General features: G+C 43.2%; 4 protein-coding genes across 12 annotated transcripts; 2 read left to right on the forward strand and 2 right to left on the reverse strand.

Annotated features, from left to right (window-relative positions):
* Nucleotides 1-2,603: 2,603 nt before the first annotated feature.
* RHOB (ras homolog family member B) lies at nucleotides 2,604-4,683 on the reverse strand. Its single transcript, XM_054279487.1, has one exon. The coding sequence runs from the start codon at nucleotides 4,680-4,682 to the stop codon at nucleotides 4,092-4,094; it is 591 nt and encodes a 196-aa protein (XP_054135462.1). The 5' UTR covers nucleotide 4,683; the 3' UTR covers nucleotides 2,604-4,091.
* Nucleotides 4,684-31,411: 26,728 nt separating this feature from the next.
* Nucleotides 31,412-41,376, reverse strand: LOC128939409 (b(0,+)-type amino acid transporter 1-like). The gene is made up of 6 exons (XM_054280350.1): nucleotides 40,633-41,376; nucleotides 38,915-39,048; nucleotides 36,044-36,173; nucleotides 33,234-33,358; nucleotides 32,717-32,804; nucleotides 31,412-31,645 (listed from the first exon to the last, which is right to left on the reverse strand). Exons 1-6 carry the CDS (start codon nucleotides 41,374-41,376, stop codon nucleotides 31,412-31,414), a joined length of 1,455 nt encoding a protein of 484 aa, XP_054136325.1.
* Nucleotides 41,377-55,753: 14,377 nt separating this feature from the next.
* On the forward strand, nucleotides 55,754-124,502 carry PUM2 (pumilio RNA binding family member 2). Of its 9 annotated transcripts, none has more exons than XM_054279257.1 (21): nucleotides 55,754-55,809; nucleotides 78,073-78,141; nucleotides 83,768-83,873; nucleotides 84,153-84,340; nucleotides 84,961-85,133; nucleotides 88,117-88,387; nucleotides 88,682-88,775; nucleotides 90,630-90,755; nucleotides 91,921-92,060; nucleotides 93,738-93,876; nucleotides 100,817-100,960; nucleotides 101,980-102,261; nucleotides 106,960-107,196; nucleotides 113,454-113,721; nucleotides 114,269-114,398; nucleotides 115,965-116,099; nucleotides 116,361-116,498; nucleotides 118,183-118,308; nucleotides 118,843-118,964; nucleotides 120,660-120,852; nucleotides 121,582-124,502. In XM_054279257.1, exons 2-21 carry the CDS (start codon nucleotides 78,091-78,093, stop codon nucleotides 121,711-121,713), a joined length of 3,195 nt encoding a protein of 1,064 aa, XP_054135232.1. In that variant the 5' UTR covers nucleotides 55,754-55,809; nucleotides 78,073-78,090; the 3' UTR covers nucleotides 121,714-124,502. The 9 variants fall into 9 exon arrangements, with proteins under 9 accessions (XP_054135232.1, XP_054135235.1, XP_054135234.1 ...); XM_054279260.1 differs by having other exon boundaries at nucleotides 115,965-116,093; XM_054279259.1 differs by having other exon boundaries at nucleotides 90,633-90,755.
* Nucleotides 124,503-136,198: 11,696 nt separating this feature from the next.
* SDC1 (syndecan 1) lies at nucleotides 136,199-162,349 on the forward strand. The gene is made up of 5 exons (XM_054279897.1): nucleotides 136,199-136,365; nucleotides 157,565-157,646; nucleotides 158,709-159,202; nucleotides 159,381-159,510; nucleotides 160,034-162,349. The coding sequence occupies exons 1-5, from the start codon at nucleotides 136,309-136,311 to the stop codon at nucleotides 160,198-160,200; spliced, it is 930 nt and encodes a 309-aa protein (XP_054135872.1). The 5' UTR covers nucleotides 136,199-136,308; the 3' UTR covers nucleotides 160,201-162,349.
* The last annotated feature ends 70,798 nt before the right edge of the window (nucleotides 162,350-233,147 follow it).

Genomic DNA, 233,147 nt, shown 5'->3' on the forward strand with positions numbered 1-233,147 from the left:
AACTTTAGCAGAAGCTGAACTCATCTTTGAGCAGAATCAGGGAAGGTACAACCTTCCTCAACTTACTCATCTGTGTAGTGTGTGGACACAGCTGGCAAAAGCCTCTGTGCCCAGCAGTGTGCACAGGGACTGTGAGTCAATGCTTGACCTTCCTTTGATGCTCTGACTTGCTCAGCATCTCTGCTTCTCCTGCCGAAAGGTTACAGCAGACAGATGGGGATCAGATGAATATGAATTAGGGGGCCAGATGAAGATAAGCAAGGGGAGGTTCAGATGAAACCAATCCTCTGTCTGAATACAGGGTGTAGGTTGTCAGACACCTGTCCTGAGCTCAGGTGCCTGCCTGGCCCCAGTGGTGCAGGATCCTCTGGGTACACTTGGGCAGATGCAGCTGTGGGGTGGAATTGGTCAGTGTGACATCCCCACGCTGTGAGGTGACAGCCTGGCCCTGTCTGGTGTCAGATGGAGATGGTCAGTGTGACACTCTCACATTGTGGGGTGTCAGATGGAGGTGGTCAGTGTGACACATTGTGGGGTGTCAGAGGGAGGTGGTCAGTGTGACACTCACGTTGTGGGGTGTCAGAGGGAGGGGGTCAGTGTGACACTCTCACATTGTGGGGTGTTGCCCTGGCCTTGTCTGGGTGTTTGAGTCATGAAGGGTGGGATGTGCCACACCTTATGTTTCCCCTCCACCAAAGCAAGCCCAGCAATGTGACACAAATAAAGGAGTTAGAGCTCTGATCCCACCATCTGACCCCAATGGGTGGACTCCCACAGTGATCTCACCCTCACGCCTTACTCAGCATCACGGGTAGCAGAGAAAGGTCATGCTCGGCTAAAACCAAAATGTGCTTTCTTGCAGCTTCTCCCCTTTGGGCCAGAGGCTGTATCCCTGACTTGGGCAAAGATCCAATTGGAAATAATGAATGTAATTACCTTGTAAGCACCTCAGTGGAAAATATTGGTATAGTTAATTATACAGGGATGCAATGCTAACCCATTTCCCAGTGTTTAAAATACAAATATTAATGCTTTCTCCTTTGGGGTTTTGAGAAGACTAGTTATTGCTGCAGTCTAACTGAATTGATAAGGTTTTCAGCTATTGCAATCATTTTAATGAAAAGGCTTCCAGTGTAGGTTTAACATCAATGGCTGGCATCAGGTGTAAGAGTGTTACTCTGCACAGAGCTGGGGATTTGAGTGCCCCTGCAAGAATGAGGGCCCCTTTGGTCATGGCCCTTTAAGCATCCAAAACCGAGATCTCTTTCAAAAGAAGTTTGATTTTAGTGTTCTCAAATTGAAGATAAGAAACTCACACATTGACTATCCAGAGAACTGAAATTTAAATTTGAGTATCAGGAGAGTTGAGAAGGATATCCAAAACCTAGGACTTCAGTACCTTTCAAGAAATCCTGATTAAACTGGCTATGTAAAAATGAGTCTGTCTTTTGTTAAGGATCATAGAAAACAGTGTAATAAACTCACAGCGTGGACTGAGCATGTACTCCAATATTTTCACATTATGGCTGATTGACTTCCCAGGTGTTGAACAAGGAACCTGTTATTTCTATGTCAGTCTGCCTGAAAAGCCCCATCACTTTCAGCCCTCTGTGAGTAAATGAGCAAAAGCCACTCCATGTGTCTCCCTTGCTTTGGTATTTGTTAACATTTGTTAACATTTCTGAACTGTATGTACCCTAGCAGATATTCATAGGTCAAAACCAGAAAAAGCTCAACTCTCTTCTCACATCTCTGCAAAAATAATGGAGATTTATGAAAACAGAAACCTGTCCTGAGATTTCCCTTTAATATCTCCGATAAAATTTTTCCAGAGAAAAAAAAAATAGGAGACATCAGCATTTTGGGCACAGGTCTTATTGTTCAGCGACAATCACATTTTGCATGAGGCCAACTCCTCCTGCCAGAAGGCAAAGCCACAGGCAGCAGCAGCACAGGGCCTTGGGCACCTGCCCAGGCAAGAGGAGGGAAGAGACAGGCACATTGCCCTGCTGGGGATCCCTGACACGGAGAGGCCCAGAGTGCTCAGGTTGCCACGGGAATTAATGAGGCCAGCAATTGGGAAATGCATCCAGGCAGCTCTGGAGACTCCTGCTTCAACAGAGAGCAGTGTTTGCCCCCATGCCCTGCTGCAGCAAGTGAGGCCACGCACTTCAAGCAAAGGGGAGACCACTAATAAAAACTGCTTTTATCTAAATACTTCCTTGAAAAATAATCCTTACAGCTGGTGCTGCTTTTCAGCTTTGTGCCTGTTCTGCTGCACCAGCAGCTCACTGGGAGCCCAAGCACAAGCCACAGAGGCTGCCCGTGCTCAAAGCAACAAGGATGGATTAGTCACCACCTCGACTTTTGAGTACATTTCCATATGCCACACACAGAAAAAAACACTAAGGAAGCAGCTCCCCCAAAGGGAACTAAAACCACCATCCTCTAAAAGCTGCCAGACAGGTATTTCAGCCAGTGGAAAAAAGCCAAATAAAAGCATGTTTAGGCAAGGGGCAAGCTGTGGTCTAGTTCAGCTCTATCCAGGGGTACTGCTGCAACCAGAGGACTGTCTCCATGAATCACAACACTGCTCTCACAAGTGTCAGCATAGAATCTTTTAATACTTTACATAAAAAAACTGCATACACTATAGTTTTATGTAAACATCATATACATCTCAGTTTTTGCCATGTCAGTTTATTAAAAACAGTCTCGGTACCACTGTTGAGGGAAGAGGGAGAAAAGTAAACAAACATAAATGGATACATTTGTTCTCTGAACCAGAGAAACAGAAAATTATTTTCACCCAGGTTGGCCACCTTGTGAAAATAAGTATTAAATAAACTTTGATTCTTTAAACTGCCCTTTAGTACTAAAGTCTGATGTACTCACTGCATAAGTAACAGTGCTTTCACCCATTTTTTTTCCAAGGCAAAAATATACAGTGGTTTTATTTTTTGTCTTGTATTGAAATCAGTTTTAAACAAGACCCAGATGAGGTTACTGAGTAAGAATGTTTCCAATGCTACAGTGTTGTATGCAGATGATGAGTGCATTGAGTGTTTAATTTAAACATAAAAAAAATCCACCAAGTTGTGCAAAGTAACATCTTTTGAAAATAAACTTTTAAATAAATCCAAATCAACACACTTGCAGGAGACAACATTAAAAGTAAGGAGCAGGCACCAAAATCATAATATGGCAATATCATCCCCTTGCTCACCCTGCCTCATCTGTCAGGAGGTGGATATCCAGCAAGCAGGACAGTTCAGTTTACTTTCTGGCCTGGTGGCTTCTGCAGCTGGAGCCATTTCATGGCTCCTGTTATCAGCAGGCATCAGTCACTCAGGGCAAGTTCCTTTGCACAACACAAGTCCCACCTGGGCACCCCCTCCCCACCTCACTTCAAATAAGCACCCCCTGCACTACCCCAGTTTGCACAAGACAAAAAAAGGTAACATATATACAGGCTTCGCTTGGGATGACCCTCCCTTCCCCTCCCAGTCTCGGTCTTCAGGGCACTAATTTCCACAGCAGGTCAGGCTCAGGCTGAAACACGTGAGGGAGAAGCAAGGATGCCGCAGGCAGCCTGGGAGAGGCAGCCCCTTTCCCCAGCTCGCCTGGGTGGAGGCACATGCAGGCAGGAGGCAGAAGTCCCTTCGAGCATCTCCGCTCCACCGCCCTCCTCTTGCAAAAGAGAGGAGGCTGCCCGGGAGCAGGGAGCAGCAGGTGTTGGCAAAAGGGCAGAACCGGGTGCAACGATCGCTCAGTCCAGTCTCAGCAGCTTTTTGTTGTTGAGTCCACGACTAACTCGCAGGGGTCAGTGGTAGGAGAAAGCTTCTCCCCACTGTTTTCCTAAGACTCAGGGCATGCAATCCCCCCCTCCCTCCGTCCCCACGGCTGAGCAAGCACAACCCTTTTTAGCCAAGGCTCAAGGAGCGTGCTCCCTCCCTCAGCCCCCACCCCATGCACAGCCAGTCCCTAGCGGAGGGGACGGGCAGATGCCGTGTGCGTGTAGAACCCAGCTCCTCTCCACCTGCCAACAGGTGACCCGGGCGCTGTGCCCAGCGCCGCGCTCCAGACACGCCCTATAGCACTTTGCAGCAGTTGATGCAGCCGTTCTGGGTGCCGTAGCGCTTCTGCAGGGCTGCCCGGGTGGCAGTCTCGAAGACCTCCCGGACACCCTCCTTGGTCTTGGCCGAGCACTCCAGGTAGTCGTAGGCCTGGATGCGAATGGCCATGGCCCGGCCGTCCTCGGTGCGCACCGGCTCCTGCTTCATGCGAGCCAGCTCGTTCCGAACGTGCTCGTCGTTCCGCAGGTCCTTCTTGTTGGCCACCAGGATGATGGGGACGTTGGGGCAGAAGTGCTTGACTTCGGGCACCCACTTCTCCGGGATGTTCTCCAGCGAGTCCGGGCTGTCCACAGAGAAGCACATGAGGATGACATCGGTGTCCGGGTAGGAAAGGGGACGCAGGCGGTCATAGTCCTCCTGCCCGGCCGTGTCCCACAGGGCCAGCTCCACCTGCTTGCCGTCCACCTCGATGTCCGCCACGTAGTTCTCGAAGACGGTGGGCACGTAGACCTCGGGGAACTCGTCCTTGCTGAAGACGATGAGGAGGCAAGTCTTGCCACAGGCACCGTCCCCCACCACCACCAGTTTCTTGCGGATGGCAGCCATGGCCAGGCTCGCCAAGCTGGCCTTGCCGTGCAGCAGGACGATGGCAGCGCCCTCCTCCCCGCGGCCGCCGCCTCCCGCTCCCTCTCGCTTCTCACAGGGCACCGTGGCGAGCCGGCCCGCGCAGGCAGGCGGGCGCGCCCTGCTCTCTTTGCTCACCGGCACCGCGCCGTCGTACTCTGCCTCGCGGGAGCGCTACGGCCGCAGGCAGCGTCGCTGGCCCCGGAGCTCTGCGGTGGAAGCGGTGCCGCCGTTCTCACCCTCACAGCAAGCACCGGCACAAGACGAACTCAGCGTAACGACTGCCGCAAGCTACGGCCCAGCGCCGCTATTTAAAGGCGCTCGCGACTTTCTTAATATAGCTGGCCAATGGGAAGGGAAGGAGTGAGGTCATCCCCGGCGGAGAGCGCTGCGATTGGCCGGCGGCCGCGGGCGGGAGGCGGGGCCGAGGCGGGCGGGGAGCGGCCGGGCCGGGCCGGGCCGGGGCGGCGGGCCCGGGGTCGCGGCGGGGCCGGCCGGGAGCTCCCCGGCCCCGGTGTGAGTCCTCCGGCCCCGGGGGATCCCGGCTCGGCGCCAGCACAGGGCAGGGCCGGTCCCCGCCGCAGTCTCCCCGCTCGGGATGGCCGGTGTGAAGAGGCTGGGCGGGCACCCGAGAGGAACGGGAGGTACCGCTGCGTCCCTGGTGCTGCTTTTAAAGCCCGGGCAAAGTGAGCAGAGAGTATTGCAGGCGGCTGAATAAAATGCAATTAAAGCGTCTGCTGGGTGCTACTGGAAAAGCGCTCGACTCCCTTCCTTAAAAAAATCATCATGTTCACCTCTTGGCCAAAAGGGAGTGGAGGAATTGTAAACCGGGAGAAGCAGGCTCCAGTTCAGGCTTGAAATGAACTGGCCTTTGGGTCTCGGTTTACAGGGAATCGGAAGTCACAGCAATGATAAAACGAAATGGAAAATAAAGGGGCGCAAAGCGCTGCAGTGCCGGGTTACGAGTCCCTTCACGGGAGGAGCTGCGTGGCCTGGGCTGGGCTGGGCCGGGCCGGGCCGGCCGCAGTGCCGGGGGACACACGGACACCGCGGGCAGAACGCGCTCGGTCCCTGGTGCAGCCGTCGCTGCCCAGCCGGGTGTCCCAAACTTCTTCCCTGCGAGCTTTCCCACACAGGCGATGTCCTGCGGCTACCGCCTCTCGGGGCTGGATTCAAAGTGTCTCGTTTTCCTAGCCAGCACTGGTATTAGTGAATGGAACAAAAACGAGTGGTTTGTACAATACTGTTGTTATTAAAAATTGTATTTTGAAATACCCACTTGGAGAGTGAATGCATCACTGAGTACATCAAATTGCCTGACAAGTTACTTGCAGCAGACTGTTACAGAGGGGCGTGTGTCAATAGGGCCAAAGGTTTATTTAATCCTAGACATTGAAATAAAATTCTTTTTCTGTTAGATTTTTGTAATATCTGTTACTCCCAGTCAAAAGAGCACATCCCCAGACACTGACGGATGAATTTGTACCTTGATCTTACAGGAGTTTGTACAGCATATTTTATGTGAACGTGATCAATTCAAACTGACTTTTTAAAGAATCCAGCAAAGTGTAGACATAGACATGGATGTTCTTCAGCACCTGTGGCCTTCGAGCAGGCCAAATTTCTGGCGTGCATCATCCCTTTAAATCCTGTCACAGCTCACAGTCTTCAATTCTTCACAAAACTGTGTGGAAATCATCCCCATGCTGCCGTGTCCTCTGGCAGTGGTACACTGGCAGCTTATAGCTATTTTCTCCCCAGTCCCAAGTAGGTTGATTTAGCTCGGGGAGGCGGACAGAGGGAATTTGCCGTGCATTCCCGTTCCATGGACACCCCACGGACCTGCCGCTCCCGCCAGCTGCGCCGACAGCGCTCACCGCGGGGCCACAGCGCCCTCTGGCGGCCGAGCTGCGCCCTGCACCGCCCTGCGCCTGCTCCGTGCGGCCCGCAGCTGGAATAACCCACGGCTGGAATAACCCACAGCTGGAATAACCCACGGCTGGAATAACCCACGGGTGCAAAAATCCACCACTGCAAAAATCCTCCCCTGCGGCGGCAGCAGGAGAAACTGCAACTGCTTCATCCGGCGTGAAAGGTGCTGCTTAAATATACTTCTGATTTCGCTTGTATTTGACTTTTGAATCACACCTGGGTGTTTGGTTTTATCTTTTCAGCAGCAAAACGTTTTGTTAAATAGAAAAAGCAATAATGCAAATGACCAGTTACTTTGATCGACTCATCTGTGCTGTGCCACTGGAAGGCAGGTAAATAAGCAGCTTATTCATTTCAAAGCACACGGCTCTGTTGTTGCCCAGAGTGCTGCTGGCATTTACCGGGTGCCTCAAGTGTCCCACATTCATACCGCTTAACTCTTTAAAGGTTTCAAAGCAGGGTGACCTCGTCCAAATTGTCTGCTGGTTCCAGATTCCAAATTGTGCAAAGGAATTACTCCACAAATGTCCAGCTAACCCAAGTTAAATCCATAGCATGATTTTTTTCTTGTAAATGAGCAGCACACATATATTTGCAGCAACCAGTTATGGCCTGAGCCCTAACTGCTTCACTTTTAAGTGAAGTCTCACATCTCTAGTCTTCCCCACATTTGCACTGAAAGCAAAGTGCCTGATGTTTCATCTCTCACCTTGCAGGACAGACTTCAGCAAAGGCTGTCTAACTCCTTGACCAAGGGTTTCAAATGCTTTATAAGTCTTTTTTTTCCAGAAGCTTTATGTCATGAGACTCATCCCTGGGACCAACTCAGGCTGAGATCACTCATTTCACTGTTCTGGGGTACACTACAGCAACAGCCTCTGTGGGGAACATCTAAGTCACTGTGGTTATTACACATCTGTAATCAGTGAATGTATCCAGCTCATGTATTTTAGGGCTGAATTTTAACTTATGTTGCAGCTTTTAAATTTTCTGCATGAATCTCCATGATATGCTGAACTATATTCTTTAGGCAACCTGAATCTTCTCTTCTAGTTATCCCAAAATGTGCACTTTCTAAGTACAGCATTAGTTCTGCTGCACCACATACATCTGTATGATTGATGAAGAAAACATGAAGTAGGAGAAAGAAGACTCCACGTGTTTGCTTTTATTGCTTGTGCTGATGGTTTTGAGATTAAAACTCAGATTTTGTTGGGCTTTTTTTTATTATTTAATTCAAGTGGCTTTTTTTTTTGTTGAGAAGACAATTCCTGTAAATTACTGGAGATTGTTTCCAGATTATATTCCCCCCCTGCTCCTCTTCTAAGCAGATTTTCTAAAGGGCATGTGTGTAACTCAGATAATTTGTGTTCAAGCATAAATCTGTACCAAAAGCATGAAAGCTCAGTGGGGAAGGCAATCTTTCTCCCTTTTGTAAATAAGTAGGCAAGTAAGTACATTGTCTGCTGTGGCATAACATGCTGAGGGAGCCATGTGTCCTCTAATGGCACACAAAGTCCTGCATGCTGGCTTGCAATGCAGGCATCAGGCATCCTGCAGTCCTTGTGCAGGCAAAGCTTCTGAGCAAAGTGAGGAAGGCAGGAGGCAGTGACATATGAGCAGTTCACAGGCTAGTGAAAAAGCACACGAAAAGCTCTGGGTAGATGTGAGAGAACAGGCAGAAATGGTATCTGTCTCCCTAAGATAAGGAGTTTGTGGCACATTCAGGAACCAGACCTTGCTGTGTGTCACTGCAGGTCCATTGCTTTCCAGCGTTCCTGGAGAAAAGCAGAGTTAAACTCTCAGAGCCCCTTGGGATCAGTGCCCTCAGCAGACAATCCAGACTGATCTACCCGGAAACTGGAATGCCAAGGCACAGCAGGAGAAGGTGAAATGACCTGTGTGTTTTCATACAGAGGTTTATGCTAAGTACAGTGCACGTGAAAGCGCACCATCCCAAAAAAGAAATGCTTTCATGACTAAAGAGCTGTATGGGATCCACTGGCATTGCTCTTCCAGGGAATAAGAGAGGTCAGTTGGAAGCTGTTGGTTTTAATTTTTTTCCAGTTCTTATAGCAGGACTATAAAATTCATACTTTAATAGGACTCAGGAATATGGGTTGGCAGAGTAAAATTATACCACTACAGTAAATTAAAGTGGCCTTTTGTCTCCAGCTAAGTGCAAATTAAACAAAAGCAAGTTCCTCATCCTTAGACTAGAATTTTCGGCCTACAACCCCTCATCTCAGTTGAAAAACCCTTCTGTAGCTGAATGAAATAAATGAGCTGACCACATAACTATTAGGGATACTGATCGTGTTACATATCTACATGACCAATAATCCCTTTGGAAACAGTTGTCTCTGCAGAGAGACCAAACTTGTCACCCTCTGGTTCCTTTTGTTCTCAGATTTTACTGACTGCAGACACCTTACAGTCTTTGTCTACCAGGAAAACTGAGGGTAAAAATTACTTGTCCAATGCCAACAAGATAGCAGGAATTCAGTCTCTCTATCTGGAGTTCAAGATAATATCCTTAACAGTGGGAAATTCTTTAGACTCTCCAGTGGATGTACTTCATTCCACTTCTTTCAGGATGGTCAGACGCTGGAAAAGGCTGCCCACAGAGACTGTGGAGTCTCCATCCTTGGGCATATTCAAAACCCAGCTGGACACAGGCCTGAGCAACCTGCTGTAGTTGGTCTGCTCTGAGCAGGGCAGGGTGGAGCAGATAACCCCTCCTCACCTCATCCATTCTTTGATTCTGCAGTTCATTTATTTGTGATGCCTCAGCAGATCTGAATGTTTGGAGGGTCTCTCTGGCAGATGTGCTCCTGTTTCACACTCCAGCACTGTCAGCCCACATTCCCACATTCCACCAGGGAGTTTGGCACACTCAGCTCCGAGGTGCTCGCACAGGATGAGTCTTTTGCAATAGGAACAAGGAAACTTCTGAAGTAAACATGTTGTGATTTGTTAATGATTTGTGTAATTCCCACTGCATTGGCAGTAGAGTAGATTTCTTTAAAAAACAATGATGTCATATGGTTCTCCATGTAGATTTATTTGTTATATTAAGATACATTAACCTATTCCTTTCATAACTGTGGTCTGTGTGGTGTTTTTTCAAGTGTGGTGGTCAGTTCTCTCTGCAGGGGAACCCATGACTTGAGGAAGCTGAGGCAGCAACAATATTGGAAAAAACTGATCTGAGAGAAGGCAGTTGATGGTGGAAATTACTATCCTGTAAGTAACAAATTTCTATTTCATATAAATTAACCATGACTTTATGAAGACTGAGAACACTTTCTTAATTCCCACCTGGTCACTGATCTGTGAGCAAAAGCAGCATGGGTGCACACAGAAGAGCTATTGCCGCTGTAGAGAATTCCACTAACAGATCATGGCAGGAAAAATGTCAATAAAACCAATCTGGAAAGTTATTCACTACAGTGTTTTGCATTCCATCTCACTCACAAAATTAAGTCATTCAATCTAAAAAAAAATTTAAATCTGTTATGGACTAGACACTGACCACAAGCAGTATCTGAGATGATAAAACAGAAGTATAGGGTACTGCAGGAGTCTTGGTTACATACAGATTTGGCTTATACCTTTTTTTTTTTAATTTATAATATTAGGCAAGAACAGGGTAGTCACAATGTCAGAAGAGTCTGATGTCAGAGAAATTAAAAGATGGAAAAAATAGGGAAGAAAGGTAAGAGAGGAGTATGGGGAGGAAAAAGCAGATAAGGGAAATGCCAAACTAATGGAATTTCTCTCCTCTCCTCATTCTACCCTTCACAAAAGCTTAAAAAAAAACCCAAAAAACAACACATCCTGGGAATATATAATTTTGTACTTAATCTTTATTTTCAAGGAATGGCTGCTTTTAGGAGAAAGTTAGCTGTAGCTGGAGATCACCCCTGTGGTAGAATGTGCTTCCTCTTTGCTCTGTGCCATGAACACCTTCCCAAGTGCTATGAGCCAATGCTGACACTAGTGACACAGAGATAGAAGGGGAAGAGATGAGATCCATTCTCCTGAATGTGCCAGGGAAGGACAAAGTGGGTTCCTGAGACCTCTGCCCAGTGTTCCACAAGGATGTAGACATCTACAGATGTTACTTTAATGTTTTTCTTCGTGGACAGGACTGGCTTACAGCAAAACATCCTTGATTTTTGGGTTCTAGAAATCAAAGTGTTCTGCCTCACAGTACCTATTGTTCCAGTGGCTGCCAAGATAGAACTAAGGTATTAAGAAGAAACTACTCCAGGCAAGGAGACAATTAACACCACAGAAGGCTTAGGCTGCCAGAGTTGGGGCATATGCTTACCTGGGCTGTTCTGCCAAGACAAAAGAAGGTGATGATAGAGGCCTGGAGATCATTAACCAAGTGCATTACGTGAGGAAAGGAGGAGGAAAAAAACACTACAGGCACTGCCAAATTTTGTGAGAAGGGAACATTATTTTGTGGTTGGATTTCATCATGTCTAAAGGTAAGCAGGTATCTTTGTTGCTGTTGTGTTTGTGCTGTAGAGGCTGCTTATGTGTTATAGGAGGAAAACATCCCTTATCTGCAAAGCATCACACTTGAAAGCTGGATTTATTTCTTTCTCCACCTCCAATTGAGGCTGAAGAGAACAATTCTAGGTTGGAGATGTGGAACCAGGCCTGAGAAATAGAAATGATCAAGCTACCATTCTCCATGGAGGTTTTTTTTAAGGGAGTTACACAGAGGCTAGGACAGAAACCAGCACTACTGGAACAAGCACAAGAACATGTGTTTTTGTGAATCTAATCCCAGGTTCCTGGTAGTAGGACTCAGTGGCAAACAGCTGTGCTGACGCAGTTTCCTTCCATACACTTCCTTGAAGGGTGTCCTTAGGGAAGGGAGTCACCACACAAGTATCCAATAGTCTGCTGTGCTAATGGCAGCAGGTTTCTGGCTGGCAGAGCAGGTCTGACTTTCTCTAGGATTCATTTGTAGAGCTGGCTCAGGCTTGGTTCCATATATGCATCAGGAATGCAATGTATAGCATAGAGTGCAATGGAGGCAGTGCTATCTCCACCTCTTCTTCAGGCACAGGTGAATAAACTGGGGTAAATCAGCCTGGATCTGGGGTAGGATAGTCCAGTTCATGATTGAATTCCTACCTTAAAAGTAGAGGAAAAGACTAGACTTCAATTTCTACACCTCTTATAATCTGAATGTATTTTAAATTTTTTTGTCTTTCCCTAGCACTTGCAGGCAGAGGACATAAAGAAGAGGGAATGCCAGCAACCATGCTGTCAACTTTGCAAGTCATTAACAATCTGGAAAGAGACTGAGACATACTGTCAACTAAAGCAGAACATCTCAGAGTGGCACAGAGATGGACAAAAATGAAAAGATTTTGGGTGCAACTCCCCATTCCTCCCTTCTGAGAACCACTGAGTCCTGGCAGCACAAAGAACTGAGTTATGAACTGAGATTAAAGGCACAAGACTGGAAGCAGGCAAGTAATGTGACTGCAGGGTTTGAAGGCACGTGCTGAAACACAGAAATGGACAGAGACATATTCTAAGGTAAACCCCTTCTGATCCTGAAGTGAAGGTACAGCACTAATTGAGTGTAACTGTCATGAACTAGGAAAACATGGAAATCTGTCCCTTTGTTTTGCTGCCTTCCTTGATGCTGGTGTCATCACTCTGGCAGCCTGGTTAAAGTTTCCCAGGAGGAAATAAAATGAGAACAAAGACAAATTTCTAAATTGATTGTGCACCTGGAGCTGTACACTTTGCAAATGAGCTTTTCCACGTGAGAGACATGGCAAAATACACAATTAAGATTTTTTTCTTACCCATCTTCCCACCATTATTTGTCTGTTGATTATATCATGGGTAGAAATGCTGGGGCTGGCCAAGTATTCAGTATTGGATGGATTGCTGCTTTCCTCCTACATCACTTTTTGGTAGCAGTTTGAAGTCCACAATCACACTGTGCCATAACAACAAATGCTTCAAGGATGACATTTCCAAAAGTACCTTTCTTCCAAGAATCTCTGAGTGCTTTTCACCATGAATTACCAGCCCATCTCTTGGTGATAAGTAGGTGTTATTTCAGTCTTCAAACTGAGAAACTGCTGCCTAAAGTAACTGTGAATCATCCACTTCCTGGAGTTTTCTTTTTCCTGTTTTCCATACCCTTTCCCTTTTGTCTCCTGGGCCATTCTTAACCGCAATTTCCTCTCCCCTCTGTCTATAATAATCCCCTCGATGCAACCTGATGTTGTACCCAAACTTTAAAACTCTCCCCCCCTGCCCCCCGCATGCAACTTGAGCGTGTGTGTGCTGTGCAAAAGTGCTCTCCTCATTCAGGCAGAAGCATCAGTTGAGCCCTTCAAAGAGCTGTATTTATGTAGATAGGTTTAAATTGTTATTTCCATCCTGTATGTGCATGTGTGGGTGGGGAGGATTAGTCTGCAGATAAGTTGAAGAGCACAGGTGTCTCAGGTGCCTCTGATGTGGAGCACTGAACCGGAGAGAGGCAGTTTTGCAAAGATTTCCCCTGCTTGGAAAGTTCAGACCACTTGGGTGAATCAGAGCTCACACTGCCTGGTGCTTAGGAGGACACTGGGCAGCATATTGGCTGGTGTCTGTTTTCAGTCTAAATAAACAAGTGCTTTCCTCCAGAAGGGTGTTTTGTTCAAGATAAGGGTAACTGGTTTCACTCCCAGTATTCACTGTACATATCTCTGAATTAAAAAGTTGTTACACTGACCTTAGTTTCTGTTTCTTAACAGTAATCTTTTTATTGTTTTTTTAAATGGGAAACATAAAGTTGGCAATCTGTTTCCACTGTATACTCCTCTGCAACTGGAAAAGAGAAACTCAGGGGAGTTTTTCATAATCTTTTCTTAACCTGTATAAATTCTCTTTTTTGCCACTTCTATGAAAAAGATCAACAGTCTTCCTCTGTATCTGTCTCAGAGCACCTCTTCAAAAGATGTTTACTATGTGGCTAAGAAATTGATTTGGCTGAAGTCCATATTTTAGGGCATCTGTCTCCCAAGAGAAATCCAGGCTGGATAATTTCCTGTTCTGTATTTTAGCATTGTTCTGTGTATTATCCTAAGGCTTCTGTATCTGGGGTTGCTTCTCTGTTCCACCTCAGGCTGTGTCTGCGTGGCTGTACACAAGAGGATGTGCATGTCTGCCCTGCCAAGTAGCTGGAAAGAAGCAGAGCCCCATGGCAGGGGGTGCTAGCTCACCTTTCCCACGTAGGAATGTGTCCCCTGTGGGGGTCCCAGTTGTTGGTTTCTCTGGGTCTGCATTGAAGGCACTTGAGACAGTAATTCATGTTCGGACTCAGATACTTATTATTTCTTATCCGTAAAACAGTCTCACTACCGTGAGTTCAGCAGCTTTTCTTTAGAAGGCACAAAATTACTAACAATCTCTTGTTACAAGGGTTTTTTAAGACTAAACTATCCAGTTAAGAACTGACACCTAGATTATTTTCCCTTTTAACCCAAAGAGCCCATAATGGGAACTTTTCTGCCAAATTACAAAATGCCACCCAAACCCATGAAGAAGGAGGAAGAAGAAGCATGAATAAGAAACCCAGGACAGCACCCTGTGCCCTCCATTTTGCTTCCATCCACAACATACTAAAAATCCCCAAACCTAAATTTCTCACCAAGTGATACACCTACACTACTCTCTATAATCTATTTCACACTTTTGTGGGTTCTAGTCTATCTTAAAGTCTAGGAAACTTCCTCCATGAATGAGGGTCAAAGTCAGTGCTCCCCTGGGGGTCAGGGCACCCCAAAGCAGACAGAGAAATATTAATATTCCTGGTGCCCTGGGTTTCCACATCCCAGGACCCTGTGCAGCCCCCAGTGCAGGGACACCTGCCAGGTGACACTGGGCTCCCACCCACAGCCCTGCTGGCATGGGCATTGTGCTCACTCATGGGAGGAACTCAGGCTTTACCCGTGGATGAGCTCAGACATCAGCCATTGAAGAGCTGGAAAGTCTGTAGGAGACTGATATTTGGAAAGTGATACATGCCTGTATCTCAAGCTTGGAACAAAAATTAATAGTGATGAATCCATACAGAAGCAAACTGCCAGCAGTCAATACCCAGGCTAAGCTTGAGCCAAAGTGCTCTCCTCTAATGTAAGTCATGCTGCCAGTGTTGGAGGGGAAAGGAGAAGAAAGAGAGGGAGAGGAAACTGTTTTATTAACCTTTTTTTCCCCTTACTTTTGTGTATTTAAATATTAAACATGAGTATTTATTAGGAAAATAAAAAACAAAGGAAAGAAGTACTATGCAACAGAAGATGGAAATTAAATGAAGCTCATCTATCATTCAACAGGGCCATTTCTAAGATGAAAAACAGTATTTGCTCCCCATCACCACAGTTGTCCAATTGAAACAGCAGGAGAATTCATACTATATTAGGTGAATATGATGTTATACAGTACAATTAGGGATTTCAGTGAAGCAAATATGCATAAAATGATATTGATGTATTCAGTAGAAATAAGACTAAATAAATAAATAAATAAAGTACATAACAATAAGAAAAGAGTATGTGAGAGCAATTTTCAATTTTCATTGCAGAGATACTTTATTCATTCCATGAAATAGTGTTGTAGTAGCCTGCATGCTTAAGAATGTCAAGGCAAGGTTTGTAGACAAGCTGACTTTGTTGGGAAAAGAACAAACAAGTTCTTGGACACTTATGTCTTCGAACACCTCCTCCAGATCCTGTTTGATAAAGGACCTGACTTCCCCCCATAGAGCCCTACAGCCCATGATAAGCCACAAAAGCCATGAGAATCTAGAATGTGTTTTGTGCAGAGATGTAGGAGGAGCCTGTAGGCTTCAGAGACATCTACAAAGTGATATATCAGCAGTGCTTTAGCAAAAACCTCCCTGCACAGCACCAGTGCAGGGCTTTGGAAGGAGGAGCAGTTTGGAACTAAAAAAGCCCCGTGTGTTCTCTCCTTTTCATTGCCTGTTTTGCAGATGCAGTGGAGAGAGGGTAATATGTCTTGCTTAGCAAGACCAATCTCCATTTTGCATTAGTTTCTTATGTAAATAGGTCTTCTGAGTAGACAATCTATCAGTCTACCTACTAATTCATCTGTTTACTCAAAATTATCTTCAGACAGGAAGCATGTTCTCTTTTATGAAAATAGATTCTCTTAGGCTTTTGTCTCAATTTTCTTCATAATGTCTTGCCACTCAATCAAATTCATTTTGTGAAATGTACTGCATCTGTTTTAAATAATTCATCATCTTGTACCTCTGCAATCACTTGGAGAATGTCAAAGTTATACAAGAGCCTGGAATTTGTTATTATATTTTGATGGAGATACAAGGTTGGATCATGGTATTCCTCCACAGCAACTCAGAATAGCATATGAAAAGGAGGAAAGACTGCAAGTTTTTGCCAAAACTAAATTCTGTGTGTCTCTAAGGCCTTGAAAGATTAATCTCTGCTAGTGGACTTGTCCAGCACTGCACTGTTGATGTGTTCACATTTCAATCTGCTCAGTTGCCCAAGACACGTTTCATGACAGCTACCTCCTATGTCAGGGTGACACAGCTTTTGGAGAGGACTTGTCCCAGCACATCCCTCAGGCTGTGCCTGTTGAGGGGACAGATTGGTAGACAAACATTCAGCTCATGAATCACACCCATGACTGGTTTCTGAGCAGTGTGGTGCCATTGGGAGCAACTTTGCCAGCTCAGGTGTGGCTGAGCCAAGCCCTGTTGCAAGGTGTGTGTGCTTGGGTGCTGGGAATGGGGATTTAGCTGCCTCTCATCATCCAGCCTTGACTGAGAGGGAGTTAGTAAGCTTGAAGACATTAAAAGGAGCATTTTTTTCTCTTTCAACCCTTTTGCTCAGGCAGTAGGACAGTCTTGGCAGAGACTTTCCTTGGCTCCCACCCAACTGCAGGCCCAAGTGAACAGAGAGCAGAACCAGGTCACTATCACAGGCTGACAAATCCAGTAGCCCAGTAGAGGCAAGGCTGCTGCAGGTCCCTGGCCCCAGGGCCAGATGTCAGTGGGGCTCAGTGTGTGTTCCCAGTGGGCACAGGAGCACAAACACACACTCACTCATATCTGGGTACACATGTGATCTGTTCCACAGAAACACTCAACACACACACACAAACACAACCAGCTCCAAGGGCCTCATCCTGTTCTGCTCTCTGGCAGATCATGATGAAAGCCCATCAATTAAAAAAAAAATTATGTTTATGTTTATGTTTACATCTATACAGTGTGGATCCCTCCAGCCACTATCCTGAAACACTCAAGTCTACACAGTAGCTGGTCCCTGAATCCTCTCATCTCCACTTGGCTCTTGCACAGACACACACAGTCAGGTCTCTCAGCTGACTTCCAGGCTCCATAATACCCCCAGTAGCTGGCCAGGACCCCCTGGCCCTTCCAGTAGCCAATACAGAGATCTCTGGTGCCTCCACCATCCTGACCAGGCTTATGGTTGCTTTGGTACCTGTCTGCTAAAGCCTTTTATCCCACTCACCTGTTATTCCAGATTGACATTCACCAGTGGTTCCCTTAGATTCCCAACACACATATGCACACAGAGCAGAGTCTCTCACCCATGAAAAGCCTCTGAAGTGGAGTTCAAGGAGAAGACAAGCCCTTCTGACCAGGTGCAGGGCGTGGCCAGCCAGACAAAGCAACCAACCAACCCTTGACATGCCTCTGGCCCCTTTTATCCCCTTATCATGGTGTTTTTCCACCCTTATTCCTTTCCAAACCACCAAGATCCCTCCCTTTCCCCCTGAATTGTTCCTCCTCTAAAGATCCCATAGTAAGTCTTATGCAATTGCAAGATGCTCCTCCTCTGTGTCCCATACTGTGTCCTGTATCCCTTGGCCCTCTCAGTCCACAAAGCCTTTCCCTTTAGCTCATGAGCGCCCCAGGCTGAGACCCCCAGGACAGCCCTGAGAGCAGCTGCACTGGGGCTCATGTCCCCTACTGAGGTTTCTGGGGTTCCCCCTGTTGGGGCCCAGGACATTCCTCTGACTGCCCTGGGTGATTCAAGACCCTGGCAGGGGGCTCAGAGACCTTGGTACAGTGTCAAAAACACCTGTGCCTTCGATTTTAGTCCATGGAAACAATTACCAACTTTGTGTGAGGATTTATAAGCCACAAGAGTTTAAGTAGAATGCTAGTTTATTTGTCACAGGGTGAAAAAGTAGAATTTTGTGGTTTTAGAATGGGGGTTCAAGAAGCAAGATGGAGGAATCTGGGCATGTCCTGTCCTTTTTCTCTTTCTTCTTTTCCTCTATCTTCTGCTGTGATGGTGACACTTTTTAATTGGTTTAGAGTAGAGACAGACTGTCTAACATAGGTGATAGGTATTGGAAAATTATTGTAAATAAAGTACACATAGTTTGTAATATAAAAATTTAACACCACCCCAGGGGCAGTCCTGGTGCCACAACCCGACCTGCTGGACAGATCTCAGCAGGTCAGAGGAAGAATGTAATAGATAAGAGAAAATAAACAACCTTGAAAAGCAGAACCAACAAATCTCGACTTCTTCTTCAGTCGTGGGGCTGGGAAAAAAGAGTTTCTAATACCTTGGGTGTCATCTCAACCACAGAAACCCAAGACCTCCCACTGCCTCTGATCCACATGTTCCTGTGTCACACTCCCCAGCCACCATGGGAAGAGACTTTTGGGTATGCACACAGGCTCTGCCCATCAAGAACAGCTGCCTGCCAGCACTTACCCTGGAGGGAAGTGAAATGTAGCTGTGCTTAAAGCCTTTGGCAGGTTAAAACCTAAATAAATATTTATCAATGGCCAGAGGTAGGAGAGAGAGATAATAAAAATACATCTTTTGGAAGGCTCCCTGTCCACCAGTTTACTGCAGGAAGGTAAATTTAAATTAATGTTGCACTTAAGCATTGCTTTGCTTTTAAAAACAATGAATGGGCCTGGGTACATTTCCAGTGACCTGCTGTAAACCTGGCACACACTGCATCAGTAGTAAATTGCCAACAGATAATGATGCCCTGAAAATATGAGGGCGGCAGCTCAGACTTTTTCTTCTCTTCATCCCAGTCTCATTGGAAAGAGCACACTGGCTTCTTTCCCAGCAACTGGAGATCAAGACCCACAGGACTTGCTCAGCCTCTGTCATGGTTGTCAGAGCATCACCATGGTACCCCTCACTAAACCAACACTTCAACCTCATGCAGGGACCACAGAGGAAGGGGTGAGGGATTGGGGATGAGTGGGATCCAACAGCACAAAAATAAGCTTGTTATTTTCTTCCACTACAACACAGACAGCTGGATTCTCATTATAATTAGACAGATATGGAAAAGCCTCATGGTAGCCCCTGTTGGACACACTTCTGTGATGATTGCCGTACGGATCAAGAGGTGAGATTGCAAACTCAGCACTGCCTTTTTGTTTTATGTTCATGCAGTGACAAACATGAGGGTTTGGACCATCCCAGAGCAGAGGGAGGTGCCCCTGATGGTGACAGTGTTTTGTGATGTCCCTTGTTTGTCTGGCCACAACCCAGCTGCTTTAAGACCATGACAAATCATCACATCTGATAAACTCTGTTAACCAAAGATCTCCCCAGATTCTCAGACTGTCAAGAAAAGACAATGATACATTGCCATTACCACAGGGCTTCCCTATGTGGTCATCCAGCAAGACCCCTGGGGAAAGAGAGAGCCCTGGGACAATCTTTACTCACTTTGACTCATTGGGAAGCCATCCACCCAGTTCAGGATCTGGTCTTGGCACTTAGTCTGCTGCCTCATCTCAGCTACAAATTAGTGTTAAACATAAATGTTATTTATTTCTAATTAATTATTAAGGCAATGTGTAACAGCACTTAGGAAAGATCATACTGGTGTGTGTCTGGATGCAACCCAGCCCTCCCTAAATCACTCTGAAAGCTGACTTCCCTCCTGCTGTAAGCAGATTACTTCAGTCTCAGTGTTGGTACATAAGGAGAAGATTTGTCACCCTTCTGGAAAATCAATAGGCTCTTGGCAAACTGGCTTCAGTGCTGTTAATCATCCTGATGGCACCATCTGCCCATCTACCAAACTGCAGCAGGAGAACCACCCTGCCTGAGGAGCCTCTCAGTGGCTGCAGAGCCCTGGCACAGCTGGGTTTGCACCTCTCACTGCATTTGAAACAAGCCCACCCAAAGGTACAGGAGGATCCGGGGACTGGGAGTGCAGAGTTCATGGAGGGCTCTGTCATGTCTCCTCTGCATTTCTGTTCCATATCTGGGGGCAGTGCCTCTGCCTGGTGCCCAAAGCCAGCTGAATGTTCACAGGGAAAACAGAGGAGTCAAAAATGCTGAAAATTCCAGATGCCTGAGGCATCACTGCTGGTGTGTGCGGCTCCTCAGTGCCTCATCAACATGCAGAGGATGGAGAAGTCCCATGGCAGATCTCGCTGGCTATGGACTGTCACTTGTCACCATATGAGGCTTGGTGTGAGTGCCCCACCTGCCCTGCGAAGAAGGGTCTCCTCCTCCTCCTCCTAACCCAGCTCAGTGCTGCTCCAACAGACAGGAGCAACAATCTGTGGGAAAACCTTCTGTGCAGGCCCAGGGCAGGCTGGAGAGGCTGGACCCAGCTCCAGGAAAGGGTGCAGGAGATGACAGCAATCTGTAGCATGAGCAAAGAGCTCTGGCCAGGCTCACAGGGCATTGCTGCAGCACCAGTCCTGGCTGCTGCCTCTGGAGAGGTGCTCAGAGTGCAGCTGCTGGCATGGGGAAGGGATGGGGCAGCACCTTCACACTGTTGCTGTGGCTTCCCATCCTGTCTGCCCAGCCTCTGCATTCCTCCAGTGGGGAACCAGCACGTGGGGCCTGCAGAGAGCCAGGCAGGGGACACGGGAAGGGGACACGGGCTGGGAACATGGTCAGGGGACATGGTCAGGGACACGGGCAGGGGATATGGGCAGGGGCAGTGCCTGACTTCCTCCCTCTCTGTATTACTCAGTGCTTTTCTGAATCACAGACCTGCTTTGGCCGTGGGATATCAACTATGAGATTCAGAAATTAATTCAGCTTGGGAGCTTTGGATGACTCAGACTGCTATGAAAACACCCCAGGGCAGAAATGAGAAGTAGGGAAAATTCACCCTGGGGGTATCTCTCAATAGACTTTAACTGAGGACAAATTTAATTTGCAGAACTGAAGCATATTTTATTTACTTTTTTTAAACAAGCATATTGAATTGAAATATTCAAATAGGTAATCAAGATGCTCTTAATGGGTTACTTATATTGAAAGAGAGTTTGTTTGAAATTCCTCAACCTCGGAGTCCCAGACATATTTCCTTCCCCCAAGGGAATTCTCTGTTGAATTTCTCTACTGCATTAATTATGAAAATCAGAATTCACCAAATAAACAGACAAGATGACACAGCACTGATGTTAGGCTGCCCACAGCCTAACCCGTGATCCTGCTGGAAGTTGTAAGTCTCAATGGAAAAACAGTATGCAGTAGTCATATGTGCTTTTAGGAGTTTGTAAAGACAGAGCTCTTTCTCATGCATCACTGGGCTCCCAAAGATGGGGCTAAGTTATAACAACCCTTAGAGTTCACTTAACTCTGCTGCCAAATGTCTGCCTGAGAGGGAAAAAACCATACATTTTTGTAGCTGGAAAAATATTGAGGCAAAGGATTTGAAACACTGAGCCATATGGATTCCTGCCTCAGCTCTCTTAGTGCAGCAATGCTTCATTGCAATCAATAAATGTTTCATCATCATTTTCTGGTGCAGGGAGGCTTTAAGGAGCCCAGGCTCCATTCTTGGCTCCACTGTCTGCTCACTGTGAGCTTTAAGCTTCATGTCATGTCAGTACAGCAGGACTCAGTGCCCTGTTTTCGTCATGGAATGCAGGCTGTGTGCTGGGGACTCCCAAGGAAGAATCAAAATCAGAATCAGAGCAGTTTGGCCTGGAAGGAACCTTTAAAAGCCATCTAGTCCAACCCTCTGCCATGAGCAGGAACACCTTCAACTAGATCAGGGTGCTCAGAGCAACTGTGGCTGCTCAGCTTGACCTTGGATGTTTCCAGGGGTAGGGCACCCACCGTCTCTCTGGGAAACCCGTGCCAGTGTTTCTCAACACTTTATTTAAAAGCTTTCTTCTTTATACCTGAATTGATCCTCCTTCAGTTTAAAACCATTGCCTCTTATCCCATTGCAACAAGCCCCTACTAAAATGTTTGTCCTCATCTTGCAGTACCCTTTAGGTACTGGAGGTTGTTATAAGGTCTCCCTGGAACCTTCACTTCTCCAGGCTGAACAACGCCAACTCTCTCAGCCTGGAGAAGTGTTGAGCCCTCTGATTATTTTTGTGGCCTCTTCTGGCCTCACTCCAACAGGTAGATTTCCTTCCTGTGCTGGAGCCCCCAGAGCTGGATGCAGGAGTGTGGGTGAGGGCTCACCAGAGCGGAGCAGAGGGGCAGAATCCCCTCCCTGGCCCTGCTCCCCACTCAGCTTTAGATGCATCCCAGGATGTGGTTGGCATTCTGAAGTGGTGTGGGGTGTTCAGGACAGCTCAGGGTGCTCTAGTCCCTGTGCGTAGGGGATGACAGGCAGCAGATTGTGGCAATGGAAAAGAGCAGGCAAAATTTTGACCATGCCTTCACCCTGGGAAGACAGTGCTGATGACTGGCATCTGAAGGGAAGCTGCTGCACATGATATGAAAGAAACCCTGAGAGCAAAATCTGGGGAAAGATGTGGGGAAACTCCTTCCAAAAGCAAGGCCCTGTGCTGGAGGACCCATCTGGATCCCATTTGTTGTCCATTGCCTCTGGAGATGCATCAGATTGTTTGAAACCTCCCTGTGACCCACCCAGCCTGTGAGACACAAGAGCTGGATCTGGCTGTGTTTTCATAGACTAAAGCCTGGGATGTGACCAGGGCTGAAATTCACTTGGGGGAAGGAGTTCAGAGAGACCTGTGTGTCTTGCACTGGGCTTTGAGAGAACCTCAGCAGAAAGTGAGGGGCAGTTTGGCCACATCTGCCCCCAATATGGCACTTCTGCAACAGTGGGGGTGATTTTAAGGCTTTGTGCTTAATAATGCAGTTTTTATATCAGTTGATTTTCTTACTTTACTGATGGCTGTGCCTGGTCCTCCCTTACACCCCCCCAACAAGTCTAAGCCAAAGCAATCCCCACAATATGCTAAGGTAGTGTTATGGACAGTGTGGATCCTCCCTTGGAAAGGATGGTGATTATCTCAGGGGCAACATGGGTCATAGGACACTGGCTTGAGAAAATCCAGATAATGGAACCTAAAATAATCCTGGAGAAATTGCTTCTCTCTGTAGTAACAAAGAGACAATTGTTGAAGCGACCTGCTAATATTCAAAATGCTTTTAGGAATTAATTAGCTATTGCTGATGGCATTTGTGACTGACTACATCTGCCTGGGACATTGTCAGAGCCATCAGCCAAAGTTTTTGCCCTTCTGAACTTTATTTTCTATAACCTCTTACAAGCTGGAGCAGGTATAGTGCTTTATATGTATCATTTCCTTTGAAAGATTTATGATATGGGCTAGATATCTTCATTTCTGCTTAAAGCCATAGAAAACACCTCTGTGGCTGCTGACACACCATGAGCATGAATCCAGGTATTCCCTACAGGGGATGCAGGACAAGGAGATACATCCTTGTGGACAAGCCCAGCTGGTGAACTGATAGCTCTGTTTTTCTTCTGCCCCAGGAGGAATGTGCTCCCCTGATGTCCTGCCTGAGGGAATGCTGGAAAAGGAAAACTGAGTTTGTTTGCTAGTCCCACCTCTTCTGAGAAAACTCTCCTGGAGGGAGCACTATCCCACAAAGCATTTCCATGGGTCACACTTTGCAAAGGTGTTCCAGGGTGTAAACTGCATTTATTTAAAACACAAATGTGCTTCTTCTGCACAGTTCAGGCATTGTATAGCAGAGTTATGCTGAGATGGTCTCTGGCAAATGGTTTAATTTTAGAGGGGACTTCTGCATATGTACAGCAAAATGCAGGTCCTAACTCACAGCTACAGCTTCTTTGTGTTAGGGACCAACACATCTTAAATAAATGATAACATTCTTCCACCCATACTCCATCTGCAGAAAAAATATATGTAATTAACCCTTCCCCATTATCCTCTGTGTTTATCTGTTTGCACTCGCCTTGAAGAACGGAAAAGCCACATTCACTTTGTGCTCAGTTACACAACTTGAGCCTTGAGTTTGACTCTGTGGGTTTCCAGCAGGCCCTGAGCTCAGCAGGGCAAGGTCCTGCCTGCTCCAGGAGGTGGCTCCTGCTTCCCAACCAGCTTTGCTCTTAAGACAAGACAAAGAGCCGGGTTCTCAAAATGCACTATAAAAGTACCTCTAGGGATATCCAACTGCAGCACAAAAGCATTTCATCTGGATTTCCAAAATGGCAGGGTGATGGATATGTTTTGTATACAGTGATGAATAATTCAGTTTTCATGTATTTGCCTGACTTCACAAGGACTCATCCTGATTTCAGTCTGAGAGCTGCCTTCTTTTCTAATCACTACTGCTTCAAGAAAAAAAGCCATGGCCCTGGGGACAATCCCTGTTCCAGGGCAGTTGCCGCAGCCCAAGAGGAGTGTCCCCAGTGCTGTTCAGCAGGTGGCTCTGGTGGGTGCTGCATTGTGGATATCTGGGGTAGAGACGCAGGGACAGATGGACACAGGAACCAGGAGGCCACTACTGCAGAGGGCAGGACTTGTTCCCTTTTATCATTTCACTTCCAGCCCCAGGACTGCCCTCTCCCTTGCTCCAGAGCTGGCATCTGTCAGAGATGTTTGATCTCACTCTCCTGCCCCAAAAGAAGCTTTTCTGTTGCCAGTGGAGAAGCTGGCTCTGGGTGGGCAGGGGCTGCATGCAGCTGTCCATTGCAGCACAGTGAAACCTCTGCCTGGGCACCACCAACCCCATTCCTCATCTCAGCTCTTTGTCCTGCCCAGCCACAGGCGGGGAGAGGCTGATGCTGCTGAGCTCTTCATCACCTGACTGCCCCTGCCACCTGCCAGCCCCTCGGTCCCCTGCCATGTCACCTCCCTGCCCCTCAGCTCCCAGGACCCTCTCACCTGCCTTGGGCACAGCAGACACAGGAACTTGCCTGAGCTTAAGGGAGACCTTACTGCTCTCTACTGCTCTCTACAATTACCTGAGAGGAGTCCTAATGAGGTACAAGTCTCTTCTTTCAAGTAACAAGCACAGGATGAAAGGAAACGGCCTCAAGTTGTGCCAGAGAAGGCTGAGATCAGATATTAGGAAATATTTCTTCACTGAAAGGGTTATCAAGTGTAGGGGGATAGAACATAAGTAAATGAAGGTAGTACAGAAAGTAATCTTACCCCCTAAAGAGTTACAGCTGAACCAATTACTAAGGATTAGGAGCAGGCCTGATGTTAACAGGCCGCAGCTGCAGCCAATCAGCAGAATGTTATAAAAGAGTGGATTGGTTGGCTGAGGGGAACTGGAGTCAGTTGCTGCTGTGAGGACAAGGAAGAGTCAGGGCCTGGAGGAGCTGTCTACAAGAAACATCAAGGAGGTATGGAACTCTAGTAATATGGAACCTTTGCAATATAATGACAATAGAACTCTTGCACTATAACAACAACCAATGGTAATCCCGATGTGATTCAGGAAGAAGGACTTGAATACTAAACTATATGACTCCCTGGATGTGAGATACAGGACTCAACTATATAACCCGGTGGATTTGGGACTAAACTATATAACCCTCTAGATTTGGGGAAAAGGACTTGAGTACTAAACTATTGGTGAAACATATCAATTGCAGCTATAGAAGATTTTGAATATAAGTACTTTGTAAACTGAGAAAAGCTGCAAAACTGAACCAACACTCAGAAATATATATATATTTGCACTATAATATGTTGTCTGAGCATTTGTATAACTGTTAAGTTCTGAATGAAATATATCATAATGTTAATTTACTTGAACATATCCTTCTAGAAATGCTGTAACTGTGTAAAAGAGAAAGGGGGAATTGTGGGGGGATAGAACATAAGAAAATAAAGGTAGTATAGAAAGTAATCTTACCCCCTAAAGAGTTGCAGCTGAGCCATTTATTAAGGATTAGGAGCAGGCCTGATGTTAACAGGCCGCAGCTGCAGCCAATCAGCAGAGTGTTATGAAAGAGTGGATTGGTGGGAACTGGAGTCAGTTGCTGCTGTGAGGACAAGGAAGAGGCAGTGCCTGGAGGAGCTGCCTACAAGAAACATCAAGGAGGTACAAAACTCTGGCAATATGGAACCTTTGTGATGTAATGACAGTAGAACTCTTGCAATATAATGATAACAATCAAGCATTGAAACAGGTTGCCCACTGATGTGGTGGAATCACCATCCCTGGAGAGGTTTTTTAGATGTGTAGATAATGCTTAGGGACTTAGGGACATGGTTTAGTGGTGGCTTGGCCATGCTGTGTTAATGGTTGGACTGATGATAATGATCATAGAGGTCTTTTCCTACCTAAGTGATTGTGATTTTAAAGAAGCCAACCTTAAACTGAGGTTTCAGCCAAAAATGATTGCAAAGGCTTCCCCACCATTCCCGTATGTGCCAATGTCTATTCCAAATCCCCCCATCCCTGTCCTTTGCCCATATTCAAGACTCCTGAGTAAAGTAATTTGGTGCTGTCTGAGGGTTATCTTGTGTTTGTAAATCTGAGGAATGCTACTTTTAGCAGAAAGTAAACTAAATGAGAGTGGAAAAACAGGCAGGGGTTTGGGGTTTGCTGGGCAGGTTGGCAGCACAGCCCTCAGGGCAGGAGGAACAGGAAAGCTTGATCCAAGGGGACATATGGGGTGAGAGGACCCTTTGGGAAGCTGATGAAGACTGCAGGGGATTTTTTAAGGACCATTTCTACTGCCACAGTGGCCTGGAGTCCAGGCAGCTCCAAGGGAATTAAAAGTCACCATATGCTTCTTTACCCATGGCCTTACCCATGTGTCTGGTACCTAAGAATCCTGGTAGGAACCTGCAGCAGGATCTGGTCCAAGCTTTTTGTCTTGCTCCAAAGGACACTCTGCAGGTTTTGGGGTTCCCAAGGGCCCTGGTATTTGGGATCGTTTGCAGCATCACCTGAGTGTGCTCAAATACATCCACACTCCTCTGTCCTTTCTTGCTGGGCATGAGGCATGGCTCCTGCCTGCGGAGTGCCCACATGGCCCAGGGAACTGGGAGCCATCCAGGGACACCAAAGGGGTGGCTCAGCTGGTACAACTTACAGAGTGGCCCTTCAGCCAGAATGACGCTCTCTGTATTTTCTGCAGCTGCTGCACACTTAATATAGATTGTAGAAGTATAGGTAAGAGGGACTACTTGGCCTAGGAAGAAAGATTATTGGAATGATTTGATCCTCCTGCTTCCTCTTCAGTGAGATGAAATTTCCTTTTATTTTCAAATGTGAATGAACTAAAATTCACAACAGCTCAGGCTGAAGTCTCAACCCAATTTTAAACAGAGTGGGATGTGAGTGGAAAACTGAGCACTCAGAGCCCTGGAGTAAGGCCACAGCAAAGGGAAGAGGACAGCAGATCCAATACCCTGAGAGATCCTGGGAACAGCTCTGGATTCCTAATTCAGGAACTGGTGGTGCTCCTTGTGCCAGGGTCTGTACCTTCTACTGGAGATCTGTGTGCATTCTGGTGCCCTCTCTTCAAGGGAATCATGACCTGTTGATGTTTGGCAACCACTGACTGAGCAATGAAAAAAGGCTGGCCTGTTGCTCTACTTTGTTAATGACACAGTTATGGTGTGGGGAAAAACAGATTGTGAACTGAAGAACAGGCCCAGAATGTACAAACAGAAAGGAAATCAATTACTGCTAAGCAAAAAAAAAAAAAATTCTGTCATTTCAAAAGTTCTGGGCACATGTCTTTGCTGTTTGGGTGTTGTCCATGTCTAAATTTTACATAGGTAATTCAGACAGACAAGTCAACCCTTGTATGTCTTTCAAGCTGCTCCTCATTTTCCCTGTCCTCAGCTCCCCTGCTGCCTTTCATGTCACTGCATGGAAACCAGGGCATAGTCCATTAAATTAAACAGTAACAATGGATGACCAAGCTTTAGAAGGAAAAGATGATCATTTATCTGCCAGACACTCAAGCCATAGGGTTCACTGTCTCTGAGGACAAACATGACAGGGTAGCTTGATTCTAGAAACAGATGGGCTATTTCACTAGTCATTAATCTCACTGCTAGCTCACAAACATAAGACCACACATTTATTGTATGACTGTGGGTGTGCATCCTTTTTTAGCAAAAGCACTCCTTCATGAGGAATGAGTCACATACATAAAGACCCTGACATTATCCAACTAACTCATCAATAAATGGTAAAGTGCAAGATGTAGATCCCCCTGCACTGCTTGACTGAGTCATCCTGATGCTGGATTTATCACAGCCTAGACAAAGTTTCTAATAAGAGCACCAACTGTACAAAGTAAGGGTTTCCCATTGCCTTCAACTCAGTCAGCTGAAGCTCTCAGAAGTGACTGACTGAAAGGGTTACACATAATGGCCTGCATTAGGAAAGGTGCCTAAGCAGACCAAGGGATGTTAGTGTTTCTGTAGACTTGACACCTGTGAAGGCGCACTTGGAATGTTGCATTCAATTTTCTGACCCTTTCCCAGTTCAAAAGGAAAGCAGAGGAACTGGAGAGAGTTCAGCAAAGAGCTCCCATGACAGAGGTCCACAGCACTCTGCCTACATGAAAAAGCTTCTTGAGTTGGGCTTTTTGAGCCTGGCAAAAAGAAAGAGGCAACATAACAGCAACCTACAGCTCCACAAAAGAGCTACAAAAAGGACAGAACCAACCACAACCACCTGTGGCAGTAGAAGGTGATAGAGGAAAGGGCAACAGCCACAAGCTGCGGATTGAGATGCTTTGTGCACCAAAGTAAAGCTCCCAATAGGTTGTTGCAGGTTGCCAGCTGAAGGATGGGACTCAATTATACTCAGGGTGTAGAGGTGAAGTAGAGATCTTATTATTATCTTGGGGTCAATGCTGATAGTCCATTTTTCCTCTGAGCCTGTGAAGAAAGGGTCTAAGCACAGGTCACAGGGACCTGGAGCTTTGGAAAAAGACAGGGCCAATAAGATCTTGTAGGATAACCTGGAGCAGCTGTAGGTACAGAGCTCAGTCCACTGTCACATTGTCACTGTGCTGCAGGAATAAATGGTAAGGATGTGTTGCTTCTTCCTGGCACTTCTATTGTAAATGTCTCATGAAGGAAAAAGAGATTCCAATTTACATATCCTGGGGTTGAATAGATAAGGAATCATTTTGAAAAATGAGTGTACGCACATATAACACCCACGCACGTTGTTAAACCTTCTGACCAAGGAGAGATAAGCCTGATGCTGATTGTTTATGATGATGCAGTAAAATTTCTATGGAATTGTTTTTCTTGGGTGAGAAACAGAAACACACATTAACTCACTTCATTGTAATGCCCATTTTATTGTAATTATCTTTCAATTCTCTGAGCTTTCAGCATCTTGTTTTGGCATTATAAACACCTGCAAATCCTATGTAACATAAATAAAAAAGAACATCTTGTTACAATAATATCTATAGAAAATGAGATAGGTGCAGAGTATGATAATTGCAGCTTTCCAGCTCCCCTACATCCATACACAAACCAATAACACATAAAGGCTATCTATTCAAAGTGCTAAGTCTTTTCATGTTCTTTATTAGAGCACAGCCTCATGTGATAGGCTTCATAAGTAGGTAAGAAAATGATTGTTTCAAAAAAATTATGATCAGAGAAATTGTATTATTCTAATTTTTAGGTAAGTAGCTGAGATGCAGCTCCTTTAAGAAGTTTCCCTGACATCAGATGAAGAGCCTGGGGCAGTGGGAGGAAGGCAACCTAGAGCTCCTAACCTCATCAGTCCTTCTGAGAACATCCCCTCCTTAAAGAGACACATCCCAAGAATTTTATATTGTCAAGGGATTCAGGAGGAAAAATTATCCCCTCACTAGCCTTTCTTGGCAACTGCAGTAAAAATCCGTGGAAGGAAATCCTCCCAAACACTGTTTAAGCTAAGGGTTTGGATGAGTGGCATCTGGCCTATCCATTATCATACCTAACCCTTGGAAAAACAGACTGTGGGTGCATCCCTGTAGCTGCTGGTATCACCACTCAGAGGAGCAGTAGGAGTGACATTGCAGAATGAGATTGTAATCAGATACACAATTCTAAGATGGGCTGGAAGAGGCCTGGAGGATCAAGTAACATGTGTTCTAGGATCATAGCAGCTTAGGGAAAAGGTAGCAGGATTGTAGCAGGTTCTATAGAAGAATGCTGACAGAAAGTTAACTTTCAGTACTTTAACAAGGCATTTTAGGGATTAACTCCTAGACCTTTTTAGTCTATGACAGGTATGATCCTGGAACCATCTCGGAAAATGTGAAGAAAACAGCTTATAATACCTCTCCCTCCCTGAGAGCAGGAAAAAAACCAGCTGTGCTTCAGGATAATGGGAAACAAGAGTGACTTCTGTGTGCTAGGTGTGGGTGAGAGCACAGCCTGTGACTTTTGTGCTGTGCCTTCAGAATCACAGAAATTGGTGGAAATGGCTGTGGTAGAAAATGCAAGGGAACTGAGATGTCCCCACCTTTCTGCACGTTGCTCCAATGCTGCACTGCCCTCATGGGGCACGTTTCCTTAAGTCCAGCCTGAACATCTCAAGCCACAGCTTGTGACCCCTGCTCTGAGCTGCCATTATAAAGAAGGGCCCAGGTCGTCTTCACAACTCCACCTTGAGCAGCAGGGCCCAACACTAGATGGATGCATGATTTCAGGGGTTGAGTCCAAAGAGACAGAGTGTTTCCTTGCTCTGCTGGCCACACTTCTCCTACTGTAGCCCAGTATGTGGTTTCTTTAATTCCTAGTCAGAGTGTTTTGCTGGTACATATGCTCTAGGGCTTTTGGTGGGTTTTTTTCTCCTTACTTTGTCACAAAATAAGTTTTTTTTTCTTCAGGGGGGTCACAGGAAGAACATGGGTGAATGTTGGTACTTGGATGGATCCCAGATGACAAGTGCATTCTCAATGAGTAAACTGACAGAGTTTTAAAGCACTTCTTGTCTCATGTCAGAGGGTTTTCTGTGGGACATGTGGGATGGTTTCTGAGACAGAGAAAGGACTGTTGTCACTGTGCACCTGGAACTGGAAGAAGCATAATCTTCCCAGAGTGAATACCTGAGCGAAGAAGGGTTTATTTCTTGTGGCCATGGTGAGCCTTTTCTTTATTGATTTGAGAAGCTCTGCAGTCACAGTGGGCAGAACTAGGTGTAAATAATTAAAGGCATTGCCAGAAATAGCTATGGGACTCAGCCTGCTATATGAATAATATTTCATTGTCTCTCTTTTGCTGCATTTTATCTTGAAATAAGAGATAAGATCCTGAGAAACAGCCCTTTTTGGGATGAAAAATACAAAAGCACATATTCCTTTGGAATCTGTATGTAATGCCAAGGCAATGCTGAAAAGGAGAAAGACATGTCCCCAGAATTTTAGGGAAACATGAGGAGTCATAGCTACAGTCCATCTCACCTGGACATTTAGTGTCACTCGCATTCCACTCATTGCTCTTTACAGAAGAATATTTTCTGAGCCTTGAAAACCTAGGGATAAACCATGAGGTGCAGGCAGCCACATGAAGGAAGGATGTTTTCTCAGTTTGCATCCCTGGTAGTTGGAGCAACTTCCAGCAACAACTGGAGGTGCAAAGTGACTCTCTGTAAGAAGCGAGGGTGGTACTTGAAGCGAACCAGTGGGAAATAAAAAATGATGCCACTGAAAATGAACAGGACGATGTAGAGGATCTCTATTTGGGGTTGATCAATGATGGGAGCTAACACCAGGTACACAGCTGCTATCAGCACAATTATGGGGATGATAATTGGGACCTGTGAAGGCAAAACATCAGCATAAAGACTCATGTAATTCTGGGCTTCTGTGTGTCTGGATAACCCTGGAACTTCTGCAGAAGGCTTTGTAGATGAAACCTTTCTGCAACCTGAGGTATTGCCAAGAAATACTAATTAATCCAGACATCCTGTTTCCCAGCCTACCCCCACCCCAGGGCTGAACATCCCTGCAAGAGCTACACCACCATATCACACCTTAACCCCTGGTCTTTCCTGCCCTTCTAGACCTGAAGATGTAAACTGCTGGGTTTACTCTCAGGCCTGTTCTTGCTCTCCCTACTACCTTGCATCTCAAAGCCAAGCTGTAGACAAAACACAGAGCAATTGTACTCAAATCAACTGTACCTTAGCACCCTTGCACAAAAAGTTTTATCTGTGTATTGAAGACAGGTGGACAGGCAATCTCAGAGGCAGTTTCTGTAAGCCTGATCAGAAAGCATTTAAACTTCAATTTGAAGCCACCCTTCCGCAAAGGAGGGTGGCTTGTACATTCATTAATAATCCTCAGTCACTGAGGAAGCATTGAAGATCAGCTCACTCATGACATCAGGGGAAGAACATGTGACTCTTCATTTCCCTCCTTTTATCTGTTTTGTGGGGAACAAATATGTCCCTATGTCATCTCAAAGAACTTGGGGCACTCCACCTAAGTTATTTTTCCCTCTGCAAGGTTCTAACACCTGGGCTACCCTCCAAGGAGTTTGCGCAGTCTGTGAGTATAGACAGGTGATTACAATGTTGATCAGAATTATCCTTCATTTACCACTTAAATCTTTTAGAAAGAAAGAGGATATGGTAGATATATTTTCATAGTGAGGAGACAGAGCATTATTAGCTTATCAAGACAGAGAATTCAACCTTGACTTATGCCTGTATGTTCACACTGTCTCACCCCTTGTTGACTTTGCGGACACAAAACTTGAAATTAAAAAAGGAAGGACAACCACATTGAATCTGTAAGCCACCAGTGCTCACTCTTTGCTCTAAATGTTCTCATAGTCATTTGAACGATATAGGGAAATATTTGAGGGTTTTATGTTATTACTTTACCTTGTAAGATCTTGGCAGTTCTGGTTTCTTGATTTTTAAATACAGGAGCCCAGAAATAGTCATTCCATAGAAAAGCCATGCCATAAAACTCGAAGAAAAGAAAAAAAAAATTAGACAGCATTACACTTGGGGTGAGATCACCCAGGAATGTCAGTCCTGCCTTGCAGATCCCAGATGTGCATATCTCTAATTAAAAAAGTGAATATTGATATAAATTTAGTAGTTCCTCCATTAATTTTCTTTCTAGCACAAACAACGAGAACTTTAGAATTATCTGAACATTACTGATTCAATGAGGATGAATCACATTCAGTCAAGTCTCTAGTGACAGGAGCATTCATGCATTGCAAAGGTGCTGGTTCCCAATCTCTTTCTTTTCCTTCTTCCCTCCTCCTCTCCCCAGTATTGGTTAGAAAGCAATAGCCCAGGCTCAAAAGGATAATGCAAGAAAATACTTATAAACAATGTAAGACCCAGGAGCACAGGGGATGCAAACAGAAACCCTACACACACATACCTGAAGAAGTTGACAATGCTGGTGAAGCTCCCTGATATTATCATTATTAAAGACATGGCAGATGTGAACAGTAGAGCAGGGGAGGGCGTGAGGCGTCGCACATGAGCCATGGACAGAATGTCTGGCTGAAAAACAAAGCAAAGCATCATCATTTCATGGACTCAGAGCTCCTTACTCATCCCCCTCAGCTGCTAGTGGGAGCTTTGCCTGCAGCCAGAGCCATTCAGAATCAGCAAATAAGCACTGTATACAACCAGACCTACTCCAAGGAGTGTAAATACAGGAAACTCCTTCAAGGGTATTTTTATTGTGTCTCACTGGTTTCATATCAAGCATGATCAGTTTGAGCAGGCAAAATGAGGTTTTCAAACTACTGATGTGACAGAATGAGTCAAATTAGAGCACCATCAGGACCTTTTGCCATGGGCCCACTATTCTGCCCTCTGTCATGTCTCTCTGGGGCTTGACTTCTCTTGGGATGACTGCAAAATGAGACAAGAACTAGTCCTGAAACATTTATGTGAATATAAATTACACCAGGATTTGTTTCAGGATTAGTAGCCTCTTTATTGTTTGTTTCATTGGCAAAGTTTAATGAGAAAGGCTGCTTTTAAAATTTTATTTTATTTTATTTTTAATTCCCAACCAAAATATCATGAAGGACCTTTGCTAGAGGTGAGTGTTTGAGAAATGGCATAAGCATTCAGCTCATAGTTTGGTATGGTCAGATTCAGACCATCTGTGCACTTCTCAGCACAGAGCTTGCCATGATAGAGCAGGCATTATCCTCAGAGAGAGAGGTTGAGGAACCAATAACCACCGAAATCAGGAACCACCAAAACCAGCAACCACCATTCCAGTCATCTCCACCAACCTGGTCATTCATATGCATAAAAGATTCCCTGGTATGAACCAGCAGCGGAGCTGGAGCTGGTGTGGAATCACAGATTCATAGAATGATTTGGGTTGGAAGGGATCTTAAAGATCATCTAATTCCAGCATCCTGCTGTAGACAGGGACACTTTTCACTAGATCAGGCTGCTCATAGCCCCATCAAGCCTGGCCTCAAATTTCCAGGGATTGGGCATCCACACCCTCTGTGTGCAACCTATTTCAGTGCTTTCACACTTGAGGACAGAAATGCCAGATGCTGTGGGTGGGAAGGACCAAAAAAAGCAGAGAGGTTCAGGAGGAACACAAGAGGCCTGCTCAAAACAGAGGACAAATGCAGCTCGGCCTTTTTTCTCCTCCTTGTGGAGCAGTGTGGTTAAGTGTGTGTGGAGGTGTACCTGTGAGTGAGGGGGGTCTGTATCAGCAGCTGGGATGTGGCAGCAACCTTGGGGGACTTGTTAGCCTAGACAGCACAACTGGGGAGACTGGGATCCAGGAGCTCAGTATCTGAGCCCAGCTGCTGGAGGGACCCACACGGTACATATGTTTTATATATATTTCTCACTAACAGACCCCTGATCAGCCAGAGAGGGAATGAAAGGCCCTTGGTGTTGTTAGTGCTGGTGTTTGTGTGAGCCCCAGGTATGCCTGTATGTGGAGCTCTATGTTCCCTGCTGGCTCTGAATGCATAAACAGATACACAGGTATGTATGTATGTGTGTATATAAATATGTTTGATACCTGTATTTGTGTGTGTGTGGCTGCTGGGAATACATGCTGGACTTATTGGTTGGACCAGGGAGGAGGGAACTGCAGCAGCCTGACCTCCACTGGGTTACCAGATTTGGCCCACCTAACAAAACCAATGATAAACCCAAGCTAGGAGAGATGTAAGGCTTGGTATCACCTTGTAATTGCTACGAAGCTTGAAGAGCAGAGATATCCTATTCTGCATCTAAGCTGGACTACCCATGTGAAGGCTGGATCACCCCTGAGACCAACCTGTATAGTCAGTATAACAGCTGCAAAGGCAGCTGGCTGGTGCTGGGCTACCCTCCCAGTGCAAGCAAAGGTGCCTTACAACACACAAGCATGGCCAGGTTCTCCTTTCCTGGCAGGTATATTGACTAGCTCACCCCACAGCCTCTGCCTGGTGCTCCAATGCAGCCATTTTTGAGTGGTTCATTTCAAAGCTGTTCTTAAAATTCAGACTAGATGTGAATATGTTATCTTTTTGAAAGCACCTGACTGAAAAAGAAAGCCCAGAGACAACATACACTGTGGTATTTTCAGGGTCCCCAAGACGAAGGAGCAATTGAGAATCTGACTCCCTGTTCTTAGAAGCATATTATATATTCTATTCTATTCTATTCTATTCTATTCTACTAAAGACTAGAGAAAGGATCCTTACAGAAGGCTTAACAAAATACTAATGAAAAACTTGTGACCTATTCCAGAGTCCCAACACAGCCAGATGGTGATTGGTCATTAAGTAAAAACGATTCACATGAAACCAATCAAACAACCACTTGTTGGATAAACAATCTCCAGATTGTTTGGTCATTAAGTAAAAACAATTCACATCAAACCAATCAAACAACCACTTGTTGGATAAACAATCTCCACATTCCAAAGCAGCAAAACACAGGAGAAGCAATCAGATAATTATTATTTTCTTTTTTCTCTGAGGCTTCTCAGCTTCCCAGGAGAGGAATCCTGGGCAAAGGGATTTTTCAGAAAATATGACAGTGACAATACACCTTACATTTGAAAGAGATGGGGATTAATGAGCAAGGAACAAACCCCTTGAAGAGCTATCACTCTTCCAGTTGAACATACACAGTATTTTCCTCTCTGCTTTAGTGTGACAGGAAGGTGAAGTTGCTCAAAGCAAGCCAGAGCCCTTTCTTTGTGCTCACCATGTGGCCCTCCCTGGCAGCAATGTAGCACACGCGGCCTCCGCTGAAGAACGTCCCATTCGAGGAACCAAACGTGGACAGGGCCACCGACAGGGAGATGAGCCATGCCCAGCTGCCCAGGACTTTGTCCCTGAGGTGGGAAAGAGTTCACAGCACAAGATGCAGTTCATAGATGTATTGAATACTCACTGTAGAACCAGACAGGTTACATCACTCCATTATTTCTGTATTGTACAGAATCTTTTTCTGAAGTCTTTCTAATGATTTAAAGTCTTCTTGCAATTCCCATACTATTTAGTGACTTGGAAGTTTGTCTTGTCTGACAGCTTTTCTTCCTGCTATATATATATTCTGTCTGCACTGCAATGGTGTACAAAGAGGTCACAACAGGCAAAACCACCTTTTTTGTGTACTGAAGCTGTGGCAAAACACCTGAAGATACTGCTATCACAACCAATAATATTAGCTCGGAAATCACAGAAAAACTGTTCCCATCGCATTGGAAGAAATATTCTGCATTACAACCTCTTCCTGAATATGCATAGGATTTTAACCCTTTAATCCCACATGCACCTAATACTGCTCTTCTGTGAATTTGACTTAAGCCAAAAAAAATTATTTGAATTCCAGATGTTTGGTTCTACAACATGTTCAGACATTTCTGTTTCTACTTAACAGAAAAAGTAGCAGAGTTACAGAGTTCAAGGTAAATATTTGGAAGGAATGATAATTTTCTCACCTAAAAGTGAAGATTGTCTTCTGGAATGAAGCAGCATTAAGAGCATTAATTGAGTAATAAATGTTGGTGTTTGGGGTAATTATCACATACACAAACACTGTTTATCTAATTGGCAAAAATCCAAAACTCAAATGTTTTTTAAGATCACTTTATTTACAAGCAAACTGAAACCTGTGGTTGCTGTTCAATTGCTGTCATCAAAGAAACGCTGGGAAGAGTTTCCTGAGCTCCTTTTGTGGCTGCACCTCTCACTACTGAACAATGTTTCTTTCTGGCAGTTTTCCTCTTATATAGGGAATAAATGCATTTAAATGTGACAAGTCCTCCTCTGGCTTCTTTATGCTCCTCCTATTCTTTCTTAATGGCCTGAATAGCTGCGTGTCTTGTTTGTGAGCCACAAATTTCACCTCCTCCTCAGACTGGCTCCCTACCTGTTCCCCAGCCTTTGAGTGCCCAGATTTCCTGTCACTAGTTCAATATTTCTTCCTGAATTGCACTCTTGGGTGAAAAGGTTAATCAGACAGGAAAAGGAGATGCCTTACAAAGGAGGAAGCTCACAAATAACTTGTTAATTAGGAATGATGGAAAAGGAAGTGCAGGGAAAGTTCGTGACACTGCAGCTTAGTGAGGCTTTGTAACATACTCAAACAAAGCACTAGACCTTTAAAAGCTCCCACTCATAATGATGTGAAAGGCTATTAGAGAACACATCCAGCAAGAGCTCAGTCAGATCTTCAAATGGGAGATCTTGTGAAATGCACACAGAAGCAAAGCTGCTGCTGACTTTTTAGGAAGAGCAGCACATAATCTGTGGATACACCATGTCATCATTTCTGTCTGACAACTCATTTAGTGCTATCAGGGATTCTGTGTCTTTGGAAATATTTAGAATAAGGCTGGATGTTCTGGTGGAAGATCATTGATGATGTCTATACCTCTCATGATGGTCCCTTCCTTCTCTTCCTAAATTCCTCATCTTGTACAGAAATTGTTTAATGTCACCAAATACTTCAGGTTGAGGAAAGGCAGAAATTGTTTCTGTGCAGCTCTGGAAAAACACAAGCCAATTGAAGTTGCAGTTACCAAAGGCTACCTAACCTGTGTATAGCAGCTCTCAAAGGTGTTGAGATCAGTGCAATTTTCCATTTCCCCACAGAGGGAGAAACTGAGACAAAAGACTCTGATCTGCTCTAAATTCCAGGTGCAAAGTAGAGAGCATTCAGCCAGTTGACTCCTGTCTCACTCCCAACCCACTGCCTCTGCATTAGCAGGACAGCACATTGCCCTCTCAGTTTTCCTGGAAATATCTAAAATGTGCAAAATTTCTCAGTTCCAAATCTGGATATGTACCCTCGCTGCATTCCCAGTGCTTGTGGGGAGATGCTCTTGGTGTGACCTTCACCTCTCCCTTATGGACACTTTCCATGAGGTAAAACATGAGTTGGGGGAGTTACAGGTTCCCAGTGTAAACAAAGGGAATGTGGAGTAAGGAATGTGCCATCTTGGCAGCCTAGATGCACCTTGGAAACCATGGCCAGATGGAGCTGGTCAGCCTTGGCCTCATAGAACCCTAGAACCATAGAACAATTTGGAATGGACCTTGAAGATCATTCTCTTCTAAGCCCCTGCCACAGGCAGGGACACCTTCCACTAGACCAGGTTGCTCAAAGCCCCTCCAACCTGACCTTGAATGTTTCCAGGGATGGAGCATCCACAGCTTCTCTAGGCAACCTGTGCCAGTGCCTCACCACCCTCACAGTAAATAATTTCTTCCTTAGGTCTAATCTAAACCTACTCTTTTTCAATTTGAAGCCATTCCTGCTTGTCCTACTTTTACATACCCTTGTAAAAACTTCCTTTCCAGCTCTCTTGTAACCCCTTTAGGCACTGGAAAATGCTGTAAGGTCTCCCTGGAGCTTTTTCTCTCCAGGTTGAACAGCCCCAGCTCTCTCAGACAGCAATGTGCTTCAGCCCTCTGAGCACCTTAGTCACCCTTTTCTTTTCTGTAACATGGCCTGACCAATGCAGTGCTGCCATTCCCTCTGGGAATAACATTTAGATCTCCTGAAACTCAGGAGAGAACCAGTGTTTCTCAGAGCTGCACTGCCCGTGCTGCCCCACGCAGAGCTCACCCCCAGGTGACGGCCACAGCTCCTGAAGACAGCAGCTCAGTGGGAGTCATGGCTACCAGGTAGCTCACGTTTACCAGCAAATACAGGCACGTAACCAAAGGAATGGCAATCATCAGAGCTCTGGGAAGGGTCACCTGGAAAAGGGATGACAGCAGTGTTAGGTGCAGCACTGTGCTTTTTTTGTTTGATTTGGTTTTGCCACCACCCACATCTCTCATTGAAATTCCTCCACTTCCTAAACCTTTCCTCAGAACAAGACATAGATCCAGATTCACATGGCAGCTTTCACAGCAGTCAAAGTTAGCCTGAAAAAACCCACAACCAACAAACAAAATAATTCAAACAAAAAGAACCCACCAAATCTTATTAAAAAGATTTGGATTTGTAGCTGCCTAAGATGCCTTTTGCATATTTCTTGATTATTTCAATATTGATTTATTTGTTATTAGTATGTTATGTGTCCTGGTGTGCTGCATCTCCCCATAAACACCTCACTGCCCTGGACAAAGTTCCACTGTATGTTGTATCACATTTAACTACTCTACGGTTTAAATCAAAACAGGGGTTTGATTTCAAAATCTCAAAGGGGATTTGCACTAGGAAGGAAATATTTATTTTTTCTTAGTGGCAGGATTGTGTCTTAGAACACCACAGGATCATTTAAAGACTCAATAAAATCAACAGTGTCTTATGCAACTGAAAATACTGGGAAATGGCAACTGTAGGTATCTAAGAACCTGAAATATCAGTTTTTGCATTCCCCATTCTCAACACAGGACAAGATACAGCAATTCCTAATGGTGGTGTCTCCACTCTGGAAGGGCCTGAATATCAGCGCTCACAATCTTGTGGAAGAGAGTGGCCCTGGGATCTTTGCTGCCATATAGGTTAATATTTAACTGTGTATTTGCATTTTATCTGTAGGATCTCGTGGGCTGCACTGGTACAAAGCACACTCTAAAACTCGGCACTCACGCAACTCTTGCAAAATAAGAGTTGTTCACTGCTGCAGTGTTTGATCTGTGAAAATGGGTAATATGGCACAGAGAAGGTGATGTGAGATGCAGATGAGCTACTTCAGTGCCTATAGCATGGACTGCACAATGCTAAAATATAGATGTTTAAAGATGGGGATTGTTCACAGAGTTAGATTCCCTTTCCAGTGAGGCTGGGCTTGCTCTGAAGTTGCCCCTCGATGGAACAGAGAGAGATAAAGTAGTTTTCTAAAGCATAGATTATGGATCAAGTCTTTAAGAAAATACATGTTGTTAAGAATCCTTTATGGATTATAGCAGTGAGTGCTTTTCTGAATAAATCTAGGTGTCTACAGTGAGATCCTCTAAACACTAAGAAAAAACTTCATCTCCAAAGCATCCAAGCGCTGCCTAATAATTTCTTTCCAGTCAATGGGTTATTTTAGGACTTTTACAGGACCACAAGATCGTTTGGATTGGAAGGGACCTTAAAGATTATCTAGTTCAAATCTCCATGCAATGAACAGGGATTCCTTCCACTACACCAAATTGCTCAAAGCCCCACACAAGCTGGCTTTGAACACTTCTGGGGATGGGGCATCTGCAAAATCTTTTGTGTCAGTGTCTCACCACCCTCACTGTAAATCCCTTGATTACCACTCTTAACACAATCACAGATAAAATCAAACATATTAACAGCAGGGTTAAGTATGTAAAACCCAGCTTGCTCGCTCATTCACTCACCTCAGGCTTCTTCAGTTCCTCAGTTACATAATTTAGGTTGTTCCATCCATCATAGGACCAGAGCCCCTGGTAAAACGCCACTCCAACTGCCCCAATACCTGCAGTGGTGCCTTGAAAACCGTTCTGAAAACTCTGAGTTTGTCCCTTGGCAAGCAGCACCAACCCACCCACCACGATCACCAACAAAGCCAAGAGTTTGGCAGCTGTAAAAATGTTCATAACAGATGTTGCCAGCCTCACATTGAGGCAGTTGATGATAGTTAAAATCAGGATGCAGGCAGCAGCTGTACATTTGACGGCAGCCTGTGGAGATGAGCACCCTGGGTAGAACGGCGCAATGGCGTACTCAGCAAAGCTCAGACAGACAGCTGCCAAACCAGCTGGTCTCACCAGGATGACAGAAGTGTAGGCGAAAAGGAAAGCAGGAAAGGAACCAAAAATCCTCAAAATGTAAATATATTCTCCTCCAGACTCTTTAATTATTGTTCCAAGCTCAGCGTACGACAAGGCTCCAAACATGGCCAGGAGACCGCATGCTGCCCAGATCAGCAGGCTGCTGGCAGGGTTCCCCATGTGGTGCAGTACCCACTCAGGGGACATAAAGATCCCTGAGCCTATCATGGTACCTGCAATTAATGACACGCCGCTAATCAGGCCGACCTCTTGTTTCAGTCTTAACTTCTCCTTCCCTTCAGTCAGACCTGTGGATGAATGGAGTGGATCTGTTGCCTTCCTTTCTCTCATTGTGGAAATGTTAGGAGACAGGAGATGTTGTTGTAAGGAGAGAATCTGAAAAAGGATTAAGGCATTTGAATAAGGATTACCTCAGGCTTTAAGGTTTAGTTAATAATTACAAAAGTCACACTGAACGCTGTTGAGAAGCACAAACCTATCTTCTGCACTTCACATTCTTTCATTACCCATCTTATCTTGGTAATTTATTATGCCAAGTTTGATTATCCCTGAATCTCATTGCAAGCAATAGTAATGGATAGTATCCAGCACGACCTCAAAATCACTCAGCACATTGCTGGACTGTGATCCTGGTTATCTCTCCTTTAAATCATGCCTCAAACAGCATGTGAAATAAGGATCAGGTAAGCAAAGTCCCCATGCAAATCTGTACTTTATTCTTTGCTGAAAAGTCAATGTACAAGTACTTGCCTCAGTGCTCAATTGTATTTTCATTCTTCACCGTAACATGATCAAACAATCAAGTCTGCTGGCCAACATGCTAAGGCTTTGCTCAACAAGGAACATTTCCAGTGTCTTGATCAAAGAAACAGAAAGGTTTTGCTAAAAACAGTCCAGAGACACTTCTTCTGCACTGCAGTAGGGGGCAATATGAGCTTTTTCCAACTTTAGGAAGTGGAGGTGGAGAAACGTGAACAGGCTACAATTACATTTTTCCAGGGCCTTTTTACCGTTGTACATAAGGTGTGCACACTCCTACCAGACCACAATCTTCAGAGCACTTTGTCACAGCTCATTGTACACACATTTCAATGCACACGACAGAAACATGGTACAAGCTTTTGAAGATACCTCTGACCCTTACTTAGCTACCTAACACATAAAATTCCAGACCTTGAGGCAGGTTCTGCTATAAATATGACTATTACAGTGCATGAAGGTGTATTTTGTGATCTGAGATGTGTATGAAGTAGAGTGGAAGGGAACTTCCACATGGATTCCTTGAACACGAACTAAACTTTACTGGACAGTTACTGTCCTTGGAGGTCTCTTGCAAACTTCTGTTGCCACAAGTACCAGCAGTGACACCTTTCTCTGCCCTTCACGGCAACCACACATCTTGAATCTTTAAAACTGTCTGTTCTCAAATACTTGAGCTAAAAAAGGCATGATTATAAACCGAGCAGTATTTATATTGTTTCTCTAAAAATTCCTTCTAAATCATTTAGACTTCTCTTTCTTTGCCTTTTTGCAAAAGAAAAAAAAAAAAAAATCTAACTAGCTTTGCAGTTCTCTGCAAGAAGAGTCCAGGGTAACTCTTGGACTCTTAACAAAACTTATGGGTCCACAACAAAAGCAATAGATACAACTCATACAGTTTTTCATGCTAAGGCAAATAAAGGTGCTCAAATTTTATAATCAGGTTCAAGGACTTTAAGTTCTCTAAAGAAGAAAAAAAGCTCTCAAATCTCATTAAAAAGTATAGGGGTTTAGAGTACAAATGTTATTATTAGATTAAGGAAACAATGAAAAAAGTTTGCTGGGTTTCATAAAGGATTTCAGGAGCTATTCCTACATCACCTCTCTAGTATTCACTAGGAAATGGATACCAGCTGGTTTTCTCCTAATTTCAAAGTCCCTTATAGAAATTCACAGCTGATCAAGGGGTAGCTGCAACAAAAGTGAAAGCTTATACTTTATCTGTCAAGTAGGTTTTTTAAGCTTTCCCAGCAAAGGTGTGAGTTCTGAGAATAAACATACACCTTGTACTGCAAGGGTGCAAATTAACACATTTCAAGTTAATGGTTTGCAAAGTGGTTGAGAACTTGGAGGGAGGCATCCCAGTAATGCAGAGTATTTTGGTTTGTTTTTGCTAAGTGACAGTGCTCTTCTTGTCTGGTTTAGCTATTTGTAGTGTATTCTTCTTTAAATTGCAAATGACACTGTAAGGCAATGCAGGAATCCTTTAGGGGTTCAAAGGTCTAGGTTTTTTTTCCTGCACTACTGACACTCCTGTGTGCATCAACACATGTATTATGTATACCAATCCTTACTGAAAACAAAGGCACAAAATATGGTTAAAACAACGCTAAAGGAAAATTTCATATGACTACCACTAGTTAAGTGTCCTTCTAGTAAAGTTATCCTTGTATTTCTCTAGCTCTTCTCCTGTTTTAATGAAGGAACTTCTGTTCTGAAGTGTAAATGCAAGGTTCTTGGAGGGGATTTTTTCAAACCTTTACTGTTCCTGCTCCTGGAAATGAATAACTTTTAATCTAATGTTGTAGGGAAAAAAAATTAGAATGTCTTCCAACTTGATCATGTAAAAAAAAATTCTGTAAGGCCTCTCATATAATGAGAATTAATTAACTGGTATGTCAATAGCCTCAGTCAATTCCTAGAGGGAAGTATATTTCCAATCCCAGATTCATTGTTACTGAGTTCTAACTGCTTCCACCTAAAGTAATAAGGAATCTAATTAATAATGATAAGAACTTGAGGCTATTCCTGTGGAAGCTAAGGTAGTCTAATAAATGCAGTCTAATGTTTTGGACTTTTTTTTTCCATTGTCTTGTTCTTTTTTTGACTGATATTAGCAGCAAGGAGCAGCCTCAGATAGTTTACTCAAATGAATTGTCACAATTATAATTTGTCAAAACTGAGTATGGAAAAGGACAACTCACTGCTCCCTTCCCAAAGGGAGAGGTATAAGAAGGAGTAAAAAATACAAGTTCTGCCGCCTTCTCGTGTGGAGTAGCAGAGCTTTGCTGCTCAAGCTGTCGCCTAATACATCGCCTACCTGAACAATTCTCACTTACCTTGGACACTGCAAGGAGTGGTTGCCATCTACTGGTCCCGAACAATAATGCAACATGGCTCACTCTGCATTTGGGTTTGGTATTTCGCATTCCTGCCTGAAAAGAAAACCCACTGTACATATTACTTCTTCAACATTAAGACAGCACAAATAGACTATATTCGAGCTGGGAATTAACAGTCTCCTTAATGTCTTTATGGATTTTTTTTTTGTCTCAGGAGTAACTATGAGGACTAATTTAAAGTAAAGGTCAATGTCAGTGGTAAAAACTAGACAAAACATGTGGGCAAATATTTTGCAATATTTCATTTTAGGTCCCAGGAGTATTATTTGGAACACAGTTATGGGCTTGGTTTCCCTGTCCCACACTTGGAAAAGAGTTACAAATCTCTAGATGGGATTAAAAATAACCTGTAATCTGAGAGTGGAGTGGCCAAAATCATCGCCCATAACTTTCTTTGGAGGTAGACACCAATACTAATAAATTAGTGCAGAGATCAAGATTTTTTCTTTTTTAATTAAAAAAAAAACCACCAAACAACAAACATCAAGTTGGATGAGAGGTACTAATGATTAGAGAATTCATTCAGGACATAAGATGTGGGTTTGATGGCCTTCTCTACTTAAGAACATGGAAACCCACACATTCAGCTTGAATACTCTCACCTCCAAAATGCAAGATTTGAACTGCAGTTGCAGGCAGATCTTGATGCCAGTGCTTGCCATATAAGTAGAGATGCCTGACTGAAAACAGAGAGGGAATAAAGGCTAGGAAAGTGGAGTTCTGAAATACATCTCAAGCCCAGAAGAAAAATTGGGGCAGACAGACAACATACCCCAGATATCCTGTGTGAAAACAGACAAAGGAAAGAGGATGCATTGAGAGGTATCTGCCTGGGGAACAGGTGCCCCATGGGTTTGACTCTAATGCTCTACATCCCCAGTGCATCCTGGCTCTTCTCACATCTGAGCCTTGAAAGGGTGCAGCTTTGGGCCTCCATCCCTGTGGAGTTGGCCTGGACCCACCAGTTTCTTTCATGATGTGCCCAGGAGCCAGCAGTGTGTGGTTGCCCCCACGGCAACAGTGCCTCTGGCATAAAACCAGAGCTCCTTGTGCAGCAGAGCTCTGGCTGGGATTTTAAAAATGCCAATGTGAGCTGCAGCTAGCAAAACAAAAACACAGCTTGGGCTACTGGGAGTACGGTGGTGGGGTAGAAATGACATTTCTGAGGATGCAGGATAGCCCTAGGGTTCACAACAGGAATAATCATTAAAACTGAGCTTGTTTGTATTTAGAGTAACTGCCTTTCTCTGTCATGTTACAATAGCAGATCTGAAGTTAGGGGTTTAAGAGTGAATCTTAGACCCAATAATTTACCATGAGCTGAGTTAGTGCTCCCTGTCTGGGTCTGCAAACAGCCTGCAGCTGAGCTTGAGCCTCCCTGCTCCTGCCAAGCAAGGGCTCAGCATATTCTGGCTCTGCAGCTATTGGACTTTGAAAGGCTTGCTTTTGTTTTATAGATATTCCTTCTTAAAATGTATTTGGTATCCCATGTTTCCAATTAGGCACTGAATATTATATGTTCAAGAGGAAGCTGCTAGTGCCATACTGAACTCCTTAAAAACAATGGGATTCAGGCAGAAGGAAATCTCAAAGGCTCAGGAGCAAGCTGTCCCTATATGCCAAAAGATGAGTCAGTGGGAAAGAAAACCAGCCTGACTGAATAGGGAGGTTTTGCTGAAACTCAGGTAAAAAAACAAAGAGAGTTTATGACCTTTGGAAGAAGGGCAAGCAACTCAGGAAGAATACAAGGATGTCATTGGGTCATGTAGAGAGAAAATCAGGAAGGTGAAAGCTCAGCTAGAACTGAATCTAGCCACCACTGTGAAAGACAATAAAGAGTGTTGAGGATGAGAGGAAATGGCCACAGCTGTATCAAAGAAAGTCAACATTGGTTATCATGAAGAATATTTTCACCTTTTTGAACATGTGGTTAAGCATTGGAATGGGCTGCAGAGGGAAGTGGTGGAGTCACCATCCCTGGTGGTGACTAAGAAACAACTGGTTGTGGCACTTAGTGCTAGGGTTTAGGTGGCATGGTGGTGTTTGGTCAAAGGTTGGACTTGATGGTCTTGGAGGTCCAGCCTTAATGATTCTGTGACAATAGCTGCTCTAGAAGATACTGATGGGGTAAGATGGAAAACTGATGAAATGAGAACCACAGCTGAAAATAAATAATTACAACTTGGGGAAAGTACTGATCCCACCTCTGCTTGCACTGGTCGAGATAATCTATCAAGGGCTATTGGTACTTTTTCTTTCAGCAACTGAAGAAAAATATACAAATTTCTTCATTCTGTATTTCCTGGGTTTATAGCTATATATATACATATACACGCACACAATATGTGTGTGTGTGTGTGTGTGTGTGTGTGTGTGTGTGTTTGTGTGTGTTGTTGTATACACACACATGATCTGTCCTGTTTTCTTTTCCTAGCAATTTAGCCTTAATAATTTATTTGCATTAGTTTGTACTCTTAAGAATGCCTTTTAAATGTTGGAATTAAATTTAATTTATTTGTTAAGCTTAATTCAAGATTAGATTATCTTGTCCTATACAAAGTCTTTATCAAATGAATGCTATCATTACCAGAATACAAATAAACATTTTCATGAAAACTTTTTAGGAAACAAGTTTAAAAATAGAACTTAAACATGCCAAAATTCTATTTAATCACTGAAATGCATTCCTACATTTCTGAGTAGATGCACAATAATACCTTCACTAACACAAGATAGTTTTATTATTTTTAGGATAAACTTTTGCAACACATGTTTAGAGCTGAACGTGTTAATATATATCCGTTCTGTTAGGTAGCATTCTATAATAAAATTGTTTTCTCTGTACAATTTTTGTGAGAAACATCATAATTACATTGACCCAAATAATTCCAGTTTTCCTCAGGTGAAAAGGGTATATAGTAACCGCAGGTACTAAACTGAGTTCCTTAAAATCTTAATGAAAACTGATCCTTATCTTTGGGACCAGAAGTGACATTTAGGGCACACAGAAGGCAGCACCCTTCCCCAGCCTGCCCCACTGCTGCCACATCTTCCCAATAACCCTGAGGACTGAAGGGTTGTTTGCCCACCTGCCTCTCTTCTTCTTCTTAATCACAAAAGTGAGGGAAGCACCACCTTTGGTAGTGTGGCACAGCAGAGGACCTGCCCTACTAGTAGGAGACTAGGAAAAGCACATGGAGAACAACAGCCAGGAAGGAAAATAGGGTAAGGTTGCTTGCAGCAGCTGGTGAAAGTTTTGTGAGTTGCCTCCACCTGTTTGCTTTCCCTGGGCCAGAGTCAGGAGTGCAGGGTGGGGCTGGGTGGCTTATCCCTGCCTGGCACTGCTGCTGTCAACACGTGTGAGGCAGATCACCCTTGCACTGCTCTCCCCCCACGCAGGGGTGGGATGTGCTTCAGCTCACAGTCAGGGCAAGCATGAGGCCAGGGTTTGCCCCTACATGCCCAACACACTTTCTTTGTGGAGTGGCTATAAGCTGCATGATGGGCTCTGGGCCATCCATGCTTTCAGCCCTGTGAAGTTATCTCCTGGGATGAGCTTAGTCAGGGTCAAGGGGGCTCAGCCAGTGTCCAGTAACTGCCTAGCTTCTCAAAGAGCTAGGACAAGGGGGTAATTTTAATGCTGTTTAACTAAAACATCACTTAGACTGTCAAATATAAAGGGAAAACCAATGTTTGCCTGGAAAAGTCAAGTAAGTTATGGCACTCTAACATCTCTGGCTGCTGCTTTATGAAGTTGCAACAAACATGTATTTTCCAACTAATGCTTCATCTTGTGCATTTTTACCAACAGAAAAACTAATGATCTTGGGATAGTGATGTGTTGAGACTAATTCCTCCCATCTGTATGCTTTGGTTAAAGCTAAAAATAGATATAAATAAAAGGAAGAATGAAATGGATTAAGCATCTTTTCTTGGCCTTCCAGGGGAAGTATGCATGGGAGATGGGAACCAGGTTTTCATTCCACTTGGTAAATTTTCACCTGAGATCTTATGAAGGAAAGAACTGTGCTAAAAGGTTTGGAGGACTCTTCCTGGTCTAGAGATTATAGCTCCTTAATCACCCTTGTCAGTGATGCAGTCAGCATGTAACATGAATGTAAAGGAATCACTCTTAAGTAGCATTGTTCTCTTGAATGAAAATTGGTTGCATCTACAGATGATGTCCTCTAATTCTTAGTCCTTAGCCAAAATGAGTGGAAAGGTACCTCTTATTTACACATAAAAACTTCCTGATTTGCAATCCACTAACAGGATGTATTACAAGGGAAGAAGTTTTCCAGACAAACTGGATTTCTGTCTGGAGCCAGCTCAAGCCAGTAGGCAAAGCAAGCTGCAGGGTGTGGTCTCGTGCCTACTTTTCCTGTGCCTTTCCTGTGCCGGGGAAATGGGAATTGATTATTCCCATTTGATGAAGAGCTAATCTCTGCTTCCCACTTGCAAAGCTCTTCGTTCCAGGTGTCACAGAGACAGTAAATGTACAGCTGGCTGGGTGGTGGAGTCCTCCCCCAGCAGCTCCCACAGGAAAACAAAGCATTTCTCTTCCCTCTCACCCTGCCTTTCCATTTTCTGCTCCAGATGCTGGCTCACCCTTGGGTCCCCACCCCAGCACTGGGAGTGCAGATGCACAAACAGCTGTTGGGCCCTGATAATAGATTAGCTGAAGACAAGGGGCCTGTGCTACAAGAGGGAGAGCTGACTCACAAAAAGAACTTGAATTTTGTAATATTTAAAACCACGTTGTTTCAGCTCAATGAATTTCATATTTTGTTCTGTATTTGACTAACTGCCTAGGAAGAAGGGTGCATCAGAAACAAGAGAAGTACTTTAGAAGTCTGTAAAACCTGCAGATATAATTAAAGGTAAGCCCACAGAGGTATGAAAACACTGTTATTATCTATGTAATATGTGCATAACATTGGCACCTACTTTTCAGTATTACAGTGCTCAGCCATTTGTTTATGCTCAGGAAGCAAGATGGAATTTCCCTTCCTCAGTTTGTGTCTGGCATTCAATACTCACTGTGCTGTGCCTTGCTGCTCTGAAGGCATGTTTGGCACAGAAGGAGGTTTGGGTTCTCTCTGTGGAAATGGGAACCAGTGGGTATGTCTTCATGCTATAATGATGATTCAGAACAGAGGTCTGAACTAGCTCTGAGCCGATACATCTGTGCTCCAGTTTGGTATTTAATGATGTGTCCAGTCATCTTGTTGCTTGTGGTTGGGCCCCCTTGACAGTGTATAAGAACAGGAAATTCTTGTGAGCTTCAGGTGCAGTTAAGATAGAAGAAAAAATTATAGCCTAGTGATTACACCAGAAGAGCAGAGATGACCCAAATGTTACCCTAAGCAAAGTCCACTTGGTGTCAAGGCTGCTGGTTCAGAGCCCTGTCAGAAGAACCTTTGGCAATTGGGAGGATCAGTATTTGAAATGGCAAGAGGTAGAAGGGTGTAAATGAACCTAAGACATGAAATTATGTAAGTCAAAGTACTGTTGCAGATCTTTCTTCTAGTTTATCCTTTGCACTACAGCTTTGCGTTTTTGAAGATACAGAGAAGCTCTAGCTCATGCAAGTTAAGTTAGTGAAACTTGATGCAAAAAAATCCAAATTTGTGGATATGCTCTTAGGGTTCTTAAAATGTATTTCCCTAGGAGAGAGAAAAAAAATGCATTCTTCCCACTCTTCCTTGCTCTGATATGGCTGAATTATGTCATCCTAAGTGTGCAACAAAAAAAACCCGTCCCTATTACTCAGAGTTCTTGTGCTTGCTTCCATTGCTTCGGATATTTCTTTGAACTTTTCTCCCCCTTTTAGAAATTACAATATTTACTCATTACTACTTTATATATGAAATGAGTGACAATTAATTTGATGCCCAACTCTTGAGGTTTCATTCTTTGTACTGAGTATCATATTCAGTCTTCAGCTCTAAGAGCCACAGAATGCTTCTATCATGGAGAGTTCCTGTAATTTAATTCTCCACTGGAAAGAAAAATATACTTTCATTTAGACATTTAGGCTCTTTTTTAAAGATAAGCATTGATGCCACTCTGTTGTGAATGAAGTGAATGTGAATAAAAAACCAGCTGACATTATTTCTGGCTTTGCTCTCCACACCTATTGACATTTATTCATTCATGTACGTGAGGTGATGCCATTAATGACTCTTGTTGTGTTACAGTAGCAGTCTCTGGTGCCTGTGACTCTGAGGTATGTTTATGAAGTTTGTGCAGACCTCAGCCAATTATGAGGGGATGAATGACTTGGAGACTAAAGCCATCCTTCAAGAGAAACAAGTCTCCTCCACCATTATAGCATAGATTTACATAGCAAAGCATTTTCAGGAGAGACATTTCATTCTTGGGACAAGTTCATGACGATCTGTGCTGCAGGGCTGTGCACGCCACTCACTGACACCTCCTCTAATGCATCTCTTTTAAATATCTTGTTCTTGTTCTTGCAGAATTATTATCTTGCTAATAATGTCTGCAGGAGCAATGGCCATGTGTGCAACGGAATGGCAAGTCAGCATTTTAGAACAGTAGTATAGTAATGAGTCATTCAAAAATGGGATTTGTGACAAAATTTACTATAATACAATTGTGAATTTTCTGTAGGTGCTAAACTAATGTGCACTAGCTCAGTATGTTATGTCAGTTGCTGTCTAGTCCATAAAAAACAGATCATGTGGCCTTCCTTGAAGAAATTTACAGGTGCACATACAGGTAGGGGGAAACAAATGGAAATAATACCACAATTTTGAGGAATAGAGCAGACTGGCCTTTTCAGCATACTCAGAGGCTGGCTGTTGTCAAATGAGTTTATGGGAATAATACTAGAGGAAGGCCTTTTTGTACCAGTTTTTGTGTTAAATGGGAAATTTGAAGGATAAGTAACTCAGAAGTGTTCTTCCCACATATGGGATTAAAAGCTTAAAACGTGTAGTTTTAAACATTAAAACTAGACAATGGATGCAATTGCACAAAGTGGGTCAAATGTTTCCATATCAGAAGAGAGGGTTGAGACAGGCTGTGAAGATAGAGGGAACTCAGACAACAGTATCAGTACAAGGAGAAGCTGCAGAACTTGAAGCTGAGCAGAGGCTGGGCAGGTTAGTGGTCAGGAGCAATAGAACAGAAGCTCAGCCCTGACTTAGCACATCAATGGCTGTGGCAGGGAAAGGCTGTGCTTGTGAAGCAATGGTGGGGCAAAACCATGCAGGAACAGCAAAGTCACACTGTGAAAAGAGTCTGCAGCTCCTAAGCCTGTTTCTCTGAGGCTCTGGCTACAGATTAGCCAAGGGGGAGCCTTGGCTCACTGGGACAGAGTTCTTACTGCAGTAAATCTGCCTATGTATTATGGTCACTGCCAGACTAAAACATGAAATACAAACTAATGCCTACAGCAATGCATCTAGCAGCATGTCTAGTGACTGCAGCATTTCAGACTCATTGATTTTATAAATTAAGTCTCTTGACAAAATAGAATGCAGAACCCAATGCATTGGGTGCCTAGATTTGGTATGCAGTGGTGATGTGGGAAAGTTAACTTCAGGATGGGATCTGCTCCTGCAAATGCATGAAACATATATCCAGACCATCATACTTTATCAAGATGTAGCTCACAAGGGACATGCTAAGGATATAAAGCACCATTCCAGGGCCCTGCTCTGGAGCTTGGACACACAGCTCCAGTGGCTCCCGAGCTGCAGGGCTGTCCCTCAGGGAAGGTGTAGGTAGTTAACTGCAGCTGTTGTTTCACAGAACTCAGAGGTTCACACATCCATGACTGCTCCTCTTAAGATGTAGGATGACAGCCAGACTGGGGATTAGACAAGGGATAGTTAGACTTGGGGTTTGGACTAGAGGGTCATTAAATCCCTTCCAACTCAAACTCGATGCTTCTCTGACTGCAAGGCCAGCAAGCAGAAGATCTGAGATGAAGATATGGACTTCTTCCCTGCAGAACAGACCAGCTGCAGCAGAGGGCAGCCAAAGTAGGCTACCGATCTGGGGACTCTTTCCAAGGAAGTAATATGCCTGTAAATCTTGAGCAAAGGAATCAAATCTGGGTGCTCCCCCCATCCTGGGAGTGAAGGAAGTCACACACTCTGTTTTAAAAGAGTGCAAGCTGCATTTTTTCTGGAGATGGTTTGAGAGGGTCTGCCACATCTAGTTGTTTCATTTTCATGGCAGAATACTTTCGTTTTTCTTAATACAGGTTAAATATTTGCCACTCTGATAGATCCAACAGCACTGTTTGTCAAAACTGCTGGGGGACATAAATGTCATGGCACAGAAGGATAAATTCTGTTTATGTCCAGAGTTTTAGGTCCTGAAGTTAGAGAATGTAGACCTCTTCATGATTAGGCACTAGCTGAGCAGGGGTGGTTCAAGCTGTAGCTTTCAGTTTCTGTAAGTGCTCCTCAGTTAAGTGCCTTACCCAGAATGTCAGAGGAAGACTCAGGAGGAAGGCAATGGCATCCAGGCTTTCTATATCCTTGGATACTGTCTTAAACTGTGAACTGTGTACCTTTTTAGTATTTTTCATTGAGGATACTTATTCACAGAAACTATAGCATTACTGTGTTGGAGGAGTTTATCTGAAACGTCTGGAGTGTAAGCAGAGCCCAGACAGCTGTGAATACATCCTTAGCATGAGGAATAGCTATGAAAAACATTTTGTAATGGACTGATATCAAGTAAAACTATCTAAAGCATTAAGTATTTTTAAAGTTTCCACTCAGAAAAAAGGTAAGAGAGAAAGGCATTTATTGAACTATTTTAGCATGAGTCAAAAACTTTAGTGCCACTATCAAATTGTGAGATGTGTCGTGGTGGAATTGTTTTATTCTTTTTTTTAAAAAAAGATACTTTAGAAAATAATCAAATAATTGTATTTATCAGATCAAATCCCAAACTGATTGCACTTAAACATTTTTCTGTTTCATGATCAGGTTGGTTTTTTCTGAGAAAAAGCACACTGAGAAGCCCACTGATGTGGAAATCATTCAAGCTTATGCTTTTCAAATGTTGAGTTCTTTGTGAAGATTTGATGTGTTATATAAACACTGATTAAAACTATTGAGGACAAACAGGGTCCCCAGAAGGGTAAGAGCTGGAGAGCTGGTATAATGTAGACCAGCTGCTATAAGTGTTCAAGATGCCAAGAGCATAACAGGGTTTCCTTCAGTCCCAGCTGGTCTGCATGAAGGGAAGGGCTGGCTTGGAGGCTGTGACTTAGAGGCCTTCTCTCCTCAGTAAGCACAGGAATTGTCTTTCCAGCCCTGCAGCCTCCCTGGAGACAGCCCCAGGTGGCAGTGGGATGGGACACGGGGGATCACAGAGATTAGCCACGTGAGTGGCAGCAGGCTGCAGACATCCGAGTATTTAGCTGACTAGTATTAGACGCAAGAAATCATTTTCATTTCTTGCAGAAATGTTTCTATCTTTATCAGGAGCTGGGAACTTTTATGTTCTTAACCATGTCTATAAATACTGAAAACAGTGAGGATTTTCTCCTTTGAGACATCTCTATTTTTAAGAACACAGTTGGTAGTCACAGACATCTCATCCACACAACTGCTGTGCCAGCAGTAGCACCAGTTCAGGTGCTATTCCTGCAGCCCTGCTCGGGGCCTGGGGTCCCTGCGACAGCGCGGCCTGGCTCCGCCCTGCCCGCACAGCCAGGGGTGGGTCAGCAGCAGCGGCGGTGCAGTGCCCACGGCACCCAGAGCCACGTTTGGTCTGAAGGTTTGATCAGGGGATGGTATCTGTCAGTGCTGCAATGGAGCATTCTGTAACCAGGCTCTTGAAGAATGGCTAAAAAGGCAAAATAGGGGATTTTCTTGTGAAATGCAGGTTTTAAAATGTCACTGACATGCAGAGATCCCTCTAATTTCTAGGGGCTGCTGAATATGCAGAATTTATGCTCATCTTTATTGAGGTTATCGAGATGCAGCGCTGGCAATGCCTACCAGCACCAGAACTGTATTTACCAACAGCATCTCCCTGCTGTACCAGTGATGCCATCTTTAACTCTCTCATGAGAAGGGAATAATTGGCTCTTTGCCCAAAATCACCACACAACAACTATTAGCACAGCAGTTAATAAATTAGTAACTGCTGAGATGCATTTTTGTTTGGTGTAACACACACATGCAAACACACATCCCATGGGTGTTGTGGGGAGCTCAGGAGTCACCAGTGGCCACTGGGGACCCCTCAAACAGGGCTCACCTCCCCTTTGTCTCCCAGGCCCTCAGATGGGCACCACCTCCCACTGTCACACTTCCTGAAAGGCCTGAACTCACAGGATCACAGAACTGTTAGGGTTGTAAGGGACCTCTGGAGATCATCTAGTGCAGGCCCTGCCAAGGCAGGGTCACAGAATGTCTCCAGAGATTAAGATTTCATGGCCTCCCTGGGGAGCCTTTTCCAGTGCTCTGACACTCTCAATGTAAAGGTGAACTTCTCCATGTTGAGGTGAACTTCTTGTGTTTTAGTTCATTGCCACTGGTGCTGTCAGTGGGCACCCCTTAAAGTCTGGCACCAGCCAGGCACTTCAGGCTGGAGGAGACTGAGGGGAGACTTCATTTCAGTCTTCAACATCCTCATGAGGGGAAGTGGAGAGGCAAGCAGCAATGTCTCCTCTCTGGTGACCAGGGACAGGATCCAAGGGAGTGGCTTGAAGCTGAGTCAGGGGATGTTTAGGTTACATATCAGGAAAAGGTTTTTCATCCAGAGGTTGGCTGGACACTGAACAGGCTCCCCAGAACAGTGGTCACAGCACCAAGCCTAAGAGAGTTCAAGAAGCACTTGGACAACATTTTAAGGCACATGGTGTGACTCCTGGAATGTCATCCTATGCAGGGCCAGGAGTTGGACTTCTTGATCCTGATGGGTGCCTTCAAACTCAGCAAATTCTATGATTCTGATTCTGAGCACCTGCCTTTGACATATTTATATGCATTAATGAGATTCCCCTCTGTTTTTTCTTGACTGAACAGGCCCAGCTCCCACAGTGTCTTCTCATACGGGAGATGCTCCCGACCCCACATCATTTTGTGGCCTCCCCTGGACCCTCTCCATTAGTTCCTTGTCTTTCTTGCACTGAGGATCCCAGAGGTGGGCACAGTAAGTGAGAGTGAGCACAACCACACAGAGCCGGACACGAACGCTGTGTGCCGGCGGGAAGGGCAGGGACGGGGACATTCCCCTGCCGCGGTGCCCGCGCTGAGGGGCGGCGGGCGGCGCATGCGCGGCGGAAGGGGCCGGGGGCCGCCGCCTCCTCCCTCCGCCTCCCCGCGGGCCGGGCCGGGGCGCGCAGGCGCGGCGGGGCCGGGGCGGGCAGGGGCGGCGGGGCTGGGCGGCGGCGGCGGCCGGGGGGAGCGGCCGGGGAGGTTCAGCCGCGCTCTCGCTGTCCCTGTCCCTCCGCGCCATGTTGTTGTGAGCCCCGGGCGGGCGGGAGGGGAGGCAGGAAGGAGCGGCGCCCAGCGGGAGCGGCAGGAGGAGGAGGAAGGGGCCGGCGGGCGGGCAGGCGTGTCCCAGCGGCCGCTCCGGCTCCATCGCCGCCAGCCAGCCCGTGAGTACCCCGGGGGGCCGGCGCCGCGCTGGGAAGGCCGCAGGCGGGCGGAGCGGGCGGGCGGGCCCCCCTTCCTCCAGCCCCCTTTTGTCTGCGGGCTCGGCTGCGCGCCGAGGGAGGGGAGAGGGAGGGGGAGGAGGGGGAGGAGGAGGGAGGGGGCCATGTTGTGGCAGGTCACCGGGCGGCGCGGGGCCTGCGCGGCGGCCTCGCCGCCTTTGTGTCCGCCCGGGAGCGGCGCCGAGGTGGGGACAGCGAGCACCGTGAGGGGCGGTGGCGCCGGGGGAGCGGGCGAGGGAGGGGCGGCATTGTGCGCTCGGAGGGGCTCGGGGGCGGCCAACCCCGGCCCGACGGGGTGTGCGGGGCCGCGGTGGTGCCCGGGGGAGCCTCGGGGGCCCGGGGCAGACGGGGGCGGACGCAGCACCGGGGCTACAATGGGCTCCGGCTCGGGGGGTAGCGGAGACGGGGGCGGCGCTCGGACCCCACGGCCCATTGCGTGGCTGGGATCACACGGGCTTTGTTCGAACGTACGAAAAACTTGTGTTATTTTTTTAGTGCTCTTAAAGATAATAACCACTTCCTGAGAGTGCAGCGAGAAGGCCGAATGCCTTTGGTAGCTGGTGGCACACAATGAAGCGCTAGGGTTTGATTCTGCTTCAAACCTGCCCGTGCAGACCACAAAAACAAAAAGTTGAGGAAAATGCCTCCTGTCCTGAGTGGATCGTGCGTACAGCGAACAGTTTGGGGTTAATCTCCGTGGCAGTTATTGTGCAAAGATTTTTGATTTTTGGGTTTTGTTTTGGCATTGTTTTCTTTCTTGTATTTCCTAAGGTCAGATCCTTATTTCTTTGAGAGAAAATATTTTGGGGCGGTTTATATTCTTCTCGTTTACAGTTTGTAGCAAGATGGCTTAATACCAAAATGTGCAGCGTGTTTGAGATGTGATAAAGAGGTTCTTAGCACCTGATTTCGGGATGCTTTTTTCTGAGCAATTGGATGTGTATGAGCAATGTGAATCAGTAAAACTCTTAATTCGCCTAATGTTCCCTATATATGCTGCCTGTTAACAAAATACTTTGAGGTTTATTTTACTTTCTCTTTGTTGCATCTCCACCGAGAGATCAGGCCTTCATAGTTTCAGTGAGCTGGTGGTGTAGCTCTTCAGGTATGTGGGATATGAATGCATTTGAAATATAATAACTATGCCATGTTACCGTTTTTATACATAAAGCATAGTTTTGTGTTATATTTAGTGACGTCTAGATTTAGAACCAGATGTTAACAACAGTCGCAGTTTTGTTGAGAAGCTGAGGGAAACGTTGCCTGATTTGCTCAGCAACTCTGTGTCAACACGAGTATAAATATGCTAGGGAAGTGGGAGAAGGAAACTCACATTAAAAGGGAAATGCTAATTTAGTGGTGGTGTAGTTTGGGTTATATGGGTGGAAATGACACCAAATCACCTGACAGTTTTCTGAAGTGTTCAGAGTTGAAAATTTGGCCCAGCAGAATGGTTAGTAGGCAAATGCATGTGAGAAACTGCTTGATAATGCACATTCTGCTGTTTATTAGGTGGATGTTGAGCATAGGAAAAGTCCATGTTATTTGATTACTCTTTTTTTCTGCATTCATAACAATGGTTTGTTTTTATTTTTTTCCTGGAGTGTCACTCTGTAGTAAAAAATCTTCTGTGTTAGGGATGTTGGCACAGCGCTGAGGCAATTGTAATTGTATCTGCTATCGTGATTGAGCTAATAGTGCAAGCAGTTGGCTGAAAGAGCTGGGCTCGCCTCCCTTTTTTTGAGAAGATGCCTCTTGTTATGACAGTTGCTATTAAATCTCACAGTGGATTGTGGGGTACACTGAAGGCTTTATGTTGCTGTTTTCCTCGGGTGTTCCTCTGCAATGCTCTCGGTGGGCCAGATGTTGTGCATGTTTAGGGCAAGTGTGTTAACAGAACATCAGCTTGCTGAAGATGTGAACTAGATCTGATTTTTAAACAGCACTTTCGAGTTCTTGCACTTTTAGATATTGCCCCCTCTCCTTCATTTAGTGATATTTGAGTGTGCACTGAATAATCAACATGTAGAAGCATTCTCTTTGATAATTTCATCTTTTGCTTTGTACAGTGGTTTCCAAAATCTCCAAATTATTAGACCAAGTTTTTATACACAGAGGCAAGTAAGCCAGTAGAAGGTTTGAATTCCTGCTTGTATGTCTTCCTGCTTTTTTTTTTTGAATGTGGAATTATATGAAAATAAGCTGTCTATTGCACTAAGAAGAAACCTAAATTCTCTTAAATGTTAAATTATTTGTTGAGAATCTCCTGTAAGATGAGGGTTAATACATTGAATTTTCTTTTTACAAAGTTGGATAGAAACTCTACAGAGGAAACAATATAGGACAGTAGACATGATGTGTAAGTGCTTCTCATTGTGTGTGTCAAAAGTGTAGGCATGTAAGAGAGTTATCTGTATTCTTTCTCTTCGAGTAATTTGGGTGAAAATGTTTGCCTCATTGAATTGGGATTTCCCCACCCATAACATAACTGTTGTCTTGCTTATTGCACATAAGCCAGTGCCCAGACCTTTGTCTTGGCAATGAGGAAAGAAATCTTTCCTTTAAAAGCTCCTGTAACAAATAATACCAATTGTGTGATGTTGCTAATAATGAAGTTGGAGGCACTTTACAGTCATATAGTGGAAAAGCATTTTAAATTGCATCAAAACATGTAAAGAATTCAGTTCTAGCTGTTTCAGTGTCATTTCAAACAAGTTATATACAGCTTATACAATGGCTTGCATGCTGAAACTTTGCAGCAATCTCACTCAGAGTACCTGCTGGGGCTTTTAGAATAGTAGGCAAGAGCTGATATGTGAAATGTTTAGCTTACAAATAAAGACTACTTTTCTCCAAAGATTATATTTCATTATTGCTTAACAGATACTTTTTCTAAACATGGTTATTTAAGAGCAGTTGTAGGTATGTAGAAGAAATACATCTGAGGAGGTTATGACAACCATCTTAGGGGTTAAGAAGAAAATGCCTAACTCCACAGCAAAAGCATCTCAGTAATGAGCCACACTAGATTTTTTGCCAGTTCTCTGTATATGCATCTCTTTGCACTAAACTTGAGTGGTGATATGATCTGCTGTCCTCTGCAGGCTCTGCTAAAAACACATCTGCAGCCTTTCTAGGCAGGCTTATTTTTTGACACCAAATATTTGTGTACCTTGGACTAAATAGTCTGGTTTACATTTTGTAGTTGTGATTATTTTTAATTTAATTTTTCATACAACTCCAGGATAGATTGCCTCTTGCTTCACGGAGGTGTTGGCAAAAGTCTCAGTTACAGGTAATAGATCTGGTTGTCTGTCTTTCCATATAATGCTTTCAGTATGTAAATCCTGGTGGAAGTAAGTGGAGTCATGTCAGATGTATGTGTTCATAACTTTGCTCTTAGATTTCATCCATGTTTTTTTAGGAAGAATTTTGGGTGATGGATTGAACTAGTCATCTAGTCATTTTGCATGGCTGATAGGGAGTTTCATGTAGAATTAGATCATAAATCTCTTCAAAAAGGAAGTGAGTTTTTAAAAGCTGCATTAATTCTGTAACTCTTCACATGTGTGTATTGATTAAATACAAAGCTAGACTTGCTGGAAATGACTTTGTGTAGTTGATCTAAAAATAAGAAGTCTAGCTTGACTCCTATATTTCAAGTATCTTCTGCTTGTCTCCTCTATGATATATATTGCTTAAATTTTAGTTCTGGCATGGCACAATGATGAGTTAATCACATAGTCTGAAGAAATTGCAGAACTTCTGTTACTACGGTATTTTGACAATAAGCAAATAGCTACTGTAACAGTACTGATAACACAAAGTAGGTTTAGAGCTTGCATTACTCACAAAACCAAGATTGCTCAAGATTAAAAAAAATACTACCATATAACTGTCTATATATTATATTTTTCCTTAAATATGTGACATTTGGTAGTCTGTAAGATTCCATGAATAAGGTAGAACTGTGTAGAGGGATTAAAGGACTGGTTTATTTTGTCTATATTTGGGATCTAAGTGTTGTAGTCTGATTAAATATCTATCCACATATGTTAGATTTTAATTGGACTTGCCATTTTCCTCTAGCATGAAAATAAGACATTTCTAAGAGTTGAATTTTTTTCTCCCTTAAAAAGGTTGTGGGTGGTATTTTGTGCTTTATTTATGTCCATTCAGATACCAAGAGGCTGATAATACATCAGTTGTGGTAGATTAGGAATGTGGAGATCATTAAGTGTGGGTGTTCAGGCAGGGACAGGTGATTTTTCCTGACAAGATTTTGTCAATACCAGAGTGTTTTGCTGCCGTCATTTATAATTGTTTTAAGCCAAGTCTTAAATGTTTCACAAGTGAGCTGTTGAATCTAATTTTAATCTGAGTCTGAAATCTTTGTTTTGTGAAGACCCCCACATGTACTGTTGTGTGGGTTAGAGACCTTTAATGTCAATTACTATGTTAGAATGCTGTGTGGCTTAACACATTTGAAAGAACAATTGAGACTGTGGTGTAAGAGTGAGATGTAGTTCCCATAGAAAAGTTAGTTTTCTGTGCTACTTTGATACATAGTCTCCTAATTATAGAATCAGACATAGCAGTATAACAGAATTAGTGGTTTTACACATCATGAGTAATAATGTAAAAGAAACTGCTGCCTTTGTGATTGAAAATTGTATTTTGATTTTTTTAGCAAGGAAATACGTGGGCAAGCATTTATAATGTATGGAGCTGTACCATTTTAATGTACTATTTTGTAAAAACCTCTGTGGTGCTTTTTTTTTTCTTGTAGAGTCGTAGTTCGGCAGTGGCATTTAAGATTTAAAGTTTAAATCAGTAAACATATTTCCCAATAAGCATTGTTCTTGTATTGCTTGGACTTTTGGTTTTTTCCAGTCCTAATTTATTAGAGCTATATATTTAAAGATATGTAGGAGAGACTTTTTTGTTATTAAAAGTTTTTCTTTTTAGCTTCCTATGTGGAGTGAACATTTTTTGTGTCCTGCTAGGCATGGATTAAATGTCCTGGCTGGAGATGAGGGGAATGATGCATTGGTGTGGAAGCCAGTGAGGCTGGAGTAGGGGTTGCCCCACCTGAAGCAGCAGCTGCAGTAACAGCAGGGCCCAGTTCAGGTGGAAGCACTCCTCACACCGTCCCTCTAACTCAGGTGTCAGCTGCTTCCAGTGCCCAGGTACCCCTCAGTGAAGGTTCCCCATGCCACAGCTGGAATTTCTTCCAGCAGCAGGCTGGAGGGCAGCTGTGCCTGGCAAACCCTGCTGGCCCACAGGAGATGGGGTTCATACAAGTCATCCAGGAGGTCGTAGATTTGTTTTTCATTGAAACAGTTGCTGTGTTTTGTGTCAAATCCACATCTTTAAGAACAATATGTGTGAATTAAGGTGATTTTTCAATGCTGTAATAATACAAACTAAAACTTACCATTCATTTTGTTAAAGCAGTTATACATTTAACTGCATAAAATAATTTTGAAATATTCAGTTGGAACCATTTTTTAACTTGCATAAGCATATCATATTCCTCTGAGTGCCTTTTTTTTATCAGAACACGATAAAATAATTAGTTTTGAATTTATGCAAAGCAATTGGTTCAGTTTGAAAAGGCATTCTCTCCTGGTGGGCTTTATGAGAAGTAATATGCATTTAGTATTGAGTCTTAGTTGTTACACTTAGAGATAAGAATGTTTTATTCAGGTGAAGTAGAAATAAAATTAAGTGTAGTTTAAAAGGTAACTCTCCTTTTGCATATGGTTACCAAGAAGAAAAACAAAATCCAGTTTTAAGTCTTTTGCCCTCAGATGTTTGACACAGCTTCCCACGTTTCTTTTAAAAACTTTTGTTTGGATTTGAAGGTAGGAATTGCTTCCTCCCTCAGGATTCTGGTAGCGTGGCGCAGTTTAGGTCCACAAGGAACTTCTTGCACTTTCCCAAGTACGTAGGGACTGTACATAAAAAATGTATTACTGGAGCAAATGTAAATAAGCAAAATTTGCTGACCTCACAAGCAGGAATGCCTGTTGTGTCTTCATCTTCTTCACCTGTTCTTTCTCATTCTTTGATTTCTTTTGGCATTTTGTTTCTGGCTTTCCCTTTTACTACTTTCTTCCTCTTATATTGACCTACATAGCAAAATAGAAAACCTTTTACCTGATGTCCTGCTTCATGCTGTATCCCATTCTTTATTACTTGTGCAGAAGCTATAAAGCTGTTTTGTAAATCTAAAATTTGACAATATTTTATTTGTCCTTTTGGATACACTTCGTGAGAATGAAAAGGATGAGTCTTTCCTCACTAGTGGAAGTTGCACAAGTAATGGTTCTGATTTTCTCTAGCATTTCTCAAGGCTGATAGGTTGTGTAGGTAAAATTATTCCCAGGTAAGTAAGTGCTGAATAACAGTTGCGTCTCCCTTGTGCCATCTGCTTTCCATCCCTGGTGATAAGAGCCATGCCTTTATCAGAAGCTTTGTTTAGTTCAGTTAGTTCATCCAAATACTTCTGGATGCCTCTTGCAGGTTACTGCCGTGAACCTCATATGTGTTTTCTGGTAACTTGAGTGGGGGATGCAGAGGAGCTACTCTTAATTTTTGAAATGCTTCACTGGTTCTGTGTGTTATGAAGATTTGGTGAAGGGGAAGCTGCTCTTTGCTGTGCATTATCCATGTGGAAATAGTAGTTTTCACCTTACCGGCATCATCATCTTACTGTTGTGCTGTTTTTTGCCTCATTTGCTCTCCTTCTTCAGTAGCAATATAAACCAGCAGAAATCAAGGACAGATCAGGGGACTTCTCCATTTCAATTTTTTGAATTCTGTGTACCAGTGTTCTTTGGGATTTAGTTAAGATGAAGGTTACTGTTTTGTTTGAGGTGTTTCTGGTTTTTCTGTATTTGGGGTTTTTTTTGGGGGGGTGTTTGTTTGTTGTTTTTGTTGTTGTTTTGGGGGCTTTTGTTTTTGAAAACTATAGAGTTAGATGTACCAAAGAAATGGGTTTTCTAAAATCTGTATTTATGCAAACAGTGGAAGGAGTTTAGCTAGGATTGTGTTCTGTGTCTACTACACAGACTGTGTAGGTTAAAATACTAAAAATAGAAATTTTTGTGCATTCAAAGAAAAAATGAAAAGAAAACTAGTACAAGATAAATATCTTGTAATGTCTGATGTTCAAAGAATCACTGGGTTGTTTGGGTTGGAAGGGATGTTGAAGATCATCCAGTTCCAACCCCTCCACCCTGCCATGGGCAGGAACACATTCCCCCAGATCAGGTTGCTCAAAGGCCCATCCAGCCTGACCTTGAACACTTCCAAGGGTAGGGCATCCACAGCTTCCCTGGGCGCTGATGCCAGCAGTGCCTCACCATCCTCATAGTAAAAAATTCCTTCCAAATACCTGCTGTAAACCTGCCCTCTGCCAGTTTGAAGCCGTTTGCCCTTGCCCTATCCCTCCATGCCTTGGTCCAGCTTTCCTGTAACCCCTCTGGGTACTGGAAGGTGCACTAAGGTCTCCTCAGAGCCTTCTCTTCTCCAGGCTGACCAACCCCAGCTCTCCACCAAAATCCCCAGAACTTCTCCCCAGCATTGTGCTCCATGCAGTTTTTCAGGGATATGTTGCAGGGTGGTAGAAGTGCTGCAGCCTTCTTTGAAGTGTCTCCTTGAGAAGCTGCTCAGAGTAAGGCCGCAAGAGCAGCCATTTCAAGTCCTTGCACACACACAGGCCCCAGGTGGCTCAGCAGAGGGACAGGAAGGATCCTTGTGTGATGTACTCCAGCCAGGGTTTATTGCATCTGCAGCGCCAGAGGGAGCAGGGACAAAGACAGCAAGGTTAAGTGGGGGGGCACAGGGGCAGTGCAAAGGGCAGTGGCTTACAGGGGAAACTGGGCTGGCCACCAGGACTACCACAACCAGTGAGGAAACAGGGAAAAGAGAAACCAGTTTGGGGAAAGGACCTGGGATGGATCAGTGTTAAGCAGGAGTCCATGGGGGAGTCCTTTCTGTCTGCCCAGCTAGGAAAACTCTATGGTAAGTCTCTCCAAGGCAATGCTCTGGGGATTTCCCTGAGGGGGAAGGATTCAGAGAATTCCACAGGGGTAGTCTTCTGTCAAGTAAGTCCCATGAGCCTGAGGCCTTAATTGGGAATTTCAAGTTAATAGAGAATGTGGAAAAACCTTATATCCACTTTGATACTAGAAGATACCTGATACTTTCTGAGTGACACTGGGTGATACTTAGAAGTGAGTTGAAAGAGTTGTTATTGCAAGCAGTTAGACAAACAGGCCAACTTGGTTGGAATCACTAATGGATTGTGAAGAGTCTTCAAATTAGTTAAAATGCCAAAGAATCTCTGTAGGAAAATAGGAAGTTGATAAATATACTTCATTAACTGCAAGAAATGAATTCCTGGGAAGACTACTGAAACATTATGTTGGTCTTCTGAAAGCCATCTGAAATAACTTCAGAACTGAACATAAGGCAGACAGTGTCTTCAGTAAAGATAATTACTTGTCTACTAGGACATTTAATTTTTACTGTGGTTAAAGACTGAGGAGTTATTTGTCAGTGTCCCTGATAAGGAGTTATTGAGGGATGAACTGTGGGAATTATCACTGAAGTGTCATTAGTTGGAAGGCAGTTCATGCCATTAATAAGATGCTTTAACTTTTGGTCAGCTCTGAAGCGATCAAGTAGTTGGATCAGATATTCCTTCCAGCTGAAATATTCTAAGTTAATTCACAGTAGTATTGTAGGCCTTTGATTGCTCAGAGAAAGATCAAATGGGCTATCCTGGAGATCCATGGTGGTATTGAGGCTTAGTGTACCTGAATTTGGAAATTACTAAGACTAATGAAAGAACTCTAGGTGGCACAAACATTTAAAAGAAGAGGAGGAAACTCAAACACACCACAAGTGGATTCAACACTTGGTTGAAATGGAAAATTCTTTTGCAGAGTGTCCACTTGACACATTGGTGTCCAAATTAACCAACCACCGGCTCAGAACTAACATCATTGTCTTACAGAACATTTCAGCATAAGAGGCACAGAGACATGCCAGTTGTTATTATTCCCAGTCTGATGTGTTCATCTATATCTGCTTCAGCTGCACAATAAAAATTGAAGTGGTAGACAACAGTTACTGATGGCCAGCACTTCAGAGACTTGCACTATTTTGCAGGCAGAGGGGAAGTCTCTAAACAATAATTTGCCGCATAGAAGAGAGCAGAGGCTGGAGGAGCATGCTTTGCATGAGAGGTAATAGCCAAAAACCTTTGGACACTCAGTTGAGTAGTTGTGCATGCAGAACTCCTCAGTACAAGATGTCAAAGCCAGCACTGTTAATTTGAGTTGGGACACCACCATTGGCATCTTCCATGTTAAAACAGTAGTGACCATGCAGTCACTGACAAGGTTAAGGATAAACTCCTTAACCTAGAGATAATCATCCCTGACTGTCATTAATCTTTCTTTAAAATATTGAATAGTGAAAAGAGTTATAAAGGATAACAATCTAAGTATGAAAGCTATTTCACTTGAGGCTTTGACATTTTTTTCTTTCCCTCAACATCAAAAAAGCATTTCAGTCTCTGGTAGCAGAGCATTTGAGGAAGACTGCTGTGTGCTGTGGCATCATCCTTTTGTTCACATCCCCATGGGGCTGCAAATAGGTTAGTGATCTGTTTGTCATAAATTCACATCATTTCAGGAATGAAGAGTTGTCTAGGATAGAAAGGTTTAGTGATCATCAATCAGTATGTAATATTTGGATTTACAGAGAAGAAGTTTTTTGTAAAGTCAGGATATATTTTCTAGGATATCAGACTACTTGCAGATGCTCTTCCACATGCTGAAGCAAGCAGCTACAGCAGTGTGATACTGCCCAGGCTACTTGTCCTATCTTTTCCTATTCAGCTCCATCTACTTCCCTCCCTCATGGCAAAGGTAGTTAAACACTTCATTAGTTTAATCTGAATACTTTAGGTTGTGAATTTTAACTTAACCTGGGTGTTTTTGTATCTTGCTTTTGAAGAAGCAAGAGATCATAGGCAAGACTGACAGAGAAAAGCTTTGGCTGTTGCAGCCTTTTCCAAAAGTCCAAAGGGTAGTGGTGCTATAAACAAAAGAACATAAATTGTGTCTTTGCCCAAAGTTTCAGTTGAGCTGCAGTTGCTGCAACTCATTTGTGTTAGAATTGACAAACATCTCAAAGTTTTGTGAGTGGCTGCGGTAACAAAGAAAAACTCTTCCTTGGAGGGGAAGAGGAGAGAACAAAGGAAAGAGTCTTACTGAGTTCAAGAGCTTTTTGGTAATTCTGTGGTCTGGAGGAGAAGCTGTATGTTTCAGTATTTGTAAGTATCCATCCTGACTTCTGTGGGAGTCTATTAGAACTAATACAGCCATGAGAAAATGTGTAGATGCTGTTAAACCAGCAAAATGTGCAGATACTTAACAGGATGAAACGGACAATTCCTACCAAAAATTCTGCCTTGGTTTTTTAATAAGATTATTTTGTTTGTTGTTCAAATAAGGTAGACTAATATGTTTGTGCAATAGAAATTGGGAAAGCATTTTCCCATATGAGACCTCACAGTCATGTAGCCATTCCTTGAAACAATGAACATAATCTCTTCATTCAAATTGAAAACAACATAATCTGTTTCCTGACCTTACAGTGGGAATTGCATTTCCTCAATCATTAGTTCTTCCTTTTATAACTTTTACTTTAAACTGTCCCTAGAAATCTAAATATTCTTGCAGTCCATTTTTTTTTTATTTCCAGTCTTTTTTTGCAACTTTTACTTCAGCTTAAAAGTGAAGTATAGTTGTGAAATATAATAGTTTTAAAGTGATTTCAAACAAATTTTCATCAACAGATTTTTAAGACTTTTTCAAGTGTTAATCACCTATACAACACACAAATACTTTGTTAGTTTTTCATTGCAATAGCTCAAGTTTAATCTTAGCTGATTAATGGGGTGGTTCTCCCTGTAAACATAACATCCCTCTGAAGCTGTTTGGAAGATCATTTATTTCTGTTTCTGCAAGCAACAAGTTCTCTAACAACTTTTTTTAAGTATTATCTTTGCGTGCTTGGGTTTGCTCTGGTTTAATTTTGATTTTGCCATTGTCATCAATTAGTTCCAGTAGCATTTAGCTGCACCAAACTAGAAACTCAGATTATGCTTGTTGAATGTATGATTTAAGCAGCTTCTCAAACTTGCAAATAACTAAAACTTTCCAAGCCTCACAAACTAGGAGAAGAAATCTTAGACTGGCAGGATTTTCCATTGTGCCTAGAGGAGAGCTGAGGGGGAAGGAATTTGATTCCTGTTTTGGAAAATCTGTTCCCTGTTAAAAAAACCTTATTCAATAAATTCTTGGAGAGATTTTTCTGTCATAGTAGTGTTGTATGAGATGGGGCAAATACTGTGAGGTTTTTGAGTGAATTGTAAGGTTGGAGGGTTTTTTCTGTTAAAATATTAAATGTCTTGCAACTTGATTAGTGAGCTATCACCTTATTGCCTGCCTGCTTGTGACTGTCAGTTTGGATAGCAGACGTGGCTGGAAAGAGGAAATATGTCTGTCTTTCCCCTCTCTTTGATTTGAAGTAGCTGAAAAAGGAGTGTTTTGTGATGTATTGCACGTGGTTTCATGTACTTGGACTGAAAGAAAAGCACTGAGAAATTTTTGGTGATATGCTTTAAAGCACTTCCCTAGATAGAGAGAGGAAAATTACAGTGCTGAATTTTGCAGATACTTGGGTTGTATTTTTAGTATTTTCCAGCATGTAGTGCATGGAATAGGCAGCTTAATGTGAACTGTCATCAGGGCAAGGAAAAGGAGAGTTATTGCAGTCACCTGACTGTGCAAGCACGTTTGTTCTGTGTGACTTCTGTTCTTTAGAGACTTTTTCTTAATCACTCCTTCCAGTCACATTTGCTGTTTTTGTGTGTCTGCACAGTTTTTGACCTTTTCAGCAGCATTTCAAACTGCAGGTGATGGTTTCAGCCAGTGAGTAACTTGACCAGTTTCCCCCCACTGCAGATTGTCTCATGTGGTGTCAGGTGGTGAGCTGCTACTTCCTGCACGTGGACTTTGTGTTAGTTGTGTCTTTATTAAATGTCTTCACCAGTGTCCTTGTGCTGTCCAGCATACTCCTTTATAGTTCCACCTGCCTTGATGTCTCCAAATAGCTGGCAAGCATTGTAGAATGTCTTCATGTGAATGACTGCTTTATCTCACTTCACCAATTTGGTTTCTTGTTGTATCAGTCTTTGTAATGTGTCTTACACTTACAAGTTCTTTGAAGCAGAGTCCTTCATACTTTAGTGCTTATTCAGTAATTAGTGGAGGGAGAGCCTGGTTTGATATTACAGCAAACAAATGGCATGTGGTCAACTGTGCATTATCTTATTTACATATAGATAAACTTTGGTGTGGGTTGTGCAGCAGTGGCTCTGCACAGAGTCCATTCAGGTCTGTGAGGAGTTACTGGCAGCAGCATAAACCTGAACTGTAGCGCTGCTTCCAGAGGGGTGTGGGCTGGGACTGGCCTTGGAGCACTGCAGGGGAACCAGAGACCTGAGCTGGTGGTGTGTGGAGCCAGCTGGAGTTCTTTGGCATTCATTCCCATGTGCTCCAGGTTCTAGGTGAGATTGTGAGTGAGGCCTTGTTCTAAAAATTGTTATTTGTAGTTGTGAAATTTTGTCCTAAAGTTAAAACTTGTTTTAGGCATTCTAGGAGAGTTTTGCATGACATCCAGTTGGTGGGAGCCAGAAAACCTGGCTACAAAAGGCTGCATATGGGCTTTTAAGCCTTTTGCATTTGCAGCAAATTTCTTGATCAGTTCTTATTCATTTCCTTACATTATTCATGGTGTCAAGAAAATAGAAATGTAGGTTAGTGTTAGTTCTTTTGCTTAATCTGAGTTCTTATCTGTGGGTTTAGAATGCTGTTTGCCTTTTTTAAAATGTGATTTAAAATTGGTGGTTTTGAAAATATGACACTGCTGTTTCGCACAGAGGAGCTGCATTTAGCTTTCTGAACTACCTTGACTTGGTACCATGACATTAAAGTCAGGGTGAAGAAGGCCCTTGTGTGTCTTTGTGAAGAGTTATGTGAAAGCTTTTTTCTCTTCAGTGCAAAGATGAAGAGAAAAGCAAAGTGGATAAATAGTGAAGGGAAGCCTGTAGTTGGGTAGATGATTTCAGGGAATGCTTTATTTTGTGTGAAGATGAATAATCTGGAATTTAGACATCTAATCAGAGATTTTGCTCATAAAATCAGCGTCTGAGTTTTTTTAGATGATAATTCAAATGTGGGTTGTTTCTATTCACAATTTCTGCTTTTGCCTGCCCTACATATTGTGTCTGTTCATGTACCGATAACGGCATTTACATGTAACTGCTCTTAAATTTTTGGCTTGTTAAATGAAAAAGTTGAAGTATTTGGATTTAAATCCATTGAAGCACAGATGTATCAATAGCAGTCTTTGAAGCCTGATTAATTTTTTTACTTTTGTTTACTGTCATTAAAGGTATAAAGTCTTTGATGTTACTTTAGACTTTTACTTTCTTTGGAGGACTATGCTAGCCAGCACTTAATGAGATATTAATGTCCAAAGCTAGGCTGCAACTCTTAGTGAATTAGAAGTGATGCTTACTGAGGTTAAAGTAGTCTCTAGTTGTGGGTTTTTAGAGTTGGCTGGGTTTTCCAGCTTTTAGGCAATTGTAGAAATCTGCGGGTAGTTTAAATGCATGTTGTCCAAAGAGAACATCCTTAGAAAACAGCTGAAATCATTGATAACAGCAATTTCTTTAAATGTCCGTTCACCTGCTGTGGACAGATAAGTAGAAGACACATCTACTTCCCTGTAGCAAGGGAGGAACTAAAAAAATACACTAGAAGAGGTTAGTTTTACTATTCCCTGACTCTCCTTGAAGTTATGCAGACTTTAAAAGCACAAAAAAGTTCAAGGTGGATTTTGAAGCAGACCAACACACACTTGAAACCTTGGAGTTTTTCACTGTTGTTTTGTGCTGGGGATACAGAGAAGTTGTGTGTCATGTCAGCACCTTTCTTTGCAAAAGCTAGTTATTTGTAGTGGAATGAGTAGTCTGAAAATTCCAGGCTTTTTGTTCGTTTGGGGTTTTTTTTGTACTATCAGCTGTTCAATTAATTGCATAAGAACTAAGTAGTTTCATCTCTGGTTGTAGCACCCACTTTGAGAAGATCAGACTGTGTTGGTGTCACCTAGTTTCTTCTTGCCTGCTCAGGAGGGGAAAAAAGAAAGCAAAACTGAAAGGCCAGCATTTAGTTCAAATGGTACTGGATCGTGAGGGAGCAGAATTCATAATGCTGGAAACTTCTGAGCAGAATTACTGGGAGAATTTCAGTTTTTCTATGTAGTGTTACTGAGAACTAAATCCTTGAGAAATTAATATTCTGTGTGGCAAATGAGTTTTCCATATTCTGGAGGAAACAAAATGAAAGTAAATGCTCTGAAGAAGAGGATTGTTACTTGGCAGTTGTTGGAGGTGGGAGGAATGTTTGTGATACCAGCTCTACAATAACACAAAATAAAACTGTTTCCTGCAAATTCTATTAGAGTCACTTCTGGGATTTCCTCAGCCCCACTTTTAATAGGTGTGGTGTCCATGTGTATGTACATACAAATGAAATAATTTTCTTCATATAAATGATACTATGTATAAATGAGTTATATTCCATGGGATTCCTTAGGATCACATTAAGATAATGTTAAAACCCCATAATTTGTCAAACAGAAATTTGAAGTCTGGGGGTTTTTTTAAACTTTTCAGACATTTGTGTACGGGAGATGTTCTGTTTCAGATTCTTTGGTAATAAACAGAAAAGTGAAGATAGTTGAGATTTCTAAAGAAAACACATCAGCAAAAAGAATATTGATTAAAATGTAGAAAATGAATTTATGGAAATTTTACTTGATTCGAGGCCTGTGGATTCCAGAGTTCCAGTTCTTGTTAACACATTTAAGACAAGCTTGTTGACTCTATCAGAATGAAAGCTATGTTTCATTAATCATTACAAAATATAGCAAGATAAATTGTCCCTAGTTCCTGCTTGTGTGTAGATATCTTTTAGAGTTTATACAGAGTTTTCATCTTCATCAAAGTTTTAAGCCTTTTTTAAATAGTATATTGCCTAGAAAGCATTCAAGGGTTTTTTTAAAGTTTTTTAATTTACTAAATAAAGTTTTTGAATGAGAGCAAATGATGAAGTAATGAAAGCTGATGTCTCAGAACAGCAGCACATCAAATTAATGTCACCCTTCTGTATAGAAGTAGCTGGATTGTTATTACTCCCTGACAGAGCCTTTCTGTGTAGAACAGGATAATAATGGTTAGAAATGTGGCTCCTAAATTCCTCTAAACTTCTGTTGCACCACTTGTAGCTCTTGCTACTGCTACCAGAAAGGGGATGCTGACTAACCAGCTTAACAAGAAGTGTAGATATTTAAAATTAGGAAAAAAAGAGTTTAGTCATATGCATATAAGTAATCAGCACCAATTAAATTAAGCATGTTTAGACAGAAACTGCAACTCATATTTCATTTCACAGCTTTGTTTTCAAATTTCTGAATATATTTAGTGTCTTCCTTTTTTGTTTCTGGTATACTCATGAAGGATCATTGGAGTGAGAGTTGCAGAATTTTGTGTGCATCAAAGGAGGGTGAAGAGTCTCACCAAACTACATGGAATTTGTACCTAAACTATTTCATATTGCTAATTAAACCTGTATGAAAAAAATTTCTTGTATGAAAAATAGTTCTTCAGTTTGACTTCTGAGCAGTAAGGGACCAGTCAGCCATTTTTAAAGAATTACTTTTTCTTGTAGCTCTTTTAAATAATCTAAAAGGTGTATGGGAAATATTAATTTAATCACTTGTTCTAATTAATTTTTTTAAAATAATTTCCTGTTTACAGAAGCTGTCACTGGACAAGTTTTTATGGGCTTTTTCTTCCATTTTGTAAATTTATGTTACATTTTATCACATTTCTGGATTTTTATTTTGCAAACTTCCATTATTCTCCCTAGAAACTCTTTTGAATGGATAACTAAGTACACAATTAAAAAACTGAGAAACCTGCTAAGGTTATTTAGTCTAAACTATATGCCCTGTTTACGTAGGAATATATCACTTCAGCTTTTCAAATGGTGCAAACAGTGTAACTTACCAATGGTTATGAAATCTGGTTTCAGTACAAACACATTAATTTTTGTGAGCCTGGTAGCTCTGCCAGTATTTGGCTGTACAGATTAAAATCCTGAGCTTGAGGACATTTGACAGTAGTTTAGAAAAACTTGTACAAACAGTTCTGCCAGTCTTAGGGCAGAGCTTGAACTGATAGGGTGGGAAAGAGAATCATGAAAGCCTGTGCAAAGAAGAGGCAAATTTCTTATGTGATGGAAGAGTTCATTTTTAGAGGGAGCAAGTGCAATTTCTTAGAATCTTTAGCTGGCTTTGAATGAACCATTGTGTAGTTCTGAAACAGGGGGCAAGATGTCCATAATTTTCCTCTGCTTTTCTTTGTGGATAATGATGACATAATAATAATTTCTCGGTATCATCTGTTGGCAGAAGACTGCTAAGTGAAGACTATTTACTAAATAAATCAGTATTTTCCAAACTTGATGGTGACTTGTGAGATACTATCCAGCATACTTTGATATATGTAACACATATATGCATTTTATACATGCTGTTGATAAAAACCTACAGAATTCATTTCTCCTCTGTGCAGGCTTTGAGGTTATTGATATTCCTGTTGGAAACAAACAGACAAAGAATGTGAGTTGGCTTTTTCAGCAGGCTGGACTCTGCTTTGGCTGAGGGTATTCCCCTGCCCCTTTAATGTGCTGCAGAAACTCCACCTCAAGATCTGCTCTTTTCTGTCATTGACAGAGTTCTCAGTGCTGCTAGGATTGCTTCTCAAACTACAATACAAAGCTCACAAGGAAAAAGCACAAGAGCCTTAAGATCCAGAGTGATTGCTGAGCCAAGCCCACTAAACTGAGAAGTTTGATCTTGTTAGAATATTTGGATGTACTAGGAGTCATAGAGTGCAGAAGTGTAGTACTGCTCAGTCTGAGAATGACTTAAGAAGCCAAAAATACTGCAGTTGAAGAATTATTCACTTCCTTGCAGAAGTTTTGGTTGGTTTTAGAGCACTCTATTTTAACACAGTGAAAATGGTTAAGTGCTCACTGGAGGAAGATGCACTGTTGAGATTGTAGCCATATAAATATATGTTAGAACTTAAAATTGGTTGCCTAAGTGCCTTATACCTTCTTTGTTTGGACTGCTCAAGGAGCCTGGACATTTTGTAGTATTTTGTGAAATTTTCAGTTGTGTTACTCTTCCATGTGGCCCTCAGAAAACCTTGCCTCTTATCAAAACACAGCACCTGTTGACTTTAAATTACTTGGGAGCAGCAGCTTTCATTAACCAGTTTGGTAGTAAGTGAACCTCTGTTTCTCTGATGCTTCCAAGAGTTATGAGAAGATGCATCTACTCAAAAGCAGCTTTAATCAAACAAATATCTTGTTTTCTTTTAATGTTACAGAAAATTGTTGGTGCTTAGGGGACAGAACAGTTCACTTGTGCTTCTCGTAGTTTCCTGTTCAGCTACTCAACAGCTTTTGTTGTCTGGGTGCACTGTGGGTTGGCCTCTTAATCAAAGTAAGGATGTTTTATGTCATTTTGGCAAAAACATTATAGAGTAGAAATCTCATAACAGGTTTAACGATGTGCAGTTTAGGCTGCTGGTATAGTTATTCTTTCTTGTCCTTTGTTATGAATCTGTTCTAGATTTCTGTCTCATATTTGTATCAAAAATACTATTTTTATTTCATAATTTCAAGTTGGCCACCTATCTAAAAGGTTATTGTTGAGCTGTCTTTTTGGGAACTTTTTAAATGTCACGTGTCTGACTTGGCTTTACAATACAGTGTTCAGCTTCATGGAGGATTGGCAGAATTGCTATGTATTGGGTATTCAGAGTAGTTTAAGTTGATCATAATGTTAAGTCTCTGCCATAAGCATATATATTGCATAAGATAAATGCTACAGAAGAACCACCCCTGTAGAAAGCTGCTGGAAAGGTATTTTGCATTGAAGACATTCAGTAAAACTAAGAAAAAAGCAGAAGCATTTGCAGTGTAAACAGCTTCCCTTTCTTTCCAGTCCCAGTGCTTTAATACCAAGTGTTCTGTGTTGAATTTCTGGCCTAGGATGCAACTTCAGCTGCAAAATATTTCTTCTTTGTCACAGTGGTAAGGGTATTCACCTGAGAGGGGAAGGATGACATTTGGCATTTCTTAATGCAGAAAAAGTGAGTTTCCTACTTTCTGGTCATCTGGTTTAACCACTTTTGATCTATAAAATAAAGTCATATTTTTCTCTTTGATACTGTATTTTTTGTTACTATTTTCCACAGGCTTTTTTTCAAAGAAGGGGCTGTTCTTTGCTTTTGCAAGAAAATGGTTACAAGCTTATTTCTGGCAAGATTCAGGGTTGTTTGAGAGAGTAGCTGTCCCAAGATCTGGATGCCTGGATTTCAGAAATGGACATTACTGTAAGCAGTGTTTCTTGTGGTAGTCCTAGATGATTTCCTGTCAAGAGTCTGCGTCCTTAACTCTGCCCAGAGTTATGGAGGGCAGAGTTTCACGTTTCTGGTTGAGTTACCATGTGGGCAGCACTGAGCGGATGCTCCTGTCCCACCTCACTCCACATCAGCTTCTCCTTGTTGCTCTTGTCAAATCTAGTGTCCTCTTCCCTGTGGTGTTTTAGTTTAGTGGTCACTTCTCTGGGTGATCTCGTGAAATTCTCATGCATGGAAAAGGAGTGAAAAAACCTTCTGAATCAGTTACCTCAATGGTTACCAAGTTCATTTAGGGAAAGTGCTAAAAACTCTTGGGTGAAGGGTGGCAGGACTGTCCTCTACAGGGTCTCAACAGAGTAAAGGAACGGGTTTTGTGTCGGCCTCTAGATTTATGAAAAAGTATTTAAATTTCAAGGAGAGAGAGGAAGTGTAAACTTTAGAAGGAAAGAGTCTACTAAGACATAATTTTGTTTTCAAACAGAAATTTTGTGTTAAAATCTCATTGCTAATGCTGCAATGAGAAATGGACTGAAATGTGCTGGTATGTTGTATCTAGAGCCTGTAGAAGAAGATGAGAATTTTCTGTTGGTGTGTTAAGGGGGAAGAAATCATGAATGCTTATGCCATTCTACCTACTTACCAGCAGTATGTGAGGAACTCTTTTACCTAAAGACAGCTCAGTGTGTAATATCTGTTTGTGCGTAATTTGGGGCCCTGTGGAATGATCTGCTGTGTTCTGGAAGTTTGATGCCATTGTCCAACCCTCTGCCATGGGCAGGGACACCTTCTGTTAGACCAGGTTGCTGAGATCCCTGTCCAGCCTGGCCTTGAGCAGTTGCAGGGATGAGGCATTGATGTAATCAAACAGAACCAGAAAAAAACCTTGTAAATGTTGAGCAGTATGTTCCACAGGCCTCTTTTGGACTTATGAATTATTCTGTATAACAGGGTATGAATAAAAATAGAAAAAGGGGGTGGGGTAATGTTGTGAATTTGTGTTTTAAAAAGTATTAAAATGTTTATTTCTGGAACCTATGAGTTAAGTTAATGTTGGTATTGAGTTAGAGAAGATAAAACTCCTTGGTAATACAGGTAATCCCAACCGAAGTTCCTCTTTTGGGGAAAGGACATATCTTATTTGTATATGTATATCTATTTTATACATAGGAGATCCAGCTGGGTGGCATTCTGGATGTTTTCTTCTGCTGCTGTAAGGATAGGGCTGGGTTAGTGTTGAAGAAAGGCATGGAGATACTGGTGCTGCCTGTGCTTTCTCCAGTTTGTAAACGATCTGTGAAACAGAAATTTGTGATATGGGGCAGGATCTTGTGGGCTGTTGTTTCTGGTGGAAAAAAGGACTGGTTTTTTTTCTTGCTGCTGGTTAGCAATAGATAACGCTAACTTAAATTTTAATTTTTTAAGAAGGAGGCCGGTGAGCAAAATTAATGCTCATTGTGCTAAAATGTATTTAGTTTCATAAAACTTCAGTTTCTTATAATGGTCTTGGGACAGCTTAGAGGAAAAAAGGAGCTAGCTGTGCTCTTACCCCGATTCTCGGATTGCCTTTTCTCAGAGACGGGGAAGGAGGGGTGGTCATGGTTTTGGACTTCACTGAATTGGGAAAAATAAGCATTTCTTATTAGGTCTTGTAACACCAGAAAAACACAAACAAATAAAACCACCACCACTGAAAGTTAAAACCAACAAAAAAACTTAAATAACAAACCCCAAACAATCCACCCAAAAAACACTACAACCAAAAAAATTATGCCTCTTTCAAGCTTGGTTGTTACCTAACAGTGATTTGGGTAGTGTTTATGGTAAATATAATTTGGGGAGCTTTACCTGCATATTTGTTTAGAGATCATTAGATCAAAACTACATATTGAGACAGAAGTACCTAAATTAATATTGGTTTGTAATTGAAACTGAAGTGCATGACCTCAACACGAAAAGTGGCCTAGCTAGGTAAGATAATCAGCTCTCTCAGCAATCTAGAAGAAGTTATGTTTTCAGAAACTGTAATATTCAAATTCAGAGGTCTTCAAGGTTTGATTTTCTGATTTTTTTTGAAGTAATTGCTCTTGTACTGCTATATTTTCTGTGTGCATGCACAAATATTTGATTATCCCTTGGAGCTAATAAAAGTTTGCATAAAATATGAATCTGTTTTTTAAAACACTAATTTGAAGAAAAATTTTAGGTTTTTAAAGGCTATGTTAAAATCTGCTTTCAGTTTTTAAAAAACTAAAATCAACCTAATTGTCAGCATTACTGGAATAAAGCCATGTGCTGATGTGCCTACCCCATAATTCAGTCTGAAACTAAATTTGCTTTTCAGTATCTGGATGAAATTGTTGGAAAGTGATTTCAGACTCCATCTTAACTAAGATATTGTTCTTCTTGAGGGAATCTTTGAGCTATGAAATTTCTTTGTTAAAAGCAGAGAGACAGTCTCAGAAGTTAATGGCTTAGAATGATTGAGGCAATAACAATAGTTTGGGAGTAAATTTTTGAGAATGGAGTATCTGTTGGCCACTTTTCCAAGCCTAAGAATGAGTTGTTTGTGCCAGAATGTTGAAGGCACCAGATTGTTTCTTTGCCTAGTATTTGAGCATCTATTGAAAAGTGTTAGTTATGTGTTATCAGCTGTGTGGAATAACATCAGTTTGGTTTATTGCTGGTGTAAACAGATGGATTTACTGGTGAAAGTAACTCCTCAAGAGAGTGGTGTAGGGAGGGAAATTCATTTTACTTTGAACTTGAATGACTTTGCCTGCTGGATGTCACTACTGGGGGAGAAGAGAAGGGAAAGAAAGAACTCTAAATTTCCTTATTTTATTTGTTTTTCTAAACTTAACTTATCCTGGCTTTGAAAATTCCTTATGGAAACCATTTTCTCAGAAAAGAATGAGCCCAGTGCATTGTGTCTGTGCCATGGAAAAAGGAGGTGGTTTGTTGCAGCAGCAACTCTTACTTTTGTAAAAATCCTCTTATATTTACAACAATTAAAAAAAAAACCAAACACCAACCTGTGGAGAAGGAAGAATGTGATTTCCTGGAAGAAAACATGAGGAATTGTGATAATGCACTCGGTTACTAGATTTTAAAAGTGACACATTGCTAGTAGGTTTTGTGACCTGCCTTGAGCTTTTCTTTGTTTGCTGTCAGGTGTACTCAGTAACAGTGTGCAACAGTTCCTCTCCTTTCTAAAGGATTTTATATGGCCAAATCTTTAATTTCATCTCTTTCTTTCATATTCATTGCAAAGGTGCTATTGGCTACCATTCCTGTAGTGAGCAGTATCTGTGCAGATATGTGGAGATTAAATTGTTTAAGTTTCTTGGAATTTCGTGCATGTTATTATATTAGCAGGGTACATTAAATTGGTCACTAACTGTATCTGGTAATGAAATCCAGACTTATGTAGAGACTGAATGGGGAATCACATTTTTTGTGTGCTTTCAATATGCAGAAATCTTCAGGAATACTGAAAACTCTTAACTTTTGTAAAGATATTTGACTAATGGATTTTTCTTTTGGTTTTTCCTCTGCAGGTTCGATCTGTGGATGAGATGAATCATGAGTTTCAAGCTCTTGCCCTAGAATCTCGGGGAATGGGAGAGGTAATTACTGAGGGCTGAAAATCCAGTTGGTGGTTTGGAATTGCTGGTACAGTTTATGAAGTTTAAATAATACAACATGAAGCAAAGACCTTGTCTTAAGAACAAGTTAATTGTTTCTGTCTTAGGTGAAGGGAAACTAATTACATTAAAAGAATGTTGGGATTGTTATTGACTGGTTCTGCTGTTCTATGTCATTCTTCTTAGATGAGTGATAGTTCTAGGGAACTGAAAGGGTTAGTTTTTGTAAGAGTGTACAATTCTATGAAAGGAGGCATGTTTTCAGTCTCACTGTATCTAAGCTAGTGGAACTTGCTACTCCTGAGAAGCCAGGGAAACTGGGATTTGGAAAAAAGATTTGGCTCCAGAAAAATGAACTGGCATACCCAGCAGAAATGTGTGGTAATTTACTGTTTTTTCACTGGTAATTACTCCTTAAAAGATTTTAACTAGGCTGAAGAGTGCTGTTATGTAATTTAGCTGGAGGGAAGAAGGAATATTTCTTTTGACTGATTTGATTTGTTTGGGTTTTTTTAAGTCAATGTACTTTAAGGTTGGGGGAAGGAATTTAAGAACATGCAGGATGACTTTGCTCCTTCAAAAGCAGTTCCCTGAACTGTTTAGAAGGTAATTGACAAGTATTAGAATTATTTGCCTAGTAAAGAACCTAGGAAAGAAATTCATGTTGAACTAAGATTTCTAATGTGGATCCTTTAGTCTTGCTGGGTATTTACCTAATTCAATTGATGATTGAACCAGTGACAATATTGCATCCTAACTTTCTTAAAATGATGGTAGGAGTCTTTATGGAAGCCATAACTACTGATGAAAAATAAATGCTGTGCTCTAGTTGCTAAGTGTTTCTGAGCTGACACATGGCCATTCCTACTTGATTTTTTTAATTTAATGAAGCATTCAAGCAATCACTTGGCTTTTCAGCAGTTTTTGCTTCATCCAGGGTTGTCTTTGCACCATCTCCCATTTGAAAAAAATAATAGATGGAGCCCTGTTCTTTAGAAAGCTGAGTAGCCACACTGCTCCCCTCCCAGTTCTTAAAACTCCTTTTGAAAAGTAAAAGTGTTAGTGAGGTATCTGTGATAGTACCAACAGTGTGATAGAGTGGAAGGGTGACATTCATGGTGGTGTTTGGTCTTTTGGCACCCACAAAGTACTGTAAAAAGCTTGAAAGCTGTAAAAAGTGAAAGTGAGGGATGGCACAAATGCCTGGGAATTAAATTACAATATATATGACTGTTCATACCAGTCTTTATTTTAGGTTATCTCAGATGGAGGGAGGTATTTCTGCATGATTAGGATTCTGTTGGTTTGTTTTCATGGCATTCAGTGGATCTATAAAGATGTTTAAAAAAACTACACACAAAGAGTCAGAGTTTTGGTACAGTACTGTAGCATCAGAAATTGGTACTAAATTGTGACCCTGCACTCACCAGGTTATTTTGTCTTTAGTTTCAATGGTGTCTTCCAGATATCTTGAGGTAATACAGGTTCACATAGCTAGGTTGACTTACTCAGTAATTTTCTTGATGTATTGCACAACAGTAAGGTAGCTCTGGGATACATTCCATGGCTATTTTAATCTTCCTTTTGATTATAGCCTTCTAGAATATTAAAGGAAACGTCCTTATAAAGTAAGCTGGAATTGGTGAAGGCTCCTACCTGCTATCCTCCATATGCTTTGAAAGGTGTCAAAGAGAGGTCATGTTAAGTGAACTGTTTCTAGCTATTGGGAAATTATGTTCCTTGTTTTATCTTTCTGCCAGGATTTTTCTCTGAACTGAAATTAATTTTTTTTCATCATTCTAATCCTTACTGATACTTTTCTTCCCAACCGGATATCAATACCTAGCTGTTAAATCTGTTGCAGACATCTTTCTCTAAATGTGTTTCATAATTTTCACTTGGGTAAATTGTTACATTTATTATTCACAGATGATGCTTCTGGCTCCAGCTCCCAAAATCTGTGGTGACCTATAAGGTCACTTTAGTGTTCTGAAGAAATAAGAACACATGGTGTTGTTTCTCTCTAGGCATCTGTTTGCTATATCAGGGCAAGCCAGAATGGTCTGCAGGACTTTAGTGTGACCCACTACAGCAACACAAAACTTAGTGCCAAACAGCACAGAAAACTAAATCTTCTTTTGATAGTGTCTGTTGGTTTAACTTACAGGATCAAAGCACACAGAGTTCATTTGAGGAACAAAGTATTCATTTCCAGTGTCAAAACTTCTTTTAGAGAAATTCAGCTGAGATGTTCTTTGAGCTCTGTAGGAATAGATAAAGATCTTAAAGATAATTTTAAAAAATAATTTTAAAATCCTTCATTTGAGAGTCAGTAATGGAGACTGTGCAGTTTTATATCAGAGAGCTGGTTAAGAGACAGCGTTAGCATAACTGCTTGTTATTATTTGTGTGTAGTAAAGGGCTTTGTTGGTCTTTGTCTGGCAAACACCTAACAGGGATCAGTGCTGGTGCTGAAAAGGACACATTTAGTGTACTTTTGGGAGAGTAGTAGTAGTAAGAAATACTACAACCTGCTCCATTATTTTTACTTATAATTGGATGTATCTTTGTAAAGTTTGTGTTTTATTACACTAAATGCAGGAAATGTTGAGGAAAACATGTGCTAGCAGAGTAAAACACAATGATTTTAACTATCTGTATTGATTTGAGATGACTTCTAGATGAAGTCTTTTTTGGTAGAACTAATCAAACACATTGTTTTTCCTGTCTGTTTCATTTTTCTGAAAACTACTTATTTTATTTGAATTCCACAATTAAAAGAATTGACAACTGATAGGGTTGTTTATTTGACAATCCAAGAACTAATACCTTCATTTAAAAAGAGCATAGTGCATGTCATACCCATTTGTCAAAATAAATAATAAATGTAAATCAGTGGCTCAGGGAGTCGCAGTATTGTTAACTTTGTAAAACTGCATTTATTTAAATATTTGAGGGACTTTGTTGTGTAGAAAGTTTATGAAAATCATTTCAGTAAGTCTGTTTAATCTTCAGTAGTTGAAATTTAGCCTCTCAGTATGGATCATGCATTATGTTTTGTGTTAAAGATACTTTTATATTCTTTGTCTACCAAAGTACAACTGAAAGCAGTTGAATCTGTCTGAAATTTGAGAGTAAGTAGTTTAAAAAAAAGGCAAACCTCAAAAAAACCAAAACAAACCTTAAAAAGCCCACACAAACAACAAGAGCAGCAAAATCCCCCCCAACAACTTGTACTTTTGCAGTGAGTGTTATTGCTTCTTTCTGCCAGGGGACAGTTTTCCCTCTCATACAAATCACATCAATGAGTTTTTATATCAAAACCAGTATTGCAGTGTGTTCTGCTCTAAATTTGCTTATTTTTTAACACTGAGTTGTCTGAACATACCTGTCTGATAGTAGAATTTACTAATTTCTGGGTGAGCATAGTTCAGGTAATTCTGATTTTATGGCACTTGAGATATTAGTAGATCTGCTTTATTCTGACAGGGTTGTGTGATGTGGTGACACCTTCACTTAGGTGTTTCAAAGCTCTCAGCTGGACACATATTTGAAATTGGCTTAGACAGCATTTTAAATAGAACGTGATTCCCAAAAGCAAGATTTTGTAGATAACATTAAATGCTTGCTCCCTGTTCTACCACTCTCCTACAAAATGAAAATTAAGTAGTATTGCAAGCCTGTTACAAATAGAAAGCTAAAAAAGATGTGTATATTCCATAGGCTGATCTGGATTTTGTAATCTTCTGCTTTTAGCTGAAAAGCAGTTGTAAGATTCCATTAATCTATTTCTCTGCCTTCAGATGGCTAACTTCAGCCCTTAAATTTGAGGTAAACTTATATCCTGCTGCTCACAAATTATATTTGGTTAACACCTGGTGGTGATTCTCCAATGCATTTGGGAGTGGGCATCTCTGTCAGGGCAGATCACAACAGTACAGCACTTCCTGCAAGCATAACATTCTCCTGTGGTTTTATTGAGCTTTGGCTGTTGATCGTCTTCCAACCTGAATCCTTCTCTATTAATGAATTTCTGGAAGGAACCCAGGGATTTGAGGTTAACCTGTCAGACACCTTCATTTCTGGTGAGAGCTCTGGGCAGCACAGAAAACCAGCAATCCTTAATTTGTCCAGAGGAGCTCTTGTCACCTCTGTTGCACTGTTAGTGCTGGGGGCTGCAAGTGGCAATCTTATCCACCTCCTCTTGAGGCTGTTTTCACAAGTGCTTTCAGTGTCATGCTAAGAAATATCTATATTATATACTGCCTCCTATTACTAGATTCATCAAGGCTCATACTAACCAGCTGTGAAGTTCAGAAGAGTTTTTAGTCACTTAAGTTACAGAAGAAGCAAGTTTCCAGAATGTACGCATTTATTGCAGACAGCTTCATCTGATTACGTTTGGTTCTTTTTAATTTCATAAAATTTAAAATTCTAAGTACAGCATTACATTATGCAGAATCTGATGGAATGTGCAGCTTTCTTCTTCCCTGCGTATTGCAAGTTGTTTTCACTTTCCTTTCTGTTGATGTACCTTGTAAAGTACCTATTCTGTCTGAGAATACAGTTTTTTAGTTACGTATAGGGAAAATATGGCATGTAGGGTTTGGCAGTTGTACTGTTACTGATGGGAAAAGGTACAGGAATAAACTAGTAAAATCAGAGCAAAAAGGATGCTAGTATTTGAGTAATTCTTGTTTGTGTGGTGCTTCTGTCATGTCACACTAAGTGTTTCTGCTGTTGACGACAGTACAAGAAGTGATACTGATCTAACATGACACTTTCTGGTTTACAAGTAGGAATGAAAAAAAACATACATCTAAATAACAGTGTTGGTATGTGGAACTTCACATATGAATGTCACAGATTTTTAACAGCCCTATGGTCTGAAGGAGCTGACTTGCTACCATATGCATTAGTCACTTTCTAAAATTTGGAACATGATACATTTCCAAGGGAAGAGAACTTCACAATGAACTGCAGCTCTTTCTGGTTATCACAGTATTGGTTAACAGCCAAACTTCTGAGTCTTTGGCAGGAAGGCACTGTTAGTTAAAGCTTCTGAGAAGACTGTCTTGACTTAACACAGGGATTAATTTGATTTGCTTTTTTCACAGCTGCTTCTATATTCTGTATTTCTTCCTCATAACTTCAGAATTTCAATACTGTTGGAGTTATTTTAGCAATTCCTTTTTTACAAAAAAAGAGGCAGAGCAAATTTTTACAAGGGCAGATAGGGGTAGAATGAGGGAAAGTGGTTTTAAATTAAAAGAAGAGAGATTTTTGATTAGATACAAGGAAGTAATTCTTTACTGTGTGGGTGGTGAGGCACTGGAACAGGCTGCACAGAGAAGCTCTGGCTGCCCTATCCATGGAAGTGTTCAAGACCAGGTCAGATGAGGCCCTGAGTAACCTGCTCCAGTAAGTGGCCATCCTGCCCATGGCAGGGAAGTTGGAATTAGATGATCTTTAAGATCCTTCCAACCCAAACCATTTTATGATTCCATGATGTAAAACTAATTACTTGCATACCCTCTTAATATCCTCGTGCTATTTTTGCCCATCTGTAAGCATATTTCAGTAAAACCATCATCTTCTTTTGTAACAGCTTTTACCTGCCAAAAAGTTTTGGGAACCTGATGATTCAGCAAAAGATGGACAAAAAGGGATATTCCTTGGTGACGAGTGGAGAGAGACTGCATGGGGAACTCCTCGTAAGTGATTGTTGTACATGTACTGAAAATCAGTCATGATAACTGAATGGTATTCAAAGCAAATTTTGTAACTGAATCTTAAATTTTATTTTCCTTTCATTTTAGTTGTGAAAGTGTAAACTGCATGGTGATTGTATTTCAATAGCACTTTTTGAAAGTTTGATTTGGAATTTTTTTTAATGTTTTGTTTTAATACTTCTGTTATGATGAAATGCAGAAACATTACAAGCTGTATTTTAAAAAATACTATAGTTTTATTTATTTGTTTGTTTTTAACAGACCATTCTATGTCCCAGCCTATTATGGTACAGAGAAAGCCTGGACAGGGTTTTCATGGAAACAGTGAAGTAAATGCTGTATTGTCTCCACGATCAGAAAGTGGTGGCCTTGGAGTGAGCATGGTAGAATATGTGTTAAGTTCCTCTCCAGCTGATAAATTGGATTCCCGGTTTAGGAAAGGAGCTTTTGTAAGTAATACAGTGTGTTAAGCTTGCCTGGTTACCTGCTATGGTCTTTGTTACATGGTTATATTTTCAGTTCTCTTTGTCTGTTTTTAATTTTTAACTCTTTAGAAGGAAGTAGTTGCTATCTGTCTGTCTTCCTTGGTTGGAGGGGCAGAAGAGGGAAGTGGTTTGGGAACTTTAACTAAATAGCTGTCTTAAAGTGCTTTCCTAAAAACTTTATTTAAAGGTAGGGGAAAGACTGCAAATTGCTTAATTTATAATGTGTGATGAGCTTTATTCTAGATCTTCTATGTTTTCATGTGAGTTTGTTTTGTAACTGGATGTTTTAATTGTATAATATAAACTTTTCTCTAATTCAAAGTGTTACTGCTTTAACAGCACCGCTATAGTTAAGGTTGAGTTAGCTCTTCCATTATAAATCTTGGCATTCCTTTTCACATTTTGGCAGTTATTAATTGCATGTGGTTGAAACTTGATGATCAAGTGACCCACCAAATGCAATTTCATTGACAACAAACTGTTTGTGTTGTTTACGTGCACTGTAGTGTAGAATTAGGTCACCTTGTGGTGCTCCTATTGTGTTCTGTTCAATATTCAGAATCAAACAGATTCTTTTTCCTCAGGGCACTAGAGATGCTGAAACAGATGGACCTGAGAAAGGAGATCAGAAAGGCAAGGCTTCTCCATTTGAGGAGGACAAAAACAGAGATCTTAAACAAGGAGATGATGAGGATGTTACTAAAATAAATGGCAGAGGTTTGCCAAATGGAATGGATGCCGATTGCAAAGATTTTAAGTAAGCTTTTAACTGTTTCTCAAGAAGACAAGCATGTCTCTTAAGGGCATTATTACAGTTCTGGTTTGTGTGTCAGCTTTAAACATTACCCAGCTGCAGACTGATTCTTCCCCTCTCAAGTCCTCCCTTTCCCACCGTGCCACATGTTTCTTAGGATGTCATTAATGTGTGTGTCACTTCTCATGAGACAAATTCATCTTAACATAGTAACTATTAAAAGTAAATGGGTGCCTTCTGAATGTGGTGCATTAAAGAGGGATGAAAACTTTAACCCTTTTAATGTCAAACTAAATTTCTTTCTCTCTCTGCTTCTTTTTAATGCTCTTTTGCATCTGAGTGTTGTAGAGAGTAAGTCCTACAGAATTTTAACTTCTGATTTTGCTAGTGGATACCACAGCCTAACACAACTAATCATTTCCCCATAAGTCTTTATAGAAGCCATATCTTTGACTAAGGTGGAGCAATGTATTTTCCTATTCATATAATTAAATGTCACCCATGGAATGGTGTTGCGGTTTGGTTGTTTTTTTAGGGAAAAATAGATTGAACTAAGCTCAAGCTTTTGAACAGTCAAGTCTTACATGACAGCACAGCCAGTCTGGTTTTTTTTCCTAAAACTAAACTGCATTTTAAATTGAGTACTTGTTAAGGGCTGATCCTTCTTTCTTGAATGACTGTGATGCATTTGTAAGTGTCATACAGAAGAATTTAAAAGATAGAGAACTAGAGTGCTGCTCATAAATTTATATTAATGTGATAAACATGACCAGATAGTTGTGGTTTCATTAGTTCATTACTGAGCAGGTATAATAAAATGCATGCTTGAATCCCATACGTAAGTATTTCCTACCCTTTAAAAAATGTGTTTACCTGAGGCTAAAGAGGGATTCTTGAGGTCTGTTTTTCAAGCCATATCATTGAAAATAATACAATTCCAAGCATACCAGAGAGCTCACATTGGCTCCTTTCAGTTGTGTGCTGCAATATACACAATAAGCAAATTACCAAGTTACCCATAGCAAATGCAGAATAACTTCTGTCCTGCTTTTCTTTACCAGTATCTATTTCAATTTTGAAATAGGTGTTTGTGAAGTACCTTCTGTATTATTTAAAGAGAGAAGTTGTTGAAAAATACACAAATGCAAAAAAGCATCCAAAGCCAGTAAACCTCTCAGAAAAATAAAAAAATAAGGCCTTCTAAATGAAATGGGCCATATGAAGTGGTGGTATAGAGCCCTCCAAATTGAGGTTTATAATTGAAGTATTGACACAACTTTAACTATAGCAACAGAACAGCACCAATGTAAGGAGCAACCTGTATTAGCTAACCATAAGTATTAACAAAGAAACTTCACCCTGTCCTCCTCATTGTATTTTTATTGTACTTGTAGCATTTTTAAACTAAGTATGTACTGAAATAACTGCCTTTTTTCCTTTTGTTCTTCACTTTGTTTATGCTGTATTTCACTTGGGAAAAATAGGGAATATTAAATGGCTTTAAACTCAAGTTTTCAGCAAGACATGGTTGCTTGCTAGGATACTTAGATGGTAAGCCAGCATGTTATATGCAATCCTCATGAGGTTTCTTTTTACATTAAAGAAACCTCTTGTCAAAAACCTCTTCCTTTCTTTGACATATTTTGTCCAGAGTAATAAATCATACCGTGTTGCTGCAATAAACTCCCTAAAAGGCTGATTTCTAGCTGTACAGACTTAAGTGTTGTTATCAGCCATTACATAAGTGCTAGTAGATTTCTTTGCATTAGTCATGGGCTTCAGTGAGGAACAGATACTTTGGCTCTGGAGCCCTGAAGAGGAAGCAGAACAGGTAGTACTGAGGCTGTGTCTCTGACCTAGAATTAGCAGTACAGCAGACTGGTCTGGCACTGTACTGCTGGAATAAACATAGGTTCTTCCTGCAAGATGGCATTTGGTTTTTGAGCCCAGTTTTCACAAGTAAAGCCAGCTAAACTTGAAGTTCTGCAATTCCTGAGAAACAATATATAATCATAAAGTTCTGCCAACACAATAATGTTAGTGGATCATAGATTTTCTCACACAACTCTTTCTTAGAAGTTAACTTAGATTTTTGTCTGTAAAAATTGAGAGTCTAAACAATATGGCCTCCCACAGAAGGTGGGATACCACTCAAGGTGTCCTAAATCTAACCAAATAGTGTTGGGAATCTCTTTAGGATGTTACTCTGTTGACATCTCACCTCATCAGTTTGCCTGTAGATGTTTATAGGTGTACAAAAAGTCCCCTGTAGACTACCAGTCAGATGAGAAAGCAATTCAGCTTTTATATATAATACTGTATCTTTGATGCTGTATATTCTATTCAGGGTTATATTAGGAACCCTTTTCCCCCACCTGTCATCACTGTAGTATACTCTATTAAATGAGTTGTGTAGGAAATGAAATGTTTTAGTCATATGCTAAATGAAGTGATTATTACTTCATTTTACTCAAGGTAAAAATATATTGCTTGCTTTTCAGATGTGAAAAATGGTTACTGTATTGTATGTGTGTCTTTTCCAGTTGAAATTTTGCTGTGTCTTTCTGTTCTTTGGCATGAAATGCCCTTAGCCATTTCTTTTTTTTAAATTTCTCTGCAGTACCTTTCACGTCACTACCAAAATACAATAAAGAGACATCCCAAAATTCGCAGGTGACCACAGTTCACTCCATTTGACTCAAAACAGCCTCACAAATCAGTTTGTTTTTCTCACAAATTATTTGAAGAGCTCTGTAGTCAATCTTAAACTTACCAAAAAACCAAATAAAATTATGCTTTAGAGTTAAATGCATCCTTTATCTTGAACCATCAGTGCATGCTGGTTGAAAATGATAAAATTAGTCTGTCACTTCCCTTTGTAAAGTCTCTTGAGTTCAGAGCTGCTTTGAAAGTAGAAATACTGTTCTCTGTCCATGGACAGCTTTATTTAAGACTGAAGAGTCTGTCTTAAATTCCTTCTGAACAGTCGTACCCCTGGAAGTCGACAGGCCTCCCCAACAGAAGTAGCTGAACGCCTGGGCCCCAATCCCAGCACCACAGAAGGATTAGGTCCACTTCCCAATCCTACAGCCCACAAGCCTCTGGTAGAAGAATTTTCAAATCCAGAAAATCAGAATCTAGATGCCATGGAACAAGTTGGTCTGGATTCTCTACAGTTTGACTATCCTGGCAATCAGGTACAAATGGACTCTTCAGGAGCTACTGTAGGACTTTTTGACTACAATTCTCAGCAGCAGGTTAGTAATGGACTGTGGAAAACTGATCCTCTAAGTTGTTGATTGTCCTCTTGATAATTCCTCATTTCAACATGCAGTGCATTGAATATTATTTTGTCTGTGTCTTAGTAAAGGGCAAATAACTGCATAATTAGTCTAGAAGAATATTGTTGCATAATTTTCTAGTTTAGTAACTTGCTATTACGGAAGCTTGGTTTGACATATTTTTTTTTTCCGTAAGCAAATCCAAGTATATTATAGCCCTGACTTTGGAAAACTGAAATGCATCTTTTTTCTTTTTTTTCTTCCCAATAGCTTTTCCAGAGGACTAATGCTCTGACTGTTCAGCAGTTGACAGCAGCCCAGCAGCAGCAATATGCACTGGCTGCAGCTCAGCAGCCACACATAGGTGAGGTTTCTGCACAATGCAGCGAGTGTCCCTGGCAAAAGTGGGTGTGTTGTTTTGACAGACTCCTTTCAATTTACCCAGTCTTCTCATTCAGATAGATACTGATCACTTGGCCCGTTGCAATGGTTCTCATGAAAACTGCTCAGAAGGACTGGCTATGACTGTACTGTCCTTAGTGGATGTTTTCTGTTGTAAATTTCCCCCTTTGGATAGTTGTATACAAAGAAATAAAACTTGTATTTTTGCTTCTGTAGCATAACAGTTCAATGTTGGTGGGAATAAAAGTTAAAAATGCTTACTGCTATAAGCAGTAATAGAAACACTAGTTTTATATACTAAAATCCAGTAAGCACTTCTAAGATTCTATTGCAGTTTAATATTTTTAGTAATCCAGTTAAAAACCATTGCACAGTAGAATTTTGAAATCATACGGTTGTGTTGATTAAGTTTTAATTTTTCCTTGTTAATGGCACCATTTAAACAGCTCTTTCTTCTTGCAGGTACCCTAATGAGCTAATTCTTTAGCAGGCATTTTTTCAGTGCCTTTAGTTCAGTGAGTTAGTTAAATACACCAAGTTCTTCAAGTGCTGCAACTCAACAAGGAGCCTTCATTTCAGTGACAGCAATTTTATGTTCCACTGTGGAGAAGCTGTTAGTGTTTAGGGGAGGGAGGTTGGAACGCACATGGAAGCAATTCCTTGTTTAAGGAAGGGAGGTAGTTGGGGTTTAAAGATTTCTACCCTCTCCACTGGGCTTTCCTCTGAGAAAAAAAGGATTCTCAGGATCAGATGGGCAGGCAGAAGTAGGAACTATCTCCAGTGGCTTGTGTCCATGCTCTCCTGCAAATAAGTTTTCCCACCAGCTTGTTGTTTAGGTAGATTGTGAGGTCTGCTTAGACTGGGAGCAGCAGCCTATAGCTGGGATTGAGAAGTGGCAGCTCTTCACAAATACAGGCTGAGAGCTGGAAGCCTGGCAGATTGAGATGTTTGTTGAGTCCACAGGTCCTGTCTTTGGCTTCTAAACTGTGGAGAAGCCCCTACTTTGTATGAAGTGCTGACTCAGTAGTCAGCTGAAATTTTTCTCTTTTAAATGCAGCCTCTTCTCATGTGCATATTAATAGAAATTTATCAAAAAATATTGGGAAGGAGTGACATAGTTTGATGTGCCTTGCTTGCTGCAACAGTTGGTGACTCAGTGTTGGATAAAGTACATGAACCCGACTGACTGGGGAAACTCTGGGTAGTGATGCTTTGTTTGCTGAGTTTCTGCAATTGTCTCTGCACCTGTCAATTCTGCAGTTGGAATTCCATTGCAATTCCTATATCAAATTAGGATTCTTGGGAAGTAAGATTAGCATCTCATATCTGGCTGTTTAAAAGCTAGGTATCTGACTTAAACTATCTGGTTAAATTTTTTTGTAATTGTCAGTGAAGAGAGATTTTTGTCTCTAGCAGGTGGTTTATTTCATCTGGCTGATTCACTTCACACACTAGATGACTTGTCTGCTACAGATTTCCTTGCAAGATTAGTTTAACTTTCAGATAGTTAAAGTTGGGCAAGATAAATTCCACTTTGAATAATCCCTTCTGTGTAAGGATGGATAGACGCATATGAGATAAAGCTCCTTGGAGTCTTACAAAACAAAACAAAGCTGTTAGGCTTTGGGATTAGTAAGAAAGGACTGATGAGAAGACATAGAAGTGTTGATTTCTGTACTTAGGTACCTGGTCTTAAGAGCTTCCAAAGTACAAGCAGTTCTGATTTTAACAGATAGGCTGTGTGATTTGGGTGGTGTGAATATGATGATGCTTGCTAAGAATGTTGGCTGTAATGAAGCTCTGTTTGTTACTGCAGCAGGCGTGTTCTCCGCAGGCTTGGCCCCAGCTGCTTTTGTGCCAAACCCCTACATTATCAGCGCTGCTCCTCCAGGGACTGACCCGTACACCGCAGCTGGATTAGCTGCAGCAGCTACCCTGGCAGGTAACTGAACACTGCAAGTGTCTGTCTTGATAATGCAACCGAACAAAAAGAGAAAAAAAATTGAAATCTGTCCTGTTTATTCTCTGCAAATGTAGTTCTGGGAAGGAGAGACTTGTAAAAAAATGAATACTGCCACTTTGAATATTCTTACTACAATAGAAAGAATTTCAGTTTGTTGTATATGGATTCCAAGTTTCTCTTGCCACTGGACTTTCATATACAAAATATAGGGCTTTTTTCCTGTTCTAGAAGTGTTTATCCTTAATAAGGTGAATCTGACTTTGACAGTATGTATTATTTTCAAAAGATGTGTCAGCTAGCCTTTCCTTGTATATTTTTACTCAGTGCATTAATTTTCTAATTCTAGCTTTTCTCATTCTCAGTAGGCATGAGAATAAAGATGGTCTCCAGCATGCTAAAAGGCCCAGACAACAGAGAAGCATAGGAAGATCTCTTAAGTTACTAGATGTCACTGTGAAACACCATGACTGAGTATTCAAGTCCTAGCTAGTGCTCAGACATGTGCATAACATTAAAAAAAAAAAAAACACACTCCTTTGTTTCCATATGGTGTTTCACAGGGAAGGCAGTAGAAAAAACTAAGACATGTATACACAATGGTTTATATGTATAGTCCCATGATACAGAGAGATTATTCTTCTACATGTTCCTCAGCAATAGACTGGAAGAGTTAAGTGTGCCCACTTTGAAGAGCATCATGTATGTGCAGGGGAGGCACAGGCAATAGTGTTTATAAGCAAGGGCATCATACAGAAGGGAGGAATCATAGATTATCAAAGTCTCAGTACATCACTATCAGGAGGATAAATTTTGTTCATACTGTGATATTCTGAAATGATCTTTTCTTCCAACCATGAAAACTGGTTTTGAATGTTCTTTGGTACACAGGCTCTGAATGGTTTAAGGTTTTTCTTTGTCATCTGAGTCTCACAAGGGTATTCATTTTTTCATAAAGATATGACTTGGTGTGAATTTTTAAAATTAACTCGTTTGTATTCATGTATCATTTTAGCTAATGTGAGATTTTTTTTCTTTTTAATACTGATTTCTCTTCTGTAACTGAGAAGATGGATCAATGAGGGATACTACAAGCAGTATTTTAAGCAGCTGCACTAGATGGAATAATCATGCTTTCTGGTTTTAGGTCCTGCTGTGGTTCCACCTCAGTATTATGGTGTTCCATGGGGGGTGTATCCAGCCAATTTATTCCAGCAGCAAGCTGCAGCAGCAAATACCACAGCAAATCAGCAAGCAGCTTCCCAGGCACAGCAGGGACAGCAACCGGTACGTTCAGCATGAAAAGCAGAGCTGCCTTCCCTTAACATCCCAGTGTGTAAGGGTCAGCTGCTGGAAAATTGTACATCATTCAGATGTTGAATTTTATTGGATAATAAATGAACGTTAAAAACTCTCAATTTTCTTATTCATTGTCACTGTCTCACACCATGTTAAAGTTAATTTACAGTCTCGGTTCTTGAAACAACAAGCATTTAAAATGATTCCTTTCTTCCAGTTGCTATTATGTGTGTAGGTGATGCTTCCTGTGTAGTAAATTAATGTAGTTTAATTTAGAAAACTGACATAAAGGGATGAAAATATACATTCGGGTAATTTTAGGAGGATATTAATTCCTTTTAAGCTTGGGGAAAAACAGATCTGTGTTTTCATGAATTAACTGGAAGACTGAATGTTGCACATTTTTCTGTCCCTTTAAAAAGTAGGGAAATAAAGGTGTTACCAGTAGTTTTGTTGCTTCACAGGAAGGAAGGGTTGCCCAGCTTATTTTTCTGTGACATTAATTGTATTGCAGCATCACCATGTGCCATATGGTGTTTTTGTCTTGGTGAAGCAAGACTAAGCAATTGTTACAAGAATCTGTAGAAAATTCAGTTTCTTTAAGTATTTCTTGAAAAATGCTAATTTTCTATTGTTTCTCTGTTTTAAACTATTGTATGAGTATTCATTTTCAGTATAAATGAATGGCAATTTTGACAAAGGAAAACCCCAAATTTTACAATAACTTTACACTTGAATGAATGCAAGTCTTTCAAATTTTTTACCAGCAGTATGGTTAATTTCAATGCCATTCTTAGAAATGCAACTTAAGAAGTCTGAGATACCTTTAATTCCAGGGGTCTCATCACTGTTTTATGTTCAAGTGGATATTTCTTTCTACTGATTGTTTATCAGTGACCTGCATTGGTAACTGAATATATATTGTCTCTGCAGTTTCTTTTTGTTTTCTCTATAAAGTTAATACTGATTTATGCAAATAACATATACGGTTCTTTGTGGGAATATATTGTGAGTTGCATTTCTCCCTTATTTCAAACCTGAAAAAGCTGATTTTAACCAAGAGGAATAGAGTAGTTGCAAGAATTTAGATTGCTTTTCAATCAGATTCCCGGAGATTTGCTGTCAGAACATAATAAAATATGCCTGTGTTGCATGGTGATGGAGTGTTATGTGAATGTTTAAAACTTAGTGGGTGCATTATTTACAGCACTGTTGACAATGGAGTGTTAATTATTTAGACAAGTTACTACAAGTGCTGAAATACTCAGATTTACATCATTCAATTGCCTGGAAGTAATGTCAACAAATGTGTTTATCAAGGAAGGTCAGGTGTTCAGTTAATAAATAATGTAGGTTGTAAAATGTATCACTCTTACAGATTTTCTGCCTTCCTGTATACTCATTACCATTGATGGAACATACCTGAGTCCTGATGTCCAAAGCAGGGCAGATATTTTATGGTCGCATTGGTCAACAAAATAGTGTATACCTTTTATTCTTTGCATGTGTATATTCTGGAAACCAATGAGGTGCAGGATTCCCAAAGTGAAAATCAGGGCTGAGAGGCATCAGATGCTCAAAGCAACTGTTCTAGACCTTTGTTAGCACATAATAGATTGGCTTCCTTACCTTTTAAGGAAGGGGTGTTGTGTTGGCCTTTTCCAGGTCCTGCGAGCTGGAGCAACTCAGCGCCCGCTCACTCCCAACCAGGGGCAGCAAGGGCAGCAGGCAGAGTCACTTGCAGCAGCTGCAGCAGCAAATCCAGCTTTGGCTTTTGGTCAGGGTCTTGCTACAGGCATGCCAGGTATGTATGTTATCAGTGGATTAAGAGACTCACAGAAAGTAAGAATATTGGTGTTATTAGGTAACAGATTGACAAAGTGCTGTTCAATTTACAATAAGCTGCTTAGAATTGAGTTTTATAGTTTTGTGTTATTCAATTGGTTTAAAATACTGGCACAGTTTTTTTAAAGCACAAGAAGCTCCTCTAGCATTTGTTATTTGGAGCATTTTCTCTGTGTTTGCTGTTGTAAATGTATGCACAAGAAATAAAGGTTTTTGCAAGGTAATTTCATATATAGTGAAGCAACTACATGCTGTCTTAAAAGTCATTTGTTCTCTGGTTCCTCTGCAACAGGAAGTATTACGTTTTGCTAGAATAACTTTTTGGGGGGGCATAATAATATCTAAAATTCAGAATCCAAAATTAAGACATTTTTAAAAAATTACTACTTGATCATATCTGAAGATCACAAAATGCTTGGAAACACTCCAAATGTTGGGGCCTCAGATTCTTCTCATGTGCATGGCTTCTGACTTCCTGAGAAGTGGTTCATGTGTTGTGGAGGGGTTAGGTTGAAGTTCAATATCTAAGTGTTTGGTGCAGTTGCCTGAGCAAGAGCAGTTTCAGTATACTTGGCCATTCCTCACTATGAAAGTTAAGGTTTTTGCATAGTTGAGTTAAATCATGTTGATCCATTCCTTTGACCTGTGCAAGTTCTCTCGTTGGTCGACACCACTGTGAGATGTCCTGCAGCCTGGAGCCAGAGTTGTTCGCTATGTGCTCTGGGGCTGCATCGTGCACTTGGCCTCCGATTAGCACATTTTTGATTCTAACTGCAGAGCAGACTGGCTATGGTGCTTTTCCTGTCTGTTTTCTTTTATAACTGCAATTTCTATTTCTTCTCGTGCAGTAGTTATCTTCAGCTTTTAGCATCTTTCTCCTAAAAATGAGGAATCAGCAAAGTACAGTCCTGGTACCTGCCACCTGCCAGGTGGTACTTCTGCACCTCACCGAAGCAGTGGATAAGGGTACAAACATTGAGGCATGTAAGAGATGTTATAACCATCTTTGCACAAGCCTCAAAAGCTTAGCTATAAATTATAATTTTTTTTTTTTGAGAGGGGATGTGGTGTACATTTTTTATGGTTACTTGTTAGTTCTTTGGATCTGGAGTAGTAGCTGTCTTAAGAGTAGTTCTTAAAACCTGTAAACCCCACTCAGATGGATGATTGAAAGTAATACTGAGTGGTCAAATACATAACCTCAGTAGTGCAAGAGCCTGTGCTTTGAAGAAGGTACTGGAAGACTTTTTTTTCCTCTTCCACAAGTCCTAAAAGGTTTTCCATGAGGGCGGGAGCCTTTTTATTCAGTTTCTGTTGTAGGCTCCTGCTTTATCCCATCTGATGCTTCAAGTCTGGATGGCCAGAGAAGAACTTTATTCTGAATATATTTCAGACTCTTGTATGATAGGAATTGTGTGCAACTGACTTAAGCTTTATCAACCACACTATTACAGGGAATAGAGCTGAAAATATAAAGACATTTTTTCAGTCATCATCAGATGGATTTGTAGTGACTCAGGAGTGCTGGTGATTCCTCTTTTTAGCTTAAGAAGAATATAAAATGAGGAAATTAAATATGTGGGAATCTTGTTACTTCAGCTCTTCTTGAGAGAGATGCTTGGGCTCCATTTATAAGCAAAGAGAAATAGGAACTTTTACTCTTGATTTGTCTGCCTCTATTTTAGTTTCCTGATTTAGGATAAAGTGAGTTTGGCTCCAGAGATGCCTTTTTCTATTACCTTACTATAAAATTGAATCTGGATGACTAAATAATACCTAGATACCAAAATGTGATTCAATGAATCCCAGACAGCAACCACTGAGCAACACCTGTAATAAACAAGATTTCGTGTGGAATTCATATTTCAATGGACTAAGATGTTTTACAAGAATATGAAGGTCCAAATTGAGTTTCAAGCTTTTAAATACTCTTTACAGAAAGGATATTTGTAGTTTGTTTCATTTTGAACTAGCAAGTCAGAATATATTGTTCAGCTTGTCCATGCTGCTGTCTTGAAATTATTTTAGCTGCTTTCTCCTTGTCACAGCCTTTGTGTTGGATGAAATTCATGTTGTCCCAACTATTTGATGGCTTTATTTTGAAATTTGATGTTTCAGGTGTTTCTGTGTTAGCTGTTAAGGAAGATGTATTCCTATGTCACTTAAGATACCTATCTCATTCTGTGTGCAGAGAGAAGGGGCCTGAAATCCAGGTTACTTTTTCACATAATGGTACTGTCAGGTCTCCTTTCAGAAATCATAGAAGGATAGAATGGTTTGGATTGGAAGGGGCCTTATAGATCATCTCGTTCTAACCCCTTGCCATGGACAGGGAACTTTCCACTAGACGAGGTTTCTCAGAGCCCCATTTTGAACCTGGTTTTGAACACCTCCAGGGATGAGGTGGCAGCAGCCTCTATGGGCAACTGTTCCAGTGTCTCACCACCCTCACAGTAAAGAATTTGTTTCTAACATCCCATGCAAAACTGCACTCTTTCATTTGGAAGCCATTCCCTCCTGTTCTATCACTTCATGCTCTTGGAAAAAGTCTCCAGCCTTCCTGTAGGCCCCTCTGGGTACTGGAAAGCTGATAAAAGGTGAAACTTATGGTTCTTTTTTAGAACGACTTATTGTGAAGTGTACTTTGCATTGAAGTTAAACAATACCATTTAAAATTCTTTCTATCCTAATATTGAGCAAGTCATTCAATAACAAAGATTCTAAAAAAACAGTGTTTCTGCCTTAATATATGTGTGCAGAAAGTATCAGAGGGTATTCCCAAATTCATAGGGCAGTTAGTATGCATTCTGCTTACGAGTAAAACCAGTGCTCATCACAGGCAACTTCTGGACTTGGCTTAATCATCCAAAGTCAGGAGTCTGCTTGAGACTTCAGCTGTCTTAAGGAGTCAGTGGAGATCTTCCTTGTGCATTTGCTGTAAAGAGACTGCAGAGCTGCTCAGCTTACCCAGAAATAGATGTCTGTAACAGCAGGTCAGCCAAATCCCACCAGAGGCTCCACTGACTGCACTGGCTAGGTCAGATACAACTTGGTTTTATGGAGCTCACACAGTAAAGCTGTCATGGTGCATCTGGCTTGCAGGTGGACATGTAAAGTGAGTAGTCTGGGAAAAAACACCCAAGTAAAAAGCATTAAAATCAACAGTTTCTCTCCATTGGCATAGGATTTGTTGGTTTTATTACCTAGAGGAATTTGAAGTGTGACATTGTAGTGGGAAGTATGAAATAGAAGTCAGATTTCATTGTGTCAGATATACAGTGTAGGCAAAGTTACAGTGGTTATAGAAAGTATAAATGGGTTACTACCTGGATAGTAAGTTCTGAATTTGATTTTTGAGAGGCTGTGCAGAGATAAGGCTGAGCATGTCTTCCTCAGTACAAGCAAAAGGTTATAGGGGTTCAGGTTTTGGACAAAGAGAATTGGGGAGGGTAGAGGATGGCATTTTTAAAAGGAGCAGATAATTGAGTTGGCAGTAAGGAGTGTCACAGCTGTTAAACTGTGTAGAGACAAGTGGCAAACTGGTATAGATTGGGATGTCATCACTGAGGGAAGTTGCACTGCTGGGTGGATAAGGGCAGTACTAAGGATGAGCTGCATGAGCCAAGAGAACAGGTTTCATTTCCTCTCATTCTGTAGGTATATTCAAGGTTTGTGTGATAAGAATCAGAAAGTTTTTCAGAGTCTGTGGTTTCTGGAGACATTTAGAAATCATTTCAGCAAAACACCAAAGTTTTAAACTAGATTGTTTACTTTCACATTCCCTGCTGATACAGAGGCAGTAAGTATAGATAGAGCAGTTGAACTCTAAAATAAAAGGTGCGATTAGGAACTGATTAGGAAACAGTATGTTTTAGTTTTCTCACTGCATGGGAACACCACAGAGAACTTGAATATGAAGGCACTGAAGTAAGATTGATAATTGTTAATTTTGAGGGGAAATTGCACAGCCACAGGGAGAGATGATGATGTGATGGAAGGTAATAAAATCTGAAACAGGAAGAGAGGGAATTAGAGAAGAGAACTGCCAAGTCATCACCAAGTCATCACCTTATCTCTGATAAGAGAGAAGGCAGGGGAAGTTTCTAGATTTGTGCTCAGATTTCTGGGAGGAGGCACAATTTGTGGAATAGTGGAAAGGAAAGGAGAAGCTCTAAGTTTGTTGTGAGAGCTCTTCTTCAGTTACTTAATTTGGTCTTGGATGGTCTCTCTGAAATTTTATTTTTGGTATCAAATCAAAAAATTTTATACCTTTGAGGCTGCAGATTCACTTAGCAAGGTTTTAGCAATTTCACAAATAGCCAGTCCTATGTTGCTTTGTTGTGTTGGTTCAAAATGTATTCCAGAAATTGGAAACAGAAATGAACCCATCAGTTCTCATTCATATCTTGAACCTTCTGTGGCAGTATCTGGACGCTATTGACCTAGCTTATCATGACTTATTTTAAATGTACTGTCTGTGGGTGGATCACAAATTCATATAATGTCAGGGAAGTATCAAGAGGGCTTGGACATCTTGTAATGTAAAGAGCAAGGGCAAATTGCTTCAATTTTTTAATTTAGCAGTCATATGAGTAAATTATTTTAGAAAATCCAACATTAATTAGATAATAATGCATTAGTATTAATTTCAGTAAATTTAATTGATGCAAAGTGTAAGTTATCTCCCCTGCCCCCCTCCAGGTATTTTGCATTGGAAAATAGGCTTGTTTACATTGTGGGCTTGAAGTCATATAAAAAGCTGTATGTTAGCTTCAGATGAGTGGAAGGGTATAAACATAAAATCAGTGGGTGTTTTATGCAGTTATACTTCCAACAGTTACAGCATTATCCATAGGTTTGTGCATTTGAAGAGGGTAGGTGGGCAGAGTAAATACTGCTAAGCATTAGCCAATTCTGGGTTCTGAAAAAGTGGTTTTATAAGATACAGCAGGAACAAACAGCAGAACCAACATGTTGTTATCATGTTCAACCTGCTATGAGTAGAAGCAGAAATTATGTAGGTACTAGTAATTAACATGGCTAATGTTTGCAGGAACATGTGTTGTTATAATGAGCTTTTGTACTGTGTCACTAATCTCATATTTTGTGTAATCTGCAGAACTATAATGAAACCTTTCTTTGTCACCTTTCCCTACCTTGGGAATGTAGCAACTTTTCTTAGTAGTGGAAGGGGTAGAGCAGAGCACATTTTTGTAGGTGGAAGAGGCAGTGGCACCTCTAGCAAAGTATTTTATCTAGTTCAAGTGTAAGAACGTGTTTTGGTTGGTTTTAACTGGCCAAATTTTCAGACAAATGATGTGGAGGGCAGCTGTCTTCTTGTGCTGTTGGTGGGAAAGAGAAGGTAGATGTGCCTGGAATGCAAAGCAAGTAGTGAGCAGTGAGAACAAACAGATTTAGAATTAGAGCAGTGATGATTTTTCATAACCAGTATAATGCATTCACTTCCAGAACTGTGAATTGAACCTAAAAATCTGGATTTTCATTGCTCCTGTCCTGTTCAGTGCTGCCTGAGTCTCCTTCATATCTTGATATTATCTTATCTTAGTGTGTGAGAATTTGGACCTGTGTATCCATCTTCCCTGCAGAGCACTGCAACCACCAGGCCAGAAGGCAGATGATGTTTCCACCTCTTTTTTTGGATTGTATCTAGGCAGAGGAGATCAGAGATGTTTCAGAAATTGAGGATGAGAAAATATGACTTGGAAGGCTGCTGATTGTGGTACTCACCTTAAATCAGAGGTCCAGTTATGTTCAGGTCCATATGTATTTCAGAGAGAAATCTGCTAGACCTAGTTCTGAACATACAAGGCAACTGATGGGAACAGCTGACTTAAAATAGAATGCAAAATCTTTGTTCTTACATGTACAAAAATAGATGTGTGACTTTTGCAATCTTGTCTTTTTTCTTAATACTGTTAGTATATATTTGAACATGGGAGGAATATTGAAATTCCATTGGGTTTTATTTCATTGCTTCATAATAATACTCAACCTAACAACTAGAAATTGTTGTATTTTCAATATCAGCACCCTTTCTTAGATTGTTGTAGCTTGTCTTCCATTTTTGAGGGATTTTTATTCCAGTTCATCTACTTCACGATAAAGTGTCAAGAGCTTTAAAATTAATTCTCTTGCTCTAGTTCTGAATAAAGGGGGGTTTTTTGCTTGGCTTTCTTTTGGATCTTTTGCTTTTCTTCATTCAAATACTGTATCCTGTATTCCTTCGAACTGCTTGCTTTTCTTCTTTTTCAACTCCTCCTCCCTTTCTTCATCAATTCCAGTTCTTAACTGTCAACTGAATGAAGTGTTATGCTTGGATTACAGTCTTTTTTATTCCTGTGAAACTGGCTGGTCCAAGGTACTCCTGCACACACAGCATTCCTTTCCTAATGTGTTTTTTGCAGATGGACTTGAAGTGTGGTTAGGTAATGTGTGGAATTGCCAGACTTGCATTTAGCTTAGCCTTTTAATTGTACTCGTCTCAAGAGCTTCTCCATGCGCAGAGGAGTAGAAGAGAAAAGTATTTTAAACTGCTGAAAGAAATTGATTTGATAATGATCCAAATCTGCCAGTTGTGTTGTACCTGTACCTTCTCACTACGGTGTTAGAAACTTTAACCTTGACAGTAATTTCAACTTTAGACTACTAATTTTAGCAGTTATTTTAGTTGTAAAAAATAGCTTGAAGCATTTCTAAATCTTATTTTATCCCAGTATTTTATGATCTTTATTGCGTTTGCTTTGATGTCCAGTTGATATTCAGAGACTGTGGCGGGAATGCTGGTTTGTAGTTTGTGATTAGAATATTTCAAGGAGAGAGGAAATGCTGACTGTGTGAGCCTGTGTGTAGCACTGATCCTTGTCTCCTGTGTGGTGCAGGTTACCAGGTGCTGGCTCCCACTGCCTATTACGATCAGACTGGTGCCTTAGTCGTAGGCCCTGGAGCGAGAACTGGCCTTGGCGCACCGGTCAGATTGGTGGCCTCAACTCCTGTGCTCATCAGTTCTGCAGCAGCACAAGCAGGTAAATATTTAATCCTGCACAGAGGTTTCTTTCACTTCTCTACTGAATCTTAACAGTAATGTTGATTAATATTTGACATTGTGTTTTTCTGTGCATCTGTGAAGTTTTCTAGTTATGAGGGATATACTGTGCATGCTTGCTTTTTTATTCTGTCTTCTGTTCTTTCTCAGAGATGGGATTTTCCATTTTTAATTGGAATTTACAGTCCTCTTCTCATACATACACAGGCATGTGTCTGCAAATGTTACTTGTCAGATAGGAACATTTTCTCCTTCCTCTCCCCATGCATTATAACATGCACTTCTCATCAGTCCCCTAAATGGTGTCCTCTAGGTAGCATCATTTCATTGCTTCAGCCTGGCAGAAGATGGACTGCCCTGGAACCTTGCTATGCTTTTCTCATGAAACTTCTTTTCTCCTGAAAAATGTGGCAAGGAGAAAGCTATGTATAGAATGGAAAGCAAAAGAGGAGAATTAGTTTTATCAAAACTCTCTAGTTTCCCTCTTTTTTACCAGTTGTAAGATCTAGTATTACTTTACTGAACCATTTATTGCATTTGTGAAATTAAAATCTAGAATATTAATCCTGGATTAATTAACTTAATCTGTTCAGAAAATTAGATTTTAAGTAAATCTATCAGCTTCTTTCTCTGTGCAGAACTTGGCTTCTGACAGTAGCTGAAGATGTCTTTGAATGACTCTTAGCTGCAATTCTGCCACTGCAGTTTTGGATATAAAAAGTTCAGTAAACAATAATGTCTTACATGTTTACACTTGAAATTCCCTCAATTACATTAACAGTTCTGCAGCCTTGATTAGCCTAAAACATGTGTTGTCTTCACTCTTTTTCTTTGAGTAATTAAGATTGTATAATACTATTAAGTCTCTTAGTCCTTTAATATGTGAATTTCTGCTTGTTTTGAGAGGGCTTCAAGAAAATACAATTTAATTCTGAATAATCCATTTTCAGTCAGAAATGTTCAAGAGAGTAATTGTGATTGAAAACGTGTGTTTTACAGCTGCAGCTGCTTCAGCTGGAGGAACAGCAAACAATCTCGCAGGAGCCACGAACGGTCTATTTCGGCCACTTGGTGCCCAGCCACAGCAACAGCAACAGCAAACAAATAGTAGCCTACAATCCAATTCATTTTATGGCAGTAACTCTTTGACCAATAACTCCCAGAGCAGTTCCCTTTTTTCACATGGTCCTGGCCAACCAGGAAGCACATCTCTTGGCTTTGGAAGTAGCAGCTCTTTAGGGGCAGCTATCGGCTCTGCACTTGGTGGATTTGGCTCATCAGGTAGGTTGTTAATATAGTGAGGACATTCTGTGAAACTTTTGTGCTAAGCAAAAAAATGTATCTGTATCAGGCATCATATATATACATACATTTCTAAAAAGAATGCAAAAATAGATTATATAAGTTTAAAACAAATTAGAGGGAAAAATAAAAGAAGTTTTTAAAATTTACTTGGGTTCTGTATAGAAGATGCATTTTTGAACAATATCTTGTAGTCACAGGAATCTCCAAAATACTTTTCCATACTGATCACTGAACTGTGCCCCAGAAGTTTGTTACTGTTTCTGTAAGCTGCTTTTGTTTTCAAGAAGGTCTTCATTCTATGGTTAAAGTAACAATTGATGATAGTGAAGATATACATTCTTTTGTTTTAATAATTATATCAGAAAAATTCCTAATTTTCTTACAGCCTATGACTTTCTAAATTTGATCTAATATCAAAGTGCTTGTTTCCATAACTTTTTAAAAGTATTTATAAAACCAAAATACCTAATACCAAAGAATAGTCCTGGTTAGCTCTAGCAGGTTTAATCTTGGATACAGTTAAGCTAAATAGTTCTATGCATGTTTGGGGCCTTTAATTATTTCAACAGATACTCCTAAATACTACCAACCTGTTTATATTAAAAAAAAAAAATCATTCTGTGACATTTCTGCTCTAAAGCAGAAATTTCATATTCACAGTTTTTAAACATGCAAGGTAGGTTTGTTATATTTCAAATTCAGTTTTAGTAAAGTAAGATAAACATTTTTAAAGAAATCGCCTTTTGCTATTAATCTCAAAGTTTACAGCTTCTGAATTGCTTCTTATTACTAATATTATTTTAATGAAATCAGGGGAGCATGTTTGATCTTGCATATCTTGCAAATGGGTAGAAATTGGGGGAATTTTATGCGTTCTAACAATTCTTTGCAAAATTAAGGAAAACTAGTGCTAAAGAAAGCAACTTTTATAAAATTACAAAATGGCCTAATATATGGGGGAGAAAAAACAGAAGGAAAAGCACACCCTTCAGTGTTAAGTCATGGTAGTTGTTTGGTAACAGTGTGACTAGTGACATCAAATATGTTGCATACCAACACAGTTTTTTTCTCAGTGTTAATTTTCATAAAATAATCAGAAAAATTATTTACTTTAACACAACTAATGTTAGGAAGTCCAAAATCAGGTGTTTACACTGATCCTGTCCAGTATCTGATTTTAAAGAAGAGACCGGAAACATGCCATGTTCAATTAAAAAAAATAAATTGAGGCTATTCAGTAGTGTAGGTTTTATTAATTTTTCCTTAATTTACAGCAAGTAAATTTTATTTACAAAATAGTGCTATCCAATATTACATAATATAACTTGTCCAGAGCTATTTGTAAGGTTTCAGTGAATCCTTAGCAGCTGTGTTTCACTCTAGGGACAGTTTCATTATAGTGGTAGATAGTCATAATAAATGTATATATTTAATACCATGCAACTATTTAAGGTCTCTAGATAGAATAGATATAAGTCATAAAAGTTTTTATCCTGCATTATCTGAAGAACCTCCATAGAACACAAATTTCAGTTGTGTATCTACTTAAGAAAATCAGCATAGATTTTTCTGGCACAGGAGATTAAGCCTTTTTCTTGTAGCAAAGGTCAGTTACAGAGCTTTATCCAAAGCCCTCAGCACAGAGAGCACATGCTGAAATCTTGGAGCAGTATCCAGGGTGATTTAATTAGCATGGTAGTTTGCACAGGGAAGCAGGAACCCTATGCTTTTGCAGTTTGAGAAGTGCTGATGAAAGGTGCTATCTAAACCTGAAATATTTTTCGTCGTATTGTTAGAATAAAAGTATATTGAAAGTGCCCTTCTGCCAAGTATAAATTGTACTTGCCCTAATAGCCACTTAAAAAGTGCTTCCTGATTATTTTTTTTTTTTAGGATTCTGGCCTGTGTGTATATATGAATTGAGTTTCACAAATGAGCACTTAAACAATTGGTATTCATGCATATTGAGGCAAATTAAAAGTTTAATTTTTTATGTGCCATGGTTTCAGCTTCTTTGTAACTCCCATCAGTATGTTGAAAATGTTGAATTTCAGTTAAAATATAGCCATGAAGACTGATAGATGGCAGAACACATTTTGCCCTATGTTTTCAGTTTTTGCAGGGGGCAAAAATAGCTGCAAAAAATGTGAAGGTGAGCATGTTCTAGCTCGAATGACTGAACAAAGTAACAGCTGAAAGCAGCAAACATACCATATAAATGACTGTATGTACTCACAGTCTCTGTTCTTTTATAATAAAGTTATTCATACTCCATTTTAAAGGTTTAGGTACATGATGATAAGTCACTGCAGCTTAACAGGTAGCCAAGAATTAGATCAACTGTGGCAGCTTTCCAGATGCCGCCTTCTGGCTTGTAACAGCTGTAAAGGAATTGCATTAGATAGGGAGGGGGGAAGAGGAGTAAACCAATGCAACTTATCTTCTGTGTTTTGTGAGCTTTGCTTGTTTTGTGTGTGAAAATGCAGCTCAGCTGCTTTGTGGTAACTTGTTAAGCTGCAGTAATTTAGCTGAATAAGAAACGCTGAAAGATGGAAAAATGGCAGTCCATCATGTAGCATTGTATTAACATTGATATGGTTCACTGAGCCAGAGCCTGTAGAGCTGGTCTCAGAGCTTGAGACTTCTTTCAACTGTTGCCTTAATTTGCTCTTCTGGTTTCTTATTCTCAGTCTCCTTGCCTAGTTAGTCCAGTATCTTTTCCTTCTGGTTTCTCCTCTAGTATGTCTTCCTTCCCAGTTTCCAGGCAACATTTATCTCCTGCTTCCCTCCTAAGTATGTTTCTGTTTCTACTTGTACTGTGTGATGTTCCCATCATCAGCTTACTATTCAGTCTTTTTGCCCCACAGTCACATACACCTTCTGCAGCCTAACTTTTCTTCAGATTTGCTTTCTTCTCATCCTCAGTCCCACTGAAAGTGCTTGTCACTTTTTCTTGCAGTCTCTTTGTTGGCTCCTTTGTCTTACCTTTCTCGCTTCCTTCTGGTTTCCTTTTTTCTCTTTCCCCTCTCCCTAGTCTACTTCTTGTGTTTGGCTTTTGTCTTCCTGCCACTTGAAATAGAAAACTTCCTTTCTTCATTGCCTCATGGGCCTTTCCAACACAAGGTGGAATCTTGGACAGCAGTTTCACAGTCTGTTTTTGACATGACACACTGAAGTTCAATTGCAGGCACAACCTTAATCAACCATCTCAGACGTGCTGTGTATGGTCAGGAGTTTAAGTTTTCAGCTATGAGTCTGTAGCAGATCCGTGCTGAACTTGGGTGAACTATGATTTTGCAAAGATTTTTAGTCTAGTCTAAGAGTGTGAAAATAAAGGTCTCCTGTTGCTGGTATATTTGGTCTGAGTGCATGAGAGCATCAACTTCTCAAAGAGGTAGCTAGATTATTTTGGTAAAGATAAAGCACCTTTCTTTGCCAGTATTTCTGAAATGGCAGTGTTTAGACAAAAGTTCTATTCAAAAAATTATCCAGGCAAGTTCCTGCGATAAAAAATATTAGCCAAGTTGTTAATGTTATGAGAAAACAAATTAGTGTCTTAAAAATGGAAAGTTTCAGGCGACCTTTATATTGTTCCATGCCGCCAGCTTTAGTAGGAAAGTACTTTAAAAGGACAAAGGTGATGGAAGTAAAAATTGTGACCTTTCCTTTTTAAGTTGAAATAGTCAATAGTAGTAATCAATTTTCCAAATTCAGCTAAGAAAGATATTCGTTATTAAAATATCCATAATCTTAGTTTGATTCATGATTATAATAATGTTCAATGTTTAAAACAGGCACTCTGGTTTAATACTTCACTAGTATGCAGCAGATACTAGAATTTAACATTTCTAAAAGCTTTTTATTGTTCTCCTAATTTGTCCTAGACTGCTCATCGCCCTGCTGAACGCTGCTGTGCAGGATAACCAGTCCTTCACTAATACACTGTTATACAAAGCCTCTAGTCTAATTTGACTTTCAGAAACACTCATAGCAGTAAAATCACGTTTTTAATTTCTCACTTAACTTTCCTATCTCTGCTGTGCTTCTCATCTTCTTTCTTGGCCTATTCCCTCTTTATAGTATCTTTTCAAAACACTTCTTTGAGAGCCATAATTCTCATAGGGAATTTAAAGTAGTCATTTTTTTCCTACAGGTGAGGGGTTCACAAACAGGGAAGTTCAGAAACAGCTGAACATCAATATAAATTATTTTGTGAACCCTTAAACAACAACAAATTTCCTCTAGACTTTTTCCTGAAATGAGCATCACTGTCTGACTAATAATTTATGGTGGAAAAAAAAATTACCAAAAAATTTAGCGGCAATGTTTTTAGAATAATTTATCCAATAAAGTGACAGTGTAATCTAATCTTATAAATTCCATATTTGTCCCAAAGCCTGAAGTCAGGCATTTAAAACAGAGTACTGCAATATTACTGTGAGAAGTCTAGTGTGAAATGTTGAAAGACATGGACATTGATGAAATTATTTGCCAGTGGTATGTTTATACCCACTTAGTTTTACTTAAAAGCATGTGTGGTTATCACAGTGATTGTCTTTGTCATAACGATTGCTGTAATTATTGTGATCGCATCTGTTGTTGCCCAGCTGTAGTTGGGGATAGGTTTTATTCAGTTGACACTGTGTAATTAGGGTCTTTTTATTTCTTCTTCAGTTGGCAGTTCTGCAAGTAGTAGTGCCACAAGGAGAGATTCTCTATCTACTAGCTCTGACTTGTACAAAAGATCTAGTAGCAGCCTAGCACCCATAGGGCAGCCATTTTACAATAGTCTGGGATTTTCCTCCTCTCCAAGTCCAATAGGCATGCCTCTGCCAAGCCAAACGCCAGGACATTCACTTACGCCACCGCCATCACTTTCATCACATGGATCCTCATCCAGTTTGCATTTAGGTAAAAAAAACAAAAACAAAAACCAAAAAAACACTTTTTGTTTGTATGTGTGTATGTATTTCTATGTGTAAAATATATGTTGCATAAGAGATGTCACATTACCTTTGCTGTTAAACAGTTTTGTAATGAAGAGGGGCCATTCCTGATGGTGAAGAGCACGTTCAGATGCTCATTGATTTGACAGTGGAGGGCACTCAGCTTTTGGCAGTATCGGGCCAACAACTGATTTTTCTTCCCTTGTAGAAGCCCAGTAAGAATTATTGGTCCTTTTTCTATTATGTTTCCACAGTATGACAAGCATAGGTGCATTATTTTTGTTTCTCCTCCACTGTGTTGCCACTTTAAGGACATTGTAGATGATGTGTTTAACAGTGAAGTGACTTTCATTAGTGCCCCTTGCCATGATAAAGTAGAAAAGTGAGCAGTGCTCTCTCTCAATGTAAAATGTATTGAAAGGTGATTTTTGAATCAGTCAACCTCATGGCCCAATTACTTTGCCAGGAAGACAGTAATTTATCACCAGACTGATGGAAGGAGACAAAAAAAAAAAAATTGTCAAAGAAGTAGCAAAGGCATTGTTAGTGGTGGCTCTCTGTTATCAAATGTATTTTTTTAAGGAATGCTGAAAATAATTTCTTGAATTTTTTTTTTTTTGGCTAGTAAGAAAACATGGGAGCTCAACCTTTCTTTAAAAAAATAAAGGATCTAAAGAAACCCCACCACAATATACAGTATATTTAGAAGATAATGCCTCTAACCCGAGGTTGTCTGGTACAGTTTTTCCTTTTCTGCTGCGAATATTTGCAGTCATTTAATTTAGATGCTAAAATCATAGAGTGGAACTGGATTTAATTAAAGATTGAGTTGTCAGTTGCTCCAGTAACTGTTCAATGCACAGTTCCATGCTTGCAATAGGCAGCACAATCCCCTATACCTCTTAGTGCAAATAAAACAGGAAACAAAATTTTTAAATGCCTACCATAATACACCTTTAGTGAAAAAAAGTATGAGTAATTTGTATAGCAAAGGTAAATAATTAAAATATATTACATTTGCAGTACAGTATCCCCTTCAAGGTTAAGTGCTGAATACCCGAAATAAAACTGGGCAAGGGGATGTTTCAGCACGTTTTATTTTTTTTTACTTACCTTTTTTCCTTTTTCAGGTCTACAAAGTGCACCTTTGGGCTGAGACCAAGCATGGAAAGTTTCAGCCCAAATGGAGGCTTTTGAGAAAGTTCTGAACATCTGACAATGGGGTTATCATGGAAATCTTTTTCTTTCTTTCTTTTCAAAGTACTCTCACCATAGTTTTCATATTGCTGAAAACTATACTTAAACCAAATTTTGGAAGGCATTATCTAAAATTTAAAACATTCAAAGTTTTGTTTGTTTCACATTTGATGAATGTTAAAAGACTTTTTTTCAGTTCTGAGAAAATAGGCTGTGATCAGTACAGAGGATTGCCTCTGTCAGCAGAAATTGTTAAATACTGACTTTGACCCATTTTGAACTGTTTGGCAGTGTCAACTAAGCCTAATACCTTGTTAAAATCATGTACTAGATCAGTGTGTAACTGCCAGAATATACAGTTGTACTCTGAAAATTGACACAACCTTGTTGGCTTCCATGTGTCCTCTTCATCATCCAAATGAAGTGGACCTTGATTACTGATAAAAACTTTTTGCTATATTACAAAATCAGCCTGAAATTTGGAAATGGAGGACTTTTGGATATTTGCTTTCAGAAAAAATGCAGAAAAATACAGTAATCTTTTTTAGCCTTTCTGCCCTGTGCCATATTTTTGCACAGTTGCATGCAAAGTGTACCATGTAAGAGTTTAAGGTTATTTCTGAAGTCAATTGTCTGTCTTGTTATATTTATTCTGGTGTGTTCATCAACCACTCTTGGAAGCATGTTTTGTTCTCACATACAAAAAATAAAAAAATCAGAGGTTTCTCACCAAGTGAGAAGTTATACTTGAAATCAAACAGGGAGTGTACTTTAATAAGGGGTATGGTTACCATGTAGTCACTTTTCAGAGTAGAACAACATTGTAAGTTCATGTCTGCATGCAGTTTCCATTGGTATTCTGATAATGCCTGTCAAATGCAGCTCTCCCTCCACCTTCCAAACTTGTCCTGCCTGCTTGTATCAACAGGTTCAGTTAAGTTTAACTCTTGTTTTAAAATGGGCATCAAACTCAGTTGCTCCTGTTTCAGCCACCAGAATCTAGAGCACTACACTGGGAAAGGGTGCATGGTTTTATAACCCCTTTGTCAGACACTGCTGCAATTTGTAGCTTAAAAGAACAATTTCCCTTTTACAAGAAATTTGTGATATTTTGCTGTTTTTATCTCTTCTCACCAACTTTTATCCAACATCCTAAAGTAGGAATGTGCTAATAACTTTGTGCTAGTGTCAGTTTTCCTGTATTTGAAGAGATTTGTCCGTTGTCTGTAACTGCTTCTTTACTGTAATCAGCTGGAGCAGTAAGGTCATGAATTTGAACTACCCTTTCACTCCCAAGTACAAGGAACTGCAAGAGGAAGTGGTTTTCCATTGTCATAAAAAACCCTTTTAGATTTGTAGTCCTTACCCTGTTTGATGGTACATTGCAGCATTTTGAGAATAGAGTTCTGGTGTAGAGTAGGATTTCTAAAATCTGGGCTTTTGGAGGTAATTGTATCCTGTGTGTTGGGACCCAGTCTTGTTAGCAGTTGGGATTGCTGTTTCACCTTCAGAGATGGTCATTCTGGGTAAGAGTCAAGGCCCCTTGGCAAAGCAGTGTGGGGAGCTTCGCATTGCCTCAGCTGTGCCCCTCCTCTGTAGGGCTGCAGGGAACCAGTCATTATAAACACATGCATTGATTCCTGAAATATACATAGATCTGTGTAATTCTGTTTTCCATATGAAGATGAAACTTTAAGCTTAGGATGAGCTGAAGCTGCTTTTTTACAGATGAGCAAATACTTAATAGAAATTAAGTTTAAAGCATTTACATACATGTATGTGTGTTGCTAGAAAAAACTGCTGACACGTGTAAATAAGTTACTCTGCAGTAGACGTATTTTCTGTCTTTATTAGAAATAATTGAAAAAATACTTTGATAAATACTAACAGACTAATGCTGTCAAAATAAATGTGCCTGGATCTAGTTTTTAATGTTTTTTCATGTTCTCCTTAACACTAAATGTGTTAAGGAGTCAATAATTTAACATGCTTTGTGTCCTTGAAACTAGGCTCTGATTTAGATGATCTATATCCCCTTTATATCTCTCTGCCTTTTCCTCCCTATGGATTAGCCATGGGGGGTTTAAGTTCAATTAAACTGTAAAGCCATCTTAGTATTATTCAGTGCTTTGGAGATCTTTGTTTTATGAGATCAGAAGTGGTAGCTAATTGATTATGTGAAGAACGAACGGCACACTTCATTCCCCAGGAGTTTGGAATTGTGTGCCTATACTGATGTATAGTAAGTACTTGAGTTTTTCAGTGCTTTATTCAGTAGGGTATGTTCCCCATATAACTGACAAGATGCAGGCTATTACTTTCCTAGTTTGATGAAGAAAATAGGCCATTGTACTCACAATTATATCTGCATGTAATAAGTATCTAAGATAATATGCCTTTATTTTGGGAGTTTTACTGTTTTTCAAATCTGCAGAGTTGCCAATGAGCCCTAACATTGCTTTAATTAAAGGTTATGTGAAAATAAAAGCTAATTACTAATTAAATTACTCTTTTTTATAATAGTATCCCGTGTTTTAGAAGGTTCTGCTTTCTGAGTACCACAGGTTTTTCTGGGCACAATGGATGTGCTTTCTTAGTACAGCCTTCCTGTATTATTGTCCTGCTTAACGTGATTGTCTGAAATAGTCTCACAGGCTAGACAGGAGCCTCCCAGTTGCAGCATAGTTATCTTACAAGTCTTAAAAAGTGATGGCTCCCAAATTAGACTGAAAAAGGTTTAATAATTCTCAGCAGGAAGTGCATATTACACATAAATAGCACATTTGTTAAAAGCTACCAAATTTCTATTTTAGTTGCTGGAAAATATTGTTTCATTTAATTTAAAGACATGAAGGCTCATTTAAAAAAAAACAAGCTGAAACAATTCCTGATTCACATGTTCAGTTCTGTGACCATGTATGTTGACTGAGCATATGATCAAAACTGCCCTATTAGTTTCTGGCACACAATTGAGCATGTGATCAGTGGAGCAATAGTGATCCTGCAACAGGAAAGCAGCCTGTAAGTTCCTTTCAGCAGATGGGCTCTGGTGCCCTCTCGTGATATTAAATAGTGTTACTGCACAGCACCTGCAGGGGAGCCAGGATTGCACTGCTGTGCAATGTTTACATACTCCAGATGAGAAATACCATCACTTCAGCTGCATAACTTTTTTTTTCTGTACAAGTCCATTCCTAGAGGAGGAATTATGGCAGACCATCACTCTGCACACTGCTTCACCTGCAGAATGTTGGGTGTTTCTTTTCTTTTTTTTTCTTTTTTTCTTTTCTTTTTTTCTTTTTTTTTCTTTTTTTTTTGTTGTTGTTGTTAGTACCATAGTGTTTGTCAATGGAAACTAAAAACTGTAGTTACAAAAATTTTGTTTTTCTGACTGTAGAGAATTAAGAGGCCTTAATTTAAAAGAAAAGCTAGTGATTTTTGAAAGGTACTATGGGACATAAAGTATTTATTAATGTTTGTCACAGAATTTTGAAGACTTAATTATAAAAATAAGTACTAATTATTTCTGTTTTAGGGCATAGTACTATATAGTGCAATAAATGTTATGCTTGATGTGTCTTGCAGAGCACTAACATTTCAGATTCTGGTACTAGAATTTGACCTTTTGAGAAAGATAACTTCACCATCAATACATTGCCAGCCCACTGTAACACTGCTGTTGCCTGGCCTTATAAATACTTGGAACCAAATGAAGGATTGGCTAGGGCACAGTGAGCTGGGGTTTTTTCTTTATTTTTTCTTTTTTTCCTTTTCCTTTTTTTTGCCTTTTTTAAAAATTAAGTTTATACTAGAGCACCATTCAAACAGCACGTACTGCAATTTGTTTTAAATTCAAATGTAGATATTTATTCTGTTGACTTTGAAAGGGCTTTGATTACAATGTTACTTCCTAGACAGGGAGACACAATGCTTTCCTTTTCCAATTCATAGTCAATACTTTCAGGGAGTGTTTGGTTTTTTCTTTCCTTAGTTTGGTTTTAGTAGTAGAATTGAGGTTTCTATGTGGGAATTGCCTTTGAGTATTTCTGCTTGTAGTATAGTAAGAGTATTTCCCTGAAAAATCATACAGCAGTTGGAAAAATGCTTTGGATGTGTTTTATGATAATTGCTGCCTTTTGTAGAGTGGAGGGAAGAGGCATGCTGGAGGAGTTCAGAGTGACACACACTGATCAGAGAGCAGGGTGTGAGGAGACATGCACAGGACTGTAGAGTGACAGGAGCTGTAGGTGGAATCACTAGCAAACAGGAGCAGGACATAGACACAGGAAGGCAATTCAGTTCTTAGAAAGCGAGCAAGGATGAAGTGAGAGTGTTTGTGCAGTGAGGAAAGGACTTCATGTTTCTAAAAGGAGTTTCACTTTGATATATCTGGGGTTGTTGGATAATTAAGTAGGGCACCCTTAGTTACCTGGTTGGAAATGTGACACATTTAGTGCTGAGGAGAGGTACCACATTGAAAGCTTAGGATGCTGAAGTCATCAAATAACCTGCAGGACAGGTACAGCTGGCAAGAGGCACCACATGTGCCTCCCCAAAAATGCCCTTAAATTGCTGTAAGCTGGAAAGGCATCTCAGTAGGGACTGAAGGGTAGTTCAGATTTCATGGTCCATTTTGACACAATTGGCTAACTTCAAGACTACTAACAAGGGTATAAGCCAGTATGACTCACGAAGTGGAAATCTGCCCACTAAGCCTAAGGCCCACCCAGTTCTAAAGTTTCTGTAAGGCTGAGTGGGTGCTCACTTTACCTACCTTGATATATTCCTCTAATGACATTTCTTTTCCTGGTGCCCTTCACATAAAAATGAGGAGGATAATGGTTTTATTTATTGCAAGATAAAGCTATCTAACTCCTCTGACCACAATGAGGTAAATACAAATAACAAGACAGCACTGTTGTTTTCTTTGGCTCCAGGGTGTATCGGTAGTTTTAGTTCACTTGCTGTTTTGCTGTTGCTTACTTCCCTCTCATGGCTGTGACTGACAGAGCTGCTTCCTTGTAGGAGGACTGACAAATGGTAGTGGTCGCTATATTTCTGCAGCCCCCGGAGCCGAAGCCAAGTATCGCAGTGCGGCCAGCACCTCCAGCCTCTTTAGCTCCAGCAGCCAGCTCTTCCCTCCCTCGCGCCTCCGCTACAGCAGGTCTGACATTATGCCTTCCGGACGCAGCCGGCTGCTGGAAGATTTCAGGAACAATCGTTTCCCTAACCTTCAGCTAAGGGACCTTGTTGGGCATATTGTTGAATTTTCCCAAGACCAGCACGGTTCTAGGTAATTATTATAAGAATAGTTAGTAATATTTGACTGCTTTGATATTGTTTTATTAATATGAAAGTTTTGAATGAGGTGCTTGTCGTTTCAACTCAAAGCATCTTAATTGGAGCACACACTCTTAGGCTGACCTTCTCTTAAGAAATTTCATTGTAAAAGTAGTATTAATTTAGCTGCCTGTAGAAATTTTCAGCGTAGAAATAGCCTCATAACTAGACTTGTAAACTCAAGTATTAAGGTATCAAAGAGGCTTTGATTAAGAAAACAAAATATGTGGCATCTGGAACGTACAACTATTTTTTGTCAGTACATCATCAGGTACTTAGTTGCTGTTATTCTTTTCATCTTTAATGCTTTTGAAATGAAAGTTTTCAAGTCTTAATTTTACTAAAATGTATCCTTTTATATGCAGAGGCACTACTTTCATTTTAATAAATTTTAAAAATGTTGACTGCCTTCTTTAGTGTTGAGGTGTCTCATTGAAACAGTGTTTGAGAGGTTTTCCTGTTGTTGATGTAAAGCATAATGTACCTTTTTTTGCACTTAGGTTTATACAGCAAAAGCTGGAGCGAGCTACTCCAGCTGAGCGCCAGATGGTATTTAATGAGATCCTGCAAGCAGCCTATCAGTTGATGACTGATGTATTTGGAAACTATGTAATACAGAAGTTCTTTGAGGTAAGCATAGCACTAAGTGTATGGATGGACATGCAGATGAGGTGCTATAAATCTGATTAAATTTAACTGGTCTTTCTTTAACTGGTCTTTCCTTAACCATAGCAGAATTCTGCATGACTTCCACAGAACTCAAGTGTGTCATTCTGCATGGGTGTTTTCTGTTCTCTACCCAGTGGTTTTTGCCATAATGGACACAGTTTCTCCTTATACTGGTAGTGTATGAACACTGTGCACATTGAGGTTTCACAGACCTCTGAGGAGAACTTAGAGAGACTTTCAACAGATGAAAGGGAACATAAATATTTGAAAAATGCTTTTTATTGGTTACTGCATCATGGTACAGAATGGTCTGGAAGATGCACTTGAGCTCAACCAGCTGTGTGAACTTCATCCAGTGCTATGTATGAGGAAACTCCCATAAAATGTACAAAGACAGAAGAATTTTGAGTAAGAGGTATCCATCATAAGATATATCCAATATTACTACAACTAGTATTTAAAACAGATTTGTCTTCTCTTAAAAATTATGTGGTAAAAAAAAAAAAAGGCTTCATCAAAGAATTACAAGATTTGGCTTGCAGAGAGAAGAAAAAAGTAATACCTGTGTCCTGGGAAAAGTTATATGTGGGAAAGGTATCTAATATACTGTACTTTAAATCAAGGGCCATATCAAAGACTTGTGGCAAGAAGGTGGTGCTGGAAAATGTCCAGTAAGAAATAAGATACTTGCTGTAAAAAACAAGAATGTAATTTTTTCAATAATCTATAAAATAATGTCCTCATTTTTTTTACTTCTTTTTTAATAGCCAGTCAAAATATCTTCTGTAAAGTGTCACTGACATATGATACACAAGATCTTGATTTTGCTTAAGGGTCATCATATGCTATTTTTTCCATAATGTTAAGGTGGATGAATACACAGTTAATCATTGTTAGCTGAGTGTTTTCATCTTAATTCTGCAGAACACTTCTCAACAAAAGTGCATGTGACCTTACATGTAATAGGGGACCTCATTTTACTGTATAGGTAGGCAGGTGAAGTTGTTGGTCAGGCTTTCTTCAGAGCTGACTACAGGTGTGGAGTTTGACCATTCTCAGCAATGCTGCAAGAATATTGCTGTGACATCAGCTGGTTGTCCAGCTGGTCACTTCCGTGTCCTCTCTTACAAGATGTGAGATACGTTACACAAGTTTTGAGATAGAAAATTGGTTTGGATCCATGCATAATAGTGACCTGTGATCAGTTTGCCAGTATAATTTATTTGAAAAAGTGGTTTATTGCACTTAAATATTCCTACAGACAGGCAGATATAAACTGTATTATTTCTTCTGTTGTCTTTCAAGGTCATGCATTTGATAGCAGGTATGTGAACAGGATGTGCAATATTACAAAATGTTGCATTTAGAAAAGAAAAGCTTCTGGTAAATATCCCCATCAAAATACAAAGTGAAAAATTATTCAAATGTTAGAGTCATGTACATCCTGACAGTACTTACACTGACATGTAAATTCCAGCATGCTGCAGTATGTCTTCATTTGTTAAGAGCATATTTATTTCCTTTCAGTTTGGAAGCCTGGATCAGAAGTTAGCCCTAGCAACACGCATCCGTGGTCACGTCCTGCCCTTGGCCCTGCAGATGTACGGCTGTCGTGTCATCCAGAAAGCTCTCGAGTCAATCTCACCTGACCAGCAGGTAATTGTAAGTTAGAGCAATGCTTTTTTCATTTTATTTATTTTTATTGTATCCCTCTTTTTACTTGATTAAATTGATGATTATTCCCTTCATCATGAAATATGCTGGGGGGCTAAAATAGTTATTTAAATGAAAGTACTGAGGTATACAGTTAACACCAGTGAATATGAAGGTTGGAGTCAGGATGAAATTAAATTTTTTCCATTTAAAGAAGGCGAGGTGGGGGAAATACCATCATAAAGACAAGAATAATCTTTGTTTTTCCAGAATGAAATGGTGAAAGAGCTGGATGGCCATGTTCTGAAATGTGTGAAGGATCAAAATGGAAACCACGTCGTACAAAAATGCATTGAGTGTGTTCAGCCCCAGTCACTCCAGTTCATCATTGATGCATTCAAAGGACAGGTAGTGCCAATTGTTCATTTCCTCTTTGCAGGTTGCTTAGATTTCACAGAAGAAGATTTGCAGGTTTTTGTCCATCATTTGCATGTACAAGATAGCATTTGCCGCTTTGCACTCAGCTTATTTTAAGTAGAATGAAAAAGGGAATGATGGCATGGAAAAGCTGTTGGAGAGGCAGTTAACATGCTGTAAAAAAAATTAATTTGTTGGACATAAGGCTCTAGAAGGACATGTTCGTATGCATTATAAATAATAATAAATATTTATGTAATAAAAATACATAAAAGGGACTTTGCATGCCCAGGCTTTGTGTTTGTGTGTTGTGATAGCACCATTTCACATTTCCTTCACAGCTCTTGGCAGGGCCATTTTTTATACAATAATAACAACATACATGCTCTCTAGTATACATTTTTCATTAAAAATTACATTTTCCTGTCCTGTTGAACGTGTGTCTTTCAGTGTTTCCCAATGAATGTCAGTCCTTAAGGAACTGCAGTGATGAAATTCACTAATCTGTTCCCTACATGTGGACTAGTGTGAAGGGGCTGTAGTATTTGTTTACTTCAGATTGAGGTTTTTGTTTTGTTTCCCAAAAAGCATTATTACTGTAAGATTGATATTGTGCTGCAGGCTAGTGAATGTGCTGCAGCTAAATAGCATTTTAATCCTCTGAGACAAGCGTGTACTTTTATAGTCTTGAGAAGAATTGTAAATAGAATAGTAAAAATCTTACTAACTTGGCTATATAACTAAATTTTACTTTAATGGATTGCCAAATGTATTTCCTAATAAAATCTACAATATCTTTCTCATTTTACACAACAGCAATACCTGAATTATTGTTGTACATAGTACTAAATTGCATACCAAGGTTTCTAGGGTTTGGTCTTTTTACACCAAAAGTGTGTATGAGGGTGTGTGAGGTACATGAGATGCATTTTTTAAACTGTAAATAGAGCCCCTTGACTAAAGTGTGAGTTTTTGTACTGAACATCCATTCTAAGCACTAGGTAATTAAATGTAGAAAATAGTAGCTAATGTGAAAATGCAAATGAAAAATGTTACACTTGTGACATTACTTGTAATTTTCTCCTGCATTTTGAGTTGATGCCTAATCATACAAGATTCTGTGTTCAGTTCTGACCAACAATGAAGTTTTTGTAATTAACCCCCAAATCACAAATGTAGCTTCAGGAGAAGCAAGCAGAAGGAATAAGCAAGATTTGGCTGTATGTTTTGAGTAGTTACTTACAAACTTTGTATCTGTAACTGGGAGCTTATTGTGTATACTGGAACATGAAATTGGTGAAAATCAGCCACTGTTACTGAATTCCTTTTTATAAGTGTCAAAGTCTTGAAATTTGATAAGAAAGTAAAAAGGAAAGCTTTAAATTTGAACAGCAGTAACCTAAGGGTCATACTTCCAGGCTTTCCTCTGCAGCTATGTAGGCTAGAAACATTGTAATGAGCACTTGGGTTCTTGTATGTTTTCTGGAGTCCTTGACACACAAAAACCTGCTTTTTCATCTTTTCCTGACTTTCCCTGGAAATGGAATTCTGGTCTGAGCAGACAAAACTTTTTTTTCGTAGTAGTTGGTGTGTTCAGTTCCATTTTGAATGCAGCAATATTGCAATAGATGTGAGCTTCAGTTGGTTTAATTCAGTTTGCAATCCTGTTTTCAAGGTATTTGTGCTTTCAACTCATCCATATGGTTGTAGAGTAATCCAGCGTATTCTGGAGCACTGCACTGCTGAGCAGACTCTGCCAATCTTAGAAGAGCTGCATCAACACACAGAGCAGCTGGTGCAGGTCAGTGCATGTAGGGTCATTGTCAATGCACTTCAGAGCTTTTTGTTATCATTTACCCCTGTATCCTAGTTTAAATGCATTTGACTCTTTTTAGATTTGTAGACATTGTTTTGGTTTTTTTTTTTTCCTTTTATAGTTTTAATGAAAATGAATGTGGAAATTGGGAGGCAAAGAAGATATAAAAAGTGTTTTTCTTACCCTTTGACTGTAGCTTGGTGTTCAGGGGAATATTACAGCTGTTAAGAAAGTATGATCTTAAATTTGAGGACTTCTTTCTTTAAGAGGATAAAAGATACTCTAGCAAAACACTGGTTTTACAAATTGTTTACATTTTTTGTGTGAAATTTGTGGTCCATTAGGTAATTCTTGATGAAATATTTCTTACATCACTTTGCTTCTGTAATTTTGACGTTACTGTGTTTTCCTTATATCCATGCAAAGAGTAATTTCATACTTTATGCTTATGTACAACAGCTGTCAGTATTCGTTATTTGGTGTGAACACAAGAGAAAATTTAAGTCCTCTTATTTTCAGGATCAATATGGAAATTACGTTATTCAACATGTACTGGAGCATGGTCGTCCTGAAGACAAAAGCAAAATCGTTTCAGAAATAAGAGGAAAAGTTCTAGCTCTGAGTCAGCACAAATTTGCCAGGTATTGCATAACTTTCATATACTAAAGATTCATTAACCTTGTGAAGTTGTAATACTGGATTTATTTCTTGTGTTACTAAAGGGATACAATAATTTTTTTTTATTATCTTACCTCCTGAAATTCCATATTGTTACAGAGATGAATGGTAGTGATATTTTTATAGTGGGTTTGGGGAAGGGAAGAGACAAATGTTCTGTAGCAAAACAAAGGAGGTTCTATGGGTTTATGGGATGGTTTTTGTTCACTTTGTGCAAGTGCAGGGAACGTGTTCCAGGTTTTCACATAAGGATGCCCAGAGCCAGGTGAAAAGCTCTGCTGGAACTTGAGTGATTTGCTGATGACAATGAGCTGGGACCTGCTGACTCCCAATCCTGCCTAGCAATTTGCAAGTATAGCAAGGCTAGCTTTAAAAAATGGTAGTTCAGTCTGACAAGGATTTTCTGTATTAGAAAGTCTGAAAGACTGCTGTAGGGAGGACTCAACTATTCTGAAATTGGAACCTACAACTCCTCCTTTTGTGCTTTTTGCTGAAATATGGATTATGTGCCTTTTGTGAAGGAAAAATACACCTGAGAATTCATTCTAGGTGATTTAGTGAGAGTAACCTTATCATCAAAATGACGTAGAAATGCACTGTGACTTTATGGGGGCATTTGTTTTTAAAACCGCTAGCGAACTAGTTTATTTGGATTTTTTTTTTTTTTTGGCCTGAATAGAACTCTTCAAAACCCTCTAACTTGCTCAATTTCTAAAGCACAGATTTAGGACTGGGATCATTTTGCTATGTTGCAATGGCCTTTCCTGCTTCTGAAATAAACTGGAAGGTCAGAGGCTTGCTCTACAGAAGAATATTTGATGGAATCTCTGATGTAGGCATGCTCTTGGAAAGTGCCTTTATTCACAAAGCAGGAGTCTTCATTCCTGGCATTCTCTGTTGGGTCTTCAAAGGGCCCACAACCAAAGTAGATGTGCTAGAACACATCTGCAGCCTGAGGTCCAGTACACCTATGTTGGTTCAGTGGAAAAGTCTCTCCTACCAGATAATCAGAAAATAACCCTGTCACATGGATGAAGTAATAGTGATGTGGTGACTAACTTCCTCAGTCATTAGACTGGAGATTTGGAAATGAGGAATTGATGCATTTGCAATATGCTCTTCACTGGCATTAAGAGCCCTGAAGAACTGATAAACTTCCAGAGAAATTGATAGTAGTTACCTGAAAAAATGTTACATCTCCAGTCCTATCGGAAATCAAGGCAACCCCGACAAAGGGAGGAAATTATGCATCTGACTCCATTGATATCAGAAGGCTAAATAATTACTTTATTATACTATTATTATTCCATACTACATTACACTACATCTAAGCTGAATCTGCACAAGCACTCAGCTCAACTGAACAGAATCCTGTGACACTCAGCCGACAGTCCTGACACACACACGTGGATTCAGTAGGTCAGTGAATCAAAACGCACCAGAATCCAATCACCAATTCCCTTCAGGTAAACAATCTTCCACAACATTCCACATGTTCCAAAACAGGAGCAGTAAATGAGATAAGAATTGGTTTTTTCTTTCTCTGAGGTTCCTTTCTGCAATTCCCAGAACTTACCCTTGGGAAGCTGTGCCTTGCTTTTCTCTGTGAGGAGAAATGCGGCCACACAGTCCCACCATGGACTTGCCCTCTTTTTCAGCAACGTGGTGGAGAAGTGCGTGACGCACGCGTCGCGCGCGGAGCGAGCCCTGCTGATCGACGAGGTGTGCTGCCAGAACGACGGCCCGCACAGTGCCTTATACACCATGATGAAGGACCAGTACGCCAACTACGTCGTGCAGAAGATGATCGACATGGCCGAGCCCGCCCAGAGGAAGATCATCATGCACAAGGTATGGGTGTGCATGCTTGCAGGGATTCAGAAATACTCCTGGGAGCTGTTCTGCCACAGCACCTTGCCCTGCACGTGTAAAACTCAATGCTTCTGTAATCTAGAGCTTGATGACATTTACCAAGCTCCATGACATTCAGTGGAGCTTGGTAAAGGGGAAGACATTCAGGTCTCTGAGCGCTGAGCTAAAAAAGGAAAGTTTCAGTAGTTGGATTTCATCTTCTGTCTTCATGCCGGCTTTTATGTGAAAATACTTGTAACAGGAAAATGTAGTATCTGTCATCACTATTAATATAACAGGAGAAATACTGTTTTCTCTTTTTATTTCCTGCTTGTGGCTATAAATCCACTCTGCAGTTCCCCCAAAAAGAGATTGCCACACTTCCTAGCATACAGGCACATTTCTATTCAAGAATGTCCAGTCATGGAGAAGTGTGCTGTTGCCATAATGGCCAGAGGCTATTTAACACAGGGCCCAAGATATTCCTGCAGGAGCTCTGCTTCCCCCAGTCACCAACAGGGCTCTCCCACAAAGTACTGCCTCCGTTTTCCTGCAGTAGGAACATCAGTTATTTGATGAGTCAAAATCACCAGTTTTACATCTTTCCAGAAACTTCCAGCACTTTGCGATACAGGCTTCTGACATCTTTTTGCATAATTTTTTCAAAGTGTCGTCACCTCTACTTAAAAGTCTGGATGTTAAAAAAGCCAAATGTGTTTCTTATTACAGATTCGACCCCACATCACGACTCTGCGCAAATACACCTACGGCAAACACATTCTGGCCAAGCTGGAGAAGTATTACCTGAAGAACAGTGCTGATCTGGGGCCAATTGGTGGACCACCAAATGGGATGCTGTAAAAGACAAAGAGAAACAGAAGAAAAATTAAATTGTGAATTATCAAAACCTACAACTTAACTCTAAATGTTCTGATTTTTTTAAATCTATTTATTGACTTTGTTCATCCATTTGTAAAATTTTTATTCTTGTGTATATTTTTGGGGAGTGAATTGTTAAAAAAAATCTCCAGCCCTGATCCGGAGACCTATCAGATTGGATGGCTGGCAAAGCACAGAATGCCTGTATATGATGTAATTGTATCAAAATAGCTGTCACATATTTTGTAAATTTTTACCTTGTAAAGTCACTGAAATAGTTTTTAAAGGGAAAAAGTACAGTATTCTTTTAATACACTGGCTTGCAATCTGGTAGGTCTACCCAGCATCATAGCACAACAGGTTTATAGAGTTGTATATAGAATTAATCCTTATTTTTCCCTTTTGTGTGAAGTCTTTTATACCAGATTAAAATTGATCAGCTGCATAAACATCATTTAACATGTTGAAAAGTTAAGTTGTATTTTGGTGGTTCACAACATCCTATCCAAATAACAAACAGGGCACAGCAAATTAAAGTAGGGAAGAACAAAACGATGGAAACTTTAAAAGACTAGGTTTTGGCACTTGCTGTGGATACAGGTTTTTTTAAATCATGCCCTAAGGTTTTCTCTAGCGATGTATTAAAAATAAAGTGCTGTATATACTTATATATTTAATTGTTGTACAAGGTAGAGGGATTAAAATGATGGTGGTACTTCCATTCAGCAAAGTACTCTGTTGGAAAAGGAGTGAACCTGTATTAACTTTACAGTCAGTTTTACAATGCAGGAAGAGTAGAGATATGTATTTTTTTATTTTGCATATAGAATTGTAAGGATTTGAAAGTGTTGAGCATTTATTTTGCTTTCTCACTGTAGATGCAAAAAATAGATAATGATAAAGAGAAGGGGCCACTGAAAAGTAAACTTGATAGCTCAACATTTAAGCATGATTGATTAAATATTCAGATAGCTTTTTGCTTCCTATAAATATATGCATTGTATACGTGTAGTTAATAGGTGTAAGTTTACAGTTTGAAAACAAATCTCTCGTTTCGATGTTTATTACAAAGCCTTGCTAATTTAGTAGTGATGCTTACCTTGGTTGTACAGATGTACATTTGTAAACCTTCATGCTGTAAATGTAATTTGTTTTACTCCTTTTTGGGACAAAAATTTGCATTTTAGTGTATATTCATATCCTCATTCCCTTCTTTCCCCCAGCATATAGTGTTGTATAATGTAAATTTATTTCAGCAAATCAAGAGTGATTTTTTTAAAATTCTATCTTTATATGGTTTCAAAAATATGAACCGGCTTTCTTTTTATCTATTGTGAGAAACATTATGTTTTGTTTATAACATAGCTGTTGAATTTGTTCATATGGACACTTTCGGAAATCAATCTGTTCAAATTTTAAATCAGGATAAATAAGCATAGTAAGAAGTGGACTGAAATATTTGGTTATTACAGAAACCAATGCTTCTTCCATCTTAATAAATGTGGCATGAATTTTTTGTACAGAAGAGTACTGTATTTTTGAATAGCCTTCTCGCAGCGTAAAGCAAATATGTATGATACTGTCGATTTTTTTCTCTGGACATATGACATTGTAACAGTAACATAAAGATGATGTACATATACAAGCGGCCTTATGTACATTTCCCAATGATCTTTTTAAGGCAGAATTGTGACCATATGTGTATAATTAAAATCCTTTTTAATCCTTTGCCTATGGAAATATTTTGGAAAAAGCTTACTTTGTATATTCAGTTTCTGAAAGATAAAGAAAGTGCTTTGTATGTTGTTGAAGTAAGTATTTTGTGTAAAATGTTCATTTGGATGGCTTAACCTAAAGTTTTGATCAACGTGGTAGTTTGGAAACAACGTCTTGAGTATTGATCAAATAAAAGGCTGTTTTGGTAGGGGTGTGATCATGAGAAAGAAAATAGTAGTGGTACAAACTTGTATGAGGAATTCTGTCATGTTACTGTTGGTACCAGGGTTACATAACTGCTATCTAGCAGACATCCGAGGCGCTGCGTTTCTAATGGTAGTGAGAACTCCTTAATAGGCAAATGGCAAAGTCTCTTCCGGCCTACTTCCAGTGCCTGCATGAAGTGAAGTAGGAGGCCTCGTTATTTTGAGTAAGCACAATTCTAATTGCCAAGTAGTTTTTGCATGGCAGTTCACAAAATTCCCCCCCAGAGGTACCAGCCCAGTCATTGGAGCCAGAGCTTTCTTGTAGTCACCCAAAGGATGACTTTGAGCCACTCCCTTGGACACATCAATTCTCAGTGACTGTCTTTACCCTGTGAACCTGTGCCGTGTGTTATAATCCACAGAGCCGGCATTCCTTCAACACCTAAGACAGTACAGCAGGCTTTTGGGGATGTTCAGGCAGAAACTGAAAATGTCTCTGTATTTTGTCCCTGCAGCACTCATGCCATGGTTGAATTTAAACAGTCCTGTAACTGTCATCCTTGGTGCTTTCAATATCTTGAGTATAATCTTCCACTTGCTCTCCTGAGATCATTTGTGCACAAATTCTATCCAGGAACATGAAAATCACTGGATTTCCTTTCAGCTATTTTAGGGTTTGGGTAGAACCACTAGACTTTTTGCTCAAGTATTGCTTTTTGATATAGATTGTTTACGGACCAGTTTGATTAGGTTTGACTCCAGGTGGCTCGTATTGAATAATGTAATGTTCACGTGTATATACTGTAAAAATCAAAATGAAAATGTGTGAATAACACTGTGTGAAATATATCTGGTCTTGTGTTTTTCCTGTAGGAAAGCAGCCATATTCTCATGTGACTTACCTGTGTCTGTGGAGCTCAGCTTTGGGAAAGTGCTCGCTCACTTGTTCTGATAGGAACTGGGCAATTATTGAAGAACCCTGGATTAGATCATTAAATTTGCAGAGGGCACTTTTGAGCAGCTAAACCTTCCTATTTTATGCAATGTCTTTACTGATGCCTAGTGAAGGCTACAGCCTTGTGACAGTTTCTTTTTACATCCCTGCTTTCAGGATGAGTTCAGGAGCATTTGAGGGGGTTAGCTTTCAAATGAGAGAAGAAATTGTTAGCTCTCTGTGGCATCCTTGGATCCACACTCATTTCTGTTACTGCCCAGGAGGTTTTTCAAAAGTCCATTTTTAGCTGAAGGTGTGGAGTGAACTGACAGCACAGGAAATGAGCCTGGTGGGAAATAACTCACTTAAGGGGCCCCTGTGGACAGAACAGTCATAATGCCCATCCCTCCATCCCTGACTTTTCCATCAGAGCATGGAGAATATTGAAGTTTTGGGGTCATAATGCTTAGACATTTTAAAGCGCTGATGCAAATTCAGAAACCAATTTAGTCACTGTTTTCTCTAAGGGACGTGCATTTGGAGAGATGCTTATGGCTCACCACAGCACAGCAGCACAACAGTGAGGTTGGGCTCCATGGGAGTGTTTGATGCTCAGCATTCCAATAACTGGGAAAGTGGGTTAACAGTGGGGTGATGCAACTCCCACCATGTCATTCAGGGAAGCTGAGAGAATGCAGAAGCATTTTAACATCTAGTGACTGGTCATTGAAGCTGCAGATTGCATGCAAGTCATGCACCTGGGGGGAGAACTCAGGGCAAAGGACAGAGCGGCACTGCCCCTGAAGCCAGGGTGGCTACAGCACTCCAGTGAGGAATTCTGCATGGAGCGGTGCCTGAGCATCCTGTGTCCTGAGAGTGGCAGACCCTGTCCCCGTGATGACACAGTTCTGCTGCTTGAGGAAGGAAAGCGGAGCACCATGAGCTGTGTGATCTGAGCTGTTGCAGCCCACGGCAGGGCAGGAGTGGCTGTTGGTTTGTTAACACAGCGGTTCACGTCATTCCACGCTGCCAGTACCACCTGAAGTGTCATTGGTCTGTGGGCAGTGCTGATGTGATGAGCTACAGGCAGTGCTTTACTCAGCCCAAACAGTGTCAGATACACAGGCACTATCTGTGCCCAAAGGATGCTGATTCAAGCACCCCTTGGCTTGGGAATGAGGAAGCTTGGTTCCTGTCAGGGATATATCTATCCCTCTTGGGGCTCTGCTTGGTTCCTGGTGTTGGGCTAGGGAGGTGTGGGAGAACTTGGCAAGTGCAGATCCTGCCACCCAGGAAGAGACAATCTGAGATGCTGCAGAGTGAGCCTGGGGTGTTTGCTCTCCTGTGCAGCAGAGCACCCCAGGCCTCCCCAACTCCAGAAGGGATTAAAAACCAGCACTGTCATCACAGAAAGAGTCACACGTGGAGAGGATGAAAGGATGTCTGTCCATCCAGTGTTGATAGTGCTCCAGAGCTGATACAGGACATGGGCCTTCCTGAGCTAGTGCAGGAAAGGCAGTAACTGCTTTGGCCAGGAGAATGAACCAGATCCCAACATCGCACGTTAGGTGTCAGAACACAGAGGCTGTGGAGTGGGGGAGCGACCACCCTGCACCGAGGCAGGGAGGGGTGGGGAAGACCAAGCTCAGGGATTTACCTGTGCTGCTGGTGCTCCTCAGTGAGGAGGTGCACGGGCGTTTCCTCCGTTGGACGGAGCCTGCTCCCTCTGCAGGCTCGCTCTGTGGTTAGGGAACTTGCCCAGCAAACGAGATGCTTGAATTAGTTTCCATTACCAGCCTCAGGGTTTTGAACCCACCTCCCTCACTTCACAGGCATTTTCCTAACCACAAGGAGCTGGGCGGGTTTACTTTCTACTCCTGAATTTGGGCTGGGCTTTTAGCACAGCTCCAACCATTCATTGCATCACAAAGAGCACAAGATGGAGCATGACTCCTAAAGCACGCAGGTGGGAGTTGGAAGTTCTGCACCTGAGATCCTTGTCTCCACCTCGATTCTCCCAGACTCGCTTAATGCAAAATATATCTCGGGAGCAGCATTCCCCCATCATTATCAGACTGGAAACTTTCCAGAGGCTTTATAAAAGGCAGCTGAAATGCAGGAAGACCTATTCTAAAGACCCTCTTTCTTTCATTAATAAGAACAAACATTGGAATAATACGTTCAGCTTCTCACCAGCATCAGTACTCTGGGCACAGGAGGCCTTCCGTCTCTTGCTCTTCTGCTTGCACAGTGCCTGCCCAACCCCGAACTCCCCAGATCTGCAAACAAGAGCCGGGGCGCATTGCAGGTGACACAGCTGGTGTGCGAGAACATCGGGTGGGCGGGGAGAAACCCCTCACAAAGCTGAGCCCTAATGAGCTTCGTTTGAGCTTCAGACCTGCCTGGAGGGCTCAGATTTCCTGGCAGCCGCACAGCACCGCAGCCCTTCCTCAGCCTGGCTGCTGGATGGTTTCCCAGCCCAGCCTCGGGGAGCGAGCCCTGCCCCAGCACAGCCGTGCTCAGGTGCTGGAGGCTGGGGGAAGGCTGCCTGCTTGTCTGCTGATCACAGAGCAGGTTCACACGCTGCAGCTTCACAAACACTCGCTCTGAGTACTGGCTGCAGGTCGTACCCACAGCAGCAGAGCTGCCCCAGTACCTGAGTGCCACAGAGGAGTGTCACTCGTGGGCACTGGGGGGCATTGGCCAAGCCTGCTGAGCTCCCTCTCCTTACAGGTGATGTTGGCTGTGCCTTCTCAGGCTGTGAGGCCACTGTCTGCTCCTGTCAAAGGGCTTCCCTCAGTGCTGGGGAAGCAGAACAGTTGCAGGTGTCAGGTCCCAAAGCAAAGATCCCCAAAGACATACAACTGCTTACTGAGGGCTAATGGGAACTAAGAAGGGAAGTGTTACGGCAAGGGAACACACACAGGTGGTGGCAGAAAGCACTGGCTAGCAAGGGAGATGATGACAGCACATTTCACAGCTATGTTCTCTTCTCCCAAATATAGGCATCCCATTCTCTGTCTAAACTGGACGATCAAAAATTAAAGGTTCCCTGGTGGGAATGAAGACTTCTCTTTCCTCCCCTGTATAAACCTTATCTCCCTTTCTCTGAGACAGCTAAAATACAGCATCAGAAAGTATTTCCATTCTTCCCTGCACAGGATCAATTCAGGAGGAGAGGTTTTGGGAGGCCATCTGTTCATACAGGCTGGATCTTGGAGAAGGATTCAGCCCCTCTGCCTGGGTCTGCCTAGATGCTGTTCCTTGCTCCACACCAGTGTGGGAACTGGATCCAGAGGCTGGTACAACAATCACAGCAATCACTCAGTAAGCAAGAATGAGAGGACTGAAGCTGGGCTGAGGAGCTGAGGATGGACAAACTCAGTGCAAATCACAGAGTCCATTCCAAGCCCTTGCATGGAGCGGTGGGATGAATGGAGCAGAGTTCAGCCCTATCAGAGATCCAATCTATACACTGATCTCTTTCAAGAGAGCCATTTGGCTCTTAAAAAGCCTTTTTGTATGAAAGCTCACCATCTTAAGTACTCTAAAACTCACATGATGTCTCCTGTTTCCTTGAAACATCATGTGTCTCATGAGAACTAAGAGTTTGATTATTCATCCCAGTTTGGGAGTCACACAAGTTCACATCCTGCAGGGAAGGGGTCTATCATGCAGCCCTTCCCCATGTGCCACCCCCTCCACATGCAGGCAACCAAAAGTCCAGAGGTCTGATCAGGGTGTTCAAGGTGACCCAGCCCACATTTCTGTGAAGTGCAGCACAGCCCTCACTGGCCACTTGCAGAAGGGATACCCCCACAGGGCCATGCAGCTACACCCCACCAGCGAGGCTATGGGGGAAATACCATCCCAGTTTAAAACCAAATCTGTTTAAATGTGGATGCTCCCCGGCAGACTCATCCACTGGGAACAGATCCCATTGCATCCTAAGGGATCTGGTGCCATTGGAGGAACCCTTGATCATCCAAGACACCTGGGCAGGGCGGGGAAACATTCCCTAGGAGCTTGCCTCAGCCAAACCTTCTATTCCAGCAGAATGTCTTAGATGCCACTGGACACCTTAATATACACAGTTGGTCTCTTCACCTAGAACATACCAGAAATCAGTAAGAAACATTTTAAATCAATGGTTAAAAGGAGGAGGAAGAGAAGGGAGGGAGGGAAGAGAAGGCAGGACTAGGCCCAAAGGGTTTGTTGGGAGTGGGAGTGAGAACAACTTTATATTGAAGAATGGAATGGGATGAGAGGTGGTGAAATAAAGCATCTACATCTACACACACACACAAAACTTCTGCAACCACAGTGCAATAAACAACCACAAGGACCTTTTGGATTACAAATAATGGGAGAAGGGATAGGGAAGGCAGACGGAGCACCTTGAAAACCAAATGATGCTTTTAAAAAGTACATAATATAGTAATAATAGTAAAAAGACACTTTATGCACTGCAAAACCTTCATTCCAGGCCTCCCTGTGAAGTATAGCTAATTTCACAGTCACCTTAAAAGAAACCAAACTAAAAAAAAGGAAACAGAATAAAATTTGAGGCAATTAAAATATCTGCGTTCACCCCCTGTTGCAAATATCTTTGCTCACCCAAAGTCAGTGCTGTCAGAGTGAAGCAGGCACTAGGCACACATTCCACACTAAGCTGAAACCCCTGGTAAACCCACAGCTTCCTCTCCCCCACAGGCATGTAGGTCAGCAGTGCAGGACCCAACACTGCCCAGCCAGGGTTACAGCCCCTGCTCCCGCCCTTCCCTCCAGCTCCTCGCCCACGTATGTGCCCTGCTGTGCCCCTGCCCTCCTCCTGTGCCCGTCCCCAGCGGGGCAGATGCTCCCATGGAGGTGGCTCAGCCCCAGGAAGGTGCTGGCAGGCAGACACGGGAGCACAGCTCGGTCTGTGCCTCAGCCTTGCACCTGCACCCCCCCTGCAGCACCGATCCGCCCGGGGCAGGGGCATCCCCACCCCCGGGAGCTGGGGAAAGGCGCTCTCCCTGTGAATGCACGGGAAGGGCCAGGGCGGGGGATGAGACAGGATGGGTGGGAGCGGTCGGTGGTGAATCAAAGCTCTGACAGCCAGGGCCGGGAGGCGCTTGCACCGCCTGGAGGGGTCGGCCAGGAGTGACGGCACTCAGCGCTCAGCCAGGGCTGCCCATGCCTGCGGGAGGGGGTAAGTGGCCCTGAAATGCTAAATGAAGGGTGATAATCGCAGCGAGATGCATCCGTTTGGTTAATCAGGAAGAGAACCTGTACATTGTGTCGTATCAATTTCACCACTTAGTCACCACTGGTGGCAAGAGGAAATGGTAAAACCTGTGGCTGGCCCCAGAGCCATCGTTCTTCAAAGACCTTCAGCCAGTCCGGGGTCCAGATCACCTCAGCTTGATGAATACATAAAAAAACAACAGTATTTTTTACAATGTTCCAAATATCTGTTCTAATCAGCTGTTACTGAAATGGAACTAAAATCTCTGATGCAGCCTAGCCCTGCTCTCACAACTGCTCTGCCGCAGCATCTGCTTCTCCCAAGACCAGCTTTTTTGCATACGTAGGAGTATAAAACCTGCTTTGGCAGAATTCCTGAAGTTGGACGTGCTCACTCAAATTCTCCATGCAGCAGAAACACCTAACTCAAGACACTTGGCTGTTTAAAGGTGACAGTCTTGAAACTTATAGTCAACATGTTTCATGTGGACTGAATACTTCCATATTTTGGCTAAAACACTTTCATTTTTTCCTTCATTTGGAACTTTTTAATGAACGGTACCGCTCTAGTTTGTGCAGAAACTGATAGCTAACTTCAAGGGTATGTTGTGTATTGGGTATGTTCAGAGAGGAACAGGGACCACATTCCACAAGGAGAAATTTTATTAAAGTTTTGTGCAAGTTATTCAAGTATAATCTATCATAAGATAGAGCATAAGCCTCTATCACAAATCAGGACAATAAAGGAATACAGAGAAGATACAGGAGGCCTTTGACAAGAGATTATACCTCATTTGATCTGGAGTCCCCATCTCCCCCAGGCAAATAATGGGTCTCTGTGACACTGCCAGAGCCAGCTGTAGGATTAAAAATACACATATTTTATTGTCACTTATTGAGGTACTATAAAAGCACCAAGCATCACAGTTCCTATTTTGCAGGGTGGCAGGCGGCTGTACAGGGCCCAACTTCTCTCGTGGTCAGAGGGTGTGCAACTCAGGCAATCTGCAAAACTTCTTGTCAGCACTTCCCCATTGAACACATGAAGAAAGCTCCTGTCCCCAGGGGGACCACAGGATCAATGGAAAGCTCCCCTGGAGGAGCGGGGTGGCTGCCACAGGGGAAGGCAGCAGGTACCAAACAGGAGGTGCTGTGGAAAGAGGGTAGCTCTGTCCTCCCTGTGCTGCCTGCCGTTGCCCCAAAGCTCCCAGCACTGCCTGCCTGTATGTTCCTGGGAGTCATGATACCCTTCTCTCCATGCTCATTTTCATGCCAGGGCAAATCCCATTCTGTGCTCAAATTATTTAGGGTCACAGAGGTCGAGGGATCACGCACTGCAAGCCAGCATGAGTCACCGTGAGTGAGCTGCCCTGAGCTGACTACGGGTAAGAGCATCACAGAAAGGCAGCAGAGCATCTCTCTGGGCAAGGGAAAGAACAACAAAAAAAGTGGTTATTCAGGTGAGTGCTTTCAGAAATACCTGCCTAGTCCACAAGCTCTGAAAGTGGTGGGCGAAAATTGTTGAACAGTGAAAGCAGCATCCAGTAGTACAGGAAAAGGCCTCATTAAGAGAGAACGAGTCAGTCTTTTATTGTGGGCAACACCCGTGTAACTCCAGGCTAATGGGAAACCCCTCCGTAGGTTTTCATGCACCAGCCCCCAAAATCCAGCTCTGAGGCTCTCTGGAATGAGCATGCAGGATCCTACCAGGCCCTCACATGCAGCATCAAAGCAATGCAGCTGCTTTTATTACAGCTGTTTATGAAAACTATCACAAAAGTGACATGCCACTGCCAGCTGAGCTTTTGCCAAAGGAAGGTCTGCTTAATTAGGTCAAGAATTATTTGGTTAGTGGCACAGACATATATAAATATAGTTTTCAGTGTCCACACAGAAGTTCTCACTAGCAGAACAAAGGGAAAAGGGATAGAGGAGAAAGAAAAAGGTCAGCAAACTCTTGGGAGAGGCAGCCAAGTTGATTCAATTAGCAACTATAAAGCCAACACTACAGCTACCCTAACACTTGGACCATTACACTTTGCACTGTTTAAGTGGAAATAAACCCCAACCTCTGATTTTTTACAAGAAGATTTATTCTTGTCCAAGTAAGCAAGGTCATCCTTTCCATCAGAGCATTACACCAGAAGAAAGGAGATCAGAGCAGACATGGCCTCAGGCTAACTGCACACTCCACACCTTAGGGTGGGCCACAGGGAGTCTCCTCCGGTCTCTCACTTCCTGGGAGTGCAAGCCAGGAGGAGATGGAATTGCTCAGAGGTGTCTGACTCACTGCAAAGGTGGCTGGACGGAACAGGCAAAATCAGATATCACTGTGCAAGCAAACTGGGTGCGTTCAGGTGATCCTGCTGAAGTCACAGCTGCATGTGGAAGGGTCAGAATCAATTATTTCTACATCAGTGCAAAAGGACATCCAAACCAAAATGCACAGGATTTGCCAAGGCATGCAAGGAGTTAGGAAGAGCTAGTTGTATTTGGTGCCACCAGCCTGAACAAAGAGAAATGGCCTGGTGAGCAGTGGCCCCTGTGTCTGGGGGGACCCAGAAGATGAGTAGCACAATGGCTGGACAACAAATGTTGCACTCTGGCAGACAAGCTCTTGGTAATCTGAGGCTGAAGATCCAGCTTGCTTCCTCTTCAGACTCGTTCTTAATGCTTGTATTGGTTTAATGGCTGGGCAGATTGCTCCTTTGTTACTGTAAGCAGTTAGAAAGAGAAGGATGTGGTGTGGGCCATGGATAATAGAGGCACTGGCCTGAGGAACTTGAAAGGGGAAGAAGAAGAGAAGCTCCAGGCTAGCAGCAAATGAAACTTTGCAAATCTTCCTGGTCTACACAGTCTCCAAATAGGTCACCAGCCACACTGTCCTAACCTACTCCTGTCAGGACAATCCTTCCTGTTCCATCTGCAGGTATTAGCTCACTGATCAAAGCTTCTTGTCAGCTCACCATTCTGGGGCACCATGCATGGGAAACCCTGATGTCAAAGGCACTGTCAGTGACAGTACTTTGCCCTTCCCAGACACCATCCCTTTTTTTTGGGTGCATCTCCCACCTCACTCCAATAAGTTTCTAGGGCAGACTGAATCTGAATGCATTTAACTAAATATATTTAACATCCTGTTACTGCCTCATGTGTCCAGAGGCGCCCTCTTTCCTCTCTGTTCTGTTCAGCAATCACCACAGAAATTCAGGGTTTCACCTAAAGCTTTGCTTACATGTTATACCTGAGAAGTGAAACACACACAAGAGCTGCTGGTTCCCTGTTCTTACAAATCCCCTTTAGCCAACTGAGCTACCACATAGGGGGAAAACCAGACTTCTTTCTCTGTTGTCACAAAAACAACAACAGAGAAAATGGCAACCACCACCTCGGAAGCCAGCTACATGAAGCCAACCAGAAATAGCACATGTGAGCAGTGAGCTGTCAAGCCCAGCAGGTGGGCAGCCTGGACACTTACAGCAATCTCAATACTTGCACATACTCTAACCTCCCACTGTGTGCTAGGGAATATATTTCTCTTCTCCATTCCAAGATGTCAGGCTGTAGCTTACTTAAACAAGTTTGTCAGCTGATGAAATCATTGAGAAGTGATGTGTGAGTCTGTCCAGCTTGATGCCACAGGTACAGTCCAGCCCTTGTTAAGGAAGCAGAATCTAACCCTTTTTCTAACCCTACCCCACCTGGTCACAGACCATTAATGAGCCATCTAAGGACACATGGCACCAGGCTTCAGGAGTCATCCATCAGTCACCTGCTCTGCAGGCTGCACTGCTGCTGACGTGCAGCTTGAGGTGAGGACACAGAGTAACATCCTTACACACTACTGTGGGTGGCTCTGGCACCTGGCAAGCCAGGCAGGCAGCTCCTGCTGTGTGACACTCACATTCATCGGGGCAGGGGACAATGGCCTCTGCTCCAGAGCCCAGCGCAGAAGGGTGGTGGTTGCCCAACAGCAGCGGTTGCCATCCCTGCTCCCAGCTCGCCTCTGGTGGTAGCAGAAGCAGTGAGCAGGATTCCTCCCATGGCTGTGTTTCCTCTCTTCCCATGGCAGCACACAGCTCAAACCAGCTCCTTTTCCCCAAGGAAACTGACTTCAATTGGGCTACACTGCTGGAAGCCCTTGATCCAATTCTGGGAAATCCCCACAGCTCCACTGCACTGGGCAGAGGCAACCAGCTCCTATGATCCCCTGAGCTCCAGGCTGCCAAGAAACTCCTCTCCATACAAGTCTCATCTGGCTTTTCAGCATGGAGTTCTTTTGACTGAAACCACAATACTTAACATGCTTCAATGATCAAGCGGAGGGCACGGGAATGTCACTGAAAACTCTTGGCTTCCAAACGCTGCATTGTTCTTCTCTCACCCCATTCACAGATCCCGACCAGAACATCCCAATCATGCTCTAAACCTTTTCTGGCCAATCCAACAAGAAGCACCACAGTCCTATTTGATTGAGGACACACACAGGCCCATGCTGGCATGAAACCCAGCGCCACTCAACCCCAGTACTGCTTGCCACTGCTCCCAGGAGTGCTCTGGAAGTGTTCCCTCCCTCCACTGTGCTGCCAGGGTCCACCAGATGCAGCCTTGGCCAAAATGACCCCTGATCCATCAAAATCTGCTGAGAAGGCTGGCTGTGCCCAGCATGCATTTCCTGATTCCCAGTAATGACCATGCAGATGGATGTCACCACCCACCCATCAAGTCTGGGTGATGTTTTCAGCCTCGTGCTCTGCAGGCCCAGCACCAAGCACCTCTGACCCAAGCCCTGTCCCAAAAGTCTCATGTCCAATGTTCTGGAGGCACCAGGTCCAAGACATGGCAGGAAGAAGAACCTGGTGGCCACGGCTCACGTGAGGGAAAGGCAGGGTGGTAGGAGCTGCATGAGTAATTTAAGAGAGAGGGAAAGAAAGCAAGGTAATTAAAGATGTGATAAAATCTCAACAGTTTTAGCCACATTGAATATCCAATTAGGGCTATAAAGCCTTTGGGGCACAGCTGTGGGAAGGGATCCTGGGTCTGGCACAGATTGACCAACACCTACTGAGAGCCTCCAGAGCAACCAAGAAATACCAGTTAAGGCTCGTTTTTGGTTACTCCTCTCCTCAGCAGCTCCAGGGCAGCAGGGCCCAATGGCTGCAGCCTTAACCACATCCCTCATCCATCCAGCTGTGCCATGGCCATGCTGTGCCCATTGGCCATGTGGCCAGTGTGTGCTGCTACACCTCCCAGCAGCTGTAAAAGTTCCTACAAACTGCTTTCTTTTTTTCTTCTAAATAATATTTGCACACACATTCAGCTGCATTGTTTACAGCAAACATTTCAACATGTGCTGGCACAAGCAGAGAAAATGAAACAAGACAAATGAATGGACTGGAACAGGAACTCCAGCCCTGACCCCGTGGAAGGGCGATACAATTCTTCCTGCGGTGTGTTTTTACTGGATGGTTGTTGCCTCATTTTTGCCATCCTCGGTGGGACGTGCGAAGACCAAGCCGCAGCAGCACTGAAGTCGCTTTTAACTCCAGAAAAAAAAGGGCGAGTTGCAGGAGGGCGCTTCTTTCAAAGCGGCATTTTATGCCGCAAACCTCTCGCAGCATTTTACGCTGCCAGAAATCCCGTTCCGAGCAGCAGAAAAACGTGTGCACGAAGGCACGGGCAGAGGCTATGGGGCCGGCCCCGGGGACCCGCCAGCAGGAGGGAAGACACCTCTCTTCCCCAAACACGAATTTTCTGGGGGAGAAGCCCCCGCTGGAGGTGACCGGCAGCTAGGAAGGTTGCCCTGGGTGTGGGGCCACCGGGGAGCGCTCCCGCCCCTCTCCCCGAAGCGGCGCCGGGGGGAGACAGCCGAGCGCCCCCGGGCTTTTCTCACAGTGAAACGGGAAGGGAGGGCTTGTAACAGTATCATTATTATTATTATTTTGAATTATTATTTTTAGCGAGAGGGAAGGAAGCTCGGCGGGAGCAATGCCTCTGCCAGAGAGGAAATCTGGGAATGCAGGGGAAGGGAAGCGGCGGCTGCCGGGGGAGCGGCCGGGGAGCGGGGCAGCGCGGCCGGGGAGGGGGCACCGGCGCAGGTAGCGCGGCAGGAAGCGGGGGCGGGAGGCGGGCAGGGCGTGCCGGCCGGGCCGGGCTGGGCTGGGCTCGGGAGCCGGGCTGAGCGGAGCCGAGCCGAGGGGAGGGGAGCGGAGGCGGGGCCGGCCGGGGGGTGGCCGTAAGGTGAAGGTTGTTGCAGTGGGTTCATTAAAAGACAGAGTTCAACTCCTCGCCATCGCAGAGCGCTGCTGGGAGGCTGGTTCGGCTGCGTGCGAAGGGGGAAAAGGAGGGAAAAAAAACAAAACAAGAAACAGAAAAGGGAGCGAGCCCGCAGCTACTTAAAACAATTGTAAGAGGAGCGGAGCAAGAGCGGCGTTGGAGACGGCGGGAAGCAGGGGCAGGCTGCGCGCTCCCGAGGCCTGGCGAAGAGGAAGAATGATAAACGTGGTGCTCCTGTGGCTGGTGGCCCTTTGCTTCCAGGCTGCTGTCCCGGTGAGCCGAGGGAGCGGGGCGGGCGCGGCGCACGTGGGGCGGCGGGGCCCGGGTGCGGAGCGGGGCCGGGTGCGGGTCCAGGGCGGCGGGGCAGGGTGGGCCGGGCCGGGCTGGGGGGACCGCCCGGCTCTCCGCTTCGACGGGCTCCCGCAGGGGATCGCAGCGGTGCCCAGCCGTGCCGGGGCGGAGGGCTGCCGTGGCCTTTGTGCTGGCGGCGGGCCCCAGCCCGGCTGCCCCGGCAGCCTTAATTCAAACCAGACCCGCCGCGGCGACTCCCGACCTGCCGGCGGCTCCGCCCCGGGGCGCCGCGGGGCGGGCGGGCGGCGCTGCCTGCACCCCCCCCGGCCGCGGGACCCCTCGGAGCGCCCCGGAGGGCCGGGGGGGGGTTCGGATGCTGTCGCCGCCCCTCCGGCGTGTCGCGCCCCGGCGGCGGTGAGCGGTCCGGGGAGCGCTGACATGTGGCCCTTTGTGATTCGGCTGTGGCCAAGTCACGGGGGGCTCCTGGAGCTGCGGCGCTCCTGCCGTGCCCCGGCGCAGCCCCGGGGAGCGCGGGTCGGTGGCTCCCCGCCTCCTTTGTGCCCGAGAGTCCCGGCCCAGGGCAGGGTAGTCCGGACTCTGCTTTCTGCCGCTAAAACAAAGGTGCCGGTATTGCCCGGCTGGGCGCACGGCCGCGCCGGTGCCGGCGCTCCCCGGAGCGTGGTGACCCTGCGGCAGCGAGGCCCGTCCCGGCTGCCGTGTCCCGGAGCAGCTCTCGGGGCAGCCCGCAGCCGTGGGGCGCGCTGCTCCCGCAGCACCAGCAGCCGCCAGGTGTCATCCGCGGACAGGGCATGGCTCTGCTCCTGCTGCTGCTCCCGCCCCGCCTGCGAGAACCTTTCCGCGGCAACCCAGCCCCGTGAAGTGCTGTGCTCGCTGCTTCAGGTCTGTGCTCGCAGCCTGGGCGGCGTCGAGCCCCGTGTGCGGTCGGAGGGTGCGGGGCAGGAGATCTTGCGGCCGCGCCTCGAGGGCCACAAAGCCCCAGTCCTGTCCCTTTCTTCTGAGATGCGGGGCACGCTTCTTTGCTTCCCATGTGGTCCCTCACCAGACCCGAGTGTGCACCGGTTGGGAAGTCTTCCTCTTTGGCTGAGTTAGGAGAAAAAAAGTGGAGCGTGAGATAGTTTGAGCAGGCATGGCCATCAAAGTAAAACTAGTGGGGTTTCTTCTTTCTGAAATGATTGATTTAGAACTTGCTTAGGGGTAAACTGCAGCACCAGTCGGATAAGGAGTGGCAGAACAAAGTGCACAGTGGGATCTGAGCTGCTCAAAATACCTCTGGTTTTGCTGTACCATTCTGTCTGTGAACTTTGCTTGTAGTTCTGAGCGTGGACCCTCCTGGCCCACATGGCAGTGAGTCGTTATGAGATGGCTAAAAATTACAAACATGTGAGTGTAGGCAGCACTGTTCCATGGAAGGAAGGCTCTGCTCTCAACTTCTGAGTAAGCTTCTGCTTAATGAAGTGGGGAAACTGCACTTAATTTGCAGCTTCTCTACTCTATTTGGATAAAATTCCCCTGTGATAAATATTCTTTACTAGAAATGAGAAGGACATGAAGTAAATGCTTGTCTGGAGTTCTCCTGTGCCTGTGAGATGCTCAGGTCTGGCTGGCCTTTCAAGGGGTTTCAAGGGTGAGCACACGGAGGAGCAGAGGTCCTGAGGCTCTCCAGGGTGACTCAGCACTGAGGCTGTTTCCCTTCTGGTGATCACATGGCTTTTTCCCCCATGTCAGAATGTCAGTGACAGGGACTAATCTGCCTTTCCCACCCACTCAATGCAAAATAATTACGGTTTTGGATTGAGTGTTTGAAAACCTCTTGTGTTGAAGCAGAGTGGCCTTGCACAGTACTTCGAATCTGCCAGACTGCAGTGCTGTGGGCATTGCCATGGTTGTGTTGGGTTCTTGGTGGTCTGATTGTTGGGATGGATGCCACTGCTTCTGGCACATGGCTTGGCCCTTGGCTCTTGCTGTGTAACTTGGCTCATCTACGCATATTGTCATTGGAATAATAAACAGGAGCAAGAAACTGGCCAAACAATAGTTGTTTTCTTCCTGAGTACTCTTACCTGCAGGAATGACTGGGGAGGTTCCTGGTCTCCTTCAAGGTGACACTTTATTGCTTAAAACACTCTTTATGAGAGTAATTGTGCTCTGTTATTATGATGGAGACATGGACTTCCTTGAAATGAGAAGGCTGATACATCTTACCACTTTAAGAGTTTAACCTTGTTATTCTCTAAAATAGAAACTTTTACAAGGTATAACACTGCCCAGAAGCCAACTGATCCTGCTGCAGGAGGGCAGTGGGCAATCCAGCCCCTCTGGTGAGAGGAGGAGGGTTGTGATTGTTTTGTCTGGTGTAGGTGCATGCTGGTGGTTGACAGAAGCTTACCAGAGCAGGCCAAACCTTTTTCCAAGGGTAATGTCATATCTGAACATAAACTAGTTAGAAGAAATTGGGTAGTCCAGCTTGCTTGTTAAACGTGCAGGCAATGGATAAGGAGGAAACACTTCTTTTCTACAGTATGCACAGAACAGTGTCACAATATTCATCTAGCACTGTAAACAGAGCTTCTCCATCTGAACATTGACTTGCTGGTGGCCACCTCCCGGTGAAATGGTGACTGCTCTATCTGGTCATCTCTGAGTAGGGCAGCAGCAAATGAGCTGGGGTTTGTATGGTATAAAGGGGCTCTAGTGCAGTTTTGTAGTCTTTGTTTCAGGTTTCTCTCAGTTTCAAGTGGTGAGAAGAGCTAACGTTTTAATGGCAGCACTCTGAAATTTCTGGAAACAAACAATCCTCTCTAACAACCTGAGACAAGTTACAGCAAGTGCAAGAAATCTGTAAGCCTTCTAAAATTAAGTTAGTGCACAAACCTGAAATGTAGGCTGCTGTTTTAGCAGCAAAATAGGTCCATTTTAAGTATGTGTTTTGCATTGCCTGTACTCGGATGTCTCCAGGTGGCCTGTATACCAGCACTCTTTCCTAACCTTGTTTGAAGGGATTCCTGTGTCCAAGAACCATACTAATACCCATGAGAGAGACATTCCACACTTGTTTCTGGCATCTGAGGAGCTGGGGTTTTAGGCCCTCCTTACAGGGAGGAGGGAGCTTCTTGGGAGAGAGAAGATAGGGCCTTTGCCTGAGTAGGTGCTGCCAATTATAAAATTGCAGTGCTTCAGCGTTGCAGCGTTAGTGTTTTCATCCTAATAGCTTTGAGATAATAAAGAGTAGAAGACGTCTAATACAGCACTCCTTGACAGCTGAAGATTGATGGGTTTGCTATGTTCAAATGGCACTAGTCCCTCAGGACAGCGTTCAGCTGCTGCTGAAGCACCTAAATGTAGGTGTCTGTGTGTGCTGGGTGCTTAAGCCCTCATTAGAGTCAAGGCGATGTAATCAGTGGAGCCAAAGAGGGCGATTATCTGACCAGCCCCTGCACGTCTGCTCCGAGGTGAGTTGCTTTGTCAAGGCTTTATTGGCTAGATCTCAAGTTGCCTATAAGAGGAGCACAGCACCTTTACTCTGGTGCCTTTATCTAGAGCGATTTAGCTCAAAGTGATGGACTTTTTATCTGTGGAAATTAATCGTAATTCTCTCCATAAACAAACAGACTGGACAGAACTAACAAAGCAGTGAGGAGCATCAGCTGCTGGCTAGAACAGCAGCTCCCTTCTGTTCTAGTGTAACTGTAGTTTTGCTCTGCTAAAGAATGTGGAAGAAATTAGGGATTATAGCTGGGTCCCATCTCAGCACTCTGAAGTGAGCAGAGTATATGTGAGCAGAAACATAAGTGGTTGTATTTGGGGGGGATGGTTGTGAGCTGTTGGGTAAGCATCAGAACATTGTAATATTTAAAGACACAGTTTATTTGTGGATTAGATGAGAGGAGCTTTTGTTACTCTGTAGACTTTGATATAGGCAGTGAACTTAGAGTGGGGAAGTTGTTTTGACCAAGAGTGCAAGGTCTTCTGATGTTTCTTATAGGTTCATTTCTGAGTTGAGAAGATATTCTTAAATGCAGAAGGCATGTGGTGCCTCCTTTGGAGTGCTGAGTGTCAGCTTTGCTAACAGGTCTCTGTGTTAGGGCTGACAAGTGTGCTTCACCTGAGCTGCTGCTCTGCTGGCTACTGGTGTACCACAGCCATGAGCCTTATCTGGCCTGGCTAGAAACTTGGGACAGTGCCCTTTCTACTGTGGGGATGCTCATGGAAAAGTTACTGCTCTGTGAAGCCTCACCTCAAGGTGAGATAACATTTGGACCTCCTACAAGCAACTCTTGTGGGGCAACATCTGCTAATGGGGTGGTTTCCCAAGCTCTCTGTTTCTCAAGCAGTGCTTGGCTGCAGTCGGCGTTCTGGGTCTTGTGGAACCGGCATGGGTCCAATGGAGTCTGTTAGCTTGGGCTCCTTGCCATGCTCCACTGTAATGTTTGTATCTTGCTGCTGAGACCAGTCTCACCAGTGAGGCTTGCTCTGCTGGATGGGAACCAGTGTGTTAGTGGGATTTGGATGGAGTTGGCAATAGAACTTCCCGTTGAGTCACTGGAGCGGCAGTAACAACTGAGTCATGGAGGTGTTGTAAGTCATGGCTTTCCCTGCTAGGCTTCTAGTTAGAAACTCCTTGGGGTATTTTCAGTTGAAGAACTCTTGCTGCTTCGCCTCTGTGTCTTGCTGCTCTGCTCTCTGGACTATCTTCTCCATAGCCCATGTTTTTGCATCATGGTTCTCCTTAATGTCCACTCATTTTGTGTCTTGGTGTTCAGGCTTTTCTAATAACTGAAAGGTCTTCTGGATTGCTCTTGCAGAATGACTCCTGACTAAATCAAGGCTGCTGATATGACATAGGAAACTGCCTGCCAACCAGCTTAAACTACTCATGGATATCCTGCCATGCATGAGGGCTCTGTGTTGTCATACTCACTGTGTAGCTTTTCTACACTGCCTGTGCAGTAATGTCAATGTCTTGATTGCCAGTCATAGAAGCAAAGGCTGACAGTCTTGATTTTTGGCTGTGGGCAGTCCCAGGTACACACTCCTGTCAGGCAACCTTCTGCAGAGTACAGCCAGTTCACACAACGACTCCTCAGAGTGCACTGGCTCCATCACCTGAGCACACACAAACCATAGCTGGAGACTGGGGCTTGCTCTTTGTCTGCCTCTGCCGTGTGATGATGAGCTTGTTGCCTCTTTTAAATGTAAGGAAACTTGAACTCTGTTCCACTTGGAAGGGGAGTGTGCCGAATGCTTTCTGGGCGGCACTGCAGACCGTGATTGTCCTGTCCTGTACACAGGAAAGCTCTTGCTAATTAGTTCCTAATGCTGGTGGCTGTACACATCCTGGTCAGAGGCAGGCAGCAGCTCCAGTCCAGCCCCTTGCTCATATAGGGATTACTGGAGGAGCAGGCTGTAGATTGAAGCCAGAGGTGGGCAGGGGTGAGTGGAGCCAGTCTGCTTTCTAGAGAGCAAGTGGTGATTAATATAACGAGTTCCAGATGAGAGCTCTTGTGAAGCTCCATGTCATAGCAGTGGTGCTGCTGTGACTATTCTGCTTGGAAGCCTTTGTGTATTCTCTGGGGATCAGAGCTGGCAGCTACAGGGCTGTAGGAAGAGACTACCTGGCTCTTTCCTGTCCCAGAACAGGATCCCATTGTCCCATCCCATGTTGTCTTTTCCTATGCTTTGAGACCAGAAGAGAGGAGAAATACAAATATAGGTATATATTTATAGAGAGAGACATCTATGGCTGTCACATGCTACTTGTTATCCAGCTGACAGCAGAGTTTGGAGGCTGTGTGCCCTGGCCCTAGCATGGTGATCTGGGAGATTTGGTACCTATGCTCTGCACAACACAGGAGCTTAGAGCAGCCTGTTGATCTACCAAAACATCAGCCTCTGCTAAAAGCATCTGCAGAGGAGAGAACGTGTTATCCCATTGACCAGCTAATAGGGATCTTCTTTAGGGACAGAGTCCAGGCTTTCTTCAGTCAGGAGGCTGATGGGTAAAGCCCAAAGTAGAGGAACCACAAAGCTTGCCTGAATTTGTATCTAACACAGGTGCTAATATGTGTGATATTCTTCACTCACTTGCTGTGCTCTGTTGCTTATGAAACTGTGACAGAGACTCTCACCAGCAGATTTCATGGACAAATGAGATTTCTCCACCTCACTGGCTCTAGCAGCGTGTGAGTGGCACCTCCATGCAGTGGAAAGTGGTGGTGAGGCTTGCATCGAAACTTGCCCAACAGCTAGACAGCTTTGACTTCTAAATCTCTTTCTGTCCTAACGGAGGAATCATCTAGATCGTGACTACTTTCCCATCAGTGAACAAAGCACGGAACAAAAGAGGCTGACTCTGGCATGTCTGGGCAGTGGCAAGGAGTGCTGTGCTATCGTGCTCTCACATCGACTGACTCATGGCCTGCAGAAGAAAGCTGCTGGCTTAATCCTGCAGCAGCACCGGCTCCCTCTGAAGTGTGTTTAACCTGCAGAAAGTTCCCCAGTCTGCATCTGCAGTTGCACTGAGCTGTGAAACACTGGTGAGCTTCTTTCTACACAAGCTGGAAGATGTGATTATGAATAATTAGAAGTTATTACTCTGGTAGCTCAAGAGTGTTAAATGCTCAGTGTACCCTCCCCCCTACACCCAGCAGAAGGGGTTAAAAAGATTCACCAGCCAGAAGGGGTTAAAAAGATTCACCAAATGTTCCTACACTGGTGCTTGTAAGTAAATGTGGTGAGTTGACCCTGGAGGGCACCAGGTGCCCACCGAAGCTGCTCTGTCACTGCCTTTCTCAGCTGGGCAGGGAGAGAAAATGCAACAAAAGACTTGTGGGTCGAGATAAGGACAGGGAGAGATCCCTCACCAGTGACCATCACAGGCAAAATGGACTTGGCTTGGGGAAATGAATTTAGTTTATTACCAATCAACTCAGAGTAGGATAATGAGAAGTAAACCCACATCTTAAAAACACCTTGTCCCCATTTTTCCCCTCCTTTTTTTGGCTTAACTTTAATCCAGATTCTCCAGCTTTTCCCCCCGGGAGTTCAAGGGGGTGGGGAATGGGGGCTGTGATTAGTTCATCACACGTTGCCTCTGCTGCTCCTCCTCAGGGGGACGACTCCTCGCAGTGTTCCCCTGCTCCAGGCTGGGATCCCTTGTGAAGGGTTTGTCTCTACAAACTTCTCCAGTGTGAGTCCTTCCCATGGGGCTGCAGGTCTAAATCACTGCTCCAGTCAGGATCCCTTCCGTGGGGTGCAGTCCTTCAGGAACAGGCTGCTCCAGCTTGGGTCCCCTACAGGGTGACAGGTCCTGCCAGCAAACTTGGTCTGCTATGGGCTTCTCTCTCAATGGGTGCTACAGGTCCTGCCAGGAGCTTCTTCCAGAATGGGCTTCCCATGGGGTTACAGCCTCCTTTGGGTGTCCCCTTGCTCTGTTGTGGGATCCTCCAAGGGCTGCAGGTGGATCTCTGCTCTACTGTGGGCCTTCATGGGCTTCAGGAGCACCAGGGGTTGCCGGGGAATCTCTGCTCTGGGGCCTGGAGCTCCTCCTGTCCCTCCTCCTTCACTGACCTTGGGGTCTGCAGGGTTGCAACTCTTGCACATTCTCACTCCTCTCTTCTCCGACTGCAATTACTCCTGTGTAATAACTTTTTCCCCTTCTTGACTGTGTTATCCCAGAGGCACTGCTGCTGTCACTGATGGTCTCAGCCTTGGCCAGCAGTGGGTCTGTCCTGGCTGGCTGGCACAGGCTCTGTCAGGCATGGGGGAGTTTTTGTCTTGTAAGAGAAGCCACTCCTTTAGTTCCCCTGCTACCAAAATCCTACCATGCAAACCCAGTACAGTAAAGCACGTTTGACACAAGGTGTCTTGTGACCAACTTAAACACTAGAGCCACAATTGTGTAGGAAATCTCATTGTCTGGCCTATTCTGTAATGCACCCCCCTCAGCAGACTGCCTGCTGAGAACCTTCCTGTGCTTATTTGGGGGCATACTGCTTGGCAAGGCTCAAAACTATGCCATAAATCATTCTAATAATATGATGGTATTGGTGGTGTTCTAGTGCCTGGGGATGTTCTCTGATATTATTTAATTTACTAGTATGATGTAGCCAGTGGGTCTCTGGCTGCAGGCCCAGAATATTATGAAGTTGAGAAAACTGCAGTATCCAGTAAAAGAAAGTGAAAGTTCACAATAGAGGATCACAACTCTTCTCTTGGAAACTGAACCTATTTTGGGTAACTCAGAGAGCTGAGCAAGTACAGTTGTGTGAGAAGTCCTGTGTAATCCATCAGTTGAAGATTGTGAGGTGAATACTGCACACCTGGGACAGCAGTCAGTGTTGTTGTGATGGTGCTGGTACATGCCAGTGGTTCAGCCTGTGCTTTTAGACTTGGCCCATAACGTGGTCCTTCAGCATTTTGTGCTCTGCTTTATTCAGAGGGATAATATGCTGGCTAGAGCGGGTAGTCGCAGAGTAGACCCAGACATTTATTCATATATATGAAATATTTTCAACTTAGTGATGTTGGAACAGTGTCTTACAAGTCTGATCTGTTATGTCACATCTTGGCTATGCTGATGGCACCTCTTGACAGAAACTGGTCTGAACTAGGGGACATGCTGTGCTAGGAGTAACTTGGTAGTAAAGCATTCACCTTGCCTTGCAATTTTTGCACTGTTTTATTGACTCGTTGTGGTGCCTGTCAATCTGTCAGCAGTGGCATTAGTGGTCTAATGGAACAGAAGTGGTTCTTGTCTCTTCACAGTACAGATGTGTAAACCACAGGGATGTCCAAATCACAGCTTGGAATCTTACGGTTGCCCATATGAGGCAGGAGAGCATCCCGAGTGCACAAACATGGTGGCATCTCCCACTAAACTCCAACCTCCCCACCTGATTTGGTGGCTGCCCTGAAAGAAGGCCATGGGGAAGACAGTGAACAAGCTGTACGCCCAAAAATGACAGCAGGAGATGAGGCTTGGATAACAGCTGAGATCAAAAGGAAGCTCTGATTTATCTCACCTTGCAACAGTCCCTCGTTCATGGCTCTGCTGTACAGCTGTGGTGTGAAACAGTGTAACTGGGTGACTGGGTCAGAGTCAGTTTAATCCAGTAGGTGTTTGGTCTAGAAATGCTTAATGTCCATTAATTAGATTACTGGAGCAGTAGGTGACTGGAGCGCCATTGCAGCAGCAGGGTTTTTTAAGACTGTTTCTGGTGGGAGGATTTCATTTGGTGCTTCATCACTGGAATGATACTTCAACACCCTCGTGACTCAGCATGGAAGTACACCAGTCAGCTCTCATAATCTCACTGAGGTGTTGCATAATTTAACTGTGAATGGGCAACTGCTGTCAGAACTTTGTAGCATGTGCAGGATTAGCAGCGCTTTTGTAAACCTGAGCACAGAGACCATAAGTGTCCTAGGAAGGAGTGCTGTGAGCTTAGTCTGTGCCATTTCATGTGGGTAGATCCCTGGCTGTGTGTGCTCCAGTGCTTGTGAGCATGAATCTCTCAGAGGGAATGCATGCAGTCTGAACTGTGTTCCACCATAGAATAACTCAGTGGAATGTGGTCCAGCCTGTGCCCAAAGACCACCTGAGCTGCTGCTGTTTCTTCCAAGGAGACCAGCAGCACCCACCACACTTGCATGGTGCTTTTCTTCAGGAGCTGCTACGACTGTTGTGGAAGGAGGGGGTAATGGTGAAAGTGCCTCTTTGAGAAGACTCTTGGGATAGGGGAACAGGGTATTCCTGATCTGAGATGTGCCTCCTGCTTCAGGTGGAGATGTTTCTGTCCTTCTGAATGGCTTAGTCATGGCAGTATAACTGCAGCTGTTACAGGGATGACTTCTGCATTCTAAACAACCTTGGCTTAGTCAACACTGAGATCCTGTGGATAAGACACTGTGATAGCATGCCTCATAATGTAGAGAGACTTGATTTCATCAGATCTAAGCTGGCAATGGTGAGCCATAGAAACAAACATAAAAAGAACACCAAGAATCATAGAATAGACTGAGTTGGAGCTGCACAAGGATCATTGAATCCACTGTGTGCTAGTGTAAGACCTGCCAAGAGGCAGGAACTGCCTTGCATTGGGTCAAACCCAAATGTAAAGCTGCCTGCATGGTCTGTGTGAGTCCAGCCACTGGCTGTCGTTTGGAACTCATGAGTTCATTCCTAGCAGACTGGTGCTGCCTGCTGTGAGCCCTGCTGAGCAAGAACAGAGTCACTTAGAACTGGTTGGAGCTTAGCTGTGACCAAATCAGAAGGGTGCTGTGGAATGCCAACCCTTGGCTCATTTTGCTGCCCAAGTTTCGCTTCTCTAGCTCCCTTGCAAATAGTCAAGGTCTTCTGTACCAGACTGACAAGCAACAGCACCAAGCAGTTGGGTTTTGGGATGTCCCTGGTCCTGCCATCTGGTGTGCACATGGGAGAGAGAGATTGCATTCGTGCCTGTTCAAGCCAGGTGGCTCCTTCTGGGTGCTCCCAGTCCCCTGATCCATCAGCTCTTCAGTGGGGGCTGTGTTTGAAAGGGCTGGTGGTGATGCTGCAACTGAGAAGTTGAGTTTTAGATTTATATTGAAATGCAGCAATCCAAGGGAAAACGTGTCTGGGATGCATGTATGGAAAATACAGATTGTTAACTGTCCTGGCTTAGGTCCTGTCACCCCAGGACAGTAGCAAAAACTAATTTCACAAGCCTTGGAGACTTCATTGTGCATCCCTCTGAAGAAAATGTGGAATTTTCACAAAAGCAATCAAAGAGGCTTTGTCTTGGGTTGTTGAGGCTTGGGATGTTGTCATGATCAAAGGAGCTGATGTAAGTTGTGTAAATTAGACTGTGAGCAGATCAGCTGGGAAGATAAAGCAGAGTTTGATAGCAGCAGGCCTTGCAGCTGGCAGGTGTTTCTGTCACTGAGGTGTGAGCAAACAGAAGGTAACTTTTGTTGTCCTGTCCATATCCGGTTGCTGCAGAATACATCCTCTTATAAAACATTATCTGGGCAGTTCCACTGTAACTCTGTCACTAATTGGAACACCTGGTCAGCTTTTTTGTTGTTGTAAGGCCAAGCATTTGTAAGTTTAAGTAGTCTTACTTAAGTTTACCAATGGCTTTAGCTGAGACCTTTGGTACTACTGGGTTGCAGGTTCATCTTTCTGCTGAGGTTTAAACAACATCCTAACTGCTGGGAGCCACAAGTCCTGCCCTAAGTACAAGCTTTTGAGTTTGGTGCACTAGGGATTTTTATCTGAAACTTGGATTTCACTAATTTAATGTAGCACTGCAAGCAATTTGCTCAAATTAGAAACTTGTACATATCAGTAGTAGACTGAAAATGTTTCTGTGATCCTTCAAGAAATCTTAGAGCTTGGTCTCCTGGCTCCTTGGCATATCTCACATTAGGTAATTGCTGGACTTCAGGGTGGAGAAGAAGGAAACTCTTGAAATAAGAACCTGAGTCTTTTCCTATCCTTGTGTCTGGACACCGAAGGCTGTTGCATTTTCTCTTGTCTGACAATTGTTCCTGGCTGCGTGTTGGCTTCTCTTGTTCAGGTGAAGCAGAACAATGTCTTTCCCCCTCAGAATACTGTGTAGCATTGTGATGAGGTGGTTTTTGACTTCTGGGACCACGTCTGCTCAGGTCAGAGCACTTGTGCAGCTGTAGCACTGCTTGTGGTAGTTTGCTGATCACATTAAAGCTGCCATGGAGCTCATTTGAAATGGATGGTAGTTCCACCAACCAAATTGCACAGCATTGTCTCCAGGAAACAGGCTTCCCTAGGTGCTCTGGTGCTGCTGAGAGGCATCAGTGATGCACAGGGTGCCACGACTCTAATTTGAGGACTTGAGATGCCACAGACCACATCTTGCTTTGCTATAGCCACGCCTGATTTCTGAGCTGGGACTTCCTGAGCTGACTGGCTGAAGATGACAACAGCAAGCTGTGCTCCCGTGGGACCAAAATCCCTGAGCTGCCTCTGCCATGTCCCCACACTGGTGTGCTGCAGGCTTGTGCTCTGTCCTGCAGCCACGGCCTGGCCAGGAAGAGCATGAGGGGCCAGGTCCCTCATGCAGGGCTGAGCCCCCGGGTGTGGGGCTGGGCCAGGCCCCTCATGCAGGGCCGGATCGCTCATGCAGGGCTGAGCCCCCGGGTGTGGGTCCAGATCCATTATGCAGGGCCAGATCCCTCATGCAGGGCCAGGTCCTCCCCTGGGCTGTGGGGCTGGGCCAGGCCCCTCATGCAGGGCTGAGCCCCCAGGTGTGGGGCCAGGCTAGGCCCTCGTGCAGGGCCGGGCCCCTCATGCAGGGCCGGATCGCTCATGCAGGGCCAGGTCCTCCCCCGGGCTGTGGAGCCGGATCCCTCATGCAGGGCTGAGCCCCCGGGTGTGGGTCTGGGCCAGACCCCTCATGCAGGGCTGGATCCCTCATGCAGGACCGAGCCCCTTGGTGTCCTGGCACGTGGCCCACAGCCCCTCAATGAGCCTTTGGAGCACACAGGGCTGCTGGGACAAGCCAGTCCCAAAAGGAACAAATGGGGGCACTCACCACCTGCAGCTCTTGCCTCAAACCCAGCCCTGGGCTCCGTTCAGCAGCCTCAGGGCTGTAATGGCAATGGCTGCTTTGCTGGGAGCTGGGTGGTTTCTGAGGTGTGTGGAGAAAGGAGCCTGACTTCCCCAGCCCACACTGTTGCCAAGGAGCAGCCAGGCAGTCTGAAGCCCACTGTTGCACTTGTCAGGAACTGTGGTTCTGCAGCAAGTTTAACTGCAGTGACAGTCCTCAGTGCTGATCGCTGAACAGGGTGAGTGCTGTCAAGAGATGGGGCAAGGAAAGGAATTTGCCTCCACCACAGATCAGCTGGTTGGGAATAATTGGCAAAGAATGCTGAAGACATAAGCCCAGTGTGTTTATATGTGCAGGAGGCAGCGCTGCAAAGTCCGCTCTCTTATTTGAAGTGGCTGTGGCTGCTGTGTATGTGAGGTGAGTTGCTCTTTCTCACCTGAACTCCACAGCAGGGGCTGCATGTGTGCAGGAGGAAGAGGCAGCAGGTATTTAGATCCTGTCACTTCTAGTTTCTTCTGCTGGCAAGAGGGTTGCATTTTTCTGTGCTGTAGTTACCAGTACAGTGTGGGTAATGTGTGGGTTTGGGCTGCTGGAGTCCTCTGCTGGACAGGTTTCCATTTCATAAAGATTTTCTGCTTGTCAGCATGCTCCTCTCTTTAGCCTTACTTTGATAGGTTTCAGGAATGGGCAGCCCACCTCTAGCCTCTGCTGAAACCAAGCAATTCCTGGTCTGTTCCTTTCTAAACAAGCAGATAAAGTGGCTTTTGCTGTAAGAGTGACTCTTCCCTGCTGGTTTTGCTACACTAGGAAGTAGGAAGTGCTGGTGACTTTCAATCAGAGGATTTTAAGACAAGCTAGGTTTGCCTAGTCTTGACTTAGGCAGCTTGGTGCTCATCTCTCAAGCCAGCTTAAGTAGATTGAAATTAATTTCCCAGGATGCATGGCCTCAGTGAGCTGCACCTACTTTGCACAACCCTTTGAGCTTATATATTGGCTGTGGCTTTCTTTTGCTAGCTCAAGAAACAAATGCCTGAACTATCAAGTATGTTGAAGAGCTGCAGGGAAGGATCTTTAAAGAAAAGTGGTTTATAACATAAAACTGAACTGGCTACTTCTCATGAGATTAGCTGCAGGGAAATGAGCTTTCTCATTTGACTGCATCTTCAAAGCACTGGCTGCCTTGAATGTGGGAGACAAAAGGGACCCCACTTTTGGCCATATTGTGACAGCCTGTCAGTGATACAGAGTTAAGCTGTGTGCCTATTGTGGCCACGTCTGTGCATGTGTTCTGTGGTGAAATTCAGTCTTTGGCCTGGGCTGCATTGCTTGACAGGAAGGAGCAGATTGGTGTGGGTGAAAGCAGTGGGTGTAGTAACTTCCTTGTCTGATACATAGTCCAGGTGAAAAAGCAGGAGGACAGGCTGTAACTCACTTCTCTATTGCTGAGGGACTGAGCAGGCTTCTGGTGGGGCTGGCTGAGAGGGACTTGAGAGGCAGCTGAGCTATTCTGGCACGGTGCTCTGTGCACTGCTGGCACAGAGGGCTCCCATGCACAGCTGCTGTCCCTGCTGCCATGGGCATGGCCATGAGCTTCCCCTGCTGAGGAATCCATAGCCCCCTGGGACTGCAGCTACTCCAGCTTTGCTCAGCCCTCTGTGATGAAGGATGTTCAGTGTACTCTTTGTCCAGGAATAAATGGCAAGTGCACTGGGCCTCCTGTAAAGTTCAGGTGGCTCAGGATGAAAGCAGAACTGCTCTGGTTTGAGCAAGACATCTGTGTAGCCTTTGCTACTGTGTATTCCTGCTCCCAGGAGGACTGGGAGAACTCAGAAGCACTGCTGTCAGACCTTGGAACAAACATGATCCATGAGCAGACACTGCAGAACCCTCCCTACAGCCCCTGTCCCTGCTCATTTTTGTATGAACCTGTGTGGCCCTCTGAGTCAGGCTCTGATTTGCGTGTTGCCTGCAGTCTGGTGATGTGCGTTTCCATAATGCATGGCGGGCTGGGGAATGAGTGTCAGCATCCCAGAGTGCAGGCTGTGAGACTGTGTGAATGCTTAAGCAGCCCTGGCTGCCACGCTCTGCCCTGTGCCAACACAAACACTTGTGCATTCATGCACTGAGTAGGATTGGGAAACTGGTCCTGCTGGAAAATTCTTTGCATGATATTTTATCCTCTTCTTACTTTTTTTTTTTTGTTTGGATTTGTTGGTGGTTTTTTGGTTTTTTTTTTGGGAAGGGGTGAAGTTTGGTTTTGGTTTTTTTTTTTTTTTCTTTTTGTTTAGTTTAACAAGAGTAGTTCCCTGATCTGGTTCACCATGAAAGGGCACAAACAGACGTGCAGGGGATGGTCCAGGAACCATGAAGTGACATGCTCTTGTGGTAGGTGGGAGTTAAAAGGGCCCTGCTGTGCAGTGTGAAACTTAACCTGGTGGCGACAGGCTGGCTCGTTTTTGCTCTTGGCATGTTGATTACTGTGTTTCTGCCCTACTTAATTACAAAAGTTGCCCTGTCACTCTAAGGAGAAAATGTAAAGCTGATTGGGCAATAGTGTGGAGCCTCTGGAAGCATTGGGACACTGGCTGCTCTCTGCCTGTGGAGTAGCTGGATGCTCTTCCTTGGCCACTGCATCTTGTGCAGGGGATCAGGGTATGCTCCTACAGCTGGAAGAAAAGGAGGATCACAGCCTAGTGAACAGTGGGCACTCTACAGTCTGTTTTTTTTCTCCCCATGGTGGAATAGATCTTAAGAGCTCTCATCCTGTTTTGAGCAGCTACTGGAAGGTGTTTTGCTGCCTTTGAGAGCTGAGGGCCAAGAGGAAACTGCTGTGTGATCAGGGAGTTCAAACACACTCCCTCAAAGATAGTTCCTCTCTCAAGTCACCAGGCAGAAATAGAAGAGGACGCCAGTAAGAATGCAATTAACCAAGATTTCCCATATTTCTTTACACTAATAATGGTCTGATAGACAAGCAGCCGGATTAACTGGCTTGCTTACCTCTTTCTGCTAAAATGGTGCTTGCCTTGCTGAGCAAAAGAGCCCCCTTTGCTTTCCACTTGCTTCTCTTTGGAAGGAGCACCCTCTGAGCCACTCTCCAGCCTTGCTGCAGGTGGCACAGATTGATGGTTGGAAGGGTGGGGATGCTGAAGCTTGTTGATACACATCAAAAGGTTGTTGAGGGCTCAGGAAAACACCACCATCTGAAACAGGGAGGGCACTAGGAAGTGAGAAGTGCTAGTGACTTGGTTTGTAGAGTCATAGAAGGGTTTGGGTTGGAAGGGACCATAAAGTTCCAACACTCCTGTTGTCACAGCAGTCCTTGATTTAAGCAGTATCTTATCCACTAGCCAGGGATAAGATACTGCTTAAATCTAGGCTGTCCAGCCTTTGAACTGTGTGTGGGGTGGCTGATGGCTGTCTTTGGCCTGTGCTGTTAGTCTGCATCTTTGGCTACTCTAGGAGGAGAAATACTTCATTAACCTACGTGATCACCAGGGTTTATTTTGAGCAATGGAGTAGCAGGAGAAACAACTGCAAGAGAATTTAGGTGAGGTGGTGCCACATTGCTGCTGAGTTCTGGTGTAACAGGCTTGCATGCAAGCTTCACTCTTGACTTGCCATATAAAAGCATCAGCTTTTTCTGCTATTCCAGAATTTATGGCTGACTGTTAAAGATCTGAATGGCCAGCTTAATTCCAGAGCCTGTATGTCTGTAAAAGAAGGGGGATAGGTGAGGATGCTGCTGGTGGGTTTTATATAGTTGGTTGTGGGTTTTTTTGGTTGTTGGCTGGTTTTCTTCTTAATTTTTTTCCCACCTTAACCATTGAAGCTGTCTCCTGACCATGAACATCTGGGATAGGAGTTAATTGTGCATGGGCTATTAACTGTGGAATATCAAGGTTTAACAAATCTAAAGTTTCCTTCAGCAGGTGGTTTTGTCTTCCCCCCACACTAATACCAATATTACATTGAGGTTAGAAGCTCTTCGTGCTGCTCTGCCTCACATAGCATTTCTGCTCTTCAGTGTATAGGAAAAGGTGAAAGACAAACCTTTCTGTTTGAGTTTATATAGAATTAATTGTTCCAATCCTTTGAAAGTATTCTTCTAGATGCTCTATTGTAGCCAATTTACAGGGCAAATGTTTGTCTTGCTCTTGTATATCTCTTAAACAAGAGCAGACTATTGGTTTTCCTTCCCATTTTTGGGAAGTTGCAAATACTCTCACAGGATGGTTAGGGAGCTGTTTGAGGTGGGAGAGCTCACTACAGTTCATTCTTTTTCAGCTGAGTAGAAGGATTTATTAGGGGAAATAAATGTGCAAATTTAACAGCTTTATTCAGATAATGGAGGATTTCAAGTGTTTTTGACACTGCAGATCACTAACTGGATTAAGAAGAGTTGGATACAAATCATCCTTAATCTAGTTAAGGGCTTGTAGCAGCTTGTGGCAATGCCAGTGGTTTTGCTTACCTCAAAGAGCAATTTGAGAAAAGCTCTTTCCTTTTGCATGTATCAAATTAAATAAATGTGGTTCTCAGTTGGGGCAGGGTTAGATCAACTAATCAACTACAAATCTCCCCCTCATCATGAGAGAGTGCTTCAGATCTCTGCTGTAGCAGGAGGGAGCTCTGTAGCAGCTGATGGGATAAGCCCAGAAGGACCCATGCTTTGAGACTCTGACCAAGATGAAGACTGAAGAATAGTTAAAAATGATACTTTACAAAAGAAAAAAAATCTGGACTATGTCAGCCTTCTGGATCCAATAATATTGCTAATGAGTTGTGAAAGCCTGGCCCATTGTTGATTAAATTGAAGATGCCACTAAGCAGCTTTCTGGTTGTCCCAGCAGAACTGAATAACTATTGTTCTGCAACAATGCAGCGCTCAGCAAGAGCAGAAGCTAACAGTCACCCCAGGGTTTCCCCTAAACAGGCTGCTTTGATCCTTGTGGAAGAGGGTCTTCCACTGGTTGATGAGAACTGGTTAAAGCATATCAAAAATACTGTTAAAAATTTTAGCCCTCACATGCAACTGAATTCAGTGACAGCACATCAAAAGGACTGTACAAGTATTTCCAACCACTTGTCTGAACAGCTAACAAAACCATTCAAGCTTGTAAAATGGTAAAAAAGCAACAGGTTGTAGATGCTTGATAAGAATGTAAAGATTTTTTGACTAGACTACATGAGGTACCATCAGAGATCCACTCTCTGAAAGGTAAAGTAAGCTTGTTTTAGACTGGAATTATTTTCAGCTCTTTTGTATGATAGCATAACCCAGTGTTCGGTGCCCCTAATCCTCTTAGCTAATCAAAATCTTTCCCGTTGGTGTAAGTCAGCTTCAGTAAAAGGTCATTGAAAAACCTTGACCATGAGGTGTTTGTTCTTTGAACAGCACAGTCTGTCTTCCTGATGCAAACACAAATTAGTTCAGTCCCTTCCAATGCTGTCCTGAGTCAGTGTTTTCTAACCTTGCTGTGTCTGAAATCCTTCAGCAGCAGATCATCATAGAAGCATGGCCTTTCTGCAGTACTTGTGTTTTGTGGGGAGGTTACCATCTTTTATGCCCACTGAAGCTGTAATTTATGGAGCAAGAAATGTAGTCCTTATATAACCATAGAGTTACATAAATTGGGCAAATGTTCCTTAATGCTCGTGTGTCATGAAATTGGATGATGTCACGAAATTACAGCACTTTGTGAGTATTCTGACTGCTATCCACATGTGCATAATCCTGTACTTCCCTTGAGTATTTGGGCCAAAGAAAGTCCGTCTCAGATCCCAAGCCTCGAGCTGCCTGGTTAAAGGAAGGTGCCACAATGCCCAGAGGAGCAGCTGGGACAAGGGGACAAGACCCTTGGGGACATGTAGCTTCACTAAGTTCTCATATAAATCTGTGGAAAGCAGGCTTTACTGATCCTGATTCATGTTTTCTGTTATTCTTACGTGCAGCAGCCACCCTCAGGGGTTGGTGGGTTGTGTTTGGAGAATGGGTGCTGAGCAGCTGCTGGACAGCTCTGCCCTGCAACACCTTGGGTGTCCCTTGGTTTACACTGAGCTGCCCTGGGCTTCTCTCCTCTGAGGAGGACCTCACTATCCCTGCTCTGATGCAGGAATCAAACTAGGACTCAAATGGGTACATTACAAAGGCTGTGGAGAAGCAGAGCTTGCAGCAGCCTGGGAAGAGGCTCAGAGCTCAGGTGTGAGGGGAGGTGTTAAGGGTAGGCTGGCTGGACACATTCCTTAAGAGCAAAGGAAATGTGACACAACTGAACAAGCCACACCTATTAAACCCCTCAAGGCGAAGGGGTGTGGGGTCAATAGGCAAGATCTAGAGTTGCCATTTTATTTCTTGGCAGTCTATGATCCTTTTAGGAGGATTGTTGAGGTCTGCAGGCGATCAGTCTGTCCAGGTGTTGTTGGAAATCTCTGTGAGCTACCCCTGAATATTCAGATTTGGGGGGAAGGCAGCCTTGATCCTAGCTGAAGGTGTATGGTGATACAATCTTCAACTGTATTGGCAGTGCCTTACTTCAATAAAAAGCTGGAAAGTTTGCTTTCTAGCTGCTTCCAGGAAGTTTTCCCACTGGGAGGAGAATGCAACCCCCACCTTTAGCAGCACATTCCCCTTTTGCACTCAGCCAGGCTGAGTGAAAGAACAAAGGGTTGTGCTTGCCACTGCTGGTGTGAGAAGTGAGAGAGAAAAATGGTCTCCAACCCCCCATCAACAAAAACAGTGCCATTTCTAAGGCCTCACTTATCTTCTGAAGGTACTGGGAAGGGCACATGAGGGAGCTGAGTTGGGCAGCCTGGCAGTTCTTTCTTAATTCTTTATGCACCAACAGTTCGTACTCTTTAATATTTGAAGTGAAGTGAGATCAGCCCGTGTGAGTCACCACCCTTGGACACAAGAAGGAAAATACATGGGAAGTACTTATCTGACCTACTTTCTGTGGAAGGGTGCAAAAGCTCAGTGCAAACAAGCAGGGACAAATCTAAAAGTCAAAATTACCTCATGACTTGCTGTTAAGCAAGAGATCGAAGGGCAATTCACTCTAGAAATATGCTTGCAGAAGCTTAAGGAATAGTGCTTTGGGGATTTATTTTCAGTAGGGAAGAAAAGAGCTAAAAAAATTGATGGCAGCTTGGTTACTTGTCTTCAGAGAGGTAGAATCTAATGGGCTAGTTAACCACCTTGGAAACTAGTTCTGTGGAAATGTGGGGAATGGATAAAGTATTAAGGATTGAAGAGAAAGCTATATAAACCTGGTATCTTAAGAATAACAAGGAGATAGGACCAATAAACACATCCATTGTGGGTAATAAAGTGACAACTACAGAGCTGGATTGTTTTGACAGTACACAAGGGTGCTGGCTAACTTCTCCCTGGGATGAGGATGAATGTCATATTCATTTTAAAGTGACACTGTGTTAATGCAAGCTAGAGAGATACAGTGGGCCTGGTGGCAAGAATATGTGTCCTTTTTTTACATAATAAAATGAGACTTTGCACTTCTTGGGATCATAGGGATCCCACAGCTTGGATGAGTCAATGTGACATCTAAACTTGCAGATGGCAGTGCTTGAAAGGGGTGACAAAAGTGTCTTGAGGATGGGATAGAAGTCAAAATTTGTGGAAATGGGGGATGTAGTTGGGTGTCAAAAAGATGAAATTTGGAAGAAGTGACTTAGAGGGTTTTGGTTTGAAATTTGAGAAGGGAAAATGACTGGTTGGGTAATGGTAGCCCTGCAGAAATGAACCTGAGGCTCATCATGAGCTGAGAGTCAGGCATGTTTGTAGTGATAGGAGCAGTAAGTGTATACAGCACAGGCCAATGAGATGCATGAAATAATCATTCTGTAATTAGTAAACACTGAAAGAGTGTTGTCTTCTTTGGAGATCCTGAATAGCTTTGAGTGTTGTATGCTCTGACAAACAAGTGCCATAGAACAGGGGTTTGGCCTCTTGTTTCAGCAACTGAATTTCAGTGCTGGGTAGTGCACTCCTTGGAGTATAACTGGAGAAAGCTCAGGGCTTATTCTCCAACAGTGAAGGCTGGCTTCTATCTCTGGACTTATTTTGAGTGCCCACACATAGTCAAAAGGGACTTGGATTCTCCTTCTAGCTAGCTCAGACCACAGCTAGGTGCTTTGGTTTCAGATGTGTGAACAGTATTTGAGTCATAAAGGGAAAGAAGACAAACTATTTTCCCTTCCCTTCTGCTCCTTAGAATTAATGCAGTGATTTGCAGATGGAGTGGGTTGGTAGATAGGGATGGCACAGTCAGCACCTGGAACAGGCTGGTGGGCATTGCCTGCTCCAGGATGCAACACTGAATGGATTGTTTGCTTTCTTCTTTCCCAAAGCAACTGCAGCCTGGAAGCAGTGCAGAGAAAGGAGACAGCAAGACTGACCTTTCCAATACCAGAGCTACTCTTTTGGGGAGGGGAGCTGGAGTGAGGGAAGAAGAAAAAGTGCAGTCTCAACAAAAAAATTTTGTATGACCTCTAGGAACCCCTAGAAGACTCTGCAAGCAACCTGATCACTTCAATCTCATCACTGACACATCTTTTTGCTCTTCTCTTTAAAGCAAACTACAAATCTGAACCTTCCCCCTGAAGACCTTGATTCATCTGGTGATGAGGAAGATGCGTTCTCAGGTTCAGGCGCAGGTGAGTTATTAGCACTTGTGCTGGTAGTGCTGGATCCTTCTAGAATGTGGCACTTGAGATCTCAGTAAGCACCCAAGGGAAGGGGGGAGAGAGAGGAATCCACACACACACACACACACACACACACACACACACACACACACACTCCAGAATATGAGAGCTGGGAACAGAGAAAGGGCCTAACCTATTAGTCTTGTATTCCTTGAGATTCTAACAATTAGTAGAAAATGAGCTGTAGGAGACTTGAGAGGGAGCAGAAGCAGAGGTAGACTCCTTGTGACTGCTAATGTGAGATGTGTGAAGAATGTTATGAAACTGGAGTGATTCTTCACACATGTGGAAGAGAGATCATAACAAGGCCCTTTATGAGCAGGTAGGAGATAATGTTTGAAGGTGTGTAAACCCCAGCCTACCAACATGTATCAAGTACAAACTTTATCTGTCATCAGATGTGCATGTTCCCATGGGCCATAGGTTTTTATAAGTGATAAGGGGGATTTAGGGTAGGGGGGAAAGTCTATAAAAATGATTGTTAAACTGCATGAGAGAGACCCTTGGTGTTCAGTACTGAAGTTGAGGGGATGCTAGTGAGAAAAGAGCAGGCTATTGAAAGCTGAAGCATGCTATGCTTCTGCTTCCTTCCAGCCACAAGTTTGTATTTTAGATTATACTCTGCAGAAATTAAGACCCTGAAATCAGTTCCAAATGTGGTTGAGATTGAAGGTGTGACTGCTCTAAATCAAATAAAAGTGTTTATGGAAAAAGACTCAGCTATCTACCCTGAGTGTACTGAAAGCAGATTTCCCTTGTCAACCTCACCACAAACAGGCACTTTTGCCCTGGGGAGAAGCAGATGACCAACAAAGCGTTGCTCAGTACCACATTGGTCTGTCCCTTCCTTATTCCACTGAAAAGGATGAAGAATTACAAACTGAACTTTGGTTATTATGAAAATTGACTATGAAGGTTAAGCATCCTCCTTAGACCAGTGTCCTGAAGATACTATTAATAGGCCTCTAAACTGGCCAAGGATAATATTTTTTTTGGTTGTTTGTTTTGCAGGTCCCCTGACTGATCAGTCTCGCACCTGGAAAATCCCAGGAGAATCAACTAATTCCTCAATAGTGGCAGCACCAGTGGATTTCAGTGAACAGCCATTTCATGGGATTGAGAGCAGAACTGAAAAGGAAGCAATATCTCCTTCTGCAACCAGTAATCCAGTGACAGAGAAACCAGTCGTAGCTGTGAGGGACGAATTATCCATCCTGGGCTCACCTGATGGGAAACCAACAAGCCATGTAGTCACAACAACAGTGGGAAGTCCCACTGCTCACTTTCCTTCCGTGGTTCATGTGACTCCTTCAGAAGCCCCTGCTGTGGTCCATGAGCTTGAGCCTCAAATCCCCAGCTCTGATGTGCCAGACACCAAGGATGTCCCTGAGCCCCTCTCTACTGTCCATGGTGAGGGCGAGGTGGCTGCCACCGCCGCGGCCACAGCGCCGGGGGATGTCGCTCCTACACATGAGGAGGTTTCTGAAGTTGGCTCTGGAGACCCGGTGAGGACTAACAGTTCTGACACCCTTTGCAGGGAGATGTAGTCTTTAGTAGCATGTATTAAGTTGATTTGGTGGGAATGGGTGTTAATTAGTCAAAACCAGTGATTGGTTTAATGATTTGTGTTGGTGGACAGACATGATGGCAAACATGAATAACCTGCCCTGTATGTCCCAACAGGGAGACTTCATCTTGACTAAAGACGAGGAATTTCTCCCCACCCAGAACTCAGAAGTACTGGCTGACTCTGAAAGGAATGCCAAAGCAGCAGGAGCCTCAGGGATTATGGACAGAAAAGAAGTTCTTGGAGGTACCAAATATTTTGGATTTCTAGTTGGTAAAAGCAGATTCCTGGAGTCTCCTGGCAGCAGAAGCTGCAGTTGCACAAATACATCTCTGAGCAAGGATGCCAACCTTTTATGTTAGACCTCTGAAATGAGGGTGATGATTCTGTGATGTCAAAACCCTAACAGGGGCAAGTATTAGTCTGCTAATAGCAGCTAGCAGTGGCTGCTTTATCTGCAACTTTGTTTAAACCTCTTCCTTCACTCCTCTGAAAAGTTACAATAAAATTTCTCTGTTGCTACCTCAGTCAAATTACCAGGGTTGAGCGCCATAGCCTTGTGTGCTGTGCAGCATGGCCCAGTGGGAGATCCATGTCCCTAGGACTGGCTGCTGTATTTGAGCAGGTGCTTGGTTTGGGAGGGGACAGAAGGACACATTAATTTAAGTCATTAGGCCAGGGACAGGTAGGGAACAATCTGGAACTTAAAATCATAGTAGCACTATCTGGTATGGCATCTAGAGTAATCTGTTTTTTTCTCCCCTTCCAGGTGTTATTGCTGGAGGACTTGTAGGCTTGGTGTTTGCAGTGTTTCTAGTTGCATTTATGCTGTACAGAATGAAGAAAAAAGATGAAGGCAGCTATTCACTGGATGAACCAAAACAGTCTAATGGGGGATACCAAAAACCACACAAACAAGAGGAATTCTATGCATAAACACTGATCTTCAGGACACTTCTTATTCCATCTTTCTTGGACTCTTCTCTCCCTGCACGTGGACCTCCTAGTGTGCTTTGCATTAAACTTAAGCCATATGATCATTGGGTTATTTGCCCTTACCACTTTGCCATTGGAAATTTTTAAACTCCAAAGTAGATCTGGATTCATTGAACATTCCCTGCTTTCTTGCACAACTTGGGTTATTATTTTTTTGGTTTTTTTTTTTTTTTTTAACAGAATTGGAACTGCAAGTTCCTAAACTCACTTTGGTTTATCTAAAGACTGCTGGGACAGGCGGTGGGGAGAAGATAAGGGAGCACTGTATGTATAAAACTCTTCATATTTAGGGAAAGGGCTAGCAAGAATAACCAATTACCAGTGCTCACATTCTGTATAGCAGGGGTCCTTCCTATTTAACTCATAGATGTGTTTTGAGTGTAACAGGTGGCTGTGCTGGGCAGACATTTGGTACACTGCTATCCTCTAGCTCTTTCTGACAGCTGTATTTGGAGCACTTAATGCCTATGAAACATCAAGCTGAACTTGATCTCTGCCAAAAGGAGGTGTGACGGGCAGGGTAAACAAATGACTGTCACGTGGTTTAAAATAACTTATATTTTGGAAGCATTATCCCATACTCAGAGCCAGCTCCTAAGCAGCTGGTACGTACACTAGCAAAAAACAAACCCCAAGAACCCCAAAACTAAGTGGAGAGCTAATTTTGCCAATAGTGTTGGGCTGTCCCACTACCCTCTCTCTCTCTCTCTCTCTCTCTCAAGGCTTAGGTAAGAAGTAGATTTTTCCAAGCAGTCTCATCTCAGACATTCCCTTTCCTTGGTGCTGAGTGAAGGGTGGCTGTCCTGCTGTCTGATCTCACCCCAGGCAGTCGCAGGTGACCAGGGCCGTGTTGTAGCCGGTCACTGCGGCTGTCTCGGAACGCGCTCTGCCCTCTGTGCCACAGGGTGCCATGGCACACAGGGCTGGGAGGTGGGAAGCAGCACCTCATGGCTGCAGCTAAGGAGTAGAGAAAGCATCTGAAATGAGCCTGGGGAAGGCTGAGTGTAGGTGGATTTAAAGATGCAACAGTTGGTGTGCTTGACTCTCGCTGCTCCGGAGCGGCTCCTTGGGAGCTGTTCCTGCACTTTGGAGAGAAGCCCCTCCAGGGATGTCAGTCTAGTAAGGGCAGAAAAGCACCCCCTGAGCACAGTCTGGATGCCTGAAGCTGTGTGTGGTCAGTGTGCTGTCAGATGTCAGGCGCTGGGGCCTCACTGGGGGTCTGGAGTCCTCCGGAGCATCTCAAACCATGCGAACACGAGTGTGGTGTTCTGTACAAGCCTTACTTCTGCTCTGCCTTTGGGTAGCTTCTTGCCACTTCAGTTCCTCGTCACTCAGTGCAGAAGGTATGGAGTGGGTGGAGGAGTGTTTACAACCGATGTAAATATTTGTACTGTCGAGCCAGAGGGAATGATCAGAGTACATTGGACAATATTGCAACAGTTGGTACAAATGTTGCACGTTAACAGACAAACTTAAAAACCTGTGTAATTTAAATGAAGTATAAAACACTCCTGAGCTGCCAGGCAGCTAAAATTGGTGCCTTCGCTGCAAACACAAGAAAAAAACCCCAAAATGGTTCCAAATTCTTCTTTATGCACATGGAAAACTTGTGCATATGTGTAGCTGGCTGGTTTTTTAAGTAAAACTGCAACAACCATTATGGTTTTTTGTTAGGGTTGTTCTGTTTTCAGTTGTTTTTTTTATTTTGGGTTTATTTTTTTTTTTTACTGAATGAATTTTTATAGGTTAATGCAATGACCAGATGGTGTTAATTTCAGCTGTTAATTCTTTGCTTTGTATAGGAATGTAGAAATGTTTGATAGGTCTATCTATGAAAAGGTTCTTGTAAAGCACAGGAAGATAAAGTAGAAAAAATCAGTTGTACCTCACAACCTTGTTAGGGGGAAAGGAAAAAAACTGTATATTTTGGTAGTCTTAACTGACAGTTTGTGAAACAAACATGACATTCTGTGTTATTTAAGTGGTACAAATGAAATATGAGTTCTGACAGAAGATGCAACATTGGGTTATCTCTATGCCATGTAAAGGTATACTGCAATAAATGGCATTTTGGCAAGAATGTGTCTGACACAGTCTGTCTGTGAACATTTTTGTGTATAATACATCAAAAAGTAGATGTTGTTTTTAAGACTGCCTAGGTCTTTAAGGAATTTGGATTACAGAACTGTTAATTTTGGGGCTAGAGACACAGAGATTCAGTTCAGCACTTGAAGGGTCAGAATGTGGCCTGCCTTCTCTCCCACCCTGCCCTGAGTGTCCTGGTTGCAGTGAGCTGCTCTGGCTGGAGGCACTGGTGTGGGATACAAATGGGCTCCAGTGGAGAGCAGAACGAAATGTCTTTGTTAGAGCCCTGCAGCATTTCATGCTGGTTCTGATTTTGGGACCTCTCCTTGTGCAGAATATCACCAACCCCAAATGGTGATAAAAGTTTCAAATCTTCCACAGGGCTTCCTCCACCTCCTCATCTTCTGCCCTCAGGAGTTTGAGAGCAGAGAGGACTGTAGGAGGGCAGCCCCAAGCCTTCCCTAAAACCTGCTTTCCAAGATGAATTGGAGATTGTACCCCCAAGGAAGGAGAACAGAGCAGGCCTGTCCTCAGCATTCTGCTGTGCAGCATCAATTACTCTGGGGTGCTATGGCTTGTGTGGGAGGAGATGGAGCATCACACAAGTAGAGGAAAATTATTCCCCTCACAAAACAGGGAAATCAGGAGCTGCTGTCTGTCTGGGTGGGTCTTACTGCAGCTTTGCAATTATTTACTTTTGTAAATGTTTTGAACTGCAAGAAACTTATTTTTTGTTCTGTAAACTGGCCACTGTATTTTGAGTGTGTTTACACTGGAACCATGGGGGGCTATGTTTACAGAAAAAACCTAAATATTTGGAGGAATCTTGGAAATCAGAAAGTTTTGAATCCAGGCAAAAGGATTGAAGGGTTGAATTTGGAAGACATGTTTCCATAGTTAAATACAGCTGAAAAGTGCTTTTTAACTTCATGCCAGCTTTGCCAGTCCTGAAACTGGCTAGACTTGTGTAAGATCAGAGTTGGCTGGTTCGCATTGCAGGGCCTTACCAGCTGTGAATTCACTTCCTTAGGGGCCACCAAGACTTTTGCTTCCCCTTTTCTAGTCAGTGATAATATCTGAAGTTAAAGCAGCAGGGAGGGAATAAAATGAAGTGCTAAGGGAAGTGAGAAATTCCTGTGTGAAAATCCTTGCAAGTGCAACACTTGTCTGATCCTCAGCGTGCACTTCAGAGAAATTTTGTTGTACCAAGAGAGAATTATTTACAGGAGGGCTGGTCTGCCTCCTGCTTTGGCACAGGTTGGCCTGGGTTTTCCTGAGTCACATTTCTGTTCACTGTGCTTCCTGACTTTCTTCTTCATCCATGCTGGAGCAATTATCACATTTGCTCTTGTTCACAAGTGAGATGCAAAGAATGTGGCTGGCAGAAAAATTTGACCCCTTCTTTGTTCTGGAAAAATGAGCTGGAGGGTGTAAATGCACTGAATGTCAAAGAAGGCAAACTATGAGAGAAGGAGGACTTTTCACAATTCTCACTTTGTCAGGTTGTATTAGAGCCTATAAAGGAAGCTAAAGCAAATCTAAAAAGCTGTGTAATCTTGTAATTGAAATAGAGAACAGGAGAAAAAAGAGGGCCACTCTACAGGGGTTCTGAGAAGAAAAACTATGTCAGGCATTTCATAAATGCCTTATCTGAGTCTTCATCAGGACTAGTGTGTATGTTGATGAAAATGAGTAGTGGAATGAAGGTGCAGGGTGAAATTCGCTCCATTTGAGAGCTGCAAAACAAAAAAAACCCCAAGCTTTTAAATATGCAAGAGGTGAGGTAGAGGCTCAAAACCAAATTAACATTCTGGGGCAGTGTTTAGGTCATAAAACTGCAAGCCTGATGGACAGAATTTTTAATAAGTTTGTCAAGTTACAGGACAGCAATTTTACTGCAGAAAATGAAGTGCAGTGTCTTCACTAAGGAAAGAGGAAAGGAAAAGGTGCAGCCTCAGCAGTATGCAGGGTCTTACAAAAGGATCTGATGGACAGAGAAATTAGAAGGTCAGATGATCATATACAGCACAAAATAGATTCACCAAAAGTAGTTTGCGCCTGACTAATCTGATATCTTGCTTTTTGATTGCAGGTTTTTTTCAGTCAAAGGCAATCTTTTCTAATTGAACTTCACTAAAGCAAGTTATCAGTGCCACACAGAAAATGAATAATCAAAAGGAGGAAGCTAGGGATTAGTGGAAGAATTGTAAAGTGGTGAGAAGTCAGCTAAGGAACAGCAGACTATGCAAGGCAGAGAGTTAGTAGGGAGAAAAGACCTCTTTTTGGGGACATCTTTCTAAATACTGTCTGACGTGAAGGAAATACACAGAATTACATTTGCTGTTGGGAATTTGGGCACCCTAGACAGTTTAGAGTATGAAGGATACATTAATATTCTGACAAGTAACATTTAGGGTCAACTTCAACATGACAAGGTCAGGCATGAAGGGGATAACAAAAGGAATTTCTGCTCTAACCTGGGAATAAAAGGGGAAGAAAAGGCTAGGTGAATTAGTCAATCTTAGAATAATTATGTGTAATTATGTAGCTGTAAGAAAGGAAAAAATAATACAGGATGTAGTAGCCAGCAAATACTTCCAGCAAGCAGAGGGAATTGTTGGCATCATGGGTATCATTATACAAAGAACTGGCAAGCCCTTTGCTTACCATCACCTACATGGTCTGGGGTTAACTCCTGTTGGCAAGGAACAGAGGAAAAACATTAGGATTATGTGGGAGAACAGAGTCTTTTCCCACAGTAAACTAATGGTATTTTGTTTGTCCAGCTCAGGAAAACACAGACTGACAGGTTGTGCAGTTGCTGTCTGCATGCTTGTCGTGGTAAAGGTCAGTACCAAGGATGGTGATGAACAATTTAGGCAAAAGAATAATATGGGAACAAGAAGAAAAGAAAAAAATTAATTGGCAAGTACAAGCATTAAAAAAATTTAAAACTTGGAGAATCATTCCATTAATGGTGAAGGAGAAGGATCCAAATGTACTGAATATACAGCTGGATGCTCAGGAAAATTACAATATAAAATGTTCCTGAGCCAGTGGGATGTCTTTCAGCCAGTAGTCTGTGCAAAGAGCACAGGGACCAGTTAAAAACCCTTCCTCTTTCTTACCCAGTTGTTTTTGGGGGTTTTATTTGGGTTTTTTTTCTTTTTTTTTTTTTTTTTTTTGTTTGTTTAGTTGGTTGGTTGGTTTGGTTTGTTTTTTAAATTTACTCCAGTTTATTACTCTCCTCCTTCAGCATGGAAAAGCAGATGGGCAGCCTTCTGGAGCATTCTTTGAGATGATAACAGAGGGTCATTTGTACCAATGTACTCTGCTTTGTGCACACACACATGTATACATATACATGTGATTATGCATCTGCATGGACACACAAATATGTGCTAATGAGAAACTAAAATAGGAACAAGGGAAAGGGAATCACTGAATCACTAAACTTTAAAAAGTCAGAAAATATTTGGTGCTTTTAAAAGTAAAAAATGCTACTTTAAAATGGCATAGAGCAAAGGATAAATAGGTGTGATTTAAAAATAAATATTAGGATTTGGACAGATCCTAGGCCCCAGAGCACAGCTGTTCCAGTTTAACCAAAGCCACGTGACACTGTTGTATAAAAATGTCCTCAGCATAAACCCCTACTTGTCTAAGCCAACCATCAAAGCATTCCTGGCCCCTGAGAACCTGTGTGGGAGAGAGTGGTATGCTTAAAATGTGCCACAAGGCCAGGGGTCCCCAAAATGTGGTACCCCTCTGATATGCAATGCATTTGAAAATAGCATGCAGAGAAAAACAATCACAAACCTCCAAGCCTCAAAAAATCCACCACCAAAACCTATCTCACCTGCCTTACCTCTGGAAGCCATAGGCAGGAGCCAGCTGGATTCCTCCTGTACACAGAGCTGGGGCTGCTGAGGTGACTGAAGTGAGGGCAGGGACACAGAGGAAAGGAGTGGGACAGCCTAGAAGAAACTTACCCTGATGCCACCAGTGCATTTCTCCCTCTAAACAAAGCCTGAGAACCTGTGCCTTAGGAGACTGGACAGCTGTTCCTTCTTGTGGCAAACCAGGTTGCATCTCCTCCTGAATGGACAGGGTTTGAGTGCCAGCAGAAACTCGGCAGGAGCTGAGAAATGCAGGGTGTGCATAAGATTCCTCTCCCTTCTGGCACCTGACTCCCATCAGATTTGGAAGTAGTACATGCTGAGAGCAAGGGGCTGCTTGTCTGGATGCCCCCTTAGCATGAGCACATGCTGTTCATGGGCCTGCTGCTGTGCTTAGGGATGTGCTGGGTGCCAGTGTGGGACACTGTGTGACCACAAGGAATCACAGAGTTTGTTATTCTAACAGACACACACACACACACACTGCCTTACACAAAACCTTAGCTGAGGAAAGCTTTAAAGTTGAAGCTTAGGAGGCCTGTGCAGAGCAAAATCAAACCAATCAGAATTGAGGCTGAAATAATTTCAAAAGGCCATTAAAGAACATTGCTGTATTTTAACAACCCCTCAACCAGACTAGAATCCCTCAAAATAAAGCAAAAAAAAAAAAGAAAAAAAGAAAAAAAAGAAAAAAAAGAAAAAAAGAAAGAGTTGGCATATATCTAAACAAGGGAGCAGATGGCCCACCTAATTGCTTATCTGTCAATACCTGGAGAAGATCTGAAAACTGACTTTGCTGGCAATCAGAAGTCATGTCAGTCATGGTCAGAGGCCTTCAAAGCCCACCTGAATGGACACCTGGGCCTGGCCAGCCCTTCAGGGACTGGCACAAAGAGAGTGGGACTGTATGTGCAGCCACATGCAGCACACAGCCCTGATGTCATTCCTCATTCAGAACATGCAGGCCTCAAGTTGCCTTTATGAATAGCTTGATGGAACAGTTGAGTGTTCAGTCTTCACAACACAGAGCAATGGTTCAAGAACTTTTAGGAGTTTTATTGTTCTCAGGGTGGCACAGAGAAAAATATGAATATGGCTGTTTCAGAGCAATATTACCTACCTTTTGTTCAGACTGAAGATGTGACTTGATTATTATTATTGCTATAAGAGTACTACTGGAGGAAAAGAGAGTTTGCAAATGCTCTTGAAAGTGCTGTTTGAGTCTGCTCTTCCTGCTCAAACAGTGCAGTTAATGTTTGATAGCAGCTGCCTGAGAACACAAGCCTTTGAACTGTTTATTGTTCTTGGGAGATGGTTTGTCTTTTTTCATACAGATATATATATACACACACACTGGAGCCTGGCTGCAAGTTTCTCAGGCATGACATAAATTATTAGAGCCCTGCTCAGCAGTGCTGTCAGCTTTAAGGATTCTTTTCAGATGTTACCATCTCTATTTCCGACCCGAAGCCGCCGTGCGCTCGCACCGCTCCAAGGAGTGGTCGTGTGGTTACTGCACAGTGAGGATTAGTCACACATTAACCACAGCTATAAAAACACATCTATGGGAAAATCACAGCCAAACACTGAGCCCTTTGAGGCTGCTGCTCCTTTCCAAAGAGGTGGGTTGCTGTTCCATTTTGCTCCAGCATTGTGCAACAGACTGCTCATGGGCACGTTCGTTTTGCTGTTGAGGTGCACTGTAGCTTTTCCTCTGGCACTCCCCTACCTTCTCCACTTCCATGGGCCATGGTGGACAGAGGTCTTGCAGGTAGAGCCAAGTCAGCCATTGTCTCCAAACCAACAGGCCCAGGCAGGGGAAGGGGTACTCACACTGTTTCAGTGATAAGCCAAAGGATTCCAGTGCTACCTGAAGCAAAGCAGGTGATGTCAAAAGATGAGTTAGGGCTAGAAGCTTTTGATCTGAGAGGAACAAGGGCACCCTTGCTCATTGCCAAGATGACAACTAAATGCTGTGGCAAGTTGCCTTGCTTTTTGCTCAACAGGATGCCCCCATTCATCACTGTTGTCCTTCTCTCAACATTTCCCATTCTGCATAGTTCTCAGCAAAGTATAGATCCTGCATTCAGTTTCCAAGCCCTGCTCTTCACACCTTCTCAGAGGTAGTAAAGCTGGAGATCTTAGAGAAGAAGGAGAAAAAGGACAGCAGCATACCCCTAGGAACATGTGACTTGTTAGAGCCACTCTGCATAGAGCTTTGGCCTCTGAATATTGCTGGGATTGACACAAGTCAAAGTTTCCAGGAGAGCATCCCAGATCATCACCACCAGCCATGTATTCTGTTATCCCCCCACTGCTGTTGGATTCCATGCAAAGGATGACAAACCTTCTTAAAGGGAAGATTTATTTTTTGAGGGGAACAAAAAGGCAGTGCAAATGAGAAATACACAATTAGGAATGCTTTCTCCAAAGCTGCTTTGGGCAAACAAAGAAAAGCAGCACTCATGGAGAACATGTAATTACCATGTCCTCTGCCCCACCCTTGACTTCTCAAGAGAAAATTTCTGTGTTTACTGATTTGCTTCAGGCCTGTGTCACATGTCCCATTGCAAGTCAGCAACCAACAAAGTCCCTTTCACATAAAGAAGTGAGGTTCCTTTAGATTCCTGTTGAATATATCAAGGAGAACTGGGCACTGGGAACAAGGCAGTCCAGCTCCCTGGTGTTTCTGAAAGTGATGTTCCTGTGTTTGGGAACTGAAGCTGGGAATCCTCAGCCAGTTTCTGTGATTCCATTAGGATTTCTGAAGCCATGTCCTCACCCTGGCTCCTGCCTGGAAAGGGAATTTAGGCTGGGGTAGGAACTTACATAATACCATACTGTGAGAAGTTGTATTATTCTGGGAAAGGGTGTGTTTTCTATGCATTGAGCTCATTTCCCTCCTTACCAAGCCCCACTGCCTCTAGCGCCTGCTCCAGCTTGTGTTCCTGCTGCCCCAGTAGCACATTTCAGACCTTGCCTCCCCTTCCCTACCTGCAGGAATAGAAAGTTACCTGGGGCTCCTCACATTTTCTCTGCATGAGGCAGCATAAACTCCAACTTCTCCTTGAGCATGGAGGCATTAATATTGATCTGGGAAACACCTTACAGAAAAAAAAAGATCTGGAATTATTCCATGCAGAGGGTTCCTACACTGATCCCCAGTTTCATAAATGGGAAAATAAATCCTGCACTACACAATCCCTTGGCCAGTCAGGGCACTTTGCATGTTATCTCAGCACTGCCTCTTGAGAAGTTTGCTTGTCTTCCCATCAATCCTCCAGCTCCTTTCCCTTGCATTCATCCAGGTTAAATGAGGTATGAGCAGTAAGAAACACCATGGTGCAATCTTCACACAGCACTGCTGGCATTTCCTGTCCAGAGGCAGCTGCACAGCCTTCTGTGCTGTGGTTCTTCTTCAGGTACACAAGGACTCAAGAGGGGCTGAAAAGCATGCTGAAGTTTCAGGAATAAGTGTTTAAATTTTTTCCTGTCCCCCTGCCTTCCCTTGCTCACTGTAATACTCATGACAATATTGGACCCAAATATCTCTCTCAAATATTGAGAATACAGAGAACAAATACATGTTTTCAGAAGTTCTTGCACTACACAGTAAAGAAAGGCAGCTGAAGGCTGGTCCCTGCAGTCTGGAGATGGTGGCAGAGCTGAGGGTCTCTAAATCCCATGTGCCTCTTGTCCCTGCAAGAGGAAGAGCATGGTCACATTCTGAGAGCTGGGCTGCTCTTTGCCCTTCCAACTAGCAGCATGGGGACAGACTGCCCATGGACAAGAGAAGCTGCTGTCAAAACCTACAAGAAAGAGTTCTCCATGCATTTAAACAAGAGGAAACAGAAAGAAAATGTTGGCAACAGGAAAGCTGAATTAGTCACCAATAACACTGGAAAGACAGAGGTTCTCAACATTTTCTACACTCCTGTCTTTACCAGAACTGCTGGACCCTCAGGCTTTCAGAACAAAAATCCAGGCTGAGGCAAGCACAGACCCACAGCTGGTGAAGGAGGAGCTGGTCTGTGAACAATTACAGGAGCTTGGCCTCTGCACATGGATGGACTCTGGCAACATCCCCCTGAGGGTGTCCAGAGACCTGGCTGATGTCAGGGTTGAGGTGACTGTGATCTTTGAGAAGTTATGAAGATTGAAGGACATCCCAAAAGACTAGAAGAAGGTTAAGGTCACCCCCATCTTCAAGAAAGGCTTAAAGAAGGACCCAGGAAATTAGAGGCCCATCAAATTATTTCAGTCCCTGGGAAAGTTATGGAGCGAATCCTCCTGGGGGCTATCACAAGTCAGATGAAACATGATTGGGCAAAGCCAGCACAGATTCACCACAGGCAAATCGTGCTTGACAAACCTGATTGCCTTCTACAATAAAGTAACCTGCCTGGTTGATGTGGGAAGAGCAGTGGACATTGTTTACCTAGGTTTCTCAGAGGCTTTTGATACAGTTTCCCACAGCCTCCTCCTAGAGAAGCTGATGTGTTACAGTCTAGACAAGCCATGGGAATAATCTCCCCAGGGAAGTGGTGAGTTCCTCAGCACTGGACACTTCTGAGATTTGGCTCAACAGAGTAGAGGGACATCTTGCCTAGACCAGGCTTTTGCCATGAAAGGTTGGACCAGATGAACCTAGAGGTCCCTCCCAACCCGATATTCTGTGATTATCTGACACACAACTAATCCACTTTGGATCTTGTATGTGGTAATGCTGTTCTCCACCAAGGTCATCAACTGTGTTTTAATATCTTTCTCTATTAAGGGAAAAAAATGTTACCTTACAGTAGTGATTGAAAAGTTGGTAGAGAGAAGGCTGGAAAATTTTTACAATCCTACAGCAAAAGTCTGTATAGATGCACATAATTGATAAAATAAATTTGTTTGATAGAATCTGTGCTCAATCCTAAATATAATCCTAAATCTGTGCTCAATCCTAAATCGTTTTTTTCTGAAGCAAAAAAGGCCATGAGTGCCTATTTCTATAAGGATTATTCTTCCATTATCAGTCCCACATCTGTGGTCAGGGTGAAACCAGCAGCTGGGTTTTGGTGGAGTTATCTTCCTGCCCTGCCTCCTGCCTGCAACACTGCTGAGGTGCTTGGTCATCCCTAGGGATGGGTGGCTTTGTCCAGAATGAGGCATCTCTCAGGTGCCCCATCCTGTGTGACCTTAGAGAATGAAAGTTTGTGAGGGGCTTGAAAATCATATTTATGTTTACAAAGAAGTTCATCTAAACCCTGACTGGTGCTGACACGAGACACATAGATAACAAGGAGGATCTTATAAATACACAGATGGAGGTATATACACCAGGACAAAAGTTTCATGGAACTTACTAAACCTGAACCAAATGTCATTTTTTTTTCTTAAGAAATTACCAAATATCAATTGTGATAGGCCAGAACCAAGAAAAAGAAATGCAACATTTCTTTCTGAGAGATCAGTCATACTCTGCTTGCAGTGCTTTTCCTTTGGCTTCTTTTGTTGAAGCCTTGTGCTGTTTCATGTCCCCGGGGACCATCACCTGTGGTGTGAGGTCTGACCCCATTCAGACATAGCTGATGCTCACTTGTTGGGAAACATCACATACCATCAGCATCTGCCAGTACTTGATGATTTTGTTGCTAAAAAATTAGGTAGCTTTACAATAATGTTTGCAAAACAAAGTGTATGTGACTAAAGGAAAAATAAAAAAACAATAACTGAATTTCAGGATGGAGCTCCTCCTCTGGAGCAGCTTCCCAGGGCCACCAGGCAGGACAGTGCATGAAGATGTGAGCAGCTGGTGATGGTGAATCAGCAACAGGCAGGAAGGAATCTGCTGAGGGGGCAGGAGCAGGACCTCATGCCAGCAGCCACTGTGGTTGGTGGAATTTCCTGTCTGTCTGTCTGTCCTGTGGTCAATGTCACCGTGTGGCTTTTGAAGTCCGCAGAACTCGGGCTGAAGGAGCCTGTCCTGTGCAGGTTCTCACGTTCCTGTTGTTCCTGCATGGTTCTGCTTATGCAAGGGAGGAAGGCCAAAGGGTTGCCCAAAATCCTTCAGGAGCAAGAATCATGGTGAAATTCAACACCAGCTCTGAATGTCTGAATTGCTGAAGCCTGGGCTTTTCTTTGCTTCCCAGAGAACAGAACTCAGGAGGCAAAAGCTGGCTGATGGAACTTCATGTGTGCCTGCCCTCCCGATGGAAAGCCAGTCCAGGGGGAAAAGCCAGCTGGACTGTAAGCATGTCAAAATAACCAGCAAGGAGAAGGCCCTGGGGAGATCTTAGAGCACCTTCCAGTACCAAAAAGGGCTTCAAGAGAGCTGAAGAGGGACCTTTTACAAGGGTGTGGAGTGATTGGATGAGGGGGAATAGCTTTACACTGAGAGAGAGTAGGTTTAGGTTAGGTGTTAAGAAGAAATTCTTTCCTGTGAGGATGGTGAAACACTGGAGCGTGTTGTACAGAGAAGCTGTGCATGCCCCATCAATAAAAGTGTTCAAGGCCAGGCTGGATGGGGCTTTGAGCAACCTGAGGTAGTGGAAGATAGTGGAAGGTGTCCCTGCCAATGACAGGAGAGTATCTGTGTGTAACTAAAAATCTTTAATGCCCCTTCCAACACAAACCATTCTGTCATTCTACGTGCAAAATAGATTTACACGCAATCAAATTTCAGCAGCAATAATTTGTAGGACATCTGTAACCATTTCAGGATTCTAGTACATTTAGCAGCTCTTCCATGCACTCCTGGCTGCTGACATCAGAAGAATACTGTGTGTGCTTGTTAGGTACAGGAGCCCTTTGAGAGGTCCTCCTACACAGACCAAGATCAGAAGTATGACAAAATGGATCAAATGAACATGATTAAGCAATACTCCCTTCCTAGGGAAGAGACCCTGACATTTGTGATAGGCCGGTGTTGAGAAGCTGAGTCAGGTACAACACCTACACAAACCCTTCATTCACAGGACTGTTAGCACAGGAGGAAGCTGTTGCAAAGGTCTTTATTTTCCACGAGTTTCACAGAAATAGGAAAAGAAAGCAGAGTCCATTAGTGCCTGACTGAGGGAGAGGCTGCCGAGTTCAGCCCGTGTTAGGGAACTGAGTGAAGAGAGAAAGAAAGAGCTTTGTAAGGAACGCTCCGAGCACAGGAAACGACCAATTAGTGCCGCTGCTCACAGGGTGACTTGTTTTTCCTGTCAGTGCTCAGAAGACTCCTAACAGGGAGTGACAGGAGCGATTTGGAAAGGTCAGCGAGAACCTGCGGGCACGTTTGTGTGCAGCAGCAGCAGCAGCAGCTGTGGGCAGAGGGGCAGTGCCGGCCCCAGGTGGGTCCTGCAGTGTTTGGCACCCGGAGGTGACACGGCCTGTGACAGCAGTGACCAGGAGTGATGAGCTTGTGGCAGCTTAGGGCAGCACAGGGAGCTCCTGCAGTCTCCAGATGGCTCCTGAGCATCCTCCTGGAAAGCAGGAGTTTGACAGGGAATGCAATTCCTGGGGAACCCACAGGGGAAACTCATCTCTCACCTCCTCTGGCAGATGTGGTAACCCTCATTTTAGCTGATAAATGAAAAGTTTAGTGTTGAATTCTGAGGCTAAAATACTGACATCCTGCAGTTCAAACTAGTATGACCAGGTTAGAAATGGTAATTTTTTTCACTTGCACAGAGCTCAGAATTCAATGGCACACATTGTGAATTACGCGAAGTGTAACCTGACTCTTCATTGTTTTTGCTAGAAAATTAAATAAGCTACATTAATACCTGCTTTGCCACCAGCATACAATGTATTTGCCATGTGAGATGTCACCCATAATATCACTGTGTAAGTTCAATAAGGCCATCTTTTTTGTGGAAAAGAATTATGCAGGTAATGACAGACAAGACATCTCCAAGGTTTCAGCTCTAGCAATTCCTGAGTCCTAAAAATGGTTACACCTAAGAACTGATAGAGACACACTCAAGGCTGCAAGTGCCTACCACTTGCCCCAGGAGCAATGCAGCTGGTTAACCGCTTTCCAGGCCACAGGTGAATAAATCCTGTGGAAAAGGTTTTAAGCAGAGTAGTGTTTCATTTCTCCTTTGCAAAGCACTTCCTAAGAGCCAGGCAAAAAGCTTTACAGTGCTCAGTCACCATAGGAACCTGCCCTTGGGCTTTGGCTGTGCAGGGGTTGCCTGGAAAACCCACACTCCCATTCACACCGTGGCTGAAGCTATCCAAGACATCCAGGTGTTAGTGAAGAATAAATTGCAAAGTGATGGTCTTTGGGGGCTTTATTTCTTCCTGAAAATGTATCACGTTTATCTAGTCCTGTTGAAGAAACCCCTGTGGTCCTTGACCATGGGAGGATGCAGATTAACTTTCTCATTCTCCAGGATGTTGACAGGATCACTTAGGAAAATTAAAAAAAAAATTGTCTATGATTCTCTATGGTGAAAGCATGAGTGGCTGTGTGGGTGTTACATTTCAGAATTATTTCTGTTTTGTCAGGTTTTCCTCGACCTTGTACTCTGAGTGTGCTCTGTCCCCTGAGCCATCTGCCTGTGTATTTCTTCTGACTTTCTCATCTTTGCAGATGTAGTTCTTAAGCTTTTACAGGCCACGTTTGCACAGCTTGACACCCTGCTTGGCCACAGCCATGAAGTTCCTGAGTTGAAAATTAATGAGAGAAATCATTATGTAAATTAAATAAAATTGTCAACTCTTTTTTTTTCCCATCCATGCTATTTAGGAGCATATGCTACAGAAGGCATCAGGATTTAGAGAACAAAACTGGGATGAATGAATGAATTCTCCCCAGGTACATCTATACTGGTCCATAAAATGAGGCTGGAATGGGGGTTCAGCCACAGGCACAAATGACAAGCATGTCTAGCTGTTAGCATGGAGCCCATCACTGCTGGCTGGTACTGCCTAGCACTGTTCCAACAGCACCCTGAATCAGCCAGGGAACACCACAGGATGATAATTTTTCCCTGTGGTTGGTTCTGCCTCGGCCAGAGTGCATGGGGCAGGAACACAGCTCAGCCATGTGCATGGGAGCTGTACTGGGCTGCTCTGCCCCAGAGCAAGCAAATGGTCCCTGGCTGATTTTATTTATTAATGGAGATTGAAAAGAGAGGCAAAACCTGGATACACTCTGTTAAGTGGTTTTAAAATTGAAGTAACTTGTAAGTGTGCATCATGGTTTAAGCTGGAAATTGAGTCCCGTGGAGCTGCTCCCTTCCCCCATCCCGAGACAGAGACAGACAAAAGGTAGAAATTCTGAGCTGAGCTGAGGACAATTCACTAGAAACAGCAATGGGATAAGAAAACAGTGACAGCAACAGCAACAATATTAATAACAAAAGTATACAAAAAGTGAGAAATTTGCATACAGAAAATATTCTCACTGACTCACTGACCTGAGCCTGTGCCAAAAGCTCCTGAGACAAGAAAAAAATTGTCCCCCAGACCCTCTGCCTGCCCCTTTTCCTTCCTGACTTCAAGTCATCCCCCCTTCTCGTTGGAAGTGAGAATTTCATAGTCCTGCCCCCTTCAGTGATGCGAGTGGTGCAGAATAACAACCCAGAGGTGCCCACACAGCTCCAGGCTCCACCCTCCTCATGGCTTGGCCAAAACTAGGACAATGTGAAATTGGGGATTTTAAAAAATATTAAGTGTAAATTATTTCCAGCCTACAGACATGATGAAGAAACTGGGGTGAGCACACTTGTTCCATGCCTTGGCAGAGGACAAGCACAACAGGGATAAATGCTGGGAACACAAAGCCCCAAAACCATCCTTTCATTCAGTGCCTGGATTCATGAAAGCTGAGTCCATGCTAGAGCAGGTCAGGGAGCACTGCAGTGCCCTGTCCCTTGCTGTGATGGTGGGGCAGCAGCTGGAGGGTGGCACAGGCTGCCACTGGAGTCCCCTCTGCCCCTCCTTCCCCTGGCAGCCAGGACACATCCATCCTGGCCCAGGAGCTCAGGAGCGTTGCCAGCCACCTGAAGCCAGAGGGATCAAGGGAGCATTGAGGGAATTTTTAAAGCAAAGATAGATTTTCTTTTTTAAAAAAGGCAGCCCACTGGCTTCTGTGGTGGCTGTTGAGGGACTTTTTATTTGTACTTTGCTTTTTAGCCAGATTGCTAAACACATGCTGAGTTTGCTTATCTGCCCTTGTATCTTCCATAATAAATGCAAGGCTCACCTTTCCAGCAGCATTGTTTGGAAGAGGTTTTTCTTTCACAAAACTCAGTTAAACATCTTTCAATAAGCATCTTTCAACAAATGGAATTTTCCCCCTCAATATGTGCAAGCAGAAAAAGATGTGCCTTCAATCTGTGGTGTGCCAGCAGATAGATGAGTGTTCAGCAGGTGGGAAGGCTCAGAACTTCAGAAAAGAGTGACAACAAGCCTGAGGGGTGAAATGTTTGCCCAAACACTTTTAGTAAGGCAGCAAATAGGAAATAAATTTTTTTTAATGCACTTCCATTCTTCCACAATTCAGAGGGATTTGAACTTCCAGAGTTCAAGAAGAGTTTGGACAACTCTCTCAGGCCATGGTGTGACTCTTGTGTTGGCCCTGTGCAGGGCCAGGAGCTGGACAAGACAATCCTTGTGGCTCCTTATCAGCTCAGAATCTAATTCCATCTCTGCAGCACCAGCTTGAGGCACATCCCAGTGAGGCAGAGTTTTCTGGGACCACTGCTCCACCCCTGCTCATGCTGGGGTCTCAGCCATGAGGATGGGTGGTGCCCCAGGGCAGGAGCTGGTTCCCCAGCAGAGTTTCTGTGGTCCAAGGAGTGAGCAACAGGAAGGTTTGGGCAGACAAGGGGCCCTGGGGGCTCTGCATGAGCAGCTGTGGGGTTTGGGACAGAAGGGGATAAATACTCAGGAGATGGCTCCAGCCTGGGCTTCCAAACCACCATGCAGAAGAAAGGAGAGAGATGGCAAACCTGGGATCACATTTTATGCTATTTCTTGTGCCAAATAATGAATCTTTGTCTAATCCCAATGGGGTTCAGGCCCCTGGGGTGCCTGTGCTGCAGCCAGGCCAGTTTGCAAAAACACAGCCCAAAGGGCTCCCAGAGTGGATGTCAGGAACCATCCAGCCTTGGCAGAACTTGGTTCCCAGGAAGTTGCAAAACCTGCCTGGGAAGACAGGCAAGTACCAGGCTCCAGGCAGCCCAAGTGCTTCCTTCAAAGCCTTCTGGAACTGATCCATGAGTGTTGTCACCCATGGGATTTTATGAAGTGCTCATCTCCATCCCTGAGCCTTCTCCTTTTGCAGTGTCTGGTGAGATTGCACTGAGGGTATGGCAATACCCAGGAGTGAATCACACACACCCTCTGTGTAAAATTTCATGGCCTATGAGCTGTTATGATATGGTCCAGATCTTCCTGCGCCTGGAGAAGCCTCACAGTTCCCAGGAGGGCTCCTTGCCTCAGCCCTGGAAGCAGAGCTGGGAGCTCTTTGTCCTTCTCCTCTTCCTCCTTTCATCTAACACACTGAGCATGGCGAGGGGTGAGCTGCTCTAGAAATGACATCTGATGTCACAACAGCAAATAACAGCCTATTATTTATTATTTATTGCCAACCTGCTGTTTGTCTGGGTTAGTGGGATAATCAGCTGCTGATGGGCTTGGTCAGTGACATTTAGTCAGCACAGGTTTACAGAGTGGTGGTTTTTAGGACCTCAGAGAGTAAAGGTGCAAGGTGTACCATTAATAGTGCTCTGACAATGTCTAGACTGCTTTATTTTATATATTGTGTAACAGTTATGAAGGATACTGCATTTTATGGTACACATGAAGGCAGGATTGAGTCAGGACCTCCAAGGTCACTGTCACATTTCACATCAAGAGATCTCTACCCCACTGCTGCATTGTTTCTAGCTGTGAATAGAGACTGACACAGAGATCATTTTGACCATTAACAAACAGCACCTCTTTTGGAAATGCAGCCAAGTGCTGAACTGAGAAAGCAAACATCAGCAGTGTATAATCAGGCTCCCAGCAGTTCAGGAGAGGAAGTAATAAATAACTTGCCTACCTAGAACTGCAGGAGGAACCCAGCAGGTTGCGTGCAAGGACCCATCTGGGCACTAGGAAGGAAGTTCAAATGCGTTCTCTTGGCGCAAAAAATAGCCTTGGGTGCTCCTATAGACACAGCACCTGGGCAAAATTTTCATGGTTTTTTCCTAAACCTTTTCCTTTGGCAAAACAATGCACTGTAATGATTTGTCACTTTGTTACTGACACAGAAAAACCATTACCGGCCAAATATGCCTGAGCATTCTGCAAAGCCAGGATTACTTGGGTAAGTTTTGCTGAAATCAAGCAGGCATTTTCCAATCAAGCAGGTATTTTCCCAGGAACTGTGCACCAAGAAGAGCAGTGCAGAGCCCAGGTGTGGAAGGAGCCCCGTGATGCCTGTGCCTGCTTGCCTTTGAGTGCAGGGAGAGGCTGGCGTCTCCTGCAGGAGTACAGGGGACAGACCTGGAGATCAGGCTCTGAGTTCAGACCAAATCTACTTTTGGATAGTTTTGTTTCTTTCTGGAAGTCTCACACCCCAGGACTGGGGATCTGGACCACATCTTTTAAAAAGACTTCACTGCCTACAGGGGTAGAAGCTCAATGATGGGAGCTTGCCACTCTCAAATGCACATTCCAACTTTATAGTATATAGTGTGCCTCCATTTAATTCTCAGTTTAGAGTGCTGTTCTTCCTTGTTGCCTTAACTTTAATAATATATTTATTGCTTAGAATAATACTGAATCTGTAACATGAATGAATGTTACACGACTGTTTTATTTCTAACTTTTAATAATGGCAAAACATTTTTAATAAAATGTATATTACATTCCCATATACTATATACACTATACTTACCTTTAAAGTGTGTTTTATTATGTTACTAGACATTTTTTTCATTGGAAGTTTTATTATGTTAGTATACACATTTTTTTCATTGGAAGTTTTATCGTGGCAAATTATTAAAGGTGCTGCAAATCACAGAATCACTATGTGGAATCACTTTGTTTAATATCTGTTAGGACTTAGTCTTCAGAGATTATGCAGTACATTTGTGAAATAATTATCAAATATTGGCTTGCTCTTATTTCTTTTAACTTCAATGGAAGTATGACTGACACCAGTATAGTCATGTGTCAATATGTTTCATTGATAAAAAACATTATGTTCAAAATTCCTTTCTTATTTGTAGCTAGGAGCTCAGTTTTTGTATTGTTTACAGAGCTGCAAAGCAGTGTAGTGTCAGAGTGACTCATGAATGGAAGTTAAACAGATTACAGTGGGTGATAATGCAGCCTGAAAAGGCTGGGTAAATATAACCCCCAGAAGGGAAATTTACTATATTTTTTCCATGAAAGATCAGCTGAACTTTGTGTTTATCACTCAGGAACGCAACAAGTTCTGGCTAGCTCCTGTGGCTTAGAAACTTTTCACCTTGCAATTTTGATGCTTCATTTCCAAGCTCCCTGGGATTATTTAATTTAAATTTTGACTCTCCATTATAGTTTCTTCAGGTAGAACAAGGTCAGATGTTTTATTTCAGTATTCTGAAGTTTTGCTTTTGGGTTTTTTTCATGAAGAAATCACACAATGAAAGTGTAGCTCCAAAGTATTCCTTCTCAGAGCTGCACGACGCTTCACATCTGCCCTGACTTGCATAACTTTCTCTCTGCATTGAACAACCATCTTTAATGAGGGAGCTGTTAAAATGTGCTCTGTTCTCTATTGAGACATGTGGGGAAGGAAAGAAAAGATTTTCAATTGCCGTTAAAAAAACTCTGGCTTCCTCTGACTGTCTTTTTTTATCTTCTAAATTTCATATAATAAATTACTTTGGCTGCTTTTAGGAAAACAGCTCACATACCCATTCCCTGTCATTTTATTTCCATACATCCCCAGACTGCCTGATAACAAACATCTTCTGTAGGGAGGGAACAAAAGAAACAAGTTGATCCTGCACCATGGTCACTTTTGGTCAGAGGTTTCTCCCATCCTGAGTATATCCACCACATTTATTTTCCTGCTTGTGCTGTGGTGCTCTGTGTGTTCATTCAGGGAGTGGTATGTCATCCACAGAAACACCCTTCCCAGGGAAAAGTTTTCACTCTTCAGGGGAAAATGATACCTGGATTATCTGTGTGCACCTGTGAAGGCTGTTGCAGTTATTCTCCCTTTCTGTTGAAGTCAGTCTTGAGTAACACCACTTGAACCCTCTGTGAATGCCGGGGTGAAGAATCTTAACTTGGAAGCATGGAAGAGGTTGGAAAATTGGTGCTACTTACAACTTGCCAGTCATTATGTGCAAGAAAATATAAAAAGCAAAAGAAACCTCCAAATGGATGAATAATTACATTTATCCTTCCTGTGCAGTTAACTGCAAATAATAAAGTTGTCTGTGTAATCACATCTGGTAAAATGCTACTGTTTGTCCTTCCTCATGTGTTACAATGGGCTTTACAAGAATACAGATGCAAAGGCCACAATTCACATTCCAAGGGGCTTTCCTCCCCTTTTTGGGGAAATAAACCAATCAAAGGTATTCCAGGGTCTTTGTGATATAACAGAGCATACTTTATATGGAGGCATGACTTTTGTCTTCAGATGTCAATTTTTGAATCAGAGTTCCAGAGAATTATTGCAAAAAGCACTTGGTAACAAGCACTGGAGATTTCAGCCTGAACCCTGCAAAGAGCAGGGCCAGCTTCAGAGATAGACAAGATTGCCTACAGGATTTTTCCAGACAGATTTTCAAAAGTCTCTAAGGATACAGGCTCCACAGAACCTTCACATTACTCAGGCTTTAAGTTCTGAAAACAAAAAATCCTGAGATTACCCCAGAGTAATATTTGGAAAAATATGTAATTAATTAACTCCCATGTGTACTGCACATTATCTCTGCCATAATGTCTATTTTTTAACAGAAATGTGTTGAATTACAATCTGTTGGTGCTCACAAAGGTAAATGCATGAAAAAACAAGAAGAGGTGTGATGTGTGGTTGAGATAAGCTGGGAGAACAGGGGCACCTGTGAACTTCACCCCCACCCAGCAGATGGGTGATGATTTGCAGGAGAGATCTCTGTTTCTTCTTCCTTTCCTCTCTGCTGAGCAAGGTTAGATTTAGATCTTACCTAAGTGCAGGCTCTGTATGGCTTTAATGACACTGGGTTCTCAGCACAATTATAAAAAGGGTTTATTTCTTTGTGCATTAAAAATCAGCAGGAAAGGGAATAACCTCTGCTGCTAGATGATAATTTAATACTGGGGATAATACTGGTATATTGGTGAAAAACAATCCAAAAGCAAATGACATTATGGCAGCATTAAGAAAAGGAAAGCTGGATGGGAATGCAGATTTATAATTATTTATCGTAGCAATCCACGCAGATATCTACACTTAATTATTCCATGGTCAAGAGAATAGTTTCAGCCAGAAAGGTTAAGGGAAGGTCATTCCAGCCAAACAGGCTGATGGTGCATTCACCTGAGGGGAAGAGAATAGGGGTGCAGCTGAACAAAGCCTGTGAAATAAGTTCCCCTGTTCCTTGAAGAGGAAAACTTCCCTCATCACTGCACAAGAGGCAGGCACAGCACTCTTTGGAGATCTTGGGAAAAGCAGTAAAGTGCTGCCACCTCAGCATTCCCATGAAGAGTGCACCTCTAATCCATATATACATACATATATATATAAAAATAGAAATATCTATTTGCATACGTATTTGTATGCTCTGTAACCAGACTTCACAGCCTCCCTTTCACAGGAGTCCACTAAGGGTTGGAAATAGTCTTGATATCTTCCATGATAACAAAAAAATTCCATTTGTTCCCAGATGCCAATCCGCTGCAAACACTTCTCACAATCTCTGAGTACTCCAAACCTTTTTGGTACTTAAAGTACATTTTGGTGCTTAAAGTACATTCCAACCACTGCAAGTTATCCTCAAATATGCAAATGTTTACATTTATGGAAACTTAAGTTTCTGCTTTTTCTTTCTTCCTATCTTGGTCTCGCAATGACCGAATTCTTGTGCCGTTTTTGCGAGCGCTCATTAACATCAGCAGTTTTATTTTGAGCCCATGGCTAGAAATCCTGTGATTAATCCTACACTGATCCCTTCTGTGTTTTGGCATGGGCAAGAAGTGTCAGGTTAAGCTCAGCCCACCTGCCTGAGCTGGGCAGGACAGCGGTGGTTGTGCGTGGTTATTCATAGCGTGGGGTGCAGCTTCAGTGGGCAGCTTTTTAATAATGTAAGCCAAAAGTGAAAGGGTAATGTTTACCAAACCTGTTTCAAAGTGGCTGATTAATCAAATAAATGGGTGTTTATTGAGGCTGTTGCTAGGTACTTACTGTTATTGAGATAATTGTGTGACTCAGCTACGCCAGACAAAGAACTCTACTGTTGCTCCAAAGTACCGACTGGCCAAGTTTGCATCTTACACCAGGGTAAGGGCAGAGACTTTGCTCTTTCTGCTTAGTTTTTTTCAAAAAGCTAATCAGTTAGTTTATTTATCTGACACATCATCCCCTTTTACAGCCAGCTCAAAATGCCTTCTTCCCATAAACCCCAGAAACACTGACCCTTATGCAGAACCCCTTCATTTCCATTACTGACACCAAGGTGTGGACAGACCTTTCTTTTGTGTATATATTATATTATATTATATTATATTATATTATATTATATTATATTACATTACACTACATTACATTACATTACATTACATTATATTATATTATATTATATTAATTACACAATATTATATATTATATTAATATTTATAGTAGTCACACCGTTTTCTGCTAAACATCTGTATAAACCATAAAGTCATCACCATTCAAAGCACTTGTTTACTAAATAACCAAGTACTTGATTAGACAGGCTATTAATGGAGATTTAATGATAGAAATTGCATATTACAACTCATGGCTTATGTTTTTCATCTAAAAAAAAATGGAAACTTTTTTGGAGACAGCTACTAATGGGTATAATGATAGAAAACTCTCCTTGCTTCTCAGAAGAGAGCTTGGACTACATGCAGTCTGAGGTACAGGAAGAGATTTATATCTGCTGATTGGGGGGAACACTAAGAACTTATACCTGCCCTCCAACTAAATTGCATTTCACTATACCTTGGTTTTATTATTTTCATGTAATAGGCCTTTTCTCATTCCAAAGAAGCATGTCAGTGTTCTGCTGATGGTAGTTTGCATACCTCAGTGAGTAGTAAAAGGGTATTTGAAATCACAGGGACATGTTTACTTCAAGACATCAGTTCAAATTTGGAGTAATGTTACCACCAGTGGTGTTATAATCAGATTTGCACTGATATATCTGAGAGGAGAATTTAACCCTTGCTAGTCATATTCTGTAGCAGATCTGTTGGGTTTTTTTAATCTTCACCAAGATAAATTATATATTATAAAGAAGCAGTATTTTACTTGCTCAAGGTTGTATTTTGATTAGAAAATCTTCTGGCATATGTTAGAGAGATCACTGCATTTTAGCAACAAACACTTTAACTTCCTGGAAATGCTCAATATTTATTTAAAATGTTCCACTAACATTTTCTTTACTGTAACATTCAGGCATAACTGAGAAATTTAGGTCTGAAATTTAGGTTTATAGATCAAGGTCTGAACCAGGCTTTGAACCAGGAAGCGGGCTCTGTTTGAGCCCTCTCTTTTGATTTCTCAAATTAATGTTTTACTAGAAGAGTTTTCACTGGAGGAAGAGAACAATCCTGCTGCTGATCTAACACTTCTTACCCTCCCAAATATGTTATTGAAAAAAAAAATGTAATGCCTATGATGGCTTTTTTTGCTTTCACTGGTCATGAGCATAAATCACATTGAGCCTGTACTGGAGTCTGGAGCAAACCTCCCAGATATGACACTTTATTAATGGTCCTTGTGGATATCCAGAGGGGGAAAATCCCCACAGCAAGCCACTGTACAGAAATGAGAGATTAGTGAGTGTTAAAGGAAAGTAAGTGAAGGGTGGAGCAGAAATCCCCTCCGAGTTCTGCACATGGCCCAGGGGGAATTAGTAATAGCATTGCCCCAGCTCTCTCTGCCAGCTCCCTCCAGCCTCTCAGACATCACCTCTGTCACACTGGGACAAACAAAAAACAGTGTTTTTTCTCACACCATCCCCTTGTGAAGGTGGGGTGGCACTGCCATCCCAACAGGTGGCACAGGATTGTCTCTGCTGGGATTGTTGGGGTCAGCAAGGCAGAAAGCACAATGGGAAAATTGAAGAAGGTCTGGATGCAAGGTTCAATCATGTTCTGAGTTTCTCCACAGCCCAGAAGCTGTTAGCAGAAGCCAGCTTTTTCTCCAGAAGCATGTGTCAAGTGGCCACCAGTGGAAGATAATGGTGTTAAGTCAAAAAGATACTTCCAATCCAAGAAAAGGTTAAGAGGCAGCAGCTCTTCCTTGGCTGTGCCTTAACCTGACTCAGAATTGGGAAGCTCATCTCCCTGCTGAGAGGGCAGCAAGAGCCTTTCCAGGTCCTTTTTTCCACATCCCTGCTGTGGGGAACAGCAACCATGAGCTCCTCTCTCCTTGGAGCTTTGGGCAGGAGAGGAAAATATCAGCCTTTTTGATAACAAAATATTTTACATGCCAGATACTAAAGATATGTAACCCACCTACCCAGTGGGTGCTAACAACCTTTTTTGACAATGGGCAATGAAATTTACTAGCAAGTTCAATAGCAACAAACTACCCTTGAAAACACTTCCCTCAGGTAGAAATTTGGATTTTCAACTCAATTATTCTTGGGTTGTTTTTTTAAACCCAGAATTTGATTAGATTGCATTTGCCCTGAAAGCAGTGGGAAATGTATTTAGTGAAGGGGGTCTAGATACTGAAAATACTTAGTCTTTCAATCCTTTGAGGCTTGGAAAAAAATGGCATACTTTAATTGATAGCTGTTTCCTCTTCTAAATATCCAAGGTAACCTTTGGTTTTGGGGTTAGTTTTTTCTTCTTTGATTTTCTCCTGTTTGCAAGCAAACAGAATGAAAAAAAAAGAATGTCTTCATTATTTCTTTTTTTTAATGAAAAGTTTCATTTCTCCCAGCTAAATGCTTTTTTTTTTGGCAAATGCCTTCTATATGGCCCAGCCAGACCTTGCTTACAGACTGCAAATCCTCAAGGGATTAATTCTACCAGAAGACACAATTCCTTTCATTCCTTTTACATTACCCATTCCTTGGACAATGCTAAACAGAGCTGGGAATGCTTCTCCACACCCTTGGTCCTCCCAGTCTGACATTTTCCCAAGGGGGAAGCAGCCTGTTGGAAGTGGCGCTGCCACCTTCAACCTGAGCAAGCACAACTGGCTGGGCTGCTGAAATGGTTTTGGGTTTGGGTTGCCTTGCAGCAGCCTCATTATGCCACACCTAGGTCATGTGCAATATGAACTGTCTTGATGAAGGACAAATGGTTTATTTTTGTTTTAACCCTGTAATTGGTTTATGTATTTGCACAATTTCAAGCAGTGGGTGGGAAGGAGGGAATGTATGAAGGGAAAGCTGTGTCTGAACTTTGCTGCTGCTGACTGATTCAACTTGTTTGTTGAATCTATTTACCAGTGTGATAGATGAGTAATGCAATGATTGACTCTCACAATTAATGGACAAATATCATGTATATAGATTAAGAAAAGTTTATAGATTTATAGTTATGTTTTACCCCCATGGTTATCAAGGGACAGCTGGAGTTGGGACATCTGGGCGGGCTGGCTTGTCACTATGGCAACATCTGACCGGTCTCAAATCAGGATTTGAGGAAGAGATTTCCACCACTGGACAGTGAAGAAGAGGTTGATGAACAGAACTTTGGGAAGAGTTAAAGGGTTAAAAAGGGAAAAAATTCCATTTTGAGGGGGCTGAGCACATGGTGGGGAAAATCTTATGCTCCTAGCACTGTAACCTTTTTTCTTTATTCAGTCTTCTGTTGTATTTTGGATAAGGTTTAATAAACCTTCCTAAACCATGAAATGTGAGTAGCTATTTCTCACACCAGAAATTACAGGAGTCAGATGAAAACAAAAGCCAAAATATCTGACATTTGGTGCCATGTGATGCATAAGGCGAAGCTGGGAAGGTGCTCCCCTAGTTTTCTGTCACAGGGGTGTATGTATTCGAGTTGTTCGGATAGTATTTGATATTTGGATATGATACATATATCTCACATGGGAAGCACAGACCAGCTCTCACTGACACCAACCAGTTCAGAGCCCTCTGAGGTGCAGGGAGCACCTGCAGGTGCAGGGCATGGCCTGGGGGCAGCATCAGTGCCTGGGAACAGCCTCCAGAAGGGAGAAGGTCGAGGGCTGTGTGCTCAGTGTCTGCCCTGCTGACACCCCTGCAGCACCACAGCAGAGCCCTGAGTGGAGACCCCCTGGCCCTGCCTGAAGAGCCTGTCCAGATCTGCCCCAGACAGAGCAGATCAGTCAGGCTCGTGGTCCTGGGGGCACTGGAGGGTTCCTTTCCTGCCACAGGAGCTGTGCATGTGTTCTTCACACTGCAGTGCCAAGGGATGCCCTGAGCTAACATATTTTGCAATAGGCACGTCCTTCACTGGGACAGTGTCTTTGTTTATGGCTCTGAGCTGTTCTGTCTGCCTGTATCCCTCTCCTCCCTGCAGTTGCATCAGTGTGGCTTTGTTAACCCTCACCTATGATTAACAGTCTGAGCTGCTGTGCAGGGTACACAGCACAGTGAACTGTGGGGTGAAGTTTGCAATATGTCCTCATTTCAACCTCAAAATACTAACCTCTTAAATAAAACCAGCTGCACAGAGCAATTAGCAGGCATGAAAATTTTAAAAAGCTTAACAATTTGATTTGGGAACCTTCTGAAGACTCTGTGCTTCTGTCCCTGGGAACGACAGCTTTACAAGTTCAGTAAATACATTCCTTTCTTTCCCCCCCCGCCCCCCCCCCCCCTTATCCAGGCACAAAATATTTTTTTTCATATAAGAAGATTTAAAAATAAATATTAGAGGGTCACGTATACATGCACAGAAGCACACACATGCTTACATGTCCCAGTTAAACTGCAACTGCTTTAGCTGTAGGCAGATGCATTTGGAAATTGGAGAGTCTGTTTTGCTTAAGAGATACAGGAAACACTTTGGGAAAGTGTTAAAGAGCATCTAAGTTGCATGCAGAAGCAATACAGTGCAGAACTAGTGCCACTGTATTTATAATGGCAGTGCTTGCAGTTTGCATTAAAGACACTCTGGGTTTTTTAGGTGACTTGCAGAAGTAATGGGAAGAGAGTTCTCCTTGGGGATTTCACTACATTTCTCTTTCCCATCCAGAGGCAAATCCAATTCCCTCTCCAGCTGGCAATGAAGGAGCATGCTGAGACATCCTTATCACCTTTCAATTGATCACAGGGGTTTTCTGTGTCCATCTAGCACTTGACACCACTGGAGCACTGCTGCTTTTGCACCTCCTTTGCTGCCATTATGGAGGTGTCACCCTGTCCCTACCACCACAGCCTGTCCACGGACATTGGGGCAAGGCTGTCTGCTGGTTTTCCATCACACAACACTGTGTGTTTCATGGTGGAGAACTTTGGGGGTGGATATGGGGGAGACTGGTGCTGCCTCCTCTCCTTCCTCCCTTTTCTGTTCTCTTAAATGAAAAATTCAAATAGTTGTATTACACAGACACCTAGGGAAGAGCAAAAACTCATTGAGTGGACACAGTGTGTCTCCAAGTACTTTCCCAGCCTCCAGCTACTCCAAAATCAGGGATTTTCTGAGTCTGTTCAGCAAAGCTCTGTTTCAATCCTCTCCATAAAGCCACATGGCACATCAGCACATCAAACTGGCTCAGAGTGATGAAATCCTCTTGGAAGAGCTGTTCCTCAATCCAGCCAGGCCAGACTCAGACTCTGGAGGAGGAGGTGAATACACAACAATTCAGACACCTGGGAGACCAAATGACATCTCCATCTTGGTGGCAACTGGCACCTCTCACCATCCATGATCCTGCAGGTTGAAAACAAGCTGCAATTTGCTGGGGAATGTTCAGCCCACTGCCTGGCCCTGTGGGAACTCAGCACATCACTCCGGATGTCCAGAGTTGCTGAGAACCCTCTTGGGGGGCTCGGAAGTCCTGGAAGGTTGCCAGAAGCGCCTGGTGGCTTGACTTCGATCCATCTAGGGATGTGCCACCTGTGTATGGTGAGGACATGAGAGGCACTCAGGTTTGAATGGTGCAGGAATGATTTATTTACAGGGTGAAAATATAGATTTTCGGGTTTTTGGTACAAAGGGTAATGAAGACAAGATGGAGGAATCAGGCCGTGTCTTGTCCTTCTTCTTTCTTCTTCTTGTCATCCATTTTCTGTGATGATGTTGGCACTTGGGGATTGGTTTAGAGTAGAAGTGCACTGTTTAACATAGGTGATAGGTATTGGGACATAAAAGTAAATATGATATACGTAGTTTGTAGTATATAAAGACGACACCGCCTCAGGGGCGGTCAGAGTGCCTTTGGCTGCCTTGCAGTTCAGATCTTGGCTGAGCAGAAAGAAAAACTTTGTAGATAAGAAATAATAAACAACCTGAAGATTGCAAACTGAAGAGTCCAGTCTCATCCTTCAAAGCTCGGGCTGCTCACAACCATCCCACACACCTTGGGGCAGACACAGACAACTGGTCCCGAGATGGCCCCAGCAGGGTACCAGGGTACCAGGTACCAGGGCCAAACCTCTGCCACAGAAGAAACAACCACAGAAAGGTCCCAGCTGCTCCTCCCACAGCTCTGAGTCCTCTGAGCTCTCCAAAACTGCCATTTACTCTCCTAAACTACCCCCACCACCTCAGTTTACACTTGGTGAGCCTGCATCACCTTAACCCCTCCACCTCAGCTCTGTGCACAGCCACAGTCAGGCTGCAGTGGCGCTGCTCTGCACAGGGATGAGCCATGGCTCAGCAGAGGCCTGGCTGCAGCAGAGCCTCCCAGCAGAGCCCTCCCATCCCTGCCTCTTGCCGTGTTTAATTTCTCCCCCACGCTGTCTTGGCCCGTGGCTGCAGGCTACAATTCCTGACAGTAACTAATGCAGCAGCAGAGAGCTCCAGATGAGCCGGGAGAGGTCAGCCTGAAAGCAGGGCTTTAGGAGCAGCCAGAAAGCAATTGTCCAAGAGCAGGTCCAAAGCAATCCTACTCCAGCTAACACTATCCCTCCACATAAATAACTCCTCCTGACTTCTCCAGGCCTTTGATTTGCTCTGTTGGAGGAGCTCTGCTGCTGCTGCCCCCCCAGCAGGTCTCACCTCTCTCTGTGCAGCTGTTTGGGCTGGGACTGCACCTCTGCCCACACCAGTTCACCTGGAGCAAACAGTGACCCAAACTCTGGCTAAACAGTGATCCACAGTCTGGCCAAACAGTGACCCAAGCAGTGCCTGCCCTTTCATGGGCTCCTGGCAGTTCCATGTGATGACATCAAGTGGGCGGCTCCTCACAGGGCTCTGCAGCATCTCTTCAATACTCCTTGGGTTATTTTTACTTTTTCATTTGGGCTTGTAAATGTGGAAATCACGTCTTGATGCATTAAAAGGTCACATTTGGTATTTACAAAGAGGAGCTTTGCCATTTTTTTCCAAGAATGCTGTAGAAGTGGAAGGGACCACTCTGCAGATACTTGAACAAGATGTCTTTAAGCCAAAAAGGCCCCACCATTTCCATGTGACCCTATGAATGTTAAGCCTTCACATGATTTCAAACAAGCAGCTGAACAAATTCATACCAGACAAAAGCCCATGTGGGTATGAAATGCAAAGTCCCTCCCTCTGGTGCAGAAGGCCCTGTGCTTTGGCTGAGAGAGGCTGGGACACCACTGTGGGTAGGCTGGACATGTTTGCCCCATTCCCAAAGCCTGCCTGCACCAGATGGGACAGGGACAGGGACAGGGATGGGACAGGGACAGGGATGGGACCCTGGGCTGGGTAGATGTCTGATCCCACCTGGTTGTGTGCAGCCATCCCTGTGCTCTCTTATAGTGAGCAGTAAGGCTGCAGGGGCAAAAATTTCAGCTGATTTTACATGATAATAAATATATTTGTAAGGGAAATTGCATAATGTGGTGGCTACAGTGGAGCCTCCTCACCTTTTAGACTCCTTCCAGCCTTTTCCTTCTCACTTCAGTCACAGCCATTTCCAAGTGTCTGATTTGAAGGTCTGATCCATGTTATATCAAATAAAAGATCAAATCCCTTGTTTTCCCAGGAGCAGGGCCAAAAGTGAAACTCCAGACTGTTTTGTCTGGATTCAAACCCAGTTTCTTGCTGGGTTTGATATTAGATATACCTGGATCTGATATTAGAGATACCTGGAATTTGGCCCACATGGTTTAAAAATCTCAGGAGCTCTGAGGAAAGTGAAAAAGCGGCATCAGATTTTAGACAGAAGTGTATGCTGGGGAAAAGCCTTCATGTTTTAGCTGAAGTTCACACAGTTACCCCTGTTCTGGATGAATCATAATAAATCCTTTAGCCTAATTGTACTCAGGATTTCATCACAGAGCTCTCTGCAGAGCTTATGACTTAAGAGGAGGAAAAGAAAATGGTTGCAAAATATGGGAAACATGAAAGAGGCTTTTGCATACTCTTATGCTCTGTAACAATGAACCAGCATTGTCCTGGCCCCCAGTAAACATTCAGAGCACTTTATAAACATAAGAAGGCTTGTGAGTTAATGACAACACAATACCTGGGTGCTGCAAAGCATTTGTACTGATTAAATGAACATCCTTTACCCCAACACAAGGATGAAATGTCACATAAGAGCAGTAGCAATGAAAATGTTGCAGATGAATGCCTAAATATTGGGTTTCCTTCTATAGCAAGGAAAAGTCTGTTCTTTGGTCTTCAGAAAAGGTGTCAATAAGCAGTGTTGTTTCCCAGCATGTTTGAAATTCAGAACACTGTTTTAATACCTCACTGTGGAATTAAGAGTCTATTTAAGGTCTTGCTATTGATGTTTCACCTGGTAAATATTTGAGGAATTTGCAATAAATATTTTTGCCCCATTTTTTCTCAGTTGCGTATGAATCAAGAAGTCCTGTAAACTTTTAAAGGCAGATTTGTGTTGCTCCCTGCTGCACAGTATACAGGAACTCCAGGGATTTAATAGAAAAATACAGAAACTATCAAGACTTGCACATGAGTTGTTGCTATTTTATGCTAAAACATGTTAGTTAGGTGTTAATGTTCTGATCTCACAAATATTTATGCCAATAAATAACTTGAGTTAAAGGGGAAACATTGCTTACATGTGTGACATTAGTTACAGTCACAAAAATGTGCAGGACTGGGGTTCCATCTTGTAAACCTTCATTTGCTGAAATTAAAATCATAAAAGGCCATGTTATTTTAGGCAGCATAGATTTTTGACAATTTTTTAAAAAATATTTTATTGTAGGACATCGTAGGACGTCATCCATCATTTATTGGTTTATTATTGGAGTGGCTCTATTGCAACCAGGTGGCAGGACTGTTTGTACCTTCTACATGCAGGAGTTTGGGATCACCCTCCTGACTCAGTGTCCCTCGAGTTCCACTGTAGCTGCCCAGAACTCATCTGGGATCTCAGCAGCAAAAGTTTTTCACCAGGAAATGTCAAAATGCAAAATCCAGGGGTTTTTTCAGAAATATGTTTGGTTTGATCAAATCCACTTTGAGAGTTGCTTTTAAGGGTGAAAAAAAGGAAAATAAAAAATTCTGATTAAATTTTTTAAATTAAAGAGAAGCATCAAGGAGCTTTCAGGAGCCCTATATCTATTAATTGGTTTGGCTTGGGCAGAGTAGAGACTTAAACCTTGCTTGCACACACAGGCAGCCTGGTGTTTGGTTTACCTTACTCTTCACTTTCTGCATTTCCTGGCCAGTCCCGAGGGTGATGTGCACTCCTGACACATTAGTACATGCTGGGAATTACAGCCAATGCTGGGAATTACAGCCAAAGCATCGACTTCTGCAAGCTCTTTAGAAGGCAGCAGCACCACTCAGTCCCTGTGCCCTGGGACTGAGTAAACTGAACAGTAAAGTAGCTGAAGAACAAAATTATACAAAATGCAAGCCATCAATAAACACATTTTCATGCTGGGAACTCTGTGAAATGGTGACCTTTTGTTTTCTAAAGAGAGTCTATGCAACTGCTTACCAGGTTATTACAGCATCAGCATTGCATCACTCCCAAGCACACTGCAGACAGCACCAGGATAAAGGCATCAGAACAATGAAAGATGACTGTGACAATTATTATGTGGCATGTAGCTCTTGCCTTATTAAGCAATCTGTTTCCCACTCCTTTAGGGCAACCTGAATATGCCTTCAGCAATCTTGCTCCATTCCATGGCAGGACAAAGATTACAAGGCTGTTAGAAAAGAGCCTGAGATGGAAGAACCCTTTAAAAACTATTTAGGGACTAGCTCAGTCCCTGGAGAAGATTTGTTTTAGGTAAAGACAACGTAAAACCAGATCAACAGGAAATTCTTGTCAAGGACTTAGAAACAAACAACTGCTGCACGAAGCATCCTAACTTCAAACACCTTAATGCAGTAATTTGTTTTTAATCATCCATGAGATGGAAAATATGAGGAAAATGTAATATAAATGTCCAAGAATAACAGCGGTTAGTTGTTTGGATTTAAATCAAAGGCGGTTTCTGTGCTGTTGAAGGTTTCCACACCAATGGGAGCTCAGGGTGCAGCAGGCTTCCATCTGCTGAGGACAGACACTTGTCCTCTCCAAATGCTGGGATAACACTGCAAGGAGCTGTGCTGATAGGGCAGTGTGGCTTGGCCATTCCCTGGGGGCGAGTGAGCCTGGCTGGAATTGCTCCTCCTGTGGAGATCCTCACCTGGTGCCAAAGTTCTGCTCCAGTGATACCTGGCAGCCGCCTCACCTGGACCCTTGGGGTGTGTGGGGGCCCTGCCAGCACTGGGACCTGCCAAGCACTCAGAGAGCTCTAGAAACAAAGCAGTTAGAGGTCCACTTTGGAAAGACCCCTCTTATTTCCATGGTGATAAAAATAAAATGTTTCTACCCTCTTTTCGGGGGCTCTCAAGCCTGGTTTGGGATAGAAAGGAAATAAATTTTTATCGTGGGGAAATGGAAAACAGAAAATCTTCTACGCACCTGTCTGCTTCTTTTGGTGCCTAAATACCTTTGAAAGTCCTGCCTTGAGTGCCAAAGTGATGATGGATCACACAGTATTTCCTTTTTATTATTGCACTGCATCCTTTGGGCCTCACATTAACATAATTAGGGCCATATGGCACCAGAATCTTTGTTGGTTCAAACTGACGCAGCTCCTTTGAAGTCCGAAAGCCTGTGCCAGTTTATACCTGCTGAAGATTTGGTTTATGGTCTGGGAAATAAGAGAGAGAGGGGGGGAAAGGGACCCAGGCACTTTTTGTAGTTAATTAAGAACTACCTAGATGTATTTGTGCCCCGCTGCTGCTGTCCACCAGGAGCAGAGCCTGAAGTGCCTCCATGGCTGTAATATCCTTTTGTGATTGCCTCTCACTCTCAGCTGCCCTGCCTCTCCTGGTGACTCAGAGTGTTTCAGTGACTGCAGGTAGAGCTGCATGCAGTGAGTCAGAGCCAGCCAGCCACCTCTGGATGGCAACCAAAAGCATCCCATTCCCCTGGTCCTAAGGAGGGAAAGAATTACTTGAGTGACTGTAGTCTCTGTGCAAAGGAATTACTCTCACTTTTCCTCCTTGAATTTATTGTGAAAACAGTTACAAGTAAATAAAATCTAATGAAAATATCTGCTGGGTAAGACCAAAAAGATAATGAAATGTAGAGAAGGTAAGTAATGTAAATCCAAAGCCATGGAATTAGAGCCAGGGAGCAGAGAATTATTATGACTGGATGAAGCTTCAAAGCCCAGGACCAAAATTCACATTCTTGAACCCCTTTACAAGGCACCCAGAAAAAAGTAAATTATACTGTCAGAAATGTTGCAACTGGAGTCACTGAAAGCTCTGAGTTGTCAGTACCTGGAAAACTCTGATAATTGGCCTTGGGAAGTAGAGTCGTGTCTTTTAAGAAACTGAAATGTGAGTTTGTGCATCCACATTCTGCCCTGCTCCTGTAAGAATCCTAAAATGATGTTTCAATTCCAAACACTTCCCTGTTTTGAGGCAGCTCATATTGACATCTAACCAAGGCTGGTGTGCAGTGGATCAGACACCCATGTCCTGCAGCCAGACATGGTCTGGCCCAGAGGGCTGGCTGTCCCCCACCCCCTACCCCAGCTCACCCCCAGGGCTCAGAGCCATCCTGGGATGCAGCAGCCCAGGTCACCACTGCACACATGAAATACATTCCTGCAAGTCTCCCAACAGCTCCAGTTAGCACCAAAATGGGCCCAGTAAAAATTCCTTTGCTTCACAGTGCTGTAGGTCACAGGGAGAGAAGGGTAACCCAAGTGCTCAGCTGTGGGCAGCAAATACCCAAGCAAGGTCTGGAGCCCAAACATGCCCTGACCACTTTGCAAATGCCACACTGTACCTGTCAGCTGAGCCACTCTGTGCTCACTGCCTTTCATATAACCCCCTTTAATCACAGAACCACATAATATGCTGAGTTGGAAGGGTGATTGAGTCCAACTCCTGATGAAGGAAGGCAAATTTTGGTCTCAGAAGGTCCTTGAGATGTGTAGCAAAGGGAGTCTGGGACTGCACTGTCTGTCTGCTTTTTCCAGCCCTCTCAGTGCCTGAGAATGTGCATTACCACTCCCTGCAACAGGAGCTCTCCCTGTGTCCCTGGGTGAGAACAGCAGCACTATGACCTCTGTGAACTCAGGCACCAGGATTTGGCTAGGGGTGTTTTTATCCCAGGCAGATCCAGGACTGTGGAAGCTGTCCCTGCCGATGCAGGATCTCTCAGGTCCCTTCCAACACAAACCATTCCATGGGTATGTGATTCAATCAAATAGAAAGGCAGCTGAGCCCTGCCTGAGCCAGAGCTCTCCCTCTTCCTGAGAAAAGGGGAAAAATCAGCTCTTGCCAAGTGCCAGCAGGGAGAGGGCAGCAGCAGGACAAGGTGCCAGGCAGAGCCCTTGCCAGCCAGGCACAGTGTGCCAGGGATGCTGGGCAGGGGTTTGTGTTTGCTGTAGGTGTAGCTGATTTTCTAGATCACATCTGTTCTTAATCTTCTGCTACTATGCACAGTTAAACATTTCACAGGGCTTTTATCAGCCAGCCCTCAGCTGGGACTAGGAGCTGGTTATTCTGAGGAATTTCCTGCTCTTAAATTAGTCTGTCACAGGGCAGAGAGGGCTCATCTCTAACCACAGCTTCAGCACATGAGGACTCCTTCCAGATCTCACTGGATGGCAAAGTCAAAGTGATTTCATGTGGCCATTACCTCTTGGTAGTAATAATGAAGATCAGCAGCCTTCGTTAGAAGATTTCACATAACCAAGAGTGTTAAGCTTTGAACAGACTAAAGAATGTGGATTTAGACAGTGAGACCAAAATTTGGTCTATGTGAAAAAGTTACTTCCCCAAAAGAAATTTTAAACCCCTCATCATCTCATATCTCATCAATGCAAATCAATCTAATCCAAATATGGGAAAATTTTACCATTGAGATGAACAGATTGCAAAAAGATTTGTCTAGATGTGAGGATTTCTAAAAAGGGGGGAAGTGCAGGTCACCAGGGGTGGTTGTTTAGAGTCAATGCAATATGGGGTCATAACAACAGACAGAGTAATTATCAAACTGTAGTGACTGTTTTACCCTAAAAATCAGCAATTGATTTGTTGTCTGCATATGCAGTGATGTACGTCAAATTTTTACCACTTTTTGACTCTCCCAGCTTGAAAAATCATAGCTTATCTTCATGTTTTGGTGTTGATGCCCCTGTTTTAATGTGGTTACATAACTTGCAGCAATTAAAAGCATTTCATTAAACTTGTTTTGCAGGTTATATATCACTCACTTTATACTTCACAATTGCCCTCCATCAAATCCTCTTTGTACTTTCGGTAAGCATTCATTATATCCTGTGCCAGTCCAGCAAGGTATAGCAGCAGTGTCACAGTCAAATTGATTTGGCAGTGAGACTCAAACACCTGCAGGTGCTGGAAGAGATCAAGATTGTTTTGGGGGAGCTCAAAACTGCATAATTCAGACTTCTTTAGCCCTATCTCAAACCAACATAGAGTTGGGATAGTGGAAGATATTGAGCTTTGGCCTTCAAAAACCTTTGTGCATTCAGGTTTCAGAGCAGGGCACTTCCCTGGGCAGGGATGAGTAGCAGAACAGGGATAATGCTGCTTTTAATGTAGGTGCTGGTGAAACAGGACTGAGAGGAGTTTTGCATGGCTGCAACAAGCCAAAAGACTGGGGCTCAACCCTCCCCTCTCTTGGTCCAACTTTATGTTTTGCCTAATGCTGCAATGACACAAAATGCTTCTGGCAAGGGAAAGACATGAGTTTCCACCTGCCATGGTAAGGACAAGGCCAGACCTGGACTGGTTAGCCCTTGTTGGGGATGCTCCCCAGAGCTGTGGTGTTTCTGCATGCACTCAGGTGTTGAGGAAGCCCCTGTGGCTTCTCTGGACCTCCCTGGCCTTTTTGGAGGGGCAGGACAATGACCACCCCCTTAAGGAGAGTGTGGCTTGATAGGAGGGCAAGAGGAGGGAAACCAGGAGATGTGTGAGAAGTGGCTGATGATGAGAAAGGACCCGTGCAGGGAACCATATTCATAGTCCAGGTAAAGCTTTTCCTGGCTGCCAGGGGAACAGGCATGTCCTGGAGCACATCAGCAAGCTGGTGCCCATTCCAAGCTGGCAGCACTGGCCACCACCTGCAGTTCATCACACCTTGAGTCGGAGTCCATCACAGCAGTCCTGACCTTGCTCTGTGCTGTTTGCTCTTCCTCCCACTCCCTTTTTCTGTCTTACACCAGCTAAAAGTACCCAAAGTGTTTCTAAAATGTATTGAGTCCTACCTCCAGGTGAGCAGAATCCCAAACATAAACTGTTCCAAACGATTTCTCACTTGAGTCCAAGCACTCCCACTTTGTCACCATTGACTCTTTTAGCATCATTTGGTCACTTTCCTCCAGGGCCCAGGTCCCTGTCATCTAACTTCAGCACCAGGCAGAGGAGCATAAGGTTGGAGCCAAACTTTGCCTCCTCTGGGAAGCATGAGAGGAGAGGAAAGAGTCAAACCCCTTTGGACCTCACATCCCTGGCATAATACTATTAACTGACTTGGCAGGAGTAGCATAAGGCTTAATTAGTAGCTATTTGTAAAGAGCATAAAGATAATTTGAAGTGCAAGATGATGTATTAACCTGAAGAATTAGTCTAATTAAATGCTTGAAATTGCTATTAGATACCTAACATTATTAGAGCAGAGGTTTTATATCAATAATGTAATGCAAGCACAGTTTTGATTTTCTGTTTTGAAAAATACTGCCACAAATTTAATTACAGGCTGCTTAATTATTTTATCCCCATTAACAATAGTCTTATCTTAAAATAATTTTAGCTTCTTTATATCTTTCATGCAGATGTGACTAACAGTGGTTTTTGTTTCTAAGAAATTAATGTCTGAGCTGAAAACACAGGAAAATATCCATCTTTTTGGGTTTTTTTCAAAATCATCTTTCAAAGGACTATAATACGCAAATTTGGCTCCACAGTGAAGTGATATGGACAGAGGTGTAAACTCTCCATCCAGGCAGATGCAGAGTTTTCTAGGATAAAGTGTTCATTATGCAGAGTCAAACCAACAGTGGCTCATGAGAAGTGTACTCCTGTTTCCCTTTCCCATCCCCTCCCACTGTTCCCAGAGCAGAACTCTGACCTCATTGTGAACCACCTTGTGGTGCTGACCCTGGGGAACCATAACCCCACAACACACAGAACAATGTCTGGGGGACTGAATCCCTGAATCAACTTACTGTCGGGTGAGACGAGTGGCAGAGCAGAGGAGACTGTGCAGCCCAGGATGGAGGAGAAAGCAAAGCAGCAGCACTGCTTTAAACACCAGCTCCTTCCAAAATCCCTTTATTTGTAGCATAAAGCCATGCTGTTGGAATGAGGGGCAGCCACCCCAGCACACTACTGCCAAGCAAGGAGAAAACAATTAATAGCAACACAGCAATTACTAGCACACCAGTTGTGATCAGAGATGCAGCTGATCTCAGGCCTGCTGCAATACAGATTTGCCAAGGACAGGAGGCAGGAACAAGACCAGCTCCACCCAAACCTCTCTCCTGCTTCCCCATGCATGCAGTACCACGAGGATTTAGGTCAATAGGCTGTGTCTGATGGTGCAGTGCTGACACAACCGAGCAATGTGCACCTACTCTGCACAAAGACAGGAACCATTCGTGCCAGCTCCAGCCAAAGGCTCAGGCAGCCCATCATCGTGCTGCCAGCAGGGACCAAAAATCGGCACCTGGGGAAATACATCAGGAAAATGCAAATGTAGCATGACACTTGCCCCATGTACTCTGTCAGCCTGCACATGCCCATAGCTCCTGGGCTCAGGCACTGGGGAAAGAAGCATTTCATTCTGTGAGTTTTGAATCTTCATCTCTTATCTTTGTATTCCTCTTGCAGTGACAGTGAAAGCAGACAGCTCCTCTCAGCTGGCCCTCTTCATGATTTTACACACATATATCTCTAAGTCCTCAGGTGCCTCTCATGGCAGATGAACTGAGGCACACATGGCTCTTCCTCACGTAGTGACCATCCTCTGCCTCATTCTCCCTGCTGGCCTTCTTGGGTATTCTCTTTCCATGTGTGGAAAGCTGGATCCTTGATGGATGGACAAAGGACAATATTCTGAAGGTTATAAAAAGGATATAAGCAGGATATAAAAAGAGGAGAGCCAATATCATAAAAATACTGATCACTCAACTCCCAGAGGAGATAGAAGTGAGAAGGCCAGGGATCCTACACATGTTCCTTTTCTGTATCAAGGTCTCTCAGTGAGCTACCCTTCAATCTTCTAGGAAAAACAAGTATTAGGTTTTTCCTGGTATAAGACTATTTAAGGAAAATTCTACAGTTCCTCTTATTAACCAAATACTTTGAAGACTTTCCATACAGTTATGATTAGTCACTACTGACACATCCTATCTATGCTGCTCTCAGAGCTGCACACCATGCCCACTGTAGGACCTCTAAGGGAATTTTAAAATGTATTTAAGTGAATACTTTTTGAATGTATTTAAGTGAATCCTTTTACAGAGGTACACCTTGTGCTTAAGGCTGATGTTTTAAGGACCTAACTGTGCAGGTTGGAGTTTATCAGAATTTGAATGTAAGGGCCACATGTACATCACACACCTAAGCATTACAGAAAACTGCACTAGAGCTGAAACGCCCATGAAAGTCACATTACAACCCTAAGATGCTGTGGAGAATTTGGAAATCACAGTCTATGATTTATTTTATTGGTATTTTCACTTTTCTTTCCATTTCCTCAGTGTCTCCATCCCATAAAAAGAATCAAAAATGCATGAAATAAGGCATTCAAGAGAGAGGGACACATCAAGTGAAGTATTGCCTGCAAAAAAATGGAAATATCAGTATTGTTGAGCAAAGCCTCAATAAGACATTATTTAGCCATCCTGAGGTAAGGAAAGAAGGATTCAAACTGGAGCAAGCTCAGAGAAGAGTAGCTTGAATGGCTGGAAGAACTGGCAGTCTATTAGACATGGAGAAACAAAAACACCTTGGCTCCTTAACTGATGCCAAGTTAAAATGTGTTGTATAAAATGGCTGTTATACAATATGAGGGCACCTGTGAGACATGGAAAGGCTGCTTAAGGAAAATGTTGGTACAGCAAATTATTTAAAAGCTAGCCATGAATAAGGTTAGGTTGGAAATTGGAAAGAAATTTCTTCCAGGGGAATGTCACTCTCTGAGCCTTTCCCAGAGAAACAAACAATCCAGTCACTTCTAAACTTAAACAGTTTATGAAAGGGATTATGTCAAAAGGCCTCAAGATTATGTCACAGCAAGTCTCTGCCAGTCCTATTTGCCAACATCCTCATACCCAGATAGAGCTGAGCCAGACAAAAACAGCCTGCCTGAATGGGGGAACTTGGCACAGGCACCAGGCTGCAAAACTTCCTTGTAAAACTGTAATCAGAAACCTCCTTTTGGGAGATCCACTGAGGAAAGCAGAACCATTCAGTAAGTATTTCTGTAGGGGCAAGGAAGAGAGCAGTGTGTTTCTATGGCTTCCCAGTTCATTGAGAGGACAACGGTGAACGTGTTGGAGATTCAGCAGGGCCAGGTAATCTGAACTCCAGAGCCACAAAGGAGTTAGGGGAGGGAGACTCGGTGCACTGATGATAAACATTGGAAAAGCTGGAAAGTTCAAGAGGGAAGAAATGGTCTCATGTTAAGGCAGTCACACATGAAAATCAGGATTATTTGCATAACCACAGGCCAGGTATCCCACTGCTCTCAGACAAGGGAATAATTCCATTAGCAAGATTCATTTCACAAAGAAGGCACCAATAAGAACATAATTCATGGTTCACTGTCTTATTCAGACTGGTTTGATTTAATTACTGGGGGGACTGAACAGCTGAGTGGTGATGGAAAATAGGGGTTCTCAGAGCTTGGTACTCCTGTATCACTGCAATTACAAAGAGCAGCATACACTGCCAGTAAAGCACACATTAATTGGACTGTGAACATGCTAATTGATAGGTCTCAAACAGTGACTGTCAATGGGGAATCATCTAGTGATGAACTGCAGGGATCAGTGTATAATCAATGCTGCTCAAAATTTTGTACACTGTTCTGGAAGCACATACAAGGAACATGCTGAGATAACTTGCTGTAGGTGACACAAAGTTTGACAGGATGATAAATAATGATTAAGATAAGGCTGTCATCCAGAATCAGCTGGAAAGAGAGATAAATCAAGCTGATTCAAACAACGTGTATTTTAAATTAGAGAGCTGGGAAATGACAGATTTCATAGCAAAGAGAGCTGACCATCTGCAGAATGAGGCTGGCCCTAAAAAGCCATTACACTGGAAGGATTGAGGGATCTTATCAGTCAAGCAACACAATACGAACTCCCACAGTGACAGAAGAGGATAAAGCAATTTCTGTCTGTACAAGCAAGGAAGTTGTTTAGCAGCAGCAGAGAACATATTTTGCCTCTCTAATTGTCTAAAGCTGATCCTGAAAACAAACAAAAAAAATCTTGCAGTTCTGGTGCCCTTTTTAAAATACTCTTGCAAACTGAAGAAGTCAAGAAGAGTGTCATTGGAATTAGCTGAGCAAAACACCTCTAATGAGAAATACAGGCTCAGCCCCCTCAAATTATCAAAAACAAGAGTGAAGGGAGTTTGACTACAGTATATGCATTTGTTTTGCAAAACTGAAACCTGAAGAAAAATAAAGGGTTAATAACAGCTATGGCTGCACACTGTAACCAGGTGAATTTTGAGGGGAAAAAGGGCACTTTTCTAACAGCACACGTGCTGCAGTATTAGATATCACAACCTGTGGTGTGTGCACCAGGGAGCACTGCACACCTTGGCAGCTACGGGTGAGCTGCAGGGCTCTGAGGAGGGGCAATGTGTAGTTGAATTAAGTTCTAACTCCCTGCTGCAGTTTGGAGAGTGCTGTTGCTGTGTAAAATGGGACAGGAGCTTTCACTGAACTGCTGATGGACAGCATGGGATAAGTGTGACCCATGGTGTGCATGGAGCCACTGAGCACGTGCCCATGAAATACACTCATGAAATTTGGCTTATTTCTGTCTGCAATCCATTGTGGGGTGGAAAGAAACAATTTGTGACTTGGGTCACATAGCAGGACGATGCATAATGATACTAATTGACCCTGACAGCACAACACTCCAAATGCTGATGAGTTCAAGCTTTTTGAAGTGCAGGCCAACATCCTCCTTACAGCCAGAGCTCAGTGCTGATGGAAATGTGACATTTTGTGCTCCTGGAGTGCTCAGGGCTGTGGGCATCCCTCCCAGCCACCACACGGGCAGCAGAAACTGTTTGGTCCCGTCCTGGTCCACCTTTTATGGGAAGCTTGTGTCCGATCTGCCCTTGTATGAGTGGATGAGTAGCTCCAAAATAGGCTGAGAGCAGAGAAGCAGGTATGGGAGAGCCTGCTCTGACAGCTCTGAGAGGGTTGGCACTGACCACAGGGTAACAGGATGTTGGAGGACACTTGGCTGAAGCCTCTCCAGTGGGTCCCCAGCACAGGGAAGGGGATCTCAGCCTGGCTGTGAAACATCAGAACAAAGCTGTGATGGAGGTTGAACAAAAGCTCCTGACCAGCGTGTCTTCCCCAGCCTTTGTTTAATTTAACAGTGAGAGGTCTCTTAGGAAACCAGGAGTCTCCAAAGCCCAAAGTAAGCACAGAGAAAGGCACTGATAACAGAGGAATTCGATAGATCCCACATTTTTCCATGGATGGTGCAGTGTCTGGATGTGCAAACAGAGCAATGGGTGAGCCTGTGGCTGAGGAGCAGAGACACCCAGCTCAGAAGCTGCAAGAGAGGGAGGCAGGCAGCCTGTGAAATCAAAGACATGTGTTGCTGGGCAGAGTGGGCAGGAGAGAAAACCTGGGAAAAGCTCACATAGTTTGGGAGCTGTGATTCAAAGAAAGCCAGTTCTGTGTGAACAGTAACTTGCTGCTCCTGTCTTCAGGGAAGAAGAACTTTGTATTTTCTTGTGACAAAGCAGCCATATAAAAATGTTTGAACCCATCTTCAGTTTTCTGTCTGTAGCTGGATTTCTTTTACAAAATCCTGAATTTTAGTGAGCTACTTGGGTTAAAAAGTTCAATGTATGTTTGAGAGTTTTAATGCTCTGTGTGTGTGCCTGTGTGAATATGAGTTTAGGCACCCCAAATTATGTTTCAGCTTCCAATCGAGGGCAGCAACTTTCTCTGCAATGTCAGCAGCCTGACTGGAACAGCATGTTTCTAATGAGGGAAATGCAAAGTATAGCCAGAGAGAATTTAGGAGACAGACTAGAAAAAGACAACTTCAAAATATTGTTAGAAATGAGCTTATTAAATGTGCATGTTTTGATCTCTGCATCCCACACAGTACAAAGGGTCCACTGGCTGCGTATGAAGGGGGGTGGAAGGATCAATTCCTATCAAGGACATCAGCAGAAGTACGCAAGGATTTAGGTGTCTCGTTTCACTTGTGGTTTTTTAAGCTTCTGCTTATGACTGCATTTCATTTTGAGCTTTGAACCCAAGAGCAAAGGTGCAGTGAGCCACAGATGTTGGGAGACCGAAGCAGGGCCAGGCAGCGGGGCCTTGGATGTCAGGGCATGGAAACAGGGGCCATGGAACATAAACATGGCAGAGGGGCAGGGTCATGGGCAGTAAACACAGGCTGTGCAAGCAGATCCTGTGTAAACATGGGGGGTCCAGCAGGACATGCCTGAGCACAGAGCTTTGGCAGAAAGACTGGAGTTAGGTCCCTTCTCCTTGGAGAAGGCCTAGGGGAAATCTGATCACAGTGCTCCAGTAGTGCTGGGGTGCCTATAAAGAGGATGGAGGGTGTCTCCTCACAGGAGAAACACATGAGTGTGGCAGGGCCATGATAGAGTGGGGGAAGGAGGATGCCCATGTGTGTGGAAACAGAGCAGGTCAGGGCATGAGACAACAGCAGAACTCTGGAATGGAGAAATTTGGGAAAGCAGCCCCCCTGCTTAGCAACACAGCAGTACTGCATGGCAAATGTAACAGCTCAGGGAGAAGGATTCAGTCCTCAGATGGTGTAAGGGCAAAAAAGGTGTGGAAAGCATCCATTCCTTCTTAAGGATGGTGTGTATTATTTGCCAGAAAAATAAGCATGAGACAGGTTGCCTTTCCAAGGGCAAAGGAAAGGCAACCTTATTTTGGAGATAAAGTCAATATAGACATAAAGGAGATCCTCTTCTGCAGGAAAGTGTTCTGTGGAGAAAAATGAACTATTAACTTGGTAACTGATGCTTTACTGGTTAAACTGGAATGAATCTCATGTGCTTCTGCTTCTGATCTCATTGTTTCCACTGGATTCTTTGGGCTGAGCGTGGGAATCTCACTTGTGCTACCACACCCATAAAGATGATCCATGCTGGGAAGATGATGCCTTTGCTCCACTCACCACATTTATGGTGAAGCTGTTCTTGTACCAGCATTTGTAGGGAGCAATGTGGGAAAAACAAGCATGTCACTCTGACAGAGATAAGGAAATTGGATTAAACCAAGTGGATAGGGAAGGAGTTGGAGTTTAGCTAGAGCATCTCAGTTAGCTGGCATGAGTTCCCTCCGTCCTCTCCTGCTTCATCACATGTGACACAAATCCATGAGCTCCTCATATGCAGCCTGTCTGCGCTTCATCCATGGAAAACATTGAGTAAGAGGTGATGTGAGCCAGCCTATGCTAAATCAGGTCAGAGCTGCTAACGGGGCACAGAAACCATCGTGGTAATTTCCATGCTGCTCCACACATGAATGACTACAGTATATATTTCTATTTATATAATAGGGGAAATAAGTTATTAAATAGGATTCCAGCTGCAGATGTACTTGTGTGTCGTAAGAGAGGTCATTGACATGTAGCTGAATCAAGGAAGATGACCAAGAATTTAAGAAATCTGGGCATGTATTATTTATGGAAAGAGAGGATCAGCGAGGAGCTGTGTGGCAATTGCTGGGGGCGGAAAGACTCATGGTGTCTGGGTGAGGAATACTTTGTGTAATCTGTCTAGGAAGGGAGAAGTCATCTGATTGAAGGAGGAAAGTATACAGATAACTAAAGCAACCACAGGAGGCTGCTGCACGAAGCCTCCCAGGAAGGAACAGAAGGGATGTTAGGATGCATTTTGGGAAACATGAAAGCTCTGCATAGCACTGAGCACACAGATGGGTCTGAGGTTTATTTTAAAGACTGTGTTCACCACAGCTGAGGGCAAAGCTCAGGAAACATGTGAGGTATCATCAAAAATCCAGCAAAATGGCATAATCCCGCTCCTCTGCCATGATACACAGGGACAGCAGAAGTAAGTGCAGACATCCAGGGCATCCAAGTTTGCTCCACCCTCAGCAGCAGGGAGAGATCCAGGGGTCAGCCTTGAAAAAGCAGAGATTGTCTAAAACACAAGGACCAGCAAAGGCTTGGAGAGCAAAATATCTCCTGTGTACCTTTGGCAGCAATCTCTGCAAGGGATGGGCTGGCATTAGGGGTAGATTACCAGCTTTTTTCTTTCTGCACCTTCCGGGCTTTAGGGTGGGACCCTCATTTTGCAGACCTCTGTTTTCTCTCTTGCTCTTCCAGAGTGATCCCATCTCCCCTGGGTCCCCAGCTCTTCTCTCAGCCTTCAGCCTGCCATTGCCTCACCCCTGGCAAGAGTTCAGTGATAATATAAATCCAAACTGAATGTGGTGGATTTAAGCCCAGCCTGCCTAACACTGTGCTTCCCAACAAGCAGACATATCAATGTTATGGGAAAATTAAAAAGAAACTTCAAATACAAACCCTTTTAAGGACAGCCAGTCCAGAATCAGTTTGAATCTGATCATATTTTATGGTTTAAATATAAATCCCTTTAAGGGGAAAAAGAAAAGCCAATAAACAAAAGAGATAATGTAATGGAAATAATGTTTCCCTGCCCAGGACAGAGCTGCCAGGCTGAGCCCTGGCTGGCATTCACACAGAGCTACCTCACACCTCCTGGGTGAGGATGAGGCCCCACAGCCACATTTCATTGACATGTTGATGTAGTGCAAATAAAGTAGGGCTGGAGCTGTGGCTGCTACAGGCAAGAGGAAAGGAAATGAGCCAACTGTGATGTCTGTGTATACTTGCAGATTATAGGAATGTGTTTTGCTGGCCTAATGGTAATCCAGACTTTGAACTCCCGTTCATTCCCTTCCCTCTCTCCCATGACATAAAATAATTCCTCAGGACTGTCTATAACCCCCAAACTCCTTGGAGCTTGTTCTGTGCAATGTTACACCACTGGGGCTCCTCACACTATTGTGTAATGGGGTGAGATCAGAGGAGCTCAGCCCCTGTGGCTTGCACTATCTTGCCCGCCCGATGGTTAGCTGCACATTAAAAACTAAAGAACCATTCCTGTAGGATTACAGCCATGATTCTTAATAGTGACAGGAAATACTGACACACAAGTGATCCAGACCAGCAAGAAATCCATTGATGTGGGGAACTTTTCTGCTTATGTCTATAAGTTCAGATGCTGTGGTCACAGTTTGGGAAATTCAGCCTTTATTTGTCTTACTGTGCTTTACAAACACATATGGATGGGTTAATTGTGGAGTCTGGTACAGGGGCAAGGACAAGAGCACTGTCATGTTTTCAGATGTGGTGTTTGGCCTCGCAATGTTAAATAGAAACCTGAACAGTATTCATGGATTTAACCTCTCAGCAGATGCACCCTGATGGTCAGATTAAAGCCTCTGAGAATGAGGAACTACCATGCCAGGGTAGAATTTTCCTCTCAGGTGAGTCATTGGCCTTTGCCAAGCTCTCGTGTTAGAAGGCTGTCAAATGTGAGGCACAGAGACCAAGCACTCCAGCTTCCTGGAGTTTGCCCTCATTAAACAGTCAGGGGGGTTTTGCAGCCTTTTTATTTACAAAGAGCCTCTGGAAAATGCAGTTTGAAAATGAGCCTGGCATGGTTTGCTGGACTGTATTCTGACCAGGAGGTCTGAGCAACAGAGATGGGACTCAAAGCTGTGTCCTTGGTGACTTACTTAGCTTTCTAACCACAATTCAAATCTCAGTGCATTGTCAGGCAAAAAGTGAGGGTACTTGATCAAAAGTAAGGTTATTTGGAAGCTTCAGACAGTGATCTGATGGTTGTCACAGAATCATAGGATTCTAGAATGGTTTGAGTTGAAAGGGGCTTTAAAGATAATCCAGTTCCAACATCCCTGCCACACGCAGGAACAACTTCCACTAGACCAGGTTGTTCAAAGCCCCATTCAACCTGGCCTTGAACACTTCCAGGGATGGGGCATCCACAACTTCTCTTAGCAGCCTGTATATATTTTATAGATATTTGTATATAGTTTAGTCACTAAAATTAAAATAACTAAAATTTGAAAAGCTGATCATATGGATGTGTAAATATGCTGATGCAGGACAGGAAAACAAGAACACACTGTGTAGTCACTAAAAACTATTTAGGTCCTCTGGGGAGTGTAAAATGTGTCTGGGCTGAAGGGAGAGGAGCACCAGGCTCCCAGCAGCAGCTCATGGGATGTTCTGGTCTCCTCCAGCATCAGTGTTTAACCATCCTGCTGCTGCTTCCCTGATGTCTATTACCTGTCCTTCACTGTTGACTACATAGAGTTAATGGATAATGAAAATATGCTTTGGGAGAGATTTATACAACCACATTTTATCGTTGGGTCATCTTCTGTTGGCCTGTGTGGCTATAAACTGGGGGGAATAGATTACTCTAAAATAAGCCCTTTGGTCAGAGAGGATGAGCTGTGGCTGCAAAATGCCATTCACTGTCTAGAACAGGCTGAGAAGAGAAGATTGCAAATGCCCAAGAGCTTAAACATTTACACTTGGAGGTAAAACAATGACATTCAGTCACCCTGGGCCTGGTGTTGATGTTGGCACCTTGCCCTCAGATCATTCTCTGGGCTGGTTTCCTGTAGCAATGCCATCCCAGGGCTGATTATAGACCAACCCCAAGCCAGACAGAGGACAGGACTGTGCCTCTGGGTCTAGCCTGAGGGCCACAAGATGAAGATTTGACAAGAAACTAGTTTCCTGTTTACTTGATTAAATACAACTATGAAATTAAGATAAAACACATCCACAGCCCACTAGAGGTGTGTGAGATGCACCACTGAATGTTTGTGAAGTGGTTTGGAAGTGAAAAACATTGCAGCAATGCAAAGCCCTGTCCTTGTGAAAGACAGCTGATTGTTTCTTTTACAAGGCAACAAAGTCCAGAAAAGTAGAATGGAAATTAGCAGGTCTCCAGATCCCTGGCAGCAGCTGCAGCTCTGACACAGCCTGATGCTGCAATCTTCTGGAGAGAAGAAGAAAGCTGTCTAGCACTCAGTGACTTCAGTGAATGAATGCTGTTATTTATTCAGAGGAGTACAGCTGCATCCCCCAAATCAGGAGTTCAGGCCTGGATTCAGCTGCCATCACAGTGACCACTGTGGCTTCAGAAAAATCTCACCATCCCTTTATCACCAAATCTGCAGCATTGCTTACTCAAGGCTTGTCAGTGAAAGCTTCTTCAAAAAAGCTGACAATTGGTGTCCAGTGCATTTTGAAAACTGGCAAAACTATATGATGGCAGAACAAGCATTGCTCTTGAACTTTTAGAAGAATTTGTGTTACAAGGATGAATGTTTGTATTTGTGAGTCTATGGGACACAGGATCATGAAAATCTTGGAGGGGCAGAAACATGCACAATGTGTGTCAGTAGTTCTCTTGAAGAATCCCTAATTTTATTGAAGGACCTCTGTAGGATATACTGCCATGGAGACTGATAACTCCAGAGCACAGCAGGGGCATTTTATAGCTCTGTACTGAGAAATCCGTCTATGCAGTGAGGTACAAAATACCTTCTTATTCCCCCATTGCCAATACCCAGTTGCCCACCACATTATTTGATATATTTCCTGACTGAAATGTTATTGCAGGGTTCTACTGGAAAAGCAGTGAGTGTCTCTGCCCTGCTTGTTTGGCTACCAAAGGGCCCTTGGTGGGATCCTACCCTGTTTGCTCTCACCTTCTGCTGCAGCTCACCACCCTTCAGCTGGGCTGGGGCAGAAGGGGATGTTCCTATTTCCAGTGGGGATGCTTTCAGTGAAGCTGTGGGTGAGGGGGTTTCAGGCACTGGTGTGCTCCCTCTCCTCCAGGGCAGGGCTATGCCCTCTGCCCCAGGTGACAAGGCTGTTCATGAGGTAAAGCACACACAGCCTGGTGGGAAGTCCTCAGTTTAACTCACAGCAGTGCAGCTCTTGTGGACAGGGATGGTTCAGCCACTGGAAACTGGAATAGGAGTCAAGCAGGCTCTGTGCCAGTCCCAGCTTTGTTGCCCTGTGGGACCAGCAAGACCACAGGAAAAGGTTCAGGGCAAGGAGAGTACAAAAGTCATCACCTTCCCAAAGCCCTTCCCTTTACCTTAAATGCTGATTTAAATGCAATTGCTGATTTAAACTTGCATCTCAGAATCATCACCAACTTGTGCAAAACATCCTTTAAGCAAGAGGCAAAACGACTTTTTAGGAAAGCTGTGGAATTCCTGCCTGAAATTAAAGTGCTGGTTCTTTTTGGTCCCTCCAAGCTATTTTTTTACAGTTCCTTAAGCCACAGGTGAGAAGAAACAAAAGCATAACAAAAATCCAATTAAGGAAGAGCTTTGGGAAAGTGCTTGTTGTTTAAAGGTGAGCTGTAGAGGTAGCCAGGAAAGGTGGGTTAAATGCAGAGCCTAAACATCCAGCAGCCATAACTGTTATCTGAGCTCTGCACCATTAGCGATGCAGCAATACTGGTTTGGGTTTTCCCCTCCACTCTCCAGGTTCACACGTGAGCAGGTCTCCACAAGCTACTGTTATTGGTCTGATGAAAAATTTGTTTGAAAAATAAAACCTTGTTAGAAAAAGAAAGCGTATGAACAGGCAAAGTAACAAAAATTTGGAGCTCTGGAAAAAAATTTTGGCTCCAAATTATTCTACATTGGGAAAATTCATCGGGTGCCAAGAGAAAACAAAAAACCCAACAGCCTTGTTTTGATTTCCACCCATTCCAGTTGATCCCTACTCTCCAGGCTGAGCTTATCTTTTTAAAGAGCTTCTTATTCAGTGAGCCACAAGCAGTGACTGCAGGGAGAAAGCCCAACCTAGTTTTATGTAGGATGTTTCAGCTGCCAATGAAAAGATCTTCCTTCCCTGAATGTCACAAAACCTACACCACCAAACTGTGCCATAAGTGATGTGCATGCAACAGGATTTCCTTGTGCTCCACTAAACAGAGACAACCTGAGACCCACTTACCCATTCACCCACTGAAAAGGAAACGGGATGAAGAATTAGAAGAAGGAACAAGATAATGAACGCAAACACATTTGCCATTCATTCCTCACCTGACTTTTGTACAGGCTCTTTCTCCTCTGTCTTTCTCTCCCTTTGACCTGTATGTCTAAAACCACTCTGCAGGGCTTCTGCCTTTTTCAGTTTGCTGGCCTTGGTGGAGGGAAAAAATCAGCTTTAATAATTTTAGCTATCTGGCAAAAGGCTTGTCTTCTCAGATGGCTGCACAGATGCAAAACGCCACAGACTGAGCAGTGCTAATCCACTAGGTAAAATGAAGACAGAGTTTATGAGAAAGAAGTGGTTTTATGCAGGTAAGTGACTGAATCTGCCACTTCAAAAGATCAGAAGAAAATAAATCAGCTCACTCTATGGATTAAATTCTGCCTGTGGCACAAAAAGGAAGCACAGCTGTACTAAGGGCAGCATTGGCCCTGGATGTATATTTGGTTAATTAGATCTTTTTCCTCCTTCCCAACCAGGATAGCTTTGTTTTATGTCTGCGCCTCTCTCTGGTCTAGTCAGCCCCAACATGATGGAAATGCCTGTTCCATGCTGCTAAAAGGCACAGGGATTCCTGTCTTTGGCAGGGAAATATGTGTGTATATATATATATATATACGTGTGTGTATCATCTCTTCTGAAAGACACGAGCACTGACAGCTCTTAGTTCAAACTGAAGTAGCTCAGGTATATACAGGGATCTGTTTGTATATATTATTCAAGTAAGTATGTGTGTAGATATTATAGAAAAAATGCACATGTGGCTGCATACTCCAAGTGATGTATTTCCATATGAAGTCATTTATCTTGAGAGGCAGGCAAGGAGCAGTTTCTGGAGCAGCTTTCTGCTGGAAAGACTGACTAAGAGTGATCTCCCTCTGGTCATTTAATGAGTGGTGGGGTCAGATTAAGATCTCTGAGGCTTTCAACATTTAGCTTTCTTTCTCCCACCTATTTGTCTTTCTTTCTTGTATTATGCAAGAGATGAGACGCTCTGATAAAACTCTTCTCGTGAGAGAATATGACTCAGTTTTCACAAGTGGATACCCCAAGAAACATAGCCATCATTCCTCATAAGTCTTCATATAACCAAAATAATAGCAGAAGTGGAGGCAGGAGAGAAACAGGGTCAGAGGGGTGAAGTGGAGGAGGAAGTCATAAACTTCCTTCTGTATTATTTGCACTTAGATCCTACAGCCTCTGAATCACAGCTATGTGCACAAATAAGTCACAGTCATCTGCAGGAGTTCAGCACAATTGTAATCATCACCCTTTCTACTCCAGAATTTTCAAAGTTAAAGTATTAGTGGCATAATATATTTGTACACATCCAAGTTATACCTCTGCCATGGAGGGGGGTCCCATTCTTCTAATCTCATTCAGCTGTCAAACATCTCTTGAATGAGTCTGGGAAGAAAATCTAATGGAATAAACCACATCTTTATCCACCAAGGGAGAAAAAAACTTGAAAACTCATTGTTTTCTCAGTCCCAGGAGTGGATATACCTAATTCAACCACAAATTGTTGGGGTGAGCAGGGTTCACGGCGCAGCCAGGAAGACTAATTCTTTCCTGTGCAGGAATTACCATGTTAAACTCCCTGACCTGGGTTACACAGGAGGTCAGATTATATTATCACTGTCCAAAATTCTGCTCCCAGAAACCAGTTTCCAGTGCCCATCTGGCTGCAATCCCAGGTAAACATGAAGAAAGGAGAAAAGCAAGCATGTGGTCAGGGTATCTCGTTTCTGTGTGCTGCGGTGGAAGGGCTCTCACTGCTGTCGGTAAGAAGGCAGCAGACATTCCTGAAAACAAGAAAAGCTTTAGCAGATGTCCAGGAGGGACTTTTAGGGTCATGAGTGGCCAACATGGAGCCTTCCCAGCCTTGTGCGCCTGCAGGTAGTTCCTGCTGCTGACTCAGGGTTCCCAGGTGCCCTGAACTTGATTAAATACAGAGAAACTCCCCCATGGCAAAGTGAGTCCCAGAGGTACCAATCATTGCAATGGGCAATGCTGCCAGTTTGTTCCATCCATTCCAGGACTCTCCTCTGGGCCATTAGGTCCCTACTGGAGAAGGGGATGCCACCTTGCCCTATGCAGCCATTCAATAACCATTTTGCCCATAAAATAACATTTCTGCCCCAGTGAGATACCAAACAAGCTTTGCTGCCTGTCTTGTCTCTGCTGCAGCAGTCAGCCCACAGAACAGACCTGGAATGGAGTATTTCCATGCCATGGATACCTACAGGCATGCCAGCCCTACACACCTGAAGGCCACAATATACCTGGAGAGGTATCTGCTCTCTCCAGTCAGCCTAAGCAGCAGAACTTTATTTCTCAAAGAGTTGAAGGAACATCTGCTCAGTAGCTGCTCACCTGCCAACACAGGTAGCAGAGCCTGTTTCTCTGGTTTGTGGGTGCTCACTTCCAGCTCACACTTATCCCTAAAGCTCCAGGATCCCTTTTTAGCACCTCCTGTGTGAAATGCTTAGGCAGATGGTACCAGCAAGGCTTAAGCTTTCTTTCGAGGTGCCAAGAAATCACCTGCCCATCCCTGATTACCAAACACTGGCCTCCATCCACTGTCCTGTCCCCACCCCTGGGAGGCTGGTGAGCCCAGAGCTGCTCTGTGACTAACGCAGGAGCGAGGAGGCCACCATCGGCCACCTAAATCAGCTGAATCAGAACAGCAGGGGAAAAAACAAAAAAAAAAAGCTGTGTGAACAAGCACTAATCGCTTACAAGCCGCAGCATGAGCATCAGGCACATCAGTGAGTCACGGGTGAAATGTGTGACAATGACTTGGGTGAGGTGGGAAGGGCTTCACGCCCGGGCGGGAGCGAGGGTGTGCGGCGCAGACACAGCCCCGCCAGCCAAGTGTTTCCCACGCACATTCCTCCCCTCCGTGCACTATGAAATTCGGTCAGGAGATAAGGCATGGAAGCAGAAAGAGATTCCTAGGAGGAAAGCGAAACAGAAAAACAAACCAGCATGGTAATTTCTTGCTTGTGAAGAGCGGTATTTCCATGTGCGGGCTTGCTCCACCTGCAATTTTACATGTGTACAGTGATTTCTGATACATGCCTCTGGTAAGAATCTTGATCTGTCTCAGGAAAATCGCTTTCTTGTTAATTTATTATTTGATATATATGTAAAACAGCATACAATATAGCCTCAATCCACTGAGACTCATGCCTTCAGGGCTGTGGGTAAAGGAAAGAGTACACAAGAGATAAACCAGAGAGAGAACTAAGCTAACAGCTGAGCACCCTGGGTTCAGAGCAGCCCCTGGTGTTCTTTTAGTCATGATTACCAGCACTGTGTTAGCACCCACAGCAGTGCATGGGGCTGAAATTACACACAGCAGGTGCCTATCAGTGGGCATCCCTCAGCAGTGCAACCCTGACGCCGGACAAACACAAAAAGCCCCGCCTAGGGATTTTCAGGGTAATGGGAGACAGATCTTTGGTGATGCTGAACTGGGTGAGTCTTTTAACTGGAAATGTTCAAGGTCAAGTTGAATGGGGCTTTCAGCAAGCTGCTGTAGTGGAAGGTGTCCCTGCCCATGGTAGGGGACCTGGAACTGAATGATCCTTAAGGTTCCTCCCAACCCAAAGGGTTTTGTGATTCTGTGATTCTAAAAGTCCTCCTATGAGCCCTTGCAGCTGAACACTTTGCAGCAGAAGAGCATTCCTGAAGGAGTGCTGCCTGTCTAAGGGCCCACACACTCCAGACCTCACCTCAGAAGACATCTGTGCATGATGGGTAAATAGGTGAAAAACGCTGCCCTGCAATGAGCAGAGTATTGTTCCAAGCAGTGACCTCACCGGCTCCGCGTGCTCCCAGGTATTCCAGTCAGCTGCACCGACATGCGGGTACCTGCCGGGACACCGGCCCAGCCCCGGGGCTCCGTGCCCGGTAACAATGGAGCAGAGCCCAGGGCGAGCCAAACCGGGATTACAAAAGAGACCTGAGCTGCAAAGGAGCCCTGAAATACTACAGCAGCATGGCAAACAGGGCTCCAGAGCTCCCCCAGCCAAACCACTCAGTGGCTGTAGGTGCAGCCAAAAAGCGCTGGAGGAGCAGCCTGGAAGGGAGAGCCCCCCCATGCCCAGCCCCTGCAGGGGAGGCGCAGCTCCCAGCCCATCATCCCAGAGCAGCTCCTTCTGCCAGCACCGGCACACGGTGAGCTTTCCACGCAGCCAGCCCTGATTGCAACACAATGACTTGCAGTGGATTACAATTAAGCAAGCAGTTAAATCGTTTTTCAAATCAGGTCCTAACATGAGACAAGATGCAAAGACAGCTCCATGGAGGAAAAGAAGGGGGCGGAGGAGAAAGGGAGGAGCGCTCCAGACGTGCTGTAATATAAACCAACAGTGCGCCCGCCCTGGTGGCTGCCAGCCTGGGCGCTTTTCAGACACACCTGAGAATGGGAGGTGAAGCCAGAAGCCCAGGCAGACCGAGAGCCACCACAAGCCCGCAGGGTGACCCATCTCCTGTGTGGCTCACGTAGCTCTGCAGCCTCTGCCCACCCCAGTGCCTGGTGTGCAGCGATGCCTCGTGGCTGCAGGGCTCCATGGGTTTTGTGTTGGGTGGGCACCACCCGACCTGAAATCCCAAGCACGCAGGGCTCTGTTGCTGGCAGAGACTACCAAGGCAAGCCCATGGTGCCTGCAGCTCCCTGCTCCCCTCCTTGCTGCCTGCCTGCAAAAATTCCCAGCAGTTCAGCACATTTTTTGTTGTTTATTCTGCTGACCTTTGTACAAAAACCAGCCTCTGTTGTTTGCAGTGAAGAGGACACTTGCAAAGAGCTTGCAGGTATTCACTGGCTCCTGGAGCAGCTTTGGGTGCTGACAGAGAGCTAAACAGCCTTGAGCATCCCTCCTGCCTGTGAGTGACTGGCTCCAAGGTAATCTTTTTGTGGATGTGTGAGTTTTAGTTCACACCATCTAATTCTGGCTGGGAATGAACCAAAACCCTCCTACAGCCTGGGAGGGGCTGTAGGACATGTGCAACAGCCCTTCACAACCCTTTTGTTGGGTATTAATGGGTTACCATGACCCTGGCTTCCAGGTCTCCGTTCAGTTCACACCAGTTCCTCTCAGACAGTGCGAGTTGTGCATCTCTATCACTACTAACACTGGAGCAGCTGCCACTTCTTTATCACAAATATACACTTGTTTTTATAGCAAAGAGATTGAGCCTATTCCATCCTAGTATGAAATCAAAAGTACCCACTGTTCTCCTTTTTTTCAGTCTTGCCTCTGGCCTCTCCACCATCATTATATGGCAATAAGAACCCAGCTTCAGTCCTCTGAAATGTTTTTTGCATCCAAAGAATGTGCTTTTCCAATGATGCCCTTCTCCCCTGTTCCCAAAACATTATCTTTTATTTTTTTAATTGTGAGTTAGAGTGAGGCCCTGGGACAGATGGGCAGAAACATCCTGGAAAGGGCAAGGCTCTTCTTTTCCATAATTTTCATGGAGCAGAGCACATCTACAGGCCTAGCCTGGCCCCAGGCTAGGGGCCAAAAAAAAGATGGGTGGAGAGCCTGGCTAACACCTGCTGCAACCCTACCATGTCTGGCAGGTGTTGGAGAGGCTTGGGAGGGCAGACACCCTCTCCTTGATGGAATGGGGTTACAAGATCCCATGTCAAATGGAGCTGTGGCTAATGCAAGCTGTATCTGGGGCTGCTGTATTGAAACTGCATTGAGCACTGAGCTCCTGGTGCCACTGAAGCACTCTGCCTTCCCCAAACTTCCTGGGAAGTGTTTTGAACTTTATTTTTAAAAGTGCAGTTAATCACAGTGCAGGGCTTGAAATGAGTCCAAGTGCAATAAAAGCAGCAGAGCCGGCTCAGCCCAGTGAGCATTGTTCACCATGGCCTGACTTCAGGCATCAGGAAACTTCCAGATGTAACTTTGCCGCTCCTGGCTCCTGCAGGAATCTTAAATGCTTCCATCTGTACAGGGGAAAGACTCAGAAAAGCAGCTCTCCCTCTCCTTTTACTTACATTCCTCCAAGCAGCAAGAGTTGTTATCCCACAGCCTCTGCCATTTCTGCTGGCTTCACCCTCACTGATGGAACACTGCACCCTGCACCCTGCCCTTCCTTGCTGCTCCCACCCCTGGCAGGGAGCATCCTGAGGGAGCCCCTCCATCTGCTCCTGCTCTGCCTGTGGTTTACAGCACGCTCCAGGAAGGCATTTTCTCACGCTATTAAGTTTTCACTGGATGTGGAGGGGGATCAGGAATGCCTCGGATGGCGTAAAAATTCCCTTCTTGGTTTGGTTATTAGGATCTAGCAGCAGTCGAAATTATAGCCTGCATGAAATCTGAGTCTGCTGCCCTGCCATGGGTGAGGAGTGCACCCATCCCCACTCCAGGTACACTCAGCATCTCCTGGGCCAGCCCCAGAGCCTCTTCTGTTCCCCCTCAGGCCTCCAAAGGCAGGAGTAACTTGTACCTGTGCAAGCTCCCTGCTTATGCCCACAGTCTGAGGGTCAGGAGGCTTTCTGGCTAAAAGGCCCCAAAATAGCACTTCCAGCTTAGCTGCTGCCCTGGGGAAGTTGTCCTTCACTCAATCTGCTGTTTTATTTCCAAGAAGAGGCTGCTTTTTGCTGCGTGTTTATCACCTTTTCCTCTTTCCCAAATACTTCTAAGTAACAACCCCATGCACAAGCTCTGTAGATGTTCCTAAACACCCCAGTTACATTTAGCTCCTTGGTCCGTGCTCTGTGAAGCATTAGAGGTGTCTCACAAATGTAAATTAATTGATTTTTTCACTCTAAGAGGATGGAGGTGAGCAGGGGCTAGGCTCCTTTTGCAGATGAGGAGGCTGACAGGAGAGGTCCATGGCTGCACACAGGGCCACACAAGGGGTGAGTTAGATCACAAAGCTCTGGCTCAGAAACTCTGCTCAAACCACCAAAAGTCAGGGCAGAGGAAAATGGGAAGGAGCAGGTCCAAACCAGAAGTGAGCAGTGCCCAGGACTATAAATAGTTTCATCTGACACAGCTTTTGTGAAGCTTGTGTAAAATTCAGAAAAGGCTGGTGTTGCCCTGGGGTTTACGGCAGTGTTTCTTTCCAAAACCCTATACAGATCACTCAGCCCTCAATACCCAGATGAGTCCTGGAAATGAAAGCCCAGTGAAGCAGTTTGTGACCACACAGACCTTGTCTGTGGCCGGGGCTTTGGGTGCTATCACAACAAAGCCAGTAACAAAGTACAGCTGCTCTAAAGCAAACCTGCACACGAGGCCTTGGAAGAGTGGAGCAGTGAGTGAGAAACAAGGAGGAGCAGGGGAGAGAGGAATGGAGATGCTTGACAAGAGGAGCTCTGGTAACCCAGGATCTCTGGGGAAAGCTAAAATGCAGCACTGTTTACCTGTCTGCAGCATGAGTGGATGTGTTTGCACCCAAATACAGAGTGAATGTGTTCAGAGATGTGACTGCCTGCCCTGTGCTCCTGGCTGGGAATGAACCAAAGCCCTGCTGGCTGGAGAGGGGGGAATGTGACTCAGCATGGAGGAGCTCCAGCCATCCTGCCAGCTGCCAGAGCTGCTGTCCTCAGGCTGTACGTGCCCCCAGGCCACATCTTCTGGGAGGAGGGATGTTTTCATAGACACTGTGCCAGAGCAGAGGCAGGATGCAGAGACATACAAGTTACTCATCCTGGCTTAAACCCCACAGGATGTCTCAAGTGACTGAGCTGTAGGCTGAAATAAAGACTTAAACTATCACTTTGTGGATTTTGGCGATAAATCATTGTCTGCAGGGAGGGCCAGCATGGGATGACCAAGTAGAAAACCCCAAATGACAGCAGAAAAAGCTGCCAGATGGAGTTGTCTGTTCCTGAGGGATTTTGGCATCACTAGTGGCTGTCGATGCCCAGGCCCTATTATGGCAATATCGGAGCAGAGAAGTTGTGGTCACAGGGGGAACAATGCTTATTTTTTGCTCATCTGTGCTGGGTGATTTTTGTAGCTGTTCATAAAATTTTGAAAACTAGAAGTTTCTGTCTTCTCCATTTTTCTGCCAGTGCAGCTTCTGTTTCTGAGAACAGGCCCCAGATGGGGAGCAGTGGAAATGAGATGTGAAATGAGAATTCAGATTTCACATTAGAATCAGAAATTAGGAACGACAGTTAGCTCACCTCTCCACTTTCTATGTGGGACAAATTAATTCCCTCAAATTTTCAATGCTTTCAGTGTTATTTGCTTAATCTGATGGAACAGATCTTTTATTAGGAAATTAAAATGTTTTAGCATGATTCATCAGGAAGCAGATAAAATATATTTAAGGAACTATGTTAAATTATGATATGTCTAAACATGTATAATAAAGCAAGGATTTCCATATCCAATTTATACAGAAGATTGTACAAGATTTATTGGACCAGTCATTCTAATGCATGTTAATTTTGGGTATAATAACAGAAATGCAAAGCAAACTGGAGGACAACACCTGTGACAGTTGTGACATGGTGGAAATAATTCAACACCACCCATTAAAGCTGAGCAAAGAGAAAGGAAACTGAGAAGTCAGGAAGATGATACCACAGAAGAAGAGAATGAGCTGCTGCTCCTCCAGAATCAGACATGGTTTCTGTCTTTGCCATTTCTTAGCTCATTACCCCTAGAACAGGCTCCAGCTGTAGTGCATTGACATCCCATTGCACAGCTACCTTCTCATCAAGTCCTTCACTAGAAACAAAATCAAAACCACTTGTGATAGCTCTGTTAACTGCCAGCAATCTGCTGACTGGCTTTGGCAGCCATCACCCTCACCTTCCAGGCTGTAAGGTTTTCCTCACTTGTTTGCCCTTTTCCTTGGACTCTTGCTCCGTTTTCACCCATATATCCAACAGTGTCTCAGACAGCAGTTCCTCCACAGTTGCAGAGACTGCTGTCCCAAGGGGGCTCACTAATATCTGTGTGGAGTAGGCAGGATTATGATGTTTTGAATGCTTTCTAGTGCTCCTCGTTTCAAGGATTACTTGATTTCTTGTGACTGATAGTGTTACAGATGTTGCGCTGGAGCTGTGATGGCAGCTGGAGTGCACAGTGTGAGAACTGAAATTCTGTTTCAAGCTCCTGCAGTAACCCAGGAAAATAATATTCATTTGCCTCCCATTCCATTCAAATACACACGTGTGGACGCTGTGGCCAGATGGCAGCCTGTACAACATTTATTTCTGCAGCTCTCTGAGATACCTTACAGGAGATTTTCTTTAGGATCCACATCGAATGGGGTTGCTATACTAAACTTGTTCAGCTGGCCTGATTCACTCTGCTCAAATATGTATAAGGGTATGTTTCAAACTTTTTTCCATGGGAAGAAAAAAAAATGTAAATAAGAAAAATACATCCTAGCTTATTTCTGCATTCTGCAAAGGTCTGGTCTCTTCACCAGGGTTTATTTTGGCAGACCAGAGTGCACAGATCTGCCTGTGGATGTCGTTTCCAAGCATGTTTGCTGTTGAAATGATCAGCATCTGATCCGTTCCTATACAGATGCCTGGTTCCCATGATTTTTTAGAAGTGGGAGGGAAATAGAAATGTGATTCAAACATCACAGTGCCTTGTATAAAGGTACCCTATGGCCAAGCTTCAGGACCTGTCTCTGCCTGCATGGGGTCAAACAGAATGACATGCATAAAAATCTGGACCTCATTTTCTCTAGGTTATAAACCCACAAAACCTGAGTCCAAGCTTAGAAAATCTTTTGTTATCTCTGTTCCAGAGGATGGTTCCTGTGGATTATTGAGCAATTCAATTGATCAGGAAGCCTAACAAAGTGCTGGAGCCCCCCAGCCCTGAGGTACCTGTGCAAAGGGTCCCTCATCTGCTCAGCCACTCCCTGCTGTGAGGTGACAAGTGCTCTGCTATTGCCTGAGCTCGTTTTCATCAAGGACTGTCATTGGCATGTGTTTGTTTGCCCACACCAGCAGGGTTCTCAGGCTGCACCTAACTCAGGCTGCACCAAGGGTTCATGGCATCCTTCTCCACTAAGTGTGAGGGGATGCTGGTGCAGTAGCAGCTCCTTTTGCTTAGAGACCTTGAGAAACCCACAGGTAATATAGAGTGACGAGTGCTGGGGACCCAGACAGGAGGTAAAAAGAGGGCTTACATAGAGCTCTATTGTTATAGCAAAAATAAGTAATAATAGCAACCACAATAAAAACTAGGACAAAAGTGTTGATTCATGCCAACATCCTCAGGATACATAAATGTATATATACACACACACATAAGCACACTCTTGAGCCTGCAGGTACCAAAGTTGCATAGATAAATATCCAGATAGTTGTCACATGCATTTTACTTCTGTAGCACTTCCCTCTCAAGGATCTCAGGGACCTTTGAGCACATCCACAAACACTTGAAGTGAATAAATATTGAACGTGAATCTCCAGTGAGGAAATCCTGACCCTGCTCTGAGCAGGGATGTTGAACCAGATGGTCTCCAGAGATCCTTTCTATCTCCAATGATTCTGTGAAACAGCCTTAAACAACATGGGAAGTCTGGGTTAGGATCAGATCCTGAGCACATAATTCATCAGACCACTTCTTAGAACTTAGATGGATGGAAGAAGTAGTTCCCCTCTAAGAGTGCTACCATCAGGAATTTTATGCTGATCCTACCTACTACCTTCTAAGGAAGTTGGACTTGATGACCCTTGAAGGTTCCTTTTAATTCAGGATATTGTATGATTCTAAGGCAAGTAAAACTTCATCTTTTTCAAAGTCTTAGAGAAATTGTACTCAGCAAGGCAAAGTTCCTTCTTTGGATGGGTGTTTCCAAAGATCTCAGGCCTTGACTTGCTTCTAGTTGAATCCATGGGAACAAATTAACACATTAATTCAAAAGGACTTCAGTTAGGCTGGCACATGGAAAATTCTACCATGTTGCTTTTAGTGAATAATGACTGTAATTAATAATAATCCATTTTCTCTTTCGGTGCAATGGTGTACTCGGGTAAAATGATTGCTACTCTTTACAGTGACAGCCATAACAGGTATGTTCAGTGCTAGCTCAGGTGGCACTGGACCTATTTTTCCTCTGTTCTCCAAGTGGCAGTGCACAAATCCCTTGCACACAGGGACAGACAGACATTCATATGCGCTAGCCCAAAATATCTTGAGCCCATCACACTTCAAGTAGCACTGCTCCATGTGGTTGCATGAGATTATTCTGATTATGTCCGTTGCATCAGATCATTTATGTCCTCATTTTTGTCTCCTGAGTTGTCCTTTTTCAGGGCTTCCTCACTGCAGTTTCTTTTCCTTTGCACACTGCATACCTTGTTTAGATAAGATATTCAGATTTGGGTATCTTAGTCAGCTTCCATGGTACTTAGCTGCACAAAACCTTCTGGTAAGGCAAACCAAGCTGCTTGTCTTAGTGGTTTAGTTTATCTCTGTCATAAAATTTAACCCTGGTGTAATGGGGGTGTGTATGGGGTAATGAGACAAGCCAGTTGGGAAAATGCGGAGTGGGACAGGTATGTCACTGCTGAGAATATTTCATTCACCATTCATGGGGAAGAAAGGTCACTGAGAGTGAGCCATAAAGTGGATGCATTGCCCAGGCAAGATATACGGACACCAGAGGTCATACATTAGGTATGACACTTTTTATGAAATTCATTTAAAGGGGGGTTCTGTATATCCTAAATTTTATTTTTCTTCTGACACAGGAAAATTCCCTTAGGCTACCAGCATCAGCTGCTCTCTGTTATGCTGCCATCTGTTATGTAAAATAACTAGAATTCCTTTTTTCTCCTTCCCCCATGGCTTTCCTGTTTTCCAGCTTCGGTCAGTTTTGTCTTTTTGGCTTTCTTTTATGATGCAAAATAGCTTTTTACTTGTTAAATAAATAAAATACTGCCAGAAGACTTAAATTATTTATCTTTACATATAAAATGCATCAATTTGTTTTTACAGTAGTCATTTGAGAAATATTCATTGCTGTACTTTCTAGTTGCTGACTTAAATCACAATGTGTTCCAAAGTGTATGGGCCATTTATGCTGGGAGTTGAGGCAAGTCCCCTGGGATGGTGTGGTGGTGTACTTCAGATCCAAATCCACATTCAGACTTTTAGACATTTTTGAAATTGAAATGTTATTGAATTAAGGGTTTGGATTTAGAATTTTCATTCATTTAAGATCCAATACTCAAATGAGTAGGCCAGGAACTAAATATATGTAATATTTATACTGCCAGTCCTTAATAGGGTGCTTCATAGATGGCAATGAAGTCTTTGATGACTTGTTAGGTTGATATGGAATTTGGAAATATGTGAAACATGCTGTAAAACAGACTGCACAATTGTGTTGTTATCTGAACTCTTTTCTTAAAATTATAACTGTTCTTTATTTTTTTCTGGTGAGCCTCAGACAATTTTTAGGACAAGCCCTCAGCACATTTTCCTGTGCCGACTACACATTCACTATTTCTCTAAAACGGAAGAAATAATCACTGTATATGTAGAAAAGTCAAATTCTTTCTGACCAAAGGGGTTTTACAGAAAAATGACTCTTCTGCAGATTTTCAGATGACTGTAGTAAAGCCAGGGTTCAACAGTCTGTACTGCCCTCAGAAGACAGCAGATGCTGTGATGCAATGTCTATCCCTCCAGCTCCCCTTCCCCCCGGGGGTCTGGGCAGCTCCCTCTGTTCCCTCAACTGGTGGAAATGATCTTGGAGTCTGCAAACTCTCTGCATCACCAATCTCTTTATAGAAGTTTATACTTTATAAAAGTAAGGGACAGTGGAGCTTTTCTGTATATTAACCTCAATTTCCAGGAAGAGTGAAAATGTGATGGCACGGGACCAGCCACAGGAAATTACTGATCCTCTGCTGGTATAAAAGGAACAAGAGGAGAAAAGGTGTTCACTGCCTGGTGCAAAATAGCTCTCCTATTTTGTGAGCTTTTGTGGGGGAACTGGGAGGGAAGAGGCTGAGGTTTCTTCCTGGAGCTGATCAAGGAGAAGCAGAGAGGAATGACAGGATCTGCTTTCACTGGGCACTGTTGTGTCTGTTGGCCTCCAGCAGATGAGCTGCTGGAAATTGCACAGAATTCATAATCTTTATGCATTCCTAAACCACCTAAACTCCTTTTTTAGTCTTCCAGAAGAAAAGCCACAAAACTCACACAAAGCCTGTTTCTGTGTGTAGGTGCTACCTTGCCACCTGCTCCACAAACTCATCCCTTCCCTGGGTAGCTCCTGCTATTTGAGTGATCAGGTTGTCCTGCCTAGGAGCTGTGACTGTCCCAAGGGCCAGCAGCAATGGGCTTGTGGGCCCCTGCTTTCAGGAAGGACTAAGAGATAGAGATGATGGATCTCATACCACTTCCATTCAGGTATTTAAATTTTGCCACTTAGGTCTCCGCTCTTCTGAGACTCCATTAAAGTCATTAGAGGCAAAGCAGGAAGTTGGAGGACAAATTTCTTCCTATCTAACTTTGACAGTTGCCTTTGAATGAGGAGAATACTCCCTTCAGCACAGCCCTTTGATGCCACAGAAAGCAGAGGGAAGCTAAAGACAACTTTTACATGTTGAAATTTAAGTGAAGCTGATTCCACCTGGAGTAGTCTGTGCCTGATGTGTACCAGGAGGAGCCTGTGGAGACACAGCAAAGCTGAAAGTTAGCAAGCAGTGAGCTGACACTGAGCACAGCAGACTGGGAAGTGTCCATGGAGATGTTTACCAGATCAGTGGCACCACCACAGACACAACCAAAGTTGCTTCAATTCACTGTCAGATGCCAGTCAGACAGAGCCAAATGCAGCTGCACAGAGATGTCACTCACTAAGGTCCCCTGGGGTAATTTTAGAGGTGTATTTTAGAGGTTCCTCTGCTGGAGCATCCAGCATGGATGTGTGCTCACTGTAGGGGAATTATCCAGCCTTCAATCTTGTAGCATCACACTGGTAGACTGAAGACGTTTCCCTCTTTTGTAAGAAATCATGCTTTCTTAGATCAGTTGGGGAAATTGGCAATAAATAATGGATTTGACCATTATGCCTTTAAGGCTACTAAATATGGGGGAAATTACACATATGCAGTTTTAACTCTATGCAGGCCCTTAAGAAGGGGCTGCACATGGAATATTAACTGCATTATTTTACAGGAATTCTCTGGTTAGGAAACTGCAGGACAGCTGTAACTAGTAAGTTACCCAAGTCTCAGGACAGTGGAGTTTGGTCCATGAGGTGTGTCTTCTGGGGGCTTTAAAGGGAGTTTATAGAGATTTGTGTATTAGGAAATTTGAGCCAGGACACTGAGATAAACCTTTCTGTTACATGACAGGCACACTGAGCACTGTGGTGAGTTGCTGAACTCCCCAGTCATGACTGCATGGCATGTTCAGTATCACTAACAGAAACAAGGGATTTATCAGTGGGAAAAATCCCAATAACTCATCCTGTCTGCCACTTCAGAATGATATATACTCAGATTTCTTCTTCTTCCACTGACTTGCAGCCACCTTCAGGGATGGGACAAGAGCAGCTGTTCAAACACTATGTAGCAACCCTAAACCCTGCAAGGAAGTGGAAAGATTTATCATTACTCTTCATCTCCAAGGAATTCCTGGAAGATGGTGGAAATTACTTTTCATCCCCAAGTATACCATGTCTCTTCTGACAAAAGTATGCCAAGGTTTCTTTAGTGTGCCAGCACATTTGACTTCTTTGTTTTGTGCCCACCAAAGGAAGGATCCACTATTGCAAGGCTCATGGAAGAAGAAATATTGAGTTTTCAGCTCAATTTTGATAAATTGAGAAGTGAGTGTTATGACTGAGAAAGCCTCATTTAATGGGAGTACTGAAGTCCACGTGCTCTGAAATTTATTTTTTCCTAATCTCTCTGAAAATGCAGAGAATGCAAAAGAGTTTATGTAGAAATCAGGGGAGAACTCCTTTTGCTTATGGCCATTTCTGACTCTCCTGTTGACACATCACTTGATGCCCTTCTCTACAACAAAATTTTTGTTTCCCAAAAGGAAGTGGAAGAGGTATTCCCATGTGATTATTTTCAGGAAAATAGTCTCAACTTGATGACACTGTAGGCATATTTATCTAATAATATTCTTCTATCTGTGTTATCCTGAGAAGTGCACTCAAAGAGATGTACATGATCACACAGGTAACATCTAGCATTGCACTGGGAAGCACTGCAGTTAATTTAGTTAAAACTCAGATACAGGGCTGGGCTGGCAGCACTTCTCTGCTTTGTTGAGGGTGCAGGAGTGGCTCCAGAGCCCACAAAGCACAAAGAAAATCAGAAACAAGGTAGCTGTGCTGTATCTTCATGATCCAGACACACTGTGCTAGTGATACTTTTGCCCATGTTACAGAGGTAAAGGGTTTGATCCTTCTGGTGGACTTTGGATCTCTTACACAGGCTCCCCAACACCAGAGCAGAGCAGCTAAAAGTGAAAACCTATCTGAGGCTTCACACATCTTTAATTTTGGACAATGAAGCCTCTATCTCTGCTTCACAGATCCAATATTGCTCCTGGCATGGATTTAAACAGTTGTAATGTCAAGGATTTACAAAAATTCAAGCAGCAGAGTGTAGCCCAGGGCTTCAGCAAGCACAGTTTAAATGGTGTAATTAGGCATTTACTGAGATGTTTCTTGGTGTAAATTGTATTACCTGTTCTTCACACTTGCTTACAGCCTTTGTTAGCAGAGACAAATGGTACCATCATAAGTCCTGTTGAAACATTCAATCTACTTTTAAGGCTGGGTTATCCATAAATTCCAGCATTTATTAGAAATGCCATTTTTAGACCTTTACGTAGAAAAGGAGCTGTTTATTACAAACCAGGTCCATTGCACCTCATGTGTTTTTCAGGTATGGCCTACAGAATTCCAGCCTGGAAGTGCAGAGGAGCAGGGCTGTCCTGGCAGACTGCACAATGCTTTGCTGAAGACTTCTTTCCTCCCTCAGCCTTCATCCCTCTTGTCTATCTGGACTGCAAGCTCTCCCCAAGGGGCGGACTCACCCTTGCTCATGTCAGGTGGTCCCAATGCAGCCTGTGAGCATTTCTCTAACATACACATATAAGACATTTTCAGAGGAATAACAGGACATTTGGAAATGGGAATTGCTTTTCCTTTTTGAGCTCTCTGCAATGGGAGATGCTTACCAATCTACCAGGAGCCAACAGCTTGTGCTGTTTTTCCCCTCTCACCCTGACCTTGGTACAGCTCTATTATACCAAGATACAATATTCCTACTATTGTTGAACCTCACTTCCTGAGAGACAAAAATCTGGGTTCTCTCCCTCTGAAAGTGTGACTCACAGCAGCAAAACAAACCTCCTTCACAGGAGGTCTACTCTTCCAGAATAGTTCCTCTTCTTCTCATTCTTGAGCTCAGGAAATTATATCAGGAAATTGTATAATACAAACAAAACGTGGTTTGAAGGGGAAAGGGCAAGCTTAGATTGAACAAATATCTTTCCTGTTAGGATGCTCATGATGAAAACTGCAAATGTCTGTCACGGGCTGCCCTTCTGCCAAGCGTGCGCTTTCTTTCCTGGCCTGAGTACTTTTCTCCTTAATACCAGCTTACCTGCTGTCTTACAACAGATGCTAAGAGTGAAGAAAGAAGCAAACAGCTGCAGTAGGAATGTAACTTTAAAACTATTGCTGGTAGATATTTATACAAAGAACTGGAGGGATGATTGAAGTTAATGTAAAGGAAACCACCTGTGGACCAGAAGCATTTAATTTCTGTCAACAGGGTACAAATTGTAAATGGCTTTGGCTTCCAGCTTTGATGTTTACCAATATCTGACACGTACATATATAAAAGTGCATGTTTATTCTAGCACACTGTCTTCATTTTCTTCCAGCAAACCTTTGAGAAGCACTGTCAGCATCACGAGCCCAAAGGCTGAGCTGCTGTGGCTGGGCACTGCTGGTGGGTGCCCAGGCCCTGCCCCAGCCCTGGCCAGGATGCCAACATCACTCACTTTGGAGCCCAGCCCCTCTGGAACAGCCACAGGGTGTTTATCACTTGTGACTAACCCACCCCAGTTCCCCCCTCTGTGCAATGAGTGCCGCTCTCTGTGTCTGCAGAGTAAATCAAGAATAACTCAATCTCAGTTGTCGTGGCATCTAAAGAAGCTAGAAAGGAAATCTGAGTTGTTTCAATTCTTTCTGTGCAATTTGTTCAGCTTTCCCTCCTTCAGAAAGGAGGGAAACGTGCAGTGGCAAGTCTGGCTGTGAATGTGTTTAGGGAGGGTGAACCTGTGGGTGTAACTCTATCATCCAGTGCACCCAGGTTCACAAAACAGGCCTGTGAGCCTGAGAAAAAAGGGCATAGAAACAGAGAGACAAAGAGGGAATAGATGACAGAGGGGAGAGAGTGAAGAAGGAAGGAAGGAAGGAAGGAAGGAAGGAAGGAAGGAAGGAAGGAAGGAAGGAAGGAAGGAAGGAAGGAAGGAAGGAAGGAAGGAAGGAAGGAAGGAAGGAAGGAAGGAAGGCTGAAATGAGGAAAAAAGAAATAAAGAATAGAGGAAAGGAGGGACATACATACATCTTGTTTTAAAATTATAACTTTCCTCATGGTCTAATTTTCATTACTGAGTCAATATATGAAATTTACCATTAAAAATTACTTAAGGAGAGTAACACAGTAAATACCATAAGGATGGAAATATAACCACAGCAATAAACTAAAATGGCTCAAGGCATACCAGCTCTGCACACTAGCACCAAACACCTCTCCATCCTCAAATATCAAGAGACAATATCAAGCCAAAGAATATCTCAGAGAAGTTTTTTCTCCCTAACTGTTCAAATCCATATCTGACCTCTGCTGGCCAGGTTTCTCCATGATGCATTTGCAGAACACTGCGTGTTGGCTTCCCAGGAATGGCTGAGGCTGGGAGGGGATGTTTTGCATGTGGCTATTTTGATTCTTCTCTCAGCAGAGTTTTTAGGCAGCTGGGCAATCCAACCGCTGTTTCTAACAGTTTCCAAAGGCTGGGCAGCCAGCGGTGCTGTGGCAGATAGCACTGGGCAGGGTGAGGTGTGCGGCTGCTCTCCCGACAGGTACCCGGCAGTGTGACCTCGTTTCGCCTGGGAACTCCCCGGGTCAGGTTTCCCACGGGCCAGCACACCTTCACTGCCACCCAGCCAGGGACAGCTACGGCTCTGCTGACACAGAAATCCCACCCCTTGCTCACTGAATGCTTTGTGGGCAGAGTGTTATTAACACGGATTTCATGGTCATGATCTTGCTGTGTTTCTATAAAATGTAATTCACTTTCCTTGCTCGTTTTAAACTTTTAGGAAGTGCAGAGAGAATGTGACTGCATGGGAACATGCTGGACTGGCCCAAAGCTGGGTGAGTTCTCCTCTCTGACTGCAAACCTGCATCTGAGATGCATGTGACAGGCAGGTGATTGGTTTAATACATCACTGAGAGGCATTCACACACAGGGTGTGCTACAGGGACCTGGGGGAGCACAAGCAGACCACAGTGAGGTGCATATTGCAGAGGCACAAGTCTCCACAAACATCCCAGCCTCGTGCTCAGCCCTCAACGAGAGCCATGGCCTTGTGGGGAAGGGTCCCCCCCCCTCCCAAGTGCTGCAGGGAGCATCCCAGCTCCTCAGGAATAATAACCATTTAATTCCATGTGTCCATCTGACAATGATGGATCCATGAACATTAATCACAGGTAGCCTCTAAAAGTAGCTTCAGACACAAACTGTAGTATTCCTCAGAACTGCCAATTCCTGTTTTAATAGCAGAGCTTGTGAGCTCTTGAGCTTTAATATAAAGTGTATCATGCACAGGAACTGGGAGCTCTGCATGGACTTAAATGTACTTTCTTCTTTTGTGCATTAATATGTTGGTTTCACTCTGTAATCCTCAGCTGGCCACAAAATTCTGTAGCCTTCTAGATACTTGTCCCCTGTTAATGAGCCCACAAGACCGATTTCTTGGTCTTATGACATCAATGTGACCTCATATTTACATGGAAAAATCAGTGGCTGAAAGTATTGGAGCAAGTCAAATCCTGAAATCCTTTCCCAACCAGAAACCTCATCAAAATCAGCAGGGCCAAAGATGTAAGAATTGCTCATGTAAAAGTTTCAGGGCTGTTCTTTCAATCTACATACCTAAAAAATACCTGCTAAAATGCGTCAGATCAGTTTGCTTTGTGTCTTTTCTCGCTAACTTGAAAAATGCCTTGATGATTGCACAATCACAGTCCTTCAAAGAATAGCTCTGATTTGACTCAAAAAAAGCTTCATAATGCTGGCTTTGCCACACAGACTGCTCTTGCCTTTGGGATGAATGGGGTACGTTCTGCCTATCAAGCCGAAATCCATGCAGCAGTGCTCAGATTTTAATGAACAGAAAATCTTTGCTGGAAAGACAGGTTAGACTTGATTTATTTTTTTCTTAAGAAGAGAAAATATTGTCAGTAGCAGTGGGAAGGAGTCAACGTGTATTCACTGGTTACAGCTGTTATAAGATCTTGTATATGAAAAGTATTAGAAAGCACAGCTTTTACATTTCCTGAGGAAAACTTAGTTACAGATTCGTATTGATGAACAAATGCTATGAGCTTTTCCCACTCCTATTGACATTAAGGGGAATTTTGTCATTCATTTTCTAAGGAACAACTTTTGGTTATTCTCTTTATTCCATGCACAAGAATGCTAACTGAGCAGCACAGGGATTTAACTTCAGAACACGCTTGTGGGACATTATAACACAGACAACGCAGAAAACCTGATTTCAAAGATATGTCTTAACAGAGACAGTGCTGTAGGACCAGGGAATGAGCCTATTGTGTAGACAGCAGGCAGCCATGGAAATCAAGGACCGCAGACTGAATTGAAGTGAGTTCCTACTGTAAAGCAGGAGAGGATAATGTGATTCATGGATGTATGAACAAGGAAGTAGTGAGTAGGAGTGGGGAGCTGATTTTATCTCTCCTCACTGCTCTGGTAAGACTAATACTGGCAAAGAGCATAAAGTTCTGGTGCCTTGTGTTTTAATTGTAAAAGCTGGAGACAGGTCAGAGAGAGGATGAGAGAAAAATGTCTCTCTCTAGTGAAAGCCTGGAAGGAATCTCTCTGCTTACCTTATCAAAAAGATGGAGACATGACTTGATTAAAGCATACAAGTACCACCACAAGATAATACCATATGCAAAAGATCTTCTTCATCTAGTGGAGAGAGCATAGCAGGAATCAACGGCTGGAAGCTGAAGCCAAACAAATTCATACAAAGAAACCCAGGCATGCATTATTAATAGTAAGAGCAATTAATCCTGGGAACTACTCACCAAAAGTAGGGCTGGATTCTCTGTCTCTTGATGTTTTCAGATCAAGATTGGATGTCTTCCTAGTAGAGGTGCCCCAGGCAAACCCTTATGAAAGGGAAGCAAGGTGAGACATAATAGTCTGTGATACACCATCAGACTGGTTGACTAGATGATCCTGTTCTTACTACCCACTGGCTCTATCTCTGCCAGTAAATTAAAGTGTCAGGACCCAGGCCCAGACTCCAGAACATGATCACCTATGCTATTAAATTGTTAGGACAGTCCTTCATACGTTGTTGACCAGGCTCAACTGGCCCTCTCCCAGACACACTTGGCACAGTTTGGGAACAAGCATAGTCCAAGGTTACAGGAAATTTGGACATGGGCACTGTATTTTGGAGAGGAAAGGAATATAGTAGTGGTACATGCTGACCAGACCACCCTTTGGCAAAATCTATTTTCACCTGTATTATTTGCAAAGATTTGATTTGGCTACAGCAGCTCGAGGTTTGACACCAACCAAGAGAAATGTCTGTGAATCAAATATTCCAGAACCGCCTCCATGTAGGTGGAATGATGTTGACACACTCACAGCTTTGAAGAGCTCTAAAAGGGAAAAAGGAAGAATGTTTTGACATATTTTGAATATTCAGAAAGGCTAATTGTTTCCTGAAGTAACTGACATTCCATAGGAGTAGTGTATTCCTGCCCATCATGTCCATACTAGATGGAGACATTGAAGCAGTGCTTCCCACACAGCCCTGGCAATTAGGCAACATGGAGCCTGATGACTGGGATCTTTTAAATGTCAGCACAGCTTCCTATTCCAGCCCTCACCCGGCCCTCATTAGCAGCCCGGAGTTAATGTCTTTGTTGCTGCTGGTGATGATGTGCAGGGACACAAGTGCTACCCCTCCATGTCTGCTGTAATAGGAGAACAAGGAGTGCAAGTTCAGGATTTAGTATCTCATCTCAGGGATCCCACGAGGATGCTCTTCACTATTTCTGAGAGCTAGAAGCATTTCTTGCCTCTTGAATATTAAACAGACACGAACCCTCAGGCTTTTTATAGAAGAAAAAAATCCCACATGCTCTAGCTAAAGCTTTAGCAGGCTCTAAACAATTTCTACAGTGAAATTGCATTTACAATTAATTTTTTTCCAGCACTGTTGAACCTGGCAGCACAGTAAATATTGTATGGATCATAGAGACAGTTGGGCAGCAGTTGCTGGGCTACCACTGTGCACATCAGAGGCCCCTAATGCATTAGTTTGTCTACTGGGAGACGTGGGACAAAGGACTGGAATTCTAGTAAGCCCCTATGTAAAAACTTCCAGATTTGATCCCTGTTTATAAATCAACTAACACAGAACCCCCAAGAGAAAACAAAATATTACTGACACTTCTTTCTAGTGTAAGAAATGAAGGCAGAAAACCCATGTGCTTTAAGTCCATGAGATGTACAAAGAGAACTGGAGGGCAGATCTCCATTCCAGGCCTTTGTGCAGAGACACCAGGTGGCTTTATGGTCCTGGATGCCTCCAAAAGAGATGTCTTGCTCCATGCTGAGTACTGAAATGCCATATCTAACTTAGCAGACAGTGCCTGAATGAAGAACTTTAGCATTAGTTCCCATAGCTCCCCAAATCACCCTTTTGCTTGGTGTGTATCAAAAAACTCTTGCCCAAGAAAACAGAGCAATTCTGAATCTCTCTGAGACTCTCCAAAAGAGCTCCACAGCTGCAGCAAGGGAATGCAGAAAGACCCTTTTCAGTTCTCTTCTGCAAGCCTGAAGGTCCTATGCTGACAACAAGGTCATCTAGCTCAGATCAAGGTTTATTATTTTTGTGAAACTCAGATCACTCAACACCTGGAGCCAATTTCCTAAGCATCTGCACTTTTACAATGTGAAGCCAAGGTGGGATGAAAGGGCAAAACCCAGTCGATTCTCAGAAATTCTGGCACTCTTGGGCTTTGCAAGCTTGCCTTAGCTGAGTAAAGTTGCCATTTGCAGGATATCTGTGAAAAGCTTCTGGATTAAGGGAAACAACGCTGTGGTTGTGATTTTCACGTCATTATACAGAACACACTTATTTTAGAAAATTTCATTCACATTTCATGCTGGCCTTAAAATATTGTGTTGTCATAAAAGCTGGATATAACACTGACAAGCAGTGCTCAGAAAAGATGATACAAATCCATGAGTGAGGTGTAGAGAGGCCCATGGTTTGCCACACTCATCCCAGGCCAGCTTGTGCTCCTGCAGTCCCAGCTCAGGCAGGGTTCAGGAGCTGAACCACTGCCAACAGGCATTTACAATGGGACCACTCAGTTTTGGGGAGAAGGTTGCTTACCTCTGTGGTCATGAGGAATGCCACAACTCTAGGCCATGGGGCAGAAAGGGTCCTAGAACTACTTTCTTGTTCACAGTGGTGCCATCTTAGGATTTATCTTGCCAGGACAAGAGAGGAAAGG

This window comes from Melozone crissalis, unplaced genomic scaffold, assembly GCF_028551555.1.
Source record: "Melozone crissalis strain CALT ecotype California unplaced genomic scaffold, PUWL_Pcris_2 ptg000027l_1, whole genome shotgun sequence".
NCBI lineage: Eukaryota > Metazoa > Chordata > Aves > Passeriformes > Passerellidae > Melozone > Melozone crissalis.

Bases quoted from the DNA above. Each gene is read 5' to 3' on its own strand.
- RHOB (XM_054279487.1), bottom strand. From the start codon at position 4,682: ATGGCTGCCATCCGCAAGAAACTGGTGGTGGTGGGGGACGGTGCCTGT.
- LOC128939409 (XM_054280350.1), bottom strand. From the start codon at position 41,376: ATGAGAGAAAGGAAGGCAACAGATCCACTCCATTCATCCACAGGTCTG. The intron at 39,049-40,632 runs GTGAGTGAATGA...TCCCTTTTCCAG, and splicing joins AGGAACTGAAGAAGCCTGAG to GTGACCCTTCCCAGAGCTCT. The intron at 31,646-32,716 runs GTAAAGTAATAA...TTGCCTTCACAG, and splicing joins AACTGCCAAGATCTTACAAG to GTCCCAATTATCATCCCCAT.
- PUM2 (XM_054279257.1), top strand. From the start codon at position 78,091: ATGAATCATGAGTTTCAAGCTCTTGCCCTAGAATCTCGGGGAATGGGA. The intron at 85,134-88,116 runs GTAAGCTTTTAA...CCTTCTGAACAG, and splicing joins GCCGATTGCAAAGATTTTAA to TCGTACCCCTGGAAGTCGAC. The intron at 88,388-88,681 runs GTTAGTAATGGA...TCTTCCCAATAG, and splicing joins ACTACAATTCTCAGCAGCAG to CTTTTCCAGAGGACTAATGC.
- SDC1 (XM_054279897.1), top strand. From the start codon at position 136,309: ATGATAAACGTGGTGCTCCTGTGGCTGGTGGCCCTTTGCTTCCAGGCT. The intron at 136,366-157,564 runs GTGAGCCGAGGG...TTCTCTTTAAAG, and splicing joins GCTTCCAGGCTGCTGTCCCG to CAAACTACAAATCTGAACCT. The intron at 159,511-160,033 runs GTACCAAATATT...CTCCCCTTCCAG, and splicing joins CAGAAAAGAAGTTCTTGGAG to GTGTTATTGCTGGAGGACTT.